This window comes from Hippoglossus hippoglossus, chromosome 20, assembly GCF_009819705.1.
Source record: "Hippoglossus hippoglossus isolate fHipHip1 chromosome 20, fHipHip1.pri, whole genome shotgun sequence".
Taxonomy (NCBI): domain Eukaryota; kingdom Metazoa; phylum Chordata; class Actinopteri; order Pleuronectiformes; family Pleuronectidae; genus Hippoglossus; species Hippoglossus hippoglossus.
Window position 1 is genome coordinate 11,592,283 of NC_047170.1, and position 288,358 is coordinate 11,880,640.

The 288,358-nt window shown below is 42.7% G+C and overlaps 6 protein-coding genes across 15 annotated transcripts in view; 3 read left to right on the forward strand and 3 right to left on the reverse strand.

The window, feature by feature from the left end:
- The window catches only part of LOC117753829 (solute carrier organic anion transporter family member 5A1), a 36,538-nt gene extending 31,660 nt beyond the window's left edge, over positions 1-4,878 (forward strand). For both annotated transcript variants that reach the window (XM_034572249.1, XM_034572250.1), the window contains exons 7-10: positions 1,252-1,411; positions 1,881-2,122; positions 2,230-2,294; positions 3,656-4,878. In XM_034572249.1, the coding sequence (XP_034428140.1) occupies positions 1,252-1,411; positions 1,881-2,122; positions 2,230-2,294; positions 3,656-4,113 (925 nt within the window). In that variant the 3' untranslated portion in view covers positions 4,114-4,878. The remainder of the gene's footprint in view (positions 1-1,251; positions 1,412-1,880; positions 2,123-2,229; positions 2,295-3,655) is intronic.
- A 2,563-nt stretch (positions 4,879-7,441) lies between these two features.
- On the reverse strand, positions 7,442-82,462 carry sulf1 (sulfatase 1). 5 transcript variants are annotated; one of them, XM_034572247.1, is made up of 23 exons: positions 82,251-82,462; positions 77,501-77,593; positions 42,030-42,261; positions 28,972-29,254; positions 28,296-28,535; positions 27,589-27,740; positions 24,784-24,953; positions 21,885-22,035; positions 21,576-21,751; positions 21,267-21,395; positions 20,669-20,725; positions 18,351-18,477; positions 15,675-15,888; positions 14,929-15,175; positions 14,709-14,805; positions 14,504-14,598; positions 14,276-14,347; positions 13,418-13,590; positions 12,923-13,065; positions 12,591-12,714; positions 11,068-11,101; positions 10,274-10,324; positions 9,338-9,518 (listed from the first exon to the last, which is right to left on the reverse strand). In XM_034572247.1, exons 4-23 carry the CDS (start codon positions 29,144-29,146, stop codon positions 9,485-9,487), a joined length of 2,661 nt encoding a protein of 886 aa, XP_034428138.1. In that variant the 5' UTR covers positions 29,147-29,254; positions 42,030-42,261; positions 77,501-77,593; positions 82,251-82,462; the 3' UTR covers positions 9,338-9,484. The 5 variants fall into 5 exon arrangements, with proteins under 5 accessions (XP_034428134.1, XP_034428137.1, XP_034428135.1 ...); XM_034572248.1 differs by lacking the exon at positions 10,274-10,324 and having other exon boundaries at positions 9,155-9,518; positions 82,251-82,460; XM_034572243.1 differs by lacking the exons at positions 10,274-10,324; positions 11,068-11,101 and having other exon boundaries at positions 7,442-9,518; positions 82,251-82,454.
- Positions 82,463-85,425: 2,963 nt separating this feature from the next.
- On the reverse strand, positions 85,426-139,828 carry c20h8orf34 (chromosome 20 C8orf34 homolog). Of its 3 annotated transcripts, none has more exons than XR_004612354.1 (15): positions 139,619-139,828; positions 127,958-128,102; positions 127,575-127,706; positions 125,615-125,734; positions 125,347-125,375; positions 124,317-124,480; positions 120,143-120,309; positions 107,159-107,294; positions 103,462-103,547; positions 103,276-103,349; positions 96,306-96,432; positions 91,759-92,249; positions 90,159-90,255; positions 86,646-86,801; positions 85,429-85,930 (listed from the first exon to the last, which is right to left on the reverse strand). XR_004612354.1 is itself a non-coding variant. In XM_034572703.1 (15 exons), exons 1-15 carry the CDS (start codon positions 139,685-139,687, stop codon positions 85,923-85,925), a joined length of 1,884 nt encoding a protein of 627 aa, XP_034428594.1. In that variant the 5' UTR covers positions 139,688-139,828; the 3' UTR covers positions 85,430-85,922. The 3 variants fall into 3 exon arrangements, 2 of the variants coding, with proteins under 2 accessions (XP_034428593.1, XP_034428594.1); XM_034572703.1 differs by having other exon boundaries at positions 85,430-85,930; positions 86,763-86,801; XM_034572702.1 differs by having other exon boundaries at positions 85,426-86,801.
- Positions 139,829-140,811: 983 nt separating this feature from the next.
- On the reverse strand, positions 140,812-229,447 carry prex2 (phosphatidylinositol-3,4,5-trisphosphate-dependent Rac exchange factor 2). Of its 2 annotated transcripts, XM_034572551.1 has the most exons (41): positions 228,950-229,447; positions 212,143-212,214; positions 210,993-211,115; positions 209,159-209,263; positions 206,673-206,774; positions 205,632-205,793; positions 202,642-202,775; positions 201,766-201,869; positions 200,148-200,297; positions 199,560-199,701; positions 195,439-195,539; positions 194,358-194,461; positions 194,210-194,259; positions 190,049-190,124; positions 188,643-188,715; positions 186,606-186,748; positions 186,174-186,266; positions 184,393-184,541; positions 184,204-184,289; positions 181,570-181,706; positions 179,751-179,865; positions 178,743-178,927; positions 176,823-176,984; positions 174,184-174,406; positions 173,885-174,092; positions 169,975-170,154; positions 169,720-169,814; positions 168,656-168,738; positions 167,991-168,081; positions 164,801-164,929; positions 163,776-163,817; positions 163,081-163,178; positions 162,810-162,956; positions 160,178-160,280; positions 159,882-160,025; positions 159,682-159,796; positions 150,279-150,345; positions 149,320-149,510; positions 146,018-146,120; positions 143,289-143,356; positions 140,812-141,898 (listed from the first exon to the last, which is right to left on the reverse strand). In XM_034572551.1, the coding sequence occupies exons 1-41, from the start codon at positions 229,085-229,087 to the stop codon at positions 141,853-141,855; spliced, it is 4,839 nt and encodes a 1,612-aa protein (XP_034428442.1). In that variant the 5' UTR covers positions 229,088-229,447; the 3' UTR covers positions 140,812-141,852. The 2 variants fall into 2 exon arrangements, with proteins under 2 accessions (XP_034428442.1, XP_034428443.1); XM_034572552.1 differs by lacking the exons at positions 205,632-205,793; positions 206,673-206,774; positions 209,159-209,263; ... (1 more) ...; positions 212,143-212,214; positions 228,950-229,447 and adding an exon at positions 203,234-203,254.
- Positions 229,448-236,999: 7,552 nt separating this feature from the next.
- Positions 237,000-252,994, forward strand: cpa6 (carboxypeptidase A6). Its single transcript, XM_034572869.1, is given in 14 exon segments — positions 237,000-237,508; positions 240,350-240,425; positions 245,952-246,076; positions 247,334-247,448; positions 247,971-248,072; positions 248,433-248,537; positions 249,609-249,719; positions 250,344-250,382; positions 250,384-250,404; positions 250,406-250,436; positions 251,358-251,386; positions 251,388-251,561; positions 251,664-251,748; positions 251,831-252,994. Coding segments are annotated over 14 exon segments (1,344 nt in total). The 5' UTR covers positions 237,000-237,392; the 3' UTR covers positions 252,046-252,994.
- A 687-nt stretch (positions 252,995-253,681) lies between these two features.
- Positions 253,682-288,358, forward strand: part of arfgef1 (ADP-ribosylation factor guanine nucleotide-exchange factor 1 (brefeldin A-inhibited)) — a 49,529-nt gene continuing 14,852 nt past the window's right edge. The window contains exons 1-14 of one of the 2 annotated variants that reach the window (XM_034572270.1): positions 253,979-254,102; positions 270,773-270,803; positions 273,755-273,911; positions 274,115-274,261; positions 275,316-275,495; positions 275,899-275,952; positions 278,135-278,483; positions 279,082-279,204; positions 280,112-280,365; positions 280,711-280,844; positions 283,873-284,107; positions 285,299-285,398; positions 285,726-285,865; positions 285,956-286,064. In XM_034572270.1, coding sequence (XP_034428161.1) covers positions 253,979-254,102; positions 270,773-270,803; positions 273,755-273,911; positions 274,115-274,261; positions 275,316-275,495; positions 275,899-275,952; positions 278,135-278,483; positions 279,082-279,204; positions 280,112-280,365; positions 280,711-280,844; positions 283,873-284,107; positions 285,299-285,398; positions 285,726-285,865; positions 285,956-286,064 — 2,137 coding nt within the window. Of the gene's footprint in view, positions 254,103-270,772; positions 270,804-273,754; positions 273,912-274,114; positions 274,262-275,315; positions 275,496-275,898; positions 275,953-278,134; positions 278,484-279,081; positions 279,205-280,111; positions 280,366-280,710; positions 280,845-283,872; positions 284,108-285,298; positions 285,399-285,725; positions 285,866-285,955; positions 286,065-288,358 lie in introns of both variants that reach the window. The other variant, XM_034572271.1, reaches the window with a different exon arrangement.

The following is a 288,358-nucleotide window of genomic DNA, read 5'->3' on the forward strand; positions in this document are numbered from 1 at the left end:
GTGTGTGTGTGTGTGTGTGTGTGTGTGTGTGTGAGTGAGAGAGCGTCAGCGCGTCAGCGTCAGCCCAGGCTGTTGTGTTGTCGGGGCGAAGCTTCCCAGAGAAAACCCAGGACTCGCTTCACTGCTCCTGGTTCAGACGAAAGCTAATGGGCTGTTTTGCTTAGAGTGACTGTTCCCACACTGGCTGTCGAGCCACTGGAGGTGTCACTTCCTCAACCCCTCATCCTTCTATCATCACACATCACAAACTAGTGGGGGGGCCAGATTAAAACTAGTTCAAAGGATTATGTGCAGCAGATTAATGTGCAGTATCACTTTATATACATTTTCCTATTTCTTAACGACTAACCTGGTCTTTTTTCCTGCTGTAACAAAACTTTATGGAGTGATGCTGTGCAGGGAAGTGAAGTGGGGACACTTCAAGTATTACGCTCTTTGCAGCAGGTAGTTTTGGGTTTTATGGGAAGTTTAGTGTAAAATGTGACACCACAGACGTGGATTCAGTGTTACTGGAACTAAATGGTGTGCTGCCACCACAGCATGGCCACGCTTGGGGGCGGGGGGGGGAGATGTACATCGTATAAATTAATGTTTATAAAATTAATAAACGCTCCTACAGAAAATGTCCTGCCTCTGGCAATCGCTGACAAAGCAGCTTTGTGAAAATACATCTCCACAGTGTAAATTAAAAAAGAACAACAACCTTGTCTGTTCATTTCAATGTTAACTAATAGATTTAGTTATAAAGAAGCATGTAGTGTCTCAGCTGAAATACGAAAAAAATACAAACAAATGAGATAAATGGTCTGTGGTGTAGATTCTTTGAATAGAAAACGACATGTAAGTGACAAAATCATGTTTAAAGGAGACATGATGCTCAAATTCAGGTTCATCATTTTCATTTGGTTTATTACTTGAAAAGGTTTAAATGCGCTAATGTTCAGAAAGCATCACTTTCTTCTCACTGTCCATTGCTGCAGCTCCTCTTTTCAGCCTCTGTCTGAAACACTTGGTTTTAGCTCCTGGCTCTTTAAAGCCTCCCCCCCTCCCAGGAAAGCATCTCTGTTGTGATTGGTCAGCTGCTTTCGGCCTCCGCTCTCGCTTCACCTGGCTTTGTTGGACTAGATGCCGTGCATTATGCAAATGTGGGGCATTGTTATGTCACAATGGTGCAGAAGTATCAGCCGAATTATTGTCCGTTCTGCGTATGACTGATCCTCCTCGTTCTCAACACTGTCTCCGTCTGTTCAGGCCGACCCTGACGATGACCCACAGGAACCTGACGGGAAGCTGCAACGTGAACTGTGGCTGCAGGATCCACGAGTACGCTCCTGTCTGCGGCTCCGACGGCATCACCTACTTCAACCCCTGTCTGGCTGGATGCAGCACCGTGGGCAATGAAACCACCGGGGTGAGTTCACGCACGCACGCACACACACACACACACACACAGAAACACTCATTCACCTTCTCGCTCCACTCACGCTCCTTTTTGTTTTCCTGTCAAATAAATAATTGGACCAAATCAATTCATGGATCAGATGCAATAGAAAAAGAAATGACTGTTGAAAATGGTTTTGGAGAATTTGCACACAAATCATTTTGGAGACACAAAGAGCCGTTGTTGTACGTTCTCCTCCCGGAGCTCTGAAAGTACAGGAAGTGTCCGACTCCACAACAATGTCAGACAGGAAGTTATTACAACACGAGGAAAGTAAATATCTAGATTCTTCGTCCGGATCACTGACTGCGACACAGGGCCGGTGCCACCCAGTCTGTTTGTGTGTCTGTGTGTTTGTTTGCGTTACACTACAATAATCGTAGTCTTTTTAAGGGACGTAGTGTGAGTGGAGATTGACTCGTGTTGTTTGTGACTACAGATCAGAAACTACACGGACTGCGGCTGCGTGCAGAGCCGGCAGGTCATCACGCCGTCCTCCGGCGGGCAGGTCAACCAGCTGCAGCTGGTCATCGTCAAAACGTACCTGAACGAGAATGGCTACGCCGTGTCGGGGAAGTGCGACCGCACCTGCAACACGCTCATCCCTTTCCTCATCTTCCTCTTCATCGTCACGCTCATCACCGCCTGTGCCCAGCCCTCCGCCATCATCGTCACACTCAGGTAAGGGACCACCTGACCCCATTGACTGCTGAAGTTTTTAATTATCCCTTTTCTCTGCCATATTTATAATTTGGTGAATGTGTGTCATCACCTTTGTCTTTTCTCAGGTCTGTTGATGAGCAGGAGAGGCCTTTTGCTCTTGGGATGCAGTTTGTCCTGCTCCGAACTCTTGGTAAGTTCCTTTACACTCATATTAAGAACCACCCGCAGTTTGTTGCAATCTTATCAATCAGAATAAAACCCCTTGAAATCCTTTGTTTTGTTGAGTCAGCTTTGTTCCTAAAGATTAGATGTTAAAGATTAGTACTTATTCAGAAATCCCACAGGGTATAATTCAGTGAACGTAATGAATCTGCATTTGTATATTAAATAGCCACTGGAGCAGCTCAAGGATTTGGCCCAAAGTTGCAGTTTCTCTTCTTTTCTCAAAGTTTCTCCAGGTTGTTTGTAAGTGTAGTTCAGTTTGACTTCCTGCGTTCGTTCCCTCACTCGTCCTTGGAAACATCGACAGTTTCACAGAGAGCAGGAATGCAGCGTTGTCGTCGTCCTCGGTGAACTTTAGTGTTGATGCTGCCGAAAAGTGCTCGAGGGTTAAAAAGCTCTGTCCTGACATGTCTCTCATCTGCTTGGTGGGACTGGGACTGTAGAGCTGCCACATCACTTTGGACGTGTGTGTGTGTGTGTGTGTGTGTGTGTGTGTGTGTGTGTGTGTGTGTGTGTGTGTGTGTGTGTGTGTGTGTGTGTGTGTGTGTGTGTGTGTGTGTGTGTGTGTGTGTGTGTGTGTGTGTGTGTGTGTGTGTCTGGAGGGAGTTTGTGTTTATGTTATTATATAGTTAACAATTTGTCTGAATCTGCTATTATTGACTCATTATATAAACCTACAGCAGCGGATGCAATGAACATCAGCACTGTAATAACAAATGAACGAATAACGTTGTTTTCTGTTTTTTGTTCATTTTGATGAAAAGATGCTGATTAAATCTAAAATCATTTAATTTTGAGGCTGTAATTAATAGTATTTTTGTATTGGATCAAATATTTGAAAATGTCTTTTTAATATTTAGTCACAAGAGAATCAGACCCGTCTATGATCTTTATTAAGGTAAATGGTGCCACCTAGTGGTGATGCTGCAGTATTTTCAATCTACATTCATGTTCTGTGTCTCGGCTTTAACAAAACACAATATAAACTATATAGAGAATGTTGCACAGTGTTCTAAAGCTAATGTAAAAGTACTTTTCTGTTTTGTAGCAATAGGAAATAATTCAATATGCACTGGGGACGTCAAACTGATTATAATTCTGAACTTTTTAAGCAAAACCTTTACAAAGGTTTAACACAATATTCTATCTTATGCATTGTCTGGCAACATTGTTCATCAACACACTCAAAAATCAAGCATTTAAAAAAATGTATACAGACGTTTTGAATGTGGGGATTTATGTATTTATCTTTATTAAAAATGAATGACTAGATAAACAACAATCAAAGACCAGACGTTTTCTTATTCAAACTTCTCTGTCTCTCCTCAGCCTACATCCCCACGCCCATCTACTTCGGCGCTGTGATCGACACCACCTGCATGCTGTGGCAGCAGGACTGCGGCGTGCACGGCTCCTGCTGGGAGTACGACGTCACCTCCTTCCGCTTCGTCTACTTTGGCCTGGCCGCCAGCCTCAAGTTCGTCGGCTTCATCTTCATCTTCCTCACCTGGTACTCGATCAAGCACAAGGAGGACCTGGCCGAGCGCTGGCGCCAGCACCTGCCTCCGCTGGGCACCGTCAGCGACCTCATCTGCCACGCCGGCGGCCAGAAGAGCCACGCCCGCACCCGCTCCTGCCCCGTGTTCATCCCGCCTCGGCCCGACCCTCCGACCGCCCTGCTGCTCAACCGTGGCCACAGCAGCCTCAGTTGCCCCGGCAATGCCCTCAAAGCAATAACCCCGCCCATCATCTTGCCACACCACCACAAAGGCTCCGCCCGTGTCTGAGAGCATGCCAAGCCTCCCTGCGGGGGGGGGGGTTCATAATGACATGTGCCTTCCTGTTTAGTGTCTCTGCATCCCCTCCCTGTCTGCTCTACACCAATCAGACACAAGGGCGGCGCTCCAGCGCTGCTGCAGGACCGACAGGCAGAGACGCAGACCCGCCCACCACACGTAAAGGGCTGCTCATCGCCGTGTATGATAACAGGAAACTGACAGGTTCCCTCTGAGCAGATCATCAGACGGTCACACGTCCACTTCAAGGACGGACGGAGGACGCAAAGACATCACATGGTGCTACTGTGAAAGGGCGGGGCATTCAAACCTCAGTCACATGACCAACACGGCGTCTAAAGCACAACAGACAAACCTGTACTATGCAACATCCTGTGTACAGCTCGTCCTCCTCAGTACTGTACAGCTCCCTCTGTATCCGTACCTCTTTCTTCTTCTTCTTCTTCTTCTTCTTCTTCTTCTTCTTCTTCTTCTTACTTCACTTCATCACCTCATCATCTCCTCACTGTCTGAACTGGGAACATATCAGACCCTCCCTCTCTTGTATTTGAGCCATTCCTGGTTTGTCCGGTGAACACACGCGTCGTCTGCATCTCCAGAATTGACAAATGTGTTTTTTTCTTTTTTTGTAACAGTGCCTCTCCGGCTGCCTCGGCCAGTACACTACACAAATACAAAGCTAGCTCCCAGGGTATCTGCTGGCCACGTGAGGCCAGTCACTGTCGTCTCAGTGGAGCTGCAGCGCCGTGCTTCGTTTCTCTCAGCGTTTTTTCGTGAGTCGCCGTCGCAGTTTCTCTCCTTGGCAAGGGAACCATGTAGCTCAAAGCCGACAAGCACCAACGGTACAGCGTTTACTGACGTCCATGTTGTCAGTCATACTACGTTATTATTGTGAACTGTAATATTTAGCAGGAGAAAGCAGCAGGAACGGTATCTGATCTCTGAGCGTGTGCTGAAGCTACTGTTTGTCCTACAGATGTGAACAAACCTGAAAACTGGAAAGGAGAAAAGAAAAATCTGCTCTCTTAACGAATCTGTTAACGTGCGTCCATTCTAAAGGCTTTAAAATAGAATAAATGATATAAATAAAACAGAGACCACCTTTTAACAGTAATTCAGTTCCTGGGTGTTTGGTGCCCTCTAGTGGACAGAGAGATGATTGTGTGAAGGCCGGTGAATGTCTCTGTTGCTCAGACCTGCTGGACTCAATGAAATCGTGGGATTATTTAAACTTAATCACTGCACTGAGTTTAGATCTTTAGTTTCCCAAAGATGTACCCGAGCTTAAGATGAGCCGCCATCTTTGATTCCCTCTGCAGACCGTGTGATTAAATCCAATTATAAACTTTAGCTCCACACAAACATTCAGTGTTTGGCTCAGACCAGGTTTTAACTCGGGGCTCATGTCGTATCGTAATGATCTGATATATTTGCTCTCCTGTTGAATCAAAGATTGAAGAAATGAAAAGAGGCGTGTTAACTTTGCCATTTTCTGTGTTTAAAAAAAAATTAGATGAATTAAGTGAATAAATAAAATCTGTGCCACATTATTTAAAAGTAATTTTAGGGAGTATTTTTTGTGAGGGAGGTTAGAAGTCCAATAAAGTTACTGTATTTTATATTCTAATCCGTATGAATTCATTTTTTAATCTTTTCAAAGTTTGCAAATAAAACATTTCGATGCAGTGAATTCATTTTAAAAGTTAATCACTTTTGGCCAAGTTTAACTTTTTTTATCTTCTTCTTCTGCCGGGTTTAAGATTTATCCCGCGGTAATGGCGGCGACTAATTTTAGTATTAATCGTGACTTAGTACCTCAAATGACGTATTCATTATAAGGGATCATCGTGTAAATATTGACAAACAAAGCGTATTATAGAGCTCACACATAGTTAGAAGCATATTTATGAACTAACCCTCCACATTGTAGGTAAAAAGAAAAAATAAAGACTTTAAGCTACACAAAAAAAAAACTAAACGTTGGATTTGTCTCGCGGTGCCTGAACAGTATTATTCTCATGGAGCAGGGTTGAGTTCAGATTATACTATGTGTGTGTGTGTGTGTGTGGGTGTGGGTGGGGGGGTTATTGCAATGTATTATTTTCCATTAAGAGGACTGCACAATGAAGTAGATTTAAAAGCTGACCTGAAGCGACCTGAAACATCCTCCTATCTGTCTGTAATGATTCTCTTTCCTTCTGCTGCTGCTCCGTAATCGATGAAAAGAAACTCCAGCGATAATGGGAAAGCCCAAAAAATATCCTGAGTTTTATTTATTCAACTTTTATTCCATTCACCAGATGCACAGATGTTCTTCTGATCCTCCAAACATCTGGGAGAATGAGTGAGTTAAACTGGTGAAAGCTGCAGAAGCGTTCACTTGAGGAAAAGAAAATGTTTGCCCTCTTTTTTCTGAATTCACTAGTTTATTATCTCAGAATTTCAAGAGAAACCGTTTTCTGAATTAACACGATTGTCTTTTCATTTGTTTATATAGTTGCTCTCCTGTTGATGACGGAGGATTTGAATGAAATCTGTTGCAAATTGTTAAATAAAACTATAAGGGAGCATTTTCCTCTGTTGTGAGGGAGGATGGAATCTAATCAAGCTGCTGCATTTTATATTCAAATCAAACGAATTCACTTTAATCTTTGAAAGTTTGCTAATAAAACAAATCTGTGGCACATTATTTAAAAAAACAACTCTAAGGATTAACAAGGATTTCACTCAAAAGTTTTCATGAAAAACAAATTGTCGCCATAACAAATGTAAAATGTTCTTGAAAACTTTATTGGGAATTCTGAGATAGTAAACTCTGTTCCCATAGTGATGGGTCAACATTAGATTTTTTTGTGGATGATCCTCTTCCTGTAATAAGGTAAACTAAACACTTTGCTTTTTACAGGGGAGGTTAGAGAATCCTCCTGAAACGTCACATAGATCGTTGGACATCTAAACTTAAGGCTGTCTGACTCACTATACTGTAAAACTACTGCTTTGGAATCCAGCGTCCTGGATCAGCACGACTACTGATGCAGACTTCAGGTCGACTGTGGAACTCGCTTTAACACACGTCTCCTCTCGTCAGCGTTTTGAACTGAAGGTGAATTTCCTGGACAGAAGCAGAAAGTCGAGCTCTCAGCGCTTCGTGTTCCTCGGGAGCAGAAGTCCGGTGGATGTTTGTGAACACTTGGTTTACAAACGCCTTGCATACTTGATATTTGTCATTAAAAAAAAACTGGAATAAAAAAAAAAAGACCCGTCTGGTTGAATTTGTTGTGTCGTGTGGTGGGAAAAGACTTGAGGCCCGAAACAGGACTAGGAAGAAGGAAAGTGTTTATTTCTTTAACAGCTTCATGGCTTTCCTGAAACCAGAGTCGTTCTAACATCTACACACACCGTCAAGTTTTAACGTTTCTAACCAGAACGTACATCTCAGTTAGTTTTTTACAGATGTCACTGGCAGAAAACTTTATAAAATTATAACCAGTTTAGATGGGACTGCAGATTTACATTCAAGATGAATTGGCCACGTGCAACACTGTACTCTGGATTATCAAAGCTCTACGTCAAACAGCACAACAAGACATTTGATGGAGAAAAAAACAAAACAAGTTACATGATGACTCTTTTCTATCCCCTGGTGATTGTGTCAGCATTTGTGATTAATATTGTCGTTTTAAATTAGGATGCTGTGAACGGTGCCAGAGGGCAGGACAGAGGGGCCAGATGTTTGCTGCAGCTGGATGATTCAGATGACGTCAGTTTATTTCACTGTGGTCGACCGTCCCATGATTGTCTAAAGTCTATGTGAGGTCCTATTATTGCCATATGAACAAAAGGCTAAAAAAAACATTCCTATACGGAAAAAGTTTAAAACAATAAAATAATAGTAAAGCAGATGTTATGTTGATTCTGTAACTTTATCTGAAGGGAAAGTCAAGCTCTTGGGTTTGGAAAAGTATCAGTCGCAAAGGACACAAATTCGGGTGGAGGGTGAGAATGTGGAAATGTTAAAAAGTGCATTTGGGGTCAGTTTAGCCGTGAACTAGTGAGTGGTTACTATTCTGACGGGGCAGCCTCGTGATTAATAGATTCTTTAGAGATGCTAATGCTAATGCTAACCATCCATGCAGACGTTTCACTCACTCGCTGGTTTTTTCATAAAAAGCATCAATGGTGTTATCTGAATGGATTTAATCATTTATTCTCCCAACACTAACGTTTAGCTGCATTAAGGCTTTTTTCTTTTCTAAATATATATTTTTAAAAAAAAACAGAAAACATAACACTGTTTACTCAAATGTAGGCACCTGTAAAAAAATAAACAATAATTTTTAATACTCATTGTACAACTCTGACTGACTGAGGTGGCATCGCTCGCCGCTTCTCTTGGCGAGCTCATCTCGCAATCGCCGTGTCTCTGTGGCGACCGGCAGCTCATTGGCTGGCCGGCGCTCGCATCTGCCCTCAGAGGGTCTGATTGGAGGGTTGAAGCAGAGAGCCGCTGCCCTCGTAGTCCAGGGTGAGAGGCAGCGCCGACTGAGGCAGCACCTGCAGGACCACCCCGACGCTCTGCGGGGTGCTAGTCTGTGTGGTGGGGGGGCTCCCGGTGGTGCTGGCCTGCACCTTGGGCTTCAGTGTCTGTGGGGAGAGAGGGAGGTAGCCTTGTGCCTGGAAAATGTCCTCCTCTTCTTCAGGGTCTAGGCCCAGGCCGAGACCCCGAGGGCCGCTCACCTCCACGTGGCCGAGCCCGGGCTCCAGCTGGTTGTCGGGCCGGGACTCCAGCTCCGTCAGGCCGTTCCCGCTGAACACGTCTCCTTCGAGCTCCTCCAGCTGCTGCGCCCACGTGTCGCTCTGCAAGATGACCTCGTCTCTCCTCGGACCTGACGACGATGCTGCCACTGGGGACGACGACTTTGCAGACGCCCCGGGTCTGTCCGCGACCCTCTCAGGAAGGTCGTTGACAACAGACTCCAGTTTCCTCTCCAGCGGGGGCCTGGGTGTGGGTGGTGCTGGTGGTGTTTCACTGGGGGTGGGGGTGGTGAGGCGAACCTCTGGGGCCGGGCCCGGCCAGACGTCGCTGGCTGAGACCAACTCTCCTCCGCTGCCCTCGTCAAAGCCTCCACCCCCGGCCCCGGAGCCCAGCTCTGGCAGGGTGGAGTCGTCGAGCTTATGGGTTCGGTTGAATTTGTTAAAAACGTGTCGCAGTGCAAACATATTATCTACATCCTTCTGAAAGTTGACCCAGTCTTCTGGGCTGGGGCTGTAGTCGGGCCTACATTCATAAAGGCTTTCGTTTATGCTATACAGATCCTCCAGTCCCTGCCAGTTCACCTCCTCGTCCGTCAGGTTGGGCAGTTTAACCCTGTTGTCCGTCCCATATTGGCTGTGTGCTGCCGGAGAGACAGAAACAAGAGGAGGGTGAGGATCGGAACAGACGACTATCTCAGAGTTGACTCACACAGCATGCAGTAATGCCCTGCTTCCGCCTCGCAGTAAAGAAGCCAGCTGCATGGGGTTTGAGGCCCCAAGCAAAACACACACACACTCTCTCACTCTCTCACACACACACACACTTGAAAGGAGCATGAGATAAACTATGTAAACACAGCATCCACATAAAGCTCAAGCCATGAGTAGTGCAAACACATGCTGCCTTAGAAATTCACATTAAAGAGTCAGACTGAAAAGAAAAATATTTAAAGATCCATCATCACAGGCTAACACGCTAAGCTGCACAGGAAAAACGTCAGAGCAAAGTTAACGGGAAGCCTGAACTGAGCTGAAATGCAAAGTCGGGCAACCTGGAATAAAAAAAGAATAAGAACAGCAGAGAAAACTAAAAAAAAAGGTAAAGAACAAAACAAGATGCTCAGAAGCAAAGAAAACGAGGCTGCTGATGAACGGTGGATCCCCAGAAAAAAATAAAGATACAGAAATTGAAAGTGCTCAGAAATAGAGGCAAATAAAAAGAAAAAATGGCTTCAGCGAAAGGCTATAAATCGGAGTCTGGCTCAGTTTGACGTCTGCAAGTTAAAAACCGAGGAGAAAGAAGAATCAGTGCCACGTTTGTGCAGCTTTCCCTGTGAGGTGAGCTGGACTTGTAACTACTGCAGCTATAGATGGGTCGACAGGCTCAGGGACTCACAGGACGGAGAGGCTCGGTCTCGTCTTTGATCGCTTTGGATGCTGCTGCCGCCTGGTTAGCAGGTGCCAGAAACAGAGGTCAAAAAAGGTCAGTGGGGGGGACTTAAGGGTCCGATCTACTACTAGCTGATGGGCGAGACGCTAATGTGATGATGACTTGTTTATTGGCGGAATGGAGGGTGACATTAAAAAAAAAAGCAGTTGGACGTTTTGGGAAAACAAAGAAAGCAAATCGTCTGGTTTCCACAGAAACGTCAAACTCCTTTTGGGTGGAATGTGATGCATGAGTGGGTGGGGGGGGGGGGGGGGGGGGGGGGGGGGGTGATGAAGTATCATGCATTGTCATTCACGTGCACTTGATGCTCAGATTGATCTCAAGTCGATGCACATTTCAGCACCTCCCTTTTATGACGTCCTCGTTTTCTATTTCGCCATGCTACATTAAGAATAGCTGAAATCCATTTTGAAACAACTGCGATAAATGCTGCAGGAGCAAAGGTGTGAAGATATTGGGCACAGAATGTTTTAGATGCTTCTCTCATGTTGGAATAGACGGCAGATGAAGGTGAAGGCACAGACATGACAACAGATGAAGCTGCTTTAATGAAAAACAAAACTTTTTGTAACTGAGTTGTTAGCGTGTCCCCAGCATGCAGCCACAGATCAGACCAAGCGCCGGCACTCCACGGATGGATGGATGGATTAGTGGGAATAATAATAATGAGGCAGTTCAGGGCCATGCAGGTTGTTAAAGAAAAAAAAGCCACTGAAGATAAAATAAAATTGGGTGGATACCTGTGTGGCTCATAGCTTCCTCCATCTTTACCTCCTGATCGGAAAAATAGAAGCAATCGATTGTTAATGCTTTGATTCAGGGAGACGTGGGGAGGGAAATAAAAAAAGAAGATCATTCACACTGGAGATTTCTTCATGCACGGCTGCTACTCCCTACGGAGAAATGCGATTATTGCATGATCAGAGGGAGGAGAAGGAAGAGAACAAGGAGGAGAAGAGTGTGTGATCGGAGCTGAATGGAGAGATGAGGAGCGATCCCAGTGAAGTGGTTTGTGTGACGGAGAGAGGTTGACTGGGTTTCCCCCTCAAAGCAAAACACACAAGGTGATAATCATGGTTTAAAGTGAAACACCACAAACAGATGCGAGTGACTGCTCGATCCATTTCACCCCACGGTTTAATTCTAATAATCTATTTCTCCAACGAAAACATCACTTGGTGTAACCACAACAGCAATTTCCCCTGGTCCGGGGAGCTGGCGTCACCCCCGAGCGAGGGCAGCCAGTGCGAGTAAGAGATTTTCAGCTGCTATGTGACGTGTTGGCACGGTTCTGACAAGTCCGGCGTGCCAGCACTGAAACACAATCAGTTGTGTGAGAGCAGCTTGGCCGTGCTCCGCTCTCCAGCTGGTAATTACAGACATGAAGTTTTTATTCATAAACAATGCAGCCGGTTCATGCCACACACGAACGCCACAGCTCGGGCCTCACGGGCTTAGGTCATGGAGATATTGACTTATTAACCAGCTCCATCTATCAGAGGTCTGCTGGTCGTAAAAATAAAATGATCGTGGCTGATTATAACAGCGGTGCATGTCAGGCTCCGATTGCCGTGATGACAGCATCCTCCAAATAATCTCTCTCACACTAAGTGAGTCACAAAGAGGAAAGTGGCCAAGACGCTCAACTGGAACATGGTCTCATTTTAACTGTACCGACTGCAGTGTGCTTTAAATCAAAACACTGGGGCTGTGTATACGCGAGGGGGGGGGGGGGGGGGGGTATTATTCCAGCAGACTGGTCCTGGACTGAGAGAGAGAAAGTCAGAGAGTGTGTGCATGAGTGCGTGTGTGTGTCATCATGAGATACACATCAAACACAACATCAACAGAGAACACACACAAGACCCGGTGATGATTTCGCCGACCTCCACCTGAAACTCCCCAAACACATGCAGCATGCAGATACAGTATGTGCAAACACACAAAGACACACACACCACTGAAACCGAAACAGATTCAAAACACAGCAGAGGATTATAATGAAATCTCACAAAAAATATACCCCTAAATTATTATTTCACGTTCTTCTAAAGCAAATTTAAATATACTTCTCTTTAAACGCAGATTGCTTGGTTCAACTTTTACCTTCACTCTAATTCCCCTTTGTGTAAGAATCTGTTTCAGTCATCGTTGGCGTGACAACTAAATCCACTAAATCCAGTGCATGGTGATCAGTCTGTAGGTTCAAACATCTCATTGTGGACTTATTGGTTCTTTCAAAAGTCTGAAGTGAGAGTTGTACCTGTGTCCTGGCCTTTGGGTCGAGGGTTACACTGCTTGTATCCCTGACAACTTCTCATCTCCATGAGCTGAGCATGCAGCGTGTTCAGCACATCCCGGTCCACTGCGTACACGGCGTTGGTCAGCTGCGAAACACACACACGCATCATTCTTGCATCAGTGTCTTGGGTCATGTTTGTGAGATAAATATGTTTCAACAAGAATTGTACTAATGAGGCATTTTTATAAGCAGAATTTTACAATGCAGGAGCCAATGAAAAAACAGTTTGCGAGCAGATGGACCCAGACAACAACAACAGCTGGATCATGACAGCAGAACAGATGTTCACCCACCTGGTAGGGGTCACTGTTGAGGTCAAAGTACTCCAGGAAGCCAGTGGAAAACTCGCAGAACAGTGTGTTGTGGGTCTCGTTGATGGTTCTCAGGCACCAGTAGGTGTTGTTGTTGGAGCTGGTGCAAGCGCAGAATCCGCCCACTAGACAGGAACACAGAGTCCGTCAGAGACACTGCAACTAGTAATGTCTGAACAGTAAGAATTCCTTTGTAACAGCTAAAGAAAGCTGATGTGGGAGATGAGTGGATCACTTGCTGTTACGAAATTTGAATTAATCTAAATTGCTGTAAGAGAAGGAGAGTTGATATTGAGAAACACATCTTAAGATAAAAAGTGTTTCTTCCCCCCCTGTGTCAGTGCTCTCGATTAAGGCTTGCTCCCTTTTTGGAAAACCCTGACTCTCCTCCATCAAACCATCATTTTCTTTTCCTAACAACAAAGACTGGAGCTTATTCTGAGTGTGCTGTGAGGAGCCTGAAGTGAATATACATACATGACCAGAAAGGAGCGGTCTGCCAGTGGTCGTTGTTGTGCGCGAAGCAAGTGAGTCCGGGCAGGCTGCAGTCGTCTCCCTTCCTCTGCCGCTTCTTCTCCTTCCTCTCCTTTTTCCGTCTCCGGATCTCATTGTACAACTGAGTCTTCCCGTCGATTTCCTGAGCCGCCTCCCTGTCGAGCAGACGCGAGTATTAGAAACAGCGGGGACGTCACTATGTCGTCATCCCCTGGCCTCAAAGTGGCGGAGGATCTGGAGGGGACTTCCAGAAGGCATCACTGGTGCCAGGCTATGACAGTCTGTTTACTTTCATGTTTAAGCTCTTAGAATGTCCAATTTTCTCTGGGTTGACATTACAGCCACTGTTCTCTTCTTCATCCCTGACTGAACACAAAAAAGACACAGGGAAAAAAAAAACAGCTGCTTTGTATTGACATGATCTGTTCTCAATGTTTCCTGGTGCAAGTTGATCGCTGTGTTTGAGCGACTGACTGATTTCCCCTCTGTTGAGTCATTCCATCTTTCCATGCGACTCAATCACTTCCAGACACACACACACACACACACACACACACACACACACACACAATGACATGGCTCCTTCAGAAACCTGTGTGAGTTTTCGGTTCACAAACATCATGGACATATAACAGCACACACACACACATGCTGGACTGGTCATCTGGAATCTTTAGTAACAAGGTCACTTGTTTGAAACTGACATGCAGGGACCATGCAGACATCCAACATCATTAAACACAATATTCACACACTTAGATGCAGATTCCATGGTCAGTGTTAATCTACAGGTGAGGGGGTGACACTAAATGGGCGAATCGAAGGGGAAGGGAAACTCACTTAAACGGATGGAGCTGATCACTCCTGCTCTTCAATCTCTCTGCCTTGTTTCTCTCTCCTTTGACATAATAGCTGGTTTTATAAACAGAGACACAGACTAAGCACCGTGGAAGAAAACTTTTTAACCGTGCAGTCCAACATCGTTCGGCCTGAGGCCTTGAAACACACTGTAAATAACTAATAAGTCAGAAGAGAGAGTATTTCTGCAATGAAATGTAAATAACGAACCCTTTCTTTCCACAGTCACACCCATCTGGCCGTGTCCTCTTCAGGTGGCCTCTCACTTCCCTCAGGTTTTTGATTTTGTCTTGAAGTGCTTCGATCTGGGAAAAACAAACACTTTATACTATCTGTTGTGACATTTCCTGGACCTCTAACAGAAAAAGCATCCCAGTGAATGCTTTGAAATCCACAGCCAAAGATTTGTTCTCACCTCCTGGTCCACGTAGCTCTTGTGGTCTTTCCAGGCTCGGGATGATTGGTAGATTTCTCTTTCACAATGGACACTGTCATTCATCAGAATATAACACCTGAAAAAGACGAAGAAAAACCTGTTACACACTCTCCTTTTGACAGACATGCAGTATAAAGGCAGGAAAGAAGTGAAGTTAGATTAAGGTTTCTATTGAGAGAGACCGAGATGGATTTCTTACTTGTGTGTGACTTTCACAGAGTGTGGGTATCCCACAGCATTCGTATCGTCGGCCAGCATTTCCTCTGATCCGTCGTCTGTCCCCAAATCAAACTCTGGTCCCTCTTGGGTGTGATGACGCTTGGAGATGACACGGCGGCGGACAGCTGACTGATCATCCGCTTGCAGATCAATGTCATAAATCTGTCCTTCAAACTCGACAGACAGAGACCTGGTGGGCCGGGTGTGAACAAAACGTGGCCGATAACCTATACAAAATAAATAAATAGAAATCATCAAGTAATAAGTCAAGCAATGTTCTCATCATCCCATTTTATACTGTTTATTTTGAATCAAACCTGGGTTTAACTTTCAGGCCATTTCTAGGGTAGTTAATTCCCCCATTGCACCCTCTTTAAGATACACTAGAGGGCGTCAAAGCACAATCACAACTTACAGTAGATACACAAGTCAACAGAACAAATTCCAGGACTTGTTGCAGGGTTTTTGCTTTTTCCATGCATCTGATCAGCAAAAATATTTAGGACATAGATGTCAATACCATTATAAAAGTAAAGAATAAGCTGCACATTGACTAAAGCAGTTTGTCCCCGGGCCGATGTTTCTCCCCTTGAACCGAAAGAATCCTTCAAATCTATGTATCCAAACCTGCATGACTTCAATTTAACTGCATATTTTATTAAGAAAGAACACATTGATCATGCTTTCAACACATATTCAGTACGTCCTTTGTCAACATGTACTCACGGTGTCCAGATGAGGATGAGAACTGACGATGGGAGCGGCGTTCCGCTCTGGAGGGTTTGTAGAGCGCATCCCCGCAGTCACAGCCCCTCTCTCTGTTGTCATAACTGCTGCGAGGCTTCAGGCTGCGGGCCCTCTTCCTGGAGCCCTCCTTCGAACCACCCTTACACTTCTGGATCCTCCACTTTCCTGTAATCTCCTCCACACAGTGCCATTTCTGGAAGGAAAAATAGGGAGATCAACTGTTTTATCTGTTGATTCTCAAACAATTAAAACAATTAAAAGTATCCTTGACCTGATTTCCTTTAAGACCTTCCCCCTTTGTTTCTTTAGCAATGAAATGATTTTCTTGGCCCAGGTAATAAGTGTTGTAGACGTTAACAATATGAAAAGTGTAATCTCAGGTTTCACTGCAAAGCCTCTGGTTTTGTAGCGATTTTAGAAAACTTGAGAAAATCATTCCTCTGACAGACGCATCAGGCAAATCTCCGCCTGTGGGAAAGAATTACATCCAAAAGAAGCAGGAAAGATAAACCAAAACGACCACATGAGATGAATTGGGTCTGTCTGGTGTCTAGAAAACAAAGTGGAAACCCCTATCACTCTCACACGAGGTATGTCCACGCCAAGTGCGTCACCGGCGAATTTATGTAAATACATATCCACGCACTCACTTACATCCTCCGTCTTTCTTTCTAAACACTCGTTCCCACCAGGAAAAGAAAGTTGAGACTAATTGCCGTGAGCAGTGCCACTGGTTAGGTTTAGTATAAATGGAAGAGACACATCTGCAGAGCGCAGGACAGATGATCAGTGGTGAATGTGGGAAGGAGAGTGTAAAAACAAAAAAGGGCTGTGAGGAAAATCAGGTTTCTTTTCTAAGGCTCATATAAAGATCTTACGGACCAACAGAGCTGTTAAACCAGCATTAGACAAGACACGAGGGAGCGAGAGATGTATTGATGAAAACAATCTCCCTCTTACCTCCTCCATACCCCCCTGTGAGGGTTTTTAAGGCTCAACAGTTCAATCGCAGTGGCAGGACATAGATGGATGGTAAACTGAGGAGAGGAGCGGTTGGTTGGGAGCAGACATGAACGACCATGCGAGCTGAAACACGAGTGGGGTCAGTGGAAGAGTCCAAAGAACCGCAAGTCCCTCACACTTTTGTGTACCCCCCGAAAAACATGCAGCAACAGAGGTTGCTCCACGTCCCTGGTGAGTAGATCTGGCGCAGCCACAATAAACCCATACAGTTATCGCTTGATCGATTCCAACGTACCGCAACAAAAAGACGGCAGAGGCTGAGCTCTAAAGAAATCTGCTCTGTCTGAACCAAGATGTGGTCGTATTGAAAGGACATTAAGGTTTTCAGGCTTTTTCAAAAACAAAACTTCTCTCGTTCTGAATTAAATCTGTTTCAAATGTAAGGTTTGAGCTTTTATTACAGTGAAGCAGAGGTTGTTTGAATCAAGGTTATTTCCTGCGACAGGGAGGTGAGTTGGCATAGAGGAGGAAAATATACAGTTGATAGAATAAACTGCAATATACAGAATGAGTACAATGAAATAAAGAAGGGGACCAAGCACTTGCCTGCAGTGTGTGAGCAACATTTCCCCTGTAATTGTGTAAGAAACACTCGAGTGACTTTGAGGCTGCTCACTGGGTGGCCATGATAATCAAGCCAGAGGGGCAATTTATGACCAAATGCAGCAACATATTATGATGTATACACTGTAAACTAGAGAGCATCTAGTGATCACACCAGTTGCAAGGCCTCTCAACACGTTCAGACCCATGAGTACTCAGTAGTTATGACTACATTATTACATGAGGAGTCAGCACCACACCTATCTTCAAACTCAGGCTTTTATTTTGACCTCAGCTACGCACCAGTAAAGTTTCGTGGCCGTATCTTGTACGAATGTGACGCTATTGGGAAGACAGTCAACATTTTGTCATAATCTCACACACACACACACACACACACACACACACACACACACACACACACACACACACACACACACACACAACGGTGAAAACAATACCAGCCCCACTGTTGCGGCTGGTAGCAATTACAGCCACAAGAAGACACAAAGCTGTACCCACACTCTCTCACATGCATACACACAAAACAACACACACTCTGGCTGCTGAGTTCAACTCGAATTGCTCCATTGCTGTATTTAATAACTGATTGTTACAAACACACATTTATAAGACCATAAAACGGATCTGGGCTGCATTAGTGATCCCCTCAGAGACTCTGCCTGTCATTTAACGCTACCTGAAACTTGTAACAATTTGCATTGTTCTGGTCTGTCTGCTCCAAGGCCGCGTACTGTACCACTTGGATGTCGGTCTGCCAGAAAATTAATGGGCAAGGATGAAAGTACCAGAAGTACCAACAAATTAATGCACCATAAAAAAGTGGTAAAGGCTCCAATTACAAAGCGGCTGGTGCACTGTAAATGACTACTTCACCCGCGGCGGGTTCTGCAGAACAGTTCAACAGGCAGCATGGAGGCCTCTTCAACAGTGGTACTCATTACTGTCAGGAGAGGACTGACTCCACTTTTCCACAAGTGGATATCAGGGGCACTTATTTCTGTTCACAACTGTTTTGCAGAAACAAGTTTTTTCTTTTACACTTTTACATTGGTGCGTTTGTTTTACCTGTCCGGGCTGCTCACAGGGTGTCTGGAACTCGGCCTGCTGGCAGGTCTCTTTGACCTTCTTGTACTTGGGCAGACTGTTGGTGTGCTGAGTGGTCACCGAGTCTTCCTTCTTCCTCAGGATCTTTCTGCACGACACGAACAAGAATGAGGAGAAAAGTCATCATCGATAAACAGACTTGTTCAGGGATTCATCTTTGCTGCTAAACTATTAAAGTATCACTGAACTAAAACAAGCTGAATTTAAGTTTTCTTTACTTGAAGAGTATTTCCTGTTGTTTTTCATTCTGTCACAGCGCTGTGTGCTTCTCATGCTTAAAGCCAGTGAATGGATAGATTATGTAGCATCTGTGTTTGCCAGACGGTCTGGGCTTAGCGCTCAGCTCCAAGCTGTTTGACCTCGGCTTGGCATCACATTCAACTGCCCTGCCACCTTCTCCTCTGCCACCACCACCACAAGGACTGGCCGAGTCCCTGCTAAGGCTATGCCAGCCCCCCCCCCCCTGCTTCAATCCCCTCTTGTATCCCCAACAACTCTCTGCCAACATGGCCTGGCCGCTCATGACCCACAGACAGAGAGACGGCGACAACGTAGCAAAGAACAACCTGTCCCCTTCAAGAGTGGGGCCGTTGTTTTGACCAATTCCTGTCTGCCACACAGTTCCAGGGGAGAGGGGCCAATGTTCACACACCGGCCTGGCAGTGGTCTCTTGTCTTTAGCCATGGGTGATTAAAGAGCTAACAGTTGCTGTCGGTGTCAGTCCCTGACGGCTGCGTTACGTAGATGATTAGATCCTCAAATAAAATAGTCAGTCCCAGCTGTCAGTCAGGATTTGTCAGGCTCAGAGGTACAGTACTGTGAGGTCATGTGAGGAAGTTAAATCACAGAGCATATCACATGATCAGTGAGAGAACTGTATGAAAAAACATTAGCTACTGTGTGTGTGCCGCCCCATCTGTGTCTGAGTGACAGAGTGAAAGGTCTGTGGAGGCTAATCTCAGCATTAGGAGACAAGCGCACAAGCAGACAGCCCTTATAAACAGTGTGGATTAATGGCGGAATGGATTAAAAGAGCTAATGCCACGACGGGTCAAAAGTCACACTCTTTTCATTTCATACACAGCGGCCCACGTCCAGCCAGTTCTTCTGTCGCATAAACACACGCCAGTGGGAGACTGATGTGCATGTGCGGCGGCAGAGCTGACTGGCTCTTTTCTTTTGTACTCTTGGAGTCTGCAGATGTTGAGGCAGTTGTTGGCAAATGAGCAAATGATTGGAAAGTACATGGAAGGGCCAAGTCAGCGATTTGGGGAAAAAAATAGGGATTGTGAGTAAATGATTGTGGGGGGGAAAAGGCAGTGACCTACTGTAATATACATTATCAATACACATTCTGCCAACACAATCTGGTCTCAACCAGGGTTACTGTTCTGTCCACTTTCATCTCTCTCCCTTCTTCTTTCTTATTTATTTCATTTGAAACCTTTTTCCCTTTGGTTACCTGTGTCATGTGAAGACAAGATTGATGGGATTATATGTCAGGTTTCTGTCAGTGTTCCCCTGGCATTAGCACAGTTTAACATGTTAAGTGAACAAAAGCCGGCTGTCAGATTGGAGGTATCATTTTCTGCAACGTATCTGGCAGCGGATGAGAGGTTAAATAAAGAACTGACAGGGTTTGTGAGAGAGACACGTACGGTATGCGATCGCGTGCACTACACAGAAAAAAAGTCTTGGGGAAACAGTGAAGCGTTGGCTGAAGTGTGGCTGCTGCATTCCACACTGGGAGGGCTGGTGACATGTCCTGTGAGTGGACCGAGTGTGAGCCTTCCAGCCATTCCTCAGGTAACATCATCCTGAGCCTGGCTAGCTTTTGTTTATTTTGCGTGGGTCTAGCTCTGCCATGTTACTGAAATGCATCTTCCGTCTGTCTCGGCCAGCGCACAAACAGGAGGCTGAGTCAGGTTTAGGGCCCCGATCAGAAGACCCCTTCAGAAGACAAAGACTCTGCTTGTATTTCTTGTAAATAAGAAAATGAATGTATCAGTGCCGTGAACTGTCATGATTTGCCAGCAGCTTAAAGCTTTACCAAACAGCTTTGGATGTTGCAACCTCTTCTACCGTCAGTGCCTTACACGCTGGCCGGAGTCAGGAAATGTCTGTCAGCTCACAAATAATTGGGAAAGCGGCTGGGTCGCTGAACGACCTAATATCTGGGGTTCACTGAAATGTTTTGTGAAGTTTGTGTGACACACACTGCTCTAAAATGACATGGATGTGTTTGTGGTGTGGAAAAGAAATAAAGAACTCCAGTTTACCCTCGTTCCACCAGGAATGTGTCTCTCCAGACTTTGGGTTTCCGGTTGGGTTTGAATCTGGGAAAACAAAGCGCAAAAAAGTATTATAGAATTCATATGGCATACGCACTCACCATCAAATACAATATGTTGGACATGCAGCTAGCCAACATCATTGAAGTTGATCTGCTCTTTGCGCATTAAACGGAGTCTGCCTCTGTTCCTGTGGAAATGTTTTCCAAAGAAACAATGTGTCTGACCTGAGTTGTTTTTCTCTTGTATGTAGATATAATAACAATAGCAGTCTGTGCCTTCTAATGCCTCAAGTAAAGAACAGTGATTCTGCCTGCATATTGGTTTTTATTCCGGACACACAATTGATGATTCAAGCTGCATTACGGGAATCTTCATAAGATGAACCTCAGCCAAAGTCCCTCAGCCAAGGAAAAGATGCCAAATTGCCCTGAATCCACTTTGTGCTCAGCTGGAGTCAAAGTGATCATTTGAGCCATGGACATTTGCATTTGCTCACAAACGGCCGGTGAGCAGAACTGATGCAAATATCATGCCCACTGTGTAATTACTGTACAAAACATACATTACACCATGGCATACAGACCTATTGCCAGTCCTTTCCTGTTCCAGCAGCTTCATAATGGACTTTCCATCCATGTCTGGAGGCGTGTCCAGCCCAGCGATGTGGAGAATCGTAGGAGCTAAGTCGATGTTCAGCACCAGATGAGGGTTTCTGAAAAAGAGCGTGTAACATTAAATTGGAATACATATGACATACATACCAAATGTAAATAACTTGAAAAATTTAATTAATTGTGAAAGAGTGAAAGAACATTCAGATCACGCGGTACAGTACATCCTTGACCTTTCACAACGTGGACAAACACTGATCATGATTTTAGTTGGTACTTACACTGCCCCTTGCTCAATATTGGGTCCTCTCAGGAAGAACGGCACACGGATGTCGAAGTCATAAGGCATCGACTTGCCCTTGACCAGCCCAAACTGACCGATGTGGTAGCCATGGTCTGCTGTATAAATAATGTAAGTGTTTTCCAGTTCTCCAGTTTCCTCCAGCATCTCAAAAACCTAAAGGGTGGGGAAGATGGACAAAACAAGTATTTAGAACAACTACATGCCAAATAACAAACAATTAATAAACAAAAGATTAAAGCTCTTAAATAACACTTTTTTAAATATAGAATCTACACAAAGAACTAACCTTCTGCACTGAGTCATCCACAGACATGAGTGTCTGCAGCCTTTTCCTGTGGAGAAAGTTGGTGAACTCCATGTGGATGGGTCTCATGGGGCCTGTGTACTGCATGATCCAGTGTTTGTCCATATTTGGGGCATAGTTGTAGCTGGGGGTGCTAGGGAGCACAGAGGAGGGAGAGAAAAGCAAGTGTGTTAAAATATGGTTTGTATTTAGGATTGAGGAGACATGCACGTATACTGAGTGCATAATGAACATTGTGGTAAGTATATTTATGGACGTCTGTCTGCATGTGAGTTATCAGAGTAACAGCTACGAAAAAGCTAATTTATAACCCCCCAAACACCTGTCTGCTACTTTTCACAAAGTGCTGCTCAGTAACAGGTGCCACAGTTGTCCATTGCCTTTGACACGCATCAATAGCTGCTCTGTTTGTTGAAGGAAATGTCTTAATACTTAGCAGCCAGCACCTTCGCAGTTTTTCCACACCTCTCCCTGGCCATCTCTCCCCTCACACAGAGACGAGAGTCTCCTCGCTCCACTGCGCACTTGGCACAGACAAGTCATTTGAGGGTTGGCACATGCTTAAGAAAATAATAGGCCCCAAAGTCATGTTTGCAACAACTTCTGGAGCAAAAACTCAATAAGTCATGGTCATTTAAAATGGGGAGAATAACAAGAGAGGATAAACAGCAAAAGGCAGAGGGAGAGACAGTCCTGTTTGTGGAGTTATGGCGAGAGATGCCGTTCAACCGTCTGCGGTACAAGCTGTAAAGTAAAGGAGGAAGGTATACCATAGACTACTGTAGGAGATTGACTTTATGCCAGCAAAGTTTCGATTCACAGCAAAAGAGTACATAAATAATATACTGTAGGTATGTGTTGTGTGTAGAAAGCCTCAAAACCTTAGTCAACTTCGTAGCTGGACACGAATAGGAAGTGATTTTCCCTTTAACAAAAAAGTAATTAATCCTAAAACAAACTATGAACGAATAGCTCTCTACTCCTGAATAATCAGCCACTGGACAAAGTATCAAGATTTACTTAATGAAGACCTGCTATGGGAGCTTTACTGCTCTGATTGAGAGAGCTGCCTTCTGCCCTCGTTTCCTCAGGCCTGTTTTGTGAGAAGGGTGAACTCTTCACCCACCTAGCCAGGCGGTCTAATAAGCCCCACAAAGGGACCTGTCTCTAGGCAATTGGCCACCAAAGTATGGGGCTCTGGGCACAAGGGAACCAGGAATGCAGGGGTCACTGGAATGAAGCCAGTGCATAGGAGAGGTCACACCTGTCACCTGTCACATACAGGTTAGCGGTTTGTGGTATATTAGCCCTGTATTACAGACGCCCAGGGCCCATTCTTCACCCCAAAATACCTCCCGACCTTTCAAAACTTAACACAGACACATCCCGCATGAGGGTTAGTGACGATCCCTGAAGCAACTTGTTGAGCTATAACCAGATTGATTCCATTCCCTCCCTGCTATAGAGACCTTGAGGAACCGCAACACCTCTATAGTGTTTAAAATAAGCGAGGAGGTGGTATACATCTAAGAGACAGGGTGAAAACACCTACAGTAAGGAATGTTAATGACATTAACATCAAACCCTCCCCTGCTATTGTTGCTGTCAGGAGTACAGACGCTCAGTTGATTTATGAGGCAGCTCCTCCTTCACTGCCACGCAGTCTCTTCCCTACTCTGTGCATTGCACATTAGCTGTATATGGCATCTGCTGCAAAGATAAAGAAGTGTCTGTCCAAATAAAGCTGCAGCAACTCCATCTCAAATGGAATGTCAAAAACATAATCATTTATAAAGTAGAACTTGTCTTCACAAAATTTTCCTGTGGGAATTTTCCTCCCCATATCTGTTATGGATGCGTGTTGTCAACAACCAACAAAACAAACGTGCTAACCACCTGTGCTACTGCAGTAACCCCACCGCATATTCCACACACACTGCACCTACACAAAATCACTGGGGCAACCCCTTTTGTCACCCTCAGGCCCCAGCTCCACCCCAAGCACCCGGAGGCTCGGAGTAAAAATAGATTAATAATGCCACAAAGGGTGTTCCAAAGCACACAATGCATTCTTCTCATCCCAGGAGCCGCAGGGAAAAGGGACTGATTGATATGGACAGGGTCAGGAAGTCCTTTGCGAGCTACACGTGAGGGGAGGGTGGACACGGCAAGCAGGGATGAGAAAAACGAAATGAGGCGCTGGGAGACATGGAGGAAGAGATAAAGAGACGGACAGAAACAGAGATGTAGAGATAGAGTGATAGACATAAAGCAAACAGACAGAGGGGAATGTTAAGTGGGATGAAAAGTGAGGAAACGAAAGCACAAGGAATTCTGAGCAGGAACACCAGCCTTGCAGCCTTGAACCCCCCCCGTTTCCTGTTGACAACACCCACCCCCAACCCAGTGGAGTGGTGCACCCTGGGAGCCAGTTGGAGGGTCAACCAAGAGATGGCAGGGCGCGTTGCCATGGAGTGACCCAGACTATTGCAGCGCTGCCACAACTTGGCGATGAGTGCGGTGGGAGGCCAGTGCAAGCTTGGCATGAGCGGAGCGCTGCGTGAAAAAAGCCACCCCCAATCTTCTTCATGCTATGTGCCCCAGCTATTCTTGGATGATAAATCATTTTGATTTCATGCTTGCTGAGACGTCAGCACCAGCAGCTTCTCAGCAACCTGTCATCACTGGGGATTGAGGGGTGTGCGCACTGTAATAATGTTAGGTACGCCAAATCATAAAAACACAAATTGGATGTTGAAGAGAAAAAATTCATATGGCAGAAGATGAAAGCTACAAGAATGTCAATAATAAATGCAAGGTTTAAAGCACTACATAGTTAGGTGTGTGTTTGAATGGGTGCAATCATGCGAGTGTGACTTACATGTGTTGAGAAGCATTCGGGAAGAACTCCGAGTACTGAGGCGCGGAGTCTTCTGGGCCGTGAGGGGCAGCGTGACTGATGACCATCATGACAGGACGGTGAGGATACATCTTCTTGGAGATGCGGAAAAAGTTGGTGCTGTCGTTGGTGATCAGATCTGTGAAATAGTCCTGGAGAGAAGAGAAAAACCATTAGAGTTAATAAGCGCTCCTGAGGTAAACTCACGTCTAGAGAAGGGTAAGAGTGAAGGTGGTGTTGAGGGAAAAATGCAAAACAACACGAGCTTTGATAAAAACTCATTCGCAGTCCATTCACCATGACATGTTGCTTTCCCCCCGTCCAGTCATTTTCAAATAAATGGAGAGGGGCCAGTGGGGATATGAACTGGGGCCATTGAGTACACTACAGTACCAATCTGTCGAGTCAACAGCTGGCAGCCTGCCGGTGTGTGTGTAAGTGCGAGCGTGTGCGTGCCTGAGTCTGTGTGTATGTGTATACAGTACATGGGCTGTTGCCTCATCAATGAATCTCTGCACTATTGAATGTGACACCGCTTGATGGTGAGAGGAGCCTGGCGCTCTCGAATGGTATGTTGTTATGACAGCTCCCACCCCCCTCTACTCCTCTCTGGACTATCCGTTCCCCTTCTCCTATTTAGCTTCATTTGATTTTATTTCACTTTCTCTTAACAAGTCTTCTTTTCTTTCCCTCTCACTGATTCACTCTTGGAGACACAAATCAGAAACAAAAACCTCAAATCAGAAAACTAAAATCAGAAATTTGTGTTCTGGAGATAGAGTACACAGGGTCCTGACCAGGAGTGCGCCGTTTTCACATTTCAGATGCACGAGCAAGGAGAGGACAACGGAATGAATCAAAGTGCAACCAATTGTTAAGATCATAGACTCAGGAGATGTGAAACTGTCACAACAAACAGTCTGCAGATATTTAAACAAAACTTTTATTTGAGGCGTGATGGGGTGTTTTTTTGTTTTATGAACAGTAGATCACACCCTAAACTAAACTCATAACTGCTTTTGCCAAGTTTCCAACAGAAGATTAACCATTCTACCTGCAGCTTTGGCATAATGCTGGTGCTGCCTGGCATACAACATAGGGATGGGTGTGCCAGGCTGAGAATGAAAGGGTAAAGGGTGATTTCCCTGAAGTGTCAGATGTGGGTTTGGCTGATTCATCCTGTCTCTATTAATAGGCTTTATAGCCAGGGCCAGCTTTAATGGCCTGGCAGCTGTACATGCCCATGGAGGCTGGTGATTGCGTGCACATGGAAAAGCGTTGCCATGTGCCCTCCAAAATCTGAGCCACTGCTGCTCAGGCCTCTGGCAGGTCAGAAGGAAGTGACAGTGTCAAGGGGAATGCCTGGGCAACAGTTATAAAATGGTCAGGGGGGTGAAGAGTATCACTTTTCCCAGAACCATTTGGAGATGATTATTACTAAGTGGCAGTCACATTATACAAACACATTCACACGTGGCTCAATTTCCTAATGACATACTTCCATTTAAATTGTGATTCTGAAATGTTAAACCTATATGGTTTGACTGTCCTTGCAGCAGGAAGCTGTGGCTTCAAATTTAAGAGATTAATTTCAAGGTGCTTGATCCCTGATCAATAGAAACATTGAATCTGGCTTCCAACGCAGGCTGCTTTCTGTCTGTATGACAGTTGTCTTCTGTCATGGAATCTAAAGAAATCAAAAGTGTAGGGATCTTATTCTCAAACTAAAATCGCACACAAAAGGTCTTTGACAAAGGCTTTAACCTCGATGAACTCATCCCCTGCGGATGGAAAATCAGATGGAATCTAATTGGATGAAATCACTGGGTAGGTGCCTCATCTAATAAAAATGAGTTTGCGTGCCAGCTGCCGTCTCTCTGGAATATTAGGATCTTCTCACCCTGTGTGGATGCAAAGAGAGGAGCTGTGGTTGACCTCGTGGTGGCAGGTCGACCGGTTTTGGCAATAAATAGCGAATAATGTATCCATTTGGTGTTAAACCACCATCTGCTGACCAAACCATGTCATGTAAACACCTCGGCCTCATCTTGTGGGTAACTTTACACCTCAGTCCAAGTTGGCAGAGGAGTAGCAGTTCAAACATTTGTTTGTCCATCTTTCAGGCAGGCCATCTTGAAACTTGACATGTATCCAAACTATAAACCCACCTCCCGGATTCCTCATGTCCCCTGCACTACGCTACCTGGGGAAGATACTGGCACGGATCCGCAAAAACAAACTGACAGCTCATATAAAAACATTTGGGGAAGATTGATTACTGATGCCAACCAGCGCCACGAAAAGACCACAGTGTTCATTTTCAGAGTCTGACAGTGACAGAGTGAAATTCCCCCTCCATTTTTTTTATTGTATAGCACAAACACATTCACTAACTTCGCAGTCAAAATGAAGAAGAACAAAGTGGCAGACAGACAGGGAGAGACATAAACAAGTGCAAGGTGGTATTTATCACATGCAACATTGGCTTCTCATAAAGATTCTTTAATTTTACAGGATCTAAATGTAGAGGTAAAGCGTGTCATAATAAAGGGATGCCACAGAAAGAGGAGACGCCACCTCATGTCGGCTCATTCCCTTTAATTCTGGAATGAGAATTCCTACCGACCTGGATCACACCAATGTGATAAGTGAAGTGTTTCACTGTCTGTATTTATAAGGGAGTGGAACCTGCAATTTGTCAGGCGAACCCTTCATATTGAGTCATAAAGGGAAACAAATGAGTCATTGAGTTAATAGTTCCTTTTTAGAAATTATTGTAGCACATACCTTGGCATACTCAGCACCATGTTTCTCCTTGTAACCATTTCGACAGACGGTGTAATTATAGAAGCGGGAATTTTTGATCAATCCAACCCATTCGCGCCACCCAGGTGGGATGTAGCTACCGTTGTACTCATTGAGGTACTTCCCGAAGAAGCCTGCAGAAGAGAAGGAGAGAGAAAGAAGGGTTTTCTTTAAATATGTAGTCTGGGGGCACCAGTGCATGTCTTTGTTTTCTTATTCCTGTAAAAACCTTAATTTTCTATGTCTGTATGAATTTATCTGTGTGTGAGTATATGACGCACAACATTTTTTTTTTTTTTGCACGTCTATTTTTCCCTGGCTCAACTCTACAGAATTCTCGGATAGGCTGGGCAGGAAGCCAGCCTGTCCCAGAGAGGGCTAATTGCAGACTAACACATCAGCTCGAAAACCGCAGGCCACGCTGTAGCCCATAGGACCCCACTGAGCTGCCCAGTCCAACGCCTGCCCATCACTCAAAAAGAAACCGTCTGATAAGACAGTACAACGACCTGGCACCAGGTCATGTTTGTATTGCACAGCAGACAGACAGGCAGGCACGGCGGTGGAGTCTAGCTTACTAATGTGAATATAGAATGACCGGGGGGGTGACTGACAGTGTCTTGAGCATGAGTGAAATGTTAACTAATACAGAAATGCCAATGTGTGTGCACGTCTTCAAGTTCACCAACCTGTCCTGTAGCCGGTGTTGTTGAGGTAGACGGCGAATGAGCGTGGCTCGTGCTGAGCTTGCCAGGAAGGCGACGAGCAGTTCTCATTGTTGGTGTAGGTGTTGTGGTTGTGGACGTACTTGCCCGTCAACATGGAGGATCGTGACGGGCAGCACATGGGTGTGGAAACAAAGGCATTGGTAAAACTAGTGCCCCCATCTTCCATGAGTTTACGGGTTTTATTCATCACCTGTAGAGAACCTGCAGGGTGAGGGATGAAGATCACTGCTGAGTAATGAAGACACACTGAAATCACACTGAATGGTGACAATTTTTTTCAATAGAGAAAAAAAGCATTTATCTGATTAAACATTTCAGTTTATTTAGATTATTTGACCTTTTCATACTGAATTCCCTAAGTGGAAAAATAATTAGAATTCAGCAGATGGCCATTCAGCTCAGGCTTATGGCCTCTATTTAATATTTCATGTGTGGAGGAAGACCACATAATCCTAATGCAAATACCCATAAAGACAAAGACTGTGATTAAGGCAGTGTGAAGCGAAAAATAGGAAAACTCACTCACATCTTTGAAGAAACAGTAAACAAAGGTTATTTTAAGTAAGAAAAAATAAGAGCCAAATAAAAAAGTAAATACGGCCCATATATTTCCTGGAAGGAAGTGCACCAGCCTTACCCAACTCAACATCCTGGTCGTCAGTCATAATGAGGATGATGTTGGGCCGGATGTTTCTGCGGTCTCTCTGGATGCGACCCCTCAGGCTCTGAGCCCTGGTGGTGGTGAAGGCCCAGCTGCCTGGAGCCCAGTCCAGGGACAGAAGGGCCAAGCAGACAAGCCACTGACTCAGCATGGTTCCTGAGATGACAGGAGATGGGATGGGTAGATGGAAGGATTAATGGAGAAGAGGTCCAGCCAGGCCACTCACTCACACCCGGGCAGCTCTCACAGCCGTGGTTGACTGTAAGGAGACAGAAGGAGAAAACACATGGAGACATCACAAAAAGGAACATTGAGAAAAATAAAAAGGCAGATTGAAAGATGTAGAACAGAGAATTGCATTATACTATGAGAGCGAAAGGCCTCGATTCCTTCTAGGAACATTTCAGCATATTTACTTCACATTAATTGTGTTCATCTGGTCACAAATCACACTCAAACACAACAGTTTATCCATAAACAGAGAAGCCAAAAAAAGATTCCATGCCTAAGCCCTCAAGTACGACAAAGAAAACTTACCCAACAGTTCAAACACATGTTGCGTGCTGACTGAAAACCCATCAGTACTTTCTCCTAAAAACAAAATCCCCCCCCAAATCAACTCTCCTGACCTGAACTGAAATAAAAAAACAACTTGATCACAGCAACCCACGAAAACATTTCTAAAAATAGAGCAGTGCAGATCTAGAAACATAAATCTCACCTCATATAATTGCATGTCTTTTTTGTAAAGTATCCTTGCACTTTTTTCTTGTGTCTTCCACTCTCTCCTGTGTCACACAACACACACACTCACACACAGGAAACTCTCCATCTCTGCAGGAGAGTTGTTGTTGGGCTAAGTGTGCCGAGACCGCGCCATTGGCTGTCGGCTCTCAAACACCCTGAGCCACTCTCCTGCATGAGCCAATCACCTTCCGCCTTCCACCTGTCACTCAAAAGTCACCCCCCGGGGAGTCAAGCGTGACAGAGGGTCGGTCGGGAGGATGGGACCACACTAGGGGGGAGGGGGTAAGGGGGGTTAGGGGGCACGGGAGGCGGAGAGAGGGTTCCGCTACATTAACCCCAGTGCCACTGTCGCCAATCACAGATTACCACTGAATCATCACAACACTTCGGAGCCTCTTGCTCACTTACAATGTCATGGTTGTCCATAAAAGGTCTGCAGAGTCTCTGCCTAAACGTCAGTGCCCAGTATAAGATTGATAATAAACTTAACCCTGAGTTCCTTCCAACTTTAGAAAAAAAGACTTTGATCATCATTCTATCACTAATAGATCACAAATTTTAAATACGAATCCATAAATCCACATTACAAGATTGAGTGCACAGGTAACAGAAAAAAATGCAAAGATGATTTTAAATTGGTAGATACGTTTCTGTTATAAGAATGAATGTGAAAAAATGGCTTGTGGCTATGAGAGTGAACCATGGAGTTGTAATAATGAGTAATCCATCATTGCCTGTGAAAAGGTGCCTTATGGGCAACAATCCCACTGAGCGGCACCATACTGCTCCTTATTCTGAGGTAATGGCCTGAAAACAAATGGCAGGTCTATGACAGCTGAGCCTGGTCAAACCTCACTGATTGGCTCCCTCCTCTTATTCTCTCATTTACACTAAGGGCCAGTCCAAGACACAGACTTCAAACTATAAACAAATAATTGATCATTTAGGAAGTCTGACACATAACGGAAGACACTATGGATGAGTATGTAAATAATTTTAAGGGGTGAATTGAAACTTCATGAATATTAACTAACCTGAGTTTTTTTAGAGTATGTAGACAGCAGAGTGATAGTAGATAAAGAAACATGACATTCTATCAAGCAAGATCATTTCCACAGATCATACCTAGTATACTATTTCATGTTTTCTCCAAAAAAAACATGCATGCACACACAAAAGATATCCTGAATCAAGCAAACTACCACCTTTTACTGATGGAACACCATCTTAATTTTTTCAAACCCCCCAGCGACACATCTTAATGAATAGGTGAGAAAAGACGTGTTCTTGGCCTGGCTCTGCTTTGCTCATTTGCTCTTCCTCTGGTAAGAAGTTGCCTGTGATAAGCAGAGCGTCAGACGGAGCTTCAAGAGCACTTTGGTCTGTCCTGCGATTCAGACGCTCAGCGTCTGGCCCAGCCAGGCCAGTCATCATGACAGCCCTGTGCAAACATTGGCGCCGTTTGGACAAACACCCCTCCAGCGCAGGGTGGTAGAGTGCACAGAACCTCACATTGAATTACACACACAACACAAACTACTGTACAAACATATGGTGACACGCAAAAAAGTCATAAGACACTCATACATGAGTCTTTCTCCCACAAATACACATTCTCCAGCTGTGAGGGTCCAAATCCTCCTACATGAATGGGAACTTATCCCAGAAACAATAGACACAACCCAAATGTAGGAGAGAAAAAACTCTATTTCTGTCAAGCTGTGGAGGACCTGAAATCAACTGTAAGCCATTCAGCGAGCCAGTGTAACGTTAGCACCCAGCACAGATTCAATTTTACATGCCAATGGTTCCCAGCAATAGCCTCTTCACGCGATTTAGAGAAGTGAGAAAATAGACAAGAAGGTTCATTGTGGAATCTGATATAAACCTTGTGGTGCTGATGTGGTTAGCCACAGGGGCATCAATAGCGACACTGTCTGAAATGACAGAGAGGGCAGTGGCTAATAAAGTGCCACACATAACGACCAATAAGACGCCGGCCGAAGTTACGCAGGCAAAACGACACAGCTGCTGCCATGATTAAGAGTGAGACCTCCCTTTGTCCTTTGGGCTACCTCTCATCCAAACTTAATTTCACCTGATCCACTTTCCTCACTAGGTCATCTGAAGTTCAGTTATGAGCAAAAGGATTTCTAGGAGCTCCGAGTTTGACCCTGGATCGTTTGACAGCTGCCTATCTCAAAGCAACCCCTCATCAAAGTAAACGGCACAATTATCTTTATTTTTATAGCATCTATAATACCCGACTTTCCCATGTTCCTACGACATAAGGGACATGAAGCTGCTGGAAAAGGCAAGCTAAGTGACGAGACCAGGGTGTAGAGATTAGCAGCTACTGTTTGTAGAGCAGAGATTAACTCACCGCAGTGGGCGGGTTGCAATAAGACCTATGGCATGTGTAGCATGTTTCCTATTTATTTATAAGTCATATTATATTTCAGAACATTTAGCATACACTTCTATCACATAGTGGACAAAACCTGCTTTCAGACATGCACTGAACTCCGGATATTCTCTTGGAACTATCCAGAGGGGCTGTATGTCTGAGTCAGTGAGGCAGAGAATAAGAGAACAAGTTAGCCCATGGGGAAATTTCCCAGAAATTCACCACATTAATGACGTTTCAAACACGCAAATATAAAACACAAATCTCTAAAGATGAAAGATGTGCCATACAAGTAAAAGACGCAGCTGAAGATGTCAACTTGGAAAGTCGAGATCCGAGAGCTTTTAGCAATTAGGGCCAACACCGGTGTCGATGTAGCTGTATGCTTGCATTCCCATCATCTCCCTAATCTGTGCTAAAACCTCCTGTGGGGAATTATCAATAGTTAATACTGACTTAATATGAATATTTAACACTGTATTTGGTCCAGATTGGAAAGTTGGAAAGTGCTTATGCCGCTCTAATCATTGCTAGTTATCAGGATCAAAACACTAAGAAGGGATCCGTGTGTTTCAACACACGGATCCCTTCTTAGTGTTTTGTTTTGTACACACATTCAACAAAGTGTCATCCGGAGTTTTTGCCTTCAGGCACACTTAAGGATGAGAGGCAGCAGGGAAGGTTCTCCAGAACAAGCAGCCCTAAACATTTGGATTTGTTTTCATAGATTGTAAATACACAAAACTGTGTAAGTCTGTAAGTTATTATATACTTGGCCTCTAAATCTTTCTGTTATTGCCACTGCCTTTTACTTGCCTCCAACAACTGAGTTTAAATGCATGTTCTGAATTTCATGAACCCCTTGAGAGCCCTCTGTGAGAATAATGTTTCATGTCGTTTTCATAAACACTTAATCTTTGTCATTTAGCGTGATGTGAGTAATGCATGTTTCATCTGTGGGACTGACAAGGGATCTTTATTCCCAAGACAGAGTCAAAGGACCAGAGAGAGCATTGTTTCTCCTTCCTAATTGTTTTAGGGGATTAGCACTAATGACCCTTTAAATGAGCCTTTACTGTACTCGTCGTGATTAAGCCGGGGAGGAATATTGAGGATGGATCGGAGGAACGTAAAATGCCTCGGGGTTCAAAGAACCAGAACAATAAGGCTACTATGGAGCTTTCAGTCACACAGCTGCCTGATACATACAAGATGTGCAATTTTCAGATTAATGGACATCAACACTCGGGTCACACCTCAACACCCCCACTAATCTTTACTTTCATGATTTCATGGCTTTTTACTTGCAGAAAACAGCTCTTTCACTTACTCTCCTTTGGTGCAAGCAGCATTGCTCAGTGATGGGGTATGGCTGCACAGACAGCTGTGCTTTGTGCACTGAGTAAAGCTGAACATAATAGATTTGCTGCTTGTGTAACCATCCAGGGCAGTACTATTTGGCTGGCTGGCAGTTGTGCCCTCCTGTTAGGGCCTCAAACCACACACCCTGCTGCACCCTGACCCTCCTCTGACCCGAGTGGTAATATGGCTTTGATGGTGGCTTGTTTAACCTAACCTCAGCAACCTGAGGCTACCCACACACAGGGGTTAAGAGGGGAAACTCTGAGGCAAGAAAAAAAAACGAGTGGAGGGGGTTCAATGCAGAGGTATAACAGTAATAAAAATCTTGTAAAAACCTGGTTGCGATCTCCTTGCGTATTCAAATCCTTTTTAACAAAAACTACAGCTGCATCTTTCCTAGTTTCTTCACAGTCAGCAGTAGCTGTAACTGTAGATACAGAGCAGAGACGTTAGTGAATTCTACACTGTTTCGCTCTCATGAATCCATTAATCCCTTAAAGCGTCTTATTTGTCCACTAACGGGAATCAAACCACGGACTTTGGATGTCGTTCAAGTTAACATGGAGCGTCCAGAGGTGAGGGGGTTCACTTTCCCAAAACAAGATGCAAGTCAAACACAAACCAGATGCCATGTCCCACTAAAGTAAATCACCCATTCATAAAGGACCTTGCTATTAACGACAATGGCCATTTCAAAGCACCTTAAATCCCCACTTATTTCTGTACATTTTCTCCCTCGTTCCCTCTCTATTTCCTCGGCCCATCTATGCAGTGGCCAAGTCACAGAGGAATAATGGTCGAGTGGGGAATTAAAGTCTGAGGGCATAGTTTTAGTTCTGTCGGCTGTTCTCTGACCATAGCCGGCATGGATAGCAATAACGGTAAAAGCCTTTCAATGTACAGTCATAACTCCACTCATGAGATATGACAAGTAGAGAATAAAAATGACAGAGTAGAGATATTGTAAAAGTTAAGTTGCAAACTGATCTGAGAAAAAATGCAGAGGAGATAAAGGTGGAGAAGAGTGACATTTTTTATTTCAGTTGGACTACACTCCAATTCAGAGGGGGAAAATTATTATGGCGTTTTAGATTAATACTGAGGTTTGTCCAAATATTTCTGTAATCCAGGGGAATTCGGTTAGTCTGCGGCCATGAAGACTGATGAGGGCCTTTCACACTGAGGAGGGCCTGTGTCAGCGCCGCTGTCCCCAGCAGGCCAAGGGCAGCACATTGTGCCCACCAAGACCCACCCGTCGACCACACTGGGCTCACTGAAGGAGAGCTCTGTCCCAGTGCACTCACTTGGCTTCGGGTGCGCACTGGGAATGGGCTCAAACCTTGGTGTTTTCAGACTCTTAACGCCACTGATTTGTTTGACCAAAAATGCCCAAGTTCTATGACTAAATTCCAGCGAGAGAACCAAGTGCAAGGCCGTGCGAAGAGATCACTGACTCTTTGTTCCAACATGTTTATGGCTACACATCATTCTACCTGGATTCAGAATCTTTGTTTTGTCCATGTTACAGCTACAAACCTTGAGATGTTATAACTAGAAATGATTCCCATCCATTGGTATGCAGTGTGTTTGGGGAACAACGCGGGCCACTTTAATGAGGAAGAATGGCCTCAATTCACTGAAATGCGAACCTGGAGCGGGTGCATTCACGGCTATTAGTCAAACCCCTTGTGTTTCTCTCGGACCTGGTAAGAGACCCTTTGTAGTGCCAAGGCTGCCAGGCCACCCCATCAATATTATGGATGCATCTTAATATATAATTAAATGAATCCTGGTCCAACAGACTTCAAAGTGGGAATGGCTTGCGGGCCATCAGGTGGCCTGTTGGAAAGCTTGAGGGGGCTTTGTCCACACCGAGAGGGAAATGATTAAAAAACAAATAAGGTCATTTCAGGAATGGGGAAAGCTGCCTGTATTTATTTGTATATGGGGGTGTTCATGTGTGGTGCGGCCCTGAAGGTGGTCTGTATTTAAATGTTCATATCCTGAGCAATGGGCACCCTTTGTTGAGCTCCGTATATCTGAGCAAAAGCCTCATGCTGCTAGCTTGACAAATGAGGCTCAGTGTCAGCGGCATCACTCACGTGCACTCAATATCATAATGGTCAGTGCTCTGGTGGAAATTTAATGCACATTAAAATACATGAGCCATTTCTTAAGATGTGTACTGCTTTTACAAGAGGCTTGCTTTTCAAGTAAAATATATCTCTACAAGAGGAAAAGCAGATTTACCATTCAAGAGGGTGAGGAAAAGGGGGAGGGGGGGGGGGTGAGATGGGGTGTTTGACGAAAGGAAAATCAATCCTCTGATTTATAGTGTGATATGAAAACATCACAATCCGAAGATCGGCAGCCAAAGTTATATCGCATGAGTGTGAGGCAAGAGCTTTCTTGTTAAATCTATTCCAAGCCATGAATGGAAACCATTAGCGATAGATGGTCTTAGATTAATAAAATACAGCACATTTATATTCCTCCAGCCGCCTCCTTGTCAAAACCCACACTCCCATCAGAAACACTCAATCAGGCGGCGAGAGAAAGTCCAGAGACTGTCGGAGCGAGAGGGAGCAGAACGTATTGCTCACTCACGGGTGGCTTTCTTGTCTCATTGACGCGTCAAATATACCCCAGATAAATTATTCCTTTTACCACAAAAGAGAGCTATGGCAAATTGCTTCAATGGGTTTCCACTGAGGTAATTGTCAAGAATAAAGAGATTGACCTCTTTTCCATGAAATCAGCAGTATGGTGGCACAGAGAAAGAGTTAGGGAGGGAGGGAAAGAAGGGAAGAAAGAGAGAGAGAGTCTGAAGGATTTATTTTCTGTTAAAGTTCGGCAGTTCAAAAGCCCTGTAATGTTCACTGCCTACTGACTTGAGAAGTGTGACTTGAATTCTGCTTCTTGTTTAACGTGGAGAATGACGTAAAGGAAAAAGAGGGATATTTTTGTGTAGGAACACGTTTTTAGAAAGAAATGGGCTTCTCTGTGCACTACACTCAATTTTAGAGTGAACATATACAAATTTACTGTTGCCAGTAAATGTTTAGGCTGAGCTGATAAGCTGAGTAAATGGCTGATTTAGAGTTCCGGTCCAAAGTTGCTGCAAAGGCCAGACTGACTGATTACTTTTTTCCTTTTAGCCACTAATCACTTGCCTGGAACATGCTTCATCCTATGGAAACAGTGCTGTCTATTGATCCATAAAGGCATCAAATGTTGATAAAAGCGAATGGAAAGTCAATGAGCACTAAACATTTAGAAGCTCCTCTCCTTTAAGTGAGTATAAACAAACTCCCTTCCAAGTGGCAATCATTAAAATGATAAAAAAAAAAGTAGATTCCTTAGGGTGAGATGGTAGCAGCTCAGTCAGCAAAACCTAGTTAAGTGTAGAGCTGCTGCTGGCGCATGAAACCAAACACCCCTAAAATGTGGAGCATGTGTAGGCATATTCTCTGGGAACCGTAGACAAACATAGACCATGAGAACCAGCCTGCGTGACCCTGGACGCCATAAACAAACTTCTCCGTGGCTGTGACACACCAACATGATACCACTCATAAAAACTCATTCGTCCCGATTGCACCTGTGCCTGTTCAGCACTCCCCTCCGTCAATGCCTGTGGGCACATATGCGTGTGTATTTGGATATCAGATGCTCTGTGCGTGTGCATGAGTCATGGACTCAAACAGTCACAGTAAGAATCAGTCAGACTTGAACACAGACAGACACGTAACCTGTAATTTGTACACAAGGGAGCTCTCCGTTCTGTTGCCTCTGGCTCAGTGTGTGGCTTTCCAAAGCATGCAGTAACGTCATTTGTAATTGAATTAACTTCATCCTGCCTGGTATAAATTCCACATCTTAGTGCATTGTAAAATACCTAAAAATGATATCTGCTGAAAGACTAATTAGCTTACAAAGCATAAAACGGGAAGCTTACCCTTCTAAGTGCTTCCATTCCTTTACATGCAAGCCAAAGTTGAAGGAATGCAGTCAATACATCATCCCAACATGTTCACCAGCCCAAATCAGCCGAACTTGCCACAGGCAATTCAAGGAGAGCAAAGCAGAGATAATGCACGTCGTGCAATTCTGGACCTCGTCAGTGTAAACAAAGTTATTCAACCCTTAATACTACAACTGCCCAAAGTTCCAGTCTCCACATGGCAAAGTCAAGCTGTTCGAGTAAGGGCAAACAGGACCAGAGGCTACCAGTAGCACATGGCCAAGTCCACACATTTAAGCGCTTGTGCATGCACACACGGGCAGAGGAGGGGAGCGCTGGCAGAGGCTGAATGTGTTTGCCCGCTCCAGGGGAGAGCGAAAGAAAGGGAGCAGAAGAGCTGAAACAAATGCATGCTGGCTTCTATTAGTAGAGCTGTGGAGCGGGATGGAGGGGTGAGGAAAAGTATTCATTCCTTCTGTGCCCCCCTCCCTCCACATCCATTCCCATCCCTCCAACCCTCCTACCCCATTATCTCCATTCTGGAAAGGCGGCGGATGAAAGGGACAACCCCCCAGTGGCAGCACTTCTCCCTCCAAACTTACGCCGACGCATTCTGACGGCTGCTTAATTGTACGTGATACCGGCAGGGCCCTTTCTCTTTCAAATCTAAAACAGATTGCTTCTCCCTGGGGAAGGGATTATTGGACAAGAGAGATGACAAAGCAGGGACAGTGCAGCTCTCTGGGGGGTGGACGATGGAGGGGTTAAGCTTGTGGATAATGTGTGTGTATGTACACGTTTTTTCGGTGTTTCTCTTTTGTACATGCCTGCACCGCAAGAAGATTATGTTTGTGTCCATGTGTTGCAAATGTGCACACGTGTGGGTGACAACCGAGAACACATGCACAAGATCTAGCCTGTGGTCGTGAAGAGATCTCTGGATCTTTTCCTTCCACTTCAAACTCCTACTTTCCTCCCCTCTTTATCACATGTTCACACCTCCCTTTCTCTTATCTTGGCCTCTCCTGCTTCATCCCTCTTCCACTTCCCCCTCTCTTGTGTCTCTCTTGACCCAGCTTTCACTTTCTCCCTCTTAAGTCCATGCTGCATCTATGTGCAGTGACATCTGAACAAAAGCAGCTCCGGACATCACAAAGAAGCATTAAAAATCCTCTCTTTCTTTCTTCCTTTCTTTTTATCTTTCATTTATGTGCGGTTCTAGCCACTGACAGCATCTCCCATCTCTCATTCCATTCATTCGAATGTCCACAATTACAAGGGACCTGGTCAGGGGTCAGTCCTAGCTGTAAGCTCTGTGAATCATTTACTGAGAGCAGTGTTCTTCACAAAATGTAATTTTTTTTCAAACTAGCCATCAAGGCAAAAACTCAAGACAAAATTAAAGAATGGCAGATGCAAAAACGTAAAGCATCAGGCATTCCGACCAATGATGAGCTGAATGAGATGTTTGCATGACCTGACCTTTACTGCTCAAATGAGAGGCTGAACAAACACTTGGGGGTGCTATTGTGAGCTCCCAAATACCCCAAAATAGAGCTACGATGTGTGCGCCTGTGCTCATCCAGATGTGCATGTGGTATTTCCCAGGAGATATGTTCTAAAAAGTCAAGGGTACTACAAGGCCTGCATGTATGCGTGCATAGAAACTCAAAAGAAATGTTTGATCAGTGTGGAGAACAAAGGAACCGAGAAAGTGGCTGACTCATCTAAAGATAGCCTTTGTCGCTTCCACATAAATAAAAGCATGCCAAATGCTCACTGTTCAAATACTGGCCATTTGCAGTGATAGGACTGTGCAATCTACTCCAGCGCTACTGTGCAATCAGGCTTGTATGAGGAACACTATCATTAAGCTGAAGAGATAAACAAGTGCCAGAGGAGAGGATGGTTTAGGAAACCTTTTCTTTACATGCTTGCACACAAGAGAACACACACAAACTATAGTTATAGAGCATTGGTTTCTGTATTTTCCAGAAAGATAAAAAAAAAAATGCAGTCTTTCATAGAACAGATGTTTGGATTCAGTAAGCGTATTTATGAAATAATCAACCAGTTTAACAGATTATGTGCTATTTGATCAAATGTTCAGTTTGGACAATGTATGATACCTAGATCTAGTTTTTCTCCATTTCAACTCAACCTTAACTCCTTTTTTATTGGCCATGAGTATCTTCCTATTGTTACAGAAGAATGGAAAGTCAACTGCAGGGCTTTCAAGATAATGATAGATGTTACTTTTGACACTGCAGGGTCAACGTGAGAAGGTAAAACAGAGCATGATAACAGTCTGACTCCTCTGGTATGAAGTTGTGGTGCTGATTGGGGGAGGAGACGGCAGAGTCTTGTCAAAACTCATCTGGTGGGTTTTTATATTTGGAGTTAATGAGAAAGAAAGACTGAAAAAGCTGACTTGAAACACACACACACACACACACACACACACACACACACACACACACACACACACACACACACACTTTTTCTCTCATTTGCACAAATGAAAAAACCATAGGTAATACCTGCTCTATCCCCTTACACTTTACCACTTACCATACTTATCAGAGGAACAAATTACTTCACTTATTGCTTCCACGCTCTCTCTCTCTCTCTCTCTCTCTCACCCACACCGACACACAAAGTAGATGTGAACGATGGCAGCGCCGCTACTGGAACAACGTTTGTCTTGGCAAGCGTCTACCCCCCTAGAACCTAATTATTTGCAGCAGCTGCTCATGCTCTTGTTTGTAGCACAGTGAAGCTAAACTGTTTAAAGGATCCCTCTTCTCTTTTCTCTGAACTGGCAGTCAGCGCTGCGTTTTTTAAAATGCCCCAAAGCTGCTTCGCTGCGCTCTGGGTAGGGTAATCAGAAAGTCAATCTAAACGCTGCTGGGTGAAACTCAAGTGAGGGATGATTTATGGAGCAGGCTCGTCAATGTGGAAAGTTTGAAATAAGGGTCATTTATCTTTCTCCAGCCTCCTTAGTCAGAAACACAAATTGACACTGTCAGTATTGATATGGGAAGTCCGTCATTTTTTTACAATAACTTTGCCTGGTAAAAGTGATCAACTTTGAACAGACCACAGTATAATTTGGTCATTTAGATAAACTGAGGCAGAAGGATAAATAAATCTAGACAGAAGAACAGGGAGAACTCACTTACTTGAAACTAAGAATAGGGATTTATTTAGAAATATAATCAGACTGCTAAATTCAAGCCTACTGGCAGAAAATTTTAACTATCAACGGTAAGTAAAAAAACATAGTCAGCTACAGCATTTAGACTTTTTAGAGAATTTAGATTTCGAACCAAGAAAAAGAAATTCCTAATAAATCTGAACTTCACTCAATAATTTTCACAAAGGTTGAAACTTTGGCAGAATGTCCCTTAAAAAGAAATACAAAGCCAACTGTTACCTTGATCGATCTGCTTGTACAACTTCCACCAGCATTGAAGCAGAAGTCACCACAACCAATTGGTGGCTGTGTTAAATGCTTCAAGTAACAAGCAGGAAGTGTAGCTACGACTGGTTTACCAAGGTAAACACCAAGTCACACAACAGCAGCTTTCACCCATACAACCTCCTCTCCTCTCAGCCCGGCTGCTGTCCACGCAAGCCTTCCACAGCTGCACAATCTCCATTTGCAAACACCTCACACACACACACACACACACACACAATTACACACACACAGTGCCTGGAGCTAGGTATAAATACTATACATCATATTCCCACTCCACCGGCAAGTTTCCTTCTCACTTGACTTGAGTTGAATAGCTGAAGTGAGGTGTACATTCCCTGAGTCTCTGTGTCTCTGGTTCGCTCTGACAGTTTGTCCGGAAAGCGCTCTTCAGCAGCTCATCCATTTAGTGTAGACTGACACGTTCTGCCAGGAGTGCACTCTGAATAAGATTTATGAAAAAACTTATCTGGGCTGAAGTGAGGGGAATGTTAAATGTCATACTGAGTTTTGGGGGAAAATGCAATTTAATGTCCCATTGTGAGAACTGACAGAGGTGGAAAGAAAGCAGTTTATTTTCAGCAAAGTTTTTAGATCAAATAAGTGATGCATTCAGGATACACCTGAAAAACTTGCATATAAATAAAAGTTTCCCCCACTGACAGAGTTATTAATACAGCATACATTTCTTAGTGACAGCAGGCTTTTTCAAACCACCAGGAGGTACCTCTGACTTTGAATTGAACAATGAATTAACAGATGGGTGCTTATGGATTGGGGGAAAAATGACATTAATGGAATGTGCTGCCTTCTAATCCCCTGACACGGAAGAATTTGCGACGGAGGGAATTCCTGTCATTCAGGGGGAAAACTATGAAGTCCTGCACACACACAGAGCTGCTGTACAGGCAAAACAGTTTCACTGCAAAAACAGCACCTCTACAAATCCCTTCTTAGAGACTCCAAACTCCTGACTGTAAGCTGCATTAGAAATGTATTGCTAACTGAATAGACTGACAGTGCAAAAGCAGAAAACAGACAAAAAGAAAAACATAGATAAAGTTGTGAAGTACCTGAGTGGCAGCAGAGCAGTGTGCTGTCTGAGTGAGAGGCAAGGCGAGGATTCCTCTCTGAGTTTTCTCCTCGCGGTTCTTCACCGGGTCTCCCTCTGCTCATAGAGGGGTTTGTGTCTTCGTGCTGGGATCTTTGGGGTTGAAGAGTAGGGGGGACCACACAGCTCCTGGAAGACAACCTCTCTCTTCTAATCCTCTCTCCAATGTGATGACACTCTCTAACCTCGACCATCTGTTGAAACACGTCCCAGAGCAGTCAGCACCGCGCTGTGTCAAGAACCCCACTCCCCTGCCCAATCAGAGACCGGCTGCTGGGTGGCTCCTCGCTGCCAGGAGGCAGGGACAAGGACACAGCTCAGCGCAGAGGGAGACACACACACAGTCACACACACACACACACACACACACACTCTACGAGATGGAAGCAAGAAAACCCCCAGTCATCGTAACCTGAGAGGCAAAGGAGGAGGAAGGGACAGGGAGAGAGAGAGGAGTGGAAAGAAGAGGAATGGGAGGGGAGACAGGGAGAGAGAGCAGGAGCGGAGAGAGACGGAGAGAGAGCGCTTGTTGAATAAGTGGGAAACACTGAGACAGAAAAGAAAAAAGATGGAGATGAACTTTTCTTTTCTTAATGTTACTTTTCTGGTAATGTTACTGGACAAGTCTCACAAAAAAAAAAAAACATGCACGCACAATCTTCTTTATCCCCCCCGTCCCTGACCCCTCTCCCTCCCATTCCTCTCCCTATGGCCACAGAGTATGTGGTCGAAAGAATAAAACTTAAAAAGCAATAAAATTCTGTATTGGCTCCATGGTGGGAATGCTGTTGGCACTAAACTGTTACATCTGCAGGCACAGAAGCACAGGCAGCAGCCCTCACACCTTAGTGTGATAAATCCTTACAGTCCCACGGCTGCATTCCTGCCCTTCACCACCTATTGCCTTAAGTTAAAAGAGAGGGCAGAGGGGAACACACTAAAATTACAAAGCTAAGGAAAGAGCGCGCTATTGGGAGTAAGGAAAAAGAAGTAAAGATAAGAGGGGTTATGGGTTTACGGCTAGATGGCAGCAGATTGATAAAGCAAACATCTACTGGTTACTATCAGCGTCTGAACAATAACATCGTTACTGCCGCATTTCCTAAAAGAATCAACCAATTCTTTGCCCATTCATGCAAAACACAAGGGACATTAGGTGAGAAAGGCTGTCACATTAATCATTTTGTTGAAGCACTCTCTGACTCGCTGATCCATTAAAAAAGGATTACGAGAACCTGATGATATTCAGAAGCAACTTCAAAAGGAAAACCTAATGAGTTAATACCCGTTTGATAGCCGACAGCATCACAGTGATTTAATCAGAGGTGTGAAAAAGCAAAGAAAGACTTCTAAGTGGGACATTTACATTCTATAAGCAGCATCAACACCCTGGCCTCTGTTTAAGTTGTTCTTTGATGAAATCCATTACGTTCAAACAAGACAGTTAATATTGATGACTTGACCCTTAATCAAGAGTTCTTTTCGTCCATACAAACTTATTTATGTTCTCTTGCGAACTTTTTAAATCACGCCATCATTAAGACAATTTGCTGTATCCTCAAATTAGCATGACCTGAGAATAAAGTCATAAATACATGTTATGATGTAATAAAGTCCATGTCTATCAGCCTTCCATTTTAGCCGAGAGACACTGTGACTGTTTTCAGTGGATGCTCCCAGTTACATTCCCCTCAGGTTTAGATATCAGGATATTGGATTAAACTAAACAAAGCCTATTTTCACCACAGACACGTGAAACTTTCCCCTGCTTGGACTGATGTTTGAAACAGGGGCAGTGGTGAGGGAAAGAAAGGGCCTTTGGGGGAAAGAGCTCAAATTAGATTAACTAAATTCACAAAGACTGTCCCCAGCCCCTCCTGCATGGCTACACAAACCCCAACCCACACCTCCAAACCCAGTCCCCATTCTCACGGCCGAGAGGTTTCCAAAGGACCTTCAGGCAGGCCAGGGGCGACCAAATCCCTGTGCTCTTTACTGGATTAAAGATGGCTGCCCCACTGGAGCAGAGGGGCTGTTTTTTTTCAAGAGATGAGCACATCTGTAAACATCATAAATCCGTGCAGGCGGCAAAGGTTATCAGTCTGAGTTTCTGTGTGGAAAACAGCTAGTAGGACCCACATAGAACAGACTGATTTTCCATGACCACCCTTAATCTCCATTTTCACTTCCGCTGACGAACACAACAGCAACAAAAGCAAGGGTAGAGGGAGGTCTATAAAATGGCCTCATCTTATGAATGACTGAATGACCTGCGGGGGGGCAGTGGTTCTCTGCTAACTCCCAATGGCCCTCCTTCTCCCGATCCTCATTGCACAAAGTTTTCACTAAGCTTATCTGGGTGGATATTTAACGCAAACATTTGCTTAAAGATGGCCAATCGTCTCTTGTTTTCGAGCTCTCTCACTGGGCGCATTATTTCAAACTCTTGTCTCTTATCCAAGTTATATTCTTAAACCGAATCCAAGCCTATCTCTCACATTAACTTCCCCCCTCTTCCTTCCAGCTCTCCGGCCATCAGCTGGGCCTGCAGGTGCAAGCAGAGGCCAATGTTGGGGGGCTACTCGGTTCACTAGCCCCATTCTCTATAGCTGAATGAGATACACAGGGGTGTCATAGCTGTGATCCTGCCTCTGTGCTAGTATAGAGCGCTAGAGCTGAAGCTGGGGGATATCTCGATGATGTGGAGGAAGGCAACCTGGGGGGGTAAAGGGCATTGTCTTTTGCTAAACACCATTTTAAAACCATGCATACTACCAGGCCAACTCTGGTTCTAGATATACATTTATAAGACCAAAGCAAGTACTTCCTTTACTTTGCAGGACCAAACTACATTTGCTTAGGTCCTGCTGCTTCCCAGGTTCCTATATACTTCAGTGAGTTGAATCAGTGTCATCTAAAGTTCATGCCAGAAAGGCACAGCTGATAACTATAGGATACCACAGAAAAGCGAAACACTTGCGCAATTGGTCATGAATGTACAGGTCCTGGAGGAGAAACGCAAGGCAGGAGGAGGGAGGACAGAGTGGAGACATAAGTACAGTAGCGACAGAGGGGTGGCAATGGAAAAGGAAAAAATACAAGCAAAAAAAAGTGAGGAAGAGAGGAAGACAGGCCTTTGTAGTTCAGTGACAGCTGAACATGCATGTGAAGGGAGCTCACGCCACCCTCCTGCTGTGACATGCATGTGCCCTTGTTTCAAGTGACTTGACACGCATGAAAACCACACATGCGTGCCGACATGCATGACAGCATCTGTGACAATATCCTGAATAGAGCCAACTGTCAAATCCCAACAGAATCAAACAAAATAATTTTTTTATTTTAGCCAGTTTTAAAGAAATGTCACGTTTTCGTGAGTAGGCATTAAAGTGCTATGCTATGTACTTGGATTAAGCATAAATCAGTTACGAGAGAGCAACTTGATGACCTCGAGAAAGTATGGCAGAAACATAGCAATTGCAGCTACTGTGGAAGTAACTAGTTTGTTAACAGCTCAACTGAGCTATTAACCTTATCTTGGTAGTCACAATGAGAGTAATTTATGAGGATGTAAACGTGGTTTGTACATTTGGAGTATTCAATTTACAGGTTATAAACCACACATTTGAAAAACACAGTAGACCACTACGGTTTTTTTAACCTAAAAGGTAGCCAGTCATTGCTACAATAAACATCAAGACTGACACCTATTCTTGAAAACCCACTATCAAGCAGTGCTGCAGACAAAGGAGGTACACTAACACATAATGAAGTCATTAAGAGTAACCCGAGATCAAATGTTAGGTAATGATAATAGGATTTAGAGGCCTGTTCATAATGACATCAGCGAACAGACTTCAGTCAGATGCCAGATGCAGTTTGACCTCTATGGCAGATATTTACAGTGACGGTGAACTGTGGCCACCAACCATCGGAGTAAAGAATGTGAAAGCCAAAGTTGAGAGAAGTTGAAGATATTATTGTGTTTAAATAACTTAATCTAATCCCGGTGCCTTTGACCAACAAAATGTCATATGTTCAGCAGTTAACACATTTATTATTTCCTCATAACTAAAAGCAGTAGTGACTGTCCTTCATTGAAAACAATAGTTTCCATAAGCCACAATGCTTTTATGTCAGAATCACACATTTTCTAATACCAGTTTCCCCAAACTACAGTTGACTTGATCCTTCTGCTGATCATTTTTGATCTGACGTAAATTGTAAGTCTGATTTCCAAGCAAAATATCAAAAGACAGGTTGTACCGCTTCCACATACATGTATGTAGTTCAGAAGGAATGTAGCCTTCGTTGGATAATTCTTGGCATGAATAAAGGTAAGTGCATCCAGATTTCCAAATAACAAGTGTCAGCACAGACTATGATTCCTTGGCTCCGACTAGCTGCCAGACACGCTAACAAATACACAGGCACCCTCACTGATCAGGCCTTTACACATCGTGTGGCAAATGGGGGCCCCATACGTTTTGAAGCCATGGATCTCAAAATCCAACTTTAAATTATTTAAACTGCCTTGAATAGAATGATAAGACTTTTTTATTAATTTGCTTTTCCAAACTTCAAATATTTTTTATGTCCAAATCAATGACAGTTAACAGAATAAATCCTGTAGAAATCTGATAGACCACCCAGGGAGCAATCTTAAAGCAGGATTAAGACCTTCCAAGAACGTCTTGGGAACAGATAGTGAGAGAGAAACCAATCCTATCATTCCACTGATCTGTTGAATCACAGGATGACGGAAATGATTTGGGAAAGCCCTGAGGTTCAGTAAACGGGTAAATGGCTGGGAACTAGTGCTGTAAGCCATGAAGATATGAGATAGATAGAGCGTGGAGATACTGATCGCTTTCCCTGGGTCCAAGTAGAAGATGAAAGACATTCTGACGGCCAAGACAATGGTAGTGGTGTAGCGGCCAGGTTCCACAGGCAAAGCCCCAGGGACCTTTACAACTGCAATACAACTGGATTCCACTTGTAGTTTTTTGGTTTGAATTTACAAAACATGTTGTGTTGTCTTATCACACAAGAGCAGTACAAATGAGAGAAACATTAAAAAGGGTGTTAGAAAGATAAGAAAGAATGGTTGAAATAATCTGGTTATAAAATCAATTTGTGCCTCTCCTGTGAGTAGTACTTTATTTGTTAGGCAAATAAAGTGTTGCCGAACCCAAATCTCCCATAGGTGTTCAGATGGGTTGATATCCTTTGATTGCAAATGTCATAGCATATGTTTAGCATAATTTGCATCCTCAAACTGATTAGCGACTTCTCATGCTCAATGAATGGGGGCATTGTCATCCTGTCTCTCCACATTCTTTCCCTATTTTTCCTCTAATTTGTCACCCATCTGTAGGTACAGCATGAATCTGTTGTCAGATTACTTATTCACACTTTCAGAGCTGTAGAAGAAACGCTGAGAAGGGCTGTGATTTTGTACATTAACTTTGTTTATGAGTGAGTCTTGTTCAGTATCAAATATGACTGAGCCCCACCTGAATATGAACCCTGTTGTTGAACTTTCAAAAAGCCGTGGATATATTTTTGTTCCTACAAAGAATGTGCTTTCGCTTCCAAAAACATTTATTACAGATAAAGGAAAAAAGGCAGTGGTAAAGCATATCATTGACCCCTCGAGTTGAGTTTCCCTGCAGCCAAAAGTCTCCACACCACCAAACAATAATGCATTCAACAAATAATCATTTCCTTTCATACCCTCTGACTCCACAGACTCCACTCAGTCTCCTAGGCAGCAGAAAAAAAAATCTCCACTAAAAGTGTTTGTTTACAGATATTTTCTCAGAAAATCCGGCCAACTCTTTGTTAACTTCTAAAAACGTTGACCCTGAAAAGACATTGAGAGAATGCAGTAATTGTTGTAAAGCCAGTGTCCAGCTCCTTCCTGTCACTGAGGAGCTTTTGGAAGTCACATCCTCACCAAGTGGTGCTCCGTTTCCGGAAGCCTGAGTTGCTAATCCTCTCAGGCGAGAAGGTGAAAGGCAGGAACAAGGAGAAGGGTGGGGGGGGGATGTGGGAAGGAGGGCCTATGCATGCTACAACGTTCAAAATGCCTGGTTGGAAATAATCCCATAAAGCATGTCGGCAGCGACCTGTTGAGAGGGAGAATTAGGATTTGCGTAGGGCAGATAGGCCATTCAATTATCCCCAAGGAGGCCTTAACTTGCCCCAAGCCATGATAAGGACAGCATTTTAATTTGTCAGCAGAATGTACAAGGGAGATCAGGGTACAGCAAACAGAGCATGTTGACATATAGTGGCTTAATGGTCAGTGCTGCTCTAAATGGCCAGCACCAAACTAAGTCAGAAATGGTTTTCCCACCATTATTAGACTTAGGAAGACTTTTTGAACAGTGCCTTAACCAAATGAACAAGAACAAAATACTGAGCGCTCTCCGTCACTCTGGAGAGAAAGAATAACGTATTGAGCCTAATAAGTTTTTTTATTTTTACAGATATGTATGTTTGAAATTTAAGTTGTCTTATATTTCAGGACTTGACAAATACGAGTTAATAAATTACAAAAGCTATTCTTTTCAAATGCAAACAGTAGGCTACCATGGTAACTACGACTACTACTATTTTCTGTGACCAGTCAGATGAAAAGACGGGGATGTGGTTGTGGCTTTTTAACAGGGTGTTTGTTGGGTTCCAAGGCAAAGGAAGGCACTGTGGCTCTGTGTGATTTGTGATTCGCACGCGGGTGGGAAGGGAGGCCTTTTAATCTGTGTCCTGGACTTCCTCTCGCTGGGAGAAAATCAGTAACATGAACAGCTCAATACTACACAATTGTAAAAGCACTAGGACACTTATGACGCACACAACAGAAGCGATTATTTGTATGAGAATAGGTAAAAGAGCAGGACCCTCCCCATCTCCCTCATCCTGCCTCTTTTTTTCATCAGGCCCTCTCATCATCCACAAGGCTTTTGACCAATTGCAACTCTCACTGTTTCTGAAGCTATTTTTAAGATATGTTTCATCATTTCCTTGCCACCATTCTTGGGTTTCTGGACTTCCCTTAGGTTACTAAATAATCCACAGAAGGAGCCAGAGGGACGGCTTTCAGGACAGAAGGCCGCAGGAGCCAGGTCTCCAACAGGTGCAAATTCCAGTGATGCCTGTGTGCGTTTGGATATCATTGTGTCTCTACAAATCTGGGCCAAGTAGCACGCTGAAGGTGATGGCCGGCAGAGATGTCTGACAGCTAGACCTGTTTTCATGCCCCATATCAGGTTTCAGTTTTCACATTGTTTCGTGTGAATGTGTGAGAGTGAGTGAGACAAAGCAAAAAAAAAAAGGCAAAATATTTTTTCCAAAATAAATTCACTAGTAGGAATAGTTGCCTTGATTTCAAAAATATTCTGTAACTCATTGAATATGAATGAAACTTTTGACATCATGACTATTTCCTTATGTTCATTACTAAATTGCTATTACATAATTACTATGACTTGATAGTATTAAACTGTAACGCACAGTCAGGTTCCCATTTCATGCTCATCCTGCAAAGTGTCGAGTCTGGAAACATGTGCCGGACAGCCCAATGGCAAAGAATAACTAAGAGCGTGGGGCTGTGTGGGTGGGTGAGCACTCATTTGAAGAAAGCACCAAATAATCCAATTAAGAACATCATTTCCTTTACTACACAGGAATTGAATCGACTGTCAGAAAGTGGCCGAGTCAGAAACAGTGAAAAGTGAAAAGAATATGGACACGAAGAGGGTGAGGCTTGGCTGTGTACTGTTCAGTTGCCGCAGTGAACAAAACGCAAAGAAAGCTTTAGAGAAAGAGGCTTTAGATCTCAGCAAACATGGCGGGGCCTCCCGTGCTCCACTTTGTAACTGTCCTGCTTGGCTGGAGATCAGCTCTCTTGTCCGGGACCAGTCTTTAGCAGAGATGCCTTGACTGGGAGCCAAGCTGCCTCTCACAGTGTGAGTGCACACGTGCTTGAATATGCATGAGAGGAGATGGTGCGGTTCTGGGTAGCGTTCTATAACTGGCATCATAATCACAAACAAAGAGAACAATGACAAAAGCGAGAGAAATAAGAGATGGGAAACACAAATGTGGTTACATAAGCTACAGTATGTGACAGTGTGAGATGTTGAATGTAGGCAAGGACCCACATAATATAATCTACTGTATGAGACTCATCATTAATGAATTTCCTTCCCTACAAGTTGTCACAGATACATTGTTGTTTCGGTGATTGCACTGCAGCAAAGAAAAAAGACATTACAGGGGAGAAAAACACTGGAGGAATTCAGAATATCTTCCGAGTAAGCACTTATCTTCCTTCTTGAGGCATGGAATGTCAGCCACAATGACAAGGCCAAAAAGAAGCAAATGGGCATCATCTTGTGAATATTTCAGTCACAAAAAAGTCTCCTGTGTATACACAAATCTTTCTTTCATTGTGATTTTCTATATGAGCATTTGTGAGATGAAAAGGTAAACATAAAAACCAGATTTACTACTTACATAACTACTTTCTTTATGAGAATATTAAATATTAAAATGAATGAATTATCTCACAGCCTTAGGAGAAGGGCAGGAAGAAGCAGGAAAGAAGGTATGAAAAAGCAAAGGGAAAGTATTCTAATTTGTGCAGGCCGCTCAGTTTTTTTTTTTTTTTTTCCCCCACAAGCTTTCATATCCTAAAGGGAACCCCTCTTAATTCCTCATTCTTCATTTCCTGTTCCTGTCTGGGCCCAGATGGCAAAGAGATCCACAGAACATCTGTAACGAAATGACTGAAGACTTTCATGATCAACCTGGTGCCGAGTAGGATAAAGTCAAGTGGGAGGTAGAGGGATTTGTATCATAACGGTACATGTCCAGCTTCTTATACCCAACAATGACCGACTGTTTTTGTGCAGGAAGGAAAAAACGATAATAAAGCATTTCGTATATCTACTGGCTTACTAACCCACAGACATGTTTTAATAGACATAACAGAGACTAAACAAGATATGTTTAGAAATCTCACATTTCTAATTCAGCCGTTGAACTTAAAAATCCTGCAGCTGAACTCGGTACGAGGGTTCATTTTGAATTCCTGAAAAAGTGGAAAAATACCGTCTCGTTTCATATGCTGATGAATGTGTTTAGCTTGGTGTCGGACATGCTGAAACCATACACGTAAGAGAGAAAGGGATAAAACATGCTGAAGGCTTTATGGACCCCTTGCCACATATTGTACACCACTTGGGCTGATGGGGAAATGAAAACTGCACGCTCATTGAATTAAAAACAGTCATAAATATTACAGCCTATAGCTTAGATAAACATGCTTTTGGGAATCCAAAACATGTGAGAGAGTTTCCTGCACTTGCCCTTTCCCATCCAGGTATATAAGTAAAGAGAATGGGGGATATAAACTGACAGTTTTACAATAGCGAATAAAGACTCTTCTCATCTGATACTTGAGGCCGAAATGAATTGGAAATCCCTGACCAGCAACAACTGGCATCAGCAAAAAAATAAGTAAAACTTCCAAAGCGGCCCATAGACCACATTATTTGAAAACATGTTGTGGTTGTTTTGCTGTGTTTTCGGAAAAACACTGGGCAAGGATCGTGAAACTGATAGAGCACCATCTAACTGAATGGTTTCCACTCCATGGGAATAACTGTCATGTAAAGTGTAGATAGGAAGACAACTATGTTACACATCTGAGGTGTTACAGCTACGGGTTGAGTGGAATCATATGCTGCCGAAGAGTTCAAGGCTGTTTTTAGCCTTTTCTAAGCAGATGTACAATGTAGCCGCAAACTGTAAACCTAATATAAATCAGGTTGACTTATTCTGTTTTGGGAAGATGTTTGAACCCAATTTTAGATGAACACTTACAGTTTAACCACAAATATGTATGTCAAAAAGTGTAAGAGAAATCGCTTATTAAATGTGCTCTTTGCACTTTCCACATCACGTCAAGTTTGCCATATGAACCCCCTGCTCTTGGCGTCTTCGGTAATGGCATTACACAATAGCACTCCATGTCAAACAGCAAGTTGGTCCTCTCGCATCAGTGGCCAAATAAAAATCACAACCTCAAGCTTTATTTTCAAGTCAAAGAAAACGAGGCTGCTGGCACCGCAAAAGTAGAAATCAACAGGAAGTCAAAGGGCTTTCGCTTCAATGTCTCTACTACCACAATTAAGATTTCATAAAAAAGATCCCAGAACATAAAACACTTAAAACTGAGGTCTTTTTGCACTGCATTTGACTGACAAGGCCACTATACTCTAAATTGCTCACAGGCACACAGCAGGCAAATAGTGTTTGGCCGAGATGTGTATGTGTGGTGCCAGTGTGCTGAACTCAAGCCAAACTTTTAGAGTCAATTGTCAAGGGCATGCAAGCTTTAGCCATGAAGCCATCTGGAAAGGAGCAGAAATGTCACTATTTACTGCTATAAATAGAACAAATAAAGGCCTACAATAAGATTGATAATCCCTCAACATTGTAGTGGCTTTGCAGCATTACTTGTTCCACGACTAGACGTGGAGGAAAAGTCCTGTTCTGCCTAAGCATGTCACGTAGTCGCTTTGAGATAATCTGACCCCAAATGCATTGTATGCAGTCCGTGCTGTAGGGTGGGCACGTGACCTTTGACCAGGGCTGGAGGAGTCAGAGATCTGGGATTAGAAGGGAATGACACTTAAGTCATGGACTCTCACTAAACCGCCCTTGTCTTAAAAGAATCCTCTGACTGGTGTCATGTACACCACAATCTGCTGAAGTGGAGACTGATGAGGAGCCCATAGGTCAGGATTAAATAGTCCGGCAAGGGGACTGAACACTTAATTTTATTAGTGTTCTATCATTTGTATTAATAACCGGTATAATGTATAGGCAAAAATAAAAGAAAACTGTAAAATGTGTTTTACAGAACACTCAATAAGACTTTGCTTGCCTTTGTTGCTCCAGATGTCCATTTGTTCTTTTAGGTCACAGTAAAAGAAAACATTAGGGCTCATGGGCAACCCTATTGTCTCCCACATCTAGTTCTGTATACACAAATACATGGCAGCAGTCTCTTTTTAAAATAGTCCCTCTGAAGCTGATTCTCATGACCAAATGGCTTCTCCCCCTGTGGCATTGTGTTTGCTCTTTCTTGCTTGACATGGGGGCAATATATTAAAATGTATGAGTCTTTATCCTGCCCCGTTCAAACAGTGCCAAGTTGGGTTTGCCCAGACCACAAAACAAAAAGCAGGAGCACACACAGATGCAAGTGCATGGAGATGGAGACACACACACACACACACACACACACACACACACACACACACACACACACACAGACACACACACACACACACACACACACACACACACACACACACACACACACACACACACACACACACACACACACACACACACACACACACACACACACACTACCCTATGGCACTACCAAAGGCGGGTTGACCCCTGTCATTGTTTATTAGTGGGAGGGCCAAACGTCCCTCCTGGCAGTCCGTCTGTGATGAAATAGTGTACAGTGAGTCAAGAGTGGCCATTCCATTATTAGCAGGAGGAAAGAACTCTGCTACTGCTTTTCACTCACTCACCTTTTCCTCAGTTGTTTTAATACAAAAACCATCTCTCATTTCCCCTCGTGTCACCTCCCACATCTGAGTAATTGAATACAGTTTGAACTGATTTTAAAGAATCTCTTAATAAAAACAACACATCAGTCGATTTGTTCCCCAAACACACAGCAATGCCAAACAGGTACTTAAAAACTTGAGCTTGAAGAAAAATTTGCTATCTGCTCACACATCTAACTCCCCGAGGGGGGCAAACACGCTCAGACTTAATGCAGAACATATTGAAGTATTAAAGCCCCACATCCCCTTAATGTTAGCAACAGAGCAACTCAGCAGCAATCCTCACAATGTTCCTCTAATCCGCACTAAAGGTGGGCCTCATCAGTGGAAAAAAGAAAGACCAGCCAGTTTCTCTTTAATAAGGAGACGGTATGAAAGAGTTCAAGCCTAATCTTTGAAAATGTGGTGCAGAGACTATCTGCAGCAGTTTTTCGTCTGACAACAGCATCAGCTCTGGGCTCAGTCTTAAACACATACCAATCATTATTGGCAAGTTTGTTCTGGCCATTCATTGGATAGGAGGAGGTTATCAGATATCAGCCTTTCAGTACTGTGTGAACCAAACCCTGAGGCAGCCTTTCTCCTATTTTGTGATTTGTTCACAGTCCTGGAAAAAGACTGTTTGCTCATGAGACTGAGTGGAGATATATGACCCAATCAAGCTGTTGCAGGTTGCAATCTCGGTGTTTTGTCAGGCTGACAGCAGAGGCAGATAAAATGTTTCAGCCAATACAATGGCCGACGAGAATTGATGAATTATAACCAGAGGCACAGTCAGGTTTAGATGCATCCAAAACTTAATCTGTAACTTCCTCAAATAATTTACTACATAAACTGCCTCTGTATTTACATCTTCAGCAGAATCTCCATTTAATTAAATAGTCCTTCTTTTTAATAGATGTTTAAATTTGTACTTAAATTATTGGTTGGTGTTTATTACCTGCACCTACTTTTAGCACATCAAAATATTAACCTACACTCAGAATTCAGTAATCATCACAATCTCTCTGCACACAACACTTTGTGAGTACTGTGTCTGTGTGTGACGTTTTAATTTTTAAGACTTTTGAGATTTTATGAATCAAACATAAAAGTTAATGACAAACAAACTCTCCAAGGCTACTTTCCCACATCAGTCTCCCTGGATATAGCCGGTGCATTGTGCACCCTGTATCCATGGGAGTTGAGAGGTTTGGTGGTGAAGGGGAAGCTCAGGTTGAGCTCAGACCGCAGATAAATCAACTTTTACCCATATCCTCTTCTAACTCCTTCCCTGTCCTCCAAGACCTCCCAGTTTCCCTGAGCCAAACAGGATCACAAGCAGCTGCATTAAAACAGCAGTAAATTATTTCTACCACTGGTCTACACAAACAACTTTGCACAAGGACAACACTACGTTACGTCATTCTACTGCAAGTATATAGCACATTTAAAAAAACAAAACCTACTCTCATACCATTGATTCTATTCTAAATCAATGGTATAGTCTCGTACATTACAGTCTTTGTAATTGATTAGATCCAGATCAGATTTATAATTTCATTATTTAATCTTTTTTTATTACTTGTTTACTATAAAATTGCAGAAAAAATGATTCACTAAACTTATATCGCAATCTTATACTGATTGAGTTTTCTATAGGAAATTAAACATTTTTGTGCAAAGCATATGCAGCATGAAACACATTTAGCAGTCACTCTCTTCACCCTTTTGAAGTTAGGCTTAAAACCTTCTATTCTGATAAAGATACAGTTAGAACTGGCTCATTATTCTGCTAGAGGGCTAGACTTCCCATGATGCACCAAGCCACTCCCCCCATCTCCTTAACCTCTATTGGTCTTTAACATAATACACAGAACAGGTAATATAATTGTTTTATGAAGTTATAAAGCATCGTTTATTTTTGTTAAATTAATATTTCAGCGGGCATTGTTTTCTTGATTTGAGATTGCATGCAAAACCTCTCAGAGAGCTTGCTGCTGAAATGCATTAAAAGAAAATAGTTTGTGGTCAACTGGTTACTAGAACCTCCTGAAAAAGTATCTGTATGTGGACCACACAAGGGGGAACACCACATAATGAAATTGTGATCATTATAAATTTTCTACAGTAATTGTTGCATAATAATTTCAGTTTTGGGAAATAACGTTCTCCTTTTATTTGTGTCCTCTACAGTTTGTGTGGATGGCATCTATTCTGATTCTGATTCTGTTGTTGGTGGGATCAAGCGCCAATGTGGCATTGATTGTTTGCAACACCGAGCCTTCCCGGTAAGCCCTCTCCCTCACCCAAGATCCCTTCGAATGAGAAGCAGACCTGACTAGGCATCAGTTGTGGTGTAACGGCTTTCAGTGATTTTGTTCTTAACCCCAGAGCTTGTTTTCAAACCTCCGGGGGGGCATTGGAAATGAAATGCAAGCGCTGTGGAAACCTCGTCCTCCTCCCTCTCATTGCCCTGGTTAAGGCACAATAGATATTCCTCTGTGAAGAAGCACATCTCACTTAGCTAAATTGACCGTGTCACATCCCTCAGTACCTACTGTTCTCATGGGGGAAATTTACTCCACCAGGTGCTATGTAGGATCTTTAGAGTCTCAAGAAATTTCTGAACTTTTTCCCCACCCTGCATTCCAGCTATAGGAGTGGATACTGGTCAGACATGCCTGTATAGCTTTGGTCAACACCTCGCCAGCAACGAACCGTGTCTCAGACTCAGGGGCGGTCTGTCACAGCTTCTTATGTGCACTGCGGTATTTTCTGATGAGTCATTTGATATACCTCTGGCATAAGTCTGCTCACAAGTGCAGCACACAATCTCACTCTATTAAGCATCACATTTTCAAGAATTTGGACGGAGGGCAAATTGTCCAGATGGCCCTAACTCAGCATAGCCATATTAGCTTTCAAAATGTCCCAGCTCAGTCCTGAGTTACCATTTACCTGGGGCGGCAGGGCATTTCCCTTTTGATTTCTGCACAATTGCTCTGATCTGTCAAGCAGAAAAATAACCAGAGGCTACTTCAAAGGCCAGGTCCCCTCGCAGCGACAGTCCAAAATGCTACTACCTTCATGCAAGGAGCCGAAGCTAAAAGGCGTCTTTATACGAAAATTGGTTTCATTAAGATCACTGGAATCCTTTGAGGGTCAGTGGAAAAAAGAAAACACATGTTGACAAGCACAACCGTCTGCACCTTCTTATAAACATCAAGCTCAATATGCTTCACAATGCGTTTATGACTTGGTTTTTTTTTAAATACATTTTGTAGGACAGCGCACAAAGGACAGAATGCAGGTACTCAAAAACTGTACAAGTCTCAGTCTGTGGTAGTTTCCCGAACAACTAGACCCTGTTCTTACACCAGCGGCCGGTATAAGTGGTTTCTGTACTGGTGAAAGCTTACACTATGCAGTAAAATTTTATCTTGAAAGGTGTTTTACGGTGTCGAGAGGGAGGCAGAGAGGAAAGGGATCCAATTATATTCACCTAATGTAAAGGTACATGTGCTGCAGTAAAGTGGTAAAAATAAGATTTAGTCTGCATCTAGAATGGTCCATAATGCTCTATTTACCTTTCAGAAGAACTTGCTCCCTAAAATAGAAAACGGTCACTTCCAGACTTAATAAAGGTCAAAATCACAATAAACAAAGAAAATACGGTGCATTCAGAAAGTACTTAGACGTGGCCACTTTAGCACTTTATCATGTATCAGCCTTATGCTAAAATCATTCACATTTTACCTCATCTGCACTTAATACTGTATCATGATAAAGAAAAACAGCATTATAGAATTGATTGCAAATTTATGAAAAAACAAAAACTGAAATATAACTTTGGCACATGTGTTGAGACCCTTTACTCAGCACTGAATCACCTTCAGCAGCGATTACAGCCTCAAGACTTCTTGGATATGACGTAACAGGTTTTTCCCATCTGGATTTAGGGATTTTCTGCCGTTCTTCTCTGCACATCCTCTCAAGCTCAGTCTGGTTGGACGGGGATAATCGGTAGACAGACATTTACAGGTTTCTCCAGAGATGTTCAACTGGGTTCAAGTCAGGGCTCTGACTGGGCCAGTAAAGGCTTGACTCTGTGCTTAGAGTCACTGTCCTGCTGGATGGTGAACCTTCGGCCCATTTTAAGCTATGGACCAGGTTTTTCGTTAAGGATATTTTTGTACTTTGCTTCATTCAGCGTTCCTTCAACTCTTAGCAGGCTCCCACTACCCACATAATTTCTACAATTGGGTTTTCACTTTGTTATTATGGGTATTGATTGTAGGTTGATGAGGGAAAAAATGCACAAGACTGCAACATAATAAAATGCGATAAAAGTGAAGGGGTCTGAATGCTTTCTGTATGCACTGCATTTAGGATATAGGATTGAAGAGTTCAAAGGAGAAAAGACAGATTCAAAAGCCCTTAATTTTAGGGGCTTATTTCAAAACACTTAAAGCTGGAATGTGAAATTATGGGTCAGCTGCTTATTCGCACCCTTCAGGTTGGCCTGGAAAAGCTTTCCAGCTGTAACTTGGCTGCAGTAACACACCCAAAGCCTGTCAAGTCAAGTCGATATCAGAGCGTGGAAATTATTAGACATATCAGAAAGATTGGAGAACTCTGACAGGGAGGCATTTTATCAGAGTTAAGGCTCAGGACCTGCTGTGGCTATTCTCTCCCAAGGTTTTGGAGGGGGCTCAATCTCAATCTCATCAAACAGTTCCTTATCTGGCCAGGAATCAAACCCTGAGGAGTGTGCTTTACTTTCCATCCATGGCTTTGACAAGCATTTCCGTGCGGTTTGGTCAAGTTTTGTAAAGTGATGCCACTGCTGTAAATGAAATGCCATGTGAAATGCTTATATGCTTAAAGGACAGAGCTATGAGGGTTCTTACGAGTGACTGAAAAATTATGAGGCGCTTTCACACCACATGAGGTGACGTCTTAGGTAATTTGACCACTATCATGTTCAAGCTCTTTTATACAAGGTGCTGGTTGGATGCTTTGTCATCAAAAGCACGCAGTGAGAGGGATTTCAGCTCCCAGCAGCAGGTCTTGTAGATAATAGGTTTCAGTTAAGCTACCCCTCCATCATAGCTCTTAGGCTCCATGTGGCTGGCTTTTCAGAAGTGAAGACATTAAAGTCATCTGTGGGAGTCTCTGTGGATGCAGTTTGGAGGATGGTGGGGTTATGAGTTTGGCTCGTGTTACCTGGCTCGGCTGGAGCTGACCTGAGTGGGACCTACAGATTAAGGAACCATCTGGGAGCTGCAACCTGAGCTCAAGAGAGGAGGAACCACAGGGTCTGGCCAAGACAGAACTTTCACTTATTTACAGTGATGTGCATGCACTTGTATACACGTCAGACACTGTTGCTTTAATTGAGCTGCCTTTTAAAAGGGTAATGTTACTTGATAAGTCACATCTGCCATTTCGTTGGCACACAGCGACTCAGCCACACAAACCACAGAGGTGTGACTGTACTGTCATCAATCTGTCCAGCTTCAGTGACGGAGACTAATGAATGCATTGGCTCATAGACTGTTTGACTTTGTAATGCCAATGGGGGTTCACATTATTGTATTTGATCTCAATCAGAAAATCACCTGACCAATTCTTATATCCCACCTTTCAATCTTTTCAGTTTCTCAGCATTCTCATCTATATTAGTATGACATCATATGGCAGGGTTAGTCTATTATTTCAAACCCAGTTAGAGAGAACAACAGGCAAAGTTCACGATTGACATTAACTTCCATATGGCCTCAAGAACACAACTTTTTTCCAGACCAATTTTCTAAAACCCATTATATAAAAAATAAAATTACTTGAAAAAATACTGTACAAATCTTTAGTTCCCTTTTTCATCTCCTTGACATTTTTACACACTCATAACGTAAAAAACATAAATCTATAAATACCACAATGTGGTTCAACTTAAGTTGTCTGTTTCAATTCTTAGTTTTATGTTTTAGGACCTTGGGATTTTTCCACGCAAAGCAGTTTTTGATTTAGCTAGCTATCTAAAGAAGTGTTTCCCATTAATTACCTAGACTGTGGCAGCCAACCATAATCTAATTTGTCCAACCAATTTCATAATGACCCCCCCAAAAAATTCCACTTCTCATACTGACATAAAAAGATCTCCCACACAGTGTTTTGTGTCATTGCTTTATTGTGAAACTGAGCGCAGGGCATTCTTCATCCTCTCGCTCACAAACACTTTGACCCTGCTGTCCAAGCCGGACAACTGGCCAACGGCACCACCGGGAGAATTCCTGCCGCGTAGGTGAGCTAGTGTCAAAACATCAATCATGCAGACACACAGAGCTCGGAGGAACAACGGTAGTTTCTGCTTTAGATGTGCACTTTAGAAGTTCTTAGCAGGCATGCAGACCTTGGCATAATGTCTGCCCTCTCTGTGTGTTCATTGGACAATCACAACAATCAACCTTTAATGAGGCATTGTCCAATACTTTCCAATAATTTTTAAGTGAATCAATTCCAACAGTACAATGAAACCAGTACCTCATCCATCTATGATAGAATTCAGAGGTCAGCACAAGTGCCAGAGGAAAATCATTAAGATTTGTACAACAATCCTAGTTTATGAAACATAATCTGCCTTCAACCACATAAGCTACATTTCACAATAGAATTCCTCTAATGACGAGTGAATGCTAAACCTCCCAAATTATGACAAGCAGCCACACATGACTGATATCCCCAGGTCCAGATGTGAAATACAGTAGGCATGATGTCGCTAAGCTTGTTTTGTGGCCCTTTGATCTGTAACAATGAAGTGCATCTGCTAGACATTTTGCCAAGATTTTATCCCGTACAGAGAATGGGAACCAAACGTTGTCTAACTGTATTCATGTAATGCACAAGATGTTGGCAGTGGTCGATTCATCTTTATTTGGACCACATCAAGACGTATACACTGCCTGCAGTTCTTTCACCTTCTATTTAAAAACCATTACGCAATCTCCGTTAAACTTAACCTCGCTGATGTTCTTCAAGAGTTGTGTGGTTGACTGGCGCTGCAGGAGCTTCTAACCTTCTGAAAGATTGATGAGGCTCAAAAAGGCCGCCTCAGGTCCCTGTGGTGGCAGCCCAAATCAGTATGTTTCACACAGCACCAAACCAGAGCAGAGGGCCAGAGGAAGGCCTGGTTTCCATCTAAGCAAACAATAATGGCTGCTAATGCCATTCTTAGGACCCCCATCCCTTCAGATAACAAACACTGATTGATCAATTTATAGAAATGACTCTCATTTAGAAAAAAAATACTTCCTTGTCTACATTAAAAAGGGCCCTTCCCCACAGCAAATGTCAAACGAATAACCACAGAAAATATACAAAAATATCTCTGCATATTGGCTAATACCGCACAGATGAAAGCATAGGAATGATTACACCGAATAGACACAATGTGCCATAACCACACTAAAGGCCTTAAAATAGTTCCTTTTGAAAGTCACCATCACATTTTCCCTTTACAGCACTGCTGTCTCTCACTCTCTTGAGTCTCAGCAGTGGAGATCTCGTCAAGAATCTGCCCACCCATCAGCAGCCCACATAAGGCAGACAACCTACCATCAGCAGCCATGGACTGGTCTCCAGGCAGTCAGAAGTGATTGGACTTCATCTCCCCTATAAAATGCATGTACTAATGACAGCCTCATGCTCCACACGTTGCTATAAGCACGGGGCCTCCAAGCTGCCGCGCTCAAACAACCTCACCAATAACATGAGATCAGCATACCATCTGCTAGCTGTGTCTCCTTCAGATCATTAATCAAACTCCCTACCACTGCATTGATGCTGGAGAAGATATTGTTCCCACCACATCATGAGTAGCGCGGGGGCCCACATTGTTCAATATGACATCACTGCGTAAAAGCAGTTTAGCTGTGAGTGTAAAAGCTAAGAGTATATTTTTCTAATGAATCAATACATGTAATTACTTTTAATGCCTTACTCTAAATGATTTAAAGCAATTTGACATCACACATTTGAGGATTCAAATGCCATTGAAAGGCAGTGAAAAAGCGCCTATCATCAAATCTTAGGCAGAACCATAAAGATTACTATGACAACACAAAGACAGCAGAGTTCAGAGAATGACATCTTGAATAAACCAAGAAAATATATAGTTAACCCCCCGGATATCATGGTTTTGGTGGTACCAGATGTAGCCGACGCCAGACCAACCATCATCACAGTCCATGACAGAACACCAATGCAGAAACTCCCCGAGTAATGACTGTCACAGTTGCACCCATGCTCTGCCAGTGCGGATCAACACCACTTACCACAGACCTCCAGAGTGAGGTTGGAATTTAATAACAGGAATATTTTCTTCAATGAGACGTTTAACTGAAATATTAATTGTTCTACATCCTGATGTGAAATCTACCGATCAAGAGACACTATGTGAACAAAATTCGAACACACAAATTGGGATATTTTGTAATATACCACAAAGATTAAATACCAAGTAAAGTGTCTCCATATTATCTCAATTAAAGGAGATACGTGGTCGCAGCTTTGGAAGGCGGTTAGCTATGGACCACCAGCACATACAAGACCAAAATATAATACGGGGCCTATTTTTCCCTCACAGAGAACCGCTGGTTGTCAAAACAATAAAACAATAGTAAACTTGGCATCCACATGTTTCTTTGAACATGTCATCTACAACAAATAATGCATGGCGACCCAGTGACTACACTACCGGCGGTCTCAAAGTGAATGCAGTAACAAAATAGTGTTGTAAGTCTTCAGTGACTTTGTTGTTGTTGTCTAGAATCTCTACAGGCAATTGTTTGACAGAGCACATCTAGCAAGGGTGGTTTACCCTGGGCATTTCTAAAATGGATATCTATCAAAACTCTTGCTGGTTTATAGTGTGACTGCCAGTCCAGGTTCTGTATTGATTTATGGCACTGAGATTTTAGGACAAGTAACAACCTTGTTCTGCCAGCAGCTGCAAGCAACAAGCCTATGGGCCTCAGCTGAGGGGCTAAATGTCAAAAACCCAACGCTACCACCCCCCACTCATGTGAAAACTTTCCCCCTGGTTTGGAAGTGTCTATATGTGAAATTGATGGATGGAAATGAAGAATGTCGGTATTGTTAAGAAAAACAAAACTCTTCCCTCCTTGTCACAGATGCCTCTGTATGAAATACAATCTGGTTGTTGGTCAATTGTGCTTAACTGGAAATTTTTTGAAAAACGTCAACCATATCCTCTGATAAAACCTGTGTTGTTCAGCCAATAAACAAATGGTCCTCTTTACTCATAACTCACATTTAAACAGCAGCTGTAGCCCAAAAAGCAGGACACCAGCTGGGATCCATATGGATTTCTCTCTTGTGTTTTAGGAAAATATATCTATCAATAAGATGTTGCATCTTTGTACAGAAATCTGCACCTTTTGGTGTGATCACATTCAGGACACCGGATCATTACATCTTCCTTATGTATGTACATAACTCATATATGGCTGCTTCAATTTCTCCAAAATATATCCCCTGATACTTTTTTTTGTACATAAGTCTTTATGAACATTCTAAGATGTGTCCAGCAGGTTCTACCGACTGATAAAAATGGTAAAAATGAACTACACAGATAGTAAGACTAGAACTCAGAAGCTGTCATGTGCCATTCAATGAAACATCTGTGATGGGGTGATGGGCGGTGCCGGTTTGACATACTCTATGACCCAACCGTCTGGATGTTCTCCAACCTCGGACACAGGCTGCCATAAAAGACTATTTTAGTGTCTAAACTGCACAAGCAATTCTCTCCATCAAATCCTCTTTGTCACAGACAACACACGGCAAAAAACTATAAATTCTATGTTTTAGAAAAACTTTCAGTATCCCTCTTATTGAGATTATTAAGAGAACTCTACTTCTTTAGACCTTATCTGTTACCAGAATATTAGTTTGAAGACTCCCATCTGGGAAGCCACGTCAGGCTGGCTCATTAGAGTGGACTTGGCTGTAGCAGTGTCCTTGAAGGCCTTTGTGGCCGTTCTGCTTCACGCTGCTTTATGAGAGAGTACATACTGTTGTCCTTATGCAGCTTTCCAAACTTTTAGCACCACTTTTGCTGTGTTTCTTCAACTAAGCCTTTAAAAGCGGGAGGCAATCTTGACGGTAATCCTGGGAGTGAAGCACATCATAGACACAGTTATCACTGAAGGTGTAGGGAGGGGTGGTAAGGATCTGTTCCTTTACGTCTTTACCAGCTGCTGCCAGCTTTGACGGATGACTATTCTGTTTTTCCTCCTCAAAATTTGCAAATGACGTGCATGCAACAAAATGTCTTATTTACACACAAATGTCAAAAGACGAGACTTGACTTGACTTGAAAGTAAGCAGATTATTCCCATTACCTCATGTTTCTGAATGATATATCTGTTCTTCCAAATAAAAGAGAGCAGTTAAAAGTAGCTTGGTGTGAGGAGGTGAAATTAGGAAGCCACAACTCCCAGGCAGTAACTCTCAGCAGAAGGACAGTAAGAGAAGGGCGGTAAACTAAAAGACCGTGTTAAGAGCAACATCAATGCAAAACACCTGTTATTCCAGGTTTGAAACAAGACGGCAACAGAAGAACAAAGTGAAGTGATGGGAATACTTCTGTGTGGTGTAAGCCTAAAACTACTCTAAATATTTTTTCCCCTTTCTTCTCAAAATGTACTGCTTTTAGTCAATATGTTCAGTTATTTACGCTCCGCACAGAAACATCTGAATCCACAGCCTGTCCATAAACAACTGAGGACACCATGACTTAGCTGTATTTGGCTTCAAGAAGGTGCCGTACAGACCCCATATCACCAAGACTCATGTAGAACAAAAGGTGGATTTCCAAAATGAACTCCCTCCCAAAACTCAGAACCCAAAACAAGACGAGTCCCTTAAGTGGATACGTTGTAGTGGTCTCTTTATCTACACAACTTGTAGACAAAGGCTAATTTGAAACAGCACTGTGGAAACACAAAGCTTGGAGAAACCAGAGTTTGGCAAGTCAATGGCTAAATTAAATTGAAGATACATTATTTATTTGGTACAAGGCCTGTTGCTGTGAACTCTCTGTATTATTTACTCTGTAGAGTTAGATGCCGATGAGTTCACAGTCAAATTAGAACCCATCTAATTAAGAAGGTTATTGCAAACTACTTAATAAGTGACTCTATTTTTCAGTAAATTGTGCTGATTTACTACAAGAAAATACTGGCCCACAATTCATTACAACTGGAGCTCATCAAAATCTGTCCTTGTAACCCTGAGTTTTTCCATAAAGAGACCAAACCAGCTAACCTAAGAAATCAAACAAATGTAGCAAACATGGTGAATCAGCTGAATTCAGAACAACCAAGTTCTGCCTTCCTTAAATAATTGACTCTGCCTTATTTTCGCCTATCAGAAATCGCTGAAGAAATAACATCGAGGAATAACATCTCCTTCCTTCCACCTCTCCTTCTACTCCTCCACCCTGACCATTAATCAAACTTCACTTAAACCATCCCGTCTACATGTATCCTTATATCAGGACTTGCTGAGGCGTTGTGTTTTCATTGGGAAATGACTCATAAATTAGAGGTGCTCCCGGGCTGGCTGTGAAAGAGCCAGACACGTACACAAGGTCTTCCTGATTAGTGTGGCTGAGAGAAACGCCAGACAGGCCAGGCCTGCAGGACCCATTTTGGACCATCACTGACTTGAAAGAGGAAAGGAAAACATATTGATCACACAGCACCGGCAGGATCACTGCTAATAGCTGTGGACCAGGGTGCCTTTGCTACCAATGAGAAAGTAAATATATATCTTATTTCTATTCTAACTTTATGCTATTTAAAATCCCAATTACCCAAAACAAAAGCTCAGAACAAAACGCTTTTCTTTGGTTGTCTAGCTGTTTTGAATGTTTATAAAATATGTTAAATTAAGTTAAACTTGAAATCAAATTTACTCAGGTAATTTTTGCTTGTCTTTAGTTTCGACTTAAGAATAAGTAATACTGAAAAAAAAGAGTTTAAAGCTTTTTTTAGCCAGGTGAAGATGCAGTGTGAATGCATACTAAATACAAATACAGACAGGTTCAATAAAAATACAGGCACATTTTAAATTTATGTTATTTATCAAATAAGATGAATAAAAGTCCTGCATACCTAATTCTTTAAAAAATCCAAAGCCTTACAAGTGAAAGCAGTTGTCTCAACTCCAAGGGAAACTGATTCCAGTGGTGAGAACCATAATGGTTGAAGGCCGTTTCACCATGTTTGGTTTGAACTGGGGCCACCACTAACTGACCAGGCCCTGCAGATCTAAGAGACCTACACTGCTTGTACTCAATCATATCTGTAGTATATCTTGGGCCAGGACCATTGAATGACTTATATATAATAATTAGGGCCTTGAAATCAATTCTGTATTTAACTGGGAGCCAGTACAAGGACTTTAGGATTAGAGAACTGTGCTCTGTCATATTGGTATTTTAGCAGCAGCATTTTGAACAAGTTGTAACCATTTAATGGTCATATTGGGGAGGTCAGTATAAAGTGTATTACAGTAGTCCAGCTTAAATGTGATAATTGCAGGAATTACTTTTTCTCAAGCGTAGACGGAAGGTTTCAGTTTGCACATACGAGTGAGAGTCCCTCCCTTGCCCATAGTTATTTTTCCATTCGGATATACTGACGATGTAAATTTAAAACACCGCCCTGCTCCTTTTATTCATCAAACACAGGATACCGTGCCTATTGGGAGGAATCTGTATCCAGGAGATGAATGCCAGAAACCTTCATATAAAGTTGTAAAAACAAAGTCTGCTCATGAATTACAACAGCACTCAGGTTATGGACTTGCTTCAGTGTAAGAAAAACCTGTCTATGAAGAATACCAGGATGATATGAGGGCGTTTATCTACGTGATCACCCGCAGCATAGTTTATTGAGTAATGATAGCATCAAATTCTGAGGAGCAGACATTTTGCATCAAAGACGGGGCTACACTTCCAGGATTCTTCCGTTTGTAGATTCTGTAAACATGAGGGACATGTTTAAAAAAAAAAAGGAAGACTGTGATTCTTTGTTTAAACTGGTGCTGTCCCTTGTAGAGAATTGCAGCATAAATACATTTTGCATGTGCACAATGAGAACTCCTTCAAACTCACTATATACTCTGAGCACAACACTAACATCTGCAGCCATTTGTTCTATGTATTCACTCAGTTATAGGCAAAATACATTATTGGAAATGTAGATTTTTGTTGTACTGTACTGTATATATGTACTGTTCTTTTTGTTCTTTCCAGTTTCCAATCGAAGCAAAGATAATTATTTGCATTAAAAGCCAATGGTTGAAGCTGTGAAACGGTTTTTACTTCATGTTTTAGAGGCTGAGAAATAATTGTTGCAGAGAATGAAAAGTTTTACGGGGATGTTTTCCAACAATGATCGAATTTGTGACTTTTTTAGAGGGTGTGTCTGGTCTTGGAAACATGTGTGACAAACACTTCCAGCCAAACTTTTGATTTACAGATGCTTAAATATAATTTATAATATAATCTTTTTTGTGAGTAACTTATGAAACAGTGCATGTCCAACATTAACATTAATCTATTTTACAGTCATGTCTACCAAAAAAAACACACATTGACAATATTCAGTGCATAATTAAACCCTGTTTCCAACTTCTGTCAAAAACACATTATCCTCTACGAAGACAAATTATGGGGGCCACTGTGGGGATTCTGACAGCAAACAGCTCAATCAGAATACCTGCGTCTACAGCACAACTTCAGACAGACAAGCAACAAAGAGCACAAGGAAAGGACGTCTAGGCTGAGAACTAACAGGCTAATAAAGGTTATTCAACTACGTCTTTAAATATAGACACGTAAAAGAGGAAATGGCCGCCTTCGAAGAGGGACTCCCAATAACTCCAGGCATCTCCTGATCTTATCAGCAGGTCTCAGCCACTCCACGTAGCCGCTATCTCCAGTCACAAAACCAACAGACCATAACACACACATTCACTGACACCTGGATGTTTTGTCATCCTCTCTTTAACATCCTCCCTTAGGTTTGAAAGATTTTACAAATAACGTCAGTGGACTGAATGTTATGATACAGTATGGCACATTGCCCGACATCTTTTTGACTTGTGCACAGCAGCACAGTCGCCGTTGTGAGAACATGTGGCTGCTTTGTGGCTTATTAAGAACACTGAGGTATTTTCAACACTTGACAGCTTTTTACCAGCTTAGACAAATTAAAAAGTGTCATGGGGCTAAAGACATAGGTCTTGTGAATGGACAAACACGATGAAAGTACAACACACACAGAGGGAACCTTTGCCTAGATGTCAAACATCTATTATGCATGACAACAATTTACAACCTCAACCTGAGCAGACAGTCTAGGTCGGTCACAACATGTCATAGACTTAACACCTAACAAAAAAAAACCTTGAATGCACAGTGAATGTCCTGCAATTTTTTCCATTTGCATTTTTACAACAAGAGACAAGGGGATTTCAGTTGGGAGAGAAATGTAGGTTTATAGGTACTCCCCAAGGACCCATGGGGGCATAACAGTTTATTTTAGCACACTCCCTTGAGGCTTCCGTCTAACCTGCAGCTCAGACACACATAAATCCAATTTGAGTACATACTGAGCTATCAAAAAACAAACAACACTTTTAGCACAAGCCATGCAAGTGCCACACATCAGTGAGTCGATCAGCCTGACAGGAGGCCATCCATCTTTATGGCAAAACTTTACCGAGAATAAAAGCACACTCACTTCAACATTCCTGGCTATTCAACAAGGTATTCAGAACCTCAAGCCAAGCATGTTTCTCACATTATTAAATGAGCTATTTTTCCCCCCGAGAACGCCTGTTAGCGCAGACAGCAATAAAGAAAGATGAAGAAAAGTCTGACTCTTAAACACAGCTATATTCAGTCTGATTCAAATTAGCATTTCAGGACGGCCAGGTGACGTCTAGCTTTTGGGGACAAATTCCCTCGAGGCAGACTGCAGCCCAAGCTCTGTTGGCACTGTAATTGGGAATATGAGTCTGGATGGTCTTGTGCCTCATTCCCAACAGAATGAAACACAAGGGTAGAGAAAAGTTAGGTCTAAGAAGAGTCCTGTTTTTCTCACTGTGGAGCAGCTGCCTCACACCTACCACACTGTCCAAATCTGCTATCAACAGACAAACAAAAAAAACCTAAGACAACTGACTGGCAAATTAGCATTTTATAGTCTTGGGTTGTAAGGAAGGTGCAACAGAGAACAAGGTAGGAGGTGGGGAAGAGGGCGGGCGAGAGGAAGTGAGGGCTTTGACCTGAGATACAGCAATGACAGTAATTGTCATTCAAACTGTTGTAAAAATGTAGCTGAGTGTAATGAATATAGATGGAGACCGAAGGAGACCTTTCCACAAAGGAAATTGTTGCTGACCAGCTGAGTTGCAAGGTTAACATTGGTTAAGGAAACTGAATTAGGATGTAAAGCAGGACCCAGCATCTGTGTCGCCACAATCAAAGAGGCATGTTAGCATAAGTCCATCAGAAGACGGAATAAAGACTCCTGACAGTAAAGTGTTGTACAAAATATTCAACAAAGTAATATATAAATGCTTTCAATTAGGAAAAATGTAAAAACTAAAAATATTTCAGATGCAAAAGGCCTTAAAGGTTTTCCAAACCAGGAAACATACATTTTGAATCTTAAAGACACCAAATCGGGTAGCTGTACCAGAACTGTAAAGACAGGACTTCACTGCAAACCTCTAGTCGCAACCAAATCTAATCAAACCACCTCACCCATGCTCCAGTCCATACAGTGTGCTCCGGCTGTAATGGACTGATGGCCAAAATATGTGGGAGTTGTGGGAAAGCAAACCAAGTTGAGCTGAGACACGAAGGCCTTTCCATGTCTGGATTTCCCTGAAATATCCAACAAAGATGAGTGGAGCATACTGATCTAAAGAAGATGTTGCAAGGCGCTGGCCCTCCAGCACAGTGCGTCCGGCCAGATTTACTTTCCCATCACAGCTGAGTATTAGAGACACATCGATAGAACCCAGAGGAGGTGGCTGAGAACTAAAAGCTGTCCTCATTGAAGGAGTTGTGTGATATCTGAGGAATACAACTTGATTTTATTATGTTCAAGAAAAAAAATGTTGATGTTAATTAAGTGCAGGGCCAACACAATAAATACATGTCTCTTGTTTATTTGTATGTGTCTCCAAGATGGAAAACAAAAAGAAACAAAGGATTACTTCCAAAGAGGAAATAACAGAAAGAATATCACCTGAGTGTTAAGTCATCAGGTCAGATGTCACCATTACACATCTAAATGTTAAATGGTTTTATAGCACCATCGTCACCCTGATAAAACCGGATCAGTCTTTGTGTTAATACCCCCTGAAGAGCGAACAGAGGACAATAGACTAAACTCCTGACCTTTTGTGGTGTGAAGTGCTATGAGAATAAGATGTGCAATTAAAGAGAAAAAGCCCAAATCAAGAAATGTTCAAGGTTTTCTGTTTCTGCTTTAAGGTTAATTCAGACTCACAGGATGAACAACATTGACTCCACATCTGAAAATTAGCTTTGCCCTGCTTCCTACTGTGTGCATGTGCCCCCCCTCGACTGAACATTTCCAAAAATTAATCATCTTAACTGGAGACACCTATCATCTGGAGATACCCTGCAAAAATAATATTCCTGCCAAGTTTGGTGAAAATATGTTGATGCATTGTTGAGTTATTTTGCGCACACACACAACACACACAGAGGAGTGAGAACAATACCAGCCTGACTCGGTACACAACCTCCCTCAACATGAATTAGAAATTGTTTCTTCAGGTGTTTTAACGTGACATTTAATAAGAACTGTGCGTCTATGCCCCGTGGTAATAAAACCATAAATCTATTACACTCAAAATATTTTGATAGCTTACTGTTGCCTTTCAAAACCCAAACATGGCTTCACTGATTGTTTTTTAAAGGATTGTTGACACTAAACAAAAAATGGTTGTTAATGGATACTTTATCAATACACATGTACTTTTTACAGAACTGATCAAATATCATAAACGGGCACAATCTCTCTATTGAAACCAAAACCAACAAAGACAGCAGTTAAACTGGGACCTCACTTCCTTACCACCTGTGCATACAGTTTAAAAAAGTTTGCACTCATTAACACAGACACATGCAGACAGAGCAAACTCTCAGCCGATCTGAGGAGGTGGTGTTTGTATAAATCTAGGAGGACAAGTCCCTGTTGATCCCACCACACCCACTGGTTTCCTCTCTGAAGGGCCTGGAAAGTAAATAACAGCAGGACAGAGATTATTCTGACGGCAGCGCTCCTCCAGCACCACAAATGCACAAATACTTGTATATTTGTGAGGACACTCATTGACATAATGCATTCTCCAAGTATAGTGTGGCTCAGGCTGCAATTTTCTGTCCGAACCCGTCGGAGCCAGAAAGAAAACTAACCGAGTCCGACCCAAATCTGACAGGAATTCGTTTTTTTTGTGTCCGAGCCTGACCAGAGCTCGATATGCTTAATGTAAGCTGCATTACACTGCTCCGCATCCACACTCTACTCCACAGCCCCTTTCTCTAAACGTAACCATCACAACAAAGTCATAACCCTTAAACTGACTTAGAAAGTTGTGTCAGAAAGTGTCCTCACTTTCCCACATTGTCCCTACTCTGTAAGGTCTTGATATTTAAAGTGGTCCTCACAGATACAGAAGTACACACACAAACACACACATCAGCCCCGCAAGCTGTATGCCGTTTACCTACCCTCGGTTCCATCCTCCGACATTCTCATCACCTTCCCCCGCACAATCTGACTTCCTTCATTTCGCAAGCCGTGTAAACAAACACACCAAACGCTAACATAACACAACCCAAGCGACGATCGTAGCCACATGTCACTCCTACACACACACGCACACACACACGTCACACTTGTCCACAGTGTTGGGGTTTAAAAAAACATGTAAGTGCTCCCTAAGCTCAGATTCAAACACCCACAAATTTGCTTATCATTCAATGTATCTGTCAATGAATTTTTTTCCCCTCCTCTTCGCCCTCATTCCCTTCTTCTCCTTCACTTTCTTGGCCAACAGGTCGTTCCATCTGTTAAGCAGCTGGTGGAAGAGGAGGAGGAGGAGGAGGAGGAGGAGGAGGAGGAGGGGAAGGGCCGTGCTTCATTCAGCGGTTTGCTGCTCTCAACAGTCCAACTTTCTCCCAGTGACTGTAATGACTCTTCTGTGGGTCTCATTAGGGCCTGACCCAGCACTGGGTCCACCTCCATGAAATATGTCACATCCAGGCCACAGATTTCCCAGTGTTGAACGCAGAGCACTGTAACAAGTCACTGACATAACACTGATTGCTGTATTAGTTTGGCATAAAATTGCTAACCACTGTTTAGTTCAACACCAGTGGATAGACTTACAATCTCAGAGGCAGCAGGCTGTCCAAAAAGAAAACAACACGCATACAACTTCCACTAGAATGTGTAGCTTGAAACGGTTCAGATGAAAGCATCAAATCTGATTCGACTTTTCGACAACGCCAAAGAAAGCTACAGTGTCCAGCTGAATGGACGCCATTGAGTAAAGCCTGTGTATCAAAATGTGTCTCTCATCAGTCTTTCTTTCGTTCTTTCCTCCTCACGCTTCTCTTTGCTTCTACCGCTCCTCTGACAGACAGGTTCAGGGCGGGCAGGTCCGGGGTCGACAACATGTAACCCGACCCTGCCCAGCGCTCGCTTCTCGCTCTCTAATGATGTTGGCTCACTCCCATTCCCAATGTTGGTTTAACCTGATGTTAATGTGCCCATTCTGCGCTTCTGAAACAAAGTTCTGTTCCACCAGGTCTTGCATACATCCAGCCTCTGTCACCTCTGCTGTCAAATGTGGTTTTTAAGTAGCCCTATATCTTAAACAAGAAAGAGCACATTTTGGATGTCTGTAATCACGTATATGTTATTACTTGTCACAGTGGGCAAGTCACGTGTGAGCAACACTGCAGACACACGAGCAACCTGAGAGTGTTTGGAAAATTTCAACACTGTTAGACTGGACTTTTCGAAGCTCCACTTTTACTATCCAGTGACAGATGCTGGTATTTCTATTATCGGTTGCTGACAGGTCTTTGGGACAAGAACTACTACGAATGGTTTAAAATTGCTAAATGAATAAAAGCATGAAAAAACAGAGGCAATGAAAAGCGTTGGTGAGAATTTGCAAAGACAAACACCATAAAAACCTTTCTTCCAAAACAAGCCATTATACTATAATTATATTATATTACCATTATATTATAGATATATTATCTCTAATATTATTACTATCTATTGAGTTACCAAAAGCAGTTCCAAGTCTATGTTGCCAAGGAAACGTTCTTGACCTTCTTGACCCCCTGGCCGTGCTACACCTGTCAGTAAGTCACAACTGCATTGTGGGATCCCCTCCTCCCACCTCCACTTTATCCTCACTGCTGAACGAGGTCCTGAGGATACATCCATACCAATACTTTTAATACAAGGGATTTCTTTTCTCGGACCGACGTTGAGGTGAAACTGTTACTGACAGTAAGTGTTTTGCTGGTAGTTGAGTCATGACTGGTCAGAACCGATCAGGAAGTGAATGTGGGTGAGTGCTTCATTGTTTCCAAACGTCTAAGTTTCTGCTTGTCCACACTACAAGGCAGCCCTGGAGTGTTCATGCTAAACTGAGTCAGTAGTGTTTCCAAACTTTTCCATTTTAGATGCTAGAAAACTGTGCAGTAGTGTGGGCGCAAGGTATAGACGTAACAATATTAAAACTAAAGCACTAGTAGTGTGAATTTAGCCTAAATTTCGTTCACTTTTTGCAACAACTCAACCCCAATGAAAACCAGGAATTATTAGGTAACTACAACCCTCATTGTTAGCACAAAAAGTAATGTAGGTGTCTATGTTAAGTTATGTGTGAGTGACTTCATCATGCAGCGGAAGGTGAAATCCCAACAATACCTGACACTGTGTCAATGGCTAACATGCACACGACCACAGAGCCTCCTCTGCATTTGTGCCCTTTGAAAGCCAATTAAATAAAATGCTCCTACTCCAAACAAATCCACATTTTTCGCCCCTACACAAGCTACCTTATCATGGCAGAGAAAACTTTGTGCCTGTGTGACCCTGGGAGCAGGGCTGTCCGGATCATTTAGCTTCTGGTAAATTGGTCCCAGGCATGAGGCCAGACAACAAGAGAACGACTAACACCTATTGTATGACAAAAGGAAACATGAGGAATTTGGTGGAGCAGGAAACTTCATTTTTGGACATTTTTACCTTTTTAGCAGTTTTCTATTACAGCATATTGGTATTAACTTCAAGAGCTGTGTTTCTTGGATGCATTACTTGGAGATGCACTTTGAAAATGTGCTGATGTTCTGTGAAATCCCCCTACGGTTCTCTAGGGCAAAGCAAAAGTACTCGACATGAAGAGAAACAAACCCAGATGATGTCAAAGTCCAGGCTTTGAAGTTGCGCCTGACACATACTGGACTTATGGAACCAATCCTGGTACCGATTTTATTGAGTAAAAAGTTATTATCATTATTCTTTGTATTCTAGAGTATATATAGTGAAATTTGGAAGGTTGATGGTTCATTTGTAGTGGAGTTTATAGATTTTGCTCAATCATTTCTTAGGAAAATCAGGGCCAATGAAATTTAGATGATCATCGGTATCTCCTAGGTTATACTTTGACATTTACAACAGCTTAATGAAGTGACTTGTGTCAGACCAACCGACCGACTACCACCTCGCAATCAATCTACCATATGCTATTGATTGATGCAGTTGATACACATGATCAGTAAGATTATTGGTATTTAATATTGTCAGTAAGATCACTAGTATTTAAAAACATGTTTTCAGGCTCAAAGTAAAAAAGGGAGAGGACAATTGTTGATTGCACCATTCTATTTACTGACCTCATCTCAACAAACCCCCGCCCAACACACACAACTTTCGCAGCCTCCCCCCCCCCCCCCCCCCCCCTCCGTATCCCATTCAGACGGTGTCGGGTGAAAGCCCTAAGTCTTCCCTCATTCAATAAGATGCCTGTCAATTCCAGCCGAGGTTTCCATGTCTCTCCAAACACAGGGAGGCTGGGTCAGAAGAAAAGTCCACCAGAGAGAAATCCCATCTGTGTCCTCATCCATTCTTGGGGTTTGGACATGAGCAAACAGCTCGCCTTCACCACCCTGGCAACCCCTTTCACTTCACACCAGCAAACCATTTGAGTCCAAACACACACACACATTGAATCAAGGTTCTCGACAGCAGACCCAACACCGTCTCATGAATCGAGAGAGATAAACGTTTTAGTTGTCGTGCACATAAGCAGACTTCCTGGCTCTTTGTGATGCTGGTAGAAAAGCCCTCTGAGAAGCTTGGAGATACTGACAGGAGACAACCCCTCTTTCTGGACCAAAACAACATGTTCAAATGGCAAGCCTTCAACTATGGCGCAATGAGGATTTATTTGATGTTTGCATATGGTAATCATTGTCCAGACATAAGGATTTGGCTTTTCTGTAGAAAGGTCAAAAACACTTTATTTGGAGTATTAACATAACATATTCAAGATCTGCAGATAAACATTACTGCGGCCTGAAAGAAAAATAATTTTGTCTTCAATAATTCTCTTGTAACTTTAAATGTTTCGTTAAAAAGCAAAAGGAACTTTGAACGTGCTGCCAAACCTTTGTTTAGTCTAACTTTGAGTTTGTTATCATAAAAACCAGATCGATTTTCTTGTGTTGGATTTTGACCAGGTCAAAATTCGGTGGAACAGGTGCATAATTTGTCGATGGTCATTAAACTCCACGACTGCCTCTGCTCTTGCTCAGTTCAAAGCATAATTCCTCTTTCAATTACACGTCACACAGACACAGAGCAATGCGATGGGAAAGTTCAGTCCTCAATTGGGGAGTTTGCTTGGACAGATTGGACAAATATTTCCTTTGTGCGGTCGTCTCCTCGCCTCTGTTCGGCCCTGACAGCCACAGAAGAGGGAGTGAACAATGCAAACTGCACAACATTATGGACTGGGTGGCTGCTCTACCCAAGACACATGGCTGTCTCACCAGCTGCCTGTCTGTTTACATTTCACCACTAGACTAAGGTATCAATTATGTTTATGAGGAAAAGGAGGCTGATAGCACAGTATGGGCAGCATTCAGTTTTCTTAGTAAGCTACATTTTTCACTTTAAAAAGGGTTTTCATCTCTCAAAAGAGCAGAGTGTCTACATAAACTGCAGAAATAAAGGCAAAGTGATGAGAAAAGTACAAAGAATTAATTTTAACATGCTGCAATGAAAAACTATGGATGGGAATATGGTTTCATTTAAAGGGCTCGTAAATTCACAGCACCAATTTCAGCCCGAATGATTGTTGTTTTTGACGTCAACTAAGAACACATTCGGTTTGAACGTCATGTTAAAATGCCCACCCCTACTCTTATCCGCTTTTCGTGCCAAGAAAAACACCCCACACAGTATGACAACTTCAGATGTCTTTGGCTCCATATGGAGCCATCTACAGAGTGGAAGGCTCTGTAACAGCACACCAACTGCAAGGACAAACAGCAGCCTTGACCACATGTTCCTGTAAATCAAACCCCAAGACTGCTCCTCTGTGTCAGCGTCTGACATCCAGCACTAAAGCGCAGGTGATGCCATTAAGATCACTTCATAGTTCTACTTCACAGCCTGCCCAGCAAAGCAGACAGAGGTAGTAAACCTAACCAGAGGAAGCAGAAAAAACATTGTAGATGTGTAAACTTGTATTTATTAATGGAAACTGTGACCAAAGTACAAGTGTTCTCCAAGCGATCCCACCTGGAAGTAGCCAAATACAATTCCAGTTTTTAGTTGACCAACTGAGGGGCGACAAGAAAAACCTGAGCAATTAATTTAAACTTATATTTAGTGGCTGTCTCAACAACCATCAAGGAAATTTTGAAAAATGTACAAGATTAAACGTCTTAACCTTCAACAGGTTTTTGTCAACCTATAAAGCAAAATTCAATAATGATTAATGTGACAAGTATTTTATTATCATTTATTAATGATTTATTAATCATTTAATCTATAAGGTGTCAGGATTTTATTTTTGAATTGCCATGATTTCTCAGGCTGAAGTTTATATCCTCTAATATTTTTTTGCTCTAACCAACACTAAATGTCAAGAAAAACTTAAGAACAAACCAAAACTGAATATTTTCTGTTGATCAACTGACTGTTAATCGACTATTAAATCCTCTTCTTGAAGGAATATTACCTGTTTAATGACAAGTTTAACCTTTCCCACATTTTACATCATCGATTTTACAACATAACATAACACTTGATCTTTAAAATATTTCTAGTGACTGGGATAGTTGACCAAGTGTGTTTCATCATCTCAAAAGATAGAACAGCTCTGCTTGAAGTCAAAAACTGTTTGTCTGTATTTTGAAAATCATTCTTTACAGTGGAGCATCCTGAAAGGTTTACTAGACATTCACAACCTGTTTGCATTGACGTGGAGTTATCATTGTACTTTGGGATTTTCACTTTTTCAGCAACAGATTAATGACCAAAGTGTCGACATATGGGGTCCTGCCAACCAGGCATATCATCAGAAACACTCCAGGAGGAGATTTTTAGCTCACCTCCTTCAGCAACATCATCTGTGCCCTCTTGTGGAGGGCTGGCACAGTTCAACCTCGTCACACGTCTTCACTCCCTGCATCTAACCATTTGGTCTGAGGGGGAAAAAATAAACATTTATCAACAGTGATTTTAATGTGCTTCTTATGCCTCTATAGCTGCTCTTCTTTCTCTTTCTCGCTCAAAACTGCTGGCATGTCCCCTGCACCTCTCAGCTTCATGGAAATATATCAGATGAACTAGTATCAGCCCCAAACCCCTCATTGTTTGGCCTCAACTTGAAAGACTCTTTAACGTCAGTGGGCTATATTCGTAAACTCCAGTCCAACCATGAGCTAACTTGTCAATGACATCACCAAGGAACAGTAAAATTACCCGGTTATCAACCATTTCTCTTTGTTCGTTCCCTCGCCCCTCGTTAAAACCAGCCACAGGGACACATTAATATCAAGATCAATTTAAAGGGGGATTTTAGAGGCAGCTCCTACTCCACTGGGATGATGCAAGGGACAAAGGAAAAGGGAGAGAACAGAACAGCCAGTACACAGAATTTATAATGAAAAAGTTTATGGCTGATATTCAGATTCAGGGCGGAATAATTTGTCTCTTTTAGGTTTTTAATGTGAAAGGTACGAAGTCTCAACTGAATGGACGACTTTCAAGACTGGATATGTTTCATATAAAAGCTCCTATTCTACGTTATATATCACCGTGTATAATTAGTGATGATGTTGCAGATTCTGCACAAAGTTGCTTTGGATACCAGTTAATGGTGTTTCCCTTCTTATCCAATAAATCCATTTTATTTTCATGTTCGCTGACACCAGCGAGATCATGTGCTGCAAAGCTTGACTGTGCGCCGACCATATTGTATAGATCAGATTTGTGGAGTCCGAATTTTAATAGACTGCACCCCATTTCTGTAACCCACTGCTCCAGATCTTTTGGGTTTCTACTTAATAGAATACTTTAAACAGTGTGGCTGTAATACTGTTTCAAAACTGGTGGTTGAGGTAGCCTATACCTGCTGTGTAACCTTCTGATACAACATTTTCTTTTGAGTCAACTCTATTCCCATGGCTCAAACGACCTACTGAGGTTTCAGAGGTACTTGGTTTGGATAAACATTACATTTACAGCTTTTGATGAAAATGGCCCAACTAAAAACGAGCCTTAGAGAGGATATAGGGGCGAAAACAATCTGGGACAGCTGGTGTAGACATCCAGTCATTCTTAGCTCAAAAATCATAAAAGTGAAACCAAGAAAATGGAAATCGTTCTGCGCAGCCAGAGCAAAAATACTTATGAGTCACGGGCAGAATTTCATTCTAGCTCTGCTGTGAAGAAATTCAGGGGATTAATCTTCTGTGTATGCTCTCAACATCTTTAGCAAATCTTGACAAACTCCGTCACAACAACAAATGTGACTCGTTAATGTTCCGGTCCGTCCATCATGCTTCGATTCAACCCGGCTGGAGCTAATGTATCATGACCCCTGAAAAATTCCACTTAGCGTTGCATTGCTGGGAAATTGAGATCAGACTCTTGGCAGCGTTCATCTTTGATGAGGGGAAACAGCGTCATCTCTGTGATTGGGAAGGAAGAGAACCAAACACTTTCAATGTTACTCACATAGCGACAATTAATCTGTCCTTTGCCATTTCCCTGCTATGACCGAGAAGTCAGTGGCCCTTAACCATAATCATATGACTGAGGCTAATTCTGTTGACAAGTATATGTGCAAAAAGAAAAGCAACAAAAGGCCACTCATACTCTTCTCGCCAACAACGGGACATAATACACGAGAGAAAGCAGAGAAAAAGAGCAGCAGGTGCGAAGCAGCTGAAAGCCGTCAAACGTCTTCTGGCATCAGTACAGACGTTCTCTGGTTTCCTATGGTCAGAGATTCACTTGAGGTTATTGAACATTGAACAGCATCGTTCAGTCATACTCCGCCCTTTTTGTCCATCGAATCCCTGATGAAACAAAACAGATACTGCACTTTACTGCCAAATCAAATGATTCAATATTGTTTCTACCGCTTGCTCAGTTAGGAGCAGTGGGTCATCTGGAACTTGTAATTGGACTTAAGTACTTTTCTTATAGGCCTTCTAGAAGGAAGGGAAAGGAGCAGAGGCAGACTGTTTTGTGAGAAACTCTTGCTTCAGAATGAATGTCTCTGCATTTAATGTTGAGTTGAACTTTTATACAGTGGTTTATGGTGGTGGTATGGTTTTGTTAAGGGGAGACATAATGAAGCTCCAGATGTGACCAAACCGATCAGGAAATGTTTAATCCATTATCATTATGCTCTAGGCCTCGGAATACACACATATCACTTTATGCAATCTGACAATCTAGATCTGACGATTTATTACCAGTACATCCCTAAAAAGCTCTTCATCTAACATCCCACTGATATTTATGTCCTGTTTTCAACAAAGGAAGATAGTAACACAACAATGCTTTTATTGAAATATGAATCCAATGAGCATCTGGCACGAGAGCTGACATTGGTTTAGCATGTTCTCTGATCATGTTTGATTGGTCATGGCAAATCACACAGATGTGAATGTTGCAGCAACATTTTCTCCTGGATATTTGGCTTGTTGGCAAAAAGTTTCTCTCCATAAATAAAAGTGAATTGATAAAGGTGGGTTGAAGGAAAAAGGTTGCACAGATATATGTTACTCGACCATCCACCAGCAGCCTCTGGCAGAAGGCTTTGATAAATGGGTGAATGCACAAAAAAGTACGCAGACAGCCAATTAGAAGAAAGCAGCATGAGAACGGGTAATAAATCACAGCTTGAGTAAAAAGCCATGTGCAGTGCTATGTGCAATAAATTCACTGCAACTTTATATGTAAATAAAAAAGAAAGAGCGGGGATCCGGAGGGAGCGTTGATGCTTTTGGAGCACAGGATAGTGAAACCATCGGCTCTGATGGTGAAACATAACCCAAGTATAACTACAGCACCGGAGGTGATCCGCATTACCCTGAGGGCACTTTAGTGGATATAAAAGAGAAGGCAGTTTTACAATAGCTATACAAATGATCAGGCTAACAAAGCTTTTGTGTCCCTGCCACACTATTTTGTTTCAGCCCATTCCAGACGTGGATAAAAAAAACATCCACACAAGCGAGCGCAAACATTTCCAAGACACGGCAGACCACTAGACCAAGATTAGATCCTTGCATTTGAAAGAATAATAAGTCTAATACGAGCGCACAGATCCTCTGGACCCTGAGACGAGCACCGAGTTTGGATGAGTCATCTGACCCAGGTCTAAGCCTCACCCACCACAATGCCTGCCAATGTGTAACACACACACACACACACACACACACACACACACACACACACACACACACACACACACACACACACACACACACACACACACACACACACACACACACACACACACACACACACACACACACACACACACACACACAGCCTCGCTTTTGAAAAGATCCCCAAGCGTCTGGAAAGCTGACCACATCACGGTCAGGGAGAAGAACCATAAATTAGTGTGGGAGAAAGGAAAGGGAGATACAGACAGGACAGCTCAGACTACTGTTCTCACACACTGAGGTCTCACAATTGAACCATAGTGAAGAGCAGGGTGCTCTCAAGGCTCCAGGTCCTTATGCGACTCTTATAGAGATTTGACAGAAAAGCCTCACAATCAGCCAGAGATCACAACAGGATTTCTGTTTATCCATCCAATATGTAATCCCTCTGGATTTTCTGAACAACTCTTTGGAACAACATTAAATACACAACGTTCCAAAGGATCATACGAGCCTTTGTTAATCCCAGTAGCGATTTATTCTTTTAAATACAACATACCAAATGAGGGATAAACCATTTCCATATCATGCATCATACAAATTGAGATCGACACCTTGATCTTTGCGGGGAAAAAATGAGTAGGAAAACAAATGTTTATGTTACTACACCATGTGTAGTTGTAAGAGGAGAAGACCAGTGAACCGCCACAGCAAACAGCTGAAAATGTTAGGAAAACGTTTCAGCTAGAAACAACACGACACGTGTTTAATACGGACAGTTTGTCCTTCAGCACTTCACAAGTCCTGCCAAACCTAACAGCCTCAAACTATCCACACAACAATGATGGATATCTTCTGGATTACAATGTTGGGGTTGGGATGGTCAGAGACTATTTTTATTATGCTGCCTGAGGTTTGAACAATAAATGGATTTAAGATGTGTTCCTACGACTTAGGACAAAGCCACTACACAAATAAAACAACCAAAGAAACTGTAGAAATCTCACAATTAGACTGGATTTACATTTTATATTCACAGAACATTTCAGGGCAGTGGTTTTCAAATAGCCGTCACTATTACGCTGCAACAAAAAATAGCCATTGTAGGATAATTTAATGCAACCTGGTGGTTAAAGTTGCTCATTGGCAGTAATACGTACCATATCCAAGCTTTTAAAAACAATATGCAACTCGAGTGAGGGGGAAAAAGTCTGTTATTGGGAAAGAAAGAATAAAAATGACAGCAAACCAGACAACAAACTGGCTGATAGTACAGGGTAGCTACCAGCTAGTTAGCTTAAAGTCTCCTAAAGACATAAGAGTAAAAATGAAGAGAGCAAACCAACCAATAAACTAGCTACTAGCCGGTTAGCTTGAAGTCTGTTGGGAAAAAAGAATAAAGATGATAACAGAAAACCACCTGGCTACTGCTACCAGCTAGCTACTAGCTTACCTTGAATTGGTCTGTTACCTTGAACTTGGACGTAGCATCCCTCCTGTTGTCAATTAGCTAAAGGCTAAAGTTAGCACTGTTATGAAAACATTTCTAATAAAAGAATCTCAGACTGGAACAACTTCACGAAGTCTTTTCAACCTGAAACAAATGTGAAGCTTTATTATGATTTACTGCTTTCAATGGCTGTGGTCTAGGTTTTGAGCTGTAGGGGGCAGTAGTGCGCCCTCGCTGCTCCAAGTCTGCCATCACTTGAAGAAGAAGAAGATAATTGACTCATTTATGAATTAACTATTTAAAAATATTTGTTGAGGATTCCAGCGGTATTACTGTATGTACTGTGTTTTTACATATAACTGTATAATTGTGTAATTTTTAAAGTGTATACCGCATTTGTACATGTACTTATTCAACTTCATTTTATACATTGAATCATAATCATATTATTAATAGTAATAAGTTTGTCTCTTGAGAAAAACTGCAAATGTTTTGAAAACAGTAAAACACATGGGCTTTCTCTTATTCCGAGACTTAAAATAATATTCACTGATGTAGAATTCAGATGTAACAGTGATCACCTGGGACGACATTAAACCGAGGAGGATGAGTTACATCAGCCATCCTTCATGCCCTATTGGTTTTTATCACAATACAACGTGCCTGAAATATGTGGCACTTAAATGAAAATGTCCCTGTTAGAATAGGAAACTGCAGAAAAACAGGTTTATTCATGCACTTCATTGTAAAAACACCAAGAGCCATGAAATGATTTGAGATAGATTCAAGATTTTAATGATTATGTTGTGTGCATTCAATAACAACCAACCCCATGTGGCAATAAATAAGACAGCTGATCTTTTTACACTTTGCCATCTTTTATAAAAAGGTTTGTACAAAACATAGAAAATATGATTCCAAGTATAACATACTTAGGAGATCTGGCAGAAACGTGGCAGATTTTTTTCTTTCATGTTTCTTATTAATCATCAACTCCCTGAATAATATCGTGTTGGCAAAATACATGTCCAAGATTGGGGTAATAATGCACCCATTGTTCCAGTGGCACATAACAGCTCAACACTGGCTGCGAACATTCACTGCGAGTCTGGGCTGTCAACACCAGAGCTACAATTGTTTATTACTCTAATTTCTGTAAGACAAAGTGAATGACAGTACTTCAGTGGGGTAAAACTTCTACCTTGGCTTTAAATGAAAGCACAGAGCAAGGCCATGAGTTTCATATTGATGACAGCCTGGGAGAAGTTATCAGCGGAACCCGATTTCATTAGCTCTGTGAGATCAGGCAGTTCACATCAATGAACGCTGAAAACTAAATCCAGATTGTTGATTATGTTTTAAATTACAGTTACCATTAAAAAAAAAAACCAGCTACACAAACCTCCCCCGGGTGGTTCAGCAGAGGAGTCCTCACATAAAGGGTTTCAAACTGAGCTTCTACATAATTATACTTAGAGCTGGTGATAACTTTGCTTTAGGTCAAGACAATGGTCTGGACTTGTTTAGTGAAGATGACAGGAGGTGGCAGTTTGTCTTGGAAAATGAATTGAATTGAGAATATTAAAGTAAAAGTTAAATAAAACGTACTCGCACATGTGCCATGTTCTGTTCCGTCTCATTTTCCTCTTCCGCTAATTGCATTTTAAATTTCCAACCTAAGATTAAGTGCCATTTACTCAGTAACACCACTCATACAAATCCGCACACACTTTCTATGCACACTGACACAGTCCCAGGTTTCATACACACACACATACATGACTAGTTTCCCACATACAGCACATTCTCACCATACTGGAACATTTCAAGCAGCGAGCGATACTGACTTTATATGCCTTCAAAGCATACCTCCCTTCCACCATAGATTTATTTGTGCTGTACGTCAGGATAAATCCCAGTCTGTTGGGTTGTAAATTAAGACCTGGGTCAGTCTGCTGACCATTGATGGTGGTCCGGATCTCCCAGTAAGCAGTGATGTCTGCCGCTGTTCCTGGGTGGCCTTCGCAGTTGCTTTGAATGGGCCTGGTGTATAAAGGCCTGCACAGAAAACACACTTTGAAGAGATATCAGAGGTTTTATACACCAGAGAGGTGGTATTAACGATATGAAACGTGATCCCCCAAATTCTTCATATCGTGACATCTGTGAGTGATACTGCGCAGTTTTAACAAAATAATTACATGTGTGCTGCATAAAATTAACAATCATGATACATTTGGGGATAGTAATACATAGGTCTTGTGGCTTTAATGTGAAATATGATACTACACAAAGGTATCAGTAAGGTTAAAACCATTTCATCTTGACAAGTTGTGACGTGCTGAGACATCCGCAGATACTCGGGGGGGTGCTCTGTCTTTGTGTGACATCTGTGGCTGTAACTGAAGTCCTCATCTCGCCTTATTCCAGAGCTGCTCACGCTTCGATATTCTGCTGACATTACAGCTGAAGGACCGGAGGAGACACATGAACTCAAAGGAAAATATTGATAGTACAAACCGAGTTAGCATGCTGCTGATCTGTGGGACACGAACAGATGGGAATCATACTCCGAACTCCCCTGAAACACAGTGAACATGGAATATAAAGCATGACAGGAAAATATTGTTTATAGCGATATAAAGATTATATAAAGGCAGCAGTGTGACTCGATTATGCCGTGTCCTCAAATTCTTCTGCAGGATCTTTGAAAAACCACATCCCGTCCCAATGAGCAATAAATGTGCAGCAATACATGAGACATTACTCCACACATACCATGTTTTACAGGGTGGGGTTTGAAAGTGATTAGTCTTCTCACACATCCTTTTTTACAGGAATCACCCTCAAAGAAAGGACACAGAAGATTTGAGTTGTTTGTCGACCACATCCCCGAGACAGACTCGAAAAAGATGGCGCGGTTGAACGTACCGCACCACACAACACAACACAACACAGTAGGTTTCAAAATGGAGGGATCAGACCGTGTCAGGGCGGGGAGGGTGTGTGTGCATGGAGCGTGCGTCTCTGGTGCTGACGACGCACGTGTGACACTCAGACGACCACAGTTTGACCAAAACATGCCCAGGCATACACACACAGGAGCAACGTCATGTTGGTCAGGACAGGTTTCTACGTCTCCGTCAGCGCCACAGTTTGAACTCCGGTCTTAGTGTGTTGCACGTCCAATAACAGAATCTGAGACACAACGGGGACATGTGCACCAAATCATTTTAATGAAGATAACAGCATTCCTTGTGTTCCTTCTACGACTTGCGTATTATTTGGAAATCACTACATCTTTTAACAGTGCGTATCGATAAATGTTTTCCTAACACGGCTGTGCTGCCCTCACAGTGTGAATATGCACTAGGCCAGGAAAAAGAATCTGTCAACAACAAAATGCATCTGTTTCTACACTCCACACGGAGGTTCAATAGCATGCTATAGAGCAAACAAAAATAAATGTTGTATTTCATACTCTGAAGTCATATTTTCACTTTTTTTTATCATACAGTTACAGTACAATGTCTATGAAATATCTGTGAAAAAAAGTATACAATCTTTTTTCTCATTCGTGTGAATTACAAAAATAATCGTCTCTATACACATATTCAAAATGTCCAGTGGTTTGCATAATAGTTTGATTGGATCAATGTCCCTGGTCTTCCGTCACTATAGGCCTGTGAAAAATGAGAGACAAAAACATCAGTCTCCTAGAAACCAAAAATCAGACACATTGAACCGCTAATAAGAATAATAACTGGGGCAATTACTATGAAACAGCCATTGAATATTTAAACATGTCACAGTGCAAACATGAGGTGGAAAATGAGGCCTGCTGCTGCCCAGTCGAGGTTCCAACGACCGTATTTCATAAGTTCTGGGAGAGCGGTGATTGGGGTGACTCAAGCAGCGAGCTTTGAGTTTTGGTTACCATGGCAATGCTCTGGCCTCTCCGATAGCCAAGCAGCAGCAGCAGCAGCCTGCTCTCAGATCTCCCTCCAGACTGGCACACTGACACTGGGAGCTGTGGGCACCTCCGGAGCCACAAGAAGGAGAACCGCAGACAACCTCAAACCAGACAGACTTTCTCCTTCTCCCAAATGTTGACGCTGAGAGTTTGACACTGTCTGCTGCGTGTAAACTCAGAGCCCGAGTGACTTAATGGAACTGGGCAACGGTGTTCATGTCTCCACACATGGGCAAGCTCTACCAATCACGTATCAGAGCCACCGTGCCCTCCATTTAGTCTGTGACGGTAATTGAATGGACCATAAATGAAGGCGTGGGCCTCCACGGTCAGTCACCCATTGGTAGTTATTTGGGTAACGTGTTGTGGCTACAAATGAGGTCACTGACAGACACTGACACACTCAGTTTGAGGCAGTTGCTTACAGTGACAGAAGTCAGACTGGAGCCGGTCTTGGAGGATCGTGGGACGCAGCACATCATGAGGTGAATCTGTCTCTGCGGATCTCAGGCTGTGACGCCTCTAACTGTTCAGAATCTCACCTGAAAACACAGATCTTTTACTGGCATCTCGGGCACCACCTGTAAAAATAAAAGACAGAATATGTGTCACATAGAGGTGCATGATGAGCTTAGGGAAAAGTTTGAGATACGTGTACTCACTGGCTGACACTGTCATAATACTATGACTTACTGCATGTTGTGCCTTTAAATATTGAACAAGTTAGCTTAGATAAGCACATATAGACTGAAACAGAAAATGGCCTCCCTGCTGTTTTTCGGCTTGAGTTTTTTGTACTGAAACCCAATTACTGACCTTTAAAGAAACTGGATAGCAATTTATTTTAGCTTTGAACACAGCCAGGCTATTTCCCTATTTACAGGCTCTATGCCAAAGACTGTACATAAAGATGGACAACATTGCCGCTCCCCAAAAGTGTAGGCTGGAGAAGCCCAGGATCAAACCGCCGACCTTCTAGTTTGTGAACGACCCGCTTGACCTGGACGCACTTGTGTGCAGCTGTAATGGTTACAATGTCCATCACGTGCAACAACACTGTTTCCGCTGTTATTCATTTTGATTCTCTGAGGATGAATAACACAAACCACACCGATCACTGTTACATCCAATACGTTGTGTTGACAGGTGTATGACGTAACTTTCTGATCTACTTCCACTCCACACGTCAATGCTGCGCTAAGGGAGATGGCCACATGAGGACAAATGGTTTACAAGTGAGAAAATGAACAGACGTCTTTCATCTCCTTTGTGGTATGTGTGGTTGTCCCATTGTGGAAGTTTATAGAATAACAGGAAATACCTATGGATTTTTCCCCACATTATTTAACTCCCACCACACGCTTGGCGGAGGCTCAGACACATCTGCTGTGATAATGGGAAGAGGGTGTCACTGCACTAATGAAGTGAGCCCAATAATCATGGACACACACACACACACACATATAGGTATGTGGACATGATGAGAGCAGAGCAAACGAGTTTGAGTACAAATATGACCACGTGTTTGAAATAAAATGTGAAATGAAGTAAGATAAAAAAAACAAGATTTGTTTTTCACGTTTTCCTGCCAGAAGAAATTGAGTAATTGTGATCAGACAACAATTACAACAAGTAACTGGCTGCAGCAGTGGAAGATTTCTGTGATTGTTTCCTTCTTCCTCTGTTTGTGGAGTAGATTTGTGGCACAAATTAAGTGTTCTGTTGCCAATATGCAATTTAACATAATCAATTCAAAGGTCAAAGAATTACCCCTGAAAAGACTGACGAATTAAGGGGGCAAAAAAATGCTGCTGAAAACAATTTTAATGTCTCCCCAGACTAATACAATCACTCAAACACATGCTTACACATGCACACATGCACAAAGACACACAAACCAGATTTCAGTGAACACTCCTGTGGGCCCTCTCTCACGCCAGAAGGCGCTTTGTCACGTCTTGTGGCTGATGGGTCTCCTTTTCTCTGTCAGTCTCTCTCTCTCCCTGCGTCTGAGCCACCTCTAACTCAATATGTGGCTTGTATTCTTTCTCAACATGCCACTACCATTGCCAAGACTTGGAGCTGGCCCCCAGGGGCTATTAGGAAAATTTATCCATTTATTTTGCAAGATACGCATTTGGCAAAACAACGGCACTCTGGAGGAACTAGTCAGGGGGTTGTGTTTCCATGTGACAACCATTTGCATGCTTGATCTTTGTTTGACTGGGATTCTCGTTTCATAACATCAATGAAAACTGTCTTTTTGAGGCCCACGTGCATTTGATTTTCAGATCGAGTAGCTGATGCTTTGTTTATGGAGAGAACAGGGCCAAGTTAATCAAAGAACTTTTCTGAAATCATTGAATGTCATTTTTGGACGGGGACAAATCAATATGAGAGTTGGCATTAGCAGAGTTGTGACAGGAACTAAATATGGTAATGTTGGTGCGTCTGTCCATCCAGCACATTACTCCACTCACGAGATGTCTTTACGGCTACAAGCCACGTTACCATGACATTTGGTTCTGTATTTTGATCAGGTCATAACACACCCGTGAGGTATCCCAGAAGATGAACCTTCCCTGTTTGGGACACTCCACGGGCACCAGTCTGCAGCATGTCAGGTCAGATAATACACTTTGCACACAGGATCTCAGGATCTAATAATATCGTAAAGTAAACGTAAAGTTCCTTGTCATCCATCCTTTATCTATACAGCTTATCCATTGAGGGTTACAGGGGAGCTGGAGCCAATCCCAGTTGACATTGGGCGAGAGACGGGGTACATGGGGTTAGAGTCCATGGACACAAGGGCCAGAGTACCTGGAAAAAACCTATGCAGACATGGAGAACATGCTAACTCCACAGGACCACAACACCACCATCATGAAATTTGCAGAGCCTATTCATGCTTCCAGGGGGATACACCCTGTTGAATCTAATGCCTCTTTAGTCTTTCAGTCAGTGGAAAGATGTGGACAGATACTAGCCCTAATCGTAAAGCTTTAGGTTTAGCAACATTTTCCGTGTGCCGTTTGCTCTGTCCAATATCTCCATATCAACACATCAGGCCTTAAAACTTCCTGTCCTGCAAAAAATATGTAATATTTACATGAGTTAGTTTGCATTTAGTGCAGCTACAGTGTAAATCCTGACAAACACCTTCGAGGATCTGAGACGTTTAGCCTTGTGTAAACCAATTAAGAGGGCACATAGTTGACAGTCTGTTAGTAGACATCAGTGGATTGAGAACTCCTCTTAGTTTCATTCTGGCAAGCCTTCCAACTATCAGACCAAGCTGCTGTATGCGTCCATGTGATTTATGGCCGAGAACATTCAAGGAGGTCTGATCTAATTCAGTCACATTCAAAGCCGGAGTAATGTGGCGTACTGTATCGCAGCCAGACCACTGCTCGGACTGGATTTATGACTTTCTAGCTTGGACCGTTCATGTCTATTGACTGGATCGTGATAGATATACATCTCGAAAGGTGGTGCCAGGAAGAGAGGTTTTACATGACAACGTTTCACCCCTGAGGAATTCACCGAACTGTGTCAGTTTTTATGTGTCAGCCCTTGTGCTCCATCGCAGTAATTTTACAAGGAATAGTTGCACATAAATCTTCATTCTTTTTTAATAGGTCTTTTGCCACTTTCGTGCATCGGTTATTCACTAAAGTCACATTACAGATATAAAACAAGCCTCACTTCTTACTGGGGTTAAGGTAAAAACATTAGAGGCTGGAATTAGTCCAATTTGAGAACTGTTGATTCAATAGACAGATTTTAATAAACCACAAGCAACTGAACTGAACAACAAATGATCCCTCGCTCTAGTACAAGGAGCAGGAATACAACAAGATGATGAAAAATGAATTTAAAGTTTGAAAATACAGAAGAAAGGAAGGAAGGAAGGAAGCGGTAGGTACGTCACTCACTGTTATCCTGTTCAGGAGGCTCCAGGATGTCACTGTCTGTGTCACTGGGGATGTGCCAGGGCTGTCTGATGGCCTGTAACTGCTGGTAAAACTCATCCTGAAATGGAAAATAACAGAGACCATGGAAGAGATTTTGTTATTTTTGCTCTGTGGATTAAATAGACAGAGAGAGAAATGGAGAAGAAAAATAATCTTATTCAGCCTGTCAGTTCATTCATCATCATAGCATCACTAAAACTTAACTTGTACAAAACCATTCTCATATACTTGAACGGCAATGTACAAATAACCGCACAATTTTTTTTTCAAAGTTTGATGATGGAAAGTACTGTTTCAATATTTGCACGAATAAAAGAAACCAATATATCCTGCATTACCGGTTAATTATTACTAATAGAGTGCAATATTACAATGTTTTGCATCATATTATGTTCAATATCATGGTTCGAGGACGACAGCTCTACCCCCTATTTGTGTTGTTATTTCTCTGAGTCACTGGTTCTACATTTACTCCATACCCACTTTTTAGTTTCACTTTTTTTTTAAACTTAATAATCTATTATTTTATTAGTATTTCAAAAAGGTTCATGAGTCCCTCACTCTCTAACCAGGCCTGGGGACCATGGGACCAGGGGGCCTCAGTAAAATCAGACTGGGTCTCACCGCTGTTTTGATAATGGGAAGAGATCTAACTAGGTGTCAACTAGTATAAGTGTGAGTATACAGAGGGACTGCCCCCCCTCCATTTATAGAGCCTTCAAACAGGTCTTGTATTTTAATAGCGCTGCTGTTAAGTAGATCATGAAAGGAATATAAGACAGAAATCCCATTGAAAGTCCCCCTTTTATGCCAGACTCATTTTTCCACAATGAAACGACATCCTACTGTACAGACCTCCACGACTCTCAGCTAACCCCCCCCCCAGTGTGTGCAGAGCCGGTGTTTGTGAGCGTCTGCACATGTGTGATGTTATGTGTTCTGGTGCTCTCCATCATAATCTCTCTGTGTGTAAAAAGGCTCTCGTGTTCCGCAGCCAGCTTTACTTGGGCATCGAGCCTGTTTGACACTCAGCACACAAGTTCACTCACACACTAAAACATTAGAGAGAAGCTGGAGCCATTTTCAAGTCCGTGGCTCAAAGTTTATGACACATTTACTTCTGATTTACACACTGTGAGTGTACGTGATCTGTTTTATTACCAGATAAATCACAGATGGAAGAAACACCTCAAGTGTAATATGTAGAGTTTTATGTCATGGACATGGAAGTTACTGTGTCCATTAAAGGAAGAGTTCTACTTTTTTTTGGAAATGCTCTTATTCAATTTCTTGCCAACGGTTAGATTAAATTATTAGCACTCTCATGTCTGCCCATTAAATGTGAAGCTACAGCCAGAAGACACCGAGCTTAGCAAAAAGACTGGAAGCATGATGGAACAGCTTCTGTGTCAGACTTTAGTGAATTCATGAGGCCAAAGCTTTCACAATGCGTCTTTGCCTCCTCCCCATGGATGTGCCTTGTCATTATTCCTTACATCTGCACAGTGAACTAAAGTGTGTTTGTGAGGATTACGGTGCATGTCTCAGTTTAAGGTCTCACCTCAGACAGATAGGCCCGGAGGCTGGCACCGAGGCTGTCTGTCGTGCTTAGTCCTGGAGGGGTGAGCAGCGGTCGGGGATGTATGGGCTGACTCGTTGGCGTCACAGGGCGGCTCCGCGACCTCCTGAAGGTCACCTCTTTATGAGATCCGGTGTTAAAGGTGGAGCGCGTCAGTAAACTATTTGGGGTCAGAGGCCTGCTGGGCGTTCTGGGGGTTTGAGTCCTGCTCCCAGGGTTGCTGGGAGATTGAGTCCGACCCATGACCAGGGAGGTGGGCTTGGGGCTGAGCAAAGGGAGACCTACGCCACAGGGCTTGCCCGAGAGGCTGCTGGCGGGAGACTGCGGCCTGGAGACGAGACTGTGGAGAGGAAGCGTGTCAGGCAGTGTTCTGTGGCGCAGAGGGGTGTGGAGCAGACTACTGTGCAGGTTATTCGAGCTCCAGTTGGTCATCTTCCCCACTTCTGCCAGCTTGGCCAGATCCTTCTCAACCTCTGGAGGGGAAAAAAGGACACGATTCAAGTCAGGAGCCAGATGTCATACTTTAAATTTAAAACAGTCAACACATGCACCGTCTGAATGGGTGAGATGGTGTAGTTTTCCTTATTCAAATCCTGTTTTTCCTGAACTGAAATTGAATATGTATGCAATGATTCATGTAGCGTTTAACACGAATCCCAGATAACTGGCAAATGGACTCAGAGATTCCATGACTTGTTTTTTGCAGCACATTCAGAAGCTGTGGAGGTAAGTGTGCGTCCTACAAGACTGATGATTCACAAACTTTACTGAGCATTAAAGTGGGCGAGACCGCCCGGTTTAATCCCTCTTCTGGGCAATGATGACAATATTTATAGACCCTGTAAATTGTGGTGGATCCGGCTTCCTGTGTCAGAAAAGGTTCCAAGTTGATATACAGTAAGCACAGCCTGGTAATAGTTTTGTTCCCTGTTCCTGACAAAAACACATTTGTTTGCCTCGCTGGTAGTCTCAAAAACATTTCTGTTTGCAGAAGAAGTGACGCTGCCAACTCCTGCGATCAACATCTGGGTAATTTTTTCCATGTTTTCTGCTTTCGCTACAGATCTTGGCAATCGAGTTTCAACACACCAGTCTGGGAGTTATCATTTGAGGGGGATAATTTTGGGAGTGACTCATCAACAGCAAGTATTTCTGGAATACTGTATTTATGTGACGTTAAATAAACAACAAAAGGGAGCGTGACAAGTGTTTCACAAACCTTGACTTCCCCTTGTTTTTGTGCGAGCGGTGCTTACCTGCGACACAAACAACATTTTTCCAGGCAAAAATGAAACACATGCTCCAGTTCACTGACAAATATCCACTCAGTATTCAAACTGTACTACTCTAAATGCAGCTTTGGGACATTACTGGGTTGAAATGTATTCCAGACTATTTTGTATAGCATCCTTCGGGGATCAAATACATTTAATTCTCTGACATGCATAATTAGATTGCTGTTCCTGTGCTCAATCAGCTCTCGTTGTAGGCAGGGTGACCTTTACAGTGAGATACACTGCAGAGCACATACAGCACACTGCAGAGCCTATGTTCAATAACCTGCATGCGTCTGTGTTGCTTTAGCATTGTACACATGTCACTTCTCTGGATAATAACAGAGGTTTAGGTCACACGTTGGCCTTGCTCTGTCAGTACAGAAAATGAACTCTCTGTGGTGTACGGGGCATGTCATGACATCAGCGCACGGAGGTGACAGGACTGCAGAAGACGTTGTGGTAGAAACCATAAACCCACTTTGTTATTAGGTTGATAAAAAGCTAGATCATGACCATAAGGCCTTCTACATAAGGGCTAAGTACTTCAATGATTTCCCAGTTTAAGCCCTTAACCGCACACACACCGTCCCCACTGTGACTGGTGTTATTATTATATTGTAAACAGGACATGTTCATTAGTAATCTGCCCCCATAAAGTTGACATTTTAATCTCAAGTTATTTACCAGTAGAATGATAAACACTACATGTCAGCGTTGTGAAAATCTGTCGGTCTTCCATAAATGGCTCCACTCGGGATTTTATTGTAAACCGAGTGCTTTCCCTCGACTTCCTGGCATCGAGGAGTGACCGATCAGGAGCAGCCTTATTTTGAAATCCTGTGCAGTTGACTGCGTTTGATACAGAAATATTACAAGTCGTCTCGCAGACACTGATGTATAATGACAGCTCCTACACATCAAAGGGGGACCATCCAAATCCATATGGTAGAAATCTTTTTGATAAATTTTGATCCAGTCATTCAGTAATAAGAAGAGGGGGGAAAAAAGAGAAGCGGGGAGAAAATGAGACAGAGAGAAGGAGACAAGAAGAAATGGAAACAGATCTAATCTATTAAACTCTTTGATCAAACAGCAGTTGCACATGGTAAGAGCGTACAGGGCCACGGCACGCTATACAACCATTCAGGTCTTGTGTTAACTTTACTAGTTTCCTTCACTGAAAACATACAAATGTCCTATCATTTCTCTGGGTTTCATTTTCAGGCTTATGATGTTTCAATACACAGCTTGCCTGAATACATTATAAAGCAGCCATTGTCTTTGGATTAGTACAAAAATGGGCAGAAGTGCTCATTTTTAATACGGTGTAACTAAGACTGGGGACTGAACTAAATACTTTTTGAGTCGGGGCCAAAAATATATCTGTAGCTTTGAAAAGTGCCAAAAAATCGAAAGCTGGCAATGCTACGCTTGTTCTCTTTATTCAACGCTGATGCATCGAGCACTATGACATGTTCTTGTATTTGGCATTTCTTCATATTTACAAAACCATTGTATTGTATGAGCAATGGCGTACATTTAAAAAATAAACCCACCCTTTAGTAAAACTTGAATTAAACTGCACTTAGATAGTACAATATGTAACTTTGGCCAGAAGAATACTTTCAATCCAAACAATCACAAAAGGTTGATGACGTCGTGAAGCAGCGTGGGATCATGGGAGTTATCATCGTCTTCTGCACCATTGCCGATGAAGATCAATCTCAGGCGGAAACCATGTTCTATTTATCACATTTTATTTACTTTATGCAGCGAACGGCGATTAATCATCGTGACCTATTACGAGTGACCGATACAAACCATGGCAGGAGGCTAGCTGTGTGCATTTCCTTCCTAATACTTCATTTGCTTGAGAAGTTATAGCAGAGGCGGGCAAAGCCGCGGGTGAGGTGGATATGACGCAATTAACTAAATTAATTAAATAACTTGACAAAATTGGGGGTTGAAGATTGTAAGAAACATTTTGTTAATGTCAGAACACGTTTTTAGACCTTTTAATGAAGAATTGTTCCACATTATATCTTTCTAACTCTTCAATAACCAATGAACTTCGCAGTACTATGTATATTAATATTGTTTTAAAAATATAATTAGATTTATTGCATCACTAAAGGGCGATTAAGCGGGGGATTGCACAAGCACATTATTGGGCTCATGATGCAAGATGAAGAGTGAGGCTCTGGCTCCAAACATGGAAAGTTTGAGCAGCTAATAAAAGGCTTGAAAGAGTTGAATTAGCTTGTTGCCTGGTGGGAGCACGCAGCCTGAATATTCAGTAACTCAGTATAAAACAATCAGTGCCATTTGAGGACCTCTGGGGGGGGGGGGGGGGGGGGATTGTTAGGTTGTTATTAACATAAATAGTTTTAGTGCCTCCTAAGCACCAGTTTATTCAGTCCTGATGAGCTGAGAAGTTCACTGCAGCTGGGACCACCGCCGGGCGACAGTGTTCGGTTCACCGAGCGGGACGAATATGCTTCAAATAAGTCTGGTATGTGAAGACACATACAAGCTCTTTAACACACAGTGACACTGTCAAACAGAGTGGGAGGACACGCATTAACAAACAAGTGGCTGACATATGATGGTGAATGGCGTCGTTCCCTCTGGCCCCCGTTCCCGTTCTTTCATCTGATTCACAAGCAAATATATATTTGATCATTCCGACAACAAAAGCAGCCTGTGAGTCGCCCTGACGTCCCATGTATCAAAGATGAGACTCGAACTTCATTAAGAATAACGATTTCCGAAGTGCTGCACAAATTCCAATGTGTCAGTTAAAATCTCCGGCTTCGATCACTTCCAAATGACTCGGCAGCGCATGACGTAAACATGACAAAGCTGCAGCTGAGAAGATATTCTGCAATGTGGAAAATGAAGTTATTTCAATCAGTTTTCAAATTTCCTCTGACACATTTAGTGGGGAAATCTCTTTTTAATTAAACTGATTTCTCCCCCTCCCCCACCTCATAAGTACTCACTAAACCCCTTTCTATTACATAAGTCTGAAGTTCAATGTGTGTGTGTGTGTGTGTGTGTGTGTGTGTGTGTGTGTGTGTGTGTGTGTGTGTGTGTGTGTGTGTGTACATTCCAAAGTATTTGACTTATAATTCATCATTAAAGCCACCAATACATACACAAACTCACACAGACACTAAAGGCAGACCACACACATGCGTTCCACACAGACACACACACATTAAACACACACATGTACACATAGCTGCGTACCAGCGAGCTGTTTGCCCATGTTCTCCAGCTCCTTGGAAAAGAGGGCGTCTCCCAGTAGCGGGCCCGTCTGCCCGACAGAGGTCCCACCTCTCACAGCCTTCAGATCAGCCTCCCAGACAGCCTGACGCTAGTTAGCAAAGGCACAAAGAAGAGAGGGAGAAAGTCACATTAGAGGGGCGACCCTTCAATTAACTCTTAATACAATTTTCAGCCATTGCTGGAAATATCTGAGCCATATCTCCTGGAAAAAAAGAGGCAATTATGATTTTTATGGGCTTTAGAAAAACACTGGAAACCACAACAAGTGTAGATGAAAGCTCGGAGGGTGCAGTGCGCTCTGTTTGGTGAATGTGGGGCGTGAGACTTTCAGTAGTGGTTCAGGAGACTTTTATATCACTTTAAGTATATCTATAGAGGCTTGTGTGAACACTAGTCTGTTGGAGAAGACCCTGGCAGCAGTAGTTAAGGAATCTAGTAGTTACAATACGTTTTGGATCGCTTCCAAAGTGCAGAGAATCAATCTGACTGTCTGTGTGTGGAACGCATTTCTGGATTTCATCTCATCCGCTTCACACTTGGCATGTGTATTGTTAAGGGCCCAAGAAAGTACAGTGTCGAATTTGGACATTGGACACGTTCAGTATCAATAAAATTTGAATAAACAGGCAACCTGTTGCAGAGGTGGATTGGGACTCATCAAAGTAAGAGACATTTTTGATCATCACAACAGTGCATTTACAGATTCTCCAGTTCTGGGTTCTGTGAAGTGAGTCGAGCTTCACTGAACTTTGAATCACCAGGTGAACATTGTGCAGCAGCGGAGGTGCAGCTTCTGGGTTCTGTGGACTGAGTCCTGCAGCCACGGCTCAATTACTGCAGGTCACTTTTATAGTTTCTGAAAGACAGCAGCAACCAGCATCACCACAGGGCAAACAAACAGCCCATTCCCAACAGGCAGGATTAGAATGAGCACTGCACTAGTTAAAGAAAACTCTAAAAAGGGCAGATAGGATCATTATCAGTGGCTGCTCTGGCCTGTTTCGCTCCTAGCTCTTCCTGACCATGTGTATGATTTGGAAGAGGACCCGTTAGCCCAGGGTTTGCCAAGTCCTGAATTGGCAGCACATTTAATCCTCCTATTTATTCCCGCGATGGGACACAAGTGGGCAGATGATCTGTTAAGCCAATGGGTCGAGAGCACATGGGCTCCAGGCACAGGTGAGAAATAAAATCTGTCAGACGCAACTCCACCTCGTGCAAGTTCGGTTTACACTAGATAAGTTATGATACTTCTGATGCCAGCACTTACATCATTTGATGTGCTAAGCGATTAATGAGAGAGCGGACTTGACAGAGTGCTGACACAGGGGAAGGCTGTGGGAGATCGGTGATATACATACACTGCAGTCTTCCAAAAAATATTTAAAGACAAACCTGGGATAGAACAGGCAACTCAGTTTATGATTTTCGAGATTCGACATGGACTTTGGAAATATTTCCAAAGAGGAGGTGGAAAACGAGTGAAGCAACGATCCTCTGATAAATGGCAGAAGTTGATTCCCAGGGTCTACTGCACTGAACTCTGTGTGTCAGATACATGAGGCGTTCTGTGGCAGCAGAACCACACCGCCGCAAGCCAGTCCTTAATTACAGCCCTCATAAAGCAGCATGGCGGGTTGAACATTACAACTAAAGCCCCTCCCCAACTTTATTTCTCTCTCTTTGGTGGTATCCCCAAATCCAATAGCATGACTTCATCTTGTCCTCCTCCAGCTCTGGGTCTTCTCAGCGCTGGCAAACAAGGCCACCAACAGATGCATGGGAATAATCTTTATTGTACAATATAATAGTAATATAAGTTTATAGTGCAAGTTAACATAGATAAAGTTATGCTTTATTAGTCATTTTATTGGGGAATCCATATCTAGTTTAATTCTGTTTATGGTCCAGTTTATTGTGATGCCTTGTACTTCTTAAGACCAGTTAGTGTATTGCTGATACAGCAATTCTGTGATAATCGATAAATTGCAAGACAATCATAGAACGATACATTGTGATCTCTGTCCAACTAAAAAGAGTACAGTCCATTAAGTCATATCTTAGTGTCTTTTTATTCTTTAACAAACACACTGTATCATGTCAATGTCCACATGTACCATCATTCCAATGTAAAATAGCCATAAACTGGCAAACTATCGTATATATATAACTAAATATAAATATTTATTATCATCCGCATATCAATAAGAGCATCTCGAGTCCAGATGACGATATATTGCTGTGTCCTTATTAAACCCCTATGCTGTATGTGGATTTACCCTTATCAGCAGCATCCACAGTGCAGTATTTGCATTGCTTCTGCCCTCAAGCTCCTCTGTCCACTAAAGGAAAGACTACACCGTAATCAAGACCATATATCCTGGAGGCCGCAGGTGGTACTGTACAGTCCTCGTAGCTGGGTAAACAAACAGGATACACCGGGTCTGCTCGCAATTCACTTCCCCAGATACCATCAATAAATAAACATCGACATTACGATCAAAATGTGACTTGTTCGGTGAGAAGTCTGGTGTTTGGTGAAGTCATACGTATTTACAAAGTCACCTGGAAGATGTCAACATGTGCAGCCTACCATGGTGGTATAATCATAGGCTCTATGCGGTAGATGGGGGCAGGAAAAAAAGTGAAAATGGACTTGATTAGACCCTGACGAGATACAATGACGTGATGAAAAGTGACTTCCCTCCACCACAATTTGAAGCAGCAATCTGAAACAACACATGACACGAGCACTAAACCTTTATGTCAATGGTTGCATTCCGTAATCTGCACAGACAAAGAGATGAGAGTGATCGCCTGTTACTCTCCAAAATAAAGAGAGCCGGTGATTTTGCAATGACTTATGAATGCATTAATGTCAGCAGCGGAAAACCCAAGTTGTATTATCTTCCTCCCAGTATGACGGAGCTAAAAGAGCTAAAAGAGAGAAAGGGGGAAAAACCCTCTGGTGATGCTTCTGCCCGACTAACAAACATGGATCTTGTTTCGCGCAAAATTGATTCCATGTTGAGAGCAAACGGGACAGCGAGAGCGAGGATGGAAGTCTAGAGTTAAATATTTTATAGCCTGCATGTGTGCAGCTATACGTGTGTGGTCACCAGTAATAATCACCACAATCTGGGGTTCGGTCCAACGTGGCCCTCCACACAACACGAACTGTTGAGGGTATGTGCATGCAGTCACAGACCTCAAACATGGACGGGCTGGGTTGGGGGGGGGGTTTACTGGCTTCGCAAAGCACGATTGATGGACTCTCTCTTGTTGTGGTCAGGCGAGGATAGCAAAGGGACTAATACACACACACACACACACACACACACACACACACACACACACACACACACGAGGAAGCCTCTCATTTTTCAATATTTGGGCTTCAAACTGAGCAATTTGACAGAAAATGGGGACATTTGTTCCTGTTCATGATATATGCTCTGTTACAATAATGTTTGTGCATCATGGATTTCATTAAAAATTGTTTTTAAAAAAAACAAATCCTTTCACCTTTGCTCGAGCTTCACCGTGAACCTTTTCCAGTCTCTAAAGGATCGAGGTTGCAGCAACGATCTTATCAATAACTTCTGCCTTGGAAAAGGTAACACGACTCATATTGCATCCTCAAGCAAAGAGAAGGACTGTAACAGAATTACACTAACAAGTGTTACGGTATTTTAAAGAAATCTGGAGGGCTGCAGCTTTACTTTAGGAGAGTCAGATTACATAGTTCAGTTTACACAAAAGCACAGTAGGTTTCTAATCAGGTGGAGAACAAGTTCATAACCGAGTGAAAAAAGAGACGATCCTGGCAGAAGGGATGTTGCTGGCATCAGGATTTGATGTGCACATGTGTGATGTAGAACATTGAGTATTGTAAAAATGTGTGTTATTATTATGACGACCAAACAACAAAGTCTCTGATGTTACAGATTACCTCAAAACATGTGAGGAAATCTTCTCTCTTCATCGCACATGAGCATGGGACACTATCAACAGTTTCATTTCTTGTTTGAAACCTGTTCACAAGGTAGACACGCATTAGGTATTTACTCAAATGGTTTACAAAGAGAAGAGTGAAGGCTAAGAACAACTTAGACATTTCAAAATCGACATCTAAAATTAAAATCCTCCGATAGATTTATCCACTAAACTCAACTGTAAGATACAGTATTTTTCTGAATGACCGCGATCCTTCCGCTTGCAATGGTGACGAGGGGACTTGAGGGGTAACACTCAACTTTTAATGAGTTCCTGTTGTTTTGGCTGACTGCCGAAACACCTAGTGGATTTTATGAACTATATACGGAGCTCACCAGCCCATGGATTCAAACACTGAGTCGCCCAAACCACAGGCGAAAGCAAACAGGATATTGACAATAACACAGTTAGTGTTTATTCAGGCATTTTAAAGATAGGTTGTATCACAGGCTGCCTCAACTCAACCAGAAGAAAAACAGAGAAAGTTGTTCAGCAGTTGGTCCAAGAAGAAAGTAGAAAGGGGTAAAAACTAGGAAAATGGCAAATGAAAGGAAATCATATTATTCAATTAGAGTCAAATAGCAGCTAGAATGTAATGTTGAAGCGAAAGTTCAGGCTCAAAGACTCTTCATCAACGATCATGTTTTACAATCGGTTGATGTTTGCTTCGGATCACACAACATTTACCAACCCCCTTTCAAATTTATCCTTTGGGATAACATTAAATATTAAATGTGAATTTTCATTGTTTATTGACACCGATTAAGGCCACAGCACACAGAGGGTTACTTAAACAAATCTATAAACCCTCAACAACCTATAAGCTTTGCAGAGAAAACCGCACTATAGCTACCTATACTTTAAATCACAGAGATCTGTTGGAGGATAACCATGCATGCATGACTTTGGAGGTGTGGGGAGCAGTATGTTGCCAAATATAAAAAGTCGTACAGTGTATCGGTTCACATTCTGCCAAATTGCCCCTGGAAACAAAAATAAACCACCACAATGGCTCTGTCTTGTATCATACACATTGCATCGCGCTAATTATCGTACATGTATTTCTACCATACAAACAAAGTTTACCGGGGCAGAGTTTATGATGGCAGCACCCATAAAGACTAAATTTGATCACTTAACACTTACAAAGAGAAGTGTCGGAGAATTTCTTAGTGAATTTGCTTGGTGATTGCTTTAGGAAAGTATTTGTCTTTATGAGGCAATTATCACCTGAAGGAGCTGCCAGAGGCAGGGGGCCTGTCGGACTAATCATGATAACCATTAACAGTGTTTACTTTCCAACAACACCAAACCTTTACAGCCCAAACCTGGGCCATACTTCATGTACGGACAGCCGCACATGATGAAATGGGATAATAATGAAATACCACTTCAAACTTTTTAACCTAGAAATTGTTGCATGTATTCTTCTCAAACCAGTGAGGGACTAATTGGGCACTTGTCTAGCAATGCAAGGAAAACTGTCTCATTTTAAATACAGGTTATCTATACACAAATGGCAGCCAAAGTTATATTTAGTTGATTTAAAAAAAAGGAAACAATCTGCTACAGATTTATTTCGGACTGTACGACTTCAAACGTTGGTTTTTTCCTTGTGACCCACAAGCCCCTGAAGGACCTATTAAACTAACAAGCTATTACAAATTGCAGTTTCTTTTCAAAGAGCGCCCAGCCTAAGCAAGTAAAGACAAAACAAGCAGATTGGCTACAGTAAGGTGACAGGAGACGTTTGCACTTGGGGTTTTCATATGGGACGTATTAGTACTTTGTTCTTAAGTGTGCCAGCCAGGGCTTAACCTATGGAGACGGAGTGTAAGGGCAGAGATGAAGTGGTTAGTGCCCTGGTATAAACAGCTAAAATAGAGGCTCCACATGGATGTGAGGGTTAGCTGTAAACAGATAGAAGTGTTAAAAGCTAAATTAGTTTGCTGGATTTTCTCAGAAAGAAAAAATGGATTTAATATTATTCAATCTATGCCAAGGCTTTTTCACATAAACCATTTTAATAGGCATTTATCAAAAAGCTTGTGTCAAACAAATGGGAAAGTTAGAACAAAATATGTAATTTGAAGTTATGAGGTGCACAGTTTCTCTAATTCCTGGACGGAGTCTTGAATGCATTTGGTCTACGCCGTCAGACTTTCATCGACAGGCTTTGATTCAACGAGTCCGTCAGTGTGTGAAAGTCTGCTCCCAGTTAGTCTGGAGTCTCTCTGCATCTGCTCCACACACGGAGCAGTGCCGCGGCTCCAAACCCCTTTCTTTCTTTCTTTTTAAAATGCTGTAAAAAAGCCCTGTCTAACACTTAGATTGGGCAATTATAAAAAATGAAGAAAAAAGTATTGGCTTTTATTTTTTTGCTGGGGGATAATTATACAACGGTACAGGCGTCTTAGCTGACCGCTTTATTAACAGCATGTGAGTGTTTGTCTGTGTCTGAGTCTGGTGTGTGCCACGTTAAGCTCCCTGTGGATTTCTTCCCTCGAGCATGTGAGGTTATCACGCAGGCCACCTATTGAACGCAACCGTGCGTTCTCCTATAACCCACAAATATTTAGCTCTATTGTACAAAACTTCTAAATCAGCCTCGATTGTCACTGTGTCACGAGATATTCTTTTCATTTACTCCTTTCAGACTCCACACGAGTGCCCTTAGAGGTACGCAAAGTGATATAGGGAGATTTCTGATTGGGGTATCAATTGTTCAGCGCTACCGAGTGTTGTGTAAGCTGAAATGCCCGAAAGCTGAAATGGCCACGTAAAGACGGATCAGTTTTGTCCTATTAACGAGAAGCTTGAGGTGGTTTTCGCTGCCTCTCAGACAATAGAGGCCGTGGAGGAGAGGGTGACGTGGTAAGTGATGGCTGTATAGTGATCTTAATTGTTTGGTGATGGATGTAGGGAGGACACTTACAGAGCCTGATACTTGAGACGCGGCCTCGCATTCCTGCAACCGTCCCGCCACCGTGTCCATACCGGGCAATGGAGCTGCTCCAGAAAATGCACATAAACAAGTAAAAAGGACAAAACAGAAGCATGAGACCACAGAAATGTTAAAAAGAGGTAAAGAATAAAACATTTGAACTGTTACGCAACTTACAGGAGATGTCAGGTACAGCTTGTTCAGATATGCGAGTCCTGTGCTCCTCTTCAGATCTGCTGTCCGATAGACTGTCCCCCTGCAACCTAGAAACAACACGTAACACACACTGTATACACAAGTGTGCACATGGGCAACATTCAAATCGGCTCTCAAATCGGCATTTTAGCCACAACACTGCAATGCATGTTTGGAAACTGAACGACAGATTACAAAAAGACAAGCACATCGCTATCGGCCTGAGGTGATGAGACAAAGAGGAAGTGTTTAGGGAGTTAATCTCTTCTTCTGCAAGATCTGAGACAGCACCAAGAAAGACGGAACATGGGGGTCAGTTTCTTTCATCGCTGCGTCTGCACTTTCCTTTGCATGAAACCATATTAATGCACTTACAGACATAAAACTATGCACGGCTCACTTCTGTCAGACGCAGCTTCCCTCTACTTGCTGAAAAAGCAAAAATGGGAAAAAATTGGCCCAAACATTCTCTTTAAATCATTCAGTTATCATAATGTGTTCCAAGCGGTTTTTTGAGATATCTGTTTGGACTGAAATGGAAGCTGGTCTGGGAGATTTGGCCGCCTCCTTAAGGTACTAAAAGATTTGGGTTTCCCGTAGACAGGAAAAAGAATACAGTGGATGAAAGACAAACAGTGATTGAAATGCAATTTCAGCGGGAAGATAAAGAACGTTGCACCCTTCAGCAAAGTATTTCACACTCTTTTATCAACACTATGTAATTAAACCAGCATTTATTTTTCTAAAGCATATTTTAAAAGACTATAAATCATACCACATATTACTGTAATTACACAGCAATTTTAGTTCCAAATTCTTTCGCTGCATGTTATTTCCATGTCATCGGCACAGCCATTAGGTGAAGACAAAGGAAAGCAATCCACGCGCTTCTACGGTGCGGCTACATTCCGTCACAGCCGCAGGGCCTCTTGGTTTCTAACTCTACGAAGACGGTAAAAGCGGAAGAGTTTTTTGTGTATTCTATTTCTTTTCTTCTTTACACATCCCTTTCCGAGTCTTTTCCCGCTCTTTAATCGCCTTTATAAGACCATTAAACGCTACCCAAGATGACTATCAAGGCCTTACCATCCGCTGAACAAAACCTGATCATAGCTCATGTCCTGACTGCCATCTCCGCAGCACATTCCGGATATGAAAGCAATTAATTTAATGAGAACTACATGCCCCGAAAGAGGTTTGTGGAGATCTATCCATTTCCTCGAGACTGCTCCTCCAACTGCGGACCATGCCCGAGATCTGGGATGTGTTTGCTCACAGGAGGGTTTTGTGGCAGAGGCACGTAGCCATTAAAATAACCGATCGAGTGCATGAAGGAGGTGGATGAAATGCCGGTGTGACCACAGCTATAACCCCAGAGACAGAGACATGGCCACAACAGACAGGCCACATGGCACTTTACACTTCCACCAACCAGTTGAGAGCCAGAGGAAGCAGCGCGTTTCCTGACCTGCCACTGCTCGTTAGGAGCCACACAGGCAGACTGGACTGTCGGGGGTGTGGACAGTGTCTGGACAGAAGGGAAGCAAAAGGGCGAAGGCTGAGAAAGGTGACTAAGAAGGATGGGGTGAGTTTCAAGACAGGCTGAGCGAGTTCAAAAAGAAAAGGGTCGTAAAACCATATACAGACATATATGACAAATGAAAATATTCCCTACAGTAATCCTAGAAAAATGTTTTCTTCATAAAACTGTTTTATCTGAGCGATATCTGTGTCAGTGAAGTGCAAAGCCTCTTTCACCTCTAAAAAAAACACTCACACTCGCTAATATCTGGCTTATGTCTGCAATGGGAATGGATACAATCAGCTCCCAGTGGCTTGGTCTTGATTGACTTTGAATTGAAATCACAGTGCTCGTGCTATCCAAACCAAAGTGTGATACACAGAACGACGGACCACACCGGAGAAGCTGAATTCTAATGAGTCTGCTGGAGGGGTGGTGGGTATGTGAGGAATTCTTGTCCAAGCAACCCTCTACTATCTTTGTGAGAGTTATGTGCCGGAAAGAAACCACTCAGAGCCTTTTATTTTAAACCAAATTAACTTTAAACATTAGTTGAAGTTTTATCTTGAGTGTAAGGTCACATCTCCACAGTAGCATTGTTCACATGTGTGAAGCACAAGGGGCATTTACTGTTACACACGTTTGTCCTCTGAGGAGTAAGTTTGAAGGTTGGTCCCTTATTGAGTTAAGTTTGAAAGGTGTTTCTGGGAAATCCCATCAAGACAGTGTTAATGTACATAAAGCCTCTGTTAGGGCTTCTCACCTGACCTCTGCCCACACTGTCTTCTTTAACAACACTGTGTGCATACGTGAGAGAACGTGCATGCGTGTGTGTGTGTGTGTGTGTGTGTGTGTGTGTGTGTGTGTGTGTGTGTGTGTGTTAAGAACTCCTGCCCTGATTTCAAAATTCTTCCTCTCCACAAAAGCACAAAAGGCATACCATTTGTGCAACACTTTTCCAGCTTACTGATCGGTTTATGACCCTTACACCAAAATATGACTATGAAAGACCAAGACTCCTTTGCCAGAGAAGCTTGGGAAGGATTTGGTGGTCAGGTTAAAGAGGACGAAGCAAGAATTTGGCTTGAACCAGAAGGAGCGAGGAAGACCGAGAAGGAGAACAGATGTCTGACATTTTAGTCTGGAAAAAAATAAATAATAAGCACCCGGCACAAGAGCCAAGAAGGACTCCAGATACAGATGCTGCTTTGCTTCGCCACTGATCCAACCAGAAAAACTCAGTGATAACCCAGAAGTATAAACTATTTGCTTAAAAACATCCACCCGCTAAACTGCGAGCAAGAAATTCAGCGATAGGATTCATCCTCCTGCAGGATCTCCGACAACATCCCACAGCCCACGCATGGAACGAAACTGATAAGCAGTGTGAATGAAAGGAGAGAAGGAAACAAACAAATTCCAAAGCCCAAACAGAGGAGGCTGTGCAGGCAGATTTGTGCCTGGCGTCTCAAACCAAGATACCCCGTTTATCTGTGACTGGCATCAGGGAAGACTCCTGCCCACACCTGCCTGTGTGGTATCACACCCAACACACCGAGATGAGAGCGCTACACTGATGCCGTGGACTGAGGAGCAGGACAGGAAATGTGTCAGGAGAGAAAAAACAGTGATAGAGAGAGAAAGGGTGACAATGGAGATGATTATATCCACGCTAGAGCAGATTTGTGAAAACAAGCAACACCAGATAGTCTTCAGATATGATATTATTCCCTGTTTTGGATGTCGAGGTATCTCGGATACAAATGCAGAGAGAGGGAGAGGGGGAGTGAAGGGTGAGGGAGGTGTCATGACCCTGGTAAGAATGAGGTAGGATGTTAGAAGGAAAGCACCTCTTCGTTGCCGCTCTAAAAACAGTCCGATATTTGCCAGACAGACATAACAGGAGCATCAAACTCCCTGCAACTAGGAAAGTATATATTTATTACCAAAAATATCAAACTACAATTTTTATTTAATTTCCCTCCAGGGATCAATAAAGTATCTATCTATCTTTCTCTCTCTAAATTATTTGCTTGACAGATATAACTCTTCCTAAATCCTTGTACTGACTCGAGAATTTTTCAGTGAGCTTTTACTTATTTGTTTGTTTGAATAAAAAACAACATTCACTCGCCAAGAGAAGTTCAAAACATTTACCTGGCACACCTAGAGCAAATGTTGAGTGTAACTTTGGCCTGCGGTTCGACCTGATAGGAGCTGCGTCCCTGGCTGAATTTACTGCCGGATGGAGCCAAGCCCGTCACGCCCTCCATCCTCAGGTCATCCAGGTCCTCTGGGGGGGGGGAGCGGGCCAAAGAGACGCAAGGAGGGAAAAAAGGAAACCAAAGGGGAAAAGGAAGAGAAACAAGACGGAGAAAGGACAAGTCATTAATCATACTTTGGTCTCTCCCTTATGTCAATATGATGCCCAGTGATGACAGTCTGCTGAGAGCCAAAAGGAGCAAACAAGCACGTCACGGTAAATAAACACTCTGAGCTCAACGACGCTGCCGTGATCCCTCACACGCATACATACATCCATCCATCAAAACACAGATTTGGTCTCAAAACTCTTTGTTGCAGGGAGGGACAAGTCGATGACAGCAGCACATCGCGGCAGCACAGAAACAGGAAGGGCACGTTAACAAGCTGAGGGGGACGGAGACGGAGAACAGTGAAGTCGACGAGAAAAATGAGCAGCGAGAGAGGGAGAGACGGAGAACTGGAAAGCTGGGTTCCTTCTGATCTCCCCCTGTGTCCCCGAGAGCACACACACAGTGAGAGTCTTCCCTCAGACCCTAAAGAACTCCATATGTATCAGACACGCCAATATTGTTCACCCTAACCGTCTGACAGAGATCTGAACTCCTGCTTTCACACACGAACGCACAGTTAACAGGTGCACAGGTCTTTTATCACCTTTTCTGAGAGCACATACCTCTGCTAAGGCTGAACACGGATCGCCTCAAAAATATATTTTCAGGTAACGATCCAGATTCACAAAATCTGGATCGTTATCCGGATCTGCACCAAATTTCACCAGTTCGTAGGCTTTACAACAGTACAGATTTTTTTCCCATAAAGAAATGATCTGCTTCATTTCTTGACAAATTCACGAATATGTCCAAAAACAGCCCCCAACCACGTTAAATTTAAAATGAATTACTGGATCCACCCCCTTAATTGAATCCGTTCAAAAGGTTAGAGCTTTCTTCCTTGGCTCGTATTTTACCCTTTCACCAAGTTTCAAGACAATTTGTGAAGTAGTTTTTTGCGTAATCCTGCTGACAGGCAGACAAATAGCAATAAAAACAGGCGGAGGTAAGAAGATTTATGAATGAGGAGCAGTGAATCAGAAGGTTATGAAGTCAGTGTTCTCTGCAGCAAAACAACAGTTGGTTAAATATTCCAGACGATCAAAGAGTGGAGTCTGAATCAGCCAGACCATTTTGGTTTTGAATCCTCAGGAGATGGAACACAGTGCAGCGAGTTCTTTGTATTGAGAATGACACGATGAGTCTTCCCTGGTTAAGTCAAGCTTTTTCAACACATGCTTAATCACACAGAACATTTTGACTGGTCACCATAACAATATGTTCTCCCCCCATTCTTCCCACCAGACCAGAAGAATCCCGGAGCTCTGCCAGTGAGGTGGGTCGCCTGCAGGACATGCAGTGTATTCGGGCCTCTTGCTATCATTGTTTCTGCTCCTGCACATGCAGTACGTGCCTGTGTTTCTATGCATGTGCGCACGTGGTTATCTGAAACCAACATTGATACTTTTCACTTTAGGATCACGTTACCTGAGCCCAGGTTTGGGGGAGAAAACAAAAAAAAGGCCCTCACACCTTGAAAGACGAGAATGCATGACTAATCACCTGGATTATATTGGATGACACTTGCTCATGAGAACTTTCTCCCTTGCATCCATCAGTGTGGCGCAGAGCCAGAAGAATCTCACCTGTCTCCTTCAGGTGTCAGGAAATCATTTTGACAAGAGGACTAAATGCAGCGCTTCAATCTAGTCCATTAATCTGGGACTCAGTATAGATCATAAATCACACCTCCTTGTTGTTAGTGCATGGGACATGGACCAAACTAAAAAGTCAAAGTACACGTTAAATACATTTTTCTCATAGATGGTTTCCCTCATTTAAGGTAGTTCTAATTAATCTTGTTAATAAGTAGGGATACAGCTCGACAGTACATGGGTCAAAACACTAATCTGGAACATACAATTACAAAAAATATATTCATATGTAAAAACTATGTAAGGAGCTAAAATAATTGGTGCTGCATTATTTTTCTACAAATGATGGGAGTAGGGGCCACTGACCACTTTGAATTAAGTACTTTTGTACAGCTGTCAGAGTAAAATATCTAAATTAAATCGATATATTCAATATGCTAGATCTTTTTACATTTTGAATACTGACACCAATTTGTGTCCAGACTGTCTGAGAACGAGAGTCGTTTCAGTGTTTCAAGAGGGACAGATACATTCCAGTAATACCCTTAAGCAGGGCAATATTAAATGTCCCATTCATCACGGTATGCGTTGGAGGGGGTGGGGCCAGAGAGCCACCAGCGATCTGGGCAATTTGCTGGTCGTGGGAACCGCTGAAGTTTTCGGCCTTCAACTCTTCCTCGTTTCTCCTCCGTCCATTCCCACTCGTACCCTTTTTAACCATTTCCTCTTCTTCTGGCGACTGATGAATGTGACATACCCGATTTTCCTTGGGTCACAGACTGCGACACAAATCATGGCTTGACATTTGGAAACGTTCACTCGTGAGGCTGCAGCGTCCATGAGACACCATAAGAATAACAGTGAGCCGCTCTGACGCTGACAGAGAGTATGACCTCAGTGTGCACAGCTGCTCGTCACCTCAACTCCCACTTCGTCTTTTTTCGCCTCCCTTCCTTCTGGTCGAGAGAAAACGACACTATAATGGAGAGAAAGACCTCAGTGTCTGAGGGAAGGAAGAGCTCATCTCAGACACTTAAAAGGTCACAGAGGTAAACAAAGGCTGTTGTCTGGAGTGCATCCTTTTCAGAAAACAGATTAGTGTGTGTCTGAATGAAATGGAGCAGACTTTGAATCACTTAGGAAGGAGTCGCAACACTTGGTGCTGAACAGAAAATTGCTCCACGAGGGAGAACATTATTTCCTTATTATTTTTGACAGTCCCAGACGTAAGCTGAAAGGGAAGAGTAGCTCCCAGTGAGGCTGAGTTTGCATGTGTTTACTTGTTTGTGGATTCAGATGAGTTAACAGAAAAGCCTGAAGTAAAATGCCTCAGACTACAACCCCAGTGTTCTGCTGCTGTTCATAGTCACTGTATGACTGCACATTCAGTAACTATTCTGATTCTCTCACTTTACCCTGGCAACTACAGGCCTGAATATGTCCGGAGAAATTTGTTTTGTTAGCCAAGACAATTACATTTTTGTGACAGATACAAGTGTAAACGTGTATAAACAGCTTGTCCTCTGTAAGAGTTTCATTTTGGTTTGTTTGTCCAATCCTGTTAAAAACTCAACTCAAAATGGCATAGCAAAAACCTTTCAGGTGTCTAAGTCAGATATAATTGTATTTAGTTAACACCACTTTAATACGTATAACTTATTTCTGTCTTTCTGTATGTGACCTACGTATCCCGAGAATCGTTCATCTTAATGGCTTCACACTTGTGTATTGTTAAGGGCCCAGGAAAGTGCAGTGTCAAATTTTGTGCGATTTGAACATGCGGTACATTACATATGATTAAACATGTGACAGATAGGACTCATCGACAGCATGTTTTCACAAAGACGGGAACGACAACGGATTTCTCCAGTCCGGGACTCTGTGAACTTTGAATAAACAGGTGAAAAGCTCTTTGTGCAGCAGCAGCGGTGGTGCGGCTCCAGGGTTCTGTGGACTGAGTCCTGCGGTCTTTGCTTCCTGAGGCTCAATTACTGCAGGTCACTTTTATAGTTTCAGAAAGAAAAGCTGCAACCAGCGTCACCGCAGGCCAAACAAACAGCCCATTCCTAGCAGACAGGTTTAGAACGGGGCACTGCACTAGTAATGTTGAATCAAGTATTACACATTATGTAACCAAGACTAAATACACCGAGCTGCTTTGCTCAAATTCATGTGACTGAACAAGACCGAGTGAACACACAGAAAATCTGATACCTCTAAGTGTTCTTTTCTTCTGCGTCTCCCGAGTCCTAAACATATGACTGAATGCACACTCTCCCGGTTTCACAATGGAGCCCAGCATGCCTCCCACACAATGCCACCGCGGTAAGTTTACCGTGCGCCTCCCGTGAGACCGGTTTACCCCGAGACCATGACAGCCTCGCGGGCCTCCGTCTAGACACAACAAACGTCTGTCCACACTCGCCCGTTTGTCAGCCCCGTCACATTTCCACTCCCTGGGCACCGGGGCGGCCATGCGTGCTCCCCCTGTCTAACGATGAGACATGGCAGATAAATAAAAAACGGGGCTTCGACTGGGGGAGGGGGGGGGGGGGGGGGCGATGGAAACTATTCGAGCGATGCAATCCCAACAAAAGGCCTGAGCGATGGAGGAATTCCGTGCCGCAATCACTCACTCACAGTGAAGCCAGGGGAAGGAGCGGAGTGCACAGATAGTGTTTGTGTGCTCTTCTCTCTCCAAGTTTCCATGTAATTTAATGTTGTTTAGATAGCGACGGACTGACTGGCTCTCTGCTGCTTTTCATGGGGTTGCAGAGAAAGAGCCGAAGTCATAATTAGCGCACAGGCTCCACGAATAACTTAATATACACCTTCTTTGGATGTTGTGCGTTGACAGACGCGTTGGGGTGGATTCACCTGACACACAACCCCACACACGTGGAGTACACGTACACACTTCATCATCTGCCACACCAGATCCAATGCGTTTCACTCGAGCGCCCTGAGTTATTGTTTCTCATCTGAGTGAATTTTCCATTCTTTCATGAGCAGTGGCGACATCTCACCACATAACACTGGGCTCTAATTAATAGTCTTTGAGTGATGGATGCTTGCTCCTTGCAATGTTCATTCACACACACACACACAGAGCGCACCACATGTGTGAGCAACATACTCAGACACAAAGATAAAAAGCCGCGCAGCAACACACACTCAACCCCAACACGCACAGTGACACTTGTAGACCTCACACTTCAGCTGCCCTCACACATACAAGCAGCATTTGTGTTTCATTAAAGCCCCCCCGAGCACAAAGCCTCCACTTGGCGGTTAGTCGTCGCACAGACAACTTTGATGTGAGCTGCGGCAGAGACGCATTTGTTTGGCTTTGTAATAAAAACAATATTCCAACTTACATTTCATAATTACGTCTCGGCTTTCAATGGCGCGGCCTCTACCCCAGCGCCTCCCCCCCCTCCTGGCCTAAAAATATGCCTGTTAGACTCCAAGTCACCGCAACTCTGAGTGCGGCAGTAAAAAAAAGCCTGATCCGAATCAGATGGGGACACACATGAGCAGGGTAACATCACAGCTCCGACGCCTGTGGAAAGTCTTATCGCAGACCTTGGTGCTAACCTCCTTTTAACTCACTTTCTAAACCGCAAATATTGCAGAGATGAGGACGTCAGTGGAGACGCAGCGGAGCTTTTAAGTATCGCTGCATTACAATGACTGGCATTTCACTTTTCTTTGGAAGTTTCTAAAATTATTTTTTTTAAATGAGGTAGATCATAAATATATTTTTCACTCTGCCAAGTTAAAAGCTGCCATGTGAGACGAAAACAATATGAATCACAAAAGAAGCGAGTGATCCATCAAACAGAAAAATGTGCCCGTCCAAGAGGTATTGTAGAGGAATGGCTATTAAAAAGACAAATATAAGTTATTATGAGTGATGGGATAATGTAGGAGCTAGTGTGCAACAAATTTACTGCAGTGAGCTCAACGTTTCTTTTGTTGGTCGCTGTTTCCCTGCTTGTTTCTGATAAACGCATAGATACAGCAGCACGCACACAAACAGAGCTGCAGCTTGACATTTGCAATCACTCGGAAACACACACACACACACACACACACACACACACACACACACACACACACACACACACACACACACACACACACACACACACACTCACTCACTCACTCACACACCAATTTTGTATTATGACATCACCTGCCTACTTGTCTCTTAAATCTTAATCTCCAAGCAGACAGGAGCCAGAACAACAAATTCTACTTTTTTAACTTCTTTAGATAAATCTGCCCACAGCACTGCAGGGTCGGGTTTTTTTTTTTTAGTCAACTATAATAAACACAAATGAACACGTGTCCCGTATCCGTCATTCTAGATAACGCTATCCAAAGCTAGCATCCTTGTGTCCATCTACTATCTTTGCTTCTGTCTGGCTGCAGTAGACACAATACAGCATCACTGTGTCCGCTCGGCTCTCCTCCATTAAGATAATCTGCTCAGTTCATCTAAGACCCTTACGCACACCAGAGATTCGTACGCTGGCTGGTATTAGGCCGTGCTCCGCATAATGACTACTGCTAGATTTATGGTATGATCACAGCAGTCTACTTGCCTATTGGTAATTGCTTCCAGTAATACCACCGTAATAGCACAGCAATTTGCCTCTCGATTAACGTATCCATGTGCACCGCGGAGACTTTTACAGGCGTCAAATTGGGGCGCAGTTAAGACTTTTACTGGAGACGTTCTTTTCGCCATCAGGCCGGTGGAACCTTCAGAGGTGAGCCCAGCCCTTTCAAGCCTGTGCTTCAAGTGAAGAATGTAATGCTGAGGCAACCCACACCACTGGCATACAGGCTATGGTCTCATCCACCTCCTGCTCTTCTCTGACACAGCTATAATGTTGGTTTGCATTGTGCACAGGGCAACTGTTGTGTCTTGGTTGGTTGGACGAGGATGAAGGGACTGATGGGGGCGACGGGAGTGTGTGTGTGTGTGTGTTTTTGCTGCTGATGCTGGCGTCAGGAAGTGCATGCCTTGACTGCCAGCACGGGTAATCTGGATGTTGGCCCAAGGCGGAGGTCAGCCATGTTAACGCAGCAATCAGACGCATGCAGGGATGTTGTTACAGTTACAGTCGGTTACATTACCACGGCAAGCGGTATTACTCAAGTCCTCCACTTACAATGACACATGAAAAGTTTTCAAACACATAATTATCTCCGCCAAGGAGGTTATGTTTTCACCCCGGTCCTGTTTGTTGGTTGGTTTGTTTGTTAGTTAGTTTGAAGCATTACTAGGAAACTGGTGGAAGGATGCATTATGGGTAAGAGCAGAACCCATTCAATTTTGGTGCAGATCCAGGAAAAATGTTTCCCTCTTTTCAAAACACATTTCCCCTGATTTCCCAGGGAATAATTCACGGATCTAAAACTAACCTATAGGGGACTGATAATCTATGTGTGTGTAATTTGGTGCTGCTTGATTGAATTTAAGAGGACTGCTGGGCATTGGCAGAGGTATGCTCTCTACTGAGTGCCATTCTGGTTCCCATTAGATTTTTCTCACGCAAAATGTCTAATATAAGGCAAGAATTCTAAAGTCGACATTATCAATATCCACAGAACATATTTGTCTTTCCTATCTGCAATAAAGTCAATAACAGCAGCTAAGCCCTTAACCACAGCATGTTAGATAGTTGGACAAAAGTAAATGTGAAGCCTTCTATATGTTAAAAGGAAAAAGACCTTTACAGAAATGTTTTTATACTAAGTTGAATTTCAGGATATTACAGAAAGTTAAGATGGTGAAAAAAAAAACATAAAAAAAACTTTCTGCACTTTCTCACTGTACTAAAACTGCCATTGTATTGTGCCTCAGGCGGCGCCGGATGAAAGAAGATATAATGTCCTCAAACAGAATCAGCCACACACAGGCATTGTTCCTCATGCACCAGACTGCTTTATTCTGTGTGTATCAAAGATCAGACAGAACTTCATCATCCCCTCATCCTGTCCCCACCAAATCTTCACTGTCACTGGGAATCAGCGAGAGTGTGTAAATCTACTCTCACGTCCTCCTCTCCTGTTTCAGGAATCATGCCAGAGTGGGCTGACAAACTAAAAAGGGTCTGTGGACTTACGGTCGGATGACTGGCATACACTGTGGATGTTTTGTCCTGAGACACGCTCTGTTACCCTACACTGCTACGATGGAAATGTGTGCATGTGAAATGGGTTCGGCTATAACCCTCTGACAGGATCCCATAATTCACAGTAATTGCTTTCAGTGCCCTTTAGTAGAAAAGGACGAAAGCGTAGTGTTGGTATGATTTTTTTATTCATACATTCATAGAGTTTATTTTGTTGAGAAAGTTAATTTTTTGTTGCTCCAGTTGTCAATAAACAACGTGTACTATAACATTTGTCTAGTTAAAAATATATACATGTTTTTTTTTCATTGCCAACATGAATGCTAATCACACTTATTTTATACACAATAGTAGATCTTGAGAATTCAGAGGGTATATCCCTGGAATGGAATACTTCCACCAAACAAGAGGAGAACAGTGGGTTTACAGAGGGGGAACTGGCTAACTCATCTCATTAACTTACCATAAAATAACTGTGTGAGGCCAGAAACAGGGTGTTTCTCCCCACACAATGAACTCAGCTTGTTTCTTATTTCAGATCAGTATAAAATTGTGGTCTCCACCGCCTAGCAAAAGCTCAAATCTGGTCATTTTCCATGGTTTTACAAGAACATGTGAGTCATATTCGTTTTCAGTTTGGTTTCGGCTGTGGTAAATATTAAGCGCAGGACTAATGAAAACAACTGGGAAAACACAGTGCCATCCCCCAGTGCAGTTAAAGAATCAATAAGACTTAACCTCTAAGCTGATTTTATTTTCTCTTTTTGGAAGAATCCGAACAAAACAAATCAACCTTAAGCCGTGTCTTTGGTTTTTATAATTGTATTCAATCTGTAAAGCCCTGGCTAGCAGTATTGTAATCCATTCCAAGAAAATCTTATTATACTTTCATAAGCTCCTTATCCAGGTGCTGGCAAAAAGACACTCAGTGTGGAAAACCCTTCTGCTCAATATGGAAATGGGGATTATTTGCTAACTTTCTTTGCATCTTCTAAGCCTGCTTTTACCACGCGTCTTATTCTCCCACAGAAGTCGTAGTTGTTATGCAGAGGCACAAACTCAAAGCTCCTTTCCTGCCTCCCAGTGGATATTCAGCAATATGCTGTAATGTTCACTGTGGTTTCTCCTCGTCCTCCACAGGTTGGGACACGTAACCATGACTGATCACATCTACACCAGGGGACAGGTTCCTTTCTCAGCCTTAAAAACAAACTGCTCTTGTTTCTGTATCAGGGGGATGTTTGTGTATGAGCCGCAATCAACACAACCAGGAGGCTCGCAGCCAATTAGCAGGTGTGATGAACCCAGCTCTGCTCATCTGATAATACAGCAGGTACACCGAGAAACTACTGATGTTCATCTGAGGTTAACATATGAGCCCTTGGGATGAGCGTCATCTCATCAGCACTTCATGGTACATTATTACAGTGTGTGTGTGTGTGTGTGTGTGTGTGTGTGTGTGTGTGTGTGTGTGTGTGTGTGTGTGTGTGTGTGTGTGTGTGTGTGTGTGTGTGTGTGTGTGTGTGCGTGTGTGTTTGTATATGTGTGGTGCTGGTAGTACTCATGTTGTGAGGACTTGTCTTCCTTATGGGGACAAAAAATCAAGTCCCCAAAACGTAGGTCATTAAATTCTAAGGTGAATACATGTTTCAAGGTTAAGTTTAAGTTAAGGTTAGGGTGATGTTTAGTGTTAAACAAGTAGTAACTATGGTTAAGTTTATGGGTAAAATGTGAATTGTAGTTAGATTTAAATTAGGCTTAGTCCTGAATTGGTCATTATTAAGGTTAGGGATAAGGTTTTGGTTCGGCTGTCCACAATGAATAGAAGTGAATGCAGAGTCCTAATAAGGATATATACACAGACCTGTGTGTTTATGTGAAGATCTTTAAGATGATGAGATTTGTGAAGTTATATGAAAGTGTCTTCAGTTGAAAATGTGTATGATAGTCATTTGTGCAACTAAAAGTCAAATCAGTCTTATACAAGCCTCATTATTTAAATGTGTGATCACTGCACTGTGATTATTAAGGCTTATGTATACGTTTCTGTCAGCAATTTAAATGTAGTCATCTGATACCGTCAAGTGAAATGTTTCGAGTAGTTGTAATATCATACATTAACCACTAGAGTTCACCCTAAGCAAAAGCTTAGAAAAAATATACACCAGCAATCTCCAGTACCTCAGTGGGGTAATAACTGTGTAGCAATGCACCATAAAAACTGTAGCTATATTAAAAGTTAGTGACCAGAAATGTAATTAATTCACATGGTGCCCTATTATGGTAAATGTAAAAAAAAAAAAGAACATTTGCACTGATCCACTGATTAGCTGTAGAACTGAAAACCCCTCTGACAACATGCACCTACACAGCAACACAGTCCTCGAGCAAGTGATTGAATCCCATTGAACAGCCGACCACACGTTTTAACCTTCATGTGGACGACGATAAATATCACCTTCAGGGATCAATACAGCATCTCCATCGCTGCCAAGGATCATAAGTCATCTGCTGCATGCCTCTGGTCATAGGTGCACAGTTTGTGCCAAGACCCTCTCTCTCCAAATGACGCCCAGAAATCCTCCTATAGCGGTCATTACATTTCTCAAGGCTCACCACACGCTAGATGTTAGCATCACTTTAATCAAAGCGAGGCCGTTTAGAGTGACACTGCAGTGGTCCCCGTGAAGAGCACCGTGACCAGGCCTTGACAGAGACTCAGCCGTGACCTTGCTGCATTACTTGATTTGAATTACTGTCCTGGACCATAATGTAAAAACCACTGGGGGAATATGCCGGAGTTTCATAGCTATGATCAAGGAGGGCCACCACAGACCATCAACATCCTGCTTTATTGCTACATTTATCACCATTATATATTGCTGTCCGGGGGCCATGACGGTGTTCGGCTGATGAAAAGGAAAAAAAAGGAAACCTTGACGTTATTGTATTGTCTTCTCAGTTAGCAAAGATGAGCACAGTGATAAAGAAAAAGCTGAATGTAGTGAAGGTCCACATGTACTAGAGGGAAAATTAATCAATTAACACAATATGATAGACGTAGAGAGTTTGTCTTGGAGGAACAAAAGCAGAGATTATTTATAACAACAATTTAAAAACTTGGAGCTGCAAAGACAGAGCTTGAATCCAGGGTCATGTTAGATAATTCAAAGAAAGTGATACAAAAAATCCCATGGATCCGCACCAAAATTTGATGGGTTCTCCCCTTATAACCTGAGATAACACAGCATTTGATATTTTATATGCAACACGAGCGGTTTATTAAAAAACTATAAGAATACGAATAGTAATTTGTTGCAGCTCCACTCTGTCTAATCTGTGGTCTTCCCTGCCACACGTCCATAAAGAAACGTGACCTTCTCCGTGACCCTGATGAAAGGATACTGCTAACAGGCGGTTGAGCGTCAGTGCCGTGACAGTGGAGCAGAAAGTGACGGCGTTCATAGATTGTGTGACACCGCAGGGCAGAAGCTCCGAGGGGATGGGAAAGACACTGACACACTGTAATTGGTGACATGTTGTAGACAGAGGGAAGTAAAAAGAGCAAGTGGTGGGTTGTTGAAGTGCACTGTCAAAAGATTTGTATAAAAGTCGACACTTCCTAGTATTAGTGATTCAAATCATGATCGATTCTTTTAAAGAGCTACTAGTGCATTAAATCCTTATAGCAGCTGTTGTGTGTCTATATCCATGTATAACCTTCCTTTACAGGAGTGGAACCGTGCATGGATAAGTTGGAGAATAACCCCTGCAGGTAAAGACTACTACATAGAAAAGAACAAGTGACAGAGAAACCGGGAAGGTGCTTTACCTTTACCAAACACTTCTGCAACAAATTCAATTTGGCATGAGGCACGACATCCTGTGTCTGCACGTACAGTGATGAGCAACCAGACCCTCCGCAGCGTCAAACCAAAACAAGACTTCCCATCATATTCTCCACTTGTCACATATTCATCCATCTCAAGTCGAGCGACACCTGTATATATACTGTATATACACACAAAGAAGCATAACAAGTAAATCAATGCAGCTACTTTGTGATTCTCCAGTGTGTCAGAGTGAATACCTACGTGTAGACTCAGTGGCTGAGGACATCTGGCCAGACTATGTAAACAGGAAGTAGAGTTTCCTCTAACAGCTAACACACTATTCAAGTGCTCTTCAGTGCGGCAACATAAACTAGCTGCTGCTTTGCTCAGGCAGCCCTCCAGTCACAACATACACAAAAAACACCTCTACACGTCTGCATACATGCAACTTTAAACTTCCTTTAAAGCCGTCACATATTCTTACAAATCTAATTTTCACCACTTTAAATTGAATGTTTTACTTTTCTTTCGTCCCCTCACATTTATCCATATGCTTTTTAGTCAGTGGTGATATTTTTCATCTGTGCTTCTTCGATGATGAATATGTCTGAGCCACAATAAACTAAGTTGGTGCCAGTTTGGTCAGTCTACAAAGATGTGAATAAAAAGTCGATTATAACAATTGGTTGCTTTGGATATTTGAACTTTATCTTCAAAAGTTTCAATTTTAACTGGAAAAATATCCACTTATCATTTATCCAGTTCAGTGATTGAATTGCTGATTATGATTCCGGAGCCACAAAGTACATCAGACACAGTTCAAATATGATCTTGCAGGTTTAGACAGAATCATGAAGCATAATCATGAAGACTATTCAACTTAATAAATGACTCATTAAATATGAAATGGTAACAGCCATTATCTTTCTTTTCATATGTGTAAGACGTTATGTTTTACTTGGCTCACTGTTGCAGATAAACACTCGTGCACCATTCAATCAAACATGTGCTAAACCTGCAGTCGCACACACCAACATGGCATCTGCTGACACACACGGGGAGACCTTCTCTGCCGGTGTGGCTCATGAGCAGCTCAGTGCTGTACCCAGAAACATTATATGTCGATTCACACAATCTGTGCTGTGTCTGAGAGCAGGTGGTGTAAAAAAACAGGCTTGGTGAACATTACCCAGAAGCTCCATGGCATCGTCCTCATCCTCCATCTCTTCCTCTGCAACAGAGGGGGCCGGACTGTGAACCGAGTCAAACGAGTCCTGGGACAACATGGCTGCCAGGAGCTTCTTATGGTGCTGCTGCTGCTCCTTCAGCCCTTTGCTCTTTGTTTCCATCTTGAGGCTGAAGGTGACATGAAGAAGAGGGAGAAGAGTTTAGGAGGAGCAAATAATGTCGTCAGGCTAGATGTGTGACGGCAGCAACTTTCTGCTTTTTGGAACAAGATAGCATAAAGTAATTTCATGTACAGATGCACAGGAGAAGTTAGCTCCTGTATTGATGATTTAATCATTTAGATAAAGCAAGAGAGGCACTTTCTGACACTGCTTTTAAATCTCATACTGAACTAGAGTACTGCTCCTTTCCAGCAAGTGTGTGTTTACATTTTATCTTCATAATCAATTATTTACCATGAAAGCTTATAGGCTCACATTTACAACACGATTTAATAACATGAGCTGCTGCTTGCACTGGATGCACTGGTGGAAACACACTATTGCTGCTAAATGCATTAGTACCTAAATGTTACCAGAAAGCTTTACATTTCCCAGGTATAAGCTGTTGTTAAATTAAAAATAACTATAAGGATGATAAGAACTCAAACAACTTCACATTTCTCTCCTCTAGTTCTGGGCATTCCTTCTCTGAAAGTGATTTACATGGAAAATTATTGAGAAATCACTAAACACCATCTCCAACACCGACACAGTTAAAAACACTGATACACTCATGAAGACTGCATTACCTCTATATTGGAGAAATTAATTTCCATATTCCAATAGCCGAGGGCATGGATTAGAGAGCGGGGAGAGTATTCATTTGATGCTAATCTCAGTTTAATGACTTCTATTTACAGATAATGGGAAGGGGTCATTAAATGACTGATATTTCTTCATACTCTCGGAATGGTAATTACATCTGCTAATATGGCAGAGGCAGGGACGCTGGTGTGTGATGCTGCACATTTTTCACATTTTTCAACAATTTTCTGGCTTTGGACAGCGAGCAATATAGATCTAACTGTTCTGTGGAGGAACATTAAAGATTCTCCAGTGGCTGCAAAAGTATTTCAAGCTAGAAATTGAAATTTATTAGTGTTGCAGAAGTGAAAAAATGTGGACAAATGCAGAGAGAAGGAGGGTGTTTGGGCATCTTACTTGTTAAATACTTTCTTTTTCACTGTTTCACACATCTACATCAGTACCTCTCTATTCTGGCAGAGCTAAGTATTTTTTGAAGTCTGGACTTTCTCCTGACAGTTTCTGCGAGAACACAAATGTCTGAATCAGCTGTTCTGCACAGTTTCTGGAACTTTTTCCTGCAAAAAGAAGAGGAGCCGTTGTGACCCAGGGTTTGGACGATTTAAAAGTAATCTTAAAAAAAATTAAATAATAATAATAATCTCAGATGCTCAACTATAAACATCCGGGTTGGCAGGGTCACTTCCTCCCTCCACGCCAGCCTGATGAGCAGCAGCAGAGCTCAGTGATCTCCATCTTAAAGTCTCCTCAGACCAGCGGTGAGTTGAGATATTCTTGCACGATGTTTGTGATCTTTGTTTTTAATATTTCTCTCTAGCATCGCGTGTGTTTTTAACTCTTAAACTGTTAGCGTTGCCTCCGCTAGCCACATGCTAGCGGCAATACAAAACTCCCATAGGGAAACCTCTGATTTAGTGATGAGGTTGGTGTATATGTTTTATATGTATTTATTCTGTATGGATTTTACCTTATAGCCATGGGTATATTTTGTTTGCATTTCGGTTTAATGCTTTTGCCTTTTTGTTAGTTATTGGCTTCGTTATTCCATAAATAACATTAACCAAAGGTATTTTTGAGTTGAACTATAATAGGTACTTTTGTTAATGAGATTTTGAATTACTGTTGTACAACAAGCTTGAACTATTTTATTTATTTTTCCTCATGACCTTTTGTAGGTCAAGTTTTATTTTGTACCTTTTTGTCAGATGGAGTCTACCCAATGGAGTAAACTGACCTCAACCTGAAGTGGCAGGAAAGTGAACTTTATTGTTTGTTTGTTTTGGTTTTTCCCTTTTCATTCTAATGTGGAATCCCCCTGGACCCAGTGGAAAATATATGAATGAACTGAACTAAAAGAATGAAATGAAAATGTATGAATGAAAAATATACAAATGAACTGTGAAAAGTGTATTTCTTTGTATTACTGTTTATTTTTGTGGTTTAAATGAAAAGTGCAATACATATATAATTGAAAACCTACCTGTGTCTCGTGTGTCATGACATTCATACATTAGGGTCTCACCGGACCAAGTAGCCCGCAATAATTATCTGGCTAAATCCAATTGGCTAAAGCTACACCACACACTTAGAAGAAAGGGAAGGGTAAATAAGGGTCAACAGGTTAAAACATGGTGCTTTCTGCAGCTCCTCTATTCTCTACACAGACTCGCTTGAATGTTCTCAAACGTTTTCTGGAAAACACCCGTTGGGAAAAACCTCAGCTGTCATAAAGACAATAAACATGAAATTAAAACCGGTAAAAGGCTACAAAGCTGTTTTCCTCTACCACCTCATTTATCTCTATCATCTGCTTTTATTGTGTGTAATTGGTGTTCTGCGAGTGTGACGTTAAGAGCAAGAGAGAGGATATAGGAAGTGGTTCATGAAGAGGATAAAAGTTCAGTGTATGACACTGACTGCCGCCGGATGATAAAGTCCCATTCCCCTGGACAGAGTCTGTCAAAACAAGACATTTCCTTAAATGTACTTCTGCCACAGTCGCATCTGATTTCCCATGTGCCCCTTGGATTTATCCTTCTAGACTCCGCAGTCAGTCACCAGCACCTGTCAGCTCGCCTTATGTTCCTCAGTGACAGGTGGGCTGGGATGAGGGACACAAGCAAGACGATCAAAAAATGAAAACAAGTAAACAAAGTAAGAGGAGGAAGATGGAGTGGTTTGACAAATAAGGTCATATACATGAGAGAATGTGGGGACTGTCTGAAAGTGCGTGTGCACCAGAGGGGACGGACTATTAGGGCTCAGATGGGATTTTAAGCAAGGTCAATGCTGGTCCCTGCCAGCGTTCCAGTCCTCATTTTTAAGCTCCTTCTATAAAACTTAAACTAAATCTTACAGTTTCTTGATCTTCAGTTGTGAGGCTGGGAAACCTTACTGTAACCTTAATTTTAAAAATAGACTTTCATTAATGTTTTTCCTCATCTTCCTATTTTGCTCTTTGTGGCTTTGCCAAGAAACATCTCGACGGACATGAGAGATTTCAATCCCCAAACTGAATCTGAAGAGGGAGCAAGTTCCCACTAAATGCAATTAACAGCTGATAGTTGAGATGAGTACTGACTGAGAGAAGGAGCTGTGATTAGTGTGGGGATGCTGCACCGTCCCAAACACACGGGAGCAACCCTCTCACTCTCCTCATAGGTAAACACAAAACATCTCACTTATACATACACACACACACACACACACATAAGGGAGCTCATCAGTGAACCCACACACATCCCCATCTCCCATCTCAGGCTTCTAACTAAGTGATTTCTCCCTATAATCCACCCATACAGTAACCTAATGAGATTAGCACTGTGTATATGTCAGCTCAGGCCTGCGCATGATTTATGGGTTTATATCCGATCTTCCTGTAATTAGTCACATCGGCAGCTGCAATGCGCACAAACACACACACACACACAAACATATACAAACACACACAAAATCACAAGTCCAAGAGGTAGCAGGCTATTTTGGGAGTTTTGCAAAAGTATGAGTGGAAAAAAAGATTCCAAAGAGGGTGACGAATTATTTAACAGTTCAATACATGACAGCTATATTGTCAAAGACTGGCCATTTTTAAAATGAGCACAAAATTCTTTTGGCCTTGAGCGCACGGAAATTAGGTTAGCTTTAATACGAAATTGGGTTGAAGCTCTATGATGGAAAGCATGTTTGATCACGCCTTTGAAATGGGATTATCAAACCCATTCAGATGGGCATTCCTCAGGCAGCAGGAGCCACAGTCGGAAGTCTACCTCCTCCTTTTTAAAGAGCCAACAATGGCTTTGTGAAATTTCCCCAAATTTGAAAGTGACACACACACACACACACACATTAAAATATAATGGCAATCACTACCTCCCAGCAGGACTGCTGTCTCCACTCCAGCAAACTTCAGTTTTGGTCCGAGGGACAGGGGGGTGCAGCATTTCCGCAGCAAGTGGGTCTGCGTCCTCTTCCTCTCGACCAACCCACTCCCCCACCACACGAGGGCGCAACACTGAGTTATAACCTCCCAAGTTCTACAAAAGCAGCACAGAAAGCATAATCAGCAAATTAACAAAGACAAAACAATGCAGATTTAAATGAAAAAAGAATATGAAAGTGGTGAATTCAGGGGAAGTGCTGGGAAATATTTACTTAACACAATGTAATTTTTATTTCAGCATGAAATTATAACGACCGCAAGACTTTGTTTTTTCCGATAACTGTCTGTTCTTAGGACGACTTCTGACGGGCAGCAGAGTATTGTCTGAGATCTGTCTCCCTCCAATCCTTCTCCCAAATACCAGCCAGCCCACATTTAAAACTCTGCTCAAAGCAAAGATATGTCCGCTTGTCTTTGGTAAATCCGGGGTAGTATCAAGTTCTATTGTCTCTGCATGATCAGAACAGGTGTTTAGTATTCATTCTGTCCCGTCCCACAGAAAAGCAGGGAGATCTCTGGGCTGAGAGCCAAGGACGTTGGACATGTACTGCTGCACTGAGCAAAGAGTGAAGTCCCTGTCAAAACACATGCTGTGTTTCTCATCCAGAGCCCAACATTTCCAAAATCGCTGTGTGCATCTCCGACCTGAGCAGCCAGTGCACGGTTGTGTGGGGAGAGAATTAGGGGCCAGACAAGGACAAAGACAGGGCTCAGAAAAAAAAAGAAGAAGCTTTGAGAGTAAGAAACACAGTGAAGCAGCAAAGGAGAGGGAGGCAGAGGACACGTTTACCAAAGTGTCAAATTCACATATCACTCCTATGAGAGCTCAGCATCAGAAAAAGAGGAGCTGCTCTGAATTACCAAATGTAAGGTACACCAAAAAAAAAGCATAGTTTATTGTGATAAGCGATGCTGCTGAGTAGCAAAACTTTATTGTCAGTAAGTGAAGTTACTACCTACCTGGTCGAGCTCATCAGAGATGGCAATGCCTGCAGAGAGAAGAAAACAGTTTAAAGCACAGAGAAGTGTCTAATGCTGAAATCCCAGCTTAGACTGTTTCTGAGCTTAGCAGCGAGTTTGTGAGATTAGCCGCTCGATCTTTTTATTCCTCCCAGGATTTACAGTGACATTTACAGAAAGGTCTACACTTCACTTCCGTGCGTTAAGATGTATTAAGCGCGGCTCAGTACAGTGTGAGCGTGCGCGGTGCTGTACGGCAGACACTCACTGCGGGACAGGCTCTCCAGGGCCTTGCCCAGCTTCTTGCTCTCCTGCAAGATGTGGCTGAGCTCGTCAAAGTCCCGACTCTCCCTCCAGTCCCAGGCGGGGCACTCGACTGACCGCGGCACTAGATGCGGCAAACACACAAAAAAAACACAAGAAGGCAACACAAATAAAAACAACCAGACTGAAATGTAATATATGTAAACGCACATATGTCCAAACTGGACTTTGTGACATGTCTCTTCTGGGAGCAGGGAGCTCAAGGATGAGGCCTGGGGGACAGTGTCCGTCAGTCTCTTTGATTAACATTCAAGATAACTCAAACATGAGCAGCCTATGACCCACATACAGTACTAACATCCAGCCCACGTCCTCTGGCACCATAGCTTGGCTTCTATATCATGTTTAATTCATAAAATGTTGGATTCAGACATTATTGATAAAGGAAGGAGCAACATTACTTTGAAGGGGAAGGAATTACTTGTAGTTTTATCCACATATAATATGCTGAGGCTCCAAAACAGATGAATTTGAAATAACATAAAACACCAGTGGGTTATGAAGCCAAACAAACGAACACCCCCCGTTCACCACAGACATGTTCACTAGAAAGTACAGCAAAGGATTTTGGAATAAATTTCACCCATTTTGAGAATTGAGCATACGTGTTGACAGGTGCTGAACGTGAGCATCGCTCCTCTGTTTGCATTTGCACGAATCGTGCTTTGTCAAATACATAAATGCGATGGAGAATATTTGTCAAAGCTGCTGCTACAATCTGCCATCCTCTACGCTCCTCTACGCTCCTCTACCCTGACTAAGCTCCTTGGCATTGTAACAACCAGAAACATAGAGCGAATATCTCTGCCAAATGCAGACTGGAGGGAAAAAAATAAAACTTCCGGCTAAGAGTGCCTCTGCTCTGCTGTGTGTGTGTGTTGTGCTGCTGCAGCATCAGCAAAGGGCTGTGCTGTGCTGTGTCTTAATAGCTTAGATTAAGGGTTAAGGATTTAATTCCCACAGGGGCTGTCCATTAAAACATCAGTCAAGTAGACGTGAGGCCAAAGCACATTAACCCGCTGCAGAAAAGAAAACGCCCTCATGTAGCAGTGAGTCATTTTGATCAGCACATTAGTGGAACCTCTGTGTGTTTACGACAGCTGTTGTGTTGCTCTGGCTACACATACAACCATGATGAGAAGCCGTTCTTTTGATATACATTTTTCATCAGCCCTGCACAACCAGAACACCTTTTCCATGTATTTTTTATAGGATTTGACTTTAAATGCAGCTTTCAGGGCGTCTTAAGCTGAAGGGGCTGAAAGGAACGGCGCCAACGCTCCGAAACTGAAGTGCACCTCTGTGTGCCGAGTGCTGTTTACTTTATTCCGACTTCTCTTTCTCACTTGTTTTCTTTTCGCTCACTTCATCCACTCGTCTTGTTTCCATTTCATTGTGAGCGATCCTTACCGCAGCCTGAAATAGACTTGGCCTGGCAATGACAGAGCACAATGTTAAATAATTGAAGTAGTCCATTGCCCAAGCCTGATTGTCTCAAGTGTCATACTTCACCATAGCTATAGTGATTTATTGCAACTAAAATCTCCTCGTCTGCACCCATTCTCAACTGATGCATGAACTTTGCGCAGAGTTCATCTTGAGAGTGTGGAGCAGCAGTGAACAAAAAGTAGCACTTCATAATGAACTCATCAGAACGGCTATAGGAGGCAGGACGGAGGATGGCGGACTATACACTGTGACTAACTTTAATTAGATACAATTATATCAAATTAAAAATGGAGATTAAAGTCAACGAAGCATGTAATTGGGATACAAGCGATACAACAGGTATCAAACGTGTGCAGGTTCATATTTTGTGTGCGTGTGTTTATGTGTGAGATCACCAAAAAGTGGGAAACCTTTCTGATGAGTGCAGATGGCGTAGAAGTAAATAAGAAACTTACGAGACTTTGATTCTGGTGAAGGAGGAGAGATACTCGACATGGCCAGGTCGCTCTTGGATTTCTTGGGTTTCTTTGGGTGAATTTGCCATGGCTTCTCATAGCTGCTGTACTCCCTTCGAGGGTTTTTGCTTTCTGTTGGTAGAAATAGTCACAATTAGCGTCCAGAGCACAGTCTTAGAAAGTGTAGATGCACAGAAGGTTTACTCCCAAAGCCCCGTTGTCTATGATGCAGACTATCGGCTGTTTTAACTTACTATTTATCATAACCTGTGGATAGTGTAGGGAGGAGTAGGTACAATGATAAATGCCTCGTTCTACATGCATGTGCACATTTTGCATGCTTGCAGGCGTGAGTACCATTTCATCGATGGTGCGTTACTGACCTGGGGAGCTCTGTGCCCACAATGCTGCGGAGCCAGAGAGAGCTCTGTGCAGCTTGCCGGGGCTGCCTTGCTTGGTCTGCAGGTGATCAATGAGAAAAGGGATTGGATGGTCTGGGGTCTCAGTTATCAATTTGGTCATCAACTCCTACAGGAGCAGAGCAAAGCAGAGGGCAGTTAGACAAAAGAGCGTTTGGCCAGTGGCGTATCCAGCATGTTCAAGCAGAGATAATCAATCCCATAGAAGATTGAGAAGTCCTGTTTTGTAGTTGACTTCACTATCAAGGGAGAGTGCATGAAAACAATTGGCCAGTGTGGTGAGATAATCCCTGTGTCTTCAATAATCCCCGTGTCTTCAATTTGCTACGGTGTCAACATCCTAAAAAATACAAAAAGTCCGGGCAAACAAGAGAACAGTGTTTCCCCAAAGATGGAGAGCTCTTCCCTTTTGTATCAATTAGCAGCAAACATGTCAGAGAGCTCCATCACGATGAGTCCTTCAAGACACGAGGACGAACGAGCAAACAAACACTGCAGAGTTATTCAGTGCATCTTTAAAGATAAGCCATTCCCCGATGTTTCATGGGCATGAGCAGCATGTGTTTTATATAAGAACAGACAGAAAGACAGACATAGGAAAGACCCATCGGCTCATTCATAGTCTTAAATTATGATTTCTGTAATGGGAATAATCAGATTTACCTCAATGAAGAAAAAGACACAATCATTTTTATTCTCACTGGGGGAAAACTGAGAATAAAAGGCACAAAATAGGTTTTGATCTTGATTCATTGGTAAATTACTAAAAGACAGGTAAAGCAGTGGAAAAGTTATTTTATTATAAGGAAATGAGACACTGAAGAACAGGGGGCTGGGGGAATTGGAGAAGTGCAGAGGGTGGAGAAGAAGGAAAGCACACAGGGAGTCACAGTAACAGGTGCTGGGGGCAGAGGCCACATCTTACGCCGCATGCTGATTTGAAATCTGTCAAGTGCATGATGGGAATCTGGTATCAAATGTGCCAATCATGTCATAACTAATCACGTCCTATCTCTGAGCTTTGCCGACTCATAAGTAAAAAACAAATTCAGTTATAAACTTGGTAACGCAACATTCGACAGAAATCTAAAAATAATTTCGGCACCAAAGCAACTTTTCTTTCATGTCGACTGGAGGGAAATAGAGATGCCTCTGAAGCTGGTGTTTGAAGTGGACTGAGCATATGTGAGAGTGTGTGTGTGTGTGTGTGTGTGTGTGTGTGTGTGTGTGTGTTGACATGATATGGAATGAGTAGGAACTCGGTTTGACCAGTTTAAGCCAGTCACAGCAGCCGTGGCAGCTGACTTCAGGGTGACGACTGCAGAGAAGAAAGTCATTAGTAGACTGCAGTGAATTGGCAGTAATGTATGGATGAAAAGTGTGTGTGTGTGTGTGTGTTTGTGTGTGTGTGTGCGTGCGTGTGTTAGATTTACGTGTTTAATTGCAGCAACACAAAGTCATGTAGTCCTAAGCTCTGGTGGCTGGTGCAGGTTTGCCCTTGTGGACCTGCTCATGTATCTGCATGTTTTTTTTCAGTAGGTGGGGGGTGACTTCAGGGAGGCAGCCTGTGTGTGTGTGTGTGTGTGTGTGTGTGTGTGTGTGTGTGTGTGTGTGTGTGTGTGTTAGCCAGCCTTGGCTGCACTGTGTGTGCTCAGAAAGCTAATCAGGTAAATGGTCAGGGGGAAATTCCTGCTCGGTCCCAGTGTCTACAGCAGCTCTGACAGCAAGCAGCGTGTGTAGAAACAAACAGGGGTCGCACTGCAATGTTTCACTGCCGACTACAGGTCCGACAATGGAGGGAATCCGTTCCTCTGAAGAGAAAGAGTCCTGTGAGGAAATCCTTTAAGAGAATTTTCAGCACAGTAGGAGTTTAGTTCAGCATATCCTCAAAACTGCAATGGATTTGTGAGGCGTGTGAAACAATTAGAAACCACCAACAGTGCAAAGACGTCGAAGTTGTAATTACTGCTGAGGGTGATTTAACCAACCTTCCAACAGGACGTCTATAAATGAGGATTGTAATTTGGTAGAAGACGCAGGAAGTCAAACTAGCAGAACTCTGTTCACTTCCCAGGGTTTCAACGTCTTAATCGTTTTTTAGGGAGATGGGGGGGTAATAAGGCAGAAGTGCAGCTCTTTTTAAGGATGACTATTAGATGGTGGTTTTTCAGGATTGCGCTTCCCAGTGGAAAGTGCACGAGTTCTTGTACTGGGATCAGATTCTAATTATAAACCAAGGTACATGTTTATTCTCAGCAGTGCTTTGACTTTGACACACCTTACAATACTGTAAGGTTGGATGAAGAGCTCCCTGATGCTTTAACGTGGTATGAAAATCTAATGTCCATCTTCCCTGCTGCAACAAACATGAAGAGTAGTAGAGCTCACCAGTGTGGTTCAAGGAGTAAAAATCCCATTCATTTTAGAGATTTTAATTATCAGCCATAATATAGGAAGTATCCAGGGTAGACTTACCACAAGCTAAAAGACTGTGAAACAATGTTTTATGCTACTTTATATGCCACAAGTCCATATGATATAATTTATTTAAAGGAGGAGTAACACACTACCGACAATCCTCATGTGTAGGAACTATAACACTGGTGGTAGCTCAGCGTTACCATGGAAATCGGCTTAACACAACCACGTAAATCATGTCTGCCACGAACTGATCGATCTTCAGAGAAGAGGCAGCACATGTGGGTACATCTGCATTTCGCCCATCTCTGTACCGACAGTAGAGTGACTGCTTATGCTACAGGGTGTTTTACATCCATGACGGAGGAGCTAATGCCCCATTGTGTCCCTCAATCTCCAATAAACAGCCGAAAAATGTAAGCAACCGGCGGCACTGAATCTGCACGGGGGATTTGCGTACATTACATAACTCGCATATTGAGCCGAGCAAGGTAACTGTATCTGACACTTTCAATTTCTATGGTAATGTTGTGATTTAAAACCATGAGTCCTGTTTAATAAGCCCGTGCAGTTTGACTGGTGGGCATATTTTGCTTGACAGGAGCCAGAGTAAGATGTGGAGAAAAAATTGGGTCAACATTTTCTGTATTCAAGTAGACTTTAATGTTATTTGGCTCTAATGGAAAATGAAAAATGCATCAGCAGAGCAGCATCCTTAGCGTGTGTGTGTGTGTGTGTGTGTGTGTGTGTGTGTGTGTGTGTGTGTGTGTGTGTGTGTGTGTGTGTGTGTGTGTGTGAGAGAAAGAGATGGGAGTCACAGCCTTGGCCTCACTGTTCAATAAGCAGGGCAACAGGTAGCAGGAGCGACCGAGACGTGCAGTCCATATCTTTGCAGATCTGTTGTCGGAGCAAGATATCTGCGCGCCCCAGGCAGTTGGGTTTGGCGGTTGGTAATCGACAAGCTGTCAGCCAGCCAAGAGACACCACCGTGTCCTTGGAAGCTCTCAAGGTCTCCCCGGGGACGGTGACAATCATGATACTCTCGCCGACACGCCTTCTGCATCGCTGCAACTTAAACAAACTTTTCCCCCCAAAGTAGTGTGAGGAAGGAGAGGTCAGCAATCAGGGAAAGTTCTGAAGGGCTTTCACGGGTGATAGATTGAAGGGCGGAGGGAGAGACGTCCACAGAGTTTAACGATGACAGAGACCATCCATCCTGCTTAAGTGTCATTATGAGGATAACAAATCTTCCCAGCCTTCAGGGGTTCTTTTCTATTTTCGAACATGGGAACTCTTTGCGGGAATCGAAGACGGCATCACGAAGAAAGTGCAAAGTTAAATAAAAAGGCAGATTGAAAACTAAAATGATATTTATCGACAGAGTTGATGCAGCTAAGCCCTGGGATTTGAGTGACTTCACTGGAGCTTTACCCTTTCTTTGTCAAATGATGGATTTCCACCTCAGCTGTTGCAGCCACACTTAAAATGCTCAGGACACATTTCTACGACGTCTGTGTTCCTGAAACGAAAGTGTGAGCTAATAGATTGTATATTACAAGATAAATAGAGGGTGATTACAGCATGTAAGACAATATATTTTACCATCACCAGCAGCACAATCTGAATTACAACCAATCAGCTTTTGGAGCTTGGTCTCTGATCAGCTATAAAACCTGACTTTTTTTCTTCACCACTTGTCCTTGTGTAAAAAACATTTAAAAGGCAGCAACAGCTCTTCCCAGACTCCCGAGAGGGCACTGATTTACAGTACCTGCCATTTGTCAGTGAAATATGGGAATGCAAAGTCACATCACCAGGGTATTTAAGGTGACGCCTGCGCGTCTGTCCACTGAGCTTCAAACACAGAAAAGGGTCATTGTTGGGGAGAAAGAGAACAATGTGACAAGCCCGATTAGGTGAAGAGGAGTAGAGTGAGAGAAAGACGCCACTGGAAGACATCCAGACCTTGAACAGGCAGCAGACGAGAGCAGCACAGATCAGACGGAAGAGGAGACCGTGGGAGAGGCAATGTCACCGTAGTGGCTTTTATCTACCTCAGTCACTGCATTGTTCTTTTTTAAGTTTTGCAATTGCACAAATGTTCCTACGGACTCATTATTTGTTAATTAATCAACGAGAAGGCGACAGAATATTATATACCCAGTGTTCATGTTGTTAAATGTGCCCGTTTGCTGATTTCTTCCCAATTTTTAAATAACTGTTAAGGATTTGGGGTCTTGGATTATTTATTTTTTAAGAATGCACAATAAGATCTTTTCTCTTATGGTTTGACTCAATCCCTCACCAACTTAATTACTTCCATTTCTTACTTTCTTCGGCTTCCCCATATTCACATATCTGACATCCACCACTTCCTTATCAGCGCCATGACCCCCAGGATGTTCCACCAGACTGAGCTGAGACTTTCCATCAGTCATCTTCAGGCTGAGCTTCACCAACCATCAGCATCTGAACCCCACTGCGTCCTCACATCCATCGATACCTCACGACAACATTTCACCTTTTTTTTTATCTGCTCTTCACCTCAATAAATACTTCATACACGATTACACGTCCATAATCTAAAGTCGTCTTGTTGGACTATTTTCTCATTGGCACACAAAATGAGTTTCCAAATTATTAGTAAAGTCAGTCACAGAACATCAGGTTTGGTCCAAGAGGTAGTGATTTGTGAAGAGCTGCATTTCTCAAAATAACTTGCATCTCCAAGTCATATCCGTCTGAGGACACAAGCATTCTTATATTCAAGTTTTAATGAAGTTCCAAGAGTGTCTGTTGGTCAAATCAAATATGTTTTCCTGCATAATTTCCACTTGTGTCCTAAATGGTGTCTGATGAAGTGCAATGTTTTTAATATGCACTTGAGTGGATAAATTGCTCAAGAGTCTTATTACACGACTGTAACGCTCCTAGCAGCAGATGATCAGCTCCCCCCACTCACACACCAGCATGACTATAAAATTACATACAGCTGTAAACCATGAGCGTCCTCAGGCCGTAATTGAACATGATAGCTTTATTAGCATGCAGCACAGAGACACTTCCTCTTGTGGAATCGCAGATGCTCCTCGGCCACAATCTTGGGTTTCACTCTTCAAACCTTCCTCATACTGTACATTGCTCATTGTGTCACTCTGAACTCCCAGAAATCCTCTGTCGCCCCTGTTCACCTGCCCGAGGCGGCCTGAAGGGGAGCTGTGTTAAGCATGACACGATAAAAAAGCATCTCGAAAACCAAAACATGGCCTGACTAGTTATGATCAACCAAACACCAACTGTTTCTCTCCTTTGATATTTGACTGTTGATTTCTAAATGTGAATCTTTGAAATGTTTTCCTCTGAAACTTGAGAGAAAACAAAAGGGAAATGCCTCATTTCCCTTTGCCACCAGAAATTGCAAATTGCACATTAGACTAAACTGACAGCATTGACTTCCAGCACGCCTTCTGAGTTTGCTAATAGGATTTTAAGTGAGCATTTCTGTGTTTAGATGTAAATATCTAAGATATAATATCCCACGAGCGGACACAAGACTGGAAGTGTTGCTCATTATACACAAAACACTCAGTCATGAAGGCATATGTGGATTATCCTGCTCCACAGTATGATAAAAGCACCTCAGCTCTCATATTGGACTGTACACTATATCAATAGTAAATGGTCAGTTGTTATGCTGCGATAAACAACCTCATTTTGCAGATATCATTGCTTTGAATCGTTGGCTGGGGTGAAATAACAAATACAAAACCAAACATTGAACTTCAATAACTGGGTTTTTACTACCCAACGTGTGGGATGTATGTCACCTATAATCTAACCAGAGATGTTTTATTTGACCCTTCCCAACACAGATACCTGGACTTTGCGTATTGGCTGATCCAATACCAATGCATTAAGAAACATGTACATAGCAATTCACTCAAGAAGTTTTGTAGTTATCTTTCCTGCTTCTGGGGCCGTCTCTGTTAAAATCAGTGCTGTCCTCGTGCTCTTTTTCATGTGATGGTTCTTCAAATGCTCTGAGATTGCCAGTGTTGTAATCAGTAACACTATTGCCTCGGAACTGAGGTCTTTTTCAGTAGCCGTTTTACTTGTGAGACTTTCCGGCGTGAAATATTGCCAAACTGCAGCCATTTTATCTAGCCCTGGCTAACAAGACACCAGAAATCCCTTATTCCGTTCCATTTACAGCACTCGCCAGTTGTAGTTCAGTGCCAAGTCAGAAGTGATTCCCAGGAAAAGAAAATTGCAGTTTTATCCAGGTGAGACTAATGAAGACGGCATTGGTTCAGTACATAGACTCACATACTGCAGTGTCTAAAGCATTTACAATATGGGTTCATCAGTCTGTCAGACAAAAAGGTTTCCCAGTGTGTTTGTACTGGACGTGTAATGAGACCCATGATGGATTCTCCTGGATGTACAACTGAATGTCGCGGTATAGGCTGCAATAAATTCTGTGTGGGTGTTCTGTCTCTCTGGTCCACCATTACAAATGTTTCCAGTCCTGGCTTTGATTATCTGTGACACATACCACCAGATTTCGAACAATGTCTCTGGAACTGTAAAGAAATTATAGATAAAACGAGTCACACAAAAAAAGAGCATACACTGCTGTAACACAGTAAGTGAAAATAGCCCAAACCCAATCACACCCAGCCCAATACATCTCTTCCTCGGGGAGCGGATCAATAGGTCAGGCTGTGTGTCTGTCCGAGTCCTGCCTGGACAAACTGACCTCTTCCCAGCGCTGCAGGGCTGAGACCCCGAGCGCCGCAGATCAGAGGAACTACACAGCAAAACATATTTTTTTCCATATGGATGGACATGCTCTGGAATTCTCTCAGAGGAGTCTTATTATTTTTATTTTATTATTTTACTAGGTAGCAACACCAATAGCAGGAAAAGAGAGACTCACTGATTTGAATTCATGCACCTTTACCCAAGTTATCGGCCCGAAACTGAGCAGATTCATCAGCAGTTGTCTTTTTATTTTTATTTATCGATTTCAGCGATGTAATTTTCATTGTGTTCCGCACGTTGGAAATTACATTAGGGATCATTCTACTGTGAGAATGGAAATCTGAGGCTGTGGCAAACAGAGAGAAACATACCGTATCTCAATGAGATAAGAAAAAAAAGTGATTAATTGGATTACCGTTGTCGGTGCTTTGTATTCTCATTGTGCATTTCCGTAGGTGCTGCTGTGCACCAATAAAACCTCTAAAATGATAAGACACAGCAATGCAGACCTGATCCATTTCATTAAATTTGTATCCGATACAATAACAATCCAGTTTGCTGCTCATCTGTGTTTTATTAATACTGTATCAGCAAGGCGTCATAAAAAGCCCTGAGCTGAGACCAATACTAAGCTACAGTATATATATTAGCAGACCAATATTCCAGCTATTGAAGTCACTAAAGATAAAAAGTTAAGACTTGAACAATCAAACCAACTTTGACTTTTACACCATTTCTAGTTCAAACCAGTGACACTTTTTGGTCGGAGCTGCATTAACATGATCCATTGCTTCACACAGCCATTGTTTCCACATAGCAATTATATCGTCTGAGACATGAATGATCGCAGCAGGTAGGAAAATGAGAGTGTTTTTCATACCGTCTGGTGATAAGAGGCAAATAACTGCTCCGTTTTTTACCACCCGGTGCTGTTATACAAGTTTAAATGTCAGAGATTTACACATTGATCACGCAGATCGTCTCTGATAATGCCAAGATTAGAGAATTCCACTGATTTTCTCACACAGGTCTGACAGCGATTCTGTCAAATTCTAAATGCCAGGAAAGTGGAGATTCATCCGAACACACACATCAGCTTGCTGCATCCAATACATCCTCTTGCTTTAACGGCTACACTGGCGACAACTCTTCCTGTAACACAGTTGTATGAAAGGTCACGCTGGACCTAAACCATTTAGCGAATGGAAAAGAGTAAGTGTTTGAAAAGAATATCAATATTAAGTGGCTGACAATAATCCAGGGTGCAATTACTTCAATTATTATGAAAGGCTGCTTCACGTCTTAGAGAATATTCTGCTGGTGTTGACTCAGCTTGCTATCTCTGAAAAGCAACCATTTCATTAGTGAGAGGGGAAGAAAAAAATAATCAATTCTCTGGCAAATCATAAGCAGTGTCTCATCAGAGTGAGTAAATGAATCCCTGCTCGCTGTTACACAGACGTTTTAATACTGCGGCGCTGTGGTGGGGCGAGGGAAGAGGTTATGGGGTTTGCAGACGAGTGTGAGAGAGAAAGGAAACGGAAAAAGAGCAGTTTCTGGTAAAGAAATTGATCCCATTTACACAGCATGACGAAAGAAACAGAGCGTTAATTAGAGATGGATCAGAGAAGAACTCTGATCTTCATACATGATGCTAGCTGACCTATATCTTCGATGCACATGATGCTACATTATACTTTGTTAAGGCTCCTCAATTAATATATTCAGGCAATTATTGTAAATAAAAAGTAAGATCACCTTGACCGATATGGATTTTTGGGGGACAATAATATACAATCCAAAATCACTATATCAGATATATTTAAAAAATGACAGTGATTACCAAGATGTCGTTATCATACCCTAGTTTAGATTTTAACCATAAACTTTATTATAAATAACAATAGAACAAATAAACCCAAATAGACTTACTTAACGTACTTTTCCATGTAAAATGTAAATACACACTAGTTCTGTAAAATTAATATTCATATCGACAAATATAAACGCAAGTACCGATGCGTCTGCGAAAGGCTAATATCAATTGGTCAGGCTCCTTTTAAAACTAATAATGTTTTGAAAGATGAGTGTTATTCCGCTCACATTAAAACCAATCAGGAGAAGATCATTTTATTCCGTCTGTGGAAAAATATGTCAATTACTGCAGAAGCTGGATTGTGTCACTAATGTGTGTATTGCATCGCACTAATCCTTGTAATAGTGTATTTACCTTAAATAGATTTATAAGATGTACACATATGACTCCATATATCAACATAATGCTGATGTTAATGTTTTTGCATTGATGGAAAATAGTTTGAGAAGTGTGCTCTTGTAACTGAGATGTTGCATTTAACCAAAAAGTGTTGTTCTCATTTTGTTTGAATGACAATCAAAGTTTCAATCAGCTCTTTTTGGTTGAAGCAGCGCAGCAGAACCATTGTGTGATTACATCTGCTGCACAACCGTTCTCTTCATCTGATCAAAAAAGGAAAATTACAAGAAGGATTCCCGCAGCTCTTCCTAGAGTCTTCTTTTTCAAATTGTTTCTTCACAACCGACTGCACTTGGATGGATTCTCTCTGAGACAACAGTGACAGGGCCAAGGTTTGTTCAAGCGCAGCACCAGGGGAGCGCCTGCATCATTTTCTCATGAGAGAGGCAGACCCAGGAGATGTATACTCCTCTTATTACATCTCTTTCCAACTACTTCAACCAACCTGAAAACCCTCACGGCCTCTAAACAGTCGGCAATGATCGTTAAAGCTCAGGATGAAAAAGTCTACAGGGTTCCTTCAGGACACATGATGCAATACAAAGCATGTAAGAGCTTCACCCTGTGAGCTCATTGATCTTTGGACCAAAGGTGTTTTTTTCAGCAACACCGCAGGTGCCACCGTAACGTCACATTTTGCTTTAATCATCTTCAATTGTCACATAAAGGAGAGATGGTTTAATTGTGGCTAAAAACAGAGGGGGGGTTGGGGGAGGCAGAGAGTAGAGGGGGGGAGACAGGTGGAAGAGGAAAAATGGAGGGAGGAAAAACAAACAGAGAGAGAGCACACACACACACACACACACACACACACACACACACACACACACACGACTATCAGTGTGCGGTTGTGGCCTCAATAAGATTCCCTGTGTTCTTCACAGGGTGAGTCTCTGTCCACGGTGCTGAAACAACCCTCGCCACTGCTCCTACATCTGCTTAACATGCACTTCATGTGTGTGTGTGTGTGCTGCTACTACACATCCAGCTGAAGCACGGAACTCACACGTCAGCACTTTTTTTTTTCCGCAGAAACACACCACGCATGTGAATATTGCACGGTGCATGTCATCCCACCGCGTTACTCAATCATCTAGATCAACAACAAAAAAAGCCACATGGATTCTTGTCCTCTCCATCTTTGCTGTGATCACGCCTCACACCTGTGCGGTCCTGCTCTGAGCTATAAATCCAACAGCAAACAAAAGGATGAAGTCATGCTCTCCCCTGGGCTGCTCGGGAGCCACCCTGAGAATACACACAGATCCCCCTGACTGGCAAACATACAGACAGGCAGGCAGCTCCCCTGTAACCTCAACAAACCCAGTGTGTGGAGTCAGGCGGTGGCAGTGGCACAGCGTCTTTTTGAAATGCAAATGACTGTAGGAAGATGGGAGCGTAAAGACAGCAGCCAATATTCCTCTAAGCTAGAGTGGTGAATGGAGTAGCAGTGGGACGGTTCAGGAGGTGCATGGGAAAATGAAGAAAAACGCGAGGAAGAATATATCGTGCCACGTCGCTAAATGCTTTAACATCTACAGTGCAAGTGTATATAAGGAGAAATAACAGAGTCTAATGTAGCTAAATGGTTTGACATCTACAGTAAAGTGTATATAAGGAGAAATGACAGAGTCTAATGTAGCTAAATGGTTTAATATCTACAGTGCAAGTGTATATAAGGAAAAATAATAGAGTTTAAAGTACTAAAAGCTTTAATATCTACAATACAAGTGTATGTAAGGTTGAATAATGTAGTTTAATGTAACTATATGATTGAATATCTACAGTACAAGTGTATATGAGAAGAAATAATATAGTTTAAAGTACTAAATGCTTTAACATAGAGTATAGATGTATATGAGGTTGAATAATAGAGTGTAAAGTACTAAATGCTTTACTATCTGCAATACAAGAGTATATAAGGAGAAATAATATAGTTGCATCTAGCTAAATGGTTTAATATAGAGTACAGGTGTATATAAGGTTGAATAATATAGTTTAAAGTACTAAATGCTTTACTATGTAGTACAGGTAATAATAGAGTTCTGTATAGTGTCAGTTCCTCCAGTGTGACAGCTCACTGTGCAGATCTCATCATTGAACACAAACTGGAGATAAATAGGATTCATGGAAAGAAACGGTTCTTTAAAATGGGAACTTTCACTCACCTCGAACAAGGGTCCGATCTTGTTCCTCTCCAGGTACGACTGGATCCTGGACTGCTGAGGGGACGCCATGAGGAAACTGTCGGTCCTCTCCGGAGCTTTTAGCGGGATGAAATCACGGGGTGAGCCGCTGTCATTCGTCCTTCAGGAGGGAGGGTGTCAAAAAAAAAAAATACTCCCCGTTCAAAATGTCACCGAGCGCCTCGGTAGCCCGGTGTGCGTCAAGTGCGGAGCGGCCGGTTGCTGTGTGGAGCCCGGCTCATTGTGGAGACTCAGCCCGGGACCGTCCCCAGCTCGGCGGCGGCAGCTTCCCGGTGGACGCCGGCGGCTCAGCGGCGGCAGCGGCTCCGTGACACGGATCACAAGTGTTCCGCTCACTGGCTGCCGGTGTTAACTGAGCCACTCCCATTCACCCGGAGAGCGCAGCCTGCTCCCGGCCATGGACTGGATATGAGAAGGTCCCGGCCGGACTCCTGCTCCGGGTCCCCCCTGTCATCCACGATCCGTCCTCCACGTGTCACATGACGCGGATTTTATTAACGCTAATAAACTGCGCAGTCTCACGTGCAGCTCGCGGACGGTATTTAACGCAAGTGTTGCGCATTCTGCAGAGTAACGTAAAAAAAAAAGTATAATTTATAGAATTTTTGTCCTCCAGTGGAGATACAACGGTTACTAAACAACCGTAGAATAAAAAAATGCAAATAAAGACTTGACTGATTAATCGTTTTTATCGGTTAGCCAATGTCTTTTACAGACACTGTTCAGTGTATTGTTGTTTATGTTTTCAGATATGCGACAACTTTTATTTTAGAGAAAAAACAATGCAGACAAGAAGTATTTTTTGATAGTTAGTTAACATTTTACATTTTTTCATATTTTCAGTTATTTATCATAAAGTTTATGGTTAAACTGTAAAATATCAAGCCTCAATCATTTCTGTCAGTTACGACTCTTGCCAAAGATATATGTCGGATTTATATACGTGAATATTGACTGATATCGGTATCAGAAAGTTTAGTAAGGCTTTAAGGTCAAAGGTTATGTTGTGTTCTATCAGTTGATATTCGTTTTTTTATTTCCTTGTATCAGTGTCGATATACATGTGTGTATGGGTTGATAAGGTACTACACATTTTTTGTACTTTCTTGTATCAGTTCGACATCGGCTCTACTTATAAGAAAGGCTAGATAGTGTTTTTTTCCATGAAGCAGGTCTGTTTATTACACTGAGATAGATATTGTTCAAGTGATACATGTTAAATACAGAATAAACAAAGTCAGTCGTGAATTGGTCATAACTACATTTGATCAGCTTTAATATATTTGACAACATTTTAGTGTTTTGAGGAAAATTCTTGCTGCAATAAGTCGTTTTAACACCATTGATGAAACAACAGAGACATACGTGTGGGAACAGCACTGGAGCTTACTAATGCAGTTTATTATCACTTGGTTGTTTGCATAGCATTGAGCAATCCACCCTACACTGACAACATCCACTAATAAGTAGCACAGAGAGACACTTTAATCCTGAGTACTGTCAATATAAAATAACAGAATATATCTCACAGCTCTACTTCCCAGAAACTAGCATATGTTAATACTGATAAACCATAGAAAATCTTTATATTCATGCATACGACAGCCATAGAAGTTCAAAATCTGTAGGAAACAGCAGCATGAGTCCTTTCTGCTTATTTCTGCTAAAAGTGTATATTTACAGAAGAATAAAAAATCATGTCAGGAAGCGTTAGAAATGACATTCGTGTGGTTATCAAATTCTGACAGGCTGATTAATGCATAGGAGGCAGAGAACAGAGACAGATTATTGGCTAATCTGAACAAACACAACGCAAATATCTTTTGAATCAATGTTATCTTGCTTATTTCATATGCAAATGAAACAAAAAATGAAAAAAAGCACGTTTTTCAGTGAAGCCAATGCACTGAGCTTATTTAACTCCATTGAGATCAAATCTTTTGTTTTCTCATCTCCTCGTCAGATGCATTACACAATAAAAAAACCAAATCAAAATATGTATAAAGTACAACTGTGAAAAATATAAAGTATTAAAAATACTATTTACGTTTAAAAAAAATGTCTATTTACACTTAAGGCAGCTGTTCTGAACATATAGAAATGTTCAAATAGGTTGATCCTTCATGGGTGGAGGGAAGACCTCCTGAGCAGAACGCTTCGGACTCACTGCTCAGCACCTTCCTGGGTGTAATGCATTATGGGTCACCATCTGGGGGAGGAGGCTGGCACAGCTTGTACAACCTGGACAGAGAAATACAATAAGGCATTAAACTATAAAATATCAATTACATTTCTTTGACATCTTAGCAATCATTGTAAGTTTTTTTTATTATAACTGAATTTATTTCACTCTCTTTTATCAGTAACGGCATCAGCCAGCATCTGTCGGGATCTACAGACAAAGATTATATGTTCTGTTCTGCCGGCGTAATGAAGAGAAAAAATACTTTAGCAACAAATGTATTTGGTGTCATTCATAATTCATCTGTTTTTTTCTCTGATCTCGGAGCAGATTTCTCCGATATCAGCCTCTTTTCTTGCCTCTTAACACAGCACCACTCTCGTCTGTAGTTGAAATACCCATTTGCACCACTCACATCTTTATGCTTTTGAAGAGACTCACTCTAAATCACATGTTTGCAGAGTAAACTCTCACTAAAACGTAACCGTCGCTTTCATCGGCAGATCACTGAGAATCTCGGTCTTGTGAACATCTCATGTTCCACGCAGCACATTGTACAGCGCTCACTCACGCTGGAACAATTATGACATAAACCTACCGAGAGTGCAGCGATTTTGCTCGGTGACCACAATGTCTCAACACTAATCATCCCGCTACTTAATTGTATTTGTCAATTTCACTAAAAGGTTCAAAAGGGCTGCCTGTCACACAAAAGCCTATATGTCACAGCCAAATGGCTGAGGCGGTCCTCGTCTCAGAGCGACTGAGAACAGGGAGCTCCTTTCTAATGGAACCATTTGGCCTCAGTCCTGCACAAAAAGTGCACACACAGAGCTACTGGACAGCACAAATGCATGCACTTTTAAAAACGCTGAATCTGTGTGACTGCAGAGAGATGTCCGCTCGGTGATGGACAGTTGAAGAGTCATAGCAGCAATTTGAAAAGAAAAATGTTTAGACTACAGCCGAACATTTGCATTAACGCAACCTTTCAAAGTTAGTTTTGAAGTGAAAATTCAGCCCAACTTAACTTATTTGTTTTGTTTTGTGTAAAAATATATGCTGTAGCTAAATGATTGAGAACTTGAGTGTCACAACTTCATCAGCAAAACCTAGTGTGTTGTTTTCAAACCCTGAACTTATGATCAATAAGTTTCCTCTACTTTTAATGACAAATTGTCTTCTACCAGAACAGGAAGCTAGAAAGTACAATTAGAAATGGATGTGTACTGTACGTTAAAAAAAAATATCACACAAGAATTTTCTGTACATCTTAAAATATTGGTGATTTGAATGCAGATCGACACAATATACCAACAAGGGTCACAATTCAAATGGTCACAGATAATGTAAAGTACATGTTATATCACATACAAAGCCGTATGTGATCGTATGTGAATCAATAGGCTGACGTTGCCCCTCACATACAGGACATGACTGCAGTTTTACCTTGGGACTGATGACGGCGTCCGATCCCTCACTCCCAAATTCTTGGCAGAATTCTGAACTCTCGCCCCCTGAAAGACCAACAGAAAATAGTCAATTCACTGTGCATAAGCTTGAAATGCAAAGGCTATAAATAGGGGCCCGGAAACAAAACCATAGAGAGAGGAGCTTAAGCAGAAAGCCATAGAACATGTGCCCTCTGAGAATTGAGAATGCTTCCTCCCAAAGAAATTACAGTGAGGAGTGCGGTGATTCAGCATTTGTTTAGAAATAATACATGCTGAGTAATATAATTCAAACTCTGGAACTATGTGTTCATTTCCTACATCATTGTATTGAATTCACTTCTTAGAAAGCACTGGGAAGTTTTCAGGACTTGGACTTTGCTGTTGAACAGATTTATTCACATATTTCAAAAGTCAACTGGGCCTAGAGAGGAACAACTATCTGGAACCATCTTGGGTGAAATACGTCTGATGATGTTTGACTCGAGTTTCCGCCCCAGGTGAAATTGCTTCCAGTCAGAGCATGAATGACTTGGATTCACATGCGAGAGAGAGGGTATAATTTCTAGTATAAACAGCTCCAATAAATATTGTAGGTTGTAAAGTAATTGTCATACGATGCATGTGGAGAACCGGAAATTTAAACTATACCCCTGCATGTGCACACGTCTGCTCTCTAACAATGCATGCACATGTAGAACACATAGTCTCTAAGGAGGTGTACAGGACTTGAATCCTTCTTGTGTTTGTGTGCTGCAGTTTTTGATTTCGCTCAGTCAGGGGCATGTCTGCTCTTTGCTAGCGTTGCTGTAGTTTGCTCGCTGGCTGCAGAGTTGGCAGACACACATCTGCAGGGGGCGAGAAGAAAGTCAGCCTCTCAATTTGAGCACACAAACACCTGCTCACGCAAAAACCATCTCCCCCTCTGAAACACACGTACAAGGCAGAAACACACACAGTCAAAACACTATCCAAAGGCGTCATCAGCGTCTCCTTTTTAAAGCACAGAGGCAGCGACTGGCAAAAACTGCATTAGCTGACCTCTCAGTTACAGCTCTGCCATGTGCAATCTGAGAGTTGGCCCCGAGTTACGTTCAGAGCAGGATAGCATCAGCAATTATTCGATTAATCTGATTCCTCCGGACAGAGATGCCCCCGATGTCCCCATAGGACACAGTGCCCAGAGAAGATCAGATGAATCAGATACAACTACGGGAGCTCAAACTCTTTTTACAGTTTGGAACTTGATTCAAGTAAATTAGGTTTCTAAACCTTCTGATCGTGAGATAATATAAATTAAGACAAAAGACTCCCTACACAAAGTAAAATCACCAAAGTTAGAGGGATTCTTCCCCATTGAACCAAGATTGTCTGTAGAGAAGTTCATGGCAATCCATCTCATTAATCGTATTACTCTTACTCAAAAGAGTTGAACCAACCATCAAAGTGGGGTAAAGATGGTAAATATAACTGGTATAAAACAAGTATGTGCAAGTGTTAACATTCACAGTCTTTCAGCGTTTTACAATGAACACTTTTTCTGCATGCTTCTCTTAGAGAGGAAGAAGAGGCGTCATCCAAAGCCTCAGTGATAGTCACACACACACACACACACACACACACACACACACACACACACACACACACACACACACACACACACACACACACACACACACACACAGCCCTCAGTGATGTGTAGGTCAAGGATGACGCAAGAAAACAGAAAAAGTCTAAGGCCAGACACGGAAAAATTATGCGATGGAAACATAATGAAAAAGTCCTCCTCTGATTAATTAACCTAAACTACAAATCTCAATACCTGCACCTGTTCACCTTCATATAAAAAATATCTCAAACTACACCCTCCACGAGATGGATCTTCTCTCCAGCCACATACAGTAGCGCTCAAGGTTAAACAATGCACAGAGTTGCATCCTCCTGGCCGCCGGCCCAGCTCTCTGAGTGTGGAAGTAAATGCCTCCCCTCCCGCGGTCCCTCAGCCCTTCGTCTAACCTCTCCTCTCACTGCAAACAGCCAAATAACCAGCACTCACAGAACTTCTAATGAGCCTCTGAGACATATGCCAAGATCTGGTCACGGCCGGATCTTTTGGTGGAGTGAGAATGTGCGTACGCGCTGAGCAAGTAATGGGAATTCCTTCCCTTGACCCCAAATAGGCATGCAGACAAACAAACAAGCAGCAGCCTCTCAAGCAGTCCGTTCAGCTTCTCATTACTACTGCGTTTTGGTAAATTCATATCGTGGTTGCAGTGAATGCAAATCTGATAAGATTGAACTTGGGCAGAGAGAGGAGTGAGGGGGGAGGGCAAGGGAGAGAGGTAAAAGAAATTACAACATAGACGGAGGCAAAGGGATATTTTCTTATTCGCAGAAAACACCAAGAACTAGACTTTCTCTGTTGACTGCCTTGAAAAATAGCAATATTATTGAATTAATCGTGTCTGAGAGAAATCAAACATTGACCAAAGAAGCTAAAATGGTGTCACTGCTCCACTATTGGCTCTGTTTATCTATCACTGATACTGTTCTGGCTGCCTACTTTTGACTCAATGAAGCATATGGTTTATCTAATGGTTTTGGATCCAGAAATTGTGGATTGAAACTCGGATTCACTCCAAAAGTAGGGACTGCAGGGGACTGTAGCAGCTGAGGGGAAAACAACAAAGAGGTAGTGCGTGTGTGTTTTTAAAATGCAGTCCATACCTGTTTCCTCATGACATCGGTGGCTTGCATGATGCAGCGAGGCGGCAGGCCATGGTTTCGGGCCAGCAGGATGGCCTGCTCCAATGTCACACTCAGCGTGCAGCTGTTGATCAGAGAGGAAACATGAGGTCAAGCTCAAACATTCACTCTCACTCTGCATATTTATAAGCACCAAGGAGGTGGATGTTTAATTGGCGTGTGGGTACATCAGGCTGCAGGGTCTTGCTTCTGTTGACCCTGTGGGTGTTCCTGATGTATTATAGCACAAGAACATGAGGTCACTGCGACCTTGGCCTTTCGCCTTCAACCACCAAATTGGAATCTATTAATTTATGAACGTTTGTACCACATCTAAAGAAATTCCCTCGAGGTGTTCTTGAGATTTCTTCACAAGAACGGACGGACAATCCGAAAACACGATGCCTCCTGCCACTGTCCACGGCGCAGAGGTATAAAAACATCGAGCATTACTATGTCTGCATTCTCACTCACTCATTCACGTTTGCAACATGAAAGGCATCAACAACAGATGAAGACTGAATACAAGATCTGAGACTGAAACAAACATCAATGGAACATAAAAGCACGTCAAACTCTGGGCTTGATGAATCTCTGGCAGAATTCAGTACAACTATATTGAATCTTCCCCCGACCCCCCCCCCCCCCGACCCCCCCGCAGCCCCGGGCAAATTGTTTTGCTCCTCTTGACACCTTGTCATCAGCATCACATTCCGCCTGCTTCACCTTCGCTCATCTCCGCACTAATGAATCATTTCATTTGCCACTGAGATGTCACTCACACGCAGCGTCAGGAGCATAACAAACCTCGGGTTCATCAGCAGAGGAAGAGGTTTTAACCTCGCCGTGGTCTTTCTGCACCTGAGGAGACGTCACAGTTTCCTGATCAACGTGATTGATTCGTTCTTGTTGCGGGCGAGAGGGAAGCGAGCAAGGACAAGTCGGCACTTCTCCTGTGACGGAGGTGATATACTGTCACTGCCATGAAGTTGCGACGGGTGCAAAATGAGAGTTGACATGACTCTGTGATTCAGACTTTGTAGGCCGGCAGATTCACAGGTACACTGTCTCTGACCTTGCTTGTCACACACACACACACATATATAGGCTGACCTATCTATGGTAACATGCTGTACTAGTATATTGATCCAGGGCCTCTTCACTGCAAATTGAACTGTCCAAAGTTCCCACTCTTCAAGGGTCCCTTTCATTAAGTAACATTGCCTTTCTGCTGCTAGGAAATCTGAGCTGTTCCGTTTTCTCGTTGTTACGTTTCTCAACTGAACAAATCTTTTTTTTTTTCAGTCAGCAGATGTTCACAATGGACAAACTGCTCCCACAGGCCATTAGTCAATCAGATCCAGATTTAAATGTCCCCTTGAGGTCCAGATGAATAACTTATACATGATTCAATGAAAGTAAATATGTCAACAATCCCCGCCAGTTTGTTCCAACAAAAAATGGTGCAAAAGACGTCCTTTCACAGTCCACCCCAAAATATTTTAATCACCCATTTTTTTTAGCCTTCCACACTGATGAAAGGGGGGGGGGGGGGGTAACCCACAGAGGATCTTTAAATATCTCTTCAGCTGGAGCAGGATGAAGGAGCTGCACAAAATCTGTGTGAGTGTGTGTGTGTGTGTGTTTCCCTTTTCATTAGGGTTGGCGAGATAGTATTTATATATTATATATTCATATCCATCTGTTTTATGTCATTCCAGCACATTTACACTGCGTCTCTCCAGAGCTGAGTCCTTACTTATAAAGTCCAGACTTATTAAAGAGGAGAAACAAGAGTGAAAAACACAGAGAAAGGGAAAGAATGACCGGGAAGAGAATAAGAAGAGGGGATGAGTGAGGGGAAAAAATATTGGAAGAAACAAGTAAAAAAGTAAGTCAATTGAAGCCTTGGGTTGAGGATAAGGCTTCTGATCTGTTTGCTTCCTCTGCTTTTGTTTTTGTTTTTGTTTTTCTGACCGACGATGAACTCCTCGATTTTTCTTCCTAATAGTTGTTGGTGAAAATGATGGACAGAAAATAAAATCTGGGGAAGAGGGGAGTCGCAGAGTATTGTAAACTGTTGATGCCCCCAAAGCATCACGCTTTCACTGTTATTAAAACCAAATCGTCCATCAAGCCAACAAATCCAATCAATACTGCCTGAGGAGGCTGCCACACTGATAATGTAATTTAATCTACTGGCTTGGTTTCATAGGTTTCTGCTTTAGACCAGATTTAGCTTGTGTGCTCCACATTTACATGAGAAATACATATTTAACATACGTACGTTTTTGGAGCGGACATCAAAGTATTTCTAACTCACCCTCCTTTGATATTGAATCCTATAGCCCACCATCCTACAGCCTCGGAGGGTAATACAGTGTTTAAGAAGTAAGTTCACAAATAATCCTGAATATTTCAGGCCCTGTCACTTGCTATGACACGGTACACTTAGCCTGCCCATCTGGATGAGTAGTGGCTGGTGTGTATAATTGCACAGACACACACACACTAGCTGTGTGTGTTAATAAAGTCGCAGCAGTCCTCGCAGAGACAGGAACTTTCTATTAGAGCTCAGACAACCACCCAGCTCCATCCGTGTCACTTCATCAAGCCATCAGTCACATCCAGCAAACTTAAGAGAGTGTGCGTGCGTGGCTGTGTGTGTGACTGAGACAAAAAGATGTGGAAACTGTCATGGGGTAAAGAAAGAGGGTATCAGAGTAATGGGTGGGTGGAAGGAAAAAGAGCAGAGTGAGAGATGAGGGATGAGCGCTGACAAACGATCAGGATATTTTGATCCTCATGCATTGATGAATTGTGCCATCAGCAGCAGGTGAATTAGTCGGCCATTTATAGAATTCGATGAGAAAGGAAGTAATTGACCTGTCTCCTTCCTGGGTAAAGTGCTATGCCTATTTAAAAGTCCCTAATCTGGTCCGAGAGAAACAATGGGCCCTATTAACTAGAATATCCTGCTGTTAATTAATGCAGAGAATGTGTATTAATAGATAATCCCCACAGTGCAAGAGAGCAGGGCTACGGAGAGTTTATGAAATTGAGTGCTAGACAGAGGATAAAGGAAGGAGCAGAGAACCAGGGAGAAACTGCGGTAAAAGTGGTAAAGGTGAGAAGTGTGTCAGTGCGAGGGAGACGCAAAGAGAAAGGAAAACGGCGGAAAGTTGTCAGAGGGGAGAAAATGATAAGCAGGAACATATAATTTAACTGGAGGCGGCTCGTACAGCACTGGCAGACATGCACAGCGTACGTGCCCACACACTCACCGATGAACGCCGCTGTTGCACATCACAATGTGTGTGGCTCCGAGACGAGAGCAGAGCTCGGAGGCCACAGTGAGCAGCCCCACTCCGGAAGCGCCGCAGGCGGTGTACTGACAGGCGGCGGTGCGGCGACAGCTGATAAAACTCTCCATCAGGCGGTAGAGCTCCTCCAGAGCATTGAGGGGACGCATCAACTGGGCAGAGACAGAGGGACGGAGGTCAGAGCAGGGAAGAATAACACTGTCAGACTGTTTGGGGAGCAAAGTGGTGCATGAAAAGAATAGATCTACAGATATCTACATTCAAAATGTGCAATGTGGTGTCCACAGGAAAAAAAGAACATACTGCTGCATAGACTGGATATAAAGATGGAGGACATGACAAGTCCACAAGATCGTCCCCTAGTGGCTGGCTGGGATAGAGGTCATAAAGACTGCCTCCTCCATGTTATCAGATGGGACATGGACACCTTTTGTCAAAGATGGTTTCTGTGATTTTGGTTCTGTTTTAATTAATTATTTGATGCTTTAAAAAACGGAATAATGTCATGATTGGCAGCTGAGGCTGAATCGTGATTGGTCGGTGGCATATATTAGCAGAACCTTGATACCATGGCTCCACCCCCTGATTGCTACAGCACAGACTCTGGCTCCGAATAACATCAAAAAACACAAGACGGCAGCATCATCCGTCTTTCCCACGAGACGCAGCGTCATCTCTATATGCAGTCTATGGTTGCTGGTAGTAATTACACATTATATTAGATAATTACATGTAGGCTTGGGGGTGTATTTTTGATTGTGCATTCAAACTGTTTCAGCCAATGCCCCCGCTGGATATCACATGTGTGTTTAACGACTGCCTTTCTGTGTCAAGCGTTTCCACATTGCAGCAATAAGATCAAATCCAGTTCTTTCCATTATGTCATGCAGCATGAAGTGGTGTGATTGTGTTGCTCTCACCTTATCGATGAGGGCAGCTTTGGGTGCAGCGCTGGGTGGCATGTTGGACTGATCCAGGTAGAAAGCCCTGAAGGAGAGATTACATTTCAGATACGGCACAACTCCAACTGGGTATTTGCAGTAGGAGAAACAACTGTGTCTGCAGAGTAGGGACATACTGTAGTAGACATATTTAACATTCACTCAGTTTTTTTTTATATTTAGAAGCTTCACTGCTTGAAAAGATTATACAGTGGCCTTCTTCTTTATGCACCATTGGGTCATCAGGAGCACTGACTACCTTTCAGGGAAAAGTAGGCCACCTGCTCATTATGGCTGACTCTGACTCTCAATCATGAGAGTAACTTGGGCCCAGCTCAGCAGAAACAGACTGAGCATCTCTTATCCCGGGCATCACTCCAAATGCCATTGCCTCATTCATTCATGGAGCACTGTTTGATCCTGTGCTATTCGCCTTTCCAACCACTGGGGGCAGCACTGCACTGGTGTCCCTCGCAGACATAATGGAGAATGTATGCCGCAATGAGTCCATCTGAGGTGGAGTGCTCCCGGTGCAAACTCAGCAGTCTGCGACTCCATCAAATCTCGGTAATCCAGCAGCGCACTCAAAATAGCCACAGTACACCACATTAAACCCAGTGTAATAAAATCACATACTCCATTACTTTCTGCCAGAAGTAGGAAAAACACCCAGTCATATAGTATCTGTAATGACAGAGAGTTGAGGAGCCATTCAGTTGGAGGAGATGCAGAAACAACAGCGTTTGAGGGAAGGAGATTGTTTACAAGAGTCAGTGAAGCAGGACTCATTTATCTGCATTCACTCTGCTATTAAGGTGATTAATCAGGCCAAGGAGGCATTCGTTACCACTGTGCTGTTTCTGCCTGACACAATATTAATGAAATGAATCAATCAGAGCAGAGTCAACACATCCCTGATTCAAGATTTCATAACGATTCTAAATGAGGCGATTTGAAATGAAAAGTCCCAGAGAACACGGTGTCCTCTCCAGAAACCTGCAAACACTGGGAGCGGCGGACGGGTGCTTTTTTTTTTCACTAACGGCTCGTTACCTTTTCACTTTACCTCAGCCACATAAAAACCCGCCGTATGACACACATTCGTTCTGCCCTACAGATGAGGAGCAACCTGTGCATTTTACACCTTCACTTGTCAAACGTCCGTTAATCCCTACAACCCCAGCAAATCATTCTTTAACCTTCCGGTGTGCTCCGCTAAACGAAATGAGCAGAGTTTGCCGAGGGTTCAGATGGAGCTAACAGCCCATGTAATTGCTTCAAGGCGGCCTTCTCATTCAAAAGATGCTCACAATAGACTGAGAGCTTCACAGAGTGCAAACCTCTTCTATTGCTCTCGTAAAAGAGCAGGTAATCTGGGATAATGGCCACAACTGCTGTGCGATCTAAAGAGGAACAGAGCAGTGCTTTTGAAGTATTGACTCTTTAAACTTCTCAGTTTTTGTTGTCTACATTTAAGTTTCTGCAGTAAACACCAGGCCTCCATATTGTGTCTGTGTTTGTGTACCACCTGTGAGTGTGTGTTTGCGGACTGCCACAGTAAATTAAAGTTAGACCCAACAGCCTCAAAACCAAACACCATTCACCTGACAGGTCAAACAAAGAGAGAGTGCAGATTCAGTGAGGCGATAATACGCAGTGTAACACAACAAAACAAAAGAAAGTTTAGAGGAAATGAAAACCTTGTCCTAAACAGTTCCTGTTCTGGCTCATATCGCAGGTTCATGCCCTGTTATCTCTCTTCTCAAACTCCGAATCCACTCTCGCTTGTCCCTCTTTGCTTATTGGTCGACCGCTCAGACTTTTATCTTGAAGGTCTATTGTAGAATCTGACCGAGAGGAGTTGATTTATTTCTAAATACCCGGCTCCACTTCATCTGCCGACATTTGATTATGTTTCAGACTAAATAAAAAGCTCCTCTTCTTGCCCTTGCACACAGAGGCAAGGTCATAATACCCACTGATTATCTCATCCCAAGAGCAGTAGGAGCTGTTCTAAAAATAATGTCAACCGCAGCTCGAGGAACCGGGCTGAATCTCCTGGAGGTCTCAAATGACTAAATAATAGGAGTCAGGCTATAAGTAATGTGCGGTTTAAAGACGACCTGCACTCAATCTTCGGAGCCGACGGTGTTTTGTCAGAGGTTTGGACACCGGGCACCTCAGAAGCCTTCGTTGTGGATGAAAAATGAACTTTTAAGCCCACACACAGTGTGCAAACATATCAAGGGGGAGGTCGAGAGCATATTATATATGAGCTAAATCCACTGGGTGTCTATTATTTCTTCTCACATATACGGCGGCGTTCAGGTTTTAGCCCCTGGAATCTATCACTCCATTGTCATTCAACAAGAAAGTGAAAAATGAAACAATGTTTTGATCACATGTTTTTCAGGGGAAATTTACCCAAATCCAAACTCCAACCTACCACGTGTCAATCAATATGGAACAAAAACACAGGTTGGTGGAGCGGTTTGTGTTCAGGGCTCTGTTCCTCTGTTAAGAGCACTTCTCCTGCTTTGAAATCAAGAAAACCATAAGTAATAGGCCTGTAGCTCCTTCTGCAATAACTAAAACCCCATGACCCCAGGACACACACTCACTCTCTCACACACACACACACACACACACACACACACACACACACACACACACACACACACACAGCCAATAGCTTTTTACAGGAGGCTCTAATGGAGTTTTTGGCGGCAGGCCAGAGACGACCTGCTGGTGTAGCTGGTTTTATTCTCTTGGGCCAAAGAGAATACTTAATTCTTAGTTTCTGCCTCTCTCGTGACAATGGGACAGTCACGGCTCTTTACAGCAATGGTGCATTACTGGTCAGCTACGGCGTCGAAGTCGAAGGATCTGAGGCGCAGATGTTTTCAGCGGACCGGCGAGGGAATGGACACTTTAGCGTGACATCGCCCGTTCAAAAAGTCCAAAACAAACAAAATGATTCCCGGAGCGATAAAAAACATTTAAAATGAACCTCTTCTGTGGATTTGATTTAATACCATACAACCCATAGGGACACCAGTAAAGCGTCTCGGATTTATGGCCTCCAGTGTGAGTGACCCTGCAGAGGTGCATGCTGGTCCAATTAAATTACTCGCGCACACACATGATGAATGACACTCTACCATTATTATTCCTCTGACAAGCTGCTGCAGTGTGTGGCAGAGCTGACTGGGGGGGGGGGGGGGGGGGGGGTAATGAGGGTTTCCAGGAGCCCTCAGTTGCCACATACTGATGCTTCTGCACCGACGCCAGCCAGATACTGTGCATAGTGTGGTGGGAGTCTTTTTTTTTTTATCCCACACTCGTTCCTATTTACACATATGTAAGTGTACACTTACGCAACCCAATATTTATGAGCAGCTATATGTCAAACACAGGTCAACACGGAAGCAAAATCCCCCCAATAGAAGTACATGTGTGACAATGGTACGTTTTCTTGAAGGTTTATGAATTTAAAATGTATAATAAACACAATAAAATGAATTCCTTCACACATATGTTATATTTAAGTTAAAAGCTGCACGGTTGGTTTTCAAAGTCATAAGTGTCAAGACCGGGACACCACCTCAACACCCAGAGCAGATTATTGTTAATGGAGCCTTAGTGTCGGAGCCATTTGAAGACATATTATCACTTAATCAGTGTCACTGAGGACACACATGGAATTATTGCATTTATTACAATGCTGATTGCAATAATGGCCAAATTTACTACATCGACCCTGAACATAAGTAGCTGCAAAGTATCCTTGGCTCCTTTCAATGGTGTTTCTTTCTCCTTGTGCAGAGCTGTCATCGTTATAGCTGCTCAGGAATTGAGTCTAAGAGAAATGATGAATGGATCTGGGTCTCTGGTGGTCGGCCTTTTTGGCTTCACAGACAAGAGGTTCAGTGCACACGAGCTGGAGCAGAACGAGGCCCAACACCTTCCTCAGTGCGCCGGTGAACTGGGGCTCCCTTTGTCGGGGCAAAGACTGTAGCATTTCAATCACTTCCGAAACTGAGAAAGCTCTTTCTGTTAAGGAAAAATATATAAATGACCAAAATCCCATTATTTCCCTTCTGAAGCTCAGATAATATCCATAACCAATTAATATTCCCCAAACAAGCCGTATTTTTCTCTTTCTCAGATTACTTCTCAGGTTACGGACGCAGTCATCCGACAAATCACACTTCTCAAGCTAGATGCACTGCTGTTTTGCTGTTTGAGGATCTATCAGATGAAAGATGTGGGAACTTGTAGTAGCAGCAGCTATTCCTTATTAGTCATCATTACATAGCCCGGCCCCCGGGAGGAAGGGAAATCTCATCAATTACATATAGCAAATCTTTGTGGTGTTGTTTTGATGTCGAGCGCTGTGATGGGATTCATGTTTGTGTGTGTGCTGAACCACTCGGAGCGAGGTCACATCATCTATCGTCTTGTTTCTCCGAGCATTTATTGTGGAGATGTCCTTGGAGATCCAACAGCATGACTTACACTAAACAAAGCTGCCAGGGTGACTTGTATATATGGATGTAACTGCATGTTTGTGTGCGTATTCATCTGTCTCTTTGTGCCGATGCACTTATTACCTGATCAGCTGGGAGCTTTTATCTTTTATGTTGTTGTACATGCCGCTGATTAAAGCAGAACATTTACACTCTGAAACACGAGGTCACGTCTGAGCGAGAGTGAGAGGATCAATCTCTGCTCCAGGAACAGGGCAGCGGAGATAAAGGAAGGAGGGAGAGAGAGAGAGAGAGAGGGAGCTACGGTTGAAACGGACACTCTGACCCTGCAGTAAGCATCAGACATTTGTTTTGCTTAATCTAGACAAACTGCACTGCAGCACTGTGATACTCATTACCCATAACTGCTGCAGAAGCAAACACTGTGAGCACAAATGTGCTGCGTGGTGATGACAGAAGAATGTTAAGCTAACAAAGCACGAAACAACAAATCTGTAAAAGCAACAATATGTAGGAATTGCACAGTGTTATTCATACAAGTTTACTGCTTTAGTCACAAAGCTATCATTACACATTCCTGGTAAGATTGTTTAGAATGTATATTTCCCCAGGCGTCAGGTGTTTAAGGGAGTTTTGAAAATCTGAAAGTCTGAACAAAGGTCCAAGCCAAGATTCATGTCTTGGTTATATTGTTTACATTTGATCCGGTTAGTTTTGGTTTCATGTTGCAATTTTGGCAGCGCACTGAAGACTTTTGTATGACATACAGTACATACGTCACCATCACCTATGTGGGCTGCATATACCTATACTTGACATTGATTGGTTTGTAGATGGGCGTGTGTCTTAGATCGGCGTAACGTAAATTCCATGTCTAGTTTATTTAAATTTATGAACCAGTAGTGTGACTACAAGCAATCCTGTGAGCAGCTTCCGCTTCTTTCTCTTCTTCTCTTCTATCATTTAATGCCGTACCAACTTCCTGAAAGGGCCCGAAAGTTGCAACATTCCCCAAAAATATTATTCACACTACAAACGATCTGAACCCTGATTTGTTCTCACCTCTTTTGGTCGGACTAGATTTTGGTCTATGGTCTAGACCGCGGCCTGAGGCCCATTTCACACCTAATATTTTGGTTCAGACTGAACTGAGAAGTCCGAAGGTCAGGACCAAACGAAGTAGCCCCTTAAGAATCGTGTCCCCATGAGATGTGGAAATCTTCAGTGTGAAACATTTCACCAAAACTCCCAAAAGCAATTCAGAAGCCAGTGCCTGCAGTGAGGCCAATATATTGTCTATCTATGTCTTCCAATGCCCACAGGTTTCTTTTGCATCTGAAACAATATATGGACTGGATCCACGTACAATTCAGCAGCAGACAAACTTTTGTGCATGCTAGACTTTTTCCTCTATTCTTAATGCAGTATGTACCGTGATCCTCGAATCAATAACATGAGAGCATGCGAGGGAAAACCCAATTCCCTCTTGAAACTTACTGTCAATAAGAGCAAAATGAGATGAAACCACAAGCCTGCAATAATCTCCCCCTCTGAATAATACATTTGCAGACTCTGCAGACTGTGCTTCAGCAGCTCTCCACTCCGCCCTCATCGAAAAACCCTCCCCAGCATCCTCTCTTCCTCAACCTATCATCCTCATCCCTCCCCTGGAATCTCCCTCTTTCTTTCCAAGCTGCTCTGGCGCGATCTATATTCCCTTTCAATCACACCCCCTTCTCTACTCTGACTGGGTCCTAATGGAAACGGTGCTCTCTCTGCAGAGTAGGCTCTTTCCTTCCATTTTTTAAGATTCTAACTATTTCTATGCTTTCAAACTTTATCTTATTTTCTGTCGCAGTTTGTAGACCCCAGATTAATTTTAAGAATGTCCCGAGAAATGTGCAGGAACTTTGGGGCGCTTGTCAGGGTTTTATATCTCTTACCTAAATGCACGTCAGCTCAGATGGTTTATCAAAGATTGAAAAAAGTGTGTTCTGGCTCTACACACTGTAGCTGCAAGGACCAGCCACATGCTTGTGATTTGCCCATACGTTTAGGGTTTACGTTAAATTCAAGTGACTTCATCGGGCACTATGTCTTTGCCTGGATCCTTGGCGTGGGTGTGGAAAGCAAAAGCCAGAGTCGGAGAGGCTACAGGGAAATTGTTGTCATTTACATCTCCGAAATAGGATAATATTCATAATGAGTAAAGGTGTCAGTGGAAGAGAAAGACATAGTTCCGGTAGATAAGACAGGCTCCAGGGAATCCACAGAACAAAGAGCAACTTTAATTTAATTGAATGCAAATGAGGATGGCATTTATGATTAAGAAAATGTAAATGTATGCAGTGCAAGCAGAAAATCCAATTTCAATTCCCAAGAACATCAATATCCCAGGACTCCTAAATACATATATGTGGGTCTGAGGTGTAACGGGAGCCTGTTGACGAAATGCAAACGTCTGAGAATCTCAGCCATGCAGTTCATTCAGTTCAGTACTGCGTGTGCTGTGCTGTGTCTGTCTGTCAGGCAGCCTCTGGCTCCGACCCATAAGTGTGGGTTTAACCCAACACTGCTGTGGCCGAGCTCCAAGGATAACGAGGTGCCTGAGGTTGGAACGCAGCGAAGGAGAGAGCGGGGGTGACATCATGGCCTTGCCTGTGGTCAGCCGACAGACACAAGGCAGGAGGCAAAAGACAACTACTGGTAATGTCACATGTACGGCGACCCTGTATTCGCCGACTGTTGAAACCCATCTGGGAATGTTTTCTTTACGTCAGTTGATCCAAGGAAATTCTCTGGGCGGAAGCAAAGAGCATTTTCTGATGCAAGTTTTTTTTGCGAGAGTACACAGGATTATTCCACGAGCACATCAGTGAGCCAGCAGCAATGTTGAATTCTAAGTGCTGCTGGGAGATTTATCTGTATAACCCTACAGCTAAAATCAATAAGTCTATTTTGATAATTTAGCAAATATTTTTTCAAGCAAAAATGCCAATAAATGATTGGTTCCAGCTACTAACATGTGAGAATTTGATACTTTTCCTCTCTCATATACTAGTAAACTGAAAATGTTTTTGGATAAGGTCAAAATATGTAGTTGCAGCTCCATGAAACTCCCCATCAAGCATCAGTGGTGGAAGTATTCGAAACTTTTACATAAAAAAGTAACGACAAACAATTTGGAAATATACTCAAGTTTACTATATACACAGTGGGATTCCTCGAAACTGTCTCGAGAGCTCAAACAGCTGATTGGGTTCAGTCTGAAACAATATGACAGGTTTTTGCTAGGATATGAGATTGAGTATTTGAGAAGAGAGCCATCTCCATCAGTTTCATAAGCACCCATAATGCTCCCCAGATCACCAGCCTGTCAGTTGCCTGCCTGTCAGCATACATCTGCTCCGTGTTACTGCTGGAGCCTCCGCTGACAACTTAGTTAGACTCTCTCTGTACAGGTTAAATTGTAAAGACATGTCCAGTACAAATGCCCAAAACAGCATGGCTGGAATCCAGTAAAGTCATACAGTTTGCACATTACAACACTTTATGCATCTCTCCCTGTGGCATCTTAATTAGAATTGCGACATTTTCGAAACTAGCCAGAAAAGGCCAGTATTGAGCCATTAAAAGGTTGTGGAGTCCCTGAAGATCGTTATCAGAACACAAAGAGACGGAAGTTAAGACCTGATGCACAGAAAGAATTACCGACCAAGTGCAAGCGGTTCCCCGGCTGAGCTTTGGGAAATCTGACAATCACAGAAACAAATTCTCGAGATTCTTTTCCCTCGTCAAGCTAAACACCCCAAACAAATTAAAAAATCTGCAATACCCTTTTAAACTGAGTTCGCTTTGTTGCGGCATGTCCTCACTGATGTGGCAGATGGATGCTCGAGACGTAAATCATTCTATGCCACCCGCACCCCAACGCAGATTGTCCCTAAATAATAAGATGGAAGTTGTTCTGTGAGCTCTGCTCTGTGTTTAATTATCCACACAATCAGCAGCAGATGTTTACTTGAAGCCGACATGTCCACCTGTCACTCTGTGAGGTGTTCGATGAAAGAAACCCTGGCCGGGCTTCAAACACTTTCCATAAGTGTGACTGATTCTTGCTATTGACCGAGATGCCATCGGTCTGTGTCGTTAAATCTTGATATTAGCGGATCGGTTGTTCAAGGGCAACAGAGCCGGGCCTTAACTCAAATGTTAGGACAGACTGAAGTGTCCAATTAGGAGGCTTCAAAAGGATCAGGTATGTGTGTGTGTGTGTGTGTGTGTGTGTGTGTGTGTGTGTGTGTGTAAATCTATCATGCTCTCAGCTTTGTAATCCAAATAGATGTTCAATAGAAGACATTGTGCAAAAGCTGCACTTATTTCTAAGATTTTGTCATGACAAATTCTTAACGTGTCTCTCAAACACACACACACCCACACACACACACACACACACACACACACACACACACACACACACACACACACACACACACACACACACACACACACACTTTTATACAGAGCAGGTTTCAATGTGATTTTCAGTCTCTGGAATCACAAGGTAGCATCTAATGAGAGACGACATTTATATTCAGACGGCGTACTGTACAGGTCTGACACCTCCTCACACATTCGGGAGATTAAGTAAAGCCGAGCCCTTATTTTCAGTCTGTGTTTTCGCATCTCTTTCAGCCTCATTAAATCATCCACCAATCACAGAGGGTTTCTGGTGGGTAGCAATCCAATCGCTGCTCCCCCGGCCTGTGTGTGTCCGCAACCAATCGCAAGACATCACTGCGGCGTTCTTGATTTGCAGTAGATCTTAAAAACGTCTGAATCCGACAGGGCATGTAAGGAATAGCCACATGCATATGTCTCGTGCAACATACCTCAGTCTCTTGTAGTACTGTTTGACCTTATCCAGTGAGGCGGCATTGATCTGGGCCTGGTATTCCTCCACTGAAACATTGTCTCTGTAGTAGTAGCCCTCCATACTCTCCAGTGCTAGAGAGGGATCACACAAAGTCAGTGTATATGCATCAATCTGTGCACTACATGCCCACATGTTCCATAACAATGCTTATTATACCTTGTGTGAAGAGCACAGGGTAGATCTTGATGCCTCCTCCGTTCTTCAGCCTGTGAGGAAGCAGGGAGAAGTAGGATCTCTCCAGGTAGAAGCAAACCTTCAAGGCCTGACGTGTGCCCTCCACCTGGTAGGAAATGGGCATGTCTGCCACAGAAGAAGGGGGAGGAGAGGAGAGGCATGATACAGAGCACATTTTTGAAGGCTTTACTTAAATGTCAGACCTTAGAAGTAGCAATAGGAAGGCTGCAATGAAGCTTTTCAGCTGAAATGTAACCTCAAAAAGTCAGAGGACTTACTGGCCACCAGCGGCTCCCCTTCAAAATGCCGGAAGTAGAATGTGACCTTCTCCAGGTCGATCAGTGCGACCTGAGTGTCCTCCAACATGGCTTGCTCATCCGTCTGAAGAGAGGAACAGAAACATGCAAGAATGAATCCGATGGTTGACGGCGTTTTCAATATTTACATATCTGATAAAGTCTCGGGAGAGGAGACGACTGTGGAAAAAAAACTGTTGTAGAAAGTCCTTTGAATCGGTTGTGGCTGCAGGACAAGATGTTTGAAAATGTAAAAAATCTGTTTGAAATGATTGAGGGTACCAGCCCTCCTCTTGAGACCCCAACCCTTAACCACATTACAATCTTTAACCAAACTGGGAGTCATGTTGCCTCATGGGCAATGTAGTCACCAGGTTTTAATAAAGAAAAAATAATTCTCTTCTCCTCGTGCCCGCATGTGAATTCTGCAGATACTAAGACTTCCCCCCCACAGTCCACAGACATGCAGCTTATCATGCAGTTTAATTGATGACTTTTAATTCCCTGTGTGTCCCTCCTCTTGTCCTCTTGTCTGCTGTGATTGGCTCCTCAAAGAATAAGCTAGATATGGTAGATATAGTCGTTCTTTTGCAACATAAGATGACCCACCCAAAGAGCCCTCATTCAAACCTCCTGAAATGATGTCTGAGTCTTAGTCTTGGTTTTTAAGTGTTTGCGTGTATCCCTGAAGGTGTGAATGCACGTGCACGCGTTTCCTTTCCCAGACAGCATCCTCACACACAAACACATCTGCTCGGGGCCACAGAGATAGCAGCTCAAATATGTTGGATTGTGACACCCTGCGCTCCTCCTCCTCCTCCTCCTCTTCACCCCCTCCACCCCTCCTCTGCCTTCTCTTTCTTCCGCTCTCTATCCTCCACATGCAGACGGACAAACGCAGCAGTGGTGGAAGAGGATTAGGTTCTTTTTCTAAAGACACATTTGAAATGGTGCAACACGTGAATGAGCAGAACCCGCTGCCCTGCCAAGTGACACTTGCTGTGTGTGGGCAAGTTTATCTCAAATGGTGTCACACACACACACACATTCAGTTTACACATAATCACAAACATACAGACACAAACAGTATCCAGTGCTCATGCTGCCTTTAAGATGCCCTAAAAGAGGAGCATGCTGAAATTTCACTGGAATCACCTGCAGGTACTGAATCACGGTTTTGCTCAACAGGGACGCATAAAGGGGAAATGACTTGAGAAAGAAAGGGAACTAGAGACACAGAGATGGAGTGAAAGAGTGAGACAGCGTGGCGGCAGGAAGAGAGAGAAGTGTCAACGATTTCTGGGGACCTGATGTAAGCCGCACACCCCTCTAACTCAAACAACCGGTCATCCAGAATAAACTTTTACTGCACTTCCTGTGTTTCTAATTCCCAGTGAGAGGACACAGAAATAGAAGCTAAATCAAAATGTCTCATTGCTAAACAAAAATCGGTGTGGTTGTTGATGCAAAATGCAGAAAAGAAGCACAAAGGAAATGAGGTGAACCGTCCTTCAGCTGCTCACTTTTAAGTTCTGGTTTCTCAAACTCACTTAAAGGCACTCAACTGAAGGGAAATTATTAATAAACTCTTGAAGGGAGAGGCTAACTAAGGTCACAATGTGTGCTGTGCTCAGCAATCCACAGAGGCTGTTCCTAAAGAACTCCAGTCTGGACCCTGTCTTTCCACTGGACTGGAGAAAAGACCAGTCTGATATCAAATAACCCACTTTTTCAACTTTATAAAAATGAGATGAAATATTGATTATTCACATCAATATACACAACTCAATGGGATTATTTATTTGTATTAGTCATTTTCAAGGGTGCTTTGGAACAGATGAGAATTCTCCAAAACAGACATAGTGTTTTGTATATAATTGTTTAAATTGATGTCTAGGTATATCTGTTACATTATGTTATTTATGTAACTTTTCTTAAATTTATGTTATTTTAAAAATGTGCTCTGTATACCTTTAAATGTTTTTTTAAATGTAATAATCCCCACAACATCCCCAGAAACCCGTTTTCAGTTTAAACAGGATGGTGAAGCCGTTCCTGTGACTTGAGCAACACAGGAGGGAGGATCGGCTGTGGGCTCTGGCTCCTAAAATCAGTGGCACACCTCAACCATTCACACCGCGTCCACACACAGTCACTGCGGGCAGACCGTCTGCTGCACTCAGCACATTTTTGTGAATTTTTTTTGCCTGGTGGTGGCATCTTGATTGATGATCGATTTTTTTTAAATCCAAACTTGTGACTGGTAGATTACGTCTTATTTGCTTAGCTGTAACTCATCATTACACTGACTCAGAGAGCGGAATAAAAATGTTGGATATCGCATAATTCATATCATTTTAGTTTATATAATGAAGAGATACATATGGTTTCATATCTGATAGTTATCATTTAAAGTACTATATGTATAAGATATATACATAGATTCAATGTATTTACAGCTACAATCTGCATGTTTACTGAAAATCTAATTATAGTAATTTGAATGGTCAGTTTAGAAAATATACATTTGTGTATATAGACGGTAACTCCTGTTTGTAGAGTGTCTGTCAAAGCAGATTAACTGAGATCTGGGCGTGAGTGGTCTGGTGCTCACCAAATTGGGGGAGAGGAGGGACTGGAAGTGGAAGAGCAGCCCGGCGCTGGCGATCTGCTCCAGCCAACGGCAGCTGGCTTCCTGAGTCTCCTGTAGGTCCTGGGGGTCCGAGCTGTCCTGGTCCATCTCCCTGCTCACGCTGTGGAACTGCAAGTGGACACAAGAAGGCCAATCAGTGGGCTAAGGTTAAAAAAAAAAATCTAAAAGATAAATAAGGTAAAAGAAGTTTCCTTTTATTCGTAAGGTATTTTTGTACATTTGTGTAATTTACCTGGTTGAGGACGGCCAGTAGATGCTCTGTGAAGGCACACACAGCTGCGACTAGAGACTGACAGAACACCATATCTCGACGCAACTGGATTTCTGAGTCTAACGGGAAACAAAATGATTGAGGTGAAATAAAAACAATGAACGTAACAGATAAGAAAAGAGAAGAGAATATCAAATACACAAAACTGAGGAGCGAAAATCAATAACTGAGGTGTAGGTGTCAAGGTTCAAAGAAAAAAAGTGATAGAGATACGTGTGTGAGTTTGTTATGGTCATTAAAACTGTGAGGTGACAAAAAGTAATGGCTGCTTTTTATTAAATCTGCTGAGTATAAAATATTGTATCAGAAAGAAATGAGAGCAAATGACAGGTTCACCCAAGTGGAAAATAATTGGCTGCCAGAAAATCCCTGAGAAATAGACCTCTCGGAAAAGTTGAATGAGTTGTGAGATTATACAATTATTAACCAATACAACCACTGCCTACCCTTTACTACTTTTTATTATTGCAATTTGTGCTTCTTTGAGGAAGTGTCACGTGATATGTGTTTTCAGGCTTGTAAGTATGGACGGGAATTAAAACCATACGGAGCCAAAACGCTGAGACAAAGATTGTTTTCATTTGAAAACCTATGTTGCCTAAGTCAGTATTACATCCTGTATTTCTGTTTCACTGCAAGAGGGAAGTAAGACAAACCTGTATACTGTAGTAGGACCAAGAGCAGCCTCGTCTTCACCTCTGAAAAGGAAACCAAACAAGTCAGTCCAGTGAGGCGGCGAATGACCTTGTACACAACCACACAACCCAATGAGCCCTTCTCCTCAACTACAATATTAGGACCTGTGCAAGAAAGTCTACCTCTTCAAGTCATAAATAGGGCAATGCTGTATAACTCTTTTGCTCTATCCCAGCTCCGCAGCTGTTTATCTTCACATATCAGGAAAAAAAAGCACACAGCGTCATAAAAACCAGCCAACGGCAAAGATAATAACATAAATCTGCATTTGTTTATAGCCGTATCAGAGGCGCGGAGAGCTTGGCAGGATCCTGTGCTGCATGAAGAGGCCATTATGTGTAGGGAGGTAGGGGGGGGGAATTGGTGTACACAGGCCAAGCTGCGCATTAATATTAACTCTGCTTATTTGTACTCCCTCTGTCGTGACCACCAGCTCACCTTTCCCAGGAGTGTCATGTAGCTGGGATTGGGTCGAGGCTGTGTCTGTACATGCTCACTTGTGGCCGTGCATCTGCATGCACATGCTCTGTTTGTCTGTGTAATCACGCTGCGTGCCAACAAACACAAAAAAAACACACACTGCAATTAAGGATAAATGAGGCTGGACTTCCCATGTTAATTCAAAAAGAATAAGAGGAATCTCACAGTGTAGCTCTGAAGCTGTTTACACTGCTTCTCTGTGGCTCAAATTTATGATTCCCAGGATGGTTTTGGATTTAAAGTTTCAGGAGAGCAGCACGGTTAGTGGACTGAGACTACCTGTACGTGACTGCAGCAGAGGTTATTATTGCATCTAATAAATATGATGAGGGGCACTAGAGAACTGGTCAATTTAATGGGCCTCCCAAGCCAGGTATAACTTTCCAGATAATTTGATTGTGGAGCAAGCTTTAGGTTTCGAACTCTGTGAAAGCAAGAGTGCATTAGGTGTGCATGTGTGTGTGTGTGCATGTGTGCGTTTGTTATAATTCAGGTGGGCGCTGACCTTCAACATATTTCGCGATGGTTTGCGTGAGGGTCTGAACGCTGCTGGGAAGGTTCCAAGGATCCTGCTTGACATGGAGACGCAACTTCTTGGTGCAGTTCACCTTGGGCTCCATCTCCTGCTGAAACTCTGACACACACACACAGACACAAACAAGGAATAAACACAGACCCAGTGATGGGATATGACTGTGTGTGTGTGTGTGTGTGTGTGTGTGTGTGTGTGTGTGTGTGTGTGTGTGTGTGTGTGTGTGTGTGTGTGTGTGTGTGTGTGTGTGTGTGTGTGTGTGTGTGTGTGTGTAAACCCTATTTCACATAGAAAGAAAGTGGATTTATAAAAGAATCTGCTTTGTTCCAAATCCTCCCTTAGTGAGCAACATTTTATTCCACAAAGACAGATTTCATAATTTAATTTGTGTCTCCTTTGTGTTTATTGGTGGATAGCAAACCAACTAGGTGCATACCACCACCTACTGTATCAGTGTGTAATGAAATCATAGTAAAAAGCAATTGGACCTAATAGAAATAAAGAAACACTCTTAATCTCATAATGTCTACGCTCTTCCCTCTCACTCCTCCAGCTCTCTTTTTTCTCCCCATGTCTCCAGTCTGCTTCATTGCCAGATGTTTATTGCCATCATAAAATTCCCATTACTTAGCAAAAGCATTCGAAACTCTTTCAAAGTACAACACACGTAAATTATTTAGAAGATTGATCATTCAGTCAAAAAATGCTATTCACTCAAAAGGCAATCAGGAAAGATAACTGATCCTAATAAATCATTATACTCCTCCGCATCGTACTCAACTGTTTTTCTCCCATAAATCTCTCCTCTTCTTTTTCATCTTTTGTTTTCTTGTCCTCTATCTCTTGCTCCAAATGTGTCTCATTAACATCAAGTTTATTCTCTTTTTCTTTCCATGTCAGCCTCTCTCTTTTATCTATCCGTCTATCTATCTAGTATCTACAGTATCTATCATAGGACAGTCAGACCAGGCCGACCAGGTTTCGATCGCCTACAATCTAATCTCTTTGTCATTGAGTCTTTGCAGGAGCAGAACACGACTGTAAAACTCTGTCAATCGGATGTAGCTTCTTTCAAAACCCGACAGAATGACTTATAACAAAGTTTACTCTGGAGACGAAGAGCAGATCTGCGATACAGCGACGGCTGTTTAACAGCGGCTTAAAGAGTGTGTCTGTGAGTGTGTGTGTGTGTGTGTGTGTGTGTGTGTGTGTGTGTGTGTGTGTGTGTGTGTGTGTGTGCGTGCGTGTGTGTGTCTGAGGGCGACAGAGAGAGTGAGAGATCAGATGCAGGAATGCTCTACTTGTGAGATAATCCCGTTTGCTGTGTTATCAACCGCACACATTAGTGGAGTTAAGATGGATCAGCTCTGATCAAGGCCTTCATATCCCTCCTTGGGGCATTTATGCATACCGACACACACACACGCACACACACACACACACACACACAAATGCACACAAACCACAAGCAGACCTATTTTCAGTTCAAGCAAATCTGCACTCAATTCAGGGAAGTCTGTGTCCCAAATGGGGCGCTGTGTTTGGAGGCTATACTTATGAAAACATGCAGAATAAATGAGTAATCTGCTCTTTAGCTTTTAGCACACTTCATTTTAGAGTAATTCAAGGACAAACAATAACTTTTTTCACAGGTTAAAACAGACCACACTGGTACAAAACGTTCAGTTATCATCCTTGCAAAATCTGGGAACCGTACTTGCACGTCTTGGGAAAAAATAAGGAAGAAAACAATAGTTGCTTTTGAGCATGGTTTTCTTTCTATCTTATCTCCAGAATGGGTTGAGTCATCTGAACCGGTCCACAGATCATGAAAGGCCACAGTGAGCTAGTTTGTATTTGTAGTGGGAAATGATAAGGATAAATTTAGACCCCTCCAGCAGCATTTCCTACATTTTCCTGTGAGAGATAAACTGTAACAATAGCCTCCGCTGTTAAACACCAAGGCCAAGACGAGGTTAGGTGGCAAACAAACAAAACTATCAGATAACACACGCACAGCAAAGTTGTTCCAGGGTCACTTTTTCTATTGGCTGGTAGGTAGCACTATAATTCCGAGAAAGGGGAGATGAGCTTGTAACCAAGTGGTTCTGGTTCAACGCTGTGAAGGGCTTTTGAGAGAAGGGCACTGGAAGAGCTGAAGGGGAGAGATCGCTGTTAAAGATTTTAAAAAAATGGATGAGAATCTTCTTTGTAGGTGCTGTAATCCACCGACTAAACATCCCCCATGTCTCTACCATCACATCTTAACACACTTAACACAACAGGAAGTTGCAGCCCCTGTGTGCAGGCAGCTGCGGAATTTTGAGAATATGCTGTTTTCTCTCAGTATTCTGCCGGTTGGGATTGGGAGTTTCTCTGATATGATCTTTCTTATACTGGGCCCAGTGTGAAGCCCAGCAAGACCCAAGAAGCAGAGCGACACATCAGTATTTGTGTCAGTGCCAGATATATTTGTTTTTACACGTTCCCATAGACAACCAGATGTGTTGTAGGCGTAATTGTTCACATACTTGCTATGAACTATGTGTGAACTACACGTGTACACTAGAGGGCACAACACAGAATTTAGATCATAAAGAACTTCCACATTGGAATTCTGTAAATAAAAAACATAGCGATACTTGAGGAGGTGCAGCGCCATACAGACAACGATGTTGCCGATTTTTCCAAATGCGTGAGGTGGCCATGATACGTCTGCCTAGTTATAGGTGGGTATATCGGGAATGAATGAGGTGATGGACTCTAATATCTAAACACTATTTTAAAGTTTTTTATTATTATTATTCTAAGAGGACTACTATTCTTCGTGTGACAGTGGTTCAGTGGACATTGGACATTTCAAGACAAAAAATATCTTGTTTTTTTTGTTTTTGTTTTTGTGGATTATGGATATGGGGAGTGAATATATCTAATGTTTATATTTCTTTTCTCTTTTGTTTAATGCTGGTTGGAGATTGTTGTGTTTTTCTACAATGGAAATATGAGAGGTAATTAAACTTGAGTCATATAAAAGTGAGTATATCTTCTGCCTAAGAATCAATATTTTTGTTACAAAGACTTTTACATTTCTTGCTCAAATGCTTTGATGAGTCAATCAAGATGTTATAAGATGTGATAACGGTGCATAGTCCTGGTGTTTTACCTTGTAATCCTCTTCCAGGCGTGAAGCATTTCGTCTGCTCAAACGCCCGAGCCACCACCGCTCCTCTCAGCATGCTGGTGATTGAGTCCACCTGCAGAAAGCACGAGGGTCAAGTCGTGGCATGATACAGTTCCCCCGCTGAGCCCGAGATCGAAAGTATGCGGAGGGAAGCGAGATCTGCCGCCCAAACATAACCAACACCTGGTTCACTTGTTCTCTTTGTAACAAACACACACACAATCCCACAGAGCCCCAGTGAATACACTTTGCTGTGCGGTGTATAAACAAAGCTGGAGAAACTGCTCCACAAAAAAACAAATGACAGGAAGCAGCCAAAAAGTGCCCAGACAGCAAAGCAAGGCACTGTCGATGGAGACATCCTCGCAAAACCTCTCATGGATGTAATAAGCGTGTGTGTGTGTGTGTGTGTGTGTGTGTGTGTGCTAGAGAAAGAATATATGTAATCAGATATGACCAGCCTTGCTTCAAAGGCTTCTGAAAGGTCAAGGGGCAACTTAAGGCTGCGACAATTTTCCCTTCCTGATCACACACAAAGGTCTAAATAAAAACTTGCACATGATGCAATATAACAACTGTTTTAATAGTCGTTTGCAATCTAACACACAATCCATTTAGACAACACAAAAAGATGTGAAGGGGCTCACCTGGCTAAACAGATGCTCCAGGAAGCTGTGAAGTTTCTTCTGCTTGTCGTGGGACAGCCACACACTGGAGGGCATCTCATCTCCTGCAGAGGTGCGGTCACAACTTGGCAGTATTAGTCCACACGTTTACTCGTGCACAATTACTTAGTGTTGTTTCACTGAATCATATAACACTCCTAACATATATGAAACATATGATTGCAAATACAGTACAGTATTACTTTTCTGTCATATTATAGCAAGTGTGTGTGTGTGTGTGTGTGTGTGTGTGTGTGTGTGTGTGTGTGTGTGTGTGTGTGTGTGTGTGTGTGTGTGTGTGTGTGTGTGTGTGTGTATGTGTGTAGGCAGTGAGGACGGATATCTAACAGGATACACAGCTGTGTAAGACATCAATGACAAATCCAGCTGAGATGTGCGGCCAAATCCAATTAGATTCAACTTCAGGCTTTTTTGTTCTCCACCTCCAGAAAAATATAATCATTCAATCACATTGTAATCATGACCTGTCAATTATGGGACCGTTTTGCAAGATAGATCCTACAAGATCTATCTGGGACCAGGGTATAGCCATAAATTGTTTATAAATGTTATACAGTAAATATAACTCACACTTTATGGATTATATTTACGAGATTTGAAACATTAATATAGAATCTAACAGCTATTTTTCTATGTATAGAAATAGTGGAGTTATGTCATCACACTCCCTCTGTGTGTGTTGGGATTCAAGCTTCTCTGCTCTTTGTTTTGGTAGCTGGTCGGAGCATGTGTTCATGTGAGTGCATGTAAGCTCCTCCCTGTGGAACCGTCCCCCCCTCCCCACATTTATAAAGCAAAGCTCCAGCTGCAATCTGCCGTGGTTTAAACATGGCACCAGGCTGTATACACTCATTTTCACACGTTTTCCACAGTGTGATGTGTAAACACGCCTGTCGCCTGCACAACATTGTGAATATTGTGTATATTTATCCTTTGAGTTGTGTTATTCTACCTGTAATACACTTTCACTTTACTACCAGGTGAAGGAGAATAATGCTTGTGTTCATTGTGTTACGTTTGTGTACCTGAGTCCATCTCATCACTGTGAACATAGGAGCTACAGTGGCTGCTGCAGATGCTGGTGAAGGAGGCAATGGAGTTCCTGTTGCTGTTACAGTCACTGATGAGAAATGGGAAGAAGAGAAACAATATTTGAAAGTGCTCATTGATCTTGTTCAGATAATAAAATACTTAAAATGCTTTAATCTGATCTATTATTGCAAAGATGTCTCTGAACGTCTGCAGCTCTCATGTAACCACCTTTCACTGCAGTTGTGTACCTGTATGAGTCTCTGTTGCTGATTGTGTCGTGTCCAGAGTCCTCCTGCTCGTCCCCGGCCACGTTGAAACACACTTTCTTCCCGTTGCGCTCGCCCTTCTCCCCCTCGCTCTCTGCGGAGATGTAACTCTCCGGGGTCCTCGCCTCCGACGCTGGAGGGTGTGTGATGGAGGACAGAATGCTGAGGGAGAGAGAGGGTGGAGAAGAAGAAAACAGACAGGAGGGATTACATAAAGCAGCAATGACGTTCACCCAAAACTAACAGCGAAGTCAGCGTGATAAAAACAACTTCTTTGATCGGACCCATGCTACACGGGGGAAGTTCTTACATGTGCCGCAGCACGGTAACATTTTCAACTGTTACATACAGTGTGCGCTTTCATGTGTGAGGGCTCCACCAGCTGAGCGAGTGGGCCAAACCAAACCCCCAGTCTGTTTGTGCCCGGCTTCCGCACAAACAGCTTCAGACGATCAGGGATCCGCATCATATTAATAGGTCAAAACATGCAGCAGGGTGCAGCTGTGTCAACACGCTGCAGCTCCGCTCCCTGCCCCCCCCCCCCCCCCCTCACTGTTCCTGCTGGTCTGTATTCTATCAGGCGGCTATCAGAGGAGCAGGAAGGGACCGGCCCGGGATATTTTTACAGTTGCAGCAACACATGGTGGCATTTAAGGCAATATTCCAATAAATGCTGGGCTTGGACTTTTTTTTGGATCTCTCCCCACGCACACACTCTGACACGCGATGTCTGTTTACGTTTCAGGCCTATTTTAATTTGTGTCCTCTTACATTTTCCATTGTGTCATAACATCGGGCCTTAAGGACATTTTAAAGTGGAGGCAATGGGGGGGGGGGGGGGGGGGGGCGGCTAAAGGAGTCACAGCTATGTGAAACGTCCCCCTCGTGTCACCCAAATGCATCTCAGGTTTTTATGCCTCTTTATGATTTTAAACACCTCCACCCCCCTGGTTCCTCTCTCTCTCTCTCTCTCTCTCTCTCTCTCTCTCTCTCTCTCTCTCTCCAATGGCCCCCTTTCCACCCATTCACAGGCTGACTGGGCCACAGAGATGCCCTCATTATGGTCCACTCCAGGAGCTACCACAATGCCCCTCCAAAAAGGAGATTGGCATTCCATCACTATGGAGAAGTCCTCCAGGCTCTGTGATTGGCCATTGGTTAATAAAGAAGCAAGCGCAGTTTGGGGCCTTTGGGGAGCAAACTAACCGAGGGAGCAAATGGGAATAACAATGACTGGATCAGAGAAGGGGCTTTGACAGAAAGAGAGAGAGAGTGGGGGAAAAAAGCAAGAGAACGAGAGCAGGCCACAGTACACCACTGCTTATCAGAGAGATCTCTTAATCTCTCACAGGAAGCTCTTTAACCTACTTTGACACATTTTGCCATTAGTCATCAATTGCCTTCATCGCATCTGTAAGTGCATCTGCATAACAAAGCTCCTCATCAGGCCGTTTCATGGGAGGACATTTGCATAATGCTTTAATCTATACTGTGGTAAAGAAAGTGGAGCACCCTATGGCTGGGAAACTGCTGCCAGTCTATCAGTGATGTGCGTGGAATAAGGAAATTATGTGAAAAAGAGGAAAGTGGGGAGGAAAAGGGGGGGGGGGGGTTGTGTGATCCAGGAAAGGGAGGAGGGCCCTGACATGAAGCACGTCACCACCGGGCACGTCCCCACACAGCTGTGACCCCTTGTCTGTGACACCGGTTCACAGGTCGCAGCCTCCAGAAGGATTCCTCGAGAAACAGCCAATAAATTATGCAACATCATTCGACATCCAGTTGTTTTCTCTTCCTAAATTACTTGCGGATATTTCTAATCTACTACGAATTTACCAGACTTCCTATTTCTGCTCTGGGCTGAGAGCAGGGAGGGAGGAGGGGTTGTTTGACATACCACACACTTTAAATATGGCCGGTATTACTTCATTATAAAGTGCTTTTGTCAAAGTTAGGCACACCCGTTACAGAAAAAGAAAGGAGACACAAGAGAGTGATGGATGTGTGCGTCCGTGTGTGTGCAGACGGGTGTAGGGAAGAGTGCGTGTAGAGGAAATAAGACAGGACAAAGGGGAAGTGAGGGTGCTTGGAGCAGGGCAGGGCGGGGTGTGTGAACGATGAAAGTAGCAGCGACCCAACGCCAGTCATCGAACAAGCAAACTAAACTAATGAAGAGCTCAGGAGGGATCAACACACCCACACAGGTCACACTACATCCAGACTGCAACTGCAAGCGCCACAGCCCACATTCGTTTCCACTGCTGTGAAACACTCCCGCCCGTCCCCACAAGCTCATCCTTTAACGAGCTCCTGAAGTGTGTGCATGGGAAAGGTCATTATCCCTGCGCTCACGCCGTCTCATATCATTTCAATGCAACTACGCTAATTGGTGGCAACAGGAGCAATGGCGGAAATTGTGTCCAGACTTGGTTATTAAGAGCCGTGCTGTGGACTCAACTCATTTACCCGTCAGCAAGGTGACAGCCCCGCTCCATCTAACAACTTTTAACGTCATTATCTGAACACTGCTGCTGTAGCTGAGGACACTAATGATCTTAATCAGTCAAATTATCACATTTCAATCAATGACAAGAAACTGCAGGGAAATCCCAGAAAAGTTTCGAAGATGTCTTACTGAAGCAGCTTTCAGACCTGCACTGAACTCCAAACATTCTCTTGAGTTTCCCCTGCCAGCCGACTGGTAAGAACTCCAAGAATGCCTGAATGAGCCCATGCATGTGGATGACATGTCTAAGACGTGACACACACGTAGAAGAACTTTTGGTGATAAGGACCAACTCTGTTGTCGATGTGCTGCAAACAAAAACGTGTGATCTCTGCAGCAGAATTCATACGTTAGATCCTGCCTCTGCCTCTGCGCCAACCCCTCACCCGAATACTCTGGAGATTTCTGTGTTGTTGTGAACGCATCTGAGAGGAGAATCTCCTGCTGCGTTGCTCATGAGTGAAATTCAAACACCAGAGTAAGATCTGACCCAGTTGTGGACATTCTCAGGAGTTCATGTCTGAAAATGACTTTAGAAAAAGGGACTATTATCATTTTTAAAGGCTGCTGTGCATGAATATATCAATGGTCCATTGTTAGTGAATGGACTTTCGAGAGGACACCTGGCTTAATGACACGCCCTCTGGATCACCGAGATTGTATTTCCTGTTTGGGGATGGGGGAGGCAGGAATGGTTCAGTGTTTCCCATTTCCTTTTTCGTGGACGCATGTGTCTCCAGACAATGAACCCGCCAAGCTGAACACAGAGCTGCCAGGCCGGAAACCCCGATCCAACACACGCATAACATAGCAGGTGTAAAATCATCTACATGAATGCAGCATGAGAATACCTTTGGTTAGAGAAAACCACCACAATGCCTTGTTGCTGTTGTTCCCTCTGTTTCCCTGTCTCTCTCCCACAGATGCACACACAGCCTGGTGCTGGAGTAATGACCGAAATGTATGACCGCTAAGTGCCAGACGCAGCACACTGACCATGCAGGCTGTTAAAGTTACAGCTTGTTATATGAGGCAATCTGGTTTCTCAAAGCATTTCAAATCATGGATGGAATCAGCGGCAGGGTCTCGCTTTCCATCACAGAAAAGTGATTTGAAGTGTTTCAAAAAAAATATTAATTTCACCCATTGTTTTTCAATTTGTGGGGAATGTGCTCGAAACAGATTAAACTCAAACTCGGGCAATTTGATGAAACTCGGCACCCTGTCTCACATGGGAATGGTTTGCAGGGAGTTGTGCTTATGTGAAACAAATGAGCAATGTGTTATTTGTGTGCACGTGTGGTTATGTTTGAGAGTTTGACTGCTTGTATCCCTGCACGCACGTGACCGATGTTTACACATATGTTTGCTAATGTGGCCACTTACTCATGAATGTGGGCGCCGTGCGTCTCCATCTCTTTGACAACCGTTGTGAGTTTGTAGAGGAGTTTCTGGTACGCATCCAGGGTGAGCAGGTCGTCCTCTCTGAGCAGGAAGCGAAGGCCGTGTCCCTCCGTCCTGCCCAAGCTGTGACCCGACGGGGCCGCCATAGTGGTGAAGGTGTGCTGGACATTAACCACGGGGTTCAGTTTACCTAAGGCAACACAAACGCCCTGAGTTAAAAGTCTGGAATTTAAAGATAAATATGTAAAATGACTCCAGTGTGCATTGGGTTTTTCACTCACCCTGCTCAGCACTGCTGCGTCCTCCCTTCTCCATCGTGTTCTTCCGGTTGTCCAGCTGCACACCAAAGGCACTTCCCAGTGAGGTGGTAGTTTTGGGGTAGGAGACCTCCATCACGTTAACATGACAGTTTGTGGGGCAGAAGTCGCTGCTGTGGAGCGGGGACACCTTGGCCTTGGCCTGCTTAAAGGTGGGCCACGCTCGGTTCTTCAGTACCCTTGCAAACTGATACAAAGAGACGGGCGCCCATGGTCAAGTCATGTTTATTTATAAAGCATTTTTTGAAACAACCAGAGTTGAACATAGTGCTGTAAAATAAAAACATTAAAAGATGTAGAAGAATACAAATTAAATGCTGGTTGTTATTTCCTGCTTTCAAATATTGCCAAATTCAAACTCGTCCTCTCCTTTAATGACCAGAGGATTGTTTAAAATGCCTTTAGAGACAAAAACATATTAATATTTTTATGTTCATTTGTTAATTCGTTTTCTTTAATGTGGTATAATAATATAGTGCGAGGTGTGGGTGGAGATCTTGCACTATAATGGCACCGACTGCAGGGAATGCCACCCCAGCAATGGCTGCTAGCTTTATAATCAATAGTAATCAAATGTGTATAATAGGTGTTGAAATTATGATTTTAGAAGAGACTTCTATTTTAGGACCAGAAGAATAAAAGGCTCCATGAGAAATAAAAGAAATACAGATGAAATACCGGACGGAGAATCTGTCAATAAAGTCTAAAGTTTTATTTTACATCCATGACAGTGGCACGGAAAGAGAATGAGCATAAACTTCTATCACTCTATATTCCTCCTTGTTTGTGTGGCAGCTCAAATCCAAGACAGACACATAACGTCATCATCACTCATAACATAATCTGAAAAACTCCAGACCCCATCATAACCATTTAGCATTTAAAAGGATATGAATTGAATTAAATTAGATGCGTAGCAGCTCTTATCGCCGTGTTGTAAGATGTCATGATGAAAATATGTTTTATTTAACTTTTTTGTGATTTGATTTGTATCTTCATAAAATCTTCACAGAGCATGGTCACGGTTTGCATTTTGATTTAGTTTGTCAAACACACTTCAGACTGAAAAATGGTGTTGCTTCAGATAAAATAAAGATAAGTTAACATCGCATGTATCCTGTATATACTGTTAAAACGAAATAAAATATCCTCCAGGGCGCTGAATGACTTTGATCTAACTGGAAGAAACATGTGGATAAACTGTACATGGAACTCCTTCCAACCCTGTTGTGAAGGCAAACTTTCCTAACATGCAACAAGATAACATCTCCAAGTAGAACATGATACACACGGAGCCTTGAGGACTCCTCAGATCAAACAGAGCAGATACACAATATCACAAACACATTTTATTTCTTTGCAACATTTGGTTGCACTTTCCTTGAACCCGCTGTCACAGGGCCTGCGTACTTTCTCGGATGTTACTAAGCAGATGCCGCCAACCGGATCAGTTTCTGTTAACTTGGGACGTCAGGCAACATAACATCATGTACAGTGGGACCCAAAGGTCTGAGAGAGTGGTCCTATACTTTTTGGCCCCACTGTATACGATAACCATGGAGCTTAAACTAAACATTTCCTCAGTTATCTCAGAGAGCTGGAGGCTGCTGCTCCAAGCAACACGATACGGTCCAGATGGGTCATGAGCTGACCTTCTCTTTATGAAACACATCACCACATCCCCTCCAGTCTCCAGAGGTTTGTTCACATCTGTCCTCTTATCACGTTCTGTTGTGTCTTACTGTCTTCTCTGTCCTCATTCTTTCGCTCTGCCTCTATCTACATTTCTTGGTCCTTTCTTACACTCCCCCTACTCTCTCTCTCTAGGGGTCGGCGGAGGAATGCTCAATGCAGGAGGGGATCTTACACAACTGAAGTCCTGGCTGTGGCTGAGCGCGGCTATTTTTAAGTGACTAGTAATTAATCCAAGGCCCGCTCTAATGCCGAGTCAGATGTTTTCATTTCTCCTCTCTTTTCCTTTTTCCTCGCTCACACATGCATTACATTACGATGTTTTGCCTATAGACACATGATTACAGATCGGATGGAAAATGACGAAAATACTTTGGTTGTAACCTAATTACAAGCAAAGTGCCAGATAATACCACGCACGTTTGTTAATGACGAACATTTCTCCATCACTTGCAGGTCAATGAGAGCTAACCACATGTTCTGAGCAGTCGGATGTTGTTTTCAGTGTGTCACCATGGTGCACTTTGACATGCTGATGTCAGCACACCAAGAAAACAAGCAAAACAAGCATGAAGGACATCTGTGCATTTATAGTGTGTTTTAGTCACTTCCCCTATATGTAGGAGGGTCTATTCAATCTGAGCCAGTATGCACTGGAGGCTGCCAGAAAGCTTTTGCCAAAGTGCATCTACACTGAATTGATTCAGCAGGAGAACCTCAGTGAGAGCTATGTAAAAGTGATCTTTCTACACCAGCTGCATCCTCCTTCTATTCTTGTCAGTCTAAAGGGAATACGGACAACCAAGTCAATTTTCATGTCTCTGAACTATGTTACTATACATACAGTATGCAGTTCATTGTGAAGACTGGTGTAAGGTCTCTTCGTTAAGAGCGCAGCTCAGTAAAATTACCTTTCTGTAGTTGGTTGTGCGTCGGTTGATGTGCTCCACCCTGTCGCCACACATGGCACTGAAGCGTACCTGCAGCTCCTCTGGGATCACATCACAGCTGGAACTCAACCTGCCACACATCTGCACCAGCATGTCATCATTACGTGCCAGCGCCTCCAGGATCTGCTCATTGAAAGGGCAAACAGAGACAAGGATGATGAACTGATACTGCAAATGCTTTTTCAAAATTACCACTTTTGGAGCAACTAATGGGATGTAAATGAACTAACCTTTTTAATATAAAAAAATTAAAATTTAAGTGGAGGGATTTCTCTACAGAATTGCATGAGCAGTTAAGTTCATATCTAAAGTTTCCATTGGCAGTTCCATGGAGAAAAACAAAGATTCCGAAACATGCGCTGCATGTATGAAGACTCCACTTTCCAGATGAGAGATTTGAGGAAATCTCTGAGCTCCCTTAATGAGTTGCCCAGTGGAGGAGAAAGAAAAAGAGGGGAGGAAATGTAACAGCAGGAAGAGACTGATGCACAAGAGAAACCTGTGCACCCCGACAGCGCCGGCAATATTAAAAAATCATACAAGTCTCCAAGGGCGATATGGGCAGCTTGGGCAGATGTTTGAAATAATATTTCAATTACTTTCACTTTGGAGGAATGGGAAACTACTTATAGTCACAGGGATGTAGCAAGTTTTATATTAATGCGTGTCATGGTTTCATTTAGGATGGTGCTTTTAAAGACTTTTAAAAACAAGGCCTGTAAATCTCGATTGGTTTGAGACATGAAACCAACTTGTGATCTCTGCAAATTTACCGTGAAGGAGAGAAACGTTGTTCATTGTGAAATTTGGCAACAAGATGTTGCAAACCTCTTTATTCACACTATGTTTCACACCAGCATGTGTTGCATTGATGTCTTGACTGGATCGTCTTCCCCCTGTGTATCTTAAATCAATAATGATCATTTCTGTGAACATCACCGCTGGGATGTAAAAAGCAAGCACTTAACACAGCTGGGAAGTAACATGACGGAAATAAAGCTGTCATTTTTAACAAGTGTCAAACCCCTCAATCCACACAGCGGGGGGGCAGTTGGCTGCATTGGTCTGTATTGAAGAGCTCAAAGACAAAAAAATAAACTGCAATTTGTGTTCAATTTGATTAAAAATACCACAAATTAACAGTCAGAACCTGCATGGTTTTTTAAATCACATTAAGATGTCCCCTCCATTCAAACAGCAGGAATACAAAAAAGAGTAATCGTCATTATTCTGGAGTTCATCTGCTGCCCTGTAGCCTGGTGAGAGATAGCAGCATTGTCACGGTTTGTTTATGTCTTTATTGTTCTGCCTCATTAAGCAAGGTGAAGCTCTGAGGTGAGGAACACAAACGACTCTGCTAATCTTCTACAAGGGGATAAATCCTTCCCTCTTCCCCTCCGTCTGTTTCTCGCTCTCACTTAACCTCAGCCACGTCGGGCTGAAGGAGTTCGCATAATGTCGTGACCAGAACAACAATGTTTACTTCATAAATTCCGTTCTTTTCATTAGTGGAACAGGACTGGAATTAGAACTTGAACTTGAAGGCCCGTATGTGACACAAAACATAATGTTTAGGGAAACATGCAAAAAGTTTGTGAATAAATTATGAAAATTACCACTTCTAGTCAAATAATCAAATTCGCACTTTATTGGGTAATTGCCACAAATGGAATCTGGAGCCAATTTAGTGATTCAGCCTTGTAGCTCGGTTAAACAAATCAAAATTATAGAATTACAAGCATCGCTATTTAAAAAAAGAAAGAAACAGGCTAAATCCCACATCATTAAACCCACATCTATCCAGATGTTCAACCGACCAATTAGCCTGAAGTCTAGTCCAGATGTTGGGAATGTATGCCACTGAAACTGTGGACAGAATACCTTCGCAGTGAGGCTGAAGAATCCCTTGGGTTCCACCATTTTCTCCAGCACGTGGCACTTGATCCCAGCGGTGCTGTCGTACTCGTACACCACACCGTACTCCAGATGGACGTTATCTACAGTCAGACTCACGTGGTCCTTCTTCCCATCAATGATGGCTATGGTGTTGAATTTGTCCATCACCTCTGAGATGGAAATAGAAAGATGTTAAATGGTCTGTATTCATTCAGTGCTTTTCTAGTCTTGATGACCACACAAAGCGCTTCACAGAACAGTTTTCTGGTACAGCCATCCGGGGCAATTTGGGTTTCAGTGTCTTGCCCAAGGACACTTGTGGAATGGCCCCGAAAAGGAAATGGAAGCGGAACAGAAATACAGGAGAGCAACGAGACAGATTTCCGGTAACACGCAGACATAAGAGCACAGATGCACAAATCATGTAAATTGTGTCGTGATAATGTTCTGTGATCAACACAAATAATCCCCATCCCCACCATAAAATGTGTGGTTGCAATGTTGCAAGTGTTTTCCTCACCGCACACTGTGGCACTGTAGGAGGTCTCAGACCACCAAAATCTGCAGCTCATTTCAAAGGAAGACCCTCTGCCCAATGATGAGCAATTGCAAGAGCATTAAGTTAACTGGCCCTACGCTGGCGTAATGACTTAATATGGTAATAAATCCTGCTTTGGAGCCGTTTGCTATGAAGGGAATAGTTTTCCTGTTTTACTTTCTCGTTGGGATCCATAAAGTGCAGGGGGGGAATTAACACTTGATGAGCCAGAGGAGGCGGCGGCGGCTGTTCTCAGACTAACACACTCCAGATGAGCCTGTTTGGAGCTGTGTCTGACTTGTTAACTGGAGCGGGCGACGGGCTTGTGTTCCCGCGAACATGCCTGTGTTACATCCGCAGACACCTTGAGCAGAATGTCTTTCCCCAGCGGAGTGATTCCCGTGTAGTTTTTCTAGTGAGTGTGTTTGTGTGTGTGTGTGTGTGAGTGCTGTCACCTTCCACTTTGCACTCAAAGCCGTCCCCGTTCTCCTCTGTGACGGGTTTCTGGTTGGTTTTCTGGTCCTCCTGGGCGCTCTCACTGTTGTTGTACACCCATTTAATAGTATCTTGCTGCAGATGAAAATGAAGGTTATTGCATGCAAGATTATTGAAAATGTTTTTGCAACATAAAAACTACTAAAATTATTGCAGCCAAATGTGGTTTTTTCCCCCTTCGCATGATATCATATTTCTATTTATACACTGAACTTACAGTAAACTGTGTTTTCACTCAAATTAAATCGACTGGAACCATTTCAGTCACACAACTGTCAACACAAATCAGGCTATTGTAGCACTGTTATGCCTCCATTCTCCCCCGTGGATAACAGGTAACGTTTCTATTACTAGATAGATGGTTGATCAGAAAAAATAAAACTATAGTGTGTGTGTGTGTGTGTGTGTGCCTGTACACAAGCTGAGGTTTGGATTTGAATTGTAGCATGTTTCACTGATTCTGCCCAGATACATTGTACAGTGACACAGCTGGGTTGGCAGAGCATTCAGTGAAAAGCCTTCACAAACATATGGAAACATGGTGCTTGGTGAGACCGCAAGAGCGAACACATGCCAATCTCATCAAGCCACTCTAGCGTGCAATGTGTGTGTGTGTGTGTGTGTGTGTGTGTGTGTGTGTGTGTGTGTGTGTGTGTGTGTGTGTGTGTGTGTGTGTGTGTGTGTGTGTGTGTGTGTGTGTGTGTGTGCGTGCCTGCCTGCCTATCTGTGTATCTGTCTGTTCCCTCCTCTCCTCACCCAAACCCACAGTGGGTGTTCTGCCAAGGCTACATGCTGTGCCTGCCTACTGGTCTCTGGTCCTTTAGTGTGTATACACGGAGACACACACACACACACGCACACACACAAGAGACAGAGAAAGAGAGGGTGGTGTCCATAATTGATGTAAACCAGATCTCCAGTAGTGCTGAAACCCTGTAGTGCTTCATTAAGTGTGGAGCCTCACTTAAAGTGGCACACTACACAAACTCACACAATACACACACCCTCAGATTTCTGTTCTCACACAATATTCCCACCTTCAACAGGTGGACTAAGCTGACTTTCTCCTCGTACCCTCATCTCTTGTCAACCACTTTCCCAGGAAAGAAATGGCTGGCATACCTCCCCCCGTCCTTTTCCTCAATCACCCCCGTCCCCCCTCTGCCTCGAGCACTTTAACCCACCCTGAGTTGCAGCCACCCCCAGATCCTTTCCCACCTCTCGCTGCAGCCTGCCAGTCTCCCACAGCAGTCCCACCGCTGTGAGCCAGAGGTCAGCGCTGGAGGAGCCAAAACTACTATTATTTCTGCGTAATGACCCCAGGGAAGGAAAGACAGAGTCAGAGGGAGAAAGAGGGAGAGATATGAAGGTAAACGGGAGCGTGGAGGTCCGTATTTTTCTCACGGTCAACTCGTTTGTGTTTCCCCCCTCGTTGCTGCACTTTTGTTTCTTTTGCTTTTTTTATTATCCCCTCACACTTCGTTTCATTGCATAAACCCTCAGATCAACCAGCACTCAATGCAAATTGCCTTAAGGCCATGGGAAATGGAGGGGTGACCTCAAGTAAGAAATCTTGATCCGATGATAATGTGCAAAATCAAACATAAGTGCACAAAACAATTCTTTTCTTAGGGAACCTTATCGTAGTTTTTTCAAATTCTCTTTTCTATTGCTGCTTATGATAACATATCATTAGATTTTTTGTTGCATGAGAGGTGAGGAGCGTCTAACCTGTCGTTTATCCCCATTTAACTTTCTATTCCTGTCCTTCTGTCTCACCTGTGTGGGTCGCCGGTACTTCCTGCAGGCGGTGACATGAGCAATAACGCTGGCGTGGCTCTCCTTGCTTACGTTGATGCCGTTCACCTTGATGATGCACTGGCCCGGGTGGAGGCCGGCGATGGCTGCCACCGTGCCTGGCGTGAGACAAGAGAAAAGCAAAGAGAAACGAGAGGCGTCAAGGGCAACAACTGCTGCACGTTATCCCGCAGGTGCAAGCTCTGTCAATATGAAACAGAGTGTCACATTTTCCATTTCCTGTACACAATATTGGGCTGAACAACATTCCTTTTTTTCCTTCTTTGTATTTACAACTTTGTTTCCTGTTTTGGCAGCTCAGGATGAGTGTGAGAGAGCATGAGAGGAGGGGAAGTTGTTTATCTGGGGCAGACGAGGGCCTCTCTGAGGGACGGCGTTCAGACCTTCAAGGTTTACAGCTATCAGAAGGAAGTGCATGGCAGACTAAACATTCCTCCCATTTGTTTTGCTAGCCCCTTACACACACCGTGCATACCTCACAATGCAAAATAAGGGATTTGGATTCCACTCATTGAGCATTGTGGAAAAAAAAACTGTAGTGTCTGTGCTGCTTTAACTTTCATGGTAAGAAAGTAAACCAACAGACAAGTCCACTGTACAAGAGCAGAATAACAGGCTACAGGCGCCAACACAACAGTAGAGCCGGTGGACAGAGACATTTCAGACTGAAAGGACGCAGACGAGTCGCTGGACAACTTTATCAATGATCGTAAACTCAACTTGATGTTTCAAGGAGACTGAAAGCTAAGAAAACATTCATATTATTACAGTTTTATCTTTAAATATTTTCTATTTGTGTATTTATAAAAAGGTTGCGAACCACTGCACTAGTCAAAAAGAGTCAAGATTAAAGGTCGCAGCTCTATGAGGCTGTTGGCTGAATGTTAACATCAGCATGCTAACATGCTTGTAATGGTAATTTTTCATCGTCTTGATTTGAGAAAGGTACATTTACTTATTGGCACTCTGTGACAATCTGTGCAATAGCCATGTAGAAAATGTCACTAAAAATTAAATTTCATGATGACATTATCTGTTCACCTGCTCCATATCTGTGTCTCACCTCCCTCTCGCTTTGTGTCTCTGTCTCTAATTGGTATTACCTGCTCCTGTTGACCCCAGACACCAGGGGATAGCAGCTGTTGCGACAATCCCACGGATTAGACGCCGCCTACATCATCAGCTCCGTCTCCGGGGGATCAGAGCATCGACTCAGGCACCAGGTTCCCAGGCAACCACCTCACCAGGCTCGCACATGCACACACACAGCGGCTCATTCACACACATGAAGGCACATACCCAACGCGTCTCTACCCTGCTATCCCACTCAGATTGCTTAAAGAATTTTAAAAACACGCCTCAGTTCCCCTGAGAACAGCTGGACAAGGCCATGGATTGTTTGTTGATTGAACCCTATCTTGGGCCCTTCCTGATAGCACCGCTACCTAAACATGCTGAGTTAGGTAAGAGGAGAGAAACAGGGACACTCTAATGAATTTAGAGCCAGAAAAAAACTGCAGACTGCTTCTCCATCACACAGAGAAAAATGTGAACAGGCATATGGCAATCATTCATGGTGATGTGGAAAAAGGCAGATAACCAGCTTGTTAGGGATTATGGACTTTTGTTTTTTTCTTTGCAAGTGCTTAGCCTGTTGGTGTGTGTTTCTGGCCCGGCTTCCTGTCTTCTGCATCTTTCATCGACTGATTATAAAGCTGAACAATTGCCTGATTGCTACCTGGTGGCTTGCAGCCGTTTAAGCCATAAACCCCACCTCCTCCATGTTAGTGGATGGGACACAACATGTTAACGACATATTTTTGTCGATTAATTTTAGGTCCAGTTTTTACCACACTGATAATACTGCGAAGACTTTGGCTCTTAACGATGTCAAAAGTGAAAGATGGCGATTCTTTCATCTTCAGTCTATGATCTCCAGCCAATACCTCTATACAACTAGTCTTTATCATTCAACTCCACCAACAACAGCTGTATGTAAAGACTAGTTCAACCACAACTTCTCTGCCAGACCATTGTTCAACCTCATGGTAGTAATGCTTCGACCAACTTACAATAAAACCTGATATTAACGTGTCTGTCATGAGTTCAGAAACATCGACTGCCTCTGTTTTGTCTGCCATGCACACCACCGCTTCTCTGCAGCCCCCCAGCGCTTGCTGCCTCAAGCCGTCTGCCACTCAGTCCTGGAAAACGCTGCAACTTTGGAACTCAAATTCTGGAGCGCAGACCCTGAGTTAGTTGTCAGCACCTTTGTTATTCCCAGTTTAGCCCTGGCACATTTGCTTTGTCAATACCTTGAGTTCGACCACCTGTTTTCCACACGTTGAGACCAGCCTTTATCTTAAAACACAACAAGTGAAATTCTCTGATTTGGCCGCTCCGTTAACCAACCAGCGGAGCCGCATGGAGAGCACAGAGGTGGGGGGGATTGGCCTCTTGTGGCCAAGTCACGCACAACCCCACACACCGGCGTGGCAGCTGCTTGCCAGCTGTGCCACAATAACAGAGAGGTGAGGGGAAGGTTTTTGCTGATGAAGCCAGACAGCTCAAGTGATGGAGGCGGCGATCTCATACCTCTCCCAACAGCATGGACCACAGATGGACCAAAGCCCCGGATCTGGAAGCCCAGCCCTTCAGCCGAGTCGGGGATCTTTACCGTCCTGGACACAGGAGGAGAATAAAAAGGACAATACATCAAGTGAATAAACGCAGATATGAAGATCATTTTACATCATTATATTACCATATACAGATCTGACTTACTCTCTTGGCTTGGTGCTGACCAGTACCCTGAGGGGTCCTTTGCTGTTGAAACACTGCCTGAGGAGAACTTCGACTTCAGAGAAAGGTCTGAGGAACACCAGGTCTCCATTTATGGCAAACAACTTCTTTCCTACCTCCAGGCCGGCCATCTGACAAATATAACAGAAAACAGGATCACAATAAGTATTTTAGCCATTTATTAGCTTCAAATTAACTTTTCTGGTATTAAAATGAATAAGCCCAAAGGATTTTAATACATAACTCAGAAGAGTGTACACACTCCCTGTCATAGGGGACAATATGGGACCGCTTTTATCTACGAGTATACAGCTGGATTGTGTCATGGAGTTCAGATTGAATATTTAAAAGCAAACACAAACAATGCCCGTCTCTATGCAAACCAGACCTTCCATGTGCATTCAGTGCTACTTCAGGGCTGGAGAGAATTATGGGTCGTGCGCTCGCAGTGATCACATTTGCCTTCGAACTCCTCCGTCCCATTTTCATCTCTCAGATCAAAGCTAAACACCAAAGCAGACCTCAGAAATATGGCGCCCTTTAATGTGCTGTACTTCTGCACGAAAATGCTCCTAATGTTAGCATCAGTGTCCATCACCATAAATCAGACATAGCAAACAGTTAGTGGTTTATATATTTTACGACCGATGATCGAACCATGGTTTTATCATCTGCAGGCTCCTGCTTAGTGGTGCGCATCTGCTGAGAAGGCATCGCAGCTTTGTAGAATCAAAGGCAGCAGAATGAAGCTGAATTAGAAACGGGACACAATGAGCATAAAAACAAACTAAACAAACCCATTCTTGAACCCTGAGCCCAACCGTGTTACAGCAGAGATTACACAGATTGACTCTTCAACGTGAAACAGGTCAATCCATTTGGTAAGGACTCGGTTCCAGGCAGAATTAATCAAATTTTCATTTTGGATAACAATAAATGGAATTTAAATGATTGCACTTAGTGAGACGACTACAAGAAGCACATTTTTGCAGTCGACTGAACTGAAAACAATCTGGACTCTGTCTTGACAGCGCTGAGATTAAGAGGAGACACAGAGACTGGGTCTGGAGTATCCACAGTCAATGCAAATCGCAAGTGCTGAATAAAAAAAGTTGAATTTTCTCAATGTGTTTTTAATTTCTTGTGTGACCCTTTGTAGCGTAACTGAGAAGTTATGAAGACAAGTTCAAGTTCAGTTATAAAGACTTCCTACTTGCCTCCGAAGTCACACCTTGAGCCAATCACCTGCAAGTTTTCAAAGTTTAAAATGTTTTCTCTCCCTCCTGTAATTCAGCTGTCAGTTCAGTGCCGTGATTACTGAGTGAACCACTTCCACCCCTGCACCTCAACTCCTGATACCTAGTCATCTTCCTTCAAACCATCTAATCAGAGGCCTTCATGGGACGTCCCATCTTCGTGCTGCACCCCTCATCGCCACCACGACTGTCTCTGGGGTGAAGTCTCCTTCTATCTTTCAATGGCATTCTACTTTCCGTCATAGTTTATTCCTCTTGTTCAGAATAAGTTTAATTTCATTCTAATCTACTAATTTACTAGATTCTCTGTAGGTGTCTCCTGATTGAAATACTATTAAAAATAACCTTGAAGAGAATTAAAGGAGATGCTGATTAACTCCTCAAGAGTTAGGGGGAATCTTCACATAGTTTTATAGTCTGTATAATTTGTATGGATTAACGTGAATGTGCCAACACTCCTGAGTGTGTGTATATACATTATATGTGTGTGTCAGTGTGTGTTCTCACCTCAGCTGGGGATCCCTTCTCCACAGATTTGATGATGGGAACTCTGTTTCTCTCTTCCAGGGTAAAGCCATAGCCTCCATCACTGGGTCTTATCTGCAAAATGACAAACCTCCCATCAACAAACTTCCCAGTCAGCAGACCGACACATTCTCACAGAGCACAAACACACATACACACCACACACAGAAACTGGTTCTCACAGATAGCAGCTATATGGACGTATTTGCTCATTCCTCTGAAAAGACTGCTTACTGAGGTATAAAATGGACTTTTGCAGTGTTATGCCTTTTCCTTCTCATAGCTGCATGTTTCAAAATGATTTAGTGCACCTTCGAATTCCCCAGAGTTGCGGGCACAGTAAGATCACAGCATATTAGAAAGACTGAGAGCTAATCAGTCATCAAGCCACGAGTGCTGTGAGGGAGTATTCACCAGAAGGGACTTGGAGATGACATTCTCGACTATTTTCAGGTCGTGCTTCATGGGTTTGTGTTTGGTGTTGGAGCCCTCCATCTCCTCGTCGGCAAAGAAACGAAACAGCAAGGGCTCGTCCTTGAATTCACTCTTTTCCAACACTGAGGGAGGCCACAACAAAGATACATGTAAATAAACACACAAACCATTGAATAGAGACTTGCTGAATAATCACATTTCCCGTAAAATATGGTTCTGAGACAAAGATTCAAACCACTGTGTTAACACCAGTTGTGATAGAGCCTTTGCTGCAGATTATGTATAAGTCACATTTTTGCTGACCATCACAAAGTGCAGGGTATACAGTTTCATATTTTCTACTTTTGTTTCTTATTGCAATGCATTTCGAGAGCAGAAAAAAAAAACATGCACTGCAGCATGCAGGTATAATCCATCCGATAATGTCCTAAATGCCAGGTTGAGCACATACAGTTGAGCAAATACTCGGTGAGCACGCATATCTATGTACCCATCCGATACCACACCTTTAAAGTTTATTAGTTGCCCCCAGATAAAAGTGAAAGATAAAACTTCCTTTCCTCGAAAATCACTTCTTCACACTAGTAATAGGCAATAATGATAGCAATCATCACTTCCATTCATGGTTAGTAGCCTACAGCAGTTTAAATTAGTTATACAAGTTGTTTTACATGCATTTGGTATCAAATCGGCATTCGGTCTTGGCCGATATGCAAAGTCAAGGCATCGGAGTTTGTATCAGGAGGGAAGGAAGGAAAAGGAATGAAAAAATGGTATCAGAACTTCTCTGCTGCATTACCTCAAACTATTATGTTACCTTAAAGAGAACAGTACGTTCTTAGCAAATGTAAAAAAGCATTAAAATATCTAATATAGTATGTGACTTAATGGGCTAAAACATTTAAATGTCCTTTAAGACAACTTTTCTCCTTCAATGACCTGAGCTGTCTATTGAGAGAAGAATATGTTCCAACTGTTAACACCGAAAAACTGCATTTAGCATCAAGTTGAGAGGTTTAAATACGTCCAATCATGACGATAATGGTGTGACGTGCCAAACGGAGCACGCCCAAGCACTTAAACCAATTCACCATGTGAGAAACAGAGAGGGAGACCCCACTTTCATTCTCAAAAATCACTTCTAAATGAACTCCATCTCCACAGCAACATAACGCCTCGACCAAGACTTTAGTTTTGAAACGAAAAATAGCCCTGAGGGGGAAAAACAGCGTTTCCCTCTTAACATTCCCTCACTTCATTCCCTTTATGATGCGATCTAGTGCCAGTAGTTTTAATAGCTACATCGTCAGGCCAAATAACTCGCAGGCACGAATGGTAGAAATTACCCTGCAGGCTGTGGAAGTGAAAGCACGTTTGATGGCGGGGACTGTTGTGTTCCATAGACGTGCTGGTAATTTGTAGTGGGAGGCTTTAACTGTGGGTAGTTGGGAGCAGTTACATCATAGGGGTACGAGGAGACGCGCAGTGACTCATGTGTGTGATGTGGACTTGGGTACGAGGGGCGGCGCACAGTTATAAACGAGTCTGACTCCTCATAAACAAACTGTAACCGTGGCAACCGACCATTTAGCACTTAATCTGTCAAACATCCATGCGATGTCTGCCACACTCTCAAAAGCTAAAGTAAACCGTGCATGATCGGTGCCAATTAACTCATATGCACACAAGCATGTATGAAGTTAATTATAGTATGTGTGGACCACACAAACACATGCACACAAACACAAATGCAAAAAATGTATTCACTGGATTGGAAAAAAAACTTCTATTCCTGTAGCGTGTCAAAGGGATTATAAGTAGAGATGGAAAGAGAACAAGAGTGGCGGTGTTCTAAAACAGGACGCTACAGAGCCAGACGCCCTCTGCTCGGTTTCTCCAAAGCGTTCTCATTTAGACTGTGATGGAGAGGATTCCACGGTTAGTGCACAGCATGATCAGAACTTCTTCTTTTTTTTTTTGCTCTGCAGAGACCCACAGCTGTGAGAAATGCCGTACCGTGATGCATGAAGCCATTGTCGCACAGCTCCACCCCCAAGATCAAGGCTTCCTCCCTCGTTCGGCAGTCGCCCTGCACCAAGAGACACAGAGAGAGTGGAACATTTACACATAAAGCGTGGATCAACACGTCAAGAGGGGGAAAAAAGCCAAAGACGATGACAGAACAGCAACAGAACAAAGAACATTGTGGACTTAGAGAACAGTGAAAATGTCACACTCACAGCCCCCCCACCCTTTGTTCCTGCATCTAAAAACCGAGAGAGTCGCTCCACACTCCATCTTAAACACAGTTAAAATCACGTCTAGACAGCAAAGTGTGACAGCTGCTAAAATTCCCGCTGAAGGAGTACGAGCTCTTCCTATTGACTGGGTCATATGGACTGCCACACACACGCACACACACACACACACACGCACACACACGCACACGCACGCACACACACACACACACACACACACACACACACACACACACACACACACACACACACACACACACACACACACACACACACACACACACACACACACACACAGACATACAATGTCTGCCATTTATTCCGTGGTGGTGGCCGTATACATTTCATTTCTTTTGTTGTCATCCTGGACAAGGCCATCAATCTGTCAACCTCAAAGCTTCCTGTCAAAGTCAATAAAGCGAAGCCGTCAAATCGATTCTGCTTCTCGTTCATCGTTTCCTTTCGCTGCGCTGAGAGCCTCATGGCCAGAAACGCTTTGTTGTCTCAGCTCCGTTCGTCTGTAGCACATCTGAAGTGACCCGCCAGTTATGGCAACAACCACGTGTCTGGTTTTTCCCCAAATCCTTTTTGAACTTCTCGTTCTTTCCGTAGAGGCACAAATGTTTCCAATATGCTCAGACATTAGTGTGGCTGACTTAGAACAATGTGTGTGTGAATCATGACATTGCAATATGTTTGAAGATAATTTCTCAATGCAACTGACAATAATATATTGATGCATATTGCAATCTGGCAAATGTAGGAAAAACTACATGTATAAGAAGTTAACTAGCATTTGACTTGGAATCATCTATTATTTCAGGGTCGCGGGGGGGGCTGGAGCCAATCCCAGGTGACATTGGGCGAGAGGCGGGGTTTAACCTGGGCAGGTCGCCAGCATATCATCGGGGCGAATATAAAGAGACATACAACCATTCACATTCACACCTACGACCAATTCAGAGTCTGCAATGAACCTAACCCCATTCGGCATGACTGGACTTTGAGAAGAAGCTGGAGTACCTGGAGAAACATGCATAGAACGTGCAAACTCTTCCCTGGCCCGGATTTGGACCGGGAACCTTCTTGCTGTGAGTGTTCACTGCAAACCTTGATGTTATATTGCTGATCTATTGCTGTGGGTGACGTAGTTTTAAGGCTTACCTGTGCAATGAGCCAGTCTATCAGTTTGTTGGCCATCACCACTGATTTGTAGGTCCGCAAATGGTAGTCCTTATCCCTGGATGGACATGAGAGAAGAAAACACCAGTAAGAATTAGGGAAATTCTGCCTTCGAACTTGGACTCTGACATGTTCAACTGTGTGATTCCGTTTAACTGTAATATACCCAGATGGGGAACATGGAGAGTAGTAATTGCCTGGTCTATTTAAACAATGCTTAAAAGGAGACTAATAATTTCCACTGTCAGCAAGGCGCGGCCACTTTTCAAGCGCTGGCAGTGGCGTCATAAATCTAAGTTAGTTTCTGACAGTTGGTGACAGCAAAACAGCATTCCTCCAGGCAAGGCTGGTAACGGCCCCTGCAGTTTTTGGCCCCGGGGTGCCCCATGTCAGTCTGGAGTAGCTGTTCTCAGTGTTGCTTTGCCAGATCCCGAGAATGCCTTCTGAAATAGAGCCGTGCCTTTCCCATGAACACAGGGGCCTCTCTGGGGACACGCAGGGGCTGAGCTGCTGGCCCGGGGAAAGTCCAGAACCGGCGTGACTTCCACAACTCCACAACTTCCAATCAAATGCAAACACAACAACATGCAAGAGCGTGATACGCACGCCTGCCTTCGCACACACATTATTTAAACAAGTCAGACATGACGTGGGCCAGGTTTGAGTCCAATCTCAGCTGTCTGGAGCTCTTCAGAATTAAAGCGTGAGAGGCCAAACGCTGCCCTGTTTCCTCCACAATGGAACAATCTGTTGCATAACCGTATTTGACAGCGCGTGTTGGTCTCTGATGAGGACCGTAGTGCTGATATCAGCCGGTGAGGCACATCACCCTCCTGTGCCATGCACAAACCACACAGACCAGACGAGGCAGCAGGCACCCAGTTTTTCCCCCTGAATGGGACACCAGAGCCAGGGAGACTGTGGCTACAGCGGCTGGTGCACAGTTAGGCTGTCAGAGTGAAAAATGGGGGGTAAACTGCGGGCCAGTGGGCAGCCATATGTCCAGCATGAGGAAACAGCAGTTTGAGGAGTAACAGAGGGAAAGGTCAGAGAGCTGCTTTTTAACTTTCTGTCCAGAGAGGAAAGTTTGCCTTGACATTTTTGAAAGGAGTAACTTGTTGATGTAGGCAAATATTGCATTTGCAGAATGTTTTTTATGGAATATATTACACAAATGATGCTAAAAGTTCAAGCTTTGATCAACTGTTTCCAGGCCTGAGTAATTAGAGTGTACCATAGTGTTTGTTACTTTGAAAGTCCTACATACATATATCCATAAATATTGAGCTATGGAGGGACTCATCAGCATAATGAGGAAAACGTGTCGATATTTCTTAGACACTGAACTGAAATGCCACTTTTTTCTGTTTTTGTATGAAAATAATAAATGAGTGACCTTCACTGTATTGTGTGGGTTTACAGCCTTTCTACACACTGAAATATTCTTTGAGTTACAAAAGATGCAACTGGATGTGTACACAATATCAGCCTGCAGTGGACATTTCAAACATCGCAAACAGATCACCTGGAGTGGAAGGAATCACATCTTTATTGTGAGGACTGGGGATTGTAAATGGGGACATAGAAGCTGTGCGGGGGTGTGGGGGCTGCGTAGTGTACCCTTCGCTCTTTTGCTTCATCTATCTCGCTCTGCCAGGAAATTCCACCTAATTAGGCAGGGGCTGATTGCTCCAATTAAACTCTGGCATTCCCAGGCCCTGTGCCGCTTTTGTACTGGGCTCTCAGAATGTGCTGCACAGACATGCCGGCCAGTAACACACACACACACACACACACACACTTACACACACAACTACAGTGCACCGACCGAGAGGTTTTACGTCAAGAGGTTTGGTTTCAGCACAAGCACCAGCAGGGTGAATGCTGACACACATAAAAATCACCCTTTCGGCTTTTTTAATAGCTGGATCACACAATAACACAGAGAGGCTTCTTTGCTGGAATATGTTCAGGATCCGTTTGACCCCCTCCAGCTATCGCACAGTTTTATTGGGGTGAAATGAAAGCTTTTCTCCAGGCCGTCCGACATCCAGCATAAACAGACAATTTTAATGCCATGCTTTGTGGGGAAATATTTTAGCAGCCTGCACCTCATATATGATTGAAATGGAATTTTGAAAAAACAACATTGAAAACGAAATCCTGCATCAAATCAGTCCATTAAAGTGAGGTTTCTCCCGTCCTGACTGTCAGATGGAGAGATTACACGCGCCACCACTGATGCAGAAAAAACACCTGTTTTGCAAACTGGTTTAAGTCAATTTTCAAGGAAATGATGGATGAAGCTGCTTTCACGTATTTACACTAATTACTTTGGGATTGCCTGACTGGAAACATCCTGAACAGATAAATGAACCACACCAGTCTCAATCTAATCTCCTGAATCCAAAAATCTGATATTCAGATGTCAAAACAGTCATTTTGAATCAAGTTGTATGTTGAAGATTTGGAATCAAATGGTAACTTTGGTAAAAATGTGCCAGTTGGTGGAAGACATTGTTTCAAAAAATTGCCTGAGGTTGATAATGGGTTCTAACAGCTTTCCCATGGTAACAGCAAGTGCAGTTCAAAATAAATAGGGGGTTGGGGTTAGACAGTCGACAATCATTAAAACTACTTTTGACATTGCACTTCCTCAGCAATGTATCCGTCAATTTCCATTCAGATGAGCAGCTGTTGAGAAAATCGAAGGACAGACAGTACAAAGACAGAAGAAAGACAGATTTTCTCAATTCATAGTGAGATGTTTGCCTCCTACAGATCGACTGTGTCAGGCCTTTCAGGACACAGGCTCAATATGCTGTCAGTCACGCTCTGTGAAATACAGAAAACCGATGTATTGTAACTGAATGGCCTCTGTCGAATGTGTACAGACAGAGCAAGGATGAGAAAATGTCCAGCAATCACCTGTGGGTCTGAATTTAGAAACAGCAGTAAGAACAACAATGGTTCACACATTGTTGACGAAACAATCACAACTCAAGGTCCATTTCCTACATTTTTCACTTGCTTTCAATGGAGCAGCTATGAATGAGAGAGGGAACTGTTCAATTTGAACTTGTCAAACAAGTTCAAATTTAGCAGCTGTTTGAATTTCAACCATAATATTTCAGGATTTCTCGTCCATTCTGATTTAAATCTGTGGCCACATGCTGCTGACGACCATTAGATTGAGTGGAAAGTCCAGAGAGTCATATTTGGATGGTCAAAATATAATTGAAGACGATGTGATGGGCTTGAAACCCCTAAAGAAATGTAAAGTAAGAGGACATTGAGTGTGGATTGTTTTACAAAAGTACAATTTAGATGATTTAATATAAACTTTCATGGTGATGAAGATCATGCAATGAGCTGAAAGTCCCAGAAAAAGCTAGTAGACTTTGAGTGGGTATTGCTATGTCAAAGAACCGCGTAGATAGTCATGTAAAAACTTCCATACTCATGAAGACCATGTGATGTGGTGGAAGCTGCAGAAAAATGTATTTTGTTATATCAAAATACAATTTAAATGGTTAAGAATGAACTTTTATGCTGATGAACACCATGTGATGTGTCACAAAGCTCAGAAAAAGAAATCCAGTAAGTGGATCTTGAGTTAGGATTGTTTACTACAACGTCGACAACTATTTCCAAGATTGACAATGAGATTTTACTTATGTGTAGATCCTGATTAGAAGCAATACTAATTCAATCCAAACAACACATTGTGTTTTATAACACTTTTTCCCATCGTTTACCATCCAATCATTCTATGAAACGTAAAATATCTCTCAGAATCACAGAGAGAGATCTGACACAATGTTTGTCATTTATCCGCATCCCACGTGCACTTGTAGCATCTGAGAGACTCTTCTCCACATCTGCGTTTCCATACCGGGCAGATCAAACCTGCCAAGCTGGATCACCCACAGGCCCTGCTGCACTCCATCACCATCTGTGCCAACCCCTTCTTCGTCGGTTACTCTTTAAAAACAATGAGCTCATAGTTCATCGTAATATTTCTCCTCCTCTGTGGTAGCTTAGTGGTAAAGTTGATTTTAGCAGAAAGAGCCAGATGCTAAGCTACTGGGGCTGCACCTGGTTCAGTTGCACTATAGAGTGAAAGGGAAAATGGCTGCTCACCTGATGACAGGGGTGAAAAGGCTGTGGAGGCGACAGAAGAGCCGAACGCCCTGGAAAAAAACAATAGAGAGAGAATTTTGGTTATTATCAATGATGTGTGTTTAAAGTGTGATTTGAATTACATGGGACTCAGCTGTGGTGTGGTTACCTTCGATATGACATCGTGCATGTCACTTCTGGGATGGTAGGTGCCATCATCGTAGCGAAAGCGGTAAAGCACAGGCTCAGGTTTGAACTGGTGTTTGTCTGTGACTATGAAACGCAATGCAAAACAGAAGTAGGTTTCAGAGAGGAAGGGAAGAACAGACGAGGAACAGACAAGTGTTCAAAAGTCCCAAAGCCTGAGGGAAAAAATGATTTGTCTCGCTTCAAATTTGAAAGGATAAGAAAACACGGTCAAGTCAGGCAGGGCTGCATGGAGAAACCAGCTTCCCAGGCAAGCTGAAAACTCAAACCTCAGAGTGGTCACAGATAACTGAGCTACTCAGAGCCCCCCCGCTCCCCTTGCTTTAGGGGACTCTGTCGAAAGATCTGTCCAAGAAACTCCAAACAGTAATAAAAATGTGATCTGTATTCTTGGCCGCAGCTGTGTGGATTCCATTAAAGGTTTTTTTTTATGAAAAGATATTGTATCGTTTTTCACATGGGGGGATTCTAACAGCACGGTGAGAGAGCTCGGAGGGTCCCAGAGTTATTCCTCTCTGTCAGGAACATTTAAAGCCCAATCTCATTTCTCTGCGAGGAAGCAATAAAGCACCGCGGGTGATTTAAGATACAACTTGGCTTGGGGCCCTCTACTCTTTTCAGGAAATAATACACGCAGAGCAGTATGCATCATTTAGTTTGAATGCAAAGCTTTAGCCAGTTTAAACCTCACGCATTAAACACACTTGTAGGCAAAAGCCACAGAACAGCCACTGAGCAAATATAACACAGACATTACAGTGAGGAGAGTTTCATGTTTTTTAATCCCCGACCTAAACAGTGTGTCAAGGGAGTGTTTAAATGGGATACCTGCTAAGACATGAATGTGACAGCTGCATCTATACTGAAGGCTCCAGTCGGGGGACGGGGACGGGGGACGGGGGGGGAGTATTGTCAGGCAGTGCCAAGCATTTGCATGCTCTACATCGTGTGGCACAAAGAAAATTAGTCTGTCGTTTTAGATGTGGATGAGCAATGGATGATGAAGCAGGTCTGAGCGGGGGAGGGGGGGGAACTGAACTTACCATGGTGGATGATGCCGTTCTCCAGCAGAGCTTGACCCAGGTGAACCCCTTCCTCTGGGTTGCCTGTCTCGCCAATTTCCATCAGCCAAGACACAAACTCACTGGGGAAACACAAAACACAACCCTGACACATGAACACGCATACTCACACATGAATAACACAAACAAAAAAATCCCTTGGGGGAAACCCCGTCACTTCACAAAAGGAGACTGTGGGCGATCGGTGGGGAGAGTCTTACATTTACCCTTGGTATTCTGTAAATGGTGTTTGCCATCATTACAGAGAGGCAATAAAACTCAACATTTACTCGAAATTGATGTGATTATGGCAACAAACACAAGCTTGGCTTCATTTGTTGGATGAATCCACCAGGATGCCTCAGTTGCTGTGTTCTATCTAGATAAACTTTATTTATTTTAGAAACAGGATGCAACACTGTACGACCAACACAAAGGATTTGATTGGATCATGAGACATTCTTCATCCATCATGTTGTTGATGCACCACATTATTTACAAGAGGAAACAAAGCGACCACACAATCGACAAACACAGCATCCAATCGTCTGATGGCCCAAACGAGCTAAGTGGTAAATAATTCTCGATAATTTAGTTCTTCCCACAGGCGGCAACTCAGAGAGAGAGAGAGAGCAAAAAGACGAAGGGAGAAAAAAAAAAGAGCGAGAGGAATAAACAGAACAAGAACAAGCAGAGAAGCAGTAGCTTATCAGATTACATCCTCTATGTCCCATCTCCCCACAAAAGTCAAACAAACACGACCAGCAGCACCATTGGAATTCGGTGGAATTCACTTCCAGGCCACGATAGAGGCGGCCGGGCCGAGTGTGAAGCCAACAGGGCCATTTAGAATCCTTTTCAGGGGAACATTTGACCAGAAAAACACCCCACCTCCCAACATCTTGTACTCTTTAACCACTCATTCCTGAAGCCTCTTCTCTCTGCAACAAACCATCGGGGAAAAACAAAAGTGCATAACAATGTCAATTCGTCAACCTCTGTACCTTAAACCGCGGAAAGGAAAAACACCCTGAAAGTTCGGAGGGTGGAATTCTCAGGGCCTCAGGCAGATTAGGGTCACATGCACAATAAACAGTCTCAAGCCATTGAAACCTACATGTGGGTCTGGAAGAAATTGAGCAAATCATAAAGCCCAATTGTTTAGACCCTCATTACATATCAATCATTTCAGAATATGACTGTTGGGGCTTAGTCTCCGAGGAAAATACCTCGTTCAACTTAAATTCAGCCTTTGAAAGGTTATTCTGTCAACCAGCGTCCCACCATGAGCATTGAGGTCTCACATGAAGACAAAACAAAAAATGTTGGGGTTATTTTGGTTATTTTACATGAGAGATTTCTGCATTTAGCTTATATGTGTTTAAAAGTTTAAAAATTGCAATTTCATGACACCCACTTTTCTGCACTATCAAGGATTTAGCGATATCTGAAACTAAATGTGTGACAGTCCTGATGAGACAAATTTTTTTACTATCAAACTGTAAATTTATAGAATTCGTGGATATTTTTTTCCGTCCACACTTTAACTTTCTCAAATTTTGTCATGAATTTTTTATATTATACAGAAATAGTTAGAACTGGAAATCAAGTTTTTAGACTAGGAAAGCTAGGAAACTTAAAGACCATGAATATACTGTATCTCCCAGTTTTTCCTATTCCGGTTCTGCTTAAAACCATCATTTGTGTTCGCTGATCATGTGAACGTTGAATTCCAAGTGATGTCAAAAAGAAGGAGCAGAAGCTGACTAAGGGAAAAGGGCTTTTCTTACAGGATGTACGACCTTTTCATTGAGCTCTAAAAGGGCGTTTCCTTTGGAGTCTATCACAACAGCTGACACTACCGTCCGTCATATGTAGAAAACACAAACACTTTGAATCCCTTTAGTTGTTCTGTTTAAAATGGTCAAGTATCAAGCGTAGGTGGCTGTCAGAGACATTTCCTCTGATGAATTACACTGTCTGCGGAAACCCAACAACAAATAAGATTGAACCAGTTTAGGGGAGGAGTTCAGGACCCAGAAATAGCTCTCGGCTTTAAAAAAAAAAAAAAGAAGAAATTCCAAAAAGAGAACGAGGAGTACTAGGAGGAGAATAAAGAGAAAGCGTTTCACAATGGAGGGAGTGGGCCGACTTGAAGCCATAGGCAATGTGGCTTTCATCAGAGACATACCATGCTGGTTCCAATTCGGCAGTTACGCCTACATGTAATCATCTCCAAAATCATCGCAGACCAGGGGAAACACAGAGGGGCTCGGGATGTCTCTTCACTCGCACGTGGTCATCCAGGTGTCGGCCAAGTTGTAAATAGAGGGATAGGTTTTCCAAAACGTGCTTCTCTGGGGCTGCTTTCTCACCATATGATCTCCTCCGACTCAATGAGGGGCCTCCTTACGACCAACGTTTGATCCTTTTAATCTTTTTAGCTGACAGATCCATTCCTCCTCCAGACCGCAAAGGGTTCTGGTGTTGTCTGCGTGGACCAAAGGAGAAAGTAACTCCTCACTCCAAACCGCCATGAAATGTAACTTGGCCACAACTATGTCCGACTGGTTTTTTTTCCTCTCCATGCTTTTAGAATAACAAGGATTTTGAAATAACAAGGACTGTTTAAACTAAGGTGACTTAAAGTGTGGTTATTACTCGTGAAAATTTCGCTTTAAACAAATTAAAAACTTGAAAAGTGATGGGGTGTCCACGAGGCAAATTTGTGATTTCAAAAGTCAAGATAGGAGCCGAGCTTTAATAACACCCAACCCGGTTTTAAAATTGCATGGTGTCACCACTCTATAAAAAGACTCCTGGCTGTCACACATGCATTTTTCATTTTCAAACATGGGGAGCTCTTCGGCTGCAGCCAGATGTTTGAAGATTTTATTATCCCCGGTCCAGCTTTGTCACCTTCTCAGTCTCACAGAGGCCGTACTCCCCACATGGGCTTTATGATATTGTGAAGAATGGACTTAAGAACTGAGGTTATAAGTTTCTGTGCTTTCCCTGCTGGGGAGAGCACGAAAACCCATCAATCCCATCAAGATTTCTTATGAAAAGCTTTCAGGCTCAATAAAAAGAATATTATATCACAGTTTGAAGATCGGGTGGCGGTGTCGCCTTAATACTTGATTCTGAGTTAGACTGCAGGAGATCTAGAAGTAAATTTAAGCATTAATTTTATATTTTCCTGTGTGATGAACCCGGGGAAACTCTGACACCAAGAAGTCTACATCTTACATGATAAAAGCAAACTGAAACTCATGCATATTTAAAATAGCTCAAGGATGGGATTTTGATCAAAGCACCCTTTACAGTTAATATTCTCACCTTTCACCAAATGCAGGATAGTTGGGACTTATTATGTAAAGATGGGAAGTGCCCAGGTGTAACCCTGAAAACTTTGAGGACACTATGTTAATGAACATGTGACAAATACACACAGCTGCCTTCTGGATTAACAGGTCCTCTACCTCACGGATTCCTCAACACAGAGTTTATTGTAATCGAACATGGACGAGGGCGAGAGCGGGCAGTCAGCTGAGCCACACAGGGATATCGCCCTGTGATTTATGACCGGCATTCAATGGCCAATCCGTCCCCAGACACCACACCGATAATCCTTAAATAAGATTCATGGGCTAAATCTGGCTGGATTGGATTTTCCCATGACTGAGAAGACAGATATACATAACACACAGCCTCCCGACCAAAAAGAAGCAAACGCTTTCTTCTTCCAAGCCGCTGTCTTTCCAAATCCTTCCCAATTTAAAAATGAAAGCCGGGTTGGAGAAACCGATCCCTATTACAAGAGTGTTTTCTTAATCGCCACTTGACTCTCTACAGGGCCTCACCGCCGATTTTATACGAGATAAAAAAGCCCCACGAATCGGAAAAGTACAAATACACAGAACTGGGTATGGATATTTATTCTGGTTCATCTTAGAGGCTCAGTCATCCACTCACCTCACCCCCTCACATTTTCACACTGTATCTTACAGTGGCGTGATACAGAGGAAACCGCAAGGACCGAACACTTTGCTGCTTCCTCACTGGACACACCACAGTGTTGAGATCAGCGACAGGAGCCATACCTTCCGAGGAAGCACTTGGGGAAGGTGGTGAGCTTGCGCTTCCGATCCTTAATGAGGTGGCCCTTGGTCATGAGGTGGTAGAGCTTCTCCCCCTTCTCTGACACCATCACCCACGTATCCTGCTCCATGCCGAGCCTCAGACCTACGCAGCAGAGCAGGGAGGGAGGGAGGGTGCAAAAAGCCTGTCAGTATCATGACATTCATAATCTTGCACTCAGCTAGACTAGATGTGACATCAATTACTAAATGAAGAAGGTTAATGTCTGCTTATTCCACAAGATAATTAGCAGTGCCTTTCAGTGTCTGTCTTCCAATGGTCTGAGGCAGGCTAGTCAGGTTAATGACTGACATTGTGAGGAGTTTATCATGTACACAATCTCCCAGTAGAGAAAACAGAAAACCTGTTGTCTTCACTCTGTGTTTTCCTGAGACAAAAAGAGACAACCTGCACTTCTGTTCTAATGCCCTAAAACCGAATGAAATGAAAAATGAAAAAAAGAAAAAGGGGATTTTTTTTTGCCTGACTGAAAAAGTGAACTAGTGAACCCCCCACCCCCCTGATACTGATACACCGAAACGTCTCCTTACTTTTCCTCCGCTCCCTCTCCTTCATGATGGCCTCCAGCCACTCCTGCTTCTCCTCTGGGGTCTTGGCCATGCAGACGAACCACTTGTTCTTGGCCGTGTTGTGGATCTTCCAGCCGTTGTTCACTATGTTCCCGCTGCTGTGGTAGTCAGCTGTGAGGCAGAGGAGGAGAAGAGCACACAGACAAGAGTTTGACTTACACTAGTTTTTATAAAGCTCCCTCGGGGGGGGGGGGGGGGGGGTGGAACGACAGCAAATCAACTTTTTTCACTCATTTAAGTTTAAGAGTCGTTTTGAAAGGGAGGGCCATCACTCAGTGGTCGCTGCTGATCCTGACACTGTAAACAGAGTTGTTGGGAAGTCGGGCTCGCAGTAAAACAAAGGTTACCGCATTAAACGCAGCAATAACATGGGGCACATATGATGATCCAATGATTTGATTCACAGAGAACCAACACAAAGAGCAGGAAATAGACAAAAACATGCATCATAACAACTGAGAATATCACACTCTATATCTCTGTGCAAACACTCTGCTGCGGACTCATTTTTCCCAGATGTTGTGCCAGGCCCTCATACCCTCATTATTGAGTGGTTTATCGATTAATCACTCTTCTCCTTTAATGAGATAAACAAGGGGGACACGCCTGCACGAGAGGAACCATTCATCAGCATTATTTCATTATTTCCTTCAGAATACTCCTGCAAAGCCGACCGCTGCCTGTGATTTACCGCCTGCCGGGCCTACGCTCATACTGTATGTAGACATTGATGTCAAGAGCTCTAGCAAATGGAAGTGAGTCCTTGACCGTTAGTTTAATCTCAATCATTATTTCCACCTCTTAGGGAACATTTCAAAGGCTTCCCCTGCCGACCTCCGATTTTCTCCCTCTGAGGGTGTAACAAAAAGCATGCCATTACAATCATCAATTAACATCACGTCTAAAATCATCAACAGTGCGGCGTCCTTTAAATTGCGTGCCTCGAGGGCGTTTGTCGACCTCAGGCAAGTGTGTGCTTGGGAAAAAAGTTGTGGCGCTTTCACTGCACAGGAATCTCAGCTAAAATACCCCTGTCGCCCTGCATTTCAGATCGAGATCGGCCGCCTGTGGAGCAGAACACCCACGAGTTACTGCACCGCCGCCTGCCTCGCGTGTTTATCCACCCTCTCCCTCCTCAAACGCTTCCATCTCTCACCGAAAAACACCCAATATTACTGCCCAACTAGGCCTGCAGCAGAGGAAATGACGGCTTCTACAAATATAAATGATAATCAGTGGCTAGTTGAGGCCAAGAGACACAAGCGCTCGAGTTCACCAAGTACCAGCAGCAGCGCAAACCCAAGGATATGTAACTATAGATGTCTAAAAAATGTTTATAGGTAAATCTCATTTTTCAATTGGCGATCCGAGTTAAAAAAAACGTGCACCAGCTCAGGCCAAGGACTGTGTTGTCAACTTTCCTGTGTGGGTAATTATGGCATATTTTTAAACTCCCGCTGCCAGGAGCGCTGAAATAAAACATGAGGATGTGAGAGCGGGTGAACGAAGACAGGGAGAAAGAAAATCAAACATTTATTTGTCCAAAATAAATGTTGGCTCTTTCTACAGAAACACTCACCCGTGCCGTCGTCCACATTTTCCACCTCCATCACCTCCGTGTTGATTCTCCCTCTGAAGAGGTAGCGAGGACCCTCCGTGGCTGCCTTGCTGTTTTTTAAACGCCTTAAACAAAGATAAACAACCGCATGAATTAGCCAACATGATTTAATGATGTCATGTTATTACACTTCCTGTGTAATTTGTCTCACTCAAAGTTCATTCAGGGTTTTCCAAGAGACTAATTTCTATCATATGATGTTTGTCCATAAGTACAAATCAAATTAAGTGCGGAGGTTATTGAATTTAAGGTCACGGCTACACATTTTTCTGTCTTTCTTTCTTTTTCTAGTTGAAGAGTTTGTGTGAATGACGTGCAGACACTCCACGCTTCACAGCACGTACAGTGAAATGATATCAAAGCAGGTGGCACGTTGGTCGGTGGTAGGTAAAAAAGCTACAATAAATAAATGGAGGACGACATTACAACAAAAGTGAAGATAAAGCATCTCAAGCGCCACCTAGTGGATGCCTGCACTATAGGTCATAAACCCCAGCTCCTCCATGTTAGTGGATGGGACATGGACCAAATTAAAGTCAAAATACAAGTCAAGTAAATTGTTTTAGGAATTTTAACTCTTTTACACACAAAAAACTAAAATGCTTCCCACAGTGCATTGCTCCCTTTTCCCCAGGATAAAACTGGTGCAGTGAATAATTTACGAAAGCCATGCTCTGTAGGCGTACAGAGGCAGAGGGAAATAAAAAAATTGCAAGAAAGAAAAACACATTTTTATTCTGTCGCTTAAGAAAGTACACACAGCAATTAGACTTTGCATTAATCTTCTGCTTTGTGGATTTTGTCGGCAGAGCAATGAGAACAAGAGAGCGCAGACACCTGTTTTTCTTCTTGCAGTAAACCAGAAGCTTGTCAAACAGGAAGAAAATCCTCTCTTGTATGTTTCCAGCTGAGATCTTCAACAGGACGCCATGCATGAGCATCTCCGTACACGTATCTGTGATATTGGAGCCCTGGAAATGGACATAGAGACAAAAAGGTCAAACAGACAGAAAAAAAAACAGAAGCTTGGATATAGATTGACAGGATTTAAAGGAAATGCAGAAAAGATGTCATTCTAACTAGAAAATAACCTCACTGGGATTTTTTTTTTTACCATAATATAAAGTGTCTACACTGCAGAAAGTTTCTACAAATTACTTCTACTCCGTTCACATTTCAGATACAGTGTCTGAACAGGAGAAGGGATTACAAAGCCCGGCCTTTCCTGTTACCTCTCAGGGGTCTGTGAAAACACTCCCTGCTTCCTCGGAGCAGATTGCCGCGGGACTTTAGAATGCGCAGTTGTTAATAGCTTCTATAGAATAACATCCCGTGCAGTCAAGCCCATGCGTTGCATTGTCGCGCCTGGTCACCATATTGGTTGGGGGTTCCTGCTGCATGTGATTAAGTGTGTTGTCGTTTCCCTCACCTTGCCTGTTCTGGGAATTTATGTGCCCCGTCCGATCGAGCCCTTCTGAGCTAAAAATATCTCCTATGCGCACAGAACCGGAAAATGTGCTAAGCATTTCCTCCTGCTGGATACATCAGCGAGCCAGAACCTATCCCCACTTTTTCCCTCATTCCCTCCTCACCCTTTTTATTCTCCTTCTCCTCCCTATTTCCCCTCCTCTTGATTCCCCGGTCAATTCCTCTATCTCTTTCATTCCTTCCTCCACTCTTTTTTTTTTTTTTTTCTCCTGCTGTTTCAGGGGCCTTTTAACTCCCCAGCCCATGGCCAGATGTTAAACTAATTTGCAGCCAGTGATGTGTGCACACCAGGTCCACACGGGTCCAGACTATGTCGTTGCATTTCCTCAACAGAATAACCAATTCTTTCCCTTTGTGCTTCATACGTGTTTAAGACAAACTTTTACTTCTTTCTATGCATCTTTATTAAATGTTTCTGTCTTTCTGCAGCATTTTTCTATCACTCTTCACATCAACCTTGGTCCAAGCCAAAGCTCCACACAGGGTGTATTCATTTTTAAACTTAAGCAACGGTTTAAACCCTCAGTCATCTCTAAATTTCAACCCTCTATTTTTATAGGCAGAAATTACAACTACGTAGAGGATGAAAAATTGGAAATGATTAAACAGGAAATGCCATTTGTTAAGGAAAAGTTCAGTTAAAGGTTCAAATCTCGACAACATTAAGTAGATGTGAAGAGAACTAATTTAACTCGAACAAGACAAGTAAACTTCACGAGTGTGAAGTGAACCACAACTGAAAACTACTAACCTCTGGTCTAAAACTAACTTCTTCGGTGTGCAGTGACAAAACACAGACACTTCCAACACTAGCCTAAACTGGCAATCACCGCCCTGACAAATGCTGGCAGCCATCGCCATGGTGACCACGACGGGCCATCGCCCTGTCTCTCCCACGCGAGGTGAACCTGCCAGGAGGCCCTGCGGGCGGCCAGCTGTGGACCAGGTCAGCGCTAACAAGCAATCAGCCCGGGCGGAGGAGCGGGAATGGAAAAAACAGCAGTCCTCAAAAAAACACCCACACAGAAATGCAAGATGCAACCGTCACCCAGCTCACTCGCCTTTTTCCCCCCATTTACTTTCTCTTCTCTCCTTCTCAGCCCCATCTCATGTAGGGCTGCAGAGTCTGGCGTGCAGCAGTTACAGGGTCCTGCTCCAGAATGAGCTAATGTGTACAATTAATAAAAGTAATGAGGAGAAACCGCAGAGTGGCTGCAGCCAGGATCATGTCGAGTACAAGATGTGTCACCCCACCCAACACTAAGCCTCAGCCTAATCACCTTATTCTTAGAATGTGTGTGTTTGTATGCATGTGTGTATGTATGAAAAAGCTGCAGTGTTTATTTTTTTAAACTAATAGGCAGAAATAATGAGATTACCACTTGTATTTGATATGTGAAACCCTGACTTTACATAAATTCCTAATTATCTGTCTGTTTTCTTTCTGTCTATAGTATATTAATGCTTTCAAGATGTCCTTTTTCATAAACATTGGCTAAATATTTATGTTTCTACAGTATATTTTACTCTGAAAGATAAAAAGAACGTACTGAAAGCTAGATAAATGTTCTGGTAATACTATAACAACATTGTAATGTTGACAGTGATCCAAAAGCAACACATTCAGAAAAAACTACTCGGACACATGTGACGAAGTCAAATCAGGCTCCGCTGAATCTTGTCTTACTCATATCTGGATCGAAAGCCTCAGTAAAAACAATCTGTTACTTCTTACACCTTAGTCAGAAGCTGTATCAACAAAGGCAGCATCTCTTTGTCTGCATGTGTCCAGGAAGCCTTTGGGCCCTCTTTGCATGAAGCCGGGTCAATTACACAAGCATCTCATCCTTCTTCAAAATTACCACCACTGTTTTCTCTTCCCATCCAGCACTGGGCCTACTGACCCCTTATTAAAGACGTCCTAGAATGCAGGAAGAAAACTAATTTATAAGGCAACTTCCCAAGGCTGAGGAGTGAGGCCTACCTGACGATGATTGGATCAGTCACCTCAAAGCATAACTGCTTCAACTGCAGGCTCATCCAGGCGGAAAGAATTTGGTCATTGTGAATACAAGTCATTGTTCCCGCAGCGAACGTGAAGGCTTAAAAGGCTACAAAAGTCACGCCACTTGGAATTCTTCTAGAATGGCTGGCATAGGGCTAAGTGGCTTTAAATAAGTCATGACTTGGAGCTTTGGCAAGGGAAAGCACAGCTGTTTGAGTTAAAGGGAACAGAGAGACCTGACAATAGGACAAGAAGTCAATACAGCTACTTGAGGCAAACGTATTGGGAGAGAATTAAACAATAAGGCACTGTGTGCAGTTTTGTCGAGGCTCACCTCCCAACCCTCGATGTGTGACTGCCATTCCTCCAAAATCTCCAGCTTCTCCATCTGTCTCTTGGCCTCGTTTATGCTGGAGCACACGGCCTTCATCACATGCAGAGACTCCTGCACCAGGGCGTAGTCGTTGTGCTTCTTGGGAGTCCTTTTCAGCAGCTCCTGCGTATGTAAAAAACCACATATGTGCAGACAGAAATGACCCTGAGTGAACTGAAATATGTGGCAAATCTCTCTCTAATTGTAATTTTCACAGCATGAAAAGCATGAAAGAAAAGTTAATTTGGTTTTGTGTCCACTCCACATTCTATTACCAGTTCCTGAGTGGAGTGAGTAAAACTTCTGCTCCAGCCAGCCGCAGTGGGAAAAAAAAAGCAATGGAAATCTCTGCATCTCTAGTCTAAACAGAGTTTCAGCATGTCAGTTACTAGAGGGCTGATTTATGCTGTTCTGGATATATCTTCAGCCACTGATGGTAATCTTTGTCATCGTGTGGAGAGAAGGATGCCCCGACAGCTGCAAGACTTCAAATGGCAGCGCATCAGATTACCCCCTTATTATTATTACATCTCTGTTCCTGCACTCTTGGCTGTTTGGAGAACACTTGGGTGAATTAATAGATCATAACAAGATGAATGACACGGGACGGCTTCGGATCAATGACTCGAACGAGCCTTTGAAAGCGCGTCTCATTTCGCTCACGTTTCACGTCAGGAAATGGAAATTGCGAAACGGAAAAAAAAAAACGGCGAGTGCAGGTATGAATGGGCCCAGTCAAAACGTCTGAATGCGCAGCTGGGCAGAGGAGGTGATGAGAGGTCTTGTGTTATTTCTACGATGTGGTTGTGCCGGGGAACTGAAACAGGGAAGTGTCAGAATATGAGACTAGTGTTTCATTAGCGAGGGAGAGGTTGATGTGAATGGGAAGGGACAGCCCTGACTAATGACTAGGCGGTGGTGGATGAAAAAAAGGGGGTAGAAGGTGAACTACAGAGGTGGCACAAGGGCGTGGTAACTCCGTGATGCATGGGCCATACTCACTCTGAGAAGCAATGGGTACTTGCAGATCCTCTGAATAGGAGCTACCAGGTAACCCTCCAGCGGCACCTCTGTGTTTTTTCTGCCTCCGAGCAACATGCAGTTCTGCAGGAGAGGAGAGGAGGTTTAACAAGACTGATGCTAGAGGCTGTGAGGCGTCCATGCTAATTGTAAAGAAAACCAACACTCTTAGATAAAAAACTAAATCGATGTTCGGCCTAGATTATTTGGTGGTTTGATGGGTTATAGAGCCAATCTTTAACCTTCCAAACAGCCCACAGAACCATCAGGGGCCCTGATAGTTATCAAACATATTTCATATTCAGGATTTAAAATCGGGATGGAACCACAAAAGCCAATGAGAGCTACAGAGAGACTGGAGCAGCTGAGGGTGCTGCCAACCAACGTTAAACATTCTGAGGCGATCGTCAGCTAGCGTGCTACTGTTGTCAAATTATAAGTGACAGTAGAAGAATAGACAACCAGCGCTCACTGCGTCTTTCGGATCATTTTCTCCCCCACTTGTTTAGTCTTCTGCTTTTGTTTATTAACATTGGAGGGAGTTGTCGCTCCACGCCAACTCTCCAATTAGTTTCGATCTGCTTCATGAGATCACATGAAAATCGTGAGATGGTGCGTCACTGCCTCTACAGCAGTAATCTAAATTAATATCCCGTAGTGTGTGAAACGCCATTATTTTTCTAATCTGGTAAATCTGAGTGTTTTAAATTAATATCTGTGATTTTCCTTATGTTTGCTATGCAACCCGATTTGGTCTTTAAAACGCCTGGAGCCTGAGCCCAGCTTAAGTGGTATCATGAGTGATTGAAACTGGGCTAGAGAATTCCTCTCGTGAAAACACACCGCCTCTTTCCCTCAGACATACAAACACACTGTGAGCCACACACGGCAGCTGGACAGTGTAAAGCCGTGGACTCTATGTTCCAGCGTGTCTGACAGCTGATGTGACTCTGCCTGATGTGTGGGCGGACTCCCTCTTCCTGTCCCGACACTCGGAGACACTTTCACTGCCACGGGGGAGCATCATGTTGCGAGAACAAAAGATGACCACATCCCCACTGCTGGCTCTCTAAACTGTGTGTGTGTGTGTGTGTGCACTAGGGGAGGTCAAGAACACTCTCAACATTTTTCTTTTTAGTCACAGCTCCTCACTTGTCCTCTGTTCAATCTTTTTTTATTTCACTTTTCATTGTTGTCTTTGACAGTTTGTAATTCTAGTCCTTCTCACTCCTTTGCCTGGGGGCATCACACACTGGCATCACCGCACCCTGTCACCCCTCATGTTTTAGGACTTCCATAAAAACAGAGCGCTTTGAAATTGAGATCTACAGCAGAGTTACAAACCCAGGAAAACAAGAGTACGACCACAGACTTGTATTGATTGACCGGTTCTGTGGTGAAGCACGTGACCTTTGGACTGCATTTAATGAAGTGAGAAATGAAACACACTCATGTCCACATACTATACACGCGATCAGAGAAGAGTGGCCACACGATCTCCATGTCTGATTTACTGTCGGTGTGTGCCTTTAATTTAGGAAGACGGAGGGGGCCGAGGAATTAATTGACTTTGATTTAATGGGGTCTTTATAGCCGCGACCTTTCAGTGACCTAACCTTTCATCAGGGCTGTATCGGTGTCGTGTTACTCTCCGACCTGCACTCAGCTATGGGCTAATACACCTCAGGTCACCTCCCAGGCCCTGTGATGACCAGGGTGGGGATATCCGCTAACCTCCACTAAACCTCTGACCCAGTGACCGCTGTTAAACCCGGGTTTGTTGTTTACAGTGTAATTCAGCACCTCATCTTCATTTCAGGTGAGAATGGATATTAGCAGCTGACCTCATAACCACGTAGGTCAGCTGGGTCACTTTGTTAAACTGAAGTTAGACGCTTCGTTAATGCTACATTTGAGGGTTTGGCTCAATCGTCTCTAGGAATGCTAGTTAGCTAACGTTAGCATATTAGCAAGACAAGGTTTGACTCTTAGTTGATTGAGGGTTCTTTAGCCCAGTTTGTGGCTTGTCTCTGGGGGTGCTAGATGGCTAATGACAGCAAATAGCACAGAATATTGGCAAACACCTAAATTTAGCATGTTAGCACCTGAATATGAAATATGTTTGATAATTATCAGGGGCCCTGATGGTTCTGGGGGCTGTTTGGAAGGTTAAAGATTGAACATCGAACATCTCCAGACCAGATTTCTGCTCCGATTCTCAGGGTTCAATGGGCCCAAAATTCCTGTAATCTGAGCCTAGATATAATTAACCAACGACATTTCAAAATCACCATTGTAACAAATAAACTAAACAAAATGTGTACTTGCTCTATATCTTTAAACTATTATTTGAACGTGGATTTAAATAGTGAACTTTTTGAGACTGTATCTACTCCGTCACAGAATATAAGCAACTGAACCTGTGTTACAACTTGTACATTATGTGGACATTTACAGTCCCCCCTCACCAGTAAACATGTGCGGACACTCCTGATCTTATTGAGCTCCAGCAGCAGTCTCTGCGCCTTCTCGTGGTTCCCGCAGTATTCGTCGTAAATCTGGAAACGGCTCTTCTGCAAAAAGACAGCGAGAGACAGACAGAAAATGATCATTCTCGTATTATTTTTACAGATGGAAAGCAGGAGAAAGAGGGTGACAAAGTCAAGAAGAAAAAAAGGAAAAAAGAGAGGAATGAATTACCTTGGACAAGGCAATATATAAGAATTATAGGATTCACAGCCAGTATATATTCTTCTCCATACTCTAGTCTCCATCATGAAATAAATAATGTATGTGTGGTATGGGGGGGCTGCCATTGTATCCTGTCATCTGCCTTGCAGCCATATGACCAACAACTTTCCGCCAAAGCATTTTTCATGACATCCATCTTCCTTTGTCTTTAAGAGGCAGCCGCAGGAGCCGGCCACACGGCTTCTAAATCACTCACTTCAAAGTCACTACGGTCTTCAGCCGCCGAGCTCTGCCTCAGAAGACGAAGCTGGCGAGGTGGAGAGATATAATGACCATAACAACAAGCGGGAGTACGTATAAAAACACAATATGACTGACTGTACAGTATTATTTTCTTCTTGAATCACGTTTTCTAGGAAATCGATTTATGAAGAACATTTCTTTGTCGGTGGGAGTTCGGTTTTTCTGTTGTCCAACAGGGAGGAGTGGAGTCTTAAGTCGGAGTGGAGTCTTAAGTCGGAGCGCACCACAGTCCAGTTGGCTTAGTTTTCACCAATTTGTGTTTCTGTAGTAAAGCTGGATTGTGTAATGCTTTCTTGGAACATTTGAAGTACATCAACACAAAGAAAGGAAACTTTAAGAAAAAAGCTGCAGAAAAACAGAAAGAAAGCAGAGAGAGAAAGAGGAAAGAAAAAAAAGTCTTATCTCTATGGATTCACATGATCGCTCATGACTGAATAATGGTCATAAGTCATGGGTTTTTAGTTATGCTCTAAATTATGATCCATTTTCTCAACGAGGTCATCTCATCAAAAGCCTCACTGTGCTGTCTGTGCTGTTCAATCAGCTTTCATTCACCTGTATCAGCAGCAGCCTGAGAAGAGAAGCCACCAAAAGCCGACCAGGAAAATAGTAAGATTTATTAGACTTTGAAACCTATTATATGCCAGTGTGCCCCCGGGCTCCGGATCAAAGAAATGTGTTATATAGCAGGAGAGAACAGTATATCAGAGCCCTATGAAGCATATCACACATGTGCTCTGCCTCATCTTGGGTAATCCAGAGAGATCAATTGATAACATGTGGTGTATCTTATCATTTTCAGGAGCACACGAAGGCGTATCAGGATTTGAGCTCTGACAGTTAAGAAGGAGGGAATGTCCTTAGATTACAGGCTCCTGTTTTCAGACGTGAACTCAGGAGATTGTTCTAGTCAGACACATTCACAACAACAGGAAAAATCTCCGGAGCGTTCAGGCGAGGTTTGGCGCCAGGGTAGAGCATGCAGGAGGCAGGACATGACGTGTATGTCCAAGTTGACGCCCACTTGCTCGCTGAGAATTCTATAGACATTATCCTGCTGTATTCTCACGGGGGCTCACTCAGACATTCTCTAGAGTTTTTACCAGGGGGTCTTGGAGGAAAAACTCCTGACAATGTCCAGGGCAACGACTGAGGCATATCCGGAGTTTAGTGCATGTCTGAAAGCAGCTTAAGAGAGCAGGCATCATTGGTGACATGATAATAAAAAGAAGGGGGGTGGTGACTGTCAGCTTGCAAGACATGGAAACATTAAGTGAAGGCGTTTGCACAGAAGCATGCGTCCCTTACAAAGTGCAAGAAGCAGCGTCCGATTTCATGATGAGCATGAGGGTCCGGCTGCAGCAGCTCCTCAACCATGGACAAGAAGTCTTTGTGAACGGCCAGAATCTCCTCGATGTTGGAGAATAAAACCTAGAAGAGAGAAAATACACATCAAGACTTCCACGATCACAACTAAGTATATACAGTATGGTTTTTTGTATATTTGTAAACACTTTTTTTCCTCCATTGCAGTTCCCTAGATTGCCCGAATCAATTCTATGGCTTTTGCTGCTTTATTGTGGTCAGTGGCACTCGGAATAAAGAGTGAGGTTTCTTTGTAATGGGCCTGTCGGCCTGTGATGTCTTTGATATTTTGGATTTCCGACATTATTGGAGAATTTAACAGAGACGCTAAAAATAGGAACACATTTTTAGGATCTGTTCGATGGTGACTTTGCCTTCATGTGGTGTTGACTTCTGTCCCCTTTCATGCCACTTATGTGGTGGGTATTAAAGAGGGGGAAAAACAATGTGCTGACACTGCATGGAAGCTAGTGAAATAAAATCCAAGCATGAAAAACAGCAGTCTTTTATGGGTTTGTGAGGCCAAAAATAATCCTAAGTGATACAAAGAACAGCAAATCAAATCTGGTAAAACGGGATCAATGCATTTCCACCCTGGAGGCCTGAATGTCATTTAGCTGTTTTAGCCTGTTGCTGCTCAATGACCCCAGTTATCTCAAAGCCTCTCTGTACAGCATGTTCCCAAACACAACATAGCACGAATAGACATCTTCCAAAACACGGGAGATGCAGTAAATATCCACTGAATGCGTGTTTACCTTCCAGAATAAGCAAACTCCCTCCCACTGTGAGAGAGCATCCTTTATTATCCTCCAGCCAGAATCCTTTATAAATAGATTATATTTACAGCTGCTTCCTGCATCGCCCACTACTCCTTTCTCCATTCAGAACTTCACTATTTTAGGGTGAAAGCAAACCCCAATGGGTGCTCACATGGGACACACTTTAATTAGCTCCCATTGCAATTTCCGGCCTTTACGTGGATCAGGTTACTATACGAAAATAATGGTTTGAGCAGGGGAAAAGTCAAATGCATTTCATGTTTTTCCATATCTTAAATATGCAGTCCCACACCTCACAGATTGAACCTCACCTTAACCGTCTCCTCTGTGATGTTCTTGTCGATTTTGGTGGCCGCGTACTGGTTGAGACGATGTAGAAACACCTGAAGGAGGGGAGAGAGGGAAAGCAACAGTTAACAACTCTGAACCGGCCCCAGGATCGAATTACGCTTGAGCCACCAATCGCTTGTACCTTCGACAGGCAAAACAGAACACTGCCTTTGAGGATTTGCCTGCAGCTGCTGCCACAGCAAATTAGCAACCATCACAATGGACACCTGATACCTATCTGAAACACAATCTTTTCACTGGATGAAGAAATAAAACAGAATAATTGCAGCGCCTGGTATTTCAAAGGGGATGTTAAGTGGCTGGAGACGAGTTGGATAGGCCAGCAGCGTGCAAATTGAGATGGATGGGAAGTGCTCTTACTTTCCTCAGCCCCTGACGATGCTGATTCCCAGGCTGCTTCACTGCACAAGCCCTCGACAACTCATTTAAGGCTTCGGGGCACTTTCTGAGCAAATTAAGAGGATGCGCCTCAAATGCATTCGTAAAATGTGACTAAGGAGGGATTAGTTATTTTCTGAAGTCTGCCTGAGGGGAGAGCTTTTAAAGAAGGCATCCATCAACAGGTACCAGACAAGAATCTTTATGTGTATGCGAATGCAAAGCGTGGATACGATTTGGCAGACAGGGATCCATCTTCAGTAAGAAGCTCGGGGGAAAACAAAGTGGCAGCATCAAACTTTGATTTTGATGGATGTGTGTGATGCACTTCGGGGGAACGTCTGATGAAATCCAAAGCAAGGCTTGAAAATCAAATCTTTCATAAAATATAAAGAACATGGATAATTAAATTCCAAAGCTCAGAAGTGTAGCGTCGACAAACTTGACATTAAACAACAGCACAGTCCCCATTGTTCATATTGCTGTCAAATCTACAGTTAAACAGCAGAAAGAAAATGTCCTCGGCGTAACAAAAACACACTTGTGTTATGTCGCCTTAATGGCATTTGTTTTCATTTTGCATGTCACACAGCTCATCTTATTTAACCAGGTAAAATAAAGTGTGCACTTAGATTTTATTATAATAAAACAAGGAAACGCTTGAAAATGCATGAGAATGAAGGTAAATTATCTAAATGAAAGAAAAGTGAGGCATAAAGTGGTGGTTTTCAGACAAGGCAGCGGGGCTGTTAAATTTCAATTTCTGACTTGATTGGCCCGTCGTCGATTCTGTGGTCTGTCGCCAATCGCACGGATCCTCTCACAAAACCAGTGCAAAATGACAGACAACATAATAGGCAAAGAGACAGCGGTGCAGCACAACAGATTCTGTCACAGAAAAACACTACAGCGGCACAAAGACTCATTTCACGGTGCAGCAAACTAGCAAAACAGCAGTTGCTGAAACACATGACCCTACATGATGGAGCTGCACACTGAGTGTCACAGTGTCAGTGTCACAGTTAGTGCAGTGAGAAGTTGCATCTGTCTTTGCAGTTGACCCCAACCATGGGCATCGTTTACTGCCCCGCTGAGGGCCATAATGCCATCTGTTGCCCAGTGCAGCCTGACCTGAGCGAGCTGGAATAATACAACCGCGAAGCCTGTAAACAGCTTTCTTTAATGAGCAGACAAGCTAAGAATTATCCTTTGACACGAGAGAAAAAAACTAAGTGAGTGGTTGTGACTCGGAACGTTTTATTTGATTAACTGTGAACAGATGGAAAGGTAGTGGGGCTAAATCAGTGGTTAATTCTCAATTTCCAGCAAATTACGCAGCCAATGCTCTGTTAACATTCTAAGCAAAACAACATGACGTGAAAGAAATTACTGAAATCATCTTAATCAAATTGTATTGACGTCAAGCAGCACTTCAAAAGGAAGTGTGGAAGTGAATGCCTGAATCTGGGTTTGCGGTTGGAGGGGGGGAAAAAAGCGGGGCTTAAATAATCAGCCTCTTTGTTGTAGGCCAACTCCGCGCTGATTACCATTCTGTAGCTGCCTTGCCTCGCAACTCTGCCACTCACGAGCATTAGCATCTGATTAGCAATTCTAATATGTACAAACACGGAGCAGACTTCGACAGGCCCTCACAAAGGCCTGACAGCGCTTACTGTAAAGGACCAGAGCTGAGCAGAAGTAGCGCTAATTTGCATCAAAACTCCTGCTTCCTTTCATGGATGTGTGACATCCAACATGGGCTCATCAGGGAGTCTATCACTTCAGTTTTAATAATAAAGAGTTAATCCAACAGGAAATTATCGTTAAATCTTGAAGGCGCTAATTATCCAGAATCTCTGCAGCTTAGGGGGCTCTGCTGCAAAAATATAAGCAGCCACGCTGCAGATGCTTATCAGGAATAAGTAGCATTAGAGAAACCACACAGTGAAATGAAGTGCAGGGACTCTGAGTCTGATTGGATAGAGATATTAGATTGTGTTATCACCCAAAAGATAAGACAGTGTTTGTGTTTTGTCACACAGAAGTGAGGCTGTAAAATTTAAACCATTCTTTCATGTAGTTTTGAGGTAAGTATATACCACACAGAGAACAGACTCAGCCACACAAAAAGTCTGAAAACTTCTACTGAGGCAGTTTGGCTCTGGCGTTATCCCTAGAATTGTGGACGGGTCAGATTTGCATTGTGGAGACGACGTCTCTTCCGTAGAAGCGGCCAAGTCTGCCTTGTTGATGTTGTTAAGAGACTAATCCTGGAACAGCTCCACAGACAGTGAATGGGAAGTTTACTGACTGACTGTCTGAATGGATTCACGGACACAGTAACAGTATCATGGGTGACTGTGACTATAAGACCATTTCCAGGTTCGGACAGAGTCTGTCTGCGCTGTCGCACAGCTCATTTACCTGAAAGCAGTGTATCTAAATTTAGTATAGATTCATCTACATGTAGAACAAAGGCAAACGCCAACAAAGATGTCAACTTGGAAAGACAATGAAGTTCGACAGCCATAAAGGCAGGGGCCAAAATTCTCAAACAAGTTGCCGGGAGAGAAGTTGCACAAACCTTCTATATGACTGTGGCCTCCCCGAACAGAATTATATGTCATGTCCTGCCTCCTGAAAGCGCTACCCAGGCGACACCCCTCGCCTGAATGTGCCGGATGTTCTCCTCATCTGACGTGAACAATCTCCTGCGCTGTTCTTCTTATATGAAGGCAAACTCAAGAAGGGTTAGAGTCCGGACCCAATTTTTGTATGTTATCTAGAGTTCATGTCTGAAAACACTATAAAAATAAAAATTTCAAATAAACTGCATCCAAAGCAATATTCTTTACAGCAGTTTCACACTAAAAGCATTTCATGTTTTAGATTCAGCAACAGACTTCAGACGGATTTTTGGCTGAAGCCGGCCTTGGTGTGTCAGGTCCCTCGTACAAAACCCCTGTCACGTCTGATGTTTGAATATTGTAATGGAAATTTGAACTGTGTTTGAAACCTGTAGAAGCAGGTCATTGTCCAGAAAATTCACCCTGAACGAGGGAGCTTGTTGATTTCATTTCTATCATGTCTCCTGCACGCTCTACTGAGGCGCTGCCCCTCTCCTCAACCAAACTGAACATTTCCAACACGTCTCACATGGACAATCTCCGGTTGCGTGCAGCATGTGTAAAAAGGCCGACTCAGGACAAGGCTCAGACTTGATTCTGCAGACATTGTCCAGCGTTCACAAGTGGAAAAAACAGCTCAAATAAGACAGATATTCTCTCACTTCTAACTGTCGATCTGAGTGATCTTTTTGAATGCGAATAAGTCGAAATCAAAGCAGAGTCCACGTCTTTACCTCAGTGATTTTGTAAGATGATGAGAACGAGCAGAGAGCAGAAGAGAAGCAAGTAGATAAAAGGGAGAAAAGCCGTAGACATTGACCATTGCAGTCCAGCCATATACTGCATTTTGATCTGCTTTTGTTTAGAGTCAATTTCAAACAATTACCCCAGCTTTCACCAGGGCTGCTGCCTCCGTCCTAATACCCTGTAACGACCAACGGAATTCCAGAGGGACACATTTTGTTCCCCGGGCATGTGGATGTGCTTTCTGGGCACCAGTCGCCACTGATTCACAAGCAGACCTCACTGCATTTTAAAGCCATGTCACATTATCTGTTAACAGAGATGGACAGACATGTTGAACTGGACAGAAAATGCAATACAAAATAAATGCATTCACTGTGTGAATTTATGAATAATAAATAGTGCTTTTTATTGTTGCCAGATTTCCATGATACTTAAAAAATGATAAAAGAGGATTAAGACAAGTTTGATGACAACAGGGATTTTCTACAGTTTTTCCAATAGTTAAGACACAGAAATGCACACGTCACTCATTAAAAGCATGTGAGCAGCCGCTTTCTGCAAAGAAATTAAGCAGAGGCTGATTTTATTCCTTGTTACTTACTGTACATATACAGACATTGTCTTAATCATGGATCCACATCATTCAAAACTCATTCTGTTTCCTGAGGCCCATCTACAATCACCTAGATTGTCACTCTGATGGCTCGGGGGGGGGACTCCACATTAAAACCCCATTAAGTTTTTCATTATTCCACAGCGCAGATGGGTGTGATGAATAGATTGGGCCAATCACTGCATGTGGCCCTACCTGCCATTAATCAACACACGCTCACAAGCTGTGGGCTTCAAGGAAGTGCTGGTGGAAATTGTGTCTGTGCTGCCAGATGTAATCATGTTCAGATTCAAAAAAGAAGACAAACATGTGATAAGAGCACAATGTTTACTGAAACTCAAACCAGGTTGAGTCAGCAGACCTGCAGGACACACCATACAAACCATCACCAACTTAAAACCTCATATCTGCATAGCGAGTCAAGAAGAGGTGAATTCATTCCTATTACAACCTCCACGATCTCCGATGTGTTGAAGAATTCCTCACCTCTGGTATTTTATGGTCCACATTAACGTTAAAACATTTTTTACTTTTGCGTTGAACACTAGGGGGCAGAGTCCATATATGAAACAGAATTACACTCACCAAACAAAACTGTGTGGAAACGAGTTGCGAGGCTCATTTATGTAAAAGACCCATGGAAGTTACTATAACTCAGCTGGTTCGATCTCAAGTGACAGTTCGCTCAATAATAATATGTTCAGGAGTAGGAAAGTAGAAATCACCCCTCGTCCTTGGGATTTTAGCCTCATAGTAAAGTAAAGTCAAATGAGAGGCACAGGGGCATTGAGACCAACTAGAGGGCTGTTTCCATGCCGACTGAGTGTGCGCCGTGCCAACCTAGGTCAGGAAACTCTGTGAATAGATATTATGCAGCGTTGCCCCCCCCAACCCAACCGGTTCTCTCCGCCACATTGGAAAGATACAGAGGAAGGCTAGCCCCTCCCCCTGTATATGTTTATCTCTGTCAATGAAACAGATGAACCACACCAGAGATAGTTTGGCAAACAACAGAGGCGGCTCGCTTCCTGAGGCAGCTACCAGTGATATAACAGAAGGACAATGATGGACATTTTTGAGCTTCACAATAAAGTGTGTGTACAGTATGTTTGCCAAGCCAGAGCAAGTGGTTGTGACAAAGAGACGGTACAGTGATTGTGAAGTGAGTAGACAAGTAAAGGAAGAAAGTGCAAGGGGGAGAAAATGCATGTCGTTCATTAATTTACAAAGTCACACGCCCTGAAGAATGGGCTGTGATTGGAATAAAAATCCTGCCAAATGAGCAAAAGAGCATCAAACAGATCCAAAGAGCAAAATGATGCAGAACATTTGAAGACAAATTAAATTAAATTCATCCAGCTGCTTCCATGCAACATCTTCAAACTACTGTTTGAGCATTCAAGGAGGAGTGGGCAGGACCACAGTGTCAGTTTAATGTATTACATGCATAACAGCCATTTTGGGTCCCAGTAGATTCATTCATTCAACTGGGGAACACCCTGCTCTCCCTGAAATTGCAAGGAATTAAAAGTTGTTTAAAAGCAATAACAGATCAGCTTACTTTTAGGAACTTATTCAGTTACCAAAGTTGAGGCAGTGCAGGATCTGTTGCTCCCAACTGAAAAAGCTCATTGGCACTCGTCCTAATGTCGAGGCCTTTCCCAAACTCTCTTGGACAAGCTGCTTCTTTTGTCCACTAATCTGCTCTGGATTCATATTTGGAGAGATGGAAACCAAACACTTTGTTTTCTACTTTATATCATACTGTTGCAATACAAATGTAAATGCATGGGGCTATCACACCACACGAGTGCAGGTATCCCATTTTATTTTTAATACGCCGTCTGTGCTAGAATCTCATCTCGTTAGCAAATACAAAACGGGAAACAAAGTCCATTCAGTGTCGGAGATGGAGACACAAACAGGCAAGTTCCACAAATGACAAAGCCCACTAGAGTGAATCACTAGACTGTGAAGATTTGCTCATTAATGTAACACTCCTCTGTTCCTTTGTCATATTCCTCCTCCGGGGAGGCAGAGGGAAAAGTAAAGCAAGTCAAAGGACCACAGGTAACAGGTGGGCTGGCAGCTCGGCAGCCTCGGGCAACCTCTCGAAAACAACCTGAGTCCCTGGATTTGAAAATGAGAGAGTAAAGGGGATAGAAAGAAAAAGAGACAGACAGCATAAACAGATAGAAAAATGCAGAGGAAGTACAGAGGGAAAAGAAGAAGGGGGGGAAAAAGAGAGGCTTGTTTGGCCTTCTTAACATGGCAACTCTGTAGGGAGGATATGGTGCCTTTACCGTACTTCCTCCACAGCGGAACTACTTTCAAACTGGAATTCAAAATTACAGAGGTCTCCCACACAAAACATCGTACATACGCACGCGCACACACACACACACACACACACACACACACACACACACACACACACACACACACACACACACACACACACACACACACACACACACACACACACACACACACAGTGGGTTCCTGGTAAGCAAAAAACGGAACTTTCCCCCCAAGAAGTACCGACCAGAGACAAACAGTCAGGCTCTGGTGCTGAGCGCACACTGGGGAACATCCGAAAAGAGAGAAAAGGCTCTTTGTAGCTTTTCTCCCTTATAAACTATACGCTCCCTCCGTCTCCTCAGCAGGTCCTCATGACACCTCCAGAAGTCATCCTGCACGCTTCTTATCTCACTAGTTCTTCTCCACAATGGTCCGCGTCTCTCCCACTGGCGATGTGCAGAGGAAACAGTCACTATAAATACAGTGGGGAATGTTAATATGGCTATCTCGGGAGTGGTTATTAAGGCTCATCTGCACAGCTCAGTGCAGGGTCTCTGGTTTTAATTAGCAACGGGGAACATAGTGAGTATTCATTTCACAGGATCTTCCAGCGAACAAAGGTCCATTTGTTTCAGGAGCACTTGTTCGCTGTCGGCCGTCTGCATGAGCACCAGAATAAATAAAAAAACTGTGGATTAAGAGGCTTCTTTCAAGACAACAGATAGTTTTGGGATTTTAATTGGAAAGCTTATTGTTTTAGGAAACGACAAAAAAATACAGGGACAAATCGAGCTTGTAAGAAAACATTTTGATCAAGAATTCACTATTTGCATGAAGGGAAAAGAGATGCTCTTCCTTTTGGTGTTATTCTTGTCCTTTCACTGACCCTGATACCCAAGGAGATTCCAAAACAGCTGGAAAGAAGCAATTTATCTAATGAATACGTCTGTGGCCAATGTCTGTGCCTGGCTCCTGGTGAGTTGACGTTGGAGTGAGTGTAAAATTATGCTTGCGGTCATGTCCGTTTAACCGTTTTTCAGACAGACTCCGTGTCTGTTCAGTTTCACCCATCGTGGCATGGTAAATGTCTGGCATCTTCAGCATACCAGGAATATCTTTTGACTCGTGGAATTGTTAAACAGTGAGACGACGAGCCTCCGGGGGATAAGTGTTGGTCCTCAGAGACCAAGCTCGGCATGCTTCTCCTATTTCCACGCGCGGCCAAGCAAACCATCACCCACTGATTCACATCAGAGCCACATAGCAGCACCGTGTATTGATCTCCGAGATGGCAAAGCAGGATCGTCTGTCTCCCGACCTGTAGCGTGACTGTCACACACCCAGACAGCACATTTCATTACCGCTTCAGACTTCCAAATTGTCTGCTAGGGGTCCCTCACACACACCCCCCCCCCCCCCCCCCCCCCCCCCGCCATCCATTTCAGCACGACTGGCAAGAAAAAAGGGAAACCTGCAGCGTCAGCCTCTCTTACACATGACAGAACAGGACACAGTGGAGTATGGAGAATATAGCAACCACACTCCCTGCCAGATTCTCCTCTGCTCTCAATCCCCGAGCACAAATGTTGAGAGTGTGCCCACTTGCACAAACACCCGTTCCTGCCAGGGTTGTGCTCATCAGGACTTCTTTTTGTCTGTGAATTGACAGAGCGGGAGGCTGCATCAGATCAGCGTAGACCTGAGCATTATTTAATCCATGTTCTCTTCCAAATAAGCAGGAATAACTTCAGCCATGGCACATTAAAGGTTCAGTGTGTAGAATTTAGTGACATCTAGTGGTGAAGTTGAATGGCGTCGAGAGGACCCGCTCCCGATGTAAATTTAAAGTATGTAAATATAAAGGGCCGGTTCTAGGGAAAAGAAAACAACAATTTGTACAATGTAGATGAAACACACGCGTGAAAACATCATTAGGATTATTTTTCTATTAAATTTCTGCCAATAGATCCCTTTCACCTAAATCTTACACACTGAACCTTTAATTGAGATGTTATTTTGCATATATTTTCAAGTCAATTACTCATTTAAGCTTTTTCTAAAGTGGTGTACTTCACTATGCTGAATATCACATTACACTGGGCCAAAATGAACTGGACCTTCTATAAACAACAGACACAAGAGCGCTGATGAACCTGAGACTGTATATTAACATGGAGTCTGTCAGCAGCAGCATCAAGGTCCTGCCTATGACTCTTTCTTTGTGGAAGCAACAGCTCCCTGGGATGTAGAGAACAAAACAGCAACATTTCTTTACTTTAGTCAGTGGACTAAAATGTGATGACAAAAGCTGTTTGGCAGGAATAAAAACCTTGGTGATTGGGTTAACAAGGTTAGACGTGTCCAGTTGACAATGTCGAAAAAACGAAGAAATACATTTTCTTTCATCAACAACATTGTCAGTTTATAACCTCAATACTAGATAATGTGACCGGAAAAAAACAGTTACATTTCCATAAATGTGAAAATTTATGGACTCTGACTTTAAAGCTGCTCTAATCAGATTAACATTGGAAAAAAATCATGTGTTATGCGAAAGGACACACACACACACACACACAAGAAAGAAAGACCGACAGAAAGGATGTCTGCACAGAGACAGAGAGACACTTGTCTATCTCAGAGCGTCTTTGGCAAGTCCTATTCAAGAGCTTAATGAAATAATTGAGAGTGAAGTGGAATTTCCCATCGTGTCTGGCCGGGCGAGCTCTGGATGTTTATGGATTGCGAGCCCAGAAATGCAGGACGGACAGAGACATGAACGACATGGAAAGTGTGATTTTGAACCATAGAGGAAACATGCAGACTAGTTTAGACATTCTGAGTGGGACACAAAAAAAGATCTGAAATTCTAGAGACTGCAACACAGTTTGTGTGATACTTCATGATAGGAAATAAAATGGCTGGTAATTTAATTGTTAAATGCAATTACCTTAATTGGGTTAATAGGCAACATACCAATATTTAATTGGTTTGCAAACATATTGTCGTCTTTTAACACTGTCATCCAAAAATGGCTATTAAGGCAGGATTGAGATTGCTTAACCAACATTGCAAGTGTGTGTGTGTGTGTGTGTGTGTGTGTGTGTGTGTGTGTGTGTGTGTGTGTGTGTGTGTGTGTGTGTGTGTGTGTGTGTGTGTGCCCTGCCAAAGACCATGCCAGTAAAAACAGGGGCCCCCTTGTGATGATGACCCCTTCACACCGCATGAACATCCTGATAAGTGTCTCTCAGAGCCCCGCCACTTTTCTAGTTGTCTCACGTAAATCCACCACGTGACCCGGCAGCTGGCAGCGGCTAAATCAAAGGCCGCCTTCTCCTCTGGGCAGAGAGACAGTGACAGCACCACCTCTGCCTCCTGAGCTGCTGAAGCCAATGCAGGGGGTCGCATAATCCTTATCGCAAATGTAGTCAAGCGTGCGTGTGTGTGTGTGTGTGTGTGTGTGTGTGTGTGTGTGTGTGTGTGTGTGTGTGTGTGTGTGTGTGTGTGTGTAGCAGGAAGCATGCAGCACAATGTACAGATGGGGAGGGCCAGGAAGGAAGGAAATCCTGCTTGAAAAATGGCCTCTGAGACAAAAGCAAAAGAACCCTCTCCAGAGTAAGACCCCTGCAGCAAGAGGAACATTACTCTGACAGAGAGGAGGTGTACAACAGGCCTGTAACCAGACTGTTATAATCAATGTTGTTATAGATTAGATGAGACTGGACTACACGGAAAGTCAAATGGATTCCCCCACGAAGACTAAACTTCTATAGCAGGAGCAGAAAAATACAGACTAACAGGTAGATTGCTTGCACAGTAAATATGAAGCCACAGCCAGCAGCTGGTTAAACTACCTTGGCTCAAAGACTTGGGGGAAACCCCAGGGCCAGAACCTCTAAAGCTCCCTAATGAGCATTTGACTTTACAGGGTATTGTGTAGCGGACTTCCTGGAGTTTCCACTTGTTGCACAGATCTAAGCCCAGGATGAATCCATCCATTATCTATACTGCTTATCCTTTGAGGTTTACATGGGAGCTGAGACAAATAACCATTCATTCTCACATTTAAACCTACAGACAATTTCTCCAATCTCCAATCAATCTAATCCCAAAATGCATGTCTTTAGACTGTGGAAGGAAGCCAGAGTACCCAAGTGAAAACCCACCCAGACATGGAGAGAACATGCAAACTCCACAAAGGAAGGCCCCTGACCAAACCAGGGACCAATAACCTTCTTGCTTTGAGGCGACAGTGCTAACCACTGCACCACTGTGCCGCTCTAAGCCAATGATCAGGCACCTAATTCAACATAAAACCATGATTTGACATTTTTACACAGATTTGTATACCTTTGACTGATTTCTGTCACCCTGTTAAGCAAAAAAGCTAACAAGCTTAAATTGTTCAAACTCGCCCGACTCAGCAGACATTTGGCTTTCTGAATGCATTTTGGCCAGCACCATATTGGGCTGAGGATCAATGCCAAGCAAGAACAAAGGTCAAAAACATGAGAAACTACCTTTTAATCTGCATTACAATATTCAAAGTCTCTAATAATTTGACTACTTGCCATTAAGTAGGCATGAATGGTATTGTATATTTCCAATCGTAATCGCATTTGGCACATCTAGGAAACTGCTAAATCTTTCTTGATGAAGATGAATGGATAAACTATTGAAAGGCATGCAAAACACGACAGCTAACAAAAAAAACAGCATTGCTCAATGGGAAGATAAAGGATTATCCCACTCAATGTTATAATTAATATGGGACTCAAGATTGATGCAAAAATCTCTTCACGAGAGGGATGTGGCCAAGCTAATCCACACCGTTGTTTATCTTCAGCCTGGCTAAAAAGACCAATCCCGCAAAGTTGCTAAAAATGGTTTGTGCACACAAATATCACACAATGCTTCTACTTGCAGACAAATACCACAGAAATAAGATGAGCATCTTATCCAATGCATTTACACCTCACAGGAATGCATGTGACAAATCACAGGCAATACAAGACGTGACAGTTGCATCCTTGCTAACACGCCATAAAATGCAATCCCCTTGCGCTGTGGAAGTGGTGTGAAATTGAAATGCAAGTGAGCCACTTCATCAGTTCAGTTCAGCCTCACACTGGGACAGACAGAAAAAAAACTGCCTGTATTCTCAGAGAGGAGAGACTGACCCAATCCAATTAAAAAGAGTCAAGAGGAAAAAACATGTCACATCCCTCTCCGTTTGCTTGTATTTCTTTCTTCTGCTTCACATCCACAGAACAGCCACATGTTTTTCTGTGTACCTGGAATAAGACTAAATCCTGGCAGATCTGAATTTAACTTGGCCTCTGTAAGAAGTTATTGCTGAGGATTCTGCTCTCTGATGAGGAAACACATATTTCAAGCCTGATGGGATCATAATAAACTTTCATGTAGAAAGAAAGTGGAAAAATACACTTCTCGTCAACACAACATCTAAAATAATGGCTGGAACATGCAGACACCACTCTCCTCTGGGAAATGGTGGTGAACATCAACATCAACAGAAAGGCGGCTAAAGATATTTGAGTTATTTGAAAAGGTACACAAGAAGAGAGGCGGGTGTGGGACAAATAACAGTATGATGGATTGATCATCAACTCCAAATAAAGACATATTTGTATTAAAAAACAGGAGGAGGAGAGCAACTAGGGCAGAAACAGCAGCATCTGAAATGTCTTTCCAGATTCAACGTTCAGTTTAATTATCATTATGCAACACAAGCTCATAAAATGAAATTACAGATTTATTCCCGCTATGCTAATCACAAAAAAAACAAAAGTTATAAAAATTAATGACTAAAAAAATTAGGTCATAAAAATAAAACTTCACAGCCTGAGGAGAGAAACTGGCTCGTGCACATTCACTTAGGATCCTTATTGGTCGTCTGAAAAAGTTAAGAATTTAGCCATCTTGAATTATATATCCAATCTGGCCTGCTTTTCCTCAGGATCCCTGAGGAAGAGCTGCAAAATGTTGCTAAGGAGAGCGACGCCTCGAATACCCTGCGTAACCTTTTTGTGTTTATTCAGTTGATCTTAGATCATTTACAATGGGGTTGGGGACAGTTTCTACATTGTTGTTTGTGTGTTTTCATCCAATCAGGACACACAGATCATCGGCATCTTTCTGTTGTTGTTTCCATCAGAACTCAGGAGGGACATAGATGTTGAGACACAAAGTCTGCAGGTTAACAGTCAGACAGGAAAGGGGTCGGAACAAGAGGTTGTGACCATTGGGGTCATCCCCTGTGCTGTCTATCCAGAGGGTATGAACCATGTCATGGCTGCGCACCCCCCCCCCACCCCCGCCCCTGAGCTGAACTCATCCAGGACTGCTGACTGGTCATATGTTACAAGGAAAACAGAAAACATCTTGGGCCAACATGAACGCCCAAGCAGAGAACAAATCCAAATCCGTGGAGGGAGAGCGAAAAAGATGTGGAGCCTATTTCGTGCACGAACACACACACGCGCACACACACACACACACACACACACACACACACACACACACACACACACACACACACACACACACACACACACACACACACAGGGTTCACTTGAACACCTGGGTTTCTAAGAACGAGTAACTGCTCCTTCTTAGCAGCTGCTTTCTTCATTAGGCTTCATGTCCCACTGCCTGCAGCCATTCTAACTGACTTTAGGTGACCACCAATATGTTTATTGACCAACAAACTTTTTCCATATGACGAATATCATCATATGCAGCTGTATTTAAAACTGCAGATGCAATATACAGGATTCTTGAATGCCTTAATAATCAATCCTTTTCCCAGAGAATGAGAAAATCTCTGCTCGTACAACGTCTCAACACACATTTCTTTAATTTCAATTTATGCAAAGGGATTAAAAATGTTTTAAACATTACAGTCAGTGGTTGCCTCATAGTTCAACAGGCTTTTGTTGGGGAGAGGAAAGGCGGCAGCTGAGGGACCACTTAATACACTGCAAAGCTTTTTGGAATATATTAAGTTAAACTTGTGGCTCAGATCTTGCTCCAGAACCGGGACATGAAAGGTTTCCTCCATTGTCCCGTTCTTGCATCCTCTCTCCCAAGTGCTTATCGTCCAAGCAAATGGCTTCCAGTGTTTCTGTATCAGCGGTGAACAATGGCAAAGTATTTCATTTGACAGCATGACTAAAAATGACCTGCAGAAATGCAAAGAGCTCATTAGAGCCACTGTTTACATTATGTCTTGAGTTGCTCTTTTCAATGAGGCTTTTCTAAGAGTGACTGTCATTTTATTGGCTCGTAGCTGTCCAAGATAAACACCAGTGTCCACGGCCGCCCACTTTCTCCAGCTATAATTGTTTATTACGTAAGATTGTCCTGAGATATTTCACACAACTTCCCTCGAGCCTGCCTATCACTATCAGTCTACTGTGGACACTGAGAACATGTTGTGCAAAAGGTGACGCTTTGAACCCAGAGAAAAGTCAAATTTAGACTTCCCAGTAAGGACACCTCCGAGATGCAATCTGCACATTTTTCCCACGAGAGGTTTGCTAAAGCCACACAATACGCTCTGTCTGTCCTGGGACCAATTGCTCCTAATCATCCTTGCTCTCTGTGTTGTTTTCCACTACCTTAATAGTAAAGTATGTGCGAGGTGCATTGTGTTTTGGGTCCCACAGATCAGCAGCAGCAATCTCTGCTCCGCGGTTCAACTTCGGCTTCTGAGCGGAGCCTCATTGTTCCCCTGCATTTCCTAACCTCGGAGGAATTCCTCCTCCAGGAAATATGGTTTACAAGAGAAGGCACCAAGCCCAGCCACTAGCGGAGACCCAAAGCCCCCCTTCTTGCTACCCTTCACCCTCCTGGCAATATCCACTGCGTGATCCACTGCCCTTTTCCCTTTTCGCCTTCCAGCAATATCCCGTTTACATCTCTTCCTGCTGGTACTGGGAATCGCCTGGATTATCCTACCAGGGACTCGCACAGAGGGTGGGGGTCTGGCTTGTCCTCCGCTCTGACCTCTAGACACACAGAAACTTGCACGGTTTGTTACTGGTTCTAGCTCGGTATTAAAGGTGGGGGAGGAAAGTGAGTTGTTTGTGTGTGATCAGATGAAAGTCTTCAATATGACCCCTCTCCCCAGTAGGGCCCTCTTTGATCATCCTGGGTATCTTCCCAATGCTCCCCAGGACCTCCCAGATGATAAGACAGTAGATAATGGCGACTCTTTGTCTTTTCCTCTGACTTTCCAGCTTTTTTTAATCATCCACCTCCACAGCTATAAACCGACAATAGCCTGACTATCTTTCACTGTCAGATCTCGGCTCCCATCCCAAGATTCCCAATGAGAACAGAGTTGCCTTGTAAGGGGTCAGCCACTTCTGAAATGAATCCCACATCCAGCACTACAGGGGGAGATAAAGGAGGGGTGGCTGCATTCCCTAAACCCCCCCTACCACCACCAGGACAGAGGACATTCCCTCATGTAATCGCCCACACTATCTCTCCAATGATGCCACTTCTAAGAAAAGCCAGATAGAGCTCCATCCCCTCCCTGGTCCCTCCGCTCTCCACTGGGAACATCTGGGCAGTGTGTGTGGTGGGGGGGGGGGATGCATTCATACATGTGGTCTGGGAAATGGCGCTTTTTAATGACATACAACACAGTTGCCCCTTCGACCCGACATCCATGCAAAGTTCCCATAGCAGCAGGGAGCTGGAAATGCTGAGAAGATGTGATGAAAGCCATTAGGCCGTCCAGACCCACAGTCCAGATCACATGCTAGTGTGTTGACTGCAAGGACTTTCACTTCTGACATTCTCAACAGACTGATTTCCAGAGCTGCCATCGTTATTTGACGTAATACCATTAAGCTGCGGTGCTTTACATCGGAGGCCACCTGTGCCTCACTTGGCTGGCCTCACACCTACACTCAAAAAAAGTTTGCAATGTCAGCGGCGAACGGCATCCTCCTGTACTTTCTATTCTTTGTGGCGAGTTTGGTCTTAAATGTAACACTGCACAGTACAAGTTACAGTCCTGGGTGTGACAAGGACAGAGGCAGCTGAGACAGATGCCATTATACAAGGTTCTCTGATGATTTCTTTTTCACCTCTGCCAAAGAGGTTATGCTTTGGTTTACTTTCTTAGTTAGCAGGATTACGCAAAAAACTACTGGACGAATTACCACAAAAGTTAGCGGAGGGATGTGGTATGGGTCAGAGAGGAACCCATTACATTTTATTGCGGATCCGGATCAGGGGGCAGATCCAGGAATCTTTCTTTAACATCGTGAGATAACGCAATTTGCAACATTTTTGATTTCTCCGAGAATTATTCATTTATACAGGACTTATATTTATAAGAGTGTGCAATTTGGTGCAGATCCAAAGATCTTGATCTAGTGGATTTAAATGTGGTTTCTGAGTGGCCTTCTAGTTGTGTAGATGTTATGTGTCTTAGCTGTTCTGTGAGATAATTCCAACAATCTGGGACTGATTCACTTTAACTTCAAGATTAAAAGACCTTTGCAAACTGACGAGAATCATGCTTGCCTGGGTCATTTGAAAGAGCAACAATCTTTGTGACTTGATTCTTTTGTAATTTGTGGTTTGTCTATCGTCGTGTAACTCTGTTAAACAAAAGAGATCCAGCTCCCCAAATGGCTTCTATGTCTGTGCGATCAGCTGTTGCCAGACACAAGCCCCCATGCAGCCCGTAACAGCCTGTGAGAGAAGTGGATTAAACATCACACTTGCTGTGCAGGAACCAAAGCTGTGCCTTTGTGACTGCTCTTCCAATTTCACACTTGGATCCTAAAAAGTTAATATATCCATCACACTCTCCGAGTAACACAGGGAGCGATGCAGAACGTTATTTCTTATGTTTGACATCAGTAAAGCAAGAGTGGAGTTTGAAACGTGCACCGACCACAGCTCTGGAGCCCGGCGCACCGTGCATACTAAGCAGGGTGGCTGTTTTGTGTTTGTTTGTTTGTTTGTTTGTGCGCTTTGAGATTTCCACTTTCTTGCGTAAAGCTCTGCGCAATTGTGTGCCACCTCTGATTTAAACGACTCGCAGAAACTCACCGACAGAAACTCGAGCGTCCCGACATAATCCCGTTCGGTCTTTACAAGTTCATTCAGGACGCACACTCTCAACCGGAGCTGTTTCTCCAGGTCCTTCCCGCTTTCAGCCCTGTGCTCGCTCCTGCTCTCCTCGGTCATCGTGCGTAAAAGTGGATGCAAAACTTTTCTATTCCCCTTCGGCGGCGTTCAGAGTCTCACATCGCTCAACAGGTTTCAGCGGCGCAAGTGTTCATTCTGCAGCATGGTGGTGGTGGTGCTGGTGGGGGGGGAAGTGAAGGAAGGAGCCGGTGTCTGCAGGGGAAAGTCCACGGGGTGGTGGGGGGGGAGTAGTTATAAAGCCGAAATGAAGGATGAAAAGTCAAAATAAGTTTAAAGATGAGGTGAAAAATAAGATGGAGGTTAGACAACAACTTGAGGCGTCTTCAGACAGAGGAGGAGGAGGTGGAGGACGACCGGACTCCAGTTCACAAGTGGAGTCCATGTGACTCCTGAAGACTTCATCCTATTCCTGCCTCCTCACAGACTTTCATGAGCAGGACACCGTCAAACCAGCAGGGATGCGCAATACGTTTTTTTCCGGTTGTAGCTGTCAAAATAAAAGAGCTGCAACAGGTTTTGGTGGAAAATAAGAACTCACTGTTTCACCCGGATAGTTTTTATAGTCATATATACGACCTACAATTATTTAAAATAGCCATTGAAAACTTTGTAAGACAAAATAGAGGATATATAATCTACACTAGCTGAGCTGATACCCTTTCATGATTACTATTGACAAATTTATCCTTTTAATTTGAAGGAATAAGTATTATACTTCTCATATTATTTTAGTTATCTCCAAATAACTTGACACTACTGAACCCTGGACATAAACAATCTCATTGACCTTTTACTCTACACCAGACTTCACACACACATCAGATCATAAACCTGATATTGTGTAATATACCAGAAAATCAAACTATCGATTAAAGATCAGATAAGAAATAAATAAGATCTTTAATTTTACTCCATTTCCAATGATTTGACTAAATTTCACTCCTCTGAAGTTGATGGAGTGAAATAATAGGCAAATTGAAGTGGTCGCCTGGTACTGCTGAGATCACATTTACTGAATGACTGCCACTGCAAAACTTCATCTAGCAATAGAACAATGTTGTATCACTTGAATCGATTGCGTTCCCCTTGTTATAAAGTGCAATAGCTGCTTAATGAGGCGGAGAACTTCAGTCATAAAACCTCGGCTTCCATCATTAAGTGGCAAATGAGCCTATCTCTAATATATGTGAGATAATTATGGGGGAATTTACTTTGTAGTTCTGTAACTGATTCATTTTAAGTGATGTGAAAATGCTAAAACATTATGTTCATGCAATGGAAGCATGGGTATGGTGGCCCTGAAGGTCAAAACACAACAGCATTTGACCTAACACAACAACATGTCAAAAACCAAACTTTGTTGACATGTGTGTTGTGAAAGGTTTGGACCAATAAAGACGGACAACATGACAGCTTCCCAAAAGTCAAGCCAAAGTGTCTCAGTCGCTACCTGGTGGCTGGCTGCAGTACATGTTATAAACCCCGCCCCTTCCAAGTAAGTGGATAGGACATGGACCAAACTAAAAAGTTAACAGTACACGTTAAATAAAGTTTTCTAACAGATGGTTTCTGTAATGATAAGTATGTTAGTCGTTAATTTGTTATTTGATGCTAATTGGTCGAGCTTGTTTATTGGCTGGACTCACAACCACATCTCCATCTCCTGATCCCTATTGTGCAGACTCTGGCTTCAAATGCAAAAGATGGCAGCGTTTGTATCAGGGACATTCTGGCTTCATTTCTGGACAGTGGAAGGAAGTGAAGACGTGTCCTCCATCTTTATGTACAGTTTATGATCCTCAGGGCCACTGTACATATGTGTAAAGAAGGAGGGAATAATGTTATCTCCAGGAAAAATTACAATATTTAAAAGAGTGCTAAAGAACAATTTCATAGTTAATAACACATACAATAAGGACATTTAAAAGATAGACAGAAGGAGTTTTGGATGGATCTGTGCTGCGTAAGACCTTAAGTCTATCTTCTCTTATAATAAACACATCTCTCCTCAGCCATTGCTTTAGATTCCTCACGGGCAGAATTTGGACACGGGATCAAAACAATTACTTTGAGAGAAAGTCGAGCACAGGCAGCAAAAGAGAAAGAACAGAAACACCAAAGAGTTTAGTTATGCTGTGACAGGGCACATAAGCTTAAATATTAGAGCTTTCAAAGACCACACTAAGTTCTCCCTCTGTAATATAATCCATTGGACAGGGTTGCATTTGAAACACATTGAACCTCTACCATTTCAATCTGCCTCATAGACACAAAAACCCTCCCTAAATATGTTGTTTCTGTTAGACGGGCAAACTTAATAACAACACACGCTGGATTCTCATGACCAGATTGGCACAGTTTGGTGTTTTCAACAGACACAAATATGTTACCCGAGAAAATGTCTTGCAGCAACTCTCTTATTACAAATGTGTCCTGTCTGCAGCAAAGTGCCTCTCCCTGGTATCTTTTTTTAAACATTTGATTGAAGAACTTCCTCTTAATTACACAAGCAGATGCTCTCGTGTCACAGCACAGCTTTACAAGCTGGTTAAGTTAAATAGAACCGATTTCTCATGCTGCAGTTAATGTGGGATTTGATTTCAGGTGCAATTTCTCATGCAAAAAATACACAAACTGCATATATAATAAGCTGCTGGGAAGGCTGGTTAAGTGTTTGTGAATTTAATACACTGTCAGAGTCATTTTGCACCTGGCGAAATAGCAGCACAATCAACATTAAAAGCTACTTTCATTTTACCAGCTTGAAATTCCTCTCAGAGGAGCCATGCAGTCCACACTTATGATTTCAGGATTAATTTATCTCCTTTCTGCAGTACATTCATACACCTGGTTACACAGGCCTTTTATCTAAACCAATGCATTCAGTGTATTCTGTAGTCTGTGGCGCACGTTCATGAAAAGAGAGGAGGAATTTAACTGATGACGACTGCACGAATTCATCAGCACCAGAGGGAGTCTTTATTTCATTGGGCTGTTTTATGTCTCAATTACAGGTTAGTGTCAGTTTTGTGAGGTGAGGTGAGGACATGGCTCTTTAACGTGACTAAATCTTGGCGTGGAGTATACTCTGCTGGTTAAATGTGGTACTGCAGGCTGTTCCAGTAACTTTCTGATGCTCGAGGTTTTCCTCTGTGCTGTTTCTCTGCAGCCACTAAAGGGCAGTGTTGATCCTACTATATGACTCAAGAATAAGTTTCTCTTTTTAACAGAGCTGTGGATCAGGCCACATATCAGGTCTTTTTAAGGTCCTGAGGGGGTCCTGGTCCCAGACTCACACTAAGTATACATTTAATCCTTGCATGAGAGAAAGCTAAGAACCTGTGTTGATGTCTGTGGTTGACCAACTTAATTATTGTTTTATACGAGCTCCTCCAGTGCAGGTATATTTTCTGGGCCCTTAGATTTTATTGACCATGACTTTGGTCTGTGGAATTAACTTCTATTATTTGCCGGTTGAGTGCTGCCGGGAAGTGTCAGACTGATATGAGCCACTTTTTCTGATTATTTGCACTTAACATCAAACACAAGTGGTGATAAAAGCGTTAATTTACCTTTTAGTGTATCAGTGTGTGGCAGCGGCAGTCGGCCCGTTACACTGTTTTCCTTTGTTCACATTTATTTAATTCTGCTCACATCGAGGAAAACACACAGAGGCAGGGGAAAGTATGAAGAGGGAGGCTGAGGTGTGTTTTGAAGTGGTTTGAGTTGTAGTTTAATTTGAGGATCAGACTGTAGGTACCAATATATCAATTTAAAAATAAATGTGAAAAATATTATGTGTCCGCACAGCAGTTGAGGAAAGAAAAGAAAGAAAAACTAAATATTTGCCAAGGAGAAGCACTCCATGTCATTTAATCACGGAACTGCAGCCTCAAATGCATATTACAAAAGGAGCATTCACTCTCAACTTCAGGTTGTAGTGAGTCAAAATGTGGTTAGTGTTGTTATTTTTGCATTGCTTCATGTTACAGTGGTGCCCAACAGGCAGTAAAAAAGTGATAACGTCATATTGCATGACACAGATCTCCTTGTATTTATGTATTTCTCTTAAAGTTCTTTGGTTTGGCAGTTTTTCTCGTCTTTCTGCAAAGTTTCTTCCTGAGTGAATAATATGAATAAAAAGTAGCAGAGATGTTTTCATTTTGCCAAGGACATCGCTGACGTCTTTGTAGCCATTAATCAAAATCCTGTGATGAATGGCAGTGCTATACGAGCCTGGTGGAATATCGTGAAAGACATCTCCTCTGATCCCAATGATTTAACAAAATGTACAATTTCTCCGTGGAATACTGAACATTATGATTATATGAAGAACAGTACAATACATCATTGCTATCAATTACTTACTGCAAGAAAGTAGTTTGTGTCATCATTGATTGATTGACCCGTTTCCACATCTTATTTTATTCATATAGAACTTTTCAAAACACAGTTACAAAGGTAAAAGTATGTTCTGAGGTACTTCTACCAGCACGAACAAAGTAAATCAGTCAAGTTTTCAGGGCAATTAGGAGGAGGATGATTGAAGTAAATTTAATTCAGTGTGTATTTATCTGTAATTCACTACATGAGTCACTGGTTTTCATTGGCATATTACACTTTCAAAATTGTGCAAATTCCATTCTCAGGTATCTCATGTACTAAATATAGGTTACACACTGCCTCCTTTAAATATTGTCTTTATTCTTGTGCAGTAATTGAAACTTCGTGAGAGTTTGTTTCAACAAAAAAACAGCAAAATATTCTAGCTTACTATAAATGTAAATCCTCCTCGTAAAGATTAATACAGATATTAAACCAATATAAATCTAAAATGACAACATCAATGGGGAGTTTGGTTTGCTAATGGGCTCCAGGATAGGATAGCATGAAAACACATTTTGATTTCATTTTTCTGATCTTGCTCTAAATTATAGAATATTTCTGCCTTTTAAATCTGCTAAAAAATAATCAAATGAAACAGGCAGAGAAGATTACTCAGAGTCAAGAGACAAAAAAAGTTATGACCGCTGGCACAGAGAGAGACAGTAATTGGCTGGTAATTTCTAACACTCTTGACACATGTACAATTACATGATGATTGGAGCAACGGTAGTCAAAGCAGCACATTCCTTAAGAAATGCTCTTCTAATGCAGTCTGATCACAAGCTCTTATTGATTCCTGCAGGGAAATTGGTTTGTCATCACATAGTTAAGTCTGAGCAAAACGTTGTATAACTCAAGCTTCATCTACATAGTGATCTCACGATGATGACTGGTGGTTGCTCGAGCACAGAGCGATTGATCATTAATTAAACGTCTCATCTTTAAAGTCCTTGTCATTGAGATTATCCTCCCTTAGATCCTCCATTCATTCTGAGAGTGACGATTCTTTTCTTTCTGGCAGCCAAATGGCCCACTTTGTTCGGGCCTCCCTGTCCAGACTGAGCACCGTCTTTGACCCCCCCACCGCCAACCTCTTTCACTTCTCCCCTCAGGGTCAAGAGGTTGTAGAAGTGCACTCACAGCTCCGCTCAGGGTCATCCGACATCACAAAGAGCTGCAGTTTGCTCCCCTCGTCGGCCGGTGCGAGCCCTGCACTCACTTGTCAAAGAGTTCATTCACACACCTCAGCCGGATCCAGGGAGGAACATGGGGATTTACTGGCCCCCTTGTGCCATTCTAAGATTGCCCAGGGTTCGACTTAGCTCAGAGAAAGACGGCTGGTTCTTCACCTCCCCGCAGACCACAGGCCGGAGCGGTGCCACACGCCCAGGTCTGCGTTCCTGTGTGTTAAAAACAACACCGGGACCATCACACAGCAGCGGCAGTGCCCTCAACCCCCACGTCTCGGTGCCCAACACGTCACGCTTAAACGACCAGCTGACGTAACAACCTTTACATGCAGGCGTTTTTTCACTCTGCCCACAAATCCCTGAACATGATACTCATGGAACGCAGAGCAAGCACTTTATGAATATGGCTCTCTGTGCAGCTGTCAGAGTGCTCAAAAACACTTTCTGGGGTTAATGTTATTTTTGAAAAATAGCTCTGTCGGTAAAACCCTCTTTAAACTTTGGTGCATTTCATTTAAGGTTCCAGTAAAGAGGAGGATTTTTACGGTGGTTAAACCAAAGATGGATTCACCCTCTGAATCAGCCCTGGTGTGTTCTCTGGGTGCTCTTCAACTTTGCGGAGTATATAAGAAATAAATATGATTCTAACCCTTACGTTTTGTTGAACTTGGCTTTACTCATTCTTTATGTGGAGTCCCACATAACCCACTGCTGAGTAGAGATAATGATGCAAGTGCAAAATCCTTTAAATTATTTCTGATCCTATTAACACTAAAAGTACCTCTTTCCAAAATACAGAAATGACACAAACCGCAGTTACGTCATGTTTCCTATATGTTATATGGGCTGTGCGGGAACATTTGGAGAGGGCAGGCTATGTGTTTGGGGGAGATCTGTTGTACAGTAATTGGGTGTAAAACAGGTGGCGGCACTGTTGACACTGGGGAGAAGCATGTGAAAAATGTGCTGCCGCCATGCAATCACAAAAGGAAAAGGCTGGCAGTTGACTTAGACGTTTAATCACCGTGTTTGGGTGATAAGTAGAGGATCAAACGGCGGCACGGAAAGCCTCGAATAACAGGGAGAGCCACCTAAAGCTCCACAGAGGGATTCCTGGTGGAGCCAGGCCAAGGCACTGACAGAGATGTGGCAGCTTGTTATCACACAGGCTTTAGGGTAAAGGCCTATAGAGCTATACGTGGGTATAAGAGTATATATTAGAGCTATAAGTGAACGGGAGGGTGAGGATTCAGGAGCTCCATGTGCTTTTAGGGTCTGAATGAACAAAAAAATATCCTAGCTATCGTCTGCATGTATCATTTCCCTGTAATTCACAAAGGCCATGCATTTCTCCAGTAGTACTAAGCTTCAGTATTATTGCACTAACCCTGATCCAGTCAATCTACAGGCTGAAACTGCCTCGGCAACATCATGGGATGTTCCTTGATAAACATATACAACCACCATTGTGTGGATCAGTGGTTCTCAAATGTGGGTCTGTAAAAGTTTTCATTCATTAAAATGTTCCATTCATTTCTTTTGTGTTGTTCTTTCAACCAACAAAGTAGATTATGTGAAAATTTGCTATTTGAAGTTATTCTGAGGGACGTACATGAGGGCAAGGATGTGCACACCTCTTTGACTGAGCTGCCCCTCGGCTGCATAAACATGAGTAGCCCAATAGTTGCTAAAGTTTGACCAAGTTAAATAGCGATTTATCATCCATTCATAAAGGAATATTTTCAAATGATGCAAAGCGATGCCCTCTGGCCCTTGACATGTGACACAGTCCACAGTTACGTTGTGACTGGGAGTCTGACATGTTTTGCTTTACATGATGTACACAATGTCAACTTATAATGATCTGTATTTATTTATCAGGGGGTTTATTTGAGATGTTTGGATATTGTGGTTCACAGTCGGATAGATGACCCAAGACGCAAAATCATATCGCAGCTGGTTTACAGGAAACTGTAGCCTATCTGTGATAAATTACACTTGGGGGGGGGGGGGGGTGTTGCCTTTTTTCAGGACAGGGCAATGACCCCTCTGTGCACGTCCCTGCATGAGGGGGTCCCCGGAATATTAGGGGATCCTTGGCTGAGGAGAATATTGAGAACCTCTGGTGTAGATGACAGCCTCTTCCGGGCTGAAAGTGTCCGTCTCAGTGGACAGCACGTCCTATCTGACAGTGATATACGAGCCCTCAGATGTTTTATCACAAAGGAGAGAGAGCTGAGTGTCTCCTCCTTCAAAAGGGCCAGATCACAGGAAGAATGGGTCTGTTGTTCTGAGGTGGGAAAGATGACATACGCGTTACACACAGACCTTTACGCATCATCTTCCAACGTTGACACACTCGGGTTTGTCCTTTTTAAAAGATCGCATCCATCAAGTGCGAGCTCACGAGACACCACACAGACGATCTCCTCCTGCGCGTCGGACACGGATCCAGTTACCAACTTTGCCGACACCAGGACCACGTGACTCAGGTCCTCCTCATTTTTTAAAACGCGCTGCCGCTGCCACCCTGTGATTCCCCGTGCGGCTTCAGAAGAGCTGCTGAACGCTCCCCTGGTGCCAGCTGAGCGACTCCCGCACCCTCCGCACCTTCTGTGTCAGACGGGGAACAACACCGCAACGAGACAGGTCCCATTGGCCCAAACCTGGCTTGCTGGTGCGCCAGGATCGAGACATTTAGATTTTTCTTTGCGTCCTGTAAAGTTGCCCCCCAAAAAAATCGGTGCGTTCCGCGCTTTTGGCCAAGGATGGCCCCGGACCCCAGAAGCGCATTTCGCGCCTCGGTTTTGCTGGCTTGTGTGATAATCTGCAGCAACGTGCTATGTCCCGTCGGTGCTTATCTCTACAACAACCGCTACGCAGGGTGAGTAAAGACCCCCCCCCATTCATTTCTGGGGCTCGTGGGAGCCTGGACGTAGAGGAGGGGGACAGAGAGACGAGACAGTGCGCAGGGCTCCTCTCACAAGTTGTCTGCAGAGATCTCCACACATCAAGACACCGTTTTTTTATCTTAGAGCAGAGGGGGGTGAACAAAGAAAGTCTGTATGCTCACAATCATCTGCATCTGGGTGAGACATAATATAGTGTTTTTACTTTACCCCATACTCCAGACTGCTCTTGCTCTCTGGTGGCACTTGGATGAGATTGGATCTGTTCTGTTTTGCAGCAAAGAGCCATTCAGATTGTTCATGATACCCACAGATGTCAGAGGGGATGCGTAGAGCTCAGTGTGTTTATTTCAAAAAACGGTTGAAAGGTTTTATATAGCCACATGTTTCTATATTCAAAAGAAACAAGACATTTTTTTTTAGAGCAGTAATTTTTGATTTTCTTAAATGTTTTATGATGCTGAATATTGGACACACACTTCCCCATCAAGACCGTACAGTCAGGATTTGACCATAGATGTTTAATTTGCAACTGGTCTGATCTTTAATGGGATCATCTGGGGCTGGACACAACCATAACAAAGGCGTAACTGGTGCATGTAAAAGTATTAATGGCCTGGACCTCAAAAGAGCTTTTTGATGTTATTTAGCAGTGGCAGAGGGAGGCTGGAAACCCCCTCCTCATCTGTCTCAAACAACATATATATTGGATGTACTCCAAAATTCGTGCAGCTCACACACACACACCATCTCTGGTGTGACACAAAGACTCCCAACATGCAGAGCTGTGGTAGAGACCCGTTTCACCCAGAAACCAAGGATGTGGAGGATGTTGTCCTACAAAGAGCCTTCAGTCTTCAGTCTGTCAAATAACGTCATATAATTCTACAAAGAAGCATCTTGATGTTATCGAAAACCAAGATTTGGACACTTAGAGTGGAGAGGGGATGATCGTGTGTCAACAACGAGAGTTAACCTCTTGATTTAAAGGCCTGACTGTGTTAAAAAGAAATTGTTTCCATCCCAGAGAGAGAGTCCTTCAATCAACGCTCTGACAACTGAAAGACAGACTTCGTCTACAAAGTCCTGCTGCTGGTGGATGCAACGGGAAAAGGCCTCTGTTAGGACAGCGATGCAACTAAACACTCTATTATCCTTGACTAAACGACAGAAGGGCTTTGGGATGCCATTATTTTCTCAGGGGGGCTGTGTATACGGCACTCTGTCGTGCTGCTGGTAAAAACAAAAACAAAAGTCCTGTTTCTTTACAACAGTGGAGACAAAGAGAATATATCTTTGGTTTTTGAAGTTCCAAATTTGCCACCATTCCCTTCCTATGCTGACAATATTTTTACCTCCGAAAAACCATGCCGTCCTGCCCCATCTTCAATCATCGTCATTGCCATGGAAACGGCAGTGTGTTGTGGTCACTCAAATGGAGCGACCGCTCACGTCGGGTGCCCTGGTCCTTTTGTTCCGCCAAAACCTCAGAGTGGCCTGCTGCCACCTTTGTTGATGGGGGCCCCCGCTTCCTGTGTGACACATTGTAAAAAAAAACTAAAAAAAAACGAAGGTCTTAAAAAGAGGCAAAATGTGAGACAGGAAGATGAAAAGAAAGAGAGAGACAGTAAAGCGGACACAGACAGGACAGATGGACAGAAACGAACAAATAAAGACTATAATTAAGATGATGGATTATTGGCAGCATGTTACATTTTAAGCCCAGAGTGTAATCTGCTCGATGTAAATTTAACATGAGACTAGCGAGTGCCTTTCTTTTGTAGTAAGGCAAAGAAAAAATGTGGTTTGCAAATTCACTCCTCAAACTTTTCTATTTGCTTCCAATTTTTCTTTATATAATACAACAAGATTTACATAATAATGATTTTCTTTATATTGAATTACAGCTGATTTTACAAGCATCTCCTTAAACCAAACAATGTATTCTGCTCTTGATTAAAATACATTTATCTTGATTTTTTGATCTACAAAATGGAATGAAGTCTTCAAAACGAAGCAAAGAGGAAATTGAATTTGACTGCAGATGTTTAGATACTACGCTAGAGCTTTATTTTCTAAATCTAATCTAGACATTAGAGATTGGCAGACATGAGAAAATGAACCATCAAAGACCCATCCAAGGTTCGCGTATGGTTTGAATAAACCCTAACACAGGGGACAGTGTCTTGCCTTTCGCCTTATTGTTATATTCTTTATATTATATAAGTTATTTACTCTCTCTGAATAAAAATAAAACTTCGTTTCTATCTGGGAAATCATCACAGATTCACGTAGTGGAAAAAATGACTTACCATTAGATTTTGGCTCTGGAAAACACCTTAAATTAACTGACGGATTTTAATTATTATTTCTCCGCCTTGTGAAAAAGTTCAACACCTTGTGTTTGCTAAATTAACAGGTGTTTCTCCCAACTGCCTACACAGAACATATCAGTATATGGAAATGTGAAACAGCTGCTGCTTCTGTATCCACCAATGAATAGTTCCAGGTGCTACCTGCAGAGCTGGAAACGATGAAACATAATCCTGTAATGATGTCTCAACACTGATTGTTTGACCCTGTCATCTAGAGGACTCCACCCATTTCACCACCCAAAAAAATGCTGTTATGACACCTTAAGTCGGCACTAAAGGTGGTTGGGTTACAGCGTGTGACACTGTGGCCCAGATGTTTTGGAGATGATGTGCACTTAGGGAAAATGGATCCATGCCCTGTTACAGTGGCGTGAAAGCCCTGTGGGGCACTTTGAATGCAGCTGTAACGTGACACTTAGAGGAGCTCTGTTGTTTTTGCAGTGATCAAGTCTTCAGGATAACTCCAGGTGACGATGAGGAGGTCCAAGTGCTGAAGAAGATGCTGGCACATATGAAGGTTTGCACTTATCTTTTCTTATTATATTTCCGTCACACACAAATGTACTCTGCTGTGTTATATGTGTTTTGTCTTCCCAGTATTGAAATCTTATCACACAATATTTTGAATGATTTGTCTTTTCTATTTTTTTAATATAAATATTGTGAGATCTGTATTTATGCTGCCAGTACCAGCCTGAGGTTCCCCAGTGGTCTTTTTTTTTTACGACTCTTGGACAGCAGTCACAGTTAGAGTGAGGTGTGACAGCACTTTTAAAAAAGGGGGATAGATGTGACAGAGGTCTGGGGACAGCGAGAGACAATCACCAACCAAGTGTGGCGATCTGTCACAGTCAGGACATATTCCCTGTCTGCGAGCCCCAGATACTGTTGACGCTCTGTATTCATTTCACCCCTGGGAGAAATGTTGAAATAGAAATAGAAAACACATTTTTCATTATGGGACTCGAACGCTTGGATGTCTCACAGCGTTCAAACTATATGAACATGTGTTTCAAAGAAACCAAAATGATGGGGAAACCCGGGAAGACACCAAAGCAGCTGCCTCTCTTCCCAAACTCATTTGGGAGCAATTACCCATCTGCCTCAAGAGCATGTATGACCTTTCTTTGCACATTGTTTTAGTTTGTAAATTCGCAGCAAAGACGGTTTGTGAGGAATAAATCTGTATTAACATGTACCTGCAGTTGAAAGGCAGGTTTAGAGCAATTGTGATTTTTGAAAGATTAAGTCATATTAGTGCTATACTGGTGATCATTTTCCAGAACTAACTAATGACTGTAGATTAACGACGACAAAAACAACTCACAGAGAAGACGAGAGAAGCTAACAGAGCTAAAACAACCCAAGTCTTATGAGTTACTTTGGCCAAATAAATCAATAAATCAGGCTACCAGTCATATAGTGAATCGCAGGATGTATTTAATTGTATCATAAAAACAGAAGTGGTTCGTTAAATTTCATATTAAAGACTTAACTGAGCACGAAGCTTCATGTATCTTCACATTCTTCAGGAGGTAATCACTGGGAGCAAAGTGATATTGACAACTGGATGCTTGATATTTGCTATATTTGCACACTATCCCTTTACTTCTAATAACTTCTCATTTTATTATAATGAAACAGCAGACAGTGAAGACCAGTAGCTACTACTGAGGACACTGAGGTAATGGTGATAGTCACTGATCTCCAGAGGAAGTTGCTTCAAAGAACTGTTTCATATGAATACAAATAAAGTGCAATTGAAGAGCTAATTTAATAAATAGAAGTATTTTAATATTTAAAAAATTTTTTAGACTTTTGTGTAAAATCCTGGCTTTGACCCCGGGGCAGTCTGGCCACTTTCGGCTTGGAACCGAATCTGTCCATGTTCAGGACAAGTGATCCAGAACCAGGCTGGGCTGAGTAGAGACACGACAGAACAGGGCAAAATGAGGTCTCTGTAAACGTTTATGATTTGTGGAGGGAGAGCAGACGAGAGCCAGGCTGCTGGTCAGGACCTGGCCTGAGTTTTTTGGTGTGGAAGGGCAGCGGACATGGTGCTCTAAGGCCGACCGAGGCAGAGGCAGCTACTGTTTGGACAGCTGTGGATATGTGTTTTCAGTAGCTTAGCCACACTGCCATGCCTCCAGTGCTAGAGCCAACATTTTCAGCCTTAGCCAAGGCCTGAGGTCAAATTAAAAAAGAAAACTACTGTACAACAAATGCAAAAGAATCAAGATTCAGATCCGTAGTTATCAAAATAACACTTTTTTAAAGTAACCTAAAGGCAACCTCTCCATGTGACAGCTTTTACTGTTGCTACTCCAAACACATGGTGGTGGGAAGGCCATTTCCATGAAGATACTTCTGCTGCATAAGAATCTATTGGTTTTGTGATTCTAGAAGTAGCAGCAGTTTAGGGTAAACCGAAGCCATTTATCTAACTAGATGGTATCATGGTCTGTTAACGGCACCATTATTGAGCTGAGTCTGATCTTCAGAAAACTACTCAGTCCTGTCCTCACTCTGCGGGTGTGAAGAAATGCAACGCTTCCAGAATGCACCCAGTAGAGCAAATACCTTCACCACAGCTATTCACTGTCAAGATAAGGTGTTGCTCCACAAAAAGTTCATATTTGCTTTTGTGCACCATTTCAACATCATCTACTGGAGAACATGTTTATATTGTATTTAAAATGGGACACAAGCTATTTCCTGTTATATACAACTTGGAGTTAACAACTTATGATCATTTTAAATACTAAAGCCCAGGGTGATGCTATCAAATTGATTGTTTTATCTGATGATCACAACAAAATCTAATTATGTTAAATGGTGGATTTATGTTTTTACCTGAAAAATTTAAAAACAATAATTATTTTAATGATTCAGGTGACATAAATAGAAATATCCAAAAGGCCCCACGTTGTTGGATGTGAGCAGTGTCACAGTTTTGGAAACTGTTCCCCTCTCTGGGACCGTACTGTCTAAGTGTTGTCTGTGCAACGCTGCGAGGATTACATCTGTGAAACAGATGTACTATTATCTTAGTAAAATCACCATGGCTGCTGTCATTGCGTCGTATGAATTATTCAATTATTACCGTCTGAGGGGAGGTTTCACGTTGTGTCTATGGATGACTTCATCATTACAGGCTGTCTCCTCTTAACAGGATGAGAGACATCTGGTTTTGGTCTGACGGAGAGAGACTTATAATTGACCCATGACTGTCCTACACAGGTCTTTACAGCATTGTTAAGGAGTAGTTTGTCATGGTAGGGGAATTTTGATAGAGTTGAACAAAGCTGAACTGTGTCCAGTCGTAATGGCAGGCTACACTAACTGGCTGCTAGATGTAGCATTAGCATCTTATCTGCTCCTCTTGAGTGATGTGGAATAATATAGATCTGGACTCTGTATCGTTTCCTTGCTTTTTTGAAACCATGTTTAATTGTTACTTCCTGTCCCAGTGTTTGTCCTGCCTCTGTTGCACCTTGTGTCTTGTTACCTCCTGCACTTCCTTGCTGGTTGTGTGTCCTAGCATTCGTTGGGCGTGTGTTTTCCTGTTGCCATGCTCACCTGCATTCCTTCAGGTCATCTTGTCGCTACGTCACCTCGTAACCCTGTTATTTTCATAAAAATATCATCATTGCACCTTCCACGCCCTCGACTGAGTCTGCAATGGGTCCTGAAATAATTCAGCTACTTCAACAGACTGAATCAGCTTTAAATGTTGAACTGCTCCTATAGGTCCTGAAATTACTCTACTTCTATAACATTAGAAGTATATAATTAGAAACTGCTCCTATTTCAAAGGTTTTATCTATAATATAGAACATATTCAACTAGAATGGCACTGAGGAGAACCACAAAACAATAAAATGGCCTACGTGCCAGCTCCCCAAAAGTGAAGCCATGCGTCTTGATTGCCCCCTGGTGGTTTGGGTGTCATATAGGTCATAAATCTTTTCTCCTCCATGTTAGCAGATGGTAAATGGACCAAACCAAAAAGTCAAAATACACATCACGAGGTAGTTCTTATCACCCTGTTGATGATGATGATGTTCAAGTGTTCATGTTTCCGATAAGTTTGTTTGTAATTAGTTATTTGATTTTGTAAAAACATGGTGAAACATCACGATTGACATCTGAAACTGACTCGCGATTGGTTGAGTAAACATGTAAAAAGCCTACCTCCCCTACGAAACCATATTTCATTAACAAGATCTGGATTTTTATTTGGATGTACACCAAATTGCACATTTAGTCCCCTGAATCTGCCGGATTTTGCTGATTGGTGATAACTCCAAAAATGTCCTATTTCAATGTTAAAGAAAGTAATAATTAGTTCCTGAATTCACCCCTTTGTCCAGATCCATGCCAAACTTTTACGGGTTCTTTCCTGGCCCATGTCCCGTCCTTCCGCCAAGTTTCGAGGAAATCGCTCCGTAGCTTTTTGCGTAATCCTGCTGACAAACAAACAGACTTTGGTGAAAACATAAGCATCTTGTCGGAGGCAGCCACAGCAGTTTACGTTTTTTAACTTACTTTCCTTCCCTTGACATATAAACACTTGGCTACAGCCTCGCCTCATCTGCCCTAATGAAAGAGCCGGCCTGTTTTTATAGAACTATAACTTTTTCTTTCTTGTTCTGCCCGTGCCTGTATGACACCAACCAAAACAAGACAAATTGAGTCGCTGCCCTGTATATGCAGACATTGAAAACACAGAAACGTCACATTGTAAAGAGAGAGAGACGATTTAGAACGCAGACTGCAGAGAAAAGCATCTTCAGGGCTCCCAATAAATGCAGCTGTAAAAAGTCAAATTGAGAGAATTGTTTTTGAGGAGTCGTATTACCTGATCAGACACGTTTTAAGTGGCTTTCAGGCGTATGTGTTTCGGATTTGTTTGACTTGGAGAGCAACATTGCTGAAACATTTGGGGTGCTTAACCATTTGGAAACACCATAAAAGTGCAGCAATAGAGAGCGGTTTACACTCGAGGGCACCAAACATTCCAGCTGGGTTCCTCGGCTCCATTTGGCTCTGAGGAAAGTTCAATTAATCCGGTATGCATCCTGTAAACCATTAAACCAATTGACACATTAACAAGCATGTGTGCCAGACTGACTCTGCCCCCACGCTGCAAATGAAAGCCAGGTGAGGACGTCCACACATTGAATGCACAGTGTTCTCGATCGCATTGCAGTGGCTACTGTGTGCGTGTGTGTGCGTGTGTGTGCGTGTGTGAGCGTGTGTGTGTGTGTGTGTGTGTCTGTGTCTGTGTCTGTGTCTGTGTCATTAGTAGATCAATGCTTACCTTTGTGCTCAATAATACGTTTTCTTTTAGTTTCTCCTCCTTCGTGTTATTTTATCTCAGTTGCCACATGGTGTCTGTGTTTATTTGGCCGTGGGCTGTCTGTTTGAGCTAAAGCTAACAGGTCAGGACTATCACAGCCTGATAACACGAGCTGAAAGAGGCCCATTAACGCTGTGGAGTCATCAACAGTCCCCTGATTCACTCCGTGAGCTGAGGGTAGAGACCAGAGGAATTTCAAACTGTCCAGGTCACACCGAAACAAATTGGCCTTTATCACAAAATGTTTCGATGTAGTTTTCCACACCCAGCAGATGAGATGATGATGTCTTTCTTTGAGTCGTATGATCCTAACCATTTGTTTTAGTAAAGTTGGCAATACGATTGGGACATAAAGAATCCATATGAAATACCGATTTTTCTTCAATGCTATTAAATACTGTTGAGTTTCAGTTTTTGCTATCAGTTAAATGCTGAATGTTGATTTTTCAGAATATACTTAACACTATATATGTATATGTATTTGCATTTAGATGATAGTTAAGGTAAGTGGCTCGAGAATGCATTTTGCTAGAAGTATCATCCTGTTGAATATGTGTTTTTTACATGTAAAAGTAATATACAGTATATGATATATTGTATATATATTTGTATATTGTATATCTTTCATTATCAAATCCTGCCGGTTGTTTGTGTCACAGTATCTTTGTCCTCTCTCTTTAGGTGGACTTGTGGCAGCCCAACAGTGTCTCTCTGATCTGTCACAACGCCACTGTGGACGTGCACGTGAAACGTAACGACACAAGGAGCCTACGTGCACGCTTAAAGCAAGAACATATTTATTATCGGTAAGGCTGGACAGACCCTACAGTGGATATAAACACATACACATACATTTTGTGTACTCTCACATGATGGGTGATCGTGTTTGCAAAGATACATCTGCTAGGCATTGCAATTACCCAGCTTTCCCCTCGCCACAAATATGATTTGCACATGCAGGGTCAGCCATAGTTTGCATGCAAAATACCTCATACGTCCTCAAGGCTGCGATGCACACAAACACACAGCACATCAGAGCCCCTCTGCTCCAAAAGGAAGCCCTTTGATCTCCTCACCCCATCCTTCATCGGAATTAACAGTGAAAAGATGGAGTTTTATCAAAGCAGCCGCAGCCAGAAAAGATCCCATTGTCATCTCTGTCCTGAGGGAGGAATTGCAGATCGGTGGATTTGGGGCTTTCCCCCCCCCCTCTGTTGATTGACTTAGGATTTTTCCAAAAAAGGTTTACACAGCAGGGGATACAGTCTCTGGTACTTAGTTGAGACACTGAGGGTGAGGTATTGAAACGTCTCTTTACTCACAGGATAATAACCCATCCTTTCTAAAAACTTATTGAAGTAATTATAGATAGAAATACATGTGTAAGGACCTTTTTATGAAGTTTATATTTGCTACATCATCTGGTTTAGTTTGAAGTTGGAAGCGTCGGGGTCCAATCAGAAACAGATAGTTATAGTGATCATTATGGTTTGGGCTCATTTTCAATACATTTTAATTATTGATAGATGGCAGTGACATATCTGGTATCATTTGTACCATCAAACAGAACGAGCACTGATGTGGGAAACTGGTTTGGAAGCAGAGGATGAGTGAGAGCAGCTGTAGAAGTGGTGTCAGTAGTGAGTCAACAACTCAACACGCGGATATACTGCAGTATTTCATGCTGTGTTAAGATTTCACATGACTAAATGACTGTAACCCAACCAATGAAGAAGTCCCAAACCAAAGGTGGACACAAGTATGTGGACAGGAGTGTATTATTTATTCATCGTTTTGATACATATTATTTTTTTGTTATTTTGTTTCTATCTCAGCCTTATTATTATACAGAGCCATTAAATTTAGGTGCGGCTCCGGATCAGGGGACGAAACTAGGAATGTTTTTTTCCCTCTCTTTCTTTAACATTGCGATTTTTCAACATTTTAATTTATTTCCCAGAGATGCATTTATGGATCTTGATGAAAAAAAACTCACGCAGTTGTAAGTTACAGTTGTTATCGATAATGTCTATAATGTGTGATTCCCTCCGTCCCATCCACAGGGTGTTCATCTCCAATCTGCAGAAGGAAATTGAAACGCAGACGGGATCTCGCTCCTCTCGCAGGCGGAGGTCAGAGTCTCAGTATGACTATGAGGTTTACCACTCTCTGGAAGAGGTAGATGTGAAGCCCTTCATCTGCCCACCTGCCCCGCCGCCCCCCCCCCCCCCCTGCTCTGCTCTTTCATCTAATGCACACACAAAGCAAATAAATAACCACTCAAACTCCCAATTTGCTCATTTCCACGGGTCTCTCTCGCTGTCACACGCAGGCACGCACTCCACTTCAGACACTTCACAGCTTTTTAGAGTGTTTATTTCTTCTCAGGCCGATTATGCTGCCAGTTCATGGATCTGTCAGGCCCCAGAAGCATCAGGAATTCCACACACACAGATCCTGAGAGCCGACACATATCTTTAGCACTCTGAGCTTTGATCCTGTAAAACACACACACACACACATCTCTGCGTGCCGTGCAGACACAACATGAAGGGGAAAGACGCAAGCCCACACATAAAATCACTCATGTACAGACGTTTTCACTCTGTTGATTTTTGAGAAATTTAAGTTATTCCTGAAAACTTTATTGACAGTTTTGTAAAATACATTTCATTTTTTACATTACTTTACGCCCTTAAGATCCAGATGTGGATGTTTGACATGAACAGAACCCAACCGGACCTGGTTGACATGTTCTCCATCGGGAAGTCGTACGAAGGAAGGCCGCTCTATGTGCTTCAGGTAGGACAGAAGGCTCTAGAGACTAAGGCTGGGGGAAAAAAACTATATCAATAGTTATAGCTAAATAATTTTCAATACAACAAAAGTTGAATATATATCGAGATGCATTGCTTATGCATTGTATAAGCACAGTGAGGAGGTACAACACATAATTTATCAAAGTGTTTTTCATTCTCTGCCATTTCAAAACCTCAAACTTCCTGCAGATAGTTCGACCATTACGAATATTTTTATCTCTATGTAATTTTTGGCCATATCACCCAGCTTTATTAGAGATGCACATTTATAAACTACAGAGAAACACACAGGTTTGTGCACATGCACACTCATGCTACAGTAAAAGCTCTTGTCTGTTGTCAGCTAGGAAAGAGAAGTCGTCCCCAGAAGAAAGCTGTGTGGATCGACTGCGGCGTTCACGCCAGAGAGTGGATCGGACCGGCCTTCTGCCAGTGGTTTGTCAAAGAGGTGGTCTTGTTTTTCTAGCCTACAAATTTGAAAATTGAAACACTGCTTGAAGTTATGCATCGTTAGCCCCATTTTTTAAAACAGTGTCTTAACAGCAACACATACCCTCCAGAATGTCTCCCTGCGGCAGGCTGCCTGTGATGTTTGGTCTCTGGGGTCTTCAACAAAATGTGAACATCTGCTCACTTGTCATGTGCACTTATGCAAATACTTCAGAGCACCGTTTATTGTTCACATGCTGAACACGACCCAGACTATTGCACGAATTCCATCACATCCTTTAAGTCTTAGTGAGTGCCCTCTGAAGAAAGGGACCAGAGCCAGTCAGGAACCGCATGAACCTTTAATGACTCGTTTTATACCACTTTACCTCCAGATGAGTGGGATCTGCAACAGTGTGCAACGCGACGAATGCCAGAAGGTTCAGAATATCAATTTAAAACACAGAGTAACGGCCTGTTTTAAGGAGTTCTCAGATGATAAAGCTCAAGTGTCAGGTGCTGTTTCAACATGTGCTCTACAGTCATTCTGTTTTCAGGCACTCCTTGGATGAAGGATTTTTTGGAACTTATCATATAGAGACTAATTAAAATACACGACTGATTCACCACAGGCCATTACATGGACTTGCAAGTTCAGTAGGGAACTCTTCAAAGAGAGATAAAAAAGAAGAAGAAAGATAAAGGGGGGGGGGGGTCGCAGCAGGATATCAGTAACAGATTTGCATAATAATTGAATATTGCTTTACTATGGTGTAATAACGTGGGTTGGCCACTGGAGGTCAGCGTGCCATCTTTGTTCATCACTTTAAGCACGTTAACCTTGGCCTGAGTCTGACTAATGAGCAGGTATAAGCTGTATTAGACCAGAGCTTCAATCTGCAACCTTCACACTAGTCTCAGCATTAAGCCATTTTATCTGTGCATTAAAACAACTGAGATAAACATGTATACGTCTGCAAAGAAATAGAAACAATGCATGCATGTTGATATGTAATTGCATTATATATCTTAAAATAAAATGCAGTACTACTATGCTGTGTAATTGTACTGTTTTATGTTATGATTACAGGCTATTAACTCGTACCAGTACGACTCTGTGATGAGACGCCTGCTCAACCAGCTCAACTTCTACATCATGCCTGTCTTCAATGTGGATGGATATGACTTCAGCTGGACCACGGTACTGTGATGATAATAATAAGAAGAAGAAAACACAGCATTAAAACCATATTAATAAAATGGCTAAATAGACAAAGCCTATAAGTAATAAAATAATGTACTTTTTAATGATACGTTTTCAGAAGTGATTTAAATGCTGTCACTGATTCTGTCGGCACACACACACACACACACAATATAGGCTTTTGCTATTGATTATTCTAAATGGCATGAGTCAGAATTTTTTATGGAGAAACACCCTTCATTTTATTCAGAATAAAAAACTGGCATCTCATCACTCCCACCCACAGATATTGAATATTTACAAGGCAGCATTCTGCAGATGTTGTGCTCAAGTGGATCAGAGTTCATACTGTAATTGAAAAACTCGACAGCAGAAAGTTGATAAAAATGGTTCATCATGCTGCACTTATCTCTGTGTGCGTATTCATGTTTGCGTCAGTGAAAATAAAGTCTGTGAAAACTGCCGCTCAACGACTGTCTCCATATCTGCCGTTAATATCAGGCCCACTCGAGCTGAATGAGTGGCAGATGGTTCACTTAGGAGACGGCAGATAACTGCGTTTGTTTGATGAGTCTGACGGTAAGTGGGTGCACAGTGATGGTGTTTGTTATTTCTCCGTAGGATCGGTTCTGGAGGAAGACGCGCTCCAAAAATCACAAGTTTTCACTGCCGGGGAGTGGACCGCGAACAGAAACTGGAAAGTGAAGTGGTGTGGTGAGTTTTGTCATAAAACACGCACACACACATACACAGACGTAGACATTGCTTGTAGTTTCTTGCTTATTTAGTATTTTCTGACTATTAATGTGTGTCAGCCATCCATCCATTAGCTGTAAGGCTTATCATTTGAGCTGTGACCAATCCCAGTTGGAGGCAGGGCACACCTCTTATTAATTTACAGTCCTGACCCTGTATTACTTGCACTAATTATGCATACAACTTATTTCTAGTGGGTTTTCATATGAAAACATCTGTGAAGTCTAATGGAGGCCAATCAAGTGGACATCAATAACGAATATTCTTTTTTCTTTTACTTAGTTAATAATCTTAAGATAAAGACTTTATTTTAAATTTATTTTATTTTCTAAGAATCATCACTATATAAAGTGCCTTGAGATATTGATATAGATTTTGGGGCATTGGCTTTATTACAAATAAAATCAAATTGACTTTATTTTACCCAATTTCCGATGCTGCATCTCTGAAATTCCTGGAATAGAAATTAAGATCTTTATTCATTTGGGTTTGACATTAGTTACACAGGGAATCTTTTCAGAACAAGTCAAGGTCTCGTTTACAGGTTGACGTTTATTTTTTTGCATCACTCATTTGCATCAAACAGGGGCGCATTAACAGATGTCCACTGTCCTGAACACAAAAAATGCAAATGTTGGATGGGGAGACCGGTGTTTTTCAGACATGCAGCAAGGCATCCAGAATCAATCTGAGTCTCACTCTCAATCTGCTTCAGTTTCCCCCTAATATCTTTACGTCTCCATGCTGCCTGCACAGTCACTGCAGCTGGATCCGGTCCAGAATATAATTAAACTACATCACAGGCCCTAAAACCTCCAGATCATCCTGAAGTGATTGGATGCTGTGACTGAAGCCTCCGATCCTCTTTTACCTCCTCAGACGAAGGTGCCTCCTCCCATCCCTGCGATGGACACTTACTGCGGCCCCTTTCCTGAGTCGGAACCCGAGGTCAAGGCCGTCGCCAAGTTCCTGCGCAAGCACAAAAAGCGCGTAAAAGCATACATCTCCATTCACGCCTACGCCCAAATGCTGCTCTACCCCTACTCCTACAAGTACGCCACTATCCCCAACTTCAGCTGTGTGGTAAGACACCTGCTGCTTATTGAGGAAACCCAGTCAACGTGATATTAAATCCTACTGTGACCAAATATGTATCAGTGATGAGCCTTTGTTTTCACTTTGCAGGAGTCGGCAGCTCACAATGCAGTGACAGCCCTGTACTCTGCCTACGGAGTGAAGTACAGATATGGACCTGCCTCCACAACCCTGTGTGAGTCCCGCTCCTGTTTAGGAAATGAAACAGAGTTTATCACGAGGTATTAATATGCTCAACGCTCCTCTCTTCGTCACAGATGTTAGCTCAGGCAGCTCTATCGACTGGGCCTACAGGAACGGGATCCGCTATGCGTTTGCATTCGAGCTGAGGGACACGGGATACTTCGGCTTCCTCCTGCCCGAATCTCTCATCAATCCGACATGCACCGAGACAATGAGGGCTGTGAAGGCCATCGCATCGGGCCTGCTGAAGAAGTGCGAGACAGGCCGGGACCGATTTCCATATATATGACCACGCTCTAGATCCCTGTAGCCTCCCACCCTCACAGCTACTTATCTTCACACCTCATATTCCTCTGAGATTTCATATTAATCCCAGATATCATCAAGGGAAGAGCTGCTGAGAACCACAACGACATGGATTTTAATTTGTTTTTCCTTGTTTTTGAAGTTCTTCGCCTTCTTTTACTTTTCTGTAAAGACATGAACTGACGGTGGTGGAGGTTTTCTTTGTGCTAAAAACCAAAAATCCTATAAGCGACCAGGCTGTTTACGCACAGAGAGCATCCTGGTGGATCGATGCCTTTTGAGTTCTGAGCTTGAATGTGGACCAGGATTCTTTCCAGCATGTATTCCTCTCTTTGTCGCCCAAGATTTAGCTGTTGCTCTCCACTTACAAAGAAGAATAACACAGATTTAACTATAAAATAAGCTTTTTTACAGTGAATGGCAGTCATATAAGCACTTGATACAACAGCACTTTTTGGAATCAAACATTGTAGATGTTTAATGTCTTTCAAAATGTGTCACATCAAATAAAAGTTGTCATAGGTTGTAGTTTTAAATAAATATCATGCTAATTTAGATTCTTAAACTCATGCTGTTCATGTATTAATGCCTTTATTACTGCAACATTGATTATGTACATAATATGCTATCACTTGGAATTATAGGGTTTGGTTTAAATCGAGAATTTTTTGTTAGATATGTTTTTTATCGTGTTTCATTTGGTTCAGACTAACATTTGGAAAGTCTGTTGGTTCAGTAGCTTAATGTGTCATTACTCAGGTATAGATCAGTGACAGTGTCAGAAATGTTTACCTTTTACAGCTGATGTGAGATTTTAAGAAATGTATAATATCTGACTTGAATAAATGTTGTTTATATAACAGTACATACCTATATTGTCACATTTATGTTGTTTTTATACATTTATTTTGGTCTGTTATTGACATTATAGTTAAAAACAAACTAGTTATTCCAGCCGCCTTGTATAAAAATTTCCAACTTGCATGCCATTAAAGAAATAAGTGATATGTCACATTGTGTAGCTCTTATTTATGGTCTATAAATGTTCCCTACACACGTTCAAGGGCATGTCTTATAATACGCGTAATTAGTTTTATTATGATATCTTGCTGATTGTTTTATTTAGCAAGTTACAGCTTAAATATTTTTAATCAAGCTTTCTCATTAGGGTTAGGGTTATCACTTTTACAATATCTGACTATTTCAAATTCATGTTTCATGAAACTGGTGGAAATATATTCACACATTATTGTAACACCAGTTCCACTTCACCACTAGATGTCACTAAATTCTACACACTGAACCTTTAAATATCAGAATCAGAAAATACTTTATTGACTATACTTTGTGTTTGTTACAATAGCTCCATGCAAGATTAGAAATATCTAATATCTCTTATTCTCACATCTGTTATTTTACATGAGTTCAATAAGCTCATGAGCTCATACATGTGAGACTTGTTGTTATACTCTCTCTCTCTCTCTCTCTCTCTCTCTCTCTCTCTCTCTCTCTCTCTCTCTCTCTCTCTCTCTCTCCTGCCTCACTGCGGCCGTCGCTCGAACGTACGTGACGTCGCTTCCTCCCCCCCCCCCCACCCACCCCCCTCTCTCTCTCTCCCCTCTCCCTCTCTCTATCCAACATGGCGCAGGAGGCAGGTCGCTAATGGAAGTCTGAGGGATTTACCCCACCTTCTGTGCGTGCGTGTGTTTGCGTTGATGTTCGTCTGTGCGGGGCCGTGCGGCGGTGGACGTCCGTGAGGGGGGGAAAACTTCATCTCTGCTCGAGGCCGGCTGCAGCCCCCCCTCCTCACACCCCCTCTCTCCCCCCCACCCCCCTCCCTCCCTCGGGACCAGGCACACACACACACACACACACACACACACCGACACACACCTCGCCCCAAATTCCGGTGCGACATGTTCGAGGGCAAAAAGACGAAAAACATGTTCCTCACACGCGCTCTGGAGAAGATCCTGGCCGACAAGGAGGTGAAGAAGGCGCATCACTCCCAGCTGCGCAAAGCCTGCGAGGTGGCACTGGGTGAGTTGTGTTGTTTTTTCCTCTCGGCGTCACATTTGAGACACGTCATTCACCCGTCTCACTTGTGATCCGCCGGGCTCTCATCCCGCAGAAGCAGCGTCGCGGCGTCCGGGAGGGCAACACAGCCCGTTAGCTGGCTAGCCTGCCGCCGCTAGCTTCCCGTCTCCGCTCGCCCCGCGTTTGGGATTCAGCAGAAAACGTCTACGTGTTTAATTGACGTGGCGCGAGGGGGCTAAAGTGGACACGGCTCCGTGTTAAGCACCGGAGGAGGAGGAGGTGGAGGAGGGTGGGTGTTAGCGATGCTGCGAAACTGTGGTGGCGACCGGGGCTCAGGGCCGAGCAGCAGACAAAAAGTTGTATCCGCCTTTTGGGTCAAGCTAACGGGCGAGCACAACACGAGCAGCCGTTGAGTTTGACACGTTCGCATCCCAACTGTGTGCTTTGCGAGGCTCGATCCCTCCAGAGGTGACATGTTCGCGTCTCTTCCTGGTACGGGAGAGACGTGGGGCGGCTACAACAGGGGGAGGGTTAGATGACATATTCGCGTTGTGTTGTGTTTTTGTACGTGTTGATCTGTTGTGATAGTTAAATAAACTGGACCCTCGTCTTCTCGGTTGTGCTGTGACACGACACGTGAAGCCGGGACAGGGGCGAGGAGAAGGTGACAGCTGTCAATACTCCTTAGCACCTTCATGCTACATCAAACAAGCGGAAATGATACTCAGCTTCCGTTCAGAACTTCGATCTACAACACATGTCATACTTTGGTTCGGTTAAACTACCACATTAAAGACAGAAAACGTGTTAAATAATATTAAATAAGACAAAGCAGACTTTGTTTTTATTATAGCATCTATTGTCATTCATAACAAAGACCAGCAAGACATTGTCACATTGACCATGCTTTTATTTTAAAGTCAACATCATTTAACATCCGGCTTTATTCCAACTACATGTAGTAACTTAGTGGAACTATTAGTTAGCAGGTGTATTGACATGTCATAAAGAGTGACTGATGGTAATAAACACAGAATAGTTCAAACGTTTAACGCACAACGGAAATTCATAAACGATCACAGCAGCTGATTGTTTTATAATAATAATAATAGACTATTTATTTAACACCTTTCAAAATAAAGTTACAAGGTGCTTTTACACATATAAATTAAAAGAAATTGGAAGATCACAAAGCATTATACAAATTTAAAGCACATATATAAGAATATACGTTTTACAGAGAGAAAAGAGTGACGACAAAATGAAATAAAACATTTTAAAATGACGAAGAAAGTCCTAAGATCAGAGCTTCCGTAAAAAAAAAAATTGTAAATAGGTAAAAACATAAGATGTGAAGGGGAATTCAAAGACTTTTATTTATATATATATTTCTTTAGTTGTACTTTTTCACCTGTTCCCTGTCTTGGAACAAGCAGTGTTTTGTCCTGCGCTGGGGAGTAACCTGACTCTGCCAGAGAAACTGAGTCCATGTTGCGCAGCAGCCAAACATCCTACCTGTCCCTTCAGTTGCTGCCTCTATCAACACAGTCATGTTTTGTGGGCCGTTGCAGTGGCCTTGAAGGCTAAATACACAAATGATGTTTGTCTGGTCTTGCTCTGATGTTTTGCAAGGTCAGCTCTCCTACACAGATCTTACATTCCTCTGCACACTTCGGGAGTGTAATGGGTGAGGCTTCATTGAAGGAGTTTAGGTCTGTGTGGTAAGGACTTAAAGGGAAATTACACCCCAAATCTGAATTTGATGCTCTGGTGATTTGTGACTTGTTTACCTGGGAAGTGGAACATTTCGACTTGAGGTTTAGACTCAAAGTGCTATCATCATCGGGTGACACACCTTTGTGCATTGTAAATCAATTATTCACTCATGGTTACTTAGTCTCATATAGTCGGCTATTTAAGTAGTTGTTCTATTGTTCGAAATATGTTCAGATACAGCATCAGAAAATGCCTCTGATACTGCTGAAAATGCAGAGTAGGCATCGGAGAGTATACGAGTGTATGTACCGATCGGATACCACGTCTTGAAAGTACATCAGTTTCACCCAGATAAAACTGCAGTTTTCTTTTCCAGGAAATCCCTTCTTCGGTGAAGAAGTAAACAAAGTCAAGATATCAGAATCAGTATCGTAAAGAGAAAAATGGTATCAGAACATCTCTATTATAGGTTGTACTTCTACTTTAACAAGCAAAATTGGTCACTCAGTCTGTGGTTGTGGGTGTTTTCAGGTTAGGTCAGGTAAAACCTTTTACCATCACAGTTGAGCTCAGCCATACATTCAAATATATACGAAATGAGAATCTTTGCAATGAGCGCAGCAGTAGTACATAAGTAGTGCATATAAAACCGAGTGGTTGACCCAGTATACTGAGTGACTTACATAATCCTCTCTAGCTCTTGGGGCTCTGAGACGTCTCAGAGAGCGTGCCTGTACCAGAGTCTCTTTTTGGCTGTCACTCACTGTCTCTCTGTTGTAGAGGTTTGAATTATTCCTTGTATAGCAGTCACTTTTATGTAGTCCTTTTTGTGTTGTTGTTGAGCTGGTAGTGAATCAATGCATGTTTGTTATGCATATAGGAAAGAGGTGAAAGGTTCTAGCTAGGCTACATTTGCTGGACAGTCCACCCTCATCAACTGACAGGACTATGACCAAACTTTTTCTCAAAGATGTCCCATCCAGTTAATATCACACTGATCTTTTCAGCAAGTTTGGTTTTAGTTTGTTATTTGACCTCGAAAATGCGGCACCACACCACGATTACTATTGTGCAGACTCCCAATGACGTCACCAGCTCAAGATGGCAGCCCTCAGATATTCTAGCTTCACTTTGGTACAACGGGAGAAAGTGGACACGCATCGTCCATCTTTATTTACGGACTATGTTTCTCACACACTCCGAACTGTCACGGAGGCAGGATCCTATTATCTTTAGATCTCACCGTCATCGTCTTTGAGAGGAGCTGTCTGATACCAAGGATCAGAACGAGCGTAAGACTGACAGTTAACTCAATAGCCTCTTTTATATAAGACAGCCTGTTATATTGCCTTTAGGAAGATCCCTTTTTATGTTGCCTTTGCTTGTTTCCACTGAACCATACAAAGCTGGCATAGTGCTGCCCCCGTCTGTGATTTTAAGATAGCATGCTGCCGTTCCAGAATCAGAGGTGTGACGAGCATCTTTTATGAAGAACAGCGAGGTGGAATAAAGGTGCCACATTCCCACCTTTTACAGGCTGTATAAAAGGGGCTGATATATCGAAGGCCCACAGGCTGTATCTGCCCAGCGCAGGCTTTAATTCATTGTTATGATCCCAAAGTGCTAGCCCCATAAGATGCTGTCCTCGCGGATGGTCCACTTGTTTTCAAACCCAGCTGGTCCTCTCCGACGTGAACATTTCATATGGCTTCGCTGCTGCTGAGAAAGTCATAGTGTGAATGTAACAAGCTAAATCAGGGGACTCTGTACAAGCTAAAGAGGAGGGAGAACTTGTTTCCAAGCTCGGAGCCACTCGAGGGGTGGAGTCCCGCTGAGCATGTTTCTCATTATCTCTCCCCTCGTGGTGCCTGATCCTGGGGTCAGCTGCAGAGGTTACTGCAACCTTGAAACCTGTTGCAGCTGCAGTCTTGACGCCTCCTTTCAAAAATTCAAGGAAGGCATTTTTTTTGCCTGCAGGTGGATATTCTTCTTACATATTGGAGGCAGCAACTCTGTTTTTTTCCTTGTCATGGAACACTGATGATAAATTTGTTCAACACCTGTAGCTGTAGCTGAACTTCAGGGACCTGTATGTTGTAGTGTGGTGAGAGTAATGTATATACAGTATATAGTGTTATAATGACATTCTACTCAGACTCCCTGGACTTACTGAAAGTGACATATAGTTTTCACCCTGGTCTGAAAATCTAGATGCACAATATGATGATCTGGGTATTAACTATTGAACAGTTATGGGTAATGTGGACAAACTAATTATTTGTAAATGTTATTGTATTGTCTCTGTCAATATATGACCTTAAAATCACATATAAATAAATCTAAGTTTGTTGACACAGAGCTACATGGGCACTTCTTTAATTACATCTTCATTGCTACCTGATAAAATATATTACATAGTAGCATTGCCTTCCTGTTGTGGTCCAGTAACTCTTTAGAAAACAACCACTGGGCCCTTCAGCTCATTAGTTGCCTCATTTTCTTCATCAGGAACTTGTTTACTTCTGCTGGGTCCCACTGGGTAGGTAAGATACAGTTCGCTCGTCTGAGTCGATTCAGGTTTTATAAGGGGATACATGAGAGTAGGGTAAATTATGAATGTAATGCCAGAATTTTTTGCCAGATTTTTTCCTTCTTCTTCTTTTGAGCTAGAGTTATGTTGTCAATTGTTAGCTCGCTCTGAGGTATTGACAGTTTGAGTTGCTGTGGTGCATTCCTGATGGTCTGAGGGGCTTGACGTGCATTAAATCTGAATGCTTTGCAACAAGAGCTGGTTATGAGAGAGGAATTTACAATACACCAGGAGCAAGCAGCGACTGACTCTGGGCGTACAACAATTGTATGTTTGATTGTTGGCAAGAGTACACAAAAACAACAGTTTTCCATGAAACTTGGAGTAAGGATGCAGCATGGGTCAGGGAAGAACTCATTAGAATTAGGTGTGGATCCAGATTTTTTTTTTATTCACTTTCTTTAACATTGCGAAATAGGACTTTTATTAACATTTTCACTATTTTCCCAGGGAGTAATTCATGGATCTTGATGAAAAGAAATCTGGCATATTTAGGGAACTGATATCAATGAGTGTGTGAGATTTGGTGCAGCTTGTTTGAAATTAAGGGGACTGTAGCTCTACTGAGTGCCATTCCACTTCTAAAGTGTAAAGCAGTTGTTGTTGTCATACACCTTTTTTTTTAAATATATATATAAACTTTTATATATACTCTAGCTCCTAAACTTGTATCTAAATATTCTAATTTCAATAATAAACAGATGATTTGTCGTCTAGTTAAATTCAGAGAATTACAAAAAGAAATCTCAAAGATCTGTGTGAATCAGTAGTTTCATTAAATTAGGCTAAACTCGAGATGCAGATTCTTTCACCCACCATCTATTAAATTCTTATTCCCCTAACTTGAAGCACAAGCACAAACCATATTGTTTGACAGGTTTAACTACAGCTGCCACCTCCACGCATTTGTGGCATAACTGTAGCAAAAATATTCTCTCATCCAAGGTCAAAAGTACCTTGAGTAAAATCTGTTTACACAGACATGATCAACAAGCTGTTCTTTTGCACCAAACTCAAGGCCACTGGTTGCATGAGCCACCTTTTCATTTAGAGTTGACAAACCTGGCAGAGAAACTAACGGGACAAATGCACCTCTCATCGTGAACACATGCTGCTCCATGATAAGCGGCACCATAGCCACCACATGCTCACCCATGATAAGCACCAGGCTATAAATGGTCCCAGTTTTAATTAAGGTTTTTTACCACGACTCCCCAAACACCCATACAGCTCATCCAAAATATGAAGAGTACAGGAGATGAGCGCTGGCTGTACTTTTACTGAATAATGAAAGTCTTCCTGATTTGTGTACCTGTCAACTTTTTTTTTGCCACTATGCTTCATATTCCTGACAGAAATGTATCAGTCCACAAGATGAATTCTGATTTCCATTCAGCAGAGGCACTCCAGGTAGCCTGCTGATGAAAGTGGCAGCACTGCTGGAGATGAGAAAGCGTAAATGATGGAGGAGATGGCAGCTGCATTTTTATTGACTTTATTTGTCATGGTGCAGTAAATGTTAATGGCACTAAATGATTTACCCTAAGGTTGTTATACTGTCTGACTGCAAACTGATATCAGATATATGTGCATGTGTGCAAGTTCAAATTCCCTGATCCATACTTTGATCCAAAGCTGAACCACGAACAAAGGAAGTGAGATAACAACTCGTCAAGTAGACTTGTTTTGTGGCCGTATCAAAAACCTAAGGACAGAACCCAACCATTAGGATTTTGGGCGGCTTTAGCCAAGTATTTTGGATAAATTTCCCATACGATAATAACTGCCACTATATATATATATATATATATATTAATAACAATTTGTCAGTAATTCCTAAGCCCTTGTGTAAATTCATACATGATATTTAACCCAACTTTTTTTAAATAACCACAAATGAAAAAACATAAATACAATATATACAATGTATATATAATATATATATAGAACTTTAATACAAAAAAATGTGTTCCTATGTTAAACATAAATGTACATCTTTTCTGTATATATTTTCTGCTTATTGGCAAACAAGCTGCAAACGACGGTAAAGGTGATTACCGATATTCATGTCAATATTTTTTATAATCTTAAGTTTTAGCACTAGTTGTCTCATGCAGTCGGATGGAACAGGGCAAGAAGTCCTAGATTTTTAATATGTTAAAATTCACATTAATATGTTGAGATAAACTCTTTCGCAATCAACTCTACTGCTTCATTTCCCTGAAGTAAAGGGAGAGATGAGATAGGGTGAGGCCACGTGCCAGGTTTCTGTCTCCTTTGTCCCCTCCAGACGAAGTGCAGACGCTTAAGCTGCCTGTAACCCCAAAGGTTGACTGCTGTATAGATAATGAGCAGTGGATAGTCAACGTGGAAGCACCAGTGCTTGCTCTGAAAGCATAAATAATCCTTTTGTCTATATGAAGAAGATACTTCAGATGTTAGAAGAGCCTATTTTTTTTTACCCTTAAACTTTATTAATTTTCTTCTTTTTTATGGTTCTTTATATATTTTTGTGAACTGATACCTCCTTACATAATACATGATTGTTCTCCACTGATGCCTCCTGGTCCTGGGACAGGTGATTAATTAATTATACCGCAAACGGATCTCTCTCTCTCTCTCTCTCTCTCTCTCTCTCTCTCTCTCTCTCTCTCTCTCAATCTCAATCTCCATTCTCTCTATATTGTGTGATAACAATTGTGCTTCAGATGACTCAGCTGCTCTTGAAATAACACTATTTAATTCATTATTTAAACCAGCCTTCTCATGAAGGAAAAGCAACATCTTGTAGATTGGTTAGCAAACACGGCTAGCCTGCCTTCCACATCCTGTACACACATTTAACAGCAGGTTCTTCCAAATGTCAGGTGATAAATTGCTAATAGTACAAAAGGGTAAAAATGTCGTAGGCACTACAGGGCTATGATGTGCTCCAGTTCACCAGCTCTCCAATGTCACTGTGAAGGGAAATGCACCGCCAGAGGCTTGAAACTCAGAATCGGTTTCACAAATGTGATCCTGCTTTTAAAACATGGATTGTTGTATTTACCTTTGCCATTGAGGTCATGATTTCACCCCTGTCCGTTTGTTTGTTGTTTTGTTTTGAAGCAAGATTACACAAAAAAAACGACTGAACGAATTACAACAAAACTTAGTGAGAGGATCAGGGTCAGGAAAGAACACATTGCAATTTGTTGCGGATCAATAGCTCAGCGGCATTCAGGAATTTCACCGTTTTCTCAGGGAAGAATCCATGGATCTTGATTTTCATTTCACTAAACTAAATAGAGATGGAATTTCTGTTTGTCTGAAAGAAAAGTGAAGAAGTGAGATGGCTGTGAAAACCTCATGTAGCCTCACATGGAGTTTTTACTTCATCGTGGCTTCCCGCTAAACATGCAGAGACCTAATCGTCAGCAGGTATGATGAGAAAGGTCACTGTGAATGAATTTAGGAGGATGCAGTTCTCAGTACACATATTTATCCTCCATTGATTTGCTATTAATCTCCAGCTTGTGCAGCACGGTGCTGCACAGTAATAATAACCCAATTTCAGAGGTCTGAAGGTACAATAGAGTCGGAGTGGAGAAGTGCTAAATCATGTATCCAGAGTGGAATTATTAAAGATGAATTCATTTAAATAACAAAGCCCACAGTGATGAAGGCCTAGGGGAGGCCATACGCTTTGTGACTTTTCCGGCCTTGGGAGTCAGACCAGTGATTATTAGGCTTATGCAAGTGTGAGTGAGTGAGGGGGCTGAACACACACACACACGCACGCGTAACGTACACATACAGGCATGCGCACACACATGAACGCACACACGATTAGGTAGCCCAGACAACCTCTGGCAGTGTTTCCTTCTTCCCCTCCAAATGTAATTACTGCTGTGCAACCTTTCCTTTCAGCCTGCACAATGGAAATGTCATGGGTCCGAATTTTCTCAGGCTCTCCGTGGTGGAGGCCCCTGTGTTTGTTAGGAGGTGGAGGTGGACACCTACGCACTGATTCATCCATAGATTAGCCTATTTTAGCAGTGTGACGCTACAATGATTATATTATTATGCCTGTTGTTGACATATTTTTATTGAAAGATACTCTCACAATGCTGTTTCATGCTCAATGAATCCACCAGAGATGCTACACTATAATGTTGTCAGTCTAGATAATGGAGTCAATCTTTGACTCTGTAAGGAGATCAAACTTAGATCATCACAAAGTCAACATTTATGTCAATCGGAGTCCTGAGGCTCTTTCTTGTGTGTCCTCAGTTTATTTCTCTCATCCTCTCCTGCTAAAGTCATGCCGTCAGTGGTCCACATCTGGAGACCCACAGTCACTGGAACCACAAGCAATCTGGCGCTGGATTGAATTTTAGCTGATCGCTGCGTACAGATTGCTTCGTGCCATCCGCTGGTTTCATGCCAGATGCAGATGGGCTCTAGAGGCTCTTTGAAATGGAAATGGCAATGGCACTGCAGGATGGGGGGGTTTACCCTTTCTCTCAGTCTCCAGTTCCTTGCTCAGGTGATGACTCAGACTGAGTCAGAGACTGACCTCTAACCTCTTGTGTGTGTGTTTTTGTGTGTCTTTGTAGAGATTGCTGGAAACACAATAGAAAGGAGTGTTATTTAGGATGCATTGAAATATCTAAACCCTTCGTTCCCTCTCTCCTTCCATTCGTCCATCCTTCTGTGCTGCACGGTTTTAATATATAAAAACTAACTGGTCCCATTACAGTGTTATAATCACACCTTACCAGCATTCTGTCAGGGTGCAAAATGTACACACCAACTGGTTGAGAGACAGGTTTATGCAGCTGATTTGTTTTTGGAAACCAGCCTCGTCGTCTTTGTCCCCACTTTCTCTCACATTCTCCCTTTTCCCTCCTCACTCTTTGTCTGAACTCGCTGTCACTTCTCAGCGATGCTGTTTTCTTGCTGCTAGTCCTGTGACGTACTGTCTCCAGAGAGCCGTGTGTTTATCTCTCTCCCTCTCGCCGGCAGAGCAGCCGTGTGCGAGCTCTGCTGTGTCTTAATTGATGAAATGTAAGAGCTCTCACGAGAAATTGGGTGTGTTTGCATGTGTTAGAAACGAGTGCGCACGCGTTTGATTGTGATTCGATGTGTGAACATCTTGCTGGCAGAATGTCTCCTTATTGAATTAGTGTTGATCCAATGGCTTTAGTCAGCAAGAATATTTGGTCCAGGTGGGTGCAGCATCCTAGGCTTGTCATAGCATGGCTCTACCTGCAGCTCACACTGTTGCAGTTTACACTAAATGATGATGGCAATCACAGGAGCCTACTGGAGTCAGTGGATCAGATTCAGGACAGCTCTTTGTTTGGCATTAAGCAACAACTCTATTTTTCCTTCTAACCTTTAAATTGATATGCAAATAAGTGTTGATCACTTTTTGTATAGTAGTCATTATTATTATTTTCAACCTCTTCCTGAAACATATACACTCCTTGTTTTATACACAACAGGTGTTAAAGGTGCTACAATGCCACTATAATCCCCAGCAGACTTTCTAATTGGCTAGGAGTGTGTTTTTCCTTACCATCATACATTGTTTATCCCGGAGTTTGAAGCACAGACAGGCAAAGCCATGGGTAAAGCAAATATATGACGCAATTAAAAGGTGACATTGAACATTGCTGGAAACATTTTGGATAATGTAAGGACACAAGGCAACAAAATAAATAAACATAATTCCAGTTGCTTTTTGACATTTTAATGAATTGTTACTTTTTACATCTTATAAAAACAATAAAGACATCTGTGATGCAGCCTACATTTTCTTAAGGGCATCGGGCAGTTAAGTGTATCTTACCAAATTAGATTGTGGCAGAGCACTTGTGTCAAAGTTAAACCTTCTCCCTACAAGTGTATAGTGGTCGCAAATTTAAGATATTCATGTTATAAACAACATCAGGACAGTTCAAACTCACTACGAGTCAGAAGATATAAGATGATAAACTGTATCATTCCAGTGTTTAGGTTACAATGGTCGCAAATCTCACTTTGTGCACATTACTTTGCTTAATGCACTGCTGTGTGACACACATGTACATGAACCCAGACACGCCCAGGGAGGGGAGCGGGCCTGCGATTCCAGTGTTCATGATTCTGGCGAGCTGAGGTCCCTGTGGCGAACACTCCCATTAGGGTGTTATATGCAGCTGCCAGTTGAGGAATGCTTTGTCACGTCATTTGGGCATGGTGGCATCCAGGAGGAAGACGCAGGCACAAGTTAAGCCTGCAAGCAGTGAGAGACGGGGGGGAAGGCTGTTTTGTTGATCTGAGTTACTCTGAAAGCCTCTCAGCTTGTAGGTGTTAATGGATGTTGTATTTTCTAAAATGAATCATCATGTGTTGTAGCTGAACTCAAATAGCTCACATAGTAAAGTCTAAGTCTCTATAGTGTTTATTTATTTAGCGAAAACTTTAATGAATATGCATGCACATCTTTTAGCAACACTATTTACATTCATCCAGATACACAAACACATGTTTGAGCCATTAGAGTGTAAACTGCAATTCTTCAGGGATTTTGGTAGTAGCTGCTCTCCTGTGGTCAGACTAGTAAAAGGGATTGTGTGTGTGTGTGTGTGTGTGTGTGTGTGTGTGTGTGTGTGTGTGTGTGTGTGTGTGTGTGTGTGTGTGTGTGTGTGTGTGTGTGTGTGTGTGTGTGTGTGTGTGTGTGTGTGTGTGTGTGTGTGTGTGTGTGACGCTGCTACAAACTTGCTTCTATCCTTATTCCTTTGGATCAGGGTTCCCAAATATGACCCTTCACTGATTCATCAGCCTCAGTCTTTTACAGCTGCATATTTGCATGCTAACAGGCTCACTACGCCATTGTACGGCCGATGTTTAAGCCATGATCAGATTTGCTGTAGCTCAGTGTAAGTGTGATTGAAGGGATCCCTGATAAGCCCCTTTGACACAGGTTTTATATGAAGCACCGCCAAAACCTGTCTCTGCTCGTTGTCAAGTTCACTGATTGAGTGAGATGTCGCTGTCTCTCTGTCTAGATCAGGCTGTTTATCCCACCATCACACTCAGACACTGTCATCTGAAGCTGTGAAGTTGTGATGCCTTTTCATCTCAGAATCATAGCTTCCTATCTCCTAGGAGTCTGTGTAGAACACGCATAGCGTACAGTCTGACACACACGTGTACCTGTGCTGTTGGTGTCCTATATCAGCCTTTGCTACACTGAGGCTCCAAGGCTATTGTGTTAACTTTAATAAGTCTGCAGCCAAGGCCGCTGGACAGGGATGTTTGTGCAGAGTTGTCTTCACTTGACGTTGATAGATGCAATAATAAATACGACTCTATGGAGGATTTGTTTCATGGTTAGCAGCGACTTACATAGTTGTCATGTTCTGTAGATTGTAGCTGTGGTTGTAGGGCTGGATGTTTTCTAAATTAGTTTATTTATTACCCTATGTAGAGGACAAAGGTTGTTAATATTGTAGGTGCTACAGTATCATATGCCACGGGGGGAAGTACCTGACTGGAAAGTGAGTGTGCGTCCGGCTGTATTCATGCATATCCATTTTGTGCTCTTGCTAGCTCACGGAAATCTTCCCCTCCCCTCCCTCGCCTTTATCCAGGCTCGGAGACCGCACTCACTCCAGAGCTGAGTGCAGAAATGATTAACCAGTTTGTGACTGACCCTCTCCACAGCTCAGAGGCAGCTTTAGGGGGCCCTTGGGTAGATGACAACCCCTGGGTGTATGGGATTCCATACAAACTGAAACCAGAGTAAAAGGCTCACACTTTAAGTATCTGGAGTGACTCTGGTCAGGACTGGAGGGGTTAGCTGGTCTTTGTGGACACTGCAGTTCAATCCAAGTACTCACAGCTCATCTGCAGAAATAGCTCTATACAATATTTCTACATGTGTTAGACCCAAATGCAGGCCTGAAATGTCTGTCTCCAATGGGGATTTGGCACCCGGACATTAATGCTCATTAACGTCTTACTGTCATCTAGTGTAAGGATCTGGGTCAAAGTCAGGGTAAGAGGAAAAAGTATCTTGATGATGAGGAGAACTGTTTGAGATTCAGGGCTTAGCAGGCTGCTCTCAAACATTATGTCGCTCTGTGTTGCGGTCTGGTCTGGGCTACAGCTCACACGAGAGCAGGATGGCTCCCTCTAATGTATCTGGTCAGGGAAATAGGTGTGTCATGTGTGCCACTTCCTCACTGGTGTTTAGTGAAGGCAGTATTAGAGTGTTTGAGAGTTTTTAAGAGCAGCATCCTGAGGGGCTGTAAATGCAGCTGTAATCCTGCTCTCATCTGCTGAAGCACCAACTCAGCAATAATGTATAGCGGAAATCAATCTTGTAGTTCAATACTAAGTTTTATTGAATATATAAAATAAAAAATGATATATATATATATATTTAAGATGGTGATTTATTCGCATTGCAATGCAAGGCATATCCCAGACAAGTCGTTGTTTCTAATACCTATGTTACACCAAAATTATCGGATATATGCTGGATTTTCTGTTGAATTTTTTTCTCTCGTTGAGTCATGTTTCACGTAATGAACGTGCTTGGAACTGTGAATCTGTCTTGCCGTCGTTGCATCTTGCATGATATGAAGAAGAAGAAATTACAGACAAAAGCCAGACCTTAGTGGGTATCAGTGGGTTTTTTCTGACTAGTGGGAAATGGGCTTTATATGATCAACTTTTAATTTTGCAGTGGTAAAGTATTTCAGCTTATTTGAAAATATGCTGTGTTTCACATTTTCAAACTGACACTAGTTGATTCTCCAAAACCCTTCAAAACCCTGGTCCTATTTTCATGTGGACTCGTTAGATTGAAAAGTGGTGGGCCATTTGGTTTCATCTGCATCACTGTCGTCCTGTGTGGAGGAGGCTTCACCCCCTCCACCGAGCTAACGCTGCTGCTGCTTCTGCTGTTCTCTTCTTTGATCAGACCCAGGCCCTGGGACAAATCAGGACACAGAACACGGCAACTTCAAGGTCGGCAGTGTTCAGTATGAGAGAGGAGGTGGAGGGACTCGGTTAATAAGTGACCAAAGACTGCCATTTCCTGGTTCATGGTAACATATACAGGAAGTAGAAAACAGTATGTTTCACAAAGTATTTAAAAAAAGCAAACTTGACAGTTGCTTGGATTACATGTACACATGCTACGTCAGAACTTGGCACTTTGACATTGTTTTTATTTCTTATAGTGTTTTATTTAACCATCTAGTGTTGCTCTATGGCAACAGTTACTTTATCTCAGTTTGACTGAAAGGCCGTTATAAAGAATCCATGTTTGGTTTTAAAAAGAACGTCCTTTACTTTAATAGAACAAATACACATGTCAACACATGTCAACACATGACCAGAAAATCCTGTTTGCATCTTGTTTTGTGAAACTGGAGACATCATGACCTGAGGGCCCCCAAAATTGACTAAGAATCAGGCAAAATATTTTCAAGAAAAAAATGAAAGACTTTCCGGGGTAAGGTAACATTTAATTTTCAGCATCAAAACCAGTAAAGATGTGTTGAGGTTTTTGTAAAATGTTAAAATTAATTTGTTGCCATATGGCAGCCAAATGCAAATATGGAAGTGACCTGTGTGCATTCAACCGATTGAAATGTAACTGACTTGCATAGCACAAGGCTATACTCTGAGACTATGTTTACAACTTTCAATCACATTTAAAGGGTCAAAAAAACATTGTTTTTATGTACTCTTTTTTAATTTAAGACATTTTGTGACCATATCATTATCTGGATTGTAAATTACTCCACGGGAAATCATGGTTTTAACTGACAAATATTCCCATATCCTATGTCAATTATACGTTGGGGCACTTTTGTGTACATTTCTAGTAAAACAGCCCACAAAGTTTTCTCAATATCCTATGCCTTGGAATTATTCAGGCAGCTATTTTTGGACACTTGACAGACTGTGATCAGCCATTTTTGATGAAGATATCAAATCTGAGTTGGTGAAAATGAGATGCATATTAATAAATAACAGTTAAGGTTTGTGTGTGTGTGTTTTTAAGCTCCACTCAGCTATCTGCGCCGGCTTTCTGGCGTGCGTGTGCGTGTGTGCGTGTGTGCGCGTGTGTGTGTGTGTGTGTGTGTGTGTGTGTGTGTGTGTGTGTGTGTGTGTGTGTGTGTGTGTGTGTGTGTGTGTGTGTGTGTGTGTGTGTGTGTGTGTGTGTGTGTGTGTGTGTGTGTGTGTGTGTGTGTGTGTGTGTGTGTTGAAACCGGCAGCCGACAGATCAGTCGCGAATCGGCAGCTTTAATCTGTGGCTCGTTTCAGTTTCAGTTCAGTCCCAGGAGAACCCAGCACTTATATATACAGCTACTCTTTCTAATCATCAACATCACCACCGCTCACCAATGCTACAGCTTCACTATTCAAATCCTAGCTTGATAATTCCTCACATAAGCCCCTTGACACACAAAGCTATTTACCTCATAGTTACTCACACAGTCCCCATGTCTCCCATCAAACTGTCTTCCTATGTGACGCTGCCCGTCCTCTTGTTTGACTTAACCTGACTTAACCTGATCACCCTCATAGAGCAGGACAGAGACACGCAGCCTAGTCATTCCCTGTAACATGCACTGCAGTGTGATATTACACTGATCTTCTTTTGGTTACAGCTCAGGGATATTGGGTTTTTGGTATTCCACCACAGACTTTAAAAGTTTGGACTATATTGCTGAATAACTTTCAAGAATCTTAAAGTTTGAAGGGAAAATACAAGGCACAAGCAGAGAGCAAAAGGATTATATGATTGATTGAATGATTTTCATTCAAGGAGGTTACGTTTACACCCCTGTCTGTGTGTTTATTGGTTGATTTGATTACCATGGATCTTGGTTGAGTGATGCATTATGGGTCCGGATGGAATCCATTACATTTTGGTGCGGAGCCCGATCACGGGGTGGATCCAGAAATTTTTTTCATTTTCCAGAACATTGCAAGATATGTTGTTTTTGGGGGGGGGGCATTTTCAGTGATTTACTAGGCATGTTTAGAGGACTGTTATTTCGAGTGTGTGAAACTTAGTGGAGATTGGTGGAGGTATGTGCTCTGCTCAAGTTTCATTCAAGTTAATTAGTTATATGTCAAGAAAAAATATGTGCTGGGTTCAGCTTCGTAAATTTGTTGTTGATTGTTTTTCTGTTTCATGTTGTTATATATCTAATACCTGTTGGTCAATTGTGACTGAATTTATTTAACAGATGTGTGACAGATGTATAAATTACCATTAGGCGGTTTTATATCAAAAAACAAACTTGGTTTCGCTTCTTATATGACTGTTTCCTTCGCGTCGCTCATCGGTCGTGCTATAAAACATGGTTCAAACCGGCCTTAATTTAATTCCACGGAGTGTTAAGTGCTAAATATTCTAGACAAGTGGATTTCTTTGAAAGGACTGTTCGCCTTCAAGCAATAAAATAATTGAGCTGTCATCGCATTAGTGGGGTTCTTCCCAAGCATCGCAGGCTGGAATTCTGTGAGGACTCCGCCGATTGCCACTGTGTTTTGAAAAGCTTCCTCACTGAAGGCTCCCTTTTAATGTCTGGTACCAATTGGCTTCTCGTTCGCTGCTCTATTTCCATCTCTCTTTCCCCCGCATCCCTCCTACTGTGGGTCTGTGTCTCTCTGTCTGTCTCTCTCTCTCTCTGTTTTTTCTTTCTGCTTTTCTGTGCCAGCGCTCAGCGAGTTCATACAACTGCTTTCATGCCAGGAGATCTGGGAAATAAACACAAATGTTGGCCTGTCTCACGGACGCTGTATCGAGTTAATAATGGCTACATTTTTTTGGGGACGGCGCGGCAGCTAAGGCGGTTTATTATGAGGGCCCTTTGGCACTTAACGGCAGGACATAAACAAAACCATCACTATGACAACACAAGGACATTCACGCAAAAAGAGAAAACGTGCCGAACTGTGAATGCATTTTTTAATCTTAATCAAGCACGTCTGAGAATTCACTCCATTCCAGCACGTTGAATACAAAAAATGTCCGATTATATGTGTGTTACATGAAGTGTTAGCACAGTACTGTATATGGTAGAATCTACAGGGAGGGACATTGGTGGCTGCATGCACACACAACTTTGGCGATTTCTTCCTGATCTGACGTGCATAAACATAACACATAAGTTGTGCGTTTTGGAGTTAAAAAATAAATAAAACCGCCCCTCATAAATAAATCCAATGCTGTGTGCTGCCAGGCCTGATATGTGCTCTGCTCCCCATGGAGTCATTAGCTGAGTAAAATACTGCAGGATTTACATTCCCCCACGGTTCATACTTGACTAATTTAACATCTTTTCCCTTTCTCTTTCTGTTTCAGAGGAAATCAAAGAAGAGTCAGAGAAATTAAGGTAAGCAGCTGATCAATTATTTAAACGTGATATGGGTAATTTCATGGGTTTGTCTCTGTTTTTGCACATTCAGGCTAAAATTCAAGGCCCAACTGCAGAATCTCTCCTTTGGTCAGACTAGTAAATGGGATTAGAACAGTGTGTGTGTACGCGTTCAAGCCTCTTGTGTGTTTTTGTTTGTGTCTCTCTGCTTGGTCTGTTCCAAACAGCCCCTTGTCTTCTCATTAATGGCTTTCTTCAGCAGCCCTTGCCAGATTCTGAACTTGTTTTTGTGTGCGTGTGTGTTTGCTGTAAGCTCTGGCCAAAAGGTGGTTGGCATGTGACCATGTGGGCTTTGGAATGAAACATGGCATGAGCGTCACCTCTCCTTTTCCCTAACCTTTCTTCCTCCTGCCGTTTCATTTCCCTTTTAACATTTTCATCCTTCACTGTTTCTCCTCTCACAGATTCCCTCCCCCATTTTCACCACCCACTGTTTCTCCTTGGCTTTTCCATTTTATCCAAATTAGCGTTACCAGTAACCAACTCCATATGAATTCTACCCTCAAGGTGAGGAGTTCTACATCAAAGGTAGATCAATGTAGACACTATGTTCACATACAACTCATACAGACGCTGCTGCTTTTGGATTCAACTCCAGTATTTTAGAATTTGTACTTATTTTCACCATATGTAGTCTCACAGTCCTCTGTAGAATACACTTTTTTATATCCATCACAATAGGCCTATGTGTAATTTTATATCACTACATAGATACATCTATATAAGTCTGTAAAATAAATTATGTTATTAGTTCACATTGTACAGTCGATAATATTGTTAATATGACTATTGAACCTCAGGGAAATAAATAAAATATATTATTTACATTATGAAGTGAATATGATGCCCAAAAAATTTACAATTATTTTTTAATTAGACAAAAATACTTAAGTAAACTTAACTCTAACGCCATTAGAGAAGTAAAAGGAACCTTTTTATTAACGTGTGAAGTTTTCTCAGTTGTTATCGAACTATAGCTGTTCGATTTTTCCTTTAATCTTAGCACTCTCAGGCCTCCGCCCCCATCTTGGCTCAAAATAAGCTACAGCCAGCAGACGGTTAGCTTAGCTCAGCACAAAAACTGGAAATCAGTCTGGTTCTGTCCAAAGCTGCCAACATCCACCTAGAAAAACACACTTAAAGCTCAGTATCTTCTTGATTTGATTTATGCACTCCAGGTGTTATCGATCTTCTCATCTTACCACGTGAAGAAAGCAAATAAGAGGATTTAAAAACTAAGAACTCTCCTTTCCATGACAACTAAGCAAACTGCAACTATACTCATGCAGACCATGAGATACAGTGCAGTCTAGAGCTTCAGACCAAGACAGTAAATGGACCTTGAGTGCAGACGGGGTTAAAGGTTAGAATTTTGTCATCTGCTGTTTCCATCGTGAAGGATGAATCATCAAGCTCAATATTCAAGATATGATAAGATGCATCAATATTACGATCACTAAATACCAGATAATATGTACTGATACGTGATATGTTATTGATTTACAGCTGTACAAATATGTCTTCCCTTCTATGTACAGTACATGCTGCAGCAGCGAGTCAAGGACGCAGGCCGTCTGTGTTGTTTGACTAAAACCGAGATAATGTCCACATTATGTTGAATAAGCAGTCTAAGTCTGACACTGGGCCGATTATGAGGCAGAGAGCAGATCAGCTGACGTTAAGCAGAGAGTCCAGGAATAAGCGAGAGACGAGCTCCCTGCAGACGCACTACACAATAACACAGAGATGCAGACTGGGTCAGAGAACACAGGAGCCGACGGAGTGGAGGCTCTCCGTGTAATCACAGCTCCTCTTTGAAGTCGAAAAAACGGTTTTGAAAATGGCGAGCGTACTGTTTAAAAGGTTCAGGGTTTTTTCTGAATCGCTATATTTATGCGCTGTGTTTGTATCTCGTCTCTTCTTGCCTCTCTAATTCATTTTGAATTCATGCCTGTTTCTTCTTTTGTTTTTCAGACGCCTCTTGTTGTAGTTTTTTTGGTCCCCCTTCCTCACTATGCTCTTCAGCTACCTCCCCTTCTTCTATCTATCTCGATTATTTCTTGTTCCTTCTGTTGAATCCTCTTTAATTCATCTCTTTGTACCCCACCCCTACCTTCCTTTTACGAGCCACTTCATCTCTCTTCTCTTCTTCTATTTGTCTCTGTGATCGTAACCTGCTATTCTCTGTGAGGTCGTCCCTCTAAAAAGAGCTGAAGTCATCCTTTTTCGTTGCCAAGGCATAAACAATGCAACCCTTCCCTCTCTTATCTGCCTCCCTCCCTTCTCCCTCCCTTCTCCCTCCCCTCCCTGCTCCTCTTTTTATTCTAGCGAGTGCTGTCTGGGTGTGGTGGTTATGCTCAGGGATAGACACATGCGACGGTCCATATTTTATTTCTCTTTCTCTTTCTCTGCTTTTAAATAACAAAAAATCTGAAAACAGCCGTATCATTTGATTTAAGGTTTAGCTGCTAGTCCGAGGACAGGAAATGCTTTGTCAGCGTGAACACATGGTAAAGTCTGAGCCTGGAGAAAAAAAACGGGATTACCACCCCTCCCTCAGAGAGATCAGGCACCATATTAAGCAGTCAGCCACTGTATTAAATTCAGTCGACTGTGATAAAGGTTTTGTTACTCTGCATTTTCCCTTGAGAAACAGGATGCAGGGCAAGACGACTATAGGTTTAACATCCTGTTTGAGCTGTGGATTTTTAGCGGTAACTTTTCCATGCACTGTTAACCGTGCCTGGACGTCAGGGGGCGTGTGACTGTGTCAGGCCGATTTTTGAACGCTGCCTTTTTTTTTCCCAGTGACTTCAGTTGACAGACTGGACCGTGTGATCCCAGCGTTTGTCTCACAGTCTCTTATCTCTCCCTCTTTTTTTTCTTCTTCTTGTACTGTTCTTCCCTAGTCCACCCAGCGGAGACGGCAAATCTGGTTCCAGCACTTTACCGCCAATCAAATCAAAGACCAACTTCATTGAAGCCGACAAGTACTTCTTGCCGTTTGAGCTGGCATGTCAGTCCAAATGTCCCCGCATCGTCATCACCTCGCTCGACTGTTTACAGGTCAGAGGCAGGACAAGTTGGCCTGCAGACCCCCATAATGTTTGCACTACTGTTTCTATGTGTCCACTGAATGTTGTGCTCCTTCATTTGCAATACCTTTAAAGATCTTTCCCAAAATTAAATGAAAATCATTTCGGTCGTTTTGTGTAAATAATGCGTTTCTGTCTGTGTGCCTGTGTGTTCTAAACATATCTGACTTGTAGAAGCTGATAGCGTACGGCCACTTGACGGGCAGTGCCCCGGACAACACGACCCCAGGCAAGAAGCTCATCGACAGGATCATCGAGACCATCTGCGCTTGTTTCCAAGGGCCGCAGACGGATGAGGGTATTCAGCTACAGATTATTAAGGTGTGGTACCCCCCCCGTGTCTTCTGCCACTTCCTAGTCATATCACACAGATACTTGATCAACATTAGATCAGCCATCACAGTTATTTCCCCAACTAAATGATTAAGTGTTAAGTCAAGATCGTTATTCTCATGTTGCTATTTTGTTCATTGTCCGCACCAAAGAACAAAATGTAGTTATTATTGTATGTAGAATGTAATCTGTATTTTAAGTGTTTGTGACCTTTCTAAAAGTCACTGACTAAAGTGTACCGTACAATCATACATATACATATCATTTTAAATATTATTTTGTGTGTTTTTTGGGGGGTCATTACTGCTGAAACCTGAGTTAGAAAATGTTGCCCCTAACAAAAAAAGCATTTGCGATTTTCGATGGCTGCCTGAATGATAGATTTTAGATTTTATTTTAGTCTTGAGTGGCTGTTTATCCTCAAAGCTTCTCTGCTGACCGTAGGCATTATTGGGCGGAAGCTTAAAAACCCCCTAGGCTGGAAAAGCCTCTTAGAACCATGAAGTATTTTTTCTACCAGTTTCATCATCACTGAGGCATGAATGGTAACACTGCTGTATTTTCAAGTTCCTATTTTGATCACATACTAAATCTGTTCTGTTAGATCTTTATCCTGTAATCGGTTAAGATGAATGAGTTACACTGTGGGGAAATGTCCTCACAGAAAAATATCTTTAAAAATATGCTCACTAAAGATATGATAGCATCACATGTCTCGTGTAATTTATTGTGTATCACATCATGTAGGATTTTTATAAATATTACCAGATCCTGAGCTGCAGAAATACTGAAACTGTGCAAACCAATCAGGACGCTCTTTAAGCACGACACAGTCATGTCAAATTTTTGGAATATTTATGAAGTAAAACACACGTGTGAAAGAGGCTGAAAGAGACATGCTGACATGAAGAGACATTTCTTTATCCTCTTGGCTCAGATGTAACAGTTGAAAACAGATGTGTACTCCTATATAATAAACCTGTATGTGTAACAGACGTAACATGTGATATTTATTCAGGTCTTACTTTTCACTTTCTTCCAGGCTCTGCTGACAGCAGTAACCTCTCAGCACATAGAAATCCACGAGGGCACTGTCCTGCAGGCCGTCCGCACATGTTACAACATCTACCTGGCCAGCAAGAACCTCATCAACCAGACCACGGCGAAGGCCACGCTCACGCAGATGCTCAACGTCATCTTCGCACGGATGGAGAATCAAGCAGTATGTCCGAGCCTCACGAAGATATTCAATTATAAGACAGAATACATAGAAATACACATGTCAGAGAGAGGGTGAAATTTTACACTGACAAAAGCAATATAAAGCCAGTTTAGTGATTTCAATCAAACTGCAAATCTTAAATCAAAAAAATTGTTGTTGCCCTTTGAAATTGATGCAACTAATTACCAAAAATTTGGATTCAGATTGGACTGCAATATAAGCTTTCTGCTTGATAAGGTTACTCAAATCACATATTCCTGGTTTAATTAAAGTCTACTGTTTGTGCAGGCGGACATATTAGGTGTTGCCTTCAAAAAAAGCTTGCTCTAATGTCATCTTTTTCTTTTTGAATGACACTTTTCCCCTCCTCACCTGCCTCCCTCCCTTCCTTTTGGACACATAGCTTACAAATCACAAGCTATCTTGGTCTCTGGCCTCCAGAAAGCGTGACCGCCAGGTAAAGCGAGCAGGACTGCCGTGACTTGCCTGATCAGAACTCTCAAACTCTTCTCTGTGCATCTGTGTTTGCGCATCTTAGCTTTTTTCCTCATTCATTCATGCACTCATCCGTTTCCTTCCTTTGCTCCTACACTGCACAGGAGCAGGTTTGCTGTGTATCTCTTCCACCATATGCTTGCCGTGGCTTTTGTTGACTTGCCTACAAATGATCTCCTGCACCCAATATACATTTTACATTTTTAGTTTATGATTACTCCCGGGTGTGGTAACTGTTTCATCACAGGTCAGCTTTACAATGAGTTTTTTGTTAGGCTTTGTTTCTCCAAAGGCATTTATTTAGTTCTTATAGAACAATGAGCGACTGGCGTCAGACACAGACAGAGAAATATAAAGAAGCAGCCAAGGCTAGAAATGGAGAGACAAGGCAGACGTTTGAGGCAGAGGCCTATTGTTGTGTTGTCACTGCCTGCACAGTGTTGGGCTACTGCACGGAGGAGATCCACTTTCTGTGTTTGTGTGTAAATGTATCCTCCGGACTGCAGCTCAGCGTGGTATGATCGCACGCACTCACACACACACAGGCACACATAGCCTTTGTCTCACTCACTCTCACACAGCCTTCACTATCCGACTGAGGTGGCATTTAAATAATGAGCTTAGTTTGTTTGCGCTGCCTCGCCTGTCCCCTCCAGTCAAGGTGCGTTTGTCTGGCCTTGTTACTGCTGCTCACAGTCAATACTAATTGTTGTTTCAGAGTGCTTCGTCATTCAATTAATCACTTACATTTAAATTTGACAGCAGCGGCACCATTAAATTAGAAGTGAATGGCTTCTCATTGGAGTAGTTGTGGTTTTAAAAACAAAACGTAATGGCTTTAATGAAAGGAGTTTGTGTATGAAGTAGATGTGAAAGGCTGTTCCTGGTTTGGCTTATAAAACAGATTGTTTGATTGTCCCTTGTTGCTAGAAAGGAGGATTAAAACACATCGCACACATCAGATCTCTGATTTATTCTGTAGGTTAGAGTCATTCATTTAAAAGCTAGTCTGCTCTTGATACTGGAGAAGGATCACCATCTTTTACCATTGTTTTGTAAATGTGTCACACTTTATATTTCTTACCGAACCCCACATCTCTTAAGTTGCTGTGCTTTTCTTCTTCGAGTCACTCAAGTCTGTATTTTTTCTTTATGCCCAACAAATCTACAAATGCACTTGGATTGAAAATGCACCATATTGGCTGAGAGAATCTCCACTGCTTGTAAATGTGTTTGCTCTCTTTCTTTAAAACATGTTTGTTTTGGTGTTTGCTCTGAATGTGCATCTGGACATATAAGCATTTAAAAGAGACTAGTTTTTTTCCTCTCAATTAACCTCGGCCACGACGCAATCTATTATCTTAAATAACACACTATTACTAACAACACATATTCGGGAGGTCACAACCATGACCAAGTGTCTTGTGACCCACTTCTAGCTCATGAGCTACCAAGCTAAAGCAATGCAACACTTTCCAGCTCTCCCTATAATAAGAGGCAGTGGTAAAACGTGTCAGTCATGCCACATCAGCCAGGTCACGGCTGTAGGAGCCATATTTCCACCTGAAATCCCTTCGGCTAAAATAGACCAGGTCCACACCAGCCAGCATGACTTTTTCTCCACAAAGTTTGTCTTATTGCTGTAGTTGTAGCATGGCCTACTTCTCACTGAGTGCATATTCATACACATTCCCATAAGGACACCCATCTGACTCTCCTGATGTTATAAAAAAAGATGACAAATGGTCCCTTAGCTGTGTTTTCCTCTCTGCTTTGACATCTGGAAGTGTTGTAGCTCTGCTGTGGGCTCACTGAGCCCTCAGGGAATCTAGACAGGTTGTACAAACTTGTAATTGCCGTTATGAGTTTGTTTATTTAGTCTTAACCTGTCTTTTTCCTCTGTGTGTGCGTATGTGTGTGTTCTATGTGGCTTTTCTCTATGGATGCTTTTCTTTTGTTTTTTGTGTGTACCGTCTGTGTGTTTTGTTTTTATTTTTCTGTCTATGTGTGTGTCTATGTGTGTGTGTGTGTGTGTGTGTGTGTGTGTGTGTGTGTGTGTGTGTGTGTGTGTGTGTGTGTGTGTGTGTGTGTTTGTGTTTGTGGCTGTGTGTGTTGCTCGTATGTGTCCCCAACACCTCCCACAGCTGCAGGAAGCGAAGCAGCTGGAGAGAGAGCGCCACCGGCAGCACTCCCCGGTCACCCAGCACACCGAGCCAGACTCCCCTCAGCTGCAGTCTCACACCCACCCACCGGGCAAGGGTTCGAGCCAGGAGGCCAACGGACCCGTCACCCCTCCGACTCCCAGCATCAACATCCCATCCACCCCGTCCACCCCTTCGACACCGGCCGCAGAGGGCAGCAGCAGGTCGGTGTCTGGGGAGCAGGAGGAGCAGGGGCCTGTGTATGAGAGCCCAGATCCAGAGAACGGCTCTGATTTCTGTGTGGCTGAAAATGATCAGACTGAGGCCGACCAAGCTACTGCAGCAGCACAGAGTAAGACACTTATTTTATCTTATTTTACTCTTCTTTTTGTTAAATTATCTTGAATTTTGATTAATACACAAGGGATTTATTTCACTGGCAGAAATGTTGTCCATCATTTTGCTGAACATGTGCCCATGCTGATTACACAGTCTCTACTTTTATTTCCAATTCATTCAGGGCCCACACACTCTTATAAAAAGCCAGAGATATTTAAGATCATTTATTCAAAGTATTGCATATCTGTGCCGTGTGTATTTCTCTATAGAAACATCTAGAGTTATAGTGATCAGCCTGAATATGCATAATAAAAGCTTCACTCTCCCGTTTTGTTCAGTTTCATTCAGAGAAAATATAACTGCCAGAACCGGCATTTACTATTATGAATGATTTGATAGCACATTCATCACTACAAAGGCTCATTCACTGTGAGAACTGGTGTAGAATAAGAAAAAATAGTCCAGTCATTCAGTGACGATGTAACTTTCTGCATGCTGGCCCAGAAACCTGCTCTGCCTGTAAAAGAATAGATCTGTAGTTAGACAAAATGTTAGATAAAAACGATGATGTGTGTTCATCCTGAAAGTGTGTGTGTGTGTGTGTCGTTCAGATGCAGCAGCCCAGCAGCATCCAGAGGCAGGCGAGGAGGAGGAGGAGTCGCCAAACTATGAAGAGAAAGCCCATGAAATAGTGCAGAGTATTCTGCAGGAGGTCGTCAATACTGTTGCAGGAGGTGAGACATGTTTTTATTTCCATGTAACCTGTAAATTGCTGTCTTATTTGTTTTTTTTAAAGACAGTGGGTAATTATGCCTTTATACCTTTACACACATTTGTCTGTTGGAAAAACTTTGATGCACAACTTACTCTTGCAGATTCAGGGATCCTCACTGTAGCTCAGATGAAGAAATAGTGTATAAATCTTGCTCCTGTTATTTACACAATACTGATTATACAAGCTGCCTGTTGCATGACAGATAAACTGTGTTTCCAGGCTGGCGCCCCTGTCTGGCAAACGACAAGCACCTCTCTTGGTACAAATTGTGTCTGAGAGGCAAAGATGAAAAAATCTCTCAACCCAGCCCTCTGTAAATAAATAACTGCTTATGTTACCGGGAAGCTACACTATAATTTTAGGTCAGGTCAAGCTTCTTGAATTTGCCTCAGATGCTGAAAAAAAGGCACAGCACTCTTTCTTTGTGTGCAAAAAATAAAAGAAAACGCAGCTTTTTCTCTAAGGCCGCAAAAAAAGCTTTATTAACTCACACAAAGAAATATTGCTTTGACGTCCCTTTTCAAACACACTCTTACCCTTGAGCATTAATTTGAAAAAGGGGCTTCAATGGTCGGGAGGAACATTGAGGAGAGATGCACTCTGGTATCCTCGCTTAACCTGAAAGTTCCCTTAGGTGCTGTCGAACGTGCTGTCTCCCAACGTGACTCTGTGTTTTTCTCTCTTTGTACTTGACCAGAACATTATGTTAAACTCCACAGTGAGATCTGAGGCGTTAATGTTGCCTTGTCAGAAATAATACATGAAATTGCTGGTGGAGGATGCTTCATGTTGTTAAATAATCCATTTATTGAGACTTGAGGAAATTGTGCTTGTCAATCAAACTTGTCCCCGCTCCGTCACCACAGGGCACTGTCTGGACCCTGCGAACCTCTGCTCTGACACAAAGGAATCTGGTGGCGAGGGTGAACCGGCGGAGTCGGAGCCGGAGCCGGCTGAAGCAGTGACAGAGGGCACCCAGAGCTCCCTGGATGACGAGGGCACCCTGGGTAGCGACAGTGAGCACGTTCACGCCAACGGCATCCCCGGCACGCCTATCTCAGCCAGTTTCACCCCCTCGCTGCCTGATGACAGACTGTCTGTCTCATCCAATGACACTCAGGTGAAGGACGGACCTCTTTTTTTTTTATGTCTCACTCCTGTCTATAAAACCATTTAATTCCTTCTTAAATATATTGCTGTAGAGGCTGAGAGTCAGCGGAAAATGAACTTAATTTAAGTGAACATAAATTTATGTGAACATATTTCCTGGAAAAAGTCTTATGTAATCACCCTTCTCCTCAGCTATATTCGAGCTCTGCAATTATGTTTGATTGCACTCCTCGGTGATTGAGGTTAAACAAATCTAATATATCGGTGAGCTTAGAATCACACTTTCATGTCGAGTAGGCTTCAGTGAAAGAGGTTGTTGCTAACAGCAGATATTCATACTTCTGTTGCTCTGCAGGAATCAGGAGCTGCACCGGGCCAGCCACCGGGTGCTAAATTCTCCCACATCCTCCAGAAAGACGCCTTCCTCGTCTTTCGCTCTCTCTGCAAGTTGTCGATGAAGCCGCTGTCAGATGGACCACCTGATCCCAAGTAAGAATAAATTCCATGCAGGGGCAGTTACACGTAGGTGGAAGTATAATTTACTTGGTCATATTCTATTACCTCCACCAAGGAGGTTATGTTTTCATTGCTGTATTGTGTGTTTGCAGGATTATGCAAAAACTACTGAACCGATTTTATGAACTCTCTTTAATATTGCGTGATAGGGCGTTAGTCTTGGCAGAAATATGCGCTCTATGAGTGCCCTTCTAGTAATAATACACTTTTAGACAATGAAGGATTAGTAGAAGTAGCCATGTGCCCAATAATGTCTGATGATAGTTAAAGTCTTAAACTGTGCAACTATTTAAACTAGTAATAGCTCGTAACTGCAGGAAAGAAGCCTGAAGTAAGTGTGATGTTTATGGATGTTGGAAAACTGTTGTCATGGACTATTTGGATTTTAGCTGAAGTTATTAGGTGGTGATTAGTCAACTGACAGACGGTTAGTAATTGAAGTAATTTTTTTGCAAAAAAGTTGAATATTTACTGGTTTTCTGAGAATAACAAAACATTTTTGGGTTTTGTTATGTCGGCCATTCTGGGAAAATGTAATGAAGATGTTTCAGTCTTTTAATATAATGAAGACCAATCAATTACTTTGGAAAGTAATAATGAGTAGTTGCTGTCTTTCAACAGTAGTGCATCCCTTCCTCTAAAGTCTCAACCAACCCTTAATTCAATTACATATGTTTATGCAGGAAACTATAGTGGACATAATTTGGGAAACTAACCTGGTCATTCACAGAATTTGTTGTAATTGAAGCTCATATTCTGCTCAGAAAATCGAGTTAATTTAACTGTGGGTAGATGAACTTGGAGGTTAGTAACACGTTCGTCGAGCCAGTGTTGAAGAAATGATTCTGTGTGAGTGTGTTGGTTGTAAAAATAGACACGAGTCAGGATTTCAAATGAGGAACACTCTAGCAACAACCTCAGTGTTTTGATACAAAGGAGACAATGAGGCATTGCTCAGCATTTTATGAATCACTTCCTGTTTTCATGAAGCACCGAATCTCCTTTTAACGGTTTCCCATTTTCAACACACAAAAAAGAGGAAGGGGATAATCTGGTTTGGCCATCATTCGATATTTCTTCTGACTCTGATTTGCCAGAGACATCTGATTGGCTCGTCCTGATAGCAGGAGCTTTTGTGAAACAGGATTTCCTGCATCTGGTCTCTGTGCATAACTCAATTCACACTGCGTCTGCTGTGTGACTTCCACATTTGTTTATTTACTGCTTTGTCTTTTCGCTCTTTTGGATTTTTAATGTCGCAAATAGACATTTGACACGTGGGTGAGCGTATGTGTGTCTGACTGACGTGGCCGTGTCAACTACCTCCGCACTAATGTGCCATGTCAGTGCAGCACCAGACAGAAACCTTTTACTCTTCTAACGAGGTTGCTCTCCCTGATGTTTCACTCTCTGTAACGTGCACATACAACACAGCACACAGGCTGAACAGCTGCCTTATTATAACCTTAACTATCAGAAACTACTTAGTATCATCAGGCTGGTTTAATCACAACAACACAACTATTCTCCTTCGAGGACTTATCATGTTCCTGTTGGACACCAATGTTTATATCTAGATCGAAATGTACAAAAGCACTTAAATTCAAACAAAGATGAATGTTGTACATATATGATAAATATAAACACATCTTCTTGAGGGGCGGCACGGTGATGTTGTCACTTTCTGTTTTCAACAAGATCTTCCTGTGTCAAGTTTGCATGTGTTCCCCATGTCTGCGTGGGTTCTCTCCGGGTACTCTGGCTTCCTCCCACAGTCCAAAGATGTGATTATTGGGCTTAGGTTAACTGGAGACTGTGACTGTGAATGGTTATTTGTGTCTGTATGTTGGCCCTGCAATACACTCAAGTTTTTTTTGGGTATATTTATTGTGAATTAGTACTTTCTGGTGTTATTTTATTTATTATGTGAGGCACTTTGTGAGTTTGGTCTGAGGAAGCTGTAATAAAAGTTTTTTACGTACTAGATTCATCTGGATGTTCTTTTACCTTTGCTTAATGTGTAAATGATCATCAGTTAAACAAAGTCTTTGTTCAGATTAAAGTGAGGTTTTTGTTGTGGTTTGATATAGTCTTGCATCATTTCCATTTTCTTTTTTTCTATGCCCACATTACCATTAAAATGTAGGTCAGCTCTGACTGAAGTTGTCTCATCTCATCATGACCATCTTACTGCCACTTGGAGAAGAAGTAGAGACACATTTTTGTTGTGCCACATAAGTCGTCTTTTGTCTGCTCACCAGAGATTGAAGACATTTCAGAGAAGCAGCAAATCTCAGCATATAAAGCCGCCGAAAGTGTTTTTTAGCTCAATTTTTTTTCTTTCCTGCTGCTGCAGAAAAAAAAAACGTGGAGCTTTGATTTAGTTGTCCTTGCGTATCTTTGAAGGCTGCCGAAGAGTTTTACTCTCTGAAACAGTAGATACAGTACAGGATAGATGTGCATCACCCTGCTGTTTGTTTGAGTTGAAGGACATACGGTTTAACTTACTTGGTTTTCAGTTCTTAACCCTGAATACATTGTTTTGGAATGTTGATGCTCATCAATTGGACAATCTGTTCTCAGATTTTTGAGCAGATGTCTGGAAAAATGCTTTAAGTTGTTTTAATGTCGCAGCCAGTCTCATTCTCAAAGGTTAGAGAACACTTGTGTAGTATAAGAGCTAAAGATGCAAAGTCCTGCAATTTATGTACAAACAAAAATTCACACTTTCAGTCTTCGCCCTGTTACTGTGTTTTAATTTCATCAATATATCATCATCTCTTTTCCTAATAAAATATTCACACAGACTTTATTATAATATTCCTCTGAAGTTCACATCATTAACAGCTCTCTCTCTTTTACTTATTTTATTTTTGTGGGTCAATGTCAGAATACACAAATACTTTTACAGAGAGAATTCCACCCTTCAAAGCTACACTCTGGTTCGTGTTTGTTTTCTCTGATCTGAAACACCGCTTGATTTTTTTTTTTTCCTCCTCAGGTCCCACGAACTGCGATCGAAGGTCCTGTCCCTCCAGCTGCTTCTGTCCATCCTGCAGAATGCCGGGCCCATCTTCAAGACCAACGAGATGTTCATCAACGCCATCAAGCAGTACCTCTGCGTGGCCCTGTCCAAGAACGGCGTCTCCTCCGTGCCTGAGGTCTTCGAGCTCTCGCTTTCCATTTTCCTCACGCTGCTCTCCCACTTCAAGACACACCTCAAGATGCAAATCGAGGTAACGTATTGACCATCATCTATTGCACAATTAAGAACATTTCAAGCTTTGTTGTAGCCTCTTGAAGTATAAGTGTAAAGATAGAAAATGAAAATGATTCTGCTGGTAGTTTCGATAGGTGCAACTATTACTGTTTTCAAACATTAACTGCAGAAAATGTATGTAATATTGGACTTTTTCCAGAGTTTGTCTTTCACATATTAGGAACATAGCAGGAGATTGTGTGTAGAGATGTCTGGAAATCCCGTGAATCTGTTAACAGTACATAGAAACGGGCGTCTACATGTATGGCTCCTCTTTTCATCCTGAGAAATTGGATTCTTCCACTTTTGCATCTGTTGCCTTATACTGCAGAAACATCATCAACACACCAACTCGCTCGCTGTGAAAAAAATGTTCCCTGCTGCTCACATAGGCTCACTCAGACATTTTCCAGACATAAGACTAGGTAGGAAACCTTTCAGAAAATGTATACAGAAAAACACAGAAAACTGACTCATGCAGAGCCTCCGGAAAATCTCAGCCATATATACAGACTTCAGTGTGTATCTAGAAGTAGCTTAGAAAACTTTTTCAGGCTTCTCTGGAAGCTTTTAATGTGACACAGAAGAAATTCCATATTAATAGTGCACATGCTTGCTCCTAACAAGTATTATCCACCTACTGTTACTCTCCACATGATGTTTTTGTGTTTGTATTTTTCTCTGTTTGGATTCAGATACTTTTTGCAGGAAAATCCAGATGAGCTCATTGGCTAAACACAGTAGCTGTATTTATATAACCACCCACCACTTCTTGTCGGAAAGCAGCTGTTTCTGGCAGCTGACAGTCTTTCTGGGAACCACAGGAAAATAATAACCTAAGTGAGAAGGCTGAGGGAAAGTGGTGGCAAAATATTAAATAGGAATAATTCACAAAATGCACCTGAAATTGTGATCTTTGCAGTGTTTACCTGTTATATATTCCGGTATTGACACCATTTGTCAGTGCAGCCAGCAGCTGACACAGATAATATGTGGGAGACCTGGTAGTGCTGTAACATTCTGCCACCTTGGTGTGATTGAGTCGCTCTGCAAAGTCAGTAACGCCTGCTACATGTGCTGCGTCCGCAGGAGAGAATTAACGACGGCTTCTGAAGGTGTTGTACGGCTGTTGTTCTTGTTCTCACTGTCACATGGTCTCTATCTGCAGGTGTTCTTCAAGGAGATTTTCCTGTACATTCTTGAGACGTCCACAAGCTCCTATGACCACAAGTGGATGGTCATACAAACCCTCACTAGAATATGTGCAGGTTTGTGTCAAAAAATCCTCCCAATAATTCTGATTACTTGTGGATAATTGACAAGTATTTGTACTCTGCTAATAAGACATTAATAGAGGCTGAGGAGAGAAACGTCTGGTTTACCCAAACCCAATGTTCTGCAAAATAAATGTCAGCTAAATACATTTAATCACATCCCATTTTAAAGGTTCTAATTAATCCAATGGTTCTAATTAACCTTTGGTATATTATGTAATTAGTCTGGTGCATCAGACTCAGTGCAGTGTCAACAGTCTGTATTTGTTTTTATAAATTCTCACTGACAAACTCCATCTGTGTCCCATCTGTTTCTGTCAGATGCCCAGAGTGTGGTGGACATCTATGTGAACTACGACTGTGACTTGAATGCTGCTAACATATTCGAGCGTCTTGTCAACGACCTCTCGAAAATTGCACAGGGTCGCGGGGGCCACGAGCTTGGCACAACAACACTGCAGGTTATTTCCTCCTACTTTTTCAAATACTCTTTTTATGTGGCATTACTAGTATTTACTTGACATTGGGATTTTTTTGGTGACCATCTTTAGGAGCTGACCCTGAGAAAGAAAGGTCTCGAATGTCTCGTGTCCATCCTGAAATGTATGGTGGAGTGGAGTAAAGACCAATACGTCAACCCCAACTCTCAGACGAGCCTCGGTGAGACACAAATGCAGCATGAATGTCATTTATCAACATCAGTCTGGCAGCTGTCAAACCTGAACTGAATACAAGATAAGAAGGAAACCACCTTTCTCTTCATTCAAATTCTGCACACTGATCAAAAACTTCGTCTTTAGACTCATCGCCGTTAATTCATGTCTTCCAGCTCAGGTCATAACAAGAGAGACTAGTTACACGCAGATTAACTGTTGAAATGGTGGTCACATCACTGTTAATTAACGATATAATATGTATAAATTCCTCTTTAACATGTCTAAAAACGATTAGACCCATGTTAAATACTTTGTTAAAACCCAGACACATCCTAGCTTTTACTCAAGTTAGCAAGATGTTTCATTTTGGTCATTTATTTGCGTCATATCCGCTTTTCCCCCTGGCTTTGCATGTCTCTGTTATAACTATCGGCGCAAATGACGTATTATGAAGGAAAAACACACTGTTAGCCAGTTATGCTGTTTCCTTCCACTGCTTGTATTGGTCACTCGTGATGGAATACGATTATTCATTACCGTTTGCTACATAATGTGAATATAACTTTAATACATAACCTCATCTGTGAACTAGATTTGCGCCTGAGGTATGTTTTCATTGGAAGTGGTGGTGAAGACAGCAACTCCCATGATCCCATGGTGCTTCATGGGGTTTTGGAATGAGGGACCCCTTGTGGACGAATTACATATTGTGTGTTTAAACTCCAAGAGGAAGTTTTACTGTCAACAAGTGATTCAGATGTCTCATCCAGGAATAGTTTGTGTTTTTTTTTTTTTACATAAGCAGACTGTTGTTTTTCCTCGATATCAGGAGAAAGTAACTCTTTTTTTTTAAAGATGAAACTTTCTAGGGCATTACTAGTGACTAGTCTTTCTTCTGGTCAGCCCATGTGTGGCAGCCATTCATCATTGAGGTTCATTGAGGTCGGTGATTAAGCTCACATCCATCAGCCTGGCTGTAGTCAGTTGTAGGACTGACAGTGTTGGTATTCATTAGGGAAGCGGCCGCTCCGAGGGCGAAAGTGAGAGTTCATTAGCTCAGCTCCAGCCAGAACGAGACAGTGAGAAAAAGCCAGAAAATGAGAGTGCAGGCGGTTCTTAATCCAGAAGGTTTTAGTCTAAAACACAGCAATACCTTAGGCTGAACCATCCTGAATCACCCCCTCTACAGCACATCCTGTGTGTTGAGCCTGGCCCCCAGGTATTCTGTGCACCAGAGAATGTCTGTTGTTTGCTAAAGGAGCAGCTCAAAGTAGAAAGTGCAACTTTTTTCCAAGAGGGCCTGGAAACCACATGCTCGCCTCAGCCCGAGCCATCAGGGCAGGGCAGAGGGAGTTGCATCACTCGCAGGTACATTATCTTGTCAAACTATGACAAGTCGTTAGTCATCCAGCTAAAAGCTCATAGGTCAGAATTTGAATTTTGAATGGTAAATTTGTCCTGTTGGCATCTCATACAATTATGATTTCTCATTGCGCAACACTGAATTTGTGTCATGCTTAATAGGATTACAGAACAATATTCATCTCTGTTCCTTCAATTGTCCTTTGTGTCATTTTTTTCTCCCTTTTTATTGATGACTTCAAAGCAAGAGCAGGTAACAGTCAAATAGTCCGAGTGTTTATTACAACGTGTTGCTGTGGTGGGAATTCTCCAAATTAAATCCTGTTGTGTCTGTAGATTTAAACAGTTTTGTATTAGTCTTCTGATATATAATTTGTGATGTTACTAGGGGCTACTCACTTAGATCCCATAGATTATAACCAAAGCCACGTTTGGATTAATTTGAACTAATGGGAAGGCACCTGTTGTGTACTAAAGGTCTTTGCCGCACATTAAAAATAATCGAATTAATATCTAGGAATAGACTTTGAAGTAACCAGGATAATTTCGCAGCTTGTTCTTGGGGACCTCTCAGGATTCTCAGGATTGCATGGACTCAATGTTTTTCTTTTTCCTTTTTCAAGAAGTGGGAGAACCCATAAATTTCCTGGATGAGGGATTAAATAAACGCATACGAAAATATACAGACTTGGTGCGCAAAGACCTTTTAATGGGTGAAAATATTGGTTTGTTATTATTATGAGGATGTTATTTAGGATTTCAGTTCATTCTCCCTCTCCACCTCCCTCTGTATTCCTCCACCTTTTGTCATCTCTACTGTGTACGCCTGAGAATGGGTGACACCCTGCCAGCTCACATTACTGTGGCCGTGTCCTGAATGTTTTAAAGAGTTTCCAATGTGTAATCAGACGCCTGGCCTTAGTGCAGAGTTACTGG

Coding starts and splice junctions, on each gene's coding strand:
- sulf1 (XM_034572243.1), bottom strand. CDS start 29,146: ATGCTGAGTCAGTGGCTTGTCTGCTTGGCCCTTCTGTCCCTGGACTGG. Junction 15,889..18,350: donor CCTGTGAGCAGCCCGGACAG/GTAAAACAAACG, acceptor TTTTCCTTCCAG/AAATGGCACTGTGTGGAGGA. Junction 14,599..14,708: donor AGAGCTACGTGGACCAGGAG/GTGAGAACAAAT, acceptor TGTTTTTCCCAG/ATCGAAGCACTTCAAGACAA.
- c20h8orf34 (XM_034572702.1), bottom strand. CDS start 139,687: ATGGCGTCCCCTCAGCAGTCCAGGATCCAGTCGTACCTGGAGAGGAAC. Junction 125,735..127,574: donor TTCACCAGAATCAAAGTCTC/GTAAGTTTCTTA, acceptor TGCCGCATCTAG/TGCCGCGGTCAGTCGAGTGC. Junction 92,250..96,305: donor CATGGGCAAACAGCTCGCTG/GTACGCAGCTAT, acceptor TTTCCCCTCCAG/AGGTTGAGAAGGATCTGGCC.
- prex2 (XM_034572551.1), bottom strand. CDS start 229,087: ATGACCGAGGAGAGCAGGAGCGAGCACAGGGCTGAAAGCGGGAAGGAC. Junction 163,179..163,775: donor GGTCCTACTACAGTATACAG/GTTTGTCTTACT, acceptor GTTTCCCGTTAG/ACTCAGAAATCCAGTTGCGT. Junction 141,899..143,288: donor ACGCCGTCATCAGTCCCAAG/GTAAAACTGCAG, acceptor TTCTCTGTCCAG/GTTGTACAAGCTGTGCCAGC.